Below are 288,358 nucleotides of genomic sequence, written 5' to 3' on the forward strand. Positions count from 1 at the left end.
CCAAGGCCCAGGGCCTGTGATTTGCTGGTACTTCAAGTGTTTTCCCCCTTAATTTGTAGGGTTTGGTGATATTCATAAAATAAATACTCTCACCATGGTCAATTTCAAGCTACCTACAGTTTAATAATCAGCTGTAATTTTGCAGATAATTCACAGATATTTAACAAATCTTTGTGTTAGTGGGTATAAGCCGGTTCCAGTGTACTACTAGCCCAGAGCACAAAATCAGCCACCTTGCAGCCAGGTGTCCTAGCTGGGTCAGAATCAGCATGTAGATACACCTGGCAGAAGTAGTTAATTTTCATTTCATTTCATCCCCAATATCTATCTTCAATTTTCATTTCATCTCCAATATCGATTTTCACATACACACCTGGATATGTGAAAAGTATTTGTAGATTCTAAAGGGCTATCCTCATGAAAGTTGTTTGATGAACTGGTTTTTAGTAGTGACTAGTCCTATACCTCTGAACAAAGGATTAGAGTTACAAGAGAAGTAACTAATCTTGAGAACTAATCTTGTACATGCAATTCCTTTGGTTGATCAGTGACAGAAATCCAACTCAAACTGATAAAAGTAGAAAGGAAAGCTTCCCACATTAATATGGCTAACAAATCTACAACAAAGGAGACAAGAATATACAATGGAGAAAAGATATTCTTTTCAGTAAATGGTGCTGGGAAAACTGGACATCTACATGCAAAATAATGAAACTGGGCCACTTTCTTATACCATATATGAAAATAAACAATATGGATTGAAGACATGAATGTGAGACCTGAAACCATAAAACTCCTAAGAGAAAACACAGGCAGTAATCTCTTGGACATTGACCTTAGGAAGGTATTCATGGAACTGTCTCCTCAGGCAAGGGAAACAAAAGCAAAAATAAACTATTGGTGCTACACCAAAATAAAAAGTTTTGCATAGCAAAGGAAGCCATCAATAAACCAAAAAGGCAACCTACTGAATGGGATAAGATATTTGCAAATGATATATCTGATAAGGGATTAATATCCAAAATATGTAAAGAATTTATAAAATACAACACCAACACCCCTCCCCCAAATAATCCACTTAAATATGGACAGAGGACCTAGATAGAATTTTTTTTCCAAAGAAGACATATAGATGACCAATAGACACATGAAAAGATACTCAACATCACTCATCATCAGGGAGATGCAAATCAAAATCACAATGAGATATCATGTAATACGTGTCAGAATGATTAGTATAAAAAATACAAGAAATAACAAGTTGGTGAGGGTGGAGAAGAGGATCACTTATGTACTGTTGGGGGAATGTAAACTGGTGGGAATATAAACTGATGCAACCACTGTGGAAGTTCCTCAAAAAATAAAAAATAGATTTAAAAAATAATAATTCCACTATGGGATGTTTACCCAAAGAAAATGAAATTGTTAATGCAAAAAGATATATGCACTCCTATGTTTATTACAGCATGGTTTACAAAAGATGAGATATGGAAGCAACTCAAGTGTCCATCGATAGATGAAAATGGATAAAGACAATATGGTGTAGATATGCATGGAATATTACTCAGCCATAAAAAGAATTAAATCTTGCCATTTGCAACAAATGAATGGATGTAGCAGGTATTATGCCAAATGAAATACATCAGACAGAAGAAAACAAATACTCTATGATTTCACTTATATGTGGAATCTAAAAAATAAGCAAACAAATAAAATCAGACTCCTAAGTACAAAGAACAAACTGGTGATTGCCAGGAAGTGTAGAGGGGAAAATGAGCAGAAGAAAAAGAAATAGGGGGAAAAAAAAAGAGAAAGAAATAGGGGCACCTGGGTGGCTCAGAGGTTGAGTGTCTGCCTTTGACTCAGGTTATGATCCTGCAGTCCTGGGGATCGAGTTCTGCATCAGGCTCCCTGCAGGGAGCCTGCTTCTCCCTTTGCCTATGTCTCTGTCTCTCTCTGTGTGTCTCTCATGAATAAATAGATCTTAAAAAAAAAAAGAAAAGAAAAGAAAGAAAGCTTATTGACTCACATAACCAAGATGTTCAAGGCTAATGGTTCTAGGCAAGGCTGAATCCAGGTGCTCCAACAATGTGACCAGGATCTAAGGCAGGCTTTCCCATCATAGTGGCAAGATAGCCACTAGAAGTTCCCTGGTTAGCAACCCTGGTGAAAAGAGAGCACTTCTTTCTTTGATAGTGCCAATAAAACTCCTAGGAGTTGCTGATTTTTCCAGCTGGTATCATGTGCTAATCTCCGAGTCAACTCTAGTTAACCAGAGAATATATAGTACTTTCATTGGCCAGGCTTGAACCACATGCTCGTTCCTAGGAGCTGCAGATGTGGTCTGCCCATCTAAACTACATGGACTGAGGGGGGGTGGGGGGCTCCAAAAGAAAAGTAGAATTCTGTTACATAAAGAAGGGGGAATCAATGATTGGCAGATCCAAATAGCAAATGTCCAGAATAAATGTATGTGCTTCCTGTTGTGCTGGGGAGATCTGTGTGGCATGAAAGACATGTTCCAAATATGGCTCAGATATCCTTGGACTTTATCAGCCTGTGGTTTCCATGGTCATATTAACATTAATACTCTCTCTCTCTCTCTCTCTCTTTACTTTTAAAGGTGGCCCCTCAAATATTTCTCAAAGTCAAAGTCCTTTTGGGGTATGGTCATATGGACTTACAAATCAGTCTGGGCTATTGCTTTAGCAAAACTTCCCAGCCAGGGGGATCCCTGGGTAGTGCAGTGGTTTAGCGCCTGCCTTTGGCCCAGGGTGCGATCCTGGAGACCTGGGATCGAATCCCACGTCAGGCTCCTGGTGCATGGAGTCTGCTTCTCCCTCTCCCTCTCCCTCTGCCTATGTCTCTGCCTCTCTCTCTCTCTGACTATCATTAAAAAACAAACAAACAAAAAAAAACACACACACAAAAAAACCCACAAAAAAACAAACTTCCCAGCCAGTGCTCTGCTGTTCGTTGCTATACTACAGAACCATAAGATGAAAAAGCTGTTGGCTCTGCTGCTTAAGTCCACAGTCCAGATGGGAGATGAGCTGAATGATAAATACTACATCCTGAACATTTACTAGAGATCAGGAATTTAACCTGCCTTTCTCCTTTAATCCTGTCAATAGCCGTCGAGGTATGTATTAGGACTGGCACTTTACACGTGGTAAAACTGGAAGCTAAAAATCTTGTCCAGGCTAACTCAGCCAATAAGAGGTAGAGTATGGATCTAGCGTTCTTTCTCATTTCCCTGTTTACCTTTGGGCCAGAAGCAAATATAACTCTATTTGATATTACCCACAACCCTAAAATAGTATTTCCCTCACAAGAGATGCTCAATTAAAATGGAATGAATATAAGAACCCATACATGTTCCCCCAAGGGCCACTGGTCTGAAAGAGTGAGTTCACTGGCATAGGACAGTGTTATGGGCTGAATTATTTCCTCCAAAATTTATTTATTACAGTCCTAACTCCCAAAACAGCAGAATGTTACTGTATTGGGAGATAGGATCTTTAAGGAGGTAATTAGGTTAAAATCAGTCCATTAAGGTGGGCCATTATCCAATACAACTGGTGTCCTTCTAAGAAGAGGAGATAGGATACAGAGCCATACAGAGGGAAGACCATGTGAGGACTCAGGGAGAAGACAGCCATCTGCAAGCCAAGTGGAGAGGCTTCAAAAGAAACCAACCCTGCAGACACGCCTTGATCTTGGACTTCTGCCCTCCAGAAATGTCAGAAAATAAACATCGAGTTGTTTAAGGCACCCAGTCTGTGGTACTTTGCTATGGCAGCCTAGCAAACTAATACAGCCAAGAATATCTTAAGAAAAAAAGAGTCACAATGAAATGGTATTGAGAGAGAAGAACAATATCTTGTGTTGGTTTTTAAAAAAATTCTCTAGGTAATAATACATGCACATTCAAAAGGCATGAAGCCTCCCTCCTACCTCTGCCCCGCCTCCACCCCCACCTGGTTTCCCTCCTGGGAGGCAAATGGCCACCCTTGTCTCAGGTCTCCTCCAAATTATTCATTTTTTTCTTTCTCCACAAATGTATATTTAAATTACTTTTCTCACCCTACACACACTGTTTTGCACCTTGCTTTTTTTGTTTAATAAAACATCCTGATGATCCTGCAATAATGACTTGAACAAAGCACGTTTGGAAAGTAAGAAAAATACCCTGGTGAATCACCAACATGATTAAAAACTAAAAGCAGTGCATTAAAACAGCACTGCCGCCCTGTCAGATATTTTAAGCCTGCTGCATTCTGTGGAACAGGGGGGAGAAGCATCAGAAGCAGGTGAGGTGGGCACGGGCTGGAGAGGAGCCTGACTCTCTCGGGAGGGCAAACCTGCAGTTATTCATGCCACCCTTAGCCCTCCTCTCTGCCCTTCTCTCCCTCGCACACAAAGTAGGTCAGCTTGAGAGACACTGCCTTGAGCGAGCAGGAGGGAGAATGGTCCATGCTGAGTGGGAGGGCACGATTCTGGGCCCATATTGGGATGCCATCTGTAATTGTAGACTCTCAGAATTGCAAGAGATCTTAAAGATCATCTTGTCTAATTCCTTCACTTTACAGATGGGGAAGCTGAGCTCATGGGGGAAAAAAAAGGAACCTACCTAAGGTCATATAGGTAGGTGGAGACCTAGCAGGAACTAGAATGTGGATGTCCTGCCCCTCCGGCCAGTGCTCATGTCATCATGTTTCATGTCATCACAATGCCTCTGTTGGTTTTGTAATCTTTGTCTAGAGATCCAGATTTTACTTTGTTAAGCCCTGTGTATCTCCCCTCTGCAACTGAAAGTAAAAGAATACTCTGAGGTCAGACTGCCTGGGTTTTAATACTGGTTCCCCCCACCAGCTGGGTGATATGGGGCAAGTTAATTAGCCTTCTTGTGCCTCAATTTCCTCTTCTGTAAAATGGGAATTATCAGAATATCTACCTCTTAGGGTTGTTGACAGGTGGCCATGTTGTATAATTCCAAGCAGCACAATTCACAGCACAGTCTTAATGTAGATGATATATGAGTGGTACTTTCTAGAGTTGTGCAGTGCACAGCCTACAAAGATGTACACGTGGTCCTGGCTGTGATAAATTAATGAAATCATACTGTTAATATTTAGCATACAAAAAGCTCATTAAATGTTGTTTATTACTATCACCATCATCAATTTTATTGTCATCATGAAGGACCATTTGCCTTGTCTTTTTTTTTTAAGATTTTATTTATTTATTTGAGAGAGAGAGAGAGAGAGAGAGAGAGAGAGGGAGGGAACATGAGCAGGTGCAGGAGCAGAGGGAGAAGCAGACTCCCCACTGAGCAGGAAACCCAACACGGGGCTCCATCCCAGGACCCTAAGATCCATGACCTGAGCTGAAAGCAGCCTCTCAACTGACTGAGCCACCCACGTGCCCCTTGCCTTGTCTTTAGAAGTAGCAAGAAATGGGAGAACTGAGGAGAAATGTTATCTTTTCATAATTTCAGTTCTATTGTAAAGGTAATAAGCATTCAGAACAGAAAACCTGGAAAATACATACAAGAAAAAACTAAACAACAAAAATGAAATAATCTTACCAACCAGAAATAATCTTTTTTTGATGAATGGTGTGTTTTTTCCAGATCTTTTTTTCCCCCCTGCCTGCTTTTTTACTTACTAAAACATTGAGAATGCTTTCCTAAGTCAATATATTCTCATCTACAACAATGGCTTCAATGAGATGACTATAGCATAGTGGTTAAGAGCATGGACTCTGGATCTAAATGGCCTGTGTTCAAATGTCAACTCTGCCACTTAATAGCTGTGTGACTTTGGGCAAGATAATCAACTTCTCTGTGCTTCAGTTTCCTCACCTGTAAAATGGGGCTAATAATTCTAACATCTACCTTCTAGCATTGTAGTGAGGATTAAATGAGTTAACATATCTAAAGTCCTTAGAAAAGCACTTGGTACAGAATGTCACATTATTGTTTTTAGATCAGTCCATTTTAAACAATATAGTATAATTTGCTAAGCTGGTCCCATATTGTTGGATCTTCAGATGGTTTCCATTTTTCTCTTATCATAAATAATGTGGCCGCAAATATCTCCAACCATGTATCTTTGAGCACATCTATGGTTATTTTATTAAATTCTTAGAAATGGAATTGCTGATTTATAAGAGGATATACTTGCCAAATTAACCCAAGTTTGTACCAATTTATATCCTGGCAGCATTTGAAAGGACAGGATACAGCATGACTCCTTGAGGTCCTGGGAAACAGAACAGGGGACTGTGAGGACACAAATTGGAACTACCAGATGTGCCTTAGCTGTCAGTAAATCCATGTAGTTTCCTGGTGATGCCATGTCTGCCCTTTGCAGCCTAATACCATGTTTTCCAAACTTCAATCATTTCATCACCACCTTCATGATTTTATCCATATCTAAGAACCATCTATACTATATTTAATATTTAAAAATAGACTTACTTTAAAAAATACATTTGAAGTTTAAAAGAAAACTTTAAATCACTACTATAAATGTAAAACCAGAATCACTCCCATAAAAAGAAAGTAACTATAAAAAATAAGTATAACAAAGTATAACAAGAGCAAAATGTTATTAAATTGTGGCTAGATACTGCTGCCTGGGAAGGCTCTAAGTTCCAGGCTCTGAACCTTGCATTGTTAGAGAGGGGATTTAGAAAATTAGAAAGTGCTAGAGAGGTGTTAGAGACTTACTACCACCAACTTGACATTTTCCCTGTGGTATAGTCAGAAGGATTAAAAGTATATTGAATAGTGATTATTAAAAAAGGTTTTATTTATTTATTCATGAGAGACACACAGAGAGAGGCAGAGACATAGGCAGAGGGAGAAGCAGGCTCCTTGTGGGGAGCCTGATGAGGAACTCGAACCCAGGACCTTGGGATCATGACCCAAGGCAGACACTCAACCACTGAGCCACCCAGGTGCCCTGAAAAGTGATTTTTAAATGAAGGGTGGGGGAACATGTGATTTTAATTTGAAGGAGCTGGGAATTTGCCTCCTAAAATTATCTCTATAACAATCATTTTCCTTACTTGGGAAACATCAGACAAAATTGCCCACTGAGGACTAGCTTCCTAGGTGTGAAAGAACTCCCACTCAATAACTCTGGAAATAGTGCTATAATTATACCTCCATTTTACAGATAAAGAAACCGAGGCATGGAAAGTTTAACTACAATATCCAGGACTGCAACAACTTATCAGTAGGAGAACTGGGATATAGAACTCAACTGTTTTAGCTCCAGAGTCTAAGTTCCTAAATTATATATATTGGTATATTAATATATTTATAGTATGAAATATATATATAATAAATATACATGAATGGTAATAGATGGCCCCATTACTAGCTATGAGTTGCATCCCTGGTCTCTCATAGCTGAAAAGGTATAGACAATGGGACTCATAACCATTGGACCCCCATAACCCTGTCTAATAACTGGCTACTCACCTTGCTAGCTTGATCCTGAATTGACCTTGCTCTAACCTTGATCTTTCCCTATTGACTAGACTGGTAACTTTGAGACTCTGAGCCCCTCTGCTGGCACTCATAACTGAAGACCTTGCACCCAAGATGCTTGGGTTTAGAGTTAAGTATTATATTTTTGTGAGCTATATAGGGGCTATAGTGGAGAGGGGAATGACTTTGCCAAGGATGTAGAGTGAATTACTGGCAAAGCCTGATTTAAAACCCAGATTTGCTGAGTCCCACTTGGATCTACCACATCCTGCAGCTTTCTTAAGTTACATGGACAGTTTCCCTTCATATCAATTATTATTCACTTTTCCCAGCAATCTGGGGAGATAGGTATTATTGTGAGTGCTTTATAAATGAGGTAACTGAGGCTGTGCTTAAGGTCACATGGCTAATTGTATATACCAGAAGAAATTCTGTCAGAAAGGGGCATGCTTAGGACTAGAACCCAGCCCTGTTGGCTTTAAGTCCAGATTCCTTCCTACAAAATGCCACATTATCTGTTTCAGCTTACTCAGTTTCCTAGGTCCTAATGCTATCTCTCGTTTCCTAATTTTCAATCTTACTTCTTTTCCAGTAGGGATGGGGGAATGGTGCCAAGTATAAGTGATTCAAACTGATGTGTAAATGACTAGACCTAGCTTCATAGGTTTCCCCATATGGGTATGTTTGCACCTAGAGAAGTTGTCCTTTAGTGCAATTGAGGAATTCACTACTATATTTGTAATCTATTGCTGCATAACAACCCTAAAACTTAGTGGATTGATATAATAAATAATCATTTGTTGTCTCTCACAATTTCTATGAGTCTGGAGCTCAGGACAGAAAAGAAGTCTTGACTCTGCTGGATGATATGTTGGTCCTCAGCTGCAAGACTCAAAGACCAGGGGCAGAAATCATCTAAAGACTCATTTACTCATATGTCTGGTAGGTGGTGTTGGCTGTTGGCTGGAACATCTGTTGGTGGCCTATCCATGTGGCCCGAACTTCCTCTCAACATGATAATTGGGTTCCCAGGGTAAGTATCCTGAGAGAGACCAGATAGAACTCATATTGACTTTTATGACCTAGTCTTAGAGTTCATGCAGTATTATTTCTTCCTCATCTCACGGATTGAGGCAGTATAACTAGTTTCAAGGGGAGGTAACATGGATTCCACTTCTCAGTGGAGGAATGTTGATATCATATTATAAGAACTTGGGGGGCAGATATGTATTGGTGCAACTGACTTTCAAAAACACAATTTGGCACAACTCTCTAATGGTGGGATTTCATGCATGTGTCTGGTCTACAGGAACAGATTTTGGGGCAATGGGGGGGTCCTTTTAGTGTGGCTCAAATCAGATCTCATTGCTCCTGGGGTCACTTTGCTCCAGCTTCCTACATGCATAATTCTGCTTTTCTGTGCTCTGCATTTATCCTGCAGGAGGTTGTGATCCATTTTTCTCAAAGGGCTCAGACAGCCCTCACCACTGATAGGCAGGGGCATGATCCTGCCTGCCAAGAGGACCTGACATTGACAATGAACAGAAATAAAAAATGCTGATTTGCTTCTGGGCCATTGGATGGAGCCCAACCAGCAGTGACTAGAAAGTTTCCTGCTTTGAAGTAGGACTTCCCTGGCTGGGCCTTAGGAGAAGCTTATGGATTGAAGATAGGCTCTGCATAAGACAGTGTTGTGTATTGAGGGAGGGAGGTATCAACATCTGTCCAGCAAAGTGGTGGCAGTTCCAGCATTTCGATATAGGGGGACTCTATGGGCAACAATCTGGTTGGAAGAAAGGATTGGAAATTCCATTTGCGTAACACTTTACATATATTTGAGAAAGCATTAGTTGTCTATTTCAAAGATGTAGGACAGGGGACTGTCTTTGGATTTGACCGTGAGATAAAGATTGAAGACTGGAGTAGTGAGACAGCAAGGGAAGGCAGACAGTAAAAGGCATGTTATCAAGCCAGCTATCACCATGGGTAAAAGGAGCTTATCTTGCTGGGAAAATAACAGGAGCCAGTGTAAAACTCTTCCCTATGGAGTTCTCTCACCCAAGAGGAGGCAGAGTTGGGGTATTGGTGTTCCAGTTGCCATCAGAACTGTTCCTGTAGAGCAGGATTTAATTCCATTCTGCTGTTCTGTTCAGAGAAAGCTTGCAAGGCTTTGGAGGAAGTCTTTAGCAGAGATGCAGGAGTTGGCAGTAGGAAGGTATCTGGTAAACATTCAGGTGCCAAGGAATATGGGCAGGGCATTGATGATGTTTCCTATAAGAAAGGGGAATAACCATTCCAGTTTTCCCAGACTAAGGGGGTTCTGGGATGTGGGACTTTCAGTTTTAAACCCAGGAAGGTCGCAGACAAACTAACATGAGATCACCCTACCTACAGGGACAAAAAAAATTAGGAATTAAAGCCCAACCATTACTCAAAACTCCTGTCTGGAAAGAAAGGATCAAAAAAGGATTTACAGATGATAAAAATGTTCCAGAATTACAGTTGTACCTCATTTTATTGCACTTCACCTTATTGCACTTACTGTTTTTTTTTTTTTTCTTACAATTTGAATGTTCATAGCAAATCTGTGCATGGAGCAAGACGCTTGGTGCCATTTTTTCAATATCACTTACTTTGTGTGTTTGTGTCATGTTTTGGTAATTTTCACAATAGTTCAAAAATTTTCATTACTACTATATTTGAATTTTGGAATCTCATATAAAACTATACTGGATGAGGAGTTTCTTCTTAGGGATGAGCAAAGAAAGTGTTTTTGTGAAATGGAAGCTACTCCTGGGAGATGCTGTGAAAATTGTTGAAATGACAACAAAGGACTTATAATATTACATTAACTTAGTTGCTAAAGCAGTGGAGGTGTTTGGGAGGATTGATTCTAATTTTGAAAGAAGTTCATTGTGAGTAAAATGCTATCAAACAGCACTGCATTCTACAGATAAATTATTTATGAAAGGAAAGTGATTTGATGCAACAAATTTCATTGTTGTCTTATTGTAAGACATTGCTACAGCCACCTCAACCTTCAACATCAACCACACTGATCAGCCAACAGCCATGAACATTGAAGTAAGACCCTCCACTAGCAAAAAGATTACAACTTGCTGAAATCTCAGATGATGGTTAGCATTTTTTCCTCAATAAAGTATTTTTAATTAAGGCTTGTACAATATTTTTTTAGACATAATGCTTTTGCACATTGAATAGACTATAGTGAAACATAACTTTTACATGTACTGTGAAACCAAAAAAAAAATCCATTTGACTCAATTTATTGTGATATTTGCTTTATTGTGTTAGTGTGGAACCAAACCTGCAAATATCTCCAAGATATGCCCATAGATAGTGGTAATGATTGCACAATTTTATGAGTATACCAAAACCATTGGATTGTACACTTTGAAAAGGTTAATTCTATGGCATATAAGTTGTATCTCAATAAAAAATGATTTATACAGTATAGATGTATAGATCAATAGAATAGAACTGGGAATCTTGAAATAAATCCTTTCTTTAAAGATTTATTTATTTATTTTAAAGAGAGAGAGTGTGTGCATGTGAGTCAGGTAGGGACAGGAAGAGAGGAGGAGAGAGAATCTCAAGTAGACTCCCTGCTGGACACAGAGCCTAACCTAGGGTTTGATCTCACGCTACTGAGATCATGACCTGAACCAGAGTGTGACACTCAACCATCTGAGCCACCCAGGTGTCCCATAAACTCTTATTGTTACAGTCAATTTATTTTTGACACTTGTCATTGGATTTAGGGCCCACCAGGTAATCCAGAATGATCTCCTCCCCACTGGATTTAGGGCCTACCAGGTAATCCAGGATGATCTCCTCCCCACCCTCACAAGATTTTTAGCTTCTATGAAGGCTTCCCCCCCAAATAAGATTATGTTCATAGGTTCCAGGGATCAGAATGTTGACATACATATCTGTTTGGGGGTCACCATCCAACCTACCACAAACCCCATTTTATAGGTGATGAAACTAAGTAACTTACTATAGCAACAAAGCTGGAAATAGCAGAGCAGAGATGTAGACCCAGGCAGTTGGGCTCCAAAGCCCATGTTTTTAATCACAGAGAAACAAATGGACAAAACCAGATAAGACTTTCCCAGTCGCATGTTGAAGGATGGATGGGAGAGAAGAGATAGGTGGCACACAGAAAAACTGGGAGGCATAATAAGAATCTGAGCAGACACTGAGGAAGAAATGGACTACGACAGTGACAAAATGAATGGAGAGAAGGGGGAAAAGGCCCTGGCTTTGGATTGGCCCAATGGCTAGGATTGGTTCTTCCCTAGCCTTTCATGGGGTAGACTGGATGGTCCATGTGGGCTTCAGGCCATAAAACTTGTTTCCTTACAGGCTGGATTACGCCTTTCCTGTCCACTGTGTTGGAGATGGGATTGAGGGATGTCCCTAGAGATGCAGCTATGAAATTTTTTATCTCCTCACCCTTCCCTGTACACTCATTTAAGTAAAACTGGGGAAAAGGAACCTCCAGAGGTGGTCTTAACTTGGGTTTGCGTCATAGTCAGACTTGCGTCATAGTCAGATGTGTGTCTTGGGTACTTATTTGAACTTGGGTGTGTGTCTTAGCTTTAGTAGTTACAAAATACCACAGATTGGGTGGTATTTTTACATAACAGAAATTTATTTCTCATAGTTCTGGAGCCTGGAAATCCAAGATTTGCCATGGGAAAACTGGAGATGCAGGAGAATTGATGGTGTAAATTCCAGTCCATGTCCATGTATGAAGGCAGGAGAAGACCACTGTCACAGTTCAGAGCAATCAGGCAGAAAGAAAGAATTCTTTTTTTACTCAAACTTTTAATCTATTCAGGCTTTCTGTGGATGGATTAGATGAGGTTGACCCATACTGGGGAGGGCAATCTGCTTTATTTATTCTACCCATTCAAATGTTAAATGTGGTCTGTCAAAGAAATAAAATCTTTAAAAACAAAACAAAACAAAGACAACAACAGAAAAAACCCCCAAACAAATGTTAATCTCAGAAATACCTAGATAGACAGACACACAGACACACACACAGAAATACAGACATACCTAGGGACTAGAAATAATGTTTAAACAAATATCTGGTTATCCTATGGCCTAGTAAAGTCACATAAAATTAACTATCATAAATCAAAATATGTCTCAGTCATTTCAGGCTACCATAACAGAGTATCATAGACTAGGTAGCTTGAGCAAGAGAAATCTTTTTTCTCACAGTTCTGGAGGCTGGAAGTTTGAGATCAGGGTGCCAGCATTGTTTGGGTTCTGGTAGAGCTCTCTTCCTGGCTTGCATACGGCAACCTTTTCACTATGTCCTTACATGGTGGAGAGAAAGCAAGTGCTCTGCTATCTCTTTTTATAAGGAAACTAATCCCATCAGGAGGGCCTGACCTTCATGACTTCAACTAAACCTAATTATCTTCCAAAGGTCCCATCTCCAAATATAGAACACTGGAAGCTAGAACTTCAACGTATGAATTTGGAGGGGGTACACAATCTAGTTCATAGAAGTACGAGAGTGAGAAGAGCTATCTTTTGGCATAACTTCCCTCCAAGCACCAATAGCACTCTCAGACCACCGCCAAAAGGCCAACTCCTAAAAATCTAGCCCCTCCCTACTTTTCAGAATTTAGCTCAATCCTCCTACAACTACCCTCTGTTCCATCAGGTGACTTGGGGCTTGTACCAGTTGTTTGAGAAGTCACAAAAGTAATGGATTTTATTTAGCTAGTGAGACTTGTAGGTAAATCATGACACTGTAGAATTAGGCATGGCCCAGTAGAAAGAATAGGGAATTGGAATCCGACAGATGTAGGTTCATATTATGGTTCTGTCACTTACTTGCTCTGAGACCTCGGCCAACCTATTTAACCCTTTTCAGCTCCTGTCTTCTCATTTATGAAAAAGAAATAATGATAATGATAATGATAGTGATACCTATTTCAAGGGGAAATGTTGTGAGGATTCAATGAAATAATGCCTCAAATGCTACCATTATAAGTCTTTCTAAATTCTTCACTCTGCTTGCTGGTGTAGACAAACCCGAGGGAAATCAGGTGAAGGGCTGAGTTGACTGAGAATTTCTCTGAAGGGAGCAACCCCATTTTAGGGGAGAAGAGCCTCCCTTTACTGGAGGGAGAAGTGTAGCTGAATTTCAAATGTTCCCTCACTCTTCTGGCACTGTCAAAGCCTACCTCCTTGGTGGAACCCTGTACCACTGTAATCACCTGTCTGGCTTTCTTTCTTTCTTTTTTTTTTTTAATTTACGATAGTCACACACACACACACAGAGAGAGAGAGAGAGAGAGAGAGAGAGAGAGAGAGGCAGAGACACAGGCAGAGGGAGAAGCAGGCTCCATGCAGCGGGAGCCCAACATGGGATTCGATCCCGGGTCTCCAGGATCATGCCCTGAGCCAAAGGCAGGCGCCAAAACGTTGCGCCACCCAGGGATCCCTTTATTATTATTATTATTATTATTATTATTATTATTATTTTTATTTTTTTTTTACCTGTCTGGCTTTCTACCTCAAATCTCCTCTCACTGATAGCTGAGACCCTCAACACTCCTTACAGCTTCAACATCACCCTGACTTTAGGAAGAATCTAAGGACACCAAGGACAGAGGAAGAGCATCATCATTACAATGAAGTATTATTTTCAGGGCTTATATTTATTCTGTATTTACTACACACTCAGTACTATGCTTAGAACTTTACATGTATGATCTCATTTAGTCCTCCAATACATTTGAGGTAGGTTTTGCCATTGCCCTCATTTTACTGATGAAGAAATTGAGGTCTAAGAGAGTTATATGAAATGCAAAAGCCTCTTGAGCCTCAGCTCATTAGATTAGGATTGGACATCTGATCCAGTTTGAATCACTCAGATTCTCTCGCTCAGAAATCGAGAATTGAATTTGAGATGTTTAATAATCTCCACTGGTCACTCAAAATGAAGATATGCAAACTTGGGAGCTATGGGGTGGTTATTAATGATTAGATACACACAAAGATAGAAATTCTGTATAGAAAAATAATGTGGCAAGCACATAGAAAGAAATAGGTGAATGAAGCTCTGGAGAAGGAGAAGATGAGAGAGACTCCCTGGATTTCCCAGTTAGACTTCTTGCCTGTGTTAGTCATGACTCTGAGATGTAAATGATAGAAATCTGACTCCTCCTGGCTTAAATGAAAAAGAATCAATCCACTGACTCTAAGAATAACACTGGGTTCAGGCTTACCTTGATTCAATATGCTCAATGTTGCCAGGAACTTGTCTCTATTCTTTGGATCTTCTTTCTTTTGTGCTGGTGTCAGTTTCAAGTAGGCACTTTCCATGGTAGAAAGATAGCTGTCAGAAAGAAGCACCAGGCACAGATTATTCAGGTTTCATCTCTGCCGAGAGTATCTCTTTCCCAAAAGTTCTCACCGTTGAGTCATTGGCTGGCTTGGGTCACATGCCCAACTCTGAAGCTATCACTATGTTCAAGGAGATGGAATGCATAATTGGCCAAACATGATTCCGGGGGTTGGAGTCAGTTCTACTCAAATCACATAGACTGAGAGGAGAAAAGTGGCTCCTCAAAGAAACACTCCTTAAAGGAAGTAGGACTGGATATAAGGCAATAGATACAATAGGTGCTCATCATAGATTACTCTATTCTTAAAATAAATTTCTTTCCTTTTTTTTAGCCAGGTTAAGATGGTTTTGAAAAGAAATCTGTAATTTGTGTTTTAAAGAACCCTTGACTGAGATAGTCAGATTTCTACCATATGCTTCCAAATCTCCCGCCCTACTTTCTATTACCCTTCTCTACCCAGCCACCAGCCCCAAAGTCTTGTCCCACCTGCTCTTATATCTAATTGTAATCACAGATAAAGATTGGTACATTTTTTTCTCCACTTCACCAGCCTGATGCAGAGTACCATCTGGAGGCCATGCTGGAGATGTGAGATCTTTAAGATAGAAAGAACTTGGTTTCTTAAAGAACCACCTGTCAATCAGGAACATACATGTTGGAGTACATTACACAAAAAATAATCTGTTGTGTTAAGCCGAGATTTGATGTGTTTCAACAGATACCATTATCTTTACTAATACAAAAATAAAGAAGGCTAAAGGTTAAGGACTTTAGACTTGACTTTCAAGGCTGGTTAGCCTTACCTATCAGGGGGTCTTAGCTGCAAACAACAGAAACTGAGTCTGGATTACACAAGCAAGAAAAGAAGTAATTTTTTTTTTTTTTTTAATGATAGTCACAGAGAGAGAGAGGCAGAGACACAGGCAGAGGGAGAAGCAGGCTCCATGCACCGGGAGCCCGACGTGGGATTCGATCCCGGGTCTCCAGGATCGCGCCCTGGGCCAAAGGCAGGCGCCAAACTGCTGCGCCACCCAGGGATCCCAAGAAAAAAAGTAATTGACAAGACACTGGATACCTTGCTGAATTGCCAGCAAGGCTAGGGATCCAGGATTGAAAAGTGGGCAGGAACATAAGGAAGTGTTATAGCCAGAAACACAGACAAAATCAACTTTGGAACCAGACTGTTGGGGACATTGCCACTCTCATTGCTGAACACTGGACATTTCAGGTTGCACAGCCTATATACCTGCAGCTCTGGATACCTCTGCCACTTTCACCCCTCGAAATTGGGTGTTGGGGCTGCTACTCTGTCTTTGTTTCTTTTCGTATCAACTCCAGGTTCAAAATCCCAAATGGGTACCTCAGCTTGGCCAAACTAGGTCACATGCCCAGTTCTCTAGTTGTTAGAAAGTCTGAGACAGAGAACATATCTGGATTCTCAGCTTCTACATTGGGAGGCCACTTTGCCTTCTACCAAGTGTTAGAAAGAAGATTTCCCAAACTGGAAAGAGAATCAACCAAATTCCCCCTCCAAAATTATGCAAATCCAAATCAGTAGCAACAACTACTATAATTACTACTGCTACTAAAATGAATGTCCATGCTAGGGACCACTGAAGAAGGGTTTTAAACAGAGAAGTGACATTATCAAATATATGTTAGAAAGATTCTTTTGTCGGCTAAATGTGGATAGGATTTGAACTTCTTCCAATTTTCCTAAGCTGGGGGTAGGGAAACAAATGAGGAACTGTTACAAGTGCTTTCTATGGAAAGCACATCAAGCATCAGCCGGGAGCTTGTGAGAAATGCAGAATCTAAGGCCTCACTCCTGAGCTGGTCTAGTGCAGTGCTTTTCAAACTCCAAGGTATGTATGAATTATCCAGGGATCTTATCAAAATGCAGATCTTGATTCTGTAGATCTGGCCGGGGACGAGGGGTGAGCTACAATTCTGCCTTTCTAACAAGTTCTCAAGTGATGCAAATCCTGCTGGCCCAGGATCACATTTGGAGTCTAAAGGACCTAAGTCAGACAGGATGAGGGCTTGATCTTAGATTAATGGCAGTGGGAATGGAGAGATTCCAGATTCTAGAATTATGAAGGAGATGGAATTGACAAGATTAGGCAATGGTTCTGATATGTGGTAAAGTCAAGAATGAATTCTAAGTTTCTGGTTTGGGTAACTAGATGGCAGAGTTTGGGGGATTTTCTTTTTTGTGGCTCTACATTTCTCGTAAAGAAGTTTCATTTAATTGTGCATTAAAGAGGGAATAGAAAAGAAATCAATGCTACTGTAAGGAGCCCACGTAAGTAAGGAAGTATTTTAAAATATGATAAGCATCTTTAACTTTTGATAAATATACACTCTTTAGTTGAATAGTTGCTTGGGTATGATCCAATGCTGAATTATTACAAACTATTCAGTTGCTGGAATCCAACAGCATTTCCACAAAGACTTAATAGAATATGATATTTTTTCCTCCTTGTTAATTTAAGAACTAATCATAGTATAATGCTGACCAGGTGTGACATACTGATTTCTCTTTAAAAATAGTTTCCAGGGAGCTGATTATGAAAACATAAGGGGGATAATGTGCTTCTTTCAATACTGAACCCAATTAATTTTAGTGACTCATAAGTGCTAGGGTGAGAAATTAGAATATTAAAGCTACATTTGTTTAAGAAAGAAATCATTTTCCTTCTTTTCAATAGACTTCTAATTGTTTTGGACATAATTTTCTCTCTGAAGTTAGGTTGGAGAATTCAGTAAAACTAAAGGAAGGTTCATCCCCAAGCTTTATTAAAAGACTATCCAACTATCTGGTGACAGGCAGCTAGCTGAGGAAGAAGGGATAACCCTTTAACAGAAAGCAATGATAATAGATAATATTTATTGAGCTCTTTCATGCACCACACAGCTCGTTGAATTTCTCATAACACTCTGAGATATGTACGTTTATTTTATTTTTATTGAAATATAGTTGAGATTTAACAGTATATTAGGTTCAGGTGTGTAACATAATGATTTGACATGTGTATACACTGACAAGTGATCACCACAATAAGTCTGGTTATCATCTGTCACCATACAAAATTATAAAAAAAATTTCTGTAATGAGAACTTCTAAGATTTCCTTTCTTAGCAACTTTAAAATTTGCAATACAATGTTATTGACTGTAGGTCATCATGCTGTATGTTACATTTATTTATTTATTTATTTATTTATTTATTTATTTATAGATTTATTTATTTATTAATGAGAAACACACACAGAGAGAAAGACAGAGAGACACAGGCAGAGGGAGAAGCAGCCTCCTCCCAGAGAGCCCAATGTGGGACTCGATCCTGGATCCTGGGATCAAGCCCCAAGCCGAAGGCAGACGCTCAACTGCCGAGCCACCCAAGTGTCCCTCCCATGATTTATTTATTTTATATCTGGAAGTTTGTATCTCTTGATCCCCTCAGCTATTTGCCCACTCCTCCATCCTCCCTCCCTTCTGGAAACCACCAGTTATTCTCTGTAACTATTAGTTTCGTTTTGTTTGTTTCGTTTTTTAAAAATTCCACATATAAGTGAAATCGTACAGTATTTCTTTTTTTCCTGTCAGACTTATTTCGCTTAGTGTAATACTGAGGTAAGTAATTTTAATTCTCATTATATAGATGGGGAAAATAAGGCTTAGTGAGGTTCAATGATTCATCAAGTTGTCTCAGATGGTAAGTGACATGACACGCTCATCCAGGTCTGACTCCTCACAAAACTACTGAAAAATCTACCTCTGAATTCTAGAATGTCAAATAAGAGAATATAAGATACGTCTTCTAAAGCCTATGTATGAGGAAAGAAAGGTTCAGGTGATTCCTGGTCCAGTGTGGTTTCTGATGATGCACCACACTGCCTTTTAGTGCAACCAGCCAAATCTATAAAGTTGGTGAAATGGATCTGATTTATAATGCATATTAGTGGTTCCCTATTGGTATGACTTTGAAAGCCCTGGGAAGACTGTTTTCCCCAAGATATGCGTTCCCCCATTAGAGATGGTCTCTGAGGTTCTACCATTAAATATTAATTCCTCTAAGTATTAGGCGATTCTTATAACCTTGTTAAAATGCAGTTGCTCAAGCATTCCAGTGTGGATATGCATACACTCTTTCCTTGAGAGAGTTTTTAACTGGGGAGAGGGAACTAAGCAGGGGAATAGGAGCAGACTAAGATGAGTCTTGGGGCAGGAGAAAAGGAATAAGGAAAAAGATAAGAAAAAATAGGGAGTCTGAGAACCTGAATGACAAATGTCTCAAACTACTTTGTTGAAGAATTACTTTAGACTAAAAGAGGACTCTCAGAGTTGGTGATAAATTTTTGTTTTGAATACGGATAAAGACAACATGAAACAGACCTGATTTCTTTCACTAAGATGGCCTACAAATACAGTGTAGATATGCAGCAGAATTACAATGAGCCTGGAGAAAAAGCCCTTAATCTGACACTTCCTTATTTCCTGACCCTGAGCAAGTCTCTCCACTCCCACTACCCAGCTTTAGCTTTTAACCTGAGTTGCTGCCAGGTGGGGCAAGAGAGGAAGCACCAGAACTGAGAATTGATTTGGCTGCTGGTTAGATGATATTTTTGAAACACTCTGAATCTGTTCTAGCAGTAAATCCTCCTGGAGCTTATCCATGCTGGACATGTGGCAAGCAAGGTTGACATTAAACATTCTTACAGAGACTTCTCAATTCTCAGCATCTTCTCTGGTTCACATACATTCCTCTCTTGTTAGAGATCAGGAGTGGAACAGCCTCAGTTGTCCTTCTTAACATTCTTGTTTGGCTAGAGAAGTCTCCGCCACACACTTTTCCTACAGGGGTCCTTTGTCACCTCTGGGTGAAGCAGAAGGAGAAACAGTTTACGTAATGGCATGGTCACACTGATGCTTCGAACTAATTTTTCTCCAATTACCACATTTTCTGACAGCTTGTTTAGAAGTTGTTACCATTTTTTTTAAGCTGGAGAGCTTTCAGTGATCTAAGTTTATTAGAGCATAGCTTTAAAGAACACATTTAAACAGAGCTTCAGATTTTAAAACAGAGATGAGAGCTATTTCATCAATGACAGATTTGGAAAGAGGGTGATTCCTCCTCTGAGGAACCTAGTGAAAGATATTAATATTTGGGAATTTCCCCAATTAAACTCACAGGTAAAATCCTTTCTAAGGCATCTTACCTTAGATTGTGGCTCAGCTTGGCACAGACCTATCTGTGTGACAAACCTGTCAACACAGCTGATTGGAGAGAAAAGTCTGACAAAATAGGCAAGGCGCTGACCACTAACAGGCATTTATGTAGCTGGTGAAACCAAGGGTTTGACATAATCCCTCAAACCTTGGATATAGTTGTCTCTTGTTGTTACAGGGCCAGGATGGGAAAGAAGGATGAGTTGATTAAGATAAAAACTGGAGATAAACAGTCTTCTGCTATGAAACGAGTATAGGTTTAAGAGTCAGAAGTACCTGGGTTAGAATCCTTGCTTTGCTACTAACTAGCTAAGGGAATTTAGGGAGAGACCCTACACTTCTCTGGGCTTCAGAATCCTCATGCCTATGGTGGAATTACGTACAGGTGGATGGGACAAGAGGATGCAACGGAAGTGCCAAACACAGGGCCTGGCATATGACAAGTTCTCAGTACTTGGGTTAAGAGTAGCTTTAAGATCATTTCCTGGCATCTACCCCCAATCTCATTCCTAATTTTCATTTGGCTTCACCCCATCCAATGTAGTCATGTCACTCTGGCTATACTTCAGCCCACTTCTCAGACTCTGCATACTAGAGAATAGAGAAAGTGGTCATTGATACAGTGTGGCTTAAGGGCATCACACAGATCTCAAGTGGCTCTGGTGACTCCCCATTGCCTCAGAATCAATTAATACTCCTTAGCAAGGGAGGCAATGTTGTGGTGAAGAGCCCTGCCTCTGGAATTAGCTGGGTTTGAATCCCAGCTCTGCCCCATCCTTCCTATTTGACCTGGTGAAGCTATTCACTTTCTGAGCAACAATATTTTCAGTGGTAAAAAAAAGGGGGAGGGGATTATAATAGTGCCAATTTCATAAGGTTAAGATTATGTAAGATAATGCATGTGAAGTTTTCAGCATGGGCCTGGCACACATCAATCATGTAGTGTTGCTATTATTTATTATTATTATTATTTTATATTGTTGATTTTTAAATTTAATTTTTTTTAGAGAGTCAGGGAAGAGATGGGGTAGGGGGGATGGCGAGAGAGAATCTTAAGCAGGCTCCATACCCAGTGCAGAGCCTGACACAGGGCTTGATCTCATGACCCTAAGATCATGACCTGAGCAGAAATCAAGAATCAGATAACCAACTGACTGAGCCACCCAGGTACCCCTTTACATTTAATTTTATTATTATTGGGATCCCTGGGTGGCGCAGCGGTTTGGCGCCTGCCTTTGGCCCGGGGCGTGATCCTGGAGACCCGGGATCGAATCCCGCGTCGGGCTCCCGGTGCATGGAGCCTGCTTCTCCCTCTGCCTGTGTCTCTGCCTCTGTCTCTCTCTCTCTGTGACTATAATAAAAAAAAAAAATTTTAATTTTATTATTATTTATTACCACTTGGTCTGAATTTGCTTGTTTAGCTTTATTTCCTCCAGCTATACTTTTTAAAATAATAATAAATTTATTTTTTATTGGTGTTCAATTTGCCAACATACAGAATAACACCCAGTGCTCATCCTGTCAAGTGCCCCCCTCAGTGCCCCTCATCCATTCACCCCCACCTCCCACCCTCCTCCCCTTCCACCACCCCTAGTTCGTTTCCCAGAGTTAGGAGTCTTTATGTTCTGTCTCCCTTTCTGATATTTCCTACCCATTTCTTCTCCCTTCCCTTCTATTCCCTTTCACTATTATTTATATTCCCCCAAAAAATGAGAACATATAATTCCTCCAGCTATACTTCATACAATACCATGCTTCAGCCACTTTGAAATACTACCAAAAAATTCATTGAACAGTATAGCAGTTATAATTAATAATATTGTATTATATACAGTATATTATATAATACTGTATTATATAATGCAAGTTGCTGAGAGAGTAGATATTAAATGTTCTACAACAGGGATCCCTGGGTGGCTCAGTGGTTTGGCACCTGCCTTTGGCCCAGGGCGCGATCCTGGAGACCCGGGATCGAATCCCACATCGGGCTCCCGGTGCATGGAGCCTGCTTCTCCCTCTGCCTATGTCTCTGCCTCTCTCTCTATCTCTCTGTGTGACATCATAAATAAATAAAAATTTTAAAAAAATGTTCTACAACAGAAAAGAAATGGTAATTATGTGATATGACAAGGGTGTTAGCTAATGATATCATAATCATTTTGCAATATGTAAGTGTATCCAACCAATATGTTGCTTAAACTTATATGTCCATTAAAACTTAATAAGCAAAAAAAAAAAAACTTAATAAGCAGTGGAAAAAATCTAAATAAAAAGTGCATTGAGCTCCTACTATATTCCAGGCCATTGTTAAGTGTTGGATACTCACCCAAGAATACAACTCAGTTTCTTAAGACACAGGGGCTCATGGCCAAGTTAAAGTCTATTTGCTGTTTCTGAAAGTTCCTCATGCTTTTATGTCATCTTTTTGTAGATGCTTTTCCTGCTGCCAAGCAAGAACTTTCTTCCTTCTCTCAGTGGTGATCTTATTTATCCCTTATTTTTTTTTAAAGATTTATTTATTTATTCATGAGAGAAACAGAGAGAGAGAGAGAGAGAGAGAGAGAGAGAGAGAGAGAGAGGCAGAGACATAGGCAGAGGGAGAAGCAGGGTCCTGGCAGGATCCCGATGCAGGACTCGATTCCGGATCCCCGGATCAAGACCTGAGCCAACAGCAGCTGCCCAACCGCTGAGCCACCCAGGCATCCCTTCTTTATTCCATAAAGTCCAGCTTGATTGTAAATATTTCTGGATTCCTTGAGGCAGAACTGAATGTTCTTTGTGCTTGTGGATTCCATAGCACTTTGCATGTAATTCTAATACTTATTGTAATTGTATTGTATTGTAATTGTAATCAGTGTTTATACATCTGTTCCTGCTGCTAGAGTAGGAGCTCCTTGAAAGCAGGGGTCTGTCTCACTTATTCAACAATTATTTATTAAGCCTTATGTGCCTGGTACCATTACACATGCTCAGATATCAGAGATCTAATGCATGTTCCTGCTCTTAAAGAATTCATAGTTTAGTAAAGAAGCAGCCATTTATCCATCAAATACAATTCAAATTGTTATAGGGCATACCCATATCAATCTCATTTATCTGTACGTTCTTTATACCCAGGCTCTGTGAGTTAACTTGATTTGAATTCCATCACCAAAAACATTTCCTCTAATGACTGGTGACAGTACTGAAATTTTGCCAGTTTGTTTCCTTTAGGTCTGTATTTTTTTTTTTTTAAGATTTTATTTATTTATTCATGAGAGAGGCAGAGAAATAGAGAGAGAAGCAGGCTTCTCGCAGGGAACCTGATGCGGTACTTGATCCCCAAACACTCAACCGCTGAGCCACCCAGGTGTCCCTAGGTCTGTATTAATCAGGATTCTTTTGGTTGCAGAAACCCAATTCAAATGAATTTAAGCAGAAAGAGGAACTTATTGGCTTATTAAGGAAAAGAGGAACAGCTAAATGATGTGAAAAGGCAGGGGAATCTGCATTTCAGGAAAAAGTGACATCAGAAGTTCAGTGCCAGGATACTCTTTATGTCTTTTTTCTTAGTTATGTTGTTGTCATTCATTGTTTTAAAGATTTTATTTAGTTATTTGAGAGAGAGAGAGTATGAGCAGGGGAAGGGGCAGAGGGAGAGGAAGAGGGACAAGCAGACTCCCTGCTGAGCAGGGAGCCCAAAGCAGGACTCCATATTAGGACCGAGATAATGACCTGAGCTGAGGTCAGCTGTTCAACCGACTGAGCTATCCAGGCACCCCTTTGAGGTCATTCGTTTTTTTTAAAGGATTTATTTATTTATTCATGAGAGACACATACTGAGAGAGAGAGACAGACACTAGCAGAGGGAGAAGCAGGCTTCTTGCAGGGAGCCCGATGCAGAACTCGATCTTGGATCCTGGGATCACGATCTGAGCTGAAGGCAGGCACCCAACCACTGAGCAAGCCAGGTGTCCCATTGATGTCATTCTTAATGCCAACCAGCTTTCTCTGTGTATGGTGGTGCTGGAGGTTATGTAAATGCACCACCCAGATCTCCTTGAGGTGATCATGAGTTTGAGCCTGAGAAACCCGAAGCTACAGAGAAGTCACTGACCAAAGGTCCCAGCTGCTGAAATTCATTTCTTCTATTTGCCGCAAGGCTATGATCCCCTTGGGTTGCTCCAAGATAGTGACTGAAAATGTCAGGCTCCTTCTAAGAAGACAAGAATGCTTTGATGATTGATTTTTGGCTTGATGATTTCCCTACCGCCTTGTCAAATCTTCCTTGGACTGGCTCCTAGTCTTGGTTGCTACTTTTCCTTTCTTTGTCATCTGAAGTCAGACTTGCACTATAGTCTAATGATTCTTTCAGCCTTTCTGCCTCCCTTTCCATTTTCTCTGACTGGTGATTTGCCCAATAAAATCCTTGCACATTCAATCCTGTTTTAGTGTCTGTTTCTCAGAGTACTGAAATAACAGACTCCTTTAAGAGAGTTTGTTATAGGGAGCAAAGTTGACTGAAGAAACTCATCCACTCCTGTGGACCCACAATAGCATTTTGCTGAGGCCATGCTTCCCCCAATTATTTCCAGCCAATAACTAAGCATGGTGGGGAAAACAGGGAGGCTAATGCTGGTCTATGCCTCTAATGCAGTTTTGGCTTGACAACTCCCAATGGGCCTGGCCAAGCTCTCTTAGAACTGTGCTTTGGTCTAAGGCTCTTCCTAACCAATCCTCCTTCCTTCCCTCTGTCCTTTCATAGGTGTCAGTTCTGCATTGCACTCTGAGGCTCCTGCTGCCCTACTCCTGCTCCCTTCCCTCTATACCCCACAGGTGTTTCTTTAAGAAATATCTTCCATATCTAATCCCATCCTGGTATCTGCTTTTCAGAAGATCTGAACTGACACAGGTGGTAAAAAGGGCTTTGAATAAATCTTGCATTTTTGCCTTATAGTTACCACCCCCATTGAGACTAGTTATTATTCTTTAGTTATTTAAAAAAAAACAACTCCCAGAGAAAGACTTTGATTGGGTTAGCCTGGGTTAGGTGAGCCAATGAATTGCAGTCAAGAAAGTGAGTCATGTGAAACATGGCAGCCTTGTGGATGGAGTTTGGGAAAAAGTACCCAAGATCAGGTGGGGGAATAGGATGTTATACAGATTATGCAATTAAAAATTTCCACAGGGTCTTGGAGACATTGCAGGTTTTCAGAACTCCTTGGAAAATCCATGGTGAAGATGGGTGTTAGACTCATTCTCAAACTTTATCAGCTGGGGTCTTTTGGGTACTGATGATGGCCAACTGAGAATAAAGCATTAAGGATGGTACCCAGGGGAGAAGAGCAGCATGAAGTCTGGGCCAAGAGCTCTGTAATGGAGGGGGGATGCAGTAGAGGCAAACTTGTAGGGGGCCAGCCTTATCTGAGTCCCCTTTAATGAAGAAACAAAAGTACAGTCCTTAACTATCCTAATGGTTATGCAAATCAAAAATTATTCAGAAGCCCTAAGGTCTAAAGTCCAAAGGAGAGACAAAATACAAAAACCCAGAAGGGGCCAGAGACAGGTTTCAAAGTCTGGGAATGGAGCCAGGAGTTCAGACCTAGGAGATAGATTGGGTAGGCAGATTAGATAGCAGGGAGGATTGACTGGCCTTGAGGGATTGTCTAAGGTATCAGCTACCATTTATAGCTTGCTTTTAAGGTCTGGCAAGAATGTGGTATGTGGGTGGGATGGTCTCATTGAAAGGACCAGGGGTGGAACAGCCATAGCATAGTGCAAACTGCACACATTGAATTCTTATCATGAGCCCAATTGAGCCATAATTATAGATTAGAATATTTGGAGCCTTAATGGAATTTTCCAGGAGAATTCAGGGCCAGTGAGCCCTGTGCAAGTCAACAGAAATCTGTAATTCTTAGGTATCAGAAGCTTTAGGAAAGAAAGAGAATAACTGCAGAAAAGGATTTGAGGTATTTGTTTCTTATGGGTCTGAGATAAAAGGAGATGACTGTGGCTGTGTCAGTGAGAAATGTAGACATGGCCTCACAGGTGTCAAGATTAGGAAATCAGAGATGTAGGATCCTGTATTTATCCTGCACAGGCACTAAACTGTGACATACACTCTCTTCGAGGCACATGCAAGGTGCTCTTTATGCATTTACTATATGCCTGATATTGTCCTAGCATTTTTCATGCATCCCTTCTTTGAACCTCAGAAAAACCCAATGAGATAATTACTATAATTGTTCCCATTTCACAGATTAGAAAATTGAGGGCCATAGAATGAAGTCAATTGCTAAAGTCACATAACAAGCATAAAATAGAGCTTGAACGCTAAGCTCCAGATGATTGGTTACCTCACTAAGCTCCCCTACCCTGTTTTTAACTCCCTTAGTTACCAACTTCATTTGTTTTTCTATGTATCCCTTGGATGCCCACAGTTACCCAATCAGCTAGTACCCAGGGTCAACTCGATTATTACTAAAAAATGACTCTCTTCTTTCTAACTTGAATTTTTTTTGAAAGTTAGGTAACATAGGCAGATGGCATAAAATTTAGAGATAAAAAGAACATACAGTTATTTCCCATCACCCAGTTAACTTATAAGCATGTTAGAAAAGAAGACAGCAGGTCCAAAATGGAGTCACTTGTGCTAGACCCCATGTCAGCAAACCGAGACTTAATACCTAAAATAGTTGCAGTTTCAATCCTCCAGGAATGTAAGCTTTTTTTAAAAAAGATTTATTTATTTATTTAAATAATCTTGACACCCAACATGGGGCTCAAATTCATAACCCTCAGATCAAGCACCATATACTTTACCAACTGAGCCAGCCAGGCACCCCAGATATATAATCCTTAAGCAGTCAACAGGGAATCACCTGCTCAGGACTAGTGAGATAATCTGCCCAATAGACCCTTTTCGTTCCCCTTAGGAGGGTGACTTTGCCTGAAACAATGTATTCTTTGCTAAGTTCTCTTACTTGCTCCCTTTCTGCCTTAAAATTTTTTTTCTTTAACAGGGGTGCCTAGGTGGCTCAGTTGGTTTTGCGTCTACCTTTGGCTTGGGTCATGATCTCAAGGTCCTGGGATTGAGCCCCGCATCAGGTTCTTTACTCAGCAGGGAGCCTGCTTCTCCCTCTCCCTCCTTCTCATGCTCTCTCTTGCTCTCTCTCGCTCTCTCTCAAATAAATAAAATCTTTAAAAACTTTTCCTTAAACAGTATGGAGTTTCCTCAAAAAGTTAAAAATAGAACTACCCTATGATTTACCTAAATACAAAATACTAATTTATTTTTAAAAAAGATTTATTTATTCATGAGAGAGAGAGAGAGACAGCGAGAGAAGCAGAGAGAAGCAGAGGTGGAGGGAGAAACAGCCTCCTTGCAAGGAGCCCGATGTGGGACTCAATCCCGGACCCCAGGATCTTGCCCTAAGCCAAAGGCAGACGCTCAACCACTGAGCCACTTAGGCGTCCCCCAAAATACCAATTCAAAGGGATACATGCACCCTAATGTTTGAAGCAGCATTGTCTACAATAGCCAAATTATGGAAAGAGCCCAAGTGTCCATCGATTGATGAATGGATAAAGAAAATGTGGTCACATATATAAATATATATTTTTATATATGGACTATTACTCAGCCATAAAAAAGAGTGAAATCTTGCCATTTGCAACACATGGATGGAGTTAGAGGGTATAATGCTAAATGGAATAAGTCAGAGAAAGACAAATATATAATTTCATTCATATGTGGAATTTAAGAAACAAAACAAAAGGCAAAGGGGAAAAAAAAGGAAGAGAGAGAGGCAAAATGAGAGACAGACTCTTAACCATAGAGAACTGATGGTTATTAGAGAGGAAGTGGGAGGGGAGATGGGTGACAAAGATGACGGGGATTAAGGAGGGCACTTGTGGTGAGTGCCAGGTGTTATATGGAAATGCTGAATCACTATTTTGTACACCTGAAACTAATATTACACTGTATGTTAACTAAGTGGAATTTAAATTAAAACTTAAAAAAAAACTTCCTTTTCTACAGTTCAGCAGAGCTCCTTTATATTGCTTGATGGGCTGATGCCTTGATCCATAAATCATTGAATAGAGCCAATTTGATCTTGAAATTTACTCCGTTGAATTCTTGTTGTTTAAAATGCAGGAGGTTTAGAAGTCATTTATATTTTTTCTTTCATGTCTATTATCTATTTGCTGTAGAATTGTTTTTTTTCCCCTTACTGATAATGTAGAAGCTTTAATTATAAGAGAATTAGTTTTATGTCTGTGGTATGAATTGCCAGTATTTTTCCCAGTTTGTCTTTTTGCCTTTTCAATATGTGAAGGTTTTTTTCCATGGAGAAATGTTTTGGCAGTCTAATTTATCAATTTTTAAAATTTTATAACGGAGATATGTCATTCTTAGACAGTTCTTCCTTACTCCAAGATTATAAAAACAAAACATGCTACGTTTTCTTCTATTACTGTTTTGGTTTTGATCCATATGAAAATTTTTTGATGTAACGTGTGAGATATGGATCCAATCTAACTTGATATCTTCAAGTTATTCCAACAATGTTTATTGAATAATCTTGTTCCCCATTGCTTTGAAATGCCACACTTATTCTATATAGATTTCTGGATATATTTAGCTTGTTTATAAGTTTCCTATTTATTGATCTGTCTCTTGATGTATAAGTACCACATTGTTTAAATTATTGCAGCTCAATACCGTGTTTTAATATCTGGTAGAGCTAGTCACTCTTTCTATTCTTCCTTTTCAGAATTCTCCTATCTATTCCTGCTCTTTTCTTTTCTTTTCTTTAAGATTTTATTTTTAGGTAATCTCTACATCCAATGTGGGGCTGAAACTTATGACCCTGGGATCAAGAGTCACATGTTCTACTGACTGAATGAGCCAGTCACCTCTTTGCTTGCTTTTCTATATCAATTTCAGAGTCAGCTTGTCTAGGTCCCCCCCCCCCCCGCCCTCCGCCCCAAATCTGTCAGTATCTTTTCTACTGGAATTGCATTAAATTAAAGATAAATTTAGGGAGAAATGACATCTTTATGATGTTTAATCTGACTCAAGAAAAAGATATAGCTTTCTTTTTTTTTAAGGGTACTTTGGTGTCCCTTAGTAACATTACTTTTTTATCAAATAGAATTTGAATATATCTTTTAAAGTTTATTGATGGATAATCTATCTTTTTTATTGCTCTTATAAATATTTGTTCCCTTCCTCTGTGTATTCTAGCTGGATGTTCTTTTGGCAACAGTCTAAAATCTCCACTGTGGCAGTATTTCCTCAGGCTATCTTGAGAAACATTATATCTGATTTGATTTGGGTTCCAGTTCTTGCTGCCAGCTTGCAGGCAAGACCTAGACCCCTTGAGACAGAGATGGCCTTTGAGGGTTCTGGCCCAGTGAATACCCTACCCATTCACCTAATCTCTTCTAGAATGGGTACCATGAATACTAAAACAGGTTAATGATGTCATATATGTTATAAGCAACTACAAATCTATATGAATTGAATGTCTTTTCATCCACTGTAAAGTGTCCACACTAGGGTGGAATATGGCAAATTAAAGCTTACGCTGCTTCAAGCTGAGGTAGATTTTTCTCTGGTCCTGACAAATGGTCACCTTGAGGAAATTACTTGCAGTATTACACTTTCTAAAGATGTGATTTTTCTCTTCGAAAGGAAATAGGGATTTGTATCCTCTTAGGAAAATGGAATCTTGGGCTGGCATTGGAGTTTGTCAATGTTCATTAGCATTCTCAATCAACATTAATATTTAATGAGCACTTGCTAACTATGTGCCATCCTGTGCTGGGCTCTGGACACCGAGATGAATAAAGTCACAGTTCTTGTCCTGGAGGAGCTCACAGTCGAGTGGGAACAAAAGGCAGAAATTCACTGTAATGAACTAGCTTAAATAGTCAATAGAGTTAAGATCAATGTGCTCTGGCAATGCAGAGAAGGGGTTGTGAAATTTATTTGGGCTTAGCAGTATTGGCTTTTAAACCGGGCCTCGAAAGCTAAGAACTAGTTTGACAAGGGTAGCAGGTGGTACTAGTATTCTGTAACTCTCTACTTGAGCACTAGCTTTGGTGAACAGATATACCTGGCTCTTGCAGGCTGCTGGGGTAGCTGATGCTCCCAGGGGAAGTACTCAACTAATCTTGAAGGGGATTTGGCAGATAATTGCCCTAGTTTTCTCGCCTGTTGAGTGTAACTCTGAAGATAGGCTTTACAATAGCTACCAGGGTTGCTGAGTTGGATTGGGCCCCAGCCACCCAAAGTGGTAATCTGCTCAGTAATGTATCTTTTCCTAGCTCTCTTCCCTTCCTGGTCTCACTTGTCCATGTCTCTACTGGGGCTTCCTGGGTATCACCTCTGAGCAAAGTATTTGCACTCAGATTCTAGTTTCAGGGTCTGCTTCTGGGAAACTGACCCAACAGGGCAAAGAATAGACAGAGTGCTTTCCCAGAAGAGGGAAGAACATTAGTAAAGGCACAGATGTATGACAGCATGTCATCTGCCCATAAAGCAGATGCAGATGATAGTAGACCAGTTCAAGGAAGGCTAGGAAATGAGCAATTTGAAGGAAGAATGGTGGAATTGGAATGGGATTTTTTTTTCCCAGTGTAGAGCCCAGTATGGGCCTTTAACTCAGGACTCTGAGATCAAGACCTGAGCCGAGATCAAGAGTCAGATGCTTTTTAAATTTTTTTGGATATTTGAATATTTTATTGCATATTACAATAGAACATTTCAGTAGGAATCTTTCTGCTATTTATTCACATCAAGGAAGATGTGGTTGGTTGATTTAACACTGAAAGTGTTTTCCAGAGTAGGGTCCATATTATGAAACAAGAGCTTGTATTACAATTGCAGAAATAATCCCAAACACATCTCATACAACCAAACTATTCTCGCAAGTTTTCTCCATCCTGATCTTGCTCACTTCCTCATTTGAGTTATTGAATTTGAGTGCTGATTCTATCCTTTAAAAGGAATCATTTTTATATGCTCATAGTCAAGTACCAGAAAATGAAAGGATGCCAGTAGAAGCAACTATAAGAAGTGTAAATTTACAAATGTAACACTTAGGCCAAGAGTAGGATGCTTAACCGATTGAGCCACCTAGGTGATCCTAGGATGTGATTTTATAAAAGGCCCTCAGATGATTTGGTGGTGGGTAGGGGCACTGTTTGGGGAGCAGGGAGAAAGAAGACCTTCATCTTCTCCTCCCTGGTATGTTGTCTAAGGCTTTTGTCCAAGCTCCAGCTCTGTAGAGCTATTGGGCCCAGGCCCTCACCTGGGCGAGTGTCACGTCCTCCCGCCCACTCGGTAGCTGCCTTCATCACCGGCCAGGCGGAGCAGTTGCCTGGATGCAGCCGCAGTCGCTGGAGGTGGGCGGAGCTCCGTCAAGAGCCGCGCTGTTGCCAGGTCCGGGCGGCTCTCTATACCCCGCGGCTGCACAGACAGAATTTTCCTTCCTGCAGCTGCGCCTTAGCACTCTCCACTTGCCTGTCTCTGCTCTCCATGCGGGGCTCATCTGAGGCTTCCTATTCAGACAGTCATTGATATTCCCATCCTGTTGTTGGCTCCTGTCAATGGGGGGAATTGAGAGGCTTTTGCAGAACAGGCTGGGGAAGAAACAGGTGCTTTTCCTGTCTGCATGGATACTGAGGGGTCGATTTGTTTGTTTGTTTTTGAGCAGGTTTCATAAGCAGTCTTTGGCCTTATTTTCTTTTCCTTCTGCCTTTTATTCTTTCATCTTTCTTTCTTCCACCCTTCCTTTCTCCTGCCAGGCCCTAGATAAGGCATTCTGGATTCAAAGATGATTTCATTGAAATCTCTGCCTTCAGAAAGATCTCAGTTTAATGAAGGAAAACAGAACATGACCCCATAATTACAATACCATGTGCTGAGTACTACAATTGCATTATTTAAGTATTTGTTGAATGAAGAAAGAAAAAATGAATATTAGAGCATGGAGGAGGGAGGCATAGTCAGGGAGGGCTTCACTGAAGCTGTGGTGCCTGAGCTGCATTTGGAAGGACTGGTTGTAGTCAACAGCCCCTGGTAACTACCATGCTAGACCCTTTTAGCTCAAATCCTCATGACAACATTATGAGGTAGATAGTCCTAAGGAAGAAAAAAATCTCAGGGATATTAGATGAATTATCTGAGAGCATAGATCTGCAAATGGTACAGTGAGGATTCTAAAATAGCTCTGTTTACCACAAAGCCTGTGGTGGTTCCACTGTGCCATGCTGCAAGGCATAGGGAAGGATATCTCAAGTAGAGGGAACAGCGTGGCCAAAGGCTTGGAGGCACACTAGAGATGGATGACCTATGGGATAATTTTTTGGAACCCTTGGCTGTTATGCTCTCTAGTCCCCAGCACTTTCCAAAGTGCTCACTCACTGTGGCTTGTAGGAAAAGCAAGTGGCAAGTGAGTGTTCAACTCTTCCTCCTAAAACTCAATTAGAGTTTGAATCTCAGCTCTTCTGTGACAGGTTGTGTGATCTTGGGGAAGTCTTTTCCTCCTCGGAGTTTCTGTTTCCTCATTTGTTTAAGTGAGAGCATGAGTCTTACCTTGTAGAGATGTAAGAATCCAAGGCAATGTGTGAAATGATCACTATGATCTCTGTTCAAGGTGACTTTAGGATACCCTGGACTGGCTCATGATGGAGGGATTGGCTGAATCATCAGGCAAAAGGACTTTTAGATAATTGGATGGGGGAATGCCTTCCATCCTTCAAGAAATGAGAATGCTGGCAGAAAGCCTACTGCTAGCCTGTTTCAAATGGACCAGATGCTATTTTGGAGATGAGAAAAGACATTCTTTTGACACTGGCAGTGTAGGGAGAAGATAAAAACCAAGGAATAGGAAAACCAACCCACCCCTGATCAGGAAAAGGGGACAGGCAAGCCAGCCAGTTGGTGTCTCAGCAATTCAGAGGGCCTCCAGCCCTGGCAAAGAGTCCTGCAGACTCTGGAGCTCAGGGGAGGGGATGGGGAGAAAATGCTGATGGGCTTACAGGATGAATCACACTCATTAAAACAACAGTCAAGTGTTTGACCTTGGACTATGACAGTTTTTCTCCGATCTCTGGAGCTGGCTGTTTTCAAGAGAAGAAATGGGGCCATCTGCTCAGAGCTGGTCCTGGCACTAAGGAAACTTTCCCTGGGGAGAGCTGTGCAGGAACTCATACAATGTGGTGTCAAGGGTGGGGGTGGAGGAAAGGTTCTTAATGGGTAGATATATTAAGAAGTAATGCCATTGATTCCTTATGGCCTTTCACCAATAAAGAAGTGGATGTCTTTTTCACACGAATCCTCAGATATTATAACCATGTCTTCAAAATAAATCTTCACTTAGAACATAATAAGTTTTGAGCCTCTGAATCTCATTATGACCTCTTCTTTACACCTGAGGAAACTGAGACTCAAAATAAAATTGACTTCAGAATATTACACAGCTATTAAGCTATTAAGTGGTAAACCAAGTATTCAAATATTTGTCTCCAAACCAGAACATCTGTGTCACTATATTTCTTTCTTTAAAGAAATTGCTGTCATGAATATGTGCCAGGCATTGTATTGAGCACTGTTTTGTACATAATCTTGCTTAATTTTCTTCAAAACCTGCAAAGAATGATTGATCCCACTTTACAGATAAATAAACTGAGTCTCATTTTAAAGAACTGTATGAGATTGTTTTGCTAATAAGCAGCTGAGGCAGAGGATAAACCCACATGGATCTGACAGTAAAAATCTAATTGGTTCACAATCTAAGTGTAGCTGAGATTATAAACACAGCAGCTCATTCACTGGCATCTTGTAAATATGTCTTCCTACCACCTGGCAGGAACCTCCTTGAAGAGGAACTGTAACAGAAGTAGAGGCCTTCTACACCCACTCAGTACAAAAAGCTCAGCGCTGTCCCTGGGGTGGGTTGAATGCTAAGTGGAAAGGATGCTCTTTCACTTACCCATGAAGTGGTGTGAGGAAGCAACTAGAAAACAACCTCTGATGAATCCTCTGAGTTTCCCAGGCAGGGGAGACCCACTCTGTGCTGCTCCTCTGTGCATGACAGTAATGTTCTTCTATCACCATGGCAACAACCAATACACCCGCATCCCACAAGAGGCCAGAGCTGCTCTGTGGGGAGCTGTGGTCCAAGCTGGGTAGGAGTAGGAGTAGGGTGTGTGGGGGGAGGGATGTCTCATGAGCTTGATTCTTTTTGCTTGAAGCTAGCTTGTTCCTGGAGGCAGGAATGTTTATATAGGATACCAAGCCTCCTATGTCTGCAGGATTTGGGGCAAAGAGAGTTGACAGAGAAGCTGAGGAGAGCCCCAAGGGCATATTATTTCTTCTTTGGATTCCAATGAAATGTATTTATTAGGCAAGCTACTGATGAATGGCATCTTTCTAAGGGGTCTGCCAGTGTACTCTAATGGAGAATCCCATGGGCTTTGTAAGCAACCAAACCTACCTTCCAGCTCTGCAATTTTTGAGTTCTAAGATCTCGTGTTAGTTAGTATAAAGTCTTCGAAGTCTTATTGCTTCAATTGTAAAAAAGGGGATATTTAACACCTCCCTTGAGGGAGATTAAATGAGATAGCACATGGGCAGTTTCTGGCATGTGGTCAGCATCTAATCAGTTGTAGTCATTATTGTGTCCTTTATATTGCCAGAGAAATGGAGACTTGGCAAGGGGATCATCTCTGACTCCTTTAAGTCAGGGGAAGACTTGGAGTTAGAATCCTTGCCACCTGTTTCTCCTGGGTGCCTCTGCTTCTCTCTTTCTCTCTCTCTTCCTAAAGTCATGCTCAGTGTTTGCTCCCTAGACTCAGCCACCGTATTCCCTGGCTCAGCCTGGTGACATCAGGTGCTTATTTTCCCCTGTGCAACTTCACTCACAGAATTTCACAACACTAGACCTTGGGGATCACCCAGCTCATTTTCCAGGCCAGGAAATGGAAGCCTGGAGAAAGAGAAGTGCATTGTTCAAGGTCACCCAGGAAGGTAGAAGCCATTAGTTGAAGTGACTGTTGCATATATTTTAGCAGGTATGACTAAGCCTGGGAATAACTGCAAAGGATCCACCTCATGCTTTCCATGAATTCTCTTGGGTGTATAACTTTAGGATAAGTATGTGTGTGGGGAGTCCTTTTTTATATTTTAGTTGTGGTGCTGGCGAGTTCTGTGCTTCCCCTGGCGTCAGAAATATTAATAGCTAACATTTGCACAGTGCTTCACTGCTTATAAAATACACTCATATTCTTGATCTTATTTAGTTTTCACAATAGTCTTCAAGGTCATTATGATCATTGTATCATTCTTTTACAGATGAGAAAACTGAGGCTAAAAGTGATTTGTTCAAAGTTACACAGTTACCATGAGGTAGATTTAGGAATTAAACTTTTATTTGTGTGTGATTCCTAATTATAGCAAACCGGCCCAGCTGTCACAGCCACCTTTGGAAAATTCAATGTCAGGGACATAGCTGTCCTCTATCCAGAGGTTGTGGAGAAAGGAACCCACAGGGCTGATTATCAAGGAGGGCTACCTGAACAAAGGTGACAATCTCAGTTCAAGTGTGTTCTCCAAATGACAGGTAACATGAGTCTGGAAAGCGATATTGATGCCTTTTCTGGTAAAGCTTTTCACTTTCAACGTGTTTCCTCCCTGTTTACATAAGAGGCCCAGAAAGCTGAGCAACTTGTTGAAAATCACAAAGCCAAGTAGTGATGGAATTTACAGTTTCTGAATTTCAAATTCGTTGTATATCTCTTTAGGGCAGGTGGGTCTGAATGGGGTCCCTGATTCTGAGAAGTGAGCAAGGGCCAAAGGTGGTGTGCTCTAGTAACTTTTGTTTGAAAGGACACCTGGACAAGTGTTTGGTCAGCTGGCTTGGTGTGCTGGCTTTTCCTTTAAGCTTTGTTTTTGAGCTCTGCCTGCCTTTCTCCCCGTGATCATTCTCTGCTGCATTCAGGGGAAGAGAGAAATCAGAGAGGCGATAAAGCATTTAAATTGGTTCCTGATTTTAGCAGGATTCTTTCATCTGCTGTTCACAGATGTGTGCCTGTGTTTATGATTCAGTGGGAAGATAAAGATTATGCAAGGAAAGGCCTTACAGAGTCCCGGGCTTCTAAAACCGGTAGAGACCTCTGAAATTCTTTTTTTTTTATTTTTTTTTTTTATTATTTATTTACGAGAGTCACAGAGAGAGAGAGAGAGAGAGAGAGAGGCAGAGACACAGGCAGAGGGAGAAGCAGGCTCCATGCACTGGGAGCCCGATGTGGGATTAGATCCCGGGTCTCCAGGATCGCACCCTGAGCCAAAGGCAGGCGCCAAACCGCTGCGCCACCCAGGGATCCCGAGACCTCTGAAATTCTGACATTTGGCTTAGTCGGTCTCTGAGTGATTCAGAAAGGTGAGAGAGACCCTTCTACAGATTACTCTGGGAGAAAGGACTTCTACCTAGACATGGGAATGGCTGCTTGGTCTCAGGGGGAGATAGAGAGAAAGGGCCTGAACTGTGTCAGAAGTTTATATTTTGTAGCATTTTCAAGTCCTGCTTCTCTTTTAATTCTAGAGAAAAGGCAAGACATAAGATAGACTAAAAAAGCTATACTCTTCCTGTATCTGGAACCAGGATTCACAGGTAAGGATAAGGGAAAGATTTTCATTATGGCTCATTAAAAACAGAAGCTCACTTACAAGCGTCTTTGCATACTGCACCAACGCTTCTTGGCAAGGACTCAGAGGAATATGGAAAATATTGGTTTAAGCAGATGTGATTTACAGTTGTGCCAACCAATCAAAATCTTCTGCTCATATAACAAGTGATTAATGACCACACATTCCCAATTATAAAGCAATAGTCTTTCTTCCCATAAGAATGATATTCTCATTAAAACCTACTGGAAAATAACAATAAACTCATGGAATATTTGATAAAATATTAAAAAAATTATTTATTCACTCATGAGTGACACAGAGAGGCAGAGACACAGGCCGAGCGAGAAGCAAGCTCCATGCAGGGAGCCTGATGTGGGACTCGATCTCAGGTCTCCAGGATCATGCCCTGGGCTGAAGGCGGCGCTAAACTGCTGAGCCACCCGGGCTGCCCTTAGTAAATATTTTTCAATGGTCTTATAGGCCTCTATTGTATCAATGAAGGAATCTAAACCTAAGTAGTACTTTGGGACTATTCTGGTCTAGCACTCAAGATTGGGACACTAATTGTGTGTTAAATGTTATATCAGGCTTTATTGCACATTTTGAGAGAGGCGTAAGAAAAATCTTTCACCATGAGGTGCTTGTCATCTAAAAAGAAAGTTGGATAGACACTAACAACATAAACATATGCACAAATATAGCCTGTCAGAGCCTCCTTACAGATATTTAAGGGCATACTTAAGGACAGGAGCTATTCTAAGGATCAAAAAATTTAGTGATAACACAGGTGAGGTCTTTGTCTTCAAGGAATAGAGCAATACATTCTCATTCTCATCACTTATCCAGTTCGGCTTTCCTGTCTTGCTTTTCCTATCTTCTCTGCCTTGAATGCCTTCTCTACTCTGTCCTGGGTATCTGAATTCCAGCCATTTCCTAAAGACTGAGCCCTACTTCCCCTGTGAAATCCTCGCATACCTCAGAGATCTTTTCTTCCTCTAGCTCCTTTAACTCTCACTGCCTGCTCCAATTTCTGGTCATTCACAGACTGCTTTGCTCTGGCTGGCTATGTGTTCACATGTTTACGAGCTGTCTTCTTAAGGGCATAACTTGGGTTTTATATATCCTTGAATCTTTATCCATGAGTGCTTAGCATAATACCCTGCATGTATTAGGTACTCACAACATGTTTTTTTAACTGGTTGATTTTAAAATATTATACCTACAAGACTAATGGTTAAGGGGAATTACTTAGTGAAATATAAAAAGAAGATAATCCAAACACCTGAAAAATCAAAGTGATACAGTATATGAAATGCTATCATTAGAGATTCATGCCTTTGAAAAGATTCATCTGACATTCTAAAACATACTTACCGGAAGGGCAATACATTAAATCAAGTTTATTTAGTTATTAGTGATGATGTATCAATTTTATTCTCTAATAGACTGAGCTGGGTAAGAGTACATTTCAACTCTAAAACAGCTAAGTCCTTACTACCATGCCAAGGACCGTGCTTCATGTTGGGGTCCGAGGTGACTAAAACATAATCCTATCCTTGAAAAGCTTACATTCAACTCACCAGCATATTTTATTATAATTTTTTAAGGGGCTGTGACAAAACCAAACACAGGTAATGAAACACTTAGCCCACCTTGGAGAATTGAGGGAAGGCTTCCTGGAGTAGTCATCAACTAGCATTCCTCTAGCCCTTCTCTGCTTAGATGCTTTCCCCACTTCTCTGCTGCTTCAAGACCCACCTCAAATGTCACCTCCTCTGAGAAGCTGTTCCTTTTTTTTTTTTTTAAAAGATTTTATTTATTTATTCATGAGAGTGTGTACACACACACACACAGAGACACAGGCAGAGGGAGAAGCAAGTTCCTCACAGGGAGCCTGACACGGGACTCAGTCCCGGGTTTCCAGGGTCATGCCCTGGGCCAAAGGCAGCGCTAAACCACTGAGTCATCTGGGCTGCCCATGAGAAGCTCTTTCTAAACCTTATAGGCAGAATGCTTCCCTCACTCCATGGTTCTCCTAAACCACCTTGCCCAATGGTATTATAGCATTCCTCACATCTTATTGTGGTTAATTGTTCCTGTGTCTATCTTCCCCATTCTCTCCTCTAGCCAACATAGATTGTGAACGTCCCCCAGACAGAGGTGACTTCCCATTCATATCAGTCTACGAAGCACTTACCACTGCCTGGCACATGGTAGACAGCAAGACCCCTCTATTATTATAGTTGGGCCAGAGACCTCTTGAACATCACTGGGTCTTTGGCTTAGAGTCAGATTGTGCAAAGGTCCCAAGTTGAGTGCCAGGTGGGATGGAGGGAGTGAGAACTGCCTGCCAATATTAATGATAAGCTGCTCATTGATTCTATTCAGTCCAACAGATACTTACTGAGAACTAGTTCAAATAAGAATAAGAATCTAGGGGATTCCTGGATGATTCAGCAGTTTAGTGCCTGCCTTCAGCCCAGGGCATGGTCCTGGAGTCCCAGGATCGAGTCCTACATTGGGCTCCCTGCATGGAGCCTGCTTCTCCCTCTGCCTGTGTCTCTGCATGTCTCTCATGAATGAATAAATAAAAATCTTAAAAAAAAAAAAAAAAGAATCTAGCCACTACTACTAAATACCTACTGTGTGCCAGGTGCTTTATTTACCAAGTCTCATTTATTCTGTGTAACAACTTTGAAAAGTGTTACCTCTGTATAGCATAATGTATAAACTCCTTGAATCACTATGTTGTACACCTGAAACTAATGTAACATTGTGTGTCAATTATATGAAAATTAAAAAAAATTAAAGTATTATCGTCTTTTATCAGATAGGGATAGCCTTTTATCATAGGCTAATTTGCCTGAGGCCCCATATCACCCAGAGTGGTCTGAATATAAAGTACTATATCTGCTGTGTCTTGTTCCAGTACAACACATGGATTAAGGATCTCTCCTGAGAGGTGAAAACAAAGGTCCAGAGGTCATACCAGATTCAGGGAACACACATGGGAAGGTAATAATCAGAGGTCTTCTTGGAGGTGGAAACAGATCTATCTAATTAGTGAACTGGAAAAAAAAAAAAAACAAATAGAAAGATTTTGAAGAGATGAACCTCTTGGTACTACCTAGGATGCTCCACTGCCTATCAGAGAGGCAAACACAGAAGGGGGGCACCCTTAGGTATCCCCCTTGGGGGGAGGGGGTCTTCAGCCTTATATACGGCCTCTTCTCCCTGGTCCATGAGGAGGGGAAGAGAAGGTGTTCTTAAGTGAGCGATCCTTAAAGTGCAGTCACCAAAAATGCGTCTGCAGACCCGGTGACGGGATCTGTCAAGTCTCTGTCACCGGATGGATGAAGGGGGAATGGGGAATGTCCTTGTCTCCAAACACTGAGGAAGGGGCGTTTTTTTTTTTTTCTCTCTCTCATCCTAGCAGTACGTGTGTGTGTGTGGGGGGCAGATTATTCCTTCCTCCGTCACCTGGAGTTTGAGGAGATGGCACCTTTCTCCCAGCTTTGAGAAAGGAGGTGGTTCCTTTCCTTCCCACTCCGGGGAGTGTGTGCGCGCGTGTGTATGTGCGCGCACGGCAGGGGAATGGCTCCTTTCTCACCTCAGGGTGGGGAGGCTGACACCTCTCCTCCTCCAAAGGGAGTGGGGACAGTTTCCTTCATCCGAATCCCAGGTGGGCCACGGCTCTTTTATCTCCAACCAAAAAGGTGGTAGGCGTCTCGGCTCGCTTTTCCGTATTCTCAGGGAGCAAGACTGTCTGCCACGCTCTCTCCACAGCGCTCCGCTCGGGCCGCAGGAGCGCCGGCGATCCCCGGCCCTCAGGGACCCCCACGGCGACGTGCGGGGCGCCGGGGCAGCGGGGCGGGGGCGGAGCCAGCTCTGCGGCGCGGGGCGGGGCGAGCGGTGGCCCCGCCCCCGGCCCCGCCCTCCCCCTGGCGCGGAGCCTCGCGCAGCCCGGCCCGCCCGGCCCAGTGCACCGCGGCTGTCTGCTGGGCTTGTGCGCCGCGGACCCGGCCGCCTCAGCGCCTCAGCGCCTCAGCGCCTCAGCAGTCTCAGCCGCCGCCGCTGCTGCCTCAGTCTCGCCTTCCGCGCCGCCCGGCCCCGCCGCCCCGCGCGCCCCCAGCCCCTCAAGCCAGATGATGAACTTCCTGAGGCGCCGGCTCTCGGACAGCAGCTTCATCGCCAACCTGCCCAATGGCTACATGACCGACCTGCAGCGGCCCGAGCCCCAGCAGCCGCCGCCGCCGCCGCCCCCCGGTCCCGGCGCGGCCTCGGCCTCCTCGGCGCCCCCGGCCGCGTCGCCGGGCCCCGAGCGGAGGCCGCTGCCGGCCCCGGCCCCGGCGCCCGCGCCGCAACCCGCGCCGCAGGCGGCCGCGGCGCCGTCGGTGGGCAGCAGCTTCTTCAGCTCGCTGTCCCAAGCGGTGAAGCAGACGGCCGCCTCGGCCGGCCTGGTGGACGCGCCCGCGCCCGCGCCCGCCGCCGCCAGGAAGGCCAAGGTGCTGCTGGTCGTCGACGAGCCGCACACCGACTGGTAGGTGCCGGGCCGCCGCCGCCGCCGCCGCCGCCGCTCGGGGCTCCCGGGGCTCCCGGGGCCTGCGGGCAGCTGGAGGCCGCGGGGACGGTGGCCCCGGGGCGCCAGGGAATCGTCTCTGGGCCCTGAGGAGGGGGGTCCGCGGGGTCCCGCAGTGGGGAGACGCGGGCGGGCGGTGCGTGTGCTGAGGCGGGGGGGCGGAGGCGCCGGAGACGCGGATCCCGAGGTGAGACGCGGCCGCGATTTTCTCACAGCCCTCACGACACGAACTACTTTATACAACAGGCGGGGTCGGGTCTTTAAAAAAAAATAGAGTTTTGTTCGGCTTGGTTTTGTTTTTTGTTTTTTGAAGGGGTGGGGGTGGGGAGACGGAGCCGACTTTCAGCCAAGACGCGGAAAAGCTCAGGTGGAACACTTAAAGACCAATAAAAGACCTCCCACATAGTGAGGCGCTGCGTGAATTTTCGGTGGGAATGGGTGTTTTGCGGGAAGAGGGTGACGGGGGTGGGGGTAGTGCTCACCCGGCTGGGGGAGGCCTTGTGTCAGCGTGGTTCTCAACGCTGGTCACAGGACAGATGTGAGAGCCCAGGTGTTCCGGGGTTTGTTCCCAGGGAGCCGGGCTGAAGTCCGTTGAAGAATAATAAAATTCTTATGTTTTGCGCAGCAGGGAGGGGATTTGTGAGTTTTTGAGTTTGTTTTTGTTTTAGTAAAAAACAAACAAAAAAAAACACGTGTGTGGGGGGGGAGGAGGTTGTGAAAGTGATGGTGGGTTTTTCCAGCCGGGAAGATGATGCCCGAGGTCAAATATTCAGTGTGGTTAAAAGAGCGCAAATAGATCTACCTTAATGCAGGAGATAGCAACTTCAAGAATTTTCTTCTTTTCTTCCCCTCTTCCTTTCTCCTTTCCCCTCCACACCCCACTCCCCCTTTCTTTTTTTTTTCTTCTAAGGGACATTCCAACTTAGAATGGTGAAGGCTGGGGGGAAAATGTTACCTTTAGTTTGTGAAAGCATGAATGGGGTTCATTTAAGACAAATCAGCTTAAAGAGACTCTATTTTGTGTAGCAGAAAGTTGGCCCAGGGGATGGCTGGGGTGGGTGGCGATGGAGAAATTGACTACTGAAGGGCTTGAAGAAATGAAGAGGCAAGGGATCTGGGTTGCTTTTTCCTCAGGAGTATGAGAAGGGTTTTATTTTTTTCTTTCTCCCAAGGGTTGGGGTTAGACACTGGACCCAAGCACTTGCTCCCAAGAGTGAGGCACAGAGGAACCACAGAGCTGTTTATCTCCATTTTCTCTTTTGGCTGCTTTACTGCTTTTCTCTATCATTTTTCTCCCTGGGCGACTTGGAGGGAGGGAGTACTGGCGTGGGTGTAATGGAAGTGGGAGGTGGATGTGGAGATGCACTCCTGCTGGCCCCTAATATGACTGGTCTGAATAGTCATTTGGGTGGCTTGTGTAGTTGCCTTTTCTCAGAACAATGGAGTAGAAAAATCTTAAGGGACTCGCATTAGGAAATGACAGACACCATCAAGAGTGTATGAGGAAAATATAAAAGTATATAATGGTACCATTGGTAGCTCCCTAGGAGGATTACTCTTAGTTCAAATCAACAAGTGCTTGTTAAGTGAGAAAGGTAGGTAACCAAGCTTTATTGAGCTTCTGTTATATGTTAAACCCTCTACTAGGTGCTCTAATATATATCTCCTTAAATTCTGAGCACAAAACTGAGGCTTACAACAGGTGAGTAATGTGTTCCCAGTCATACAGCCAGCAAGTAGTAGACCAAGGATTTGAACTTGGGCCCATTTGACTCCAGTATTGCCTGCCATTCCACTATGCTATTTTTGCCTTGCAATTATATTATTGGCAATATTACTTGGCTCCCTCTACAGGGTAGGCAATGTAGGGTCTTACTAAGAACTAGCATTGAAATTTGGGAGACAAAACGGAAACATGAAAAGTTAACAAAAAACAATTCTACAGTTATTATTTTGGACCAATGTTTCAGGCATTCAATAAAAGAGTGATTGTGAGAACCAGAGTTATTGGAGAAAGCTTTACAAGAGTCTTCAAGAAAGGCCAGGAAAAGGAGGGGATAAGTGGGAATGATAGTGGTGCTTCATTTTTTATGCAAGAATCTGACACTCCTGTACCTTGTCTTGATCTATCCTGTTGAACGCATTTGTTTTGGGTTTAATTACCAATTAGGTACCCACAGATAGCAAGATACTCATTTGTATGGGTATAATGTGGCTGCTGATGATAAATGTTTAGCATGAACTGCTTCAGCAACTTAGGATTCAAAACTCTTTTTGGATACTATTTTTTTTCTAGGAAGACTGCCTGCCTGGCATGAACCAGAGAATTTGCCTTGCCCTGGAGACTAGACTTCTGATGGAAGTAATAGAAGCCACTTTCCTTTGGGCTGACTCCCAACTGTTTTCTGATTTTCTCTGAAGTAATAACATTGATTTATTAAAACTCATAAACCCAGTTTGAGCCTAGTGCTTGACAGTATTTCACGCTTTTCTGTTTCTGTGTTTAATAGCAATTCTCAGGATTACAGATTTTGTCTTTTGTCTAAATTTGTTAAAAACATCTCAGTTAAATATCATTGAATGGTTTTGTTGAAAGTTCTCTATAAGTTAAGAAGCAGATGCCTGCTTATGACAAGTAGTGACTTAAAAAGGTTCTTTTTGCTTTAATGGCAAATTTTAGTAAATTTGTCTCAGCTAAAGCTATCTAGATAGCATTCAGTGAGCAGGTATCATATATGCTCAATATTATTTTCCTCATGAATAGGAAGTCAGAGTGTAGCCTCCTAGGAGAATTTAAGAATATTGGTCCCATTTAAATTACAGAATGCTAAAATAAAGAGGGTTTTAATAAGCACTTATATAATTGGAGATTTAAAAGAAGGGCTTAAAGTAGGCAGCCTCTCAGGGCAACCTTAATATACAGCAGATTCCTCCAATTTTTTATCAGTGTAATTTTGGCAATGGAATTTGGGGACTTTTCCATGACTAAGTTGATGGGAAAAATTGGAGGGTGTTTCAGTCTCTTGCTTGAAATGTGTTCTCATTGGTTGGTTGAGATCTTTAGATTAATCGTACACTAAAGAATCATTGGATAAATGTATCTACTCCACTAAAAAAATGAAATCAAGCTCCTTATTAGTAATCATTACTAGTGTAAAAAAAAAAAAATATATATATATAGCCTGAAAAGGCATGTCGTCTTTTATGGTCCATACCTAAATTTAAAGTGCAGTTAAGACTGAACTCTAATTATCTTTGTGCTTAAACAAGGAACAAATGTCCATTTGAATGTTGTTTTTTTTCTGTATATTGCACTCTCACTGGTGAAGAGGTAAGTTTTCTCTCAGATTTTCCCCTGTCTCCATTTTCAGCAATTCCAATTCCAGGGACCAAGTGAGCTTTTTCATCTTAGCAAGTCCCAATGTTTGATTTGAAAATCAGCATAGCACAGGCATTCTAGAGTTTATCTAGATGTTCTAGGGACTGTAGATATGGTAAGTCCACAGGTGTTTATTGAACACCTTCTCTATATAGGGTATATATGCTAAGATAAAGGAGACATAGCATCTGTCTTCTAAGATCTTTCTGTTCAGATGGATAGATATAATACTTTTTTAAGTTGAGTAAAAACTACCCCTTGTATTTTGGCATCAACCAGGAGATTTTTTTTTTTTTAAGATTTATTTATTTATTTTTGATAGCACAAGTGGGAGGGGCAGAGGGGAGAGAGAGAGAGAGAGAATCTCAAGCAGACTGCTTCTGGAGCACAACACAGGGCTTGAACCCTTGACCCTGGGATCACCATCTGAACTGAAATCAAGAGTCGAACATTCAACAGCTCAACTGACTACACCACCCAGATGCCCCAGCCCCGGAATTCTTTGATATATATTATCAGGTCTTCATACCTAATGAATCATAATTTTCATAAATATCCAGGTGATTCACATGCACATTAAATGTAAGATGCACTGATTTAAAGGATATGTGATTAGTAATAAAGGTGTGGCAACAATTGTTATTATCATTTATTGAGCATTTGCCAAATGGGAAATGTTGTACTAAGCTCTTTACAAATATAATTGAATCTGTACCACAACACTGTAGTACTATAGAAGTTTAAAAGAGTGAAAAATACATGTGATCTATAGTGAGAAGGGAATGCTTCATGCAAGTATCGAGTTTTGAACTGAACCTTGAAGAATTTGAATAAAAAGAGATCGGTTTGGCTCAGTCCAGAGTGGATAGTATAAGGAAAGTACAGTGGTAGAACAAAGAGAGACAGTGAAGAGACTAGACTGATGCATTATCTAGGCAGCACCTATTTCCATGCTTTAATGGTCCATCTTGGGACATACCATTAAGAATAGGGGAATTCAAAGTACAGTAGTCTGGACCAGTGCTTGTGAGAGGCTGAGAACTTGGGCCGGGCTGGGATGGGGGTACTCAACTGAGGATTGAAGCTTCTGTCTACTAAATATTTTATCTGTCTTGTTTCTGACTTGTGAACACAAACATACTGATTCCATAAAATTTCATTGTTCATAATAGCAGTAGGCTATAGCTTAGAATTCTAGATTATTAGAGCTGGAAGATCATCTGGCTACTTTTATAAATGGGAGAAATCTTGATCTGAAGAGGGAAAGTGACTTGTTCAAGGATAAGGACCCTCAAATAATTGATGGCAAAACCAGAACTACAATCTAGAACTTCAGGCTCTCTACTAAGCCTTTTCCCCACACTATACCACAGTATCCCTCTATTTTACCATCTTTCTACCTTCCTGTTATCTTCATCCCTGACTCTTTCAAGGACTGATAGGGACTTTTTGCCTTTATAATTATAACATTTGAACTTGAAAGAACCTGAATGATTATCTAGTGTAGAGAAATGGAAAGATTTGGCCAAAGTCCAATAAGAAGTTAGAGAATGGGGACTAGAAGTTATCTGACTCCAACTCAAGTTTCTTTCTTCTCTCTCTCTCTCTCTCTCTCTAACTGATGACTTATTTAAAAAGTTGATTTAAGTATCTGCAATGGTTACTTCAACCTTGACTCCTGGCTCAATAGTGAGGGAAGTAATTTGCTTAACAATCTCAGAAGGACTGTGCAGATCAATAGGTTGTTGTAGATGGTCATCTGAAAACAATCCTGGGTCTTAGAGCTTTAACCACACGGAATTTTTCTTGTGATTCTGAGAGTTTTGGTAGGCATCCAGACTGGTCCTTTCACTTTGAGATTTTTTTCCTTTTCATCTCTAATCAAGTCAGCACATACCGTCTTTGAAGATTTTAGGTTGCAACTAGAGTAATTCTAAATTGCTGAATTGCCACCTCTGGTTCCAGGGTGTCTTCCCAGTGCCTTTAAAAGCCATGATTGCGGAGCAGCTTCCTGACTGATTTGTTCAAACAGCAGTGAGGCAGGAGCAGGAGCAGGGGCATCCAGGACTCCACTGTAGCTAGAACCACGTCTTTCTCAAAGAGGTCTATTGATACTCTTCAATCACTCTTTAGGCAGAGCTCTCAAATTTAATCCTTTTCTCCTTAAAAATTTGTCTTTGTCTACTTTTAAAGATTCATTGTGGGGTTGTCTGGGTGGCTCAGTCAGTTAAGCATCTGTCTTTAGCTTAGGTAATGATCTCAGGGTCCTAGGATCGAGCCCCATATCAGATTCCCTACTCAGTGGGGAAGTCTGCTTCTCCTTCCACCCTTTTGCCCTACTCCTGCTCTCTCTCAGGAGAATACATATTTAAATACATATTTAAAAAAATAAAGATTCATTGTGGAATTCTTAGTAAATACTTTAAAAAGAGCCACATGAGCATCACACTATATTCACACTGGCAGTTTCATTGTCTTAATTGTATTATTGTTGTTTCAGCAAAGGTAATTGTAAAATGGTTGAAGGAAACTCAGTAACCAAAGTCCAACATATAATAAAGTTAGTAGTACTGTGCTATAATGATGACCTTTCAGGGACCCATTTTTACAGTAGTGTTCCTGTCTATCTGGGATTGCTTTTTGTCTTTCTGTACCCAAGTTCAGATCAGTAGTTACATTATTAGCCTTTTCAGTATCTTGCTAAGCGAAAAGTAATGGAGGCCTAAAAGATAAGTTTTCCAGAATTATATATCTTCCTCTCAAATTGGTAAAACAGTTTTAACTGGGGTATATTCAATGTAGTGGAGCACCTAACACAAGCCACATGCTGGGGATATAAGAATAAGTTGGACATAGGCTTTGTTTGCTAGGATCTTCCAGTCCAGTAGGGGAGAAGATGGACATTTAAGTAGGATTTATTATAGTATGGTAATTAGCATCCATAAAGGTGGACTGTCCTAGAAAATGAAGCTGTGGTTAGAAATGTTTGTGCCATTGTATATCCTTAGGTAAATCACTTTGCCTCTTTGGATTTTGATTTTCTAAAATCTGTTCAATGAGAGGATTGAAACAGACATTCTGTAAGATCCTTTATAGTACCACTGTATTTGCATGGTACAGTTTTTGTGTCATTTTCTTTAAAAAAAAAAAACTTTATATTTTATGGCATAGTGCTTGTAAATCCGTGGAAGAAGAGGCATAGGTCAATAAGTGACTAAACATGTCTTTGGATGAAAGGCTCATCTTTGAGTACTTGCCATTCAGTACCTCTTTCTTACCTCCTCTTGATGGGATTTAGGGACTTGTGGTTAAATTCCTCTTCCTGATCTAAGAACTTTTATATACGTACGTTGAAGTATTGGCTGACAGACTTTATATCTTGATCCCTGCCATGTATACTATGCTAAGGAGTTTACACAACATATGGATACACATTATCTCATTTTATCCTCACAGTGATTCTAAACAGTAGAAAGAATATTTCATAGATGAATAAACAAACTCATAAAAGTAGTTACTTGTCCAAAATTAAATAGCTGTTAAGCTGAAATGTCAGGTTCTAAACCCTAATTGTTAGATTCCCACACATACAAGATGAATTTGCCAGCAGAAAAATTTTTTGTTATAAAAAAGGTTTCTTTTGCAAAAGAATTTACTGCATAATTCGCTTAAATAGTAAGCACCCCACTGCTTTTGAAATTATTTTACAAAAATTTTATATGTACACAGCTTTTTCAGGATCATATCCATTACAGAGTGAGGGTGTGGTTAAACATAGTAGCCTCAGGATGGAATGTTGCATCCTGTTTTTGGTGTTTAATGGTATTCACACTAAAATCTTGTGAATAAGACCTGCATAATCATTGAGTGGCATTGTCTGTCATCCTTTAACTTTCCATGTAGATGCAATTGAATGCCAGAGGCTACATTTAGCTTTCTAGAGAGAAGAGAGGATGATATAAAAGGCTTTTCTGTTCTGCAGATACTACTACAGTGCAGCAGGAGGACGTAACTTAGAATAGTGCAGGTGACCTATGGAGGGAATAAAGAGTGAGCAAATACTATAGATCTCTGAACTCTAAAGATGCCAATGCAGCATGACTAAGAATAGTGGGAGGAAGTATACTGGCCTTGGTGTTTGTGCTTAACAGCAGGCATTTCTGAAATTGTAATCAGTTCACGTAAAATTGGAAAGCAGATTATGATTGTATTCAATCATTTTACTCTTTTCTTCTCTTCAGTACCATGAAACAATGTGAGGGTCAGAAGACCTAGGGTTGAGACCTGGCTCCACCCTTAACCATATGACGTTAATCAGAGTTACATAACCTCTCTGAGCCCCTTTTCCTTTTTCACTGTAGACTTACCATATGCCAGACACTGTTCTAGGTTCTGGAATAACACAGACAAAAATTAGTTCCTTTATGTGTGAAATGGAGATAAAAACATGTCTATCTCATAGCTATGTTGTGAGAATTGAATAAAATAAAGTTTTGGAAAAGCACTTTCTAAAGAGTAAAGAGCCATACTACTGATTGTTGCTTTCTTCCCTGTTTCCAACAGCAGGTACCCAACCTATTTTGGTCCCTTTGAGTTCCCCAAATTTTAGTGTGCAGTTTTCTTGACTATTGTGCACACTTTAAGGATGAAGAATCTATATGTTTTTTAAATTGAAGGCTACTGGCTCAAAAGCAAAATTTTTGAAGGCTTTCTTTGGTATTTTTTGAAAGGAAATATAATTTAACTTTTTTAAAAAAAGATATTACCCATTTGGCTCAGCTATTTTTTAAAAAGATTTTTATATTTATTCATGAGAGAGAGAGAGAGAGAGAGAGAGAGAGGTGCAGAGACACAGGCAGAGGGAGAAGCAGGCTCCATGCAGGGAGCCTGATGCAGAACTCGATCCCGGGACTCCAGGATCATACCCTGGGCCAAAGGCAGGCGCTAAACTGCTGAGCCACCCAGGGATCCCCTGGCTCAGCTATTTTAACCATAAGGGACAAGACTTCAAATTCTGATTTAATAAATTCTAAAATAGCTCTGCTTCAGTTTCACTTGTGACTAGGGAAGAGTGGTTACAGAGGGAAATGAAGAGAGAAACAGAATGGCTTTAAAAGGTGTGTCTGTCTTCTTTTCTCCTATTCACATTGCATTCATAGTATTAAAGCAAAAGCATTCACAAATACTACAGAGTTAATTTTCTTTTTAACATTCTTCTCCAACACATTGTTGCTCATGAGGCTCATTTATAACCTACTCCAGTTTATCTTTTCAGCTTCATTGTCACTACTCTCAATCCTAAACTTTTGCTATATCCTGGATTACACTCTTCTGAACACATACATGACTTTCAGGATTCCATGCTATTATTACATAGTTCCTGTAGAATGCTCTTGTTCTGCTTCTCTATCTTACCTCAATGCTCATTTTCTTTATTCCATTCTCAGAGCATGAGGATGCCGTCGCCTTGTTTAAAAAAAGACCCAACCCCTTCTGTGCTCTCCATGTCTTTGCTCTAAATTTCACCCCTTTTTCCTCCTTTTCATTCTCTCATTTTCTACTGGTTGCTCTGTCCTTGTAAATAAATAAGCAAAATGTGCTCTCCACCTTCTTAATCATTCTTCCAGATGGGAAATAGCAATCTCACTCTTGTCTCTACTTTCTTATCATATATTTCCCCTCCTGCACTGACATCTTCCATCTCCATAATACTGAAATTGTTCTTGCTAGGTTATCTCATTGCTAAATCCAAAGGAAGATGTCAATTTATCCTTTCACGGATTGGCTTGACACTGTTTATCTTCCATTTAGAAGTCCCTTGGCATCTGAATATGGCAATCTTTGTTCATACCTGTCTTTTTAAAGTTCCTTCTTACTCTTTGTGTTCTTTTTCTTTGCTTACCTCATTAAGTTTTCCTCAGAGTCCCATCTTCTTCCCACTTCTTTTTTTCACTCTGCATACTTTCCCATCTACTCTCAAGATGTCAGTTAACCTCCTAAATGCAATCAGTTTCCAAATCTCCATCTTTAGACCAGAACTTGTCCGGACCTTTACACACATGGTTAGTTGCCTACTGGATGTCTCCATTAGGGTGGTTGAAAGTAACTCAGGATCATTTGCTCCAGTATTGAAGACCTTCTCTCTCCTCCTATTCCAGCTCTTTTCATATTCTCTGTCTCAACTGAGGACACTGACACACTGATGGTTGCTTATTCAAGTTCTCATTAATTTTACCTAGAACTTGTAAGTCTCATCATGGTTTTTACTTAATAGCTTGAACGAACTATTTAAAATATGAATCTGACTTATTCATTCCTTTTCTTAAAGCTTTTTGTGTCCTATCCCATTTCTGATAGGTGAAGTTCATCACCTTCCTGTGATTTGACCCATGCGTTCTTGTCCAATCTGCTAACCATTTCCATCCCTAAACTTCAATTTACAGCACTATTGAACTATTTGTAGTTCCATACACACATTATGGCATTCCTTTCCCTTGTCCTTGTTTATGCTGTTCACTCCTCCTGCAATTATCTATCTTTCTCTTTGCTTCTTTTTCTTGAGTAAGCTCATATATCTTAGAGACTGAGATGAATATTTCCTTTTTTTTCAGAAAGTCTTCTCTTACCCCCTGGATATATTAGACACCTCTGTCCCCTCCATGCTTTCAATCATGTGGATATCTTTATCACTGGACTCAACACAATGATCTATTTGTGTGATGGAGAATTCTTTGCAGCAGACTTAGTGTTTTATTCATTTTTATATCCTTAGCATTCAGCAGTGTCTGACACATAGTTTGAATTCAGTAAATCTTTGCCAAATTGAGCTAAGGATAGAGAGATCCAGAGAATGAGAAAAGGGATAGAAAGGAACAAGGGTGAGAAAAAAGTATTCTAGGATAAGAGGTATATGTTATTATGTTGGAAATCCTCTTCATTCGCTATATATACAAGCATTAGAATGCTTTTGCTCTTACGCTGTATGAAATACAAATTAACTTAGTTACCAGTTTTCAATCAGTCCAAATCATAAATCTTTAGAGATTTGACTCTGAATGAGAGCCATAGCAGCCCTCAATACTGTAAAGTATTATCTGGTCCATGGCAACTTTGAGCAGAGTAAAGGCAGATGAAATAAAATTAAGGACTGAGGTTCTCTTCCCTAGCCTATGTTGATACTTGGCTCTCATGGAGCTCATTTTTTTGAAGTTAATTCTGCCTCCCCCCCCCCCCCCCGCCACCGTCCAAAAATCTTTTCCTCAGTATAAAACACTCTAGGGATGCCAGGGTGGCTCAGTGGTTGAACGTCTGCCTTTGGCTCAGGTTGTGATCCTGGAGTCCCAGGATCGAGCCCCACGTGGGCCTCCCCTGAGGAGCCTGCTTTACCTTCTGCCCATGTCTCTGTGTCTCTCATGAATGAATAAATAAAGTCTTAAAAAAAAACCCCAAAAAACCAATCCAATCGTGGGACACTCAAGCTGCTTGTTTCTTTCTCTTTAGTGAAAAAAATTCTTTTGGATTATCCGAAGGATAACTCTGAGGAACTAAACAGCATTGTGACTGAAAATTGTTGAATACATAGTAAGCTTTTCATGATCTGACTCTGCTTACCTCTTCAGTTCTACCTTTTTTTGATTCCCCACCCACTTTGATAGCTATGACCAACTACTTAGGTTTAACTGAATCTGCCATGTCCCTAAATTTGTACTACTACTACTACCTGAAAGGCTTCTTCTGTGTTTTTGCCTGGATAATCTTCAAGATTCAATTCAGTTGTTGATTATTGAAGAGTCAACAAGGACTAGACTTACTCATTTCTTAATTCTTTCAATTTGTATTAGAAATCATAATATACTTAGTTATGTCATAGCAATTAATTTATTGTGTTATAATCACATTTTATTTTCTCATCTCCTCACCTTCAACTCTGAGATCCTCTTGAGGACAATGACTACAACTTTAATATTGATATCCCAGCATTTGGTATGACAAAGAAAGTTTTCAATAGTTATTTGTTGGACCAATCAATGACTTATGAAAAAATTATGAACATATGAATGATGATCAAAAGCAACTCTTCAGCTCCCTGTAAATATAAACAAACAGTAGCTGCATTAGCCAAAGTGACTATTCATTAAGAAGGGATATATTAAAAAATGTTTTATAAATTATAAAATGCTATAAAAGCATTAATTATCATTACTAGCCTCCCTTACAAGAGGTTGATGATGTATCTATTCTTCCTCTCTCTGACGCCCCCCCCCTTTTTTTTAGATGGGCATAAACACTCCATGCATGTTTTCTGGAGAATAGCCATTTGCTCTCTATTTCTTCCCCCTTTTCAGCATAGGCACTAAGATGTCTTTGTTTAGTTTAGACTTTCTCAAATTTTAGGGCCTGTTCTTTCTTTTTTCCTTCTGTCTAGGACCATTCTTCCATTCCAGTCCTCCTAAGTACAGATATAATAACTTTCCAGGATATATACCCCATATTTATTTCTCTGCTCAAGGGACCTAGCAACTTTATGCAATAACTTTAGCCTGGGGTTATCCTGCAAAAAGAGGCTTGGGCTTTGTGGGAGGAAATTGAAGTGTCTTTTTTCTGTTGTGGACTCAAATCCTTGAAGGGCCCTAATATTAATAATGAAAACTCAACTGAAGACTGTTTCTTTTATACTTCCAGGTTCCAATAATAATCCAGAGAGGAGCTGTATGTGTAGGGGCAGTCATGCTGGAGCATGCTGTGCCTCAAGTCTCATGGTGCAGGGCTCCAAATTTGTGCACTACAATGCAATTCTGTAATGCAATTCTAGGGATACATATGAATATGTTTCCCTCTTTGGCCCCTATCACTCCCTGATGGTGAGAATTTAAGTTCTGTTGCATTCTATGCTGCAAAGTGTTAAAATATTAACATCTTAACTGTTGGACAAAAGGGCTTCAGTGAAAGATTGATCTGCTAATCAATCAGCAAACAGCTACTAACTTCAGTGTGTTAGTTGCCATGAAGCTCACAAGGCCAGTTAAATACTTAAAATCAGTTAATTATAGAATATATGCTTTTTCAGCTTTAAGAAGTTGTGTAGAATCTCAAAACAAAAGGAGAGTATAGTAGAAGGAGCTTTGTAAGCATTTAAAATATCCAGATTCAATTGTCTACTCTGCCAATTAATTTTTTTGTGTCATCATAGGCAATTTAACTCCTTAAGCTTCAATTTCTATTTCAAAATTTAGGGATTTGGGTTAAATCACCTATCTTCAGAAGCTCTTAGAAATCAAGTGATTTCTACAGTATAGAGGTTTTCAGAGAAGGAAGAAATTTCTATGGGCTGATGAAGTCAGAAAATGTTTCACATGAAGGGTAGATCTGAGCTAGCCTTTGAAGGCTGAGTGATTAGTGAGGAGAAGTTTGGATAAGCAGTGTGGGAGAAATGATGGATGGTAATACCTCATATATTGGATATACTCTGTGACAGGCAGGTGCTGTTCTAAGTAGATGTGTTAACTTATTTACTAGGTTATGATATAGATTATTGTTATGAACTTAATTTTACAAATGAAGAAACTAAAGCTCATAGTGAGTCCAGGGTTTGAACCCAGGTAGTCCGGCTCTGAGTCCAGTCTCTTACCGAATATACTGTGTAAACACTAGATAAATTGTGTTTCAAATTTCTTGACACTAAACACTTTGATGTTTCTTATCCTCAATGACAATGACACACATTTGACTTTGGGTAATTTCTTGTTCTCTCTGAACTTCAGTTTCTTCATCTATAAAGAGGAAATAAGACATATCTCAAAAGATTCTTATGACAATTAGTCAGAGTAAACTGAAAATGTCTAATGCAGTGTCTGGGACATGGAGATTTCAGTAATGTTCTACCATGATGAGCAGATTTTCACAGCAGCTTTAAGACAACAGCTTACCATATGAGTATTTATAGAAGACTTCAAATCAAGTAAAATAATTTGTAGACAGATTTCTATGACACTAAAAATAATTTTGAAAAATAGGACAAACCTAGATGAATATTCCTTCATTTTGGTTGTATTAGTTTTGTTCCATATAGTTTAGAAAACACTGATTACTAGTGTTTTGAAACAGCCTCTGGGGAAGATGTTTTTGAGATGGCTTATTTGTAGAAGTTTTATTCTTTGAGTCTTACCACATCCATTGTCTCATTTAATCCACCACACAATAGTATTTGTGGGGCACAATTTTTTTTTGGAACAATTAATCTTAAATTTTATTTTATTTTATTTTTTTATAATAAATTTATTTTTTATTGGTGTTCAATTTGCCAACATACAGAATAACACCCAGTGCTCATCCCGTCAAGTGCCCCCCTCAGTGCCCATCACCCATTCACCCCCACCCCCTGCCCTCCTCCCCTTCCACCACCCCTAGTTTGTTTCCCAGAGTTAGGAGTCTTTATGTTCTGTCTCCCTTTCTGATATTTCCCACACACTTCTTCTCCCTTCCCTTATGTTCTCTTTCACTATTATTTATATTTCCCAAATGAATAAGAACATATAATGTTTGTCCTTCTCTGATTGACTTACTTCACTCAGCATAATACCTATCAGTTCCATCCACGTTGAAGCAAATGGTGGGTATTTGTCATTTCTAATGGCTGAGTAATATTCCATTGTATACATAAATTGTGGGGCACAATTAATGTTATTCCCATTTTATGTATAAAGGAATTTTTTTTAATTAATTTTTATTGGTGTTCAATTTACCAACATACAGAAAAACACCCAGTGCTCATCCCGTCAAGTGTCCACCTCAGTGCCCGTCACCCATTCCCCTCCAACACCCGCCCTCCTCCCCTTCCACCACCCCTAGTTTGTTTCCCCGAGTTAGGAGTCTTTATGTTCTGTCTCCCTTCCTGATATTTCCCAACATTTCTTCTCCCTTCCTTTATATTCCCTTTCACTATTATTCATATTCCCCAAATGAATGAGAACATACACTGTTTGTCCTTCTCCGATTGACTTATTTCACTCAGCATAATACCCTCCAGTTCCATCCACGTTGAAGCAAATGGTGGGTATTTGTTGTTTCTAATTGCTGAGTAATATTCCATTGTATACATAAACCACATCTTCTTTATCCATTCATCTTTCGATGGACACCGAGGCTCCTTCCACAGTTTGGCTATTGTGGCCATTGCTGATAGAAACATCGGGGTGCAGGTGTCCCGACATTTCATTGCATCTGAATCTTTGGGGTAAATTCCCAACAGTGCAATTGCTGGGTCGTAGGGTAGGTCTATTTTTAACTCTTTGAGGAACCTCCACACAGTTTTCCAGAGTGGCTGCACCAGTTCACATTCCCACCAACAGTGTAAGAGGGTTCCCTTTTCTCCGCATCCTCTCCAACATTTGTTGTTTCCTGCCTTGTTAATTTTCCCCATTCTCACTGGTGTGAAGTGGTATCTCATTGTGGTTTTGATTTGTATTTCCCTGATGGCAAGTGATGCAGAGCATTTTCTCATGTGCATGTTGGCCATGTCCATGTCTTCCTCTGTGAGATTTCTCTTCATGTCTTTTGCCCATTTCATGATTGGATTGTTTGTTTCTTGTATAAAGGAATTAAGATGGGGTCATTACCCAAGCTCACATAGCTAGGAAATGATAGAGTCAGGACTAGAACTCAGATCTTTGGCTTTGGATCTTGTATACTTTACTATGGGCTTCCTGTACTGAGTTGCAAGTGCCATAGAAGTAGGTGGATGGCTAATCTAGTTGGAAGCTTAAATGACATGGGCAAGAATATCAGTTCTTCCAGCCATTTAACAAACTTCTTTGTTTTCCGAGGGTGTTTAGCTTAATGATTTCTCTTTAATGCTACCTGGAGGTTCTCTTGCAGAAACTTCTGGGTTCTAACACAAAAAGCTAGTGAACATTGTCATGGAAGGTGATGACAGGAAGATTGAGACTGGTATTCTTCAGAAAGAATGGAGCCAAAAGACCTTAGGGAAGCACCATGTTGTTCTGTAAAGCATAGATTTGGAGTCATGGTCTGGGTGAATTCAGGCATAACAAGTTTCTGAACCTCAATTTCCTCATCCTTAAAATTGTAATAATAATACCTGTCCTTCTTTCTTCATAAGATTGTTGAGAGGTCAAGTTGCAAACTGTACCATATAGATTTAAATATATATGGATTGAAACTATTGCAACAGGTGGGATTGAGAGTTGATATGAGGAAGAATTTCTCAATTTCCTCTTAAGTATTGTCATGGACAGTTATGAGAAGTAGGAGTTTAGGGAAGCAAATATATTTTTCCTAGAATCAGGGCAGTTGATTATACTCAAAAGTGTGGAGGTGGTGATTTTTAATTTAATCTTTTTTTTTTTTTCTTTTCTGTGCCTTCTCTCCCTGTTGATGCATTTCATTCTGTGTCCATGGACATATGTCCTATAAATGACCTGGGACTCATTCCAGAGGTAAACATATTTTCTGAAACAAAACTGGGACATGAGGTCTTATTTTTCAGTGTAAGAACTAGTATGAGTGAATTTTAGGTGCTGAAATGTGGGAATTGGGGAAATTTTGGTGGTTGGAAATTCCTTGAAGTTAGGAGGTTCTTGGGAATTTTAAGCCAAATTATTGTTGGCATCCCTATTTCCTAGTCTTTAATTTTCAGCAGACGGAGTTAATTTTTGCTTAGCCAGGAGTTGTTAATGGTTATTGGCAATTCCTTTTCACAGGTTTTTGCTTTTTTCATAAAAGGATCTGGAAAATAGAAAAACTCTAATCCTATCTAATGAATAGTGGAATTTCAGCACTCAGATTGGGGAAAAGGAGAATCATTCTTTATTGCCACTTGCTCACATGAAAAGTCTACGCTTTGAAAGAATAAACTGTGAGTTGACTTGGCAAAGTGGGATAAGACTGATTTTCCTGTAGCTTTCAAATAGCTAATGCATTCAGATTTGCTTGGAAAAAAAATGCACACAACTTAACTTTGACCCTGGAAGGAAATTGTAGCATTTAAAGGTAGCATTCTGTAATAAGGTCATACATTTAAATAAAACTTTATTATTTATTATGTACTCTGACTTGCATGTGTCACTTCACTTAGTTGTTACCTTAACCTTGTAAGTTGGTATAACTTCCTGTTATAATTAGGAAACCAAGGCTCAGGTAGATTGTGATTCACTTATAGTTACAACTTGAAATAAGTAGAGCTACATCTAAAATCTAGAGTTTTCTTTGTGTTCTTTTTTCCATACTCAGTGCCCCTTTTCTCTATGCAGCTAAACTCCTTTCTGAGCTCTACATTAGTCAATTTTGACACTTTTGCCTAAAAGGACTGAGGATGGATAAAAAAATTGCTTAAGCTGGAAAGAGCCTGTATGGTCTGTGACAGGTGCTGCGTAGGTTGGTTGAAAAACAACTTAAAGATTAGCTCCTTTCCCCAATGTGTTTTTGTTAATGCTTATAATATTTTTATGACTTAGAATCCTTCTCGTGTCTTTGGTATATTTCAGACTGATTTTAAGTTGTCAAGAAAGGAGATTTTCACTCCAGAGCCCAGTTCCTTTAAAGCTTCTTATTTTTCTTTGTACCTGGAAATTTATTTCTTAGCCAGAGTTCCAGGTGGTCACAGACTTAAGTTCCTACTAAAAAGACTGTTCCCTGCTGATCTATTTTTTTCTGCCTTCTTTTTTTTTTTTTTTTCTCATAGCCTGTCCCTCTTGCTACATCCCACCCCTTAAGTCCAGCTTTAGTTATATGCAAGGTTCTGAGAGTCAAAGGGCAGTGCATTTAGGGGTAGGGAAAGGATATGAAGCTCCTGTCTCTTCTGATTCCATGTGTTCCTCTCAAATCCTGGAAGTACCCTACTGCTGTGTCTACTTCCCAGAACCCTGTGTCTTTCTCCAGACTCTTTAGGAGCATCTCGGCAGGGGCCTTGAGGAAATAAAGACTTCCCAGAGACTTTTTAGTGGTTGGTTTGGCTTTTCCCATATTCAGAGCTTAAAAAAGACACATAGAGATCAGCCTTTTGTTTACTTTTAGTGGTCCACTTCCCCTCCCCTCCTTGGGGGTATTTATTGTGAGGTGTTTCCTATGTATTTCATTCATTCTTTCATGAATTATTCTGTAGGAAGTGGTACTGTAATGCTTGTGCATAAGAGACTTTGACCTGTCTTCACAAAGCTTATACTTTATTTGGGAAGATAGTCAATTAAACAAGCAATGTAGTAAAGTGGGATTTATTGACATATCAACATGATTAAAGAAAGTTTTAAATAGGACATATTTCTCTCATAATTTTACCATAGCAACAGAGCAACTACTTTCACATTTTTCTATATTCTCTTCCAATGTATTTGTCCATATGCAAACATATTTTTTATGTAATTGTGATTGTTGTCTAACTATAATTTCATATTTTTTCTGCTTATACTTTTTACATATTGTTACTTACATATTTTCTCATAGCTGTTGTACCATGATTTATCCAATTATATTTCTATTAGATAACTGTGTTGACTTAGAATTTTTCATGATTATTACATAATAAGGCTATAGGCATTTTCAATTTTCAGGAAAGTAACTACTTGACACAAACTTATGACATATATAGCTTTTGATATTTCTGTACTGCTTCCTATAAAAACCTTTTCTAGTTTATAGTCCATCAACCATTTTTACCTCACTTTCAGCCCATTATTATTTTTTTGTGTTAATAGGTATAAAAGCAGTATTTGAATGTTTTAACATGCATTTCTATGAGTACAGGTAAGGTTGAATGTTTTCCCTAATGTTTGTTTATAAATGTGTGAAACAGTTGCTCTGGACTTTTGGCAGTTTATTTGTAGATTTGCTTACTTGGTGGTTTGATTTTGTTTTTTGTTTTGTTTTTAATTTATTCATAAGAGACACAAAGAGAGAGGCAGGCTCCCTATGGGGAGCCTGAAGCGCAACTTGATCCCAGGACCCTGGGATCACACCTTGAGCAGACACTCAGACAGACACTCAACCACTGAGCCACCCAGGAGCCCCTTGGTGCGTTTGATTTTGAATGGGACATTCATTTTTGATGAAGAGGAATGGATAGCAGTGGCTAGAATGTCTTCTTGGGAATTTGGTCTAAGCAAAAACTTCTGTGATTGTGGAGTCAAGAGTCAGATCTTTTGAGCTAAAGTCGTACTACAAGTAGGGTTGACACCTGTGAAGTCTATACTAGGCTGTGAGTTCTTTAAGGGCAAAGGCCATGTTTCATTCTTTGCCTCAGCTTTTAGCACACTGGCCAATAGTAGGCCTCAAAAAATTGTTGAAGGAATATGAATTTCTTGGGGGTACTGTAAACTCCTCTAAATATTATTCTCACCTCTTCTTAAATTGCCTAAACATTCACATTTTAGATTTCTTCTTTGGATCTTCAAGATTTTCTAATCTTGGAGGCCTAATTCTAATCTTGGAATTTATTAATACTTATAGGAGGATGACTATGGTGCTCTCCGGCAACATCTTGGAAATTATAACCCCACCCACCATGAGAGCAACACTCTGTAGGGATAGAATATAGAATAGACACCTGGTGGTGGAGGGGTAGAGATAGGGATGAGAGAGATGCTCAGAAGAGTAGTAGGAAGTTGTCAGAAAAAAACTCATCTATTGCAGAGAATCCCAGGAGTATGAGAACTAGAAAGTAATCTTAGTGGTCACTAAGCCTTGGTATATTTATGTATAAATGTCAATGAAAATGCCTGCTTTCTAGGGTTATCATGAACTTTTATTGAAATAAAGTAGGTTATGAAAGTAGGTTATGAAAGCTTTGTGAATTCAGAAGTGCTATGTGAAAAAGAATCGTTATCATTATCTCATGTAGGAAACCAAAAATAGGGAAATGAAGTTACTTTTATTTTTTTCCCAGGACCTGGATTTATTCTTTATATTTTGCTGCCAATCTTTATCATTTGAAGATGAAATAGAACTTTCTAAAGTATTATTTTCCCCCAAGGACATAGTGAGGAAGGATGGAGAATGGGGTGGGGGTAACTTTGGGGGAGGGAATAGACTTTGTTAAGCTTTTTATCACTTTTGTAAATGATGAATTTTTCTGCCCAAGTCCTTTTCCTAGAGGCAAATGAAGCATAGCTAGAAGAGGAAGTTGGGATCTGATGAGAAAGAACTTTCAGTGCAAAGCTCAGAGATTTTTTCCTCTATCTCATAGTTGGTGGGGATAGTGAAGATTTTGGACCAAGAGAGTGATTCAATCAGTGCTTTCCTTAGGAAGATATCTGGAGACTGTTGAAAATTGGGAGGAGGAAGAATTTGTGTTGGCCTGGAGACTTTAGGGAGTGTGTTTTGGTTGTCCATCTATGAGATACTAGAGGCTTATAATAATGAGACCATGACAGTGAAGGAGTAGATATAAGGAGATCAGAGAGTGTAGTCCTAGGTTAAAGGAGTTCTGGAACCTTATGACCTTCAGTCTATTATCTCTCCCAGAGGTTTGTTTTCCCTTTTTAAACATTGAAGTATAAAAGTGCACAAAATAATAAGTTTATAGTTCAATGGGTTTTTTCAAGTATAAAGCACAACTCCAGTCAATATATACAACATAACCAATACCTGCTAAACTGATAGAGTACCTCCTCAGTCATTACTTCTCCTCCTCCAACAGATAACCACTATTTTGACTTTCTTCATTATATATTAATTTTGCCTGCTTGAGCTTTATATAAGGAACCATGCAGTATAAACTCTTTTGGATCTAACTTCTTTTGTTTGACATTATGTTCATGAGATTCATCTGTTTTCTTGTGTGGAGCATTACTTCATTCTTTTTCATTACTCAGTTATATTCCATGGCTTGAATATATCACACTTTATTTATCTATTCTGCTGTTGATAAATACTTAACTTGTTCCCAGTTTGGAGATTCTGTGAAAAATGCTGCTGTGAACAAATTTTGTATATGTCTTTTGGTGAATATAGGCTCTTGTTTCCTACCCAGGAGTGGAAATTTGCTGGGTTAGGGCAATATGTATGTTCAACTTTAATAGATACTATCAAACTGTATTATTGAGTTTTATGGAGTTTACCATTTTAAATTCCCACTAGCAATCTATAAGAGTTCCTTACCAATACTTGTGTCTTTGTCAGCTTGGGTGCTATAACAAATAACATAGGCTTGATGGCTTAAACAACAGAAATGTATTTCTTACAGTTCTGGGGGTTTAAAATCCAAGATCAGGGTGCTAGCATAATAAAATTCTGGTGAATGTCCTCTTCTTGGCTTATAGATGCTGCCTTCTTGCTATATCCTCATATGGTAGAAAGAGAATTCTGATCTCTTCAAACTCTTAAAAGGGCACAAATCCCTTTATAAGGGCTTTGTCTTTATAACCTCATCTAAACCTAATGACTTCCCAAAGGCCCTACCTTTAAATGTGATCACATTGGGGGATTAGGGGCTCAACATATGGATTTCAGGGGAGGGGTTTGACACAAACATTCAATTCATTATGAATTATATTACTACTCAGTATTGTAGTATTTTAAGTATCAAAAGCTTTTATGTTATAAGAAACTTAAACAAAAAGGGCTATATCTAACACCGGAGAATAGAACTACTGGTTATTGAATGCCTGCTATGTACCAAGTACTCCCTAAGTGCTTTTACTTACATTGTCTTGTTTAATCAAGATGATACTCATGTGAAATCAGTGTTACTGCATTGATTTTACAAGCCATAAAACATACAGGTTAGTCAGGCAGCTCATAGTTGCCAACCAGAATCTAGCCTAGGTCTTGAATCCAAACCAGTCACATCACATAGAAACTACATTTTGTCAGTGAGGTGCCTTTTGCTTTCTTTTTTTTTTTTTCTTTTTTGGTGGGTGGGTGGGGCTCTTCTTGAAGACCCTGAAAGCCCATAATACAGGTGGCCCTTTTCTGAGACTTAGTACTTAGCTGGCCCTACAAACAGTAGCCTCCTAACCAGGCAGCCCCCTCTTCCCTGCTCATCATCTCCAGTGCCTCAGGCCCTTTCTGCCTCCCGAATGAATCTCTAATCCAGTCATTAAGACTGTCTCAAGGTAGGTATTATACTGGCATATCCTTTGATCTAGCTGGCAGGCTAATGGAAGAAGCTTCTGTAGAATTATTAAGGATAGTTAAGCCTCCAATTTCTCTCTCACACCAGTTTTTTTCATGTGGCTTTTTAACTCCAAGAGTAGGAAGGCAAGAATGACATATAATAGGGCTAGAAGGTAGGAGACCTGGGTCCTGGCCCTAATACTAAATTGTTGATGCTTTTAGATATAATCTTTCCCTTCTCTCGATCAAAGTTTTTATAATTTATACAAAGATAGGGTCAGATTGGAGTTAGAGTTCCATGGACCATCCTCAGGCTGACTGGGAAGACTCAAGTAAGAGATACTTTGGATCCTCTATATATTAGTATGAGCTATTTTTTTTTAAAGATTTGTTGTATATGTATTGAGCTTCGTCCTGAGATTTTAGTCAAAGCAAAGTATTACATAACCAATATATGCCTGAAATCCACTAGACTTACTTAGAATATCTCTTATAAGTTAAAATATTACTTTGTGAAAGATTATGAATGGCACGACTAGGATGAGCAAAATATCATCTTTAACATTTTCTTTTTTAAAAAAAGATTGATTTACTTATTTGAGAGAGAAAGAGCAGAGGGAGGGGCAGAAGGAGAGGGAAAGAGAGAATCTCAAGCAGATTCCCCCCTGAGCCCTGATGTGGGGTTTGATCTCATGACCCTGAGATCATGACTGGAGCTGAAATCAAGTCAGACACTTAAACTGACTGAGCCATCCTGGTGCCCCTCAACGTTAACATTTTCTTGGTATATGCAAGGCCTTCATGTTATCCTCTGACTGCCATGAGGGATAGAGGAGGTATAATTAATTTTGATCTAGGGTAGGAGGTTGGGAAAGATTAGTCAAAGAGGGAACATCTGAGCTAGATTTATTTATTTATTTATTTTTTTTTAAATTTTTATTTATTTATGATAGTCACACACACAGAGAGAGAGGCAGAGACACAGGCAGAGGGAGAAGCAGGCTCCATGCACCGGGAGCCCGACGTGGGATTCGATCCCGGGTCTCCAGGATCGCGCCCTGGGCCAAAGGCAGGCGCCAAACCGCTGCGCCACCCAGGGATCCCTCTGAGCTAGATTTAAAGGAAGAAATTCACTGGGTAGATTAGGAGATTGGAGGGAATAAGGCATTTCAGGTAGAGGAATGAGGCAGGAAGGCATGAAAAGACATTGTTATTTTGGAAATATTGTGGTCTTAGTGTAGATATTGTGTATGATGAAAACGGGAAGAAAGAGGAATGCTATGTGATATAGGTTGAGGGGTCAATGGAATCCTTTGTAAAGGGACTCGAACATTATAGTTACAGTGATGAGGACTAATGAAGAATTGTAAATAATATTTGAATTAGAACTGCTTAATGAATTTTGGGTTCCTCTAGACTGTGCACTCTTGATCCATACAGCAGTATTTGGATGGTAGTATGCAATTGTGAAGCTCACACACTTAGAAGTTATTTTGATAAGAAAGAGCCTTGGTGACCTGGAGTCTACACTAACTTCTTATTCTTAATTGGCTTAGAGTATTAGATATATTTGTAATGCTTGTGTAAAACAAAAGGGTAGGGGAATGGAAGAGGGCCAGCAAATTGATGGCAGCAAGTTTCCACACTGTAATAAACTCAGTAGTGTCCTTACTATTAAAACTTGTCATCAGAGGTGGAAGTGGCAAGGTTGTAATTTTACCTTCTGTGTAAAAAATTGAAGTCAATCTTGTAGGTCAAAAACTTCCTAGCTCCTCTCCATAACAGATCTCCTGAAAACACATGTTTATTTGTAATGCTTTGCATTCGTGGTAATTGGAGCAGTGTGCCTTTTCATTCTTCTGACAAACACTCATCTCCTTGCCTAGCAAGGCTCAGAGCCATGATGTAAAGAGCCTATGAATTGCATTAGGTTGGGAATCAGGTTCCCAATTAAACACATATAAAGATGTTCCACCCATTTGCTTCTTTTAATCATTTGTGCCTTTGAGATGTCCTTAGGTCCCATGAGTTCTATACTGGTTGAGGACATGTTTCACATTGAGGCACAGTATCTGCCTGTTGGGTCCAGTGTCAGCTTCATCCATTTTACAAAGCTGAGAAGGAGTGAACTGACATTGAAAAGTTACTATGACCAGGCACTTTACATTCATTTTCTAGTTGAATCCTTACTCTTTCAAAAAGGTGTTATTGCCATTTTACATATAAGCAGATGGTTAGGTAACTTTCCCAAAGTTGCATACAGCTAGAAAGTGCTAAGTGAGGATTTGAATTTTTGTTTGAGTTGAAAATCCATCCTTTTTTTCCTACTTCTTGACTCTGAAAGCAGAATAATTATTCTATTAGAGATATTGAAATTTCAGCTCTGGGAAAAAGCTTAGGGGAAGGACTTTAGTCATCAAGGTCAAGAAAGAGGTTTTGGAGAATCAACACTTAATCAGACATAGAATGTATACAAAGTAATGAGTTAAGCAATTCTAGCATTTACCCCTCTTGGGAATGAAACAGATTATGCTGTGTTCTTATACCTGTGGATATCTGTTTTTCCCAGCACTATTTGTTGGAAATGCTCTTCTTTCCCCATTGAATTGTCTTGACACACTTGTTGAAAATCAGTTCACCTTAGAATTATGGGTTCATTTTTGGATTCTCAGTTCCATTGATTCATCATCTATCCTCATACCAGTACCACACTGTCTTCATTATTTACTTTTGCAGTAAATTTCCTTAGTAATGTGGAAAGTGTAAGAGGAAAGTATAAGTTCTCTAGCTTTGTCTTTTCCAAGATTTTTGTCTATTCTGGGTCCCTTGAATTTCCTTATGGATTTTAGGATTGGTTTGTCAATTTCTGCAAACAAAGCTGGAATTTTGATACAGATTGCATTAATTTATAGATTAATTTGAAGATATTGACATCTAGTAAGTTTTACAATCCACGGACATAGTGTCTTCCCATTTGTTTTGATTTTAATTTCTTTCAATAGCTTTTTTAAAAAAGATTTTATTTATTCATTCATGGAGACAGAGAGAGAGAGAGAGGTAGAGACACAGGCAGAAGGAGAAGCAGGCTCAATGCAGGGAGCCCGACGTGGAATTCAATCCCGGGTTTCCAGGATCACGTGCACTGGGCTGAAGGCGGTGCTAAACCTCTGAGCCACCCGGGCTGCCCTTTTCAATAGTTTTTTAGTGGTTTTCATTGTATGGGTCTTGTACTTCGTTTTCCATTTTCACTCCCAATAATTTTGTTCTTTGTAAATGGGGTTCTTTTCTTAATTGAATTTTTTTTCATAAAGATTTTATTTATTTATGTGAGAGACACATAAAGAGGCAGAGACATAGGCAGAGGGAGAAGCAGGTGTTCTCTTCGGGGGAGCCTGATGTGGGACTTGATCCCAGCACTCTGGGATCACACCCTGAGCCAAAGGCAGATGCTCAACCACTGAGCCACCCAGGTGTCCCTCTTGATTGAATTTTCTTTATTTAATCTTTGAGTTATTCATTACTATGTATTGATTGTGTCTCTTGCAACCTTGCTGAATTCATTTATTATTAATTTATTTATCTAATTGTGTGTACATATTCCTTAGAATTTTATATATGCGAGATCATGACATCTGTAAGTAGAGATAGTTTTACTTCCTCCTTTCCAATTTGGATGTTTTATTTCTTTTTCTACCTAATTGTCCTGGCCAGAATCTCTAGTATAATGCTAGGTAAAATTAGAGCAGACATTCTTTGTCTTACTCCCGATCTTTAGGGAAAGCCTTAGTCTGTCACCATTAGCATAATATTAGCTGTGTGGTTTTTTTTTTTTTTAATTGATGCACTTCATAAGGTTGAGGAAGTTCCCTTTGATTCCTAGACTTCCAAGTATTTTTATGATTGAAGGATGTTAGATTTTGCCAAATGCTTTTTCTGTGTCTATTGAAGTGATCATGTGGTTTTTGTCCTTTCTTAATATGGTGTATTGCATTGACTGATATTCATATGTTGAACCAACCTTGCATTCCTGGGATAAATCTCACTTAGTCATGGTATATAAACCCTTTTATATATTGCTAGATTGTTTATAGCTGTGATATATTTACTAGATCTGACATTATATAAAGAGAAATGGAAGTTGCCTCATGTTATTCCACCAACTCCTCTGTGCTACCACTTTGCTAAAGGCCTTACATGATGTTACCCTATTAAAAATTTTACCTTTGTGCCAAATGGAGGTCATTTAATCTTTCACTGTATGCTAGGCAATGGTGTCCCTATTTTGCAGGCGACAAGACAAAAGGGCAAAGATTTTTTTTGTTTTTTGTTCTTTTCAGCATGTATCCTCCCTTAAATAAGGATTGATGCTGCAATAAAAAGAATTGAGACACAACCAAATAAAACAATGGATTTTTTGAAGGTGCATCTTGAGTTATAAAATTAGCTTTATGTATGTAGTAATAGAACTGGACCTGGTTATAATCATGGACTAGAGATCTTATATCATGTGAAGTGTTGGGGGTATAGAGAAAGAAATTAAAGTTTTTCTTAATTGTATAGGTACTCTTTTTTGAGGTCAGATAGGATCAGAACTTAACCCCTAAATCAAAGCCATCTTTAAGCCTCAGGTTTAAAGAAGACATGTTTCCTGCCCTTAAGTAATTAATGGTCTAGTTGTGGATGACATGCATGCTGTACAGGAGGCCTCTAGCAATGGTCCACATTAACCAGGTGGGCCCTGGTGTTGGAGGAGCCTGCAATATTCATTGTATACTTTAATAACAACAACAACAACAACAACAACAACAATAATAAAGGATGGAGTGATTAGGTATAAAGTATAATGGTATGGGACACAAGTTAGTGATTTGGGAGATTTGTGCTCATGTTTCAGGAGAAGAGATTCCTTGAGTGTTCAAGAGTTTGATTATCATGAATTAGGATTGTGTGGGCATTCAGCTTCCTAAAGGTGATTGGAATCTGATGAGAGATGGGCTGGTTAAGTGTGTAGTTGCAGACAAAAATGGCAGTGAAAGTAGATTTTGGAGTGGAAAAGTGGGGGTAAGAGGTTTTTGGATGAGCAAATTAATCTCATTTTGATGAATAGGATAGAAGAATGGTGATTGGTTACTTCTAATGGAAGCCAGGGTGAGGCAAGAGGGTGTGGTAGAGAGCTTTAATGGTATTGGCAAGTTCTATTCCTTAAAGTGAATGGTAGGCCCATGAGAGTATTTTTTTTTTTATTAGTAGGCTTTGTAACTTCTGTATATACTACAATTTTAAGTATATCTAGTATTTCATTCAAAAAAAGAGAAAGAAAGAATGAAAGGAATAAAGGAAAATAATTAAGTCCCAGCAGGGAACTAGCGTGCTAACTATGGAAATGCCAGGTAGCCTTTGCTTAATATATGTTTTATTATAGCCATCTTGCCCATTTGGAGTCATTAGTAGAATATGTGCTTCTCTTTTCTCTTCTATAACCTATAACTGAAAAGGTAATTGCTCAGGGCTGGGTTTTGGGAAGAAGAGAAAGATGAAGGTTTGAAACAGATTTTGTTTCTGCTTCTCAGAGGAGAAAGTGGTGAGTGTGGGAGTGGGAGCTCATGTGTTCAGGCATCAAACTTGGCAGACGACTCCCTCAGAGCAGATGGAGTGAGGATTTCATCACCTGACAGACTGACTCAGACCTGTCTCCCTGCAGCCAGCCACTACTGGGTATGGTTTGAATCTGAGTCAAAAGCTGCAGGATTGTATTATTCTTCCTTCTACTCTAGCAGTGGATAACTCTAACCTTAGGTGAAGAGCTGCTCAGGACTCAGGAGGACCAAGTGTTCCTTCAAGGAGCTGACAATGCATTCGACCTCAGTCATTTGCAGAGATAGTGGCTTTGGTGTATTGGGTATTTCTTAGGCTGAAGTGTTTAAGCAGAAGCTGTAACTCCCAATGGATGTTACTCCCATCCATGTTGCTTTAGAGAGGATTTTACACTAGATTGGATAGCCTGTGTGTCCTTCATGCTTCTTTTCTGCCCTGAGATGATGAGATGTGAAATGGAAACTTCTGTATAGTCCAGTGATTGGTTTAGTGAGGTCAGCAGAGGAAAAATCCCTGGGAAGGACTTGGAATTACTGCTTGAGAAGTAAGCAGCTTTCCAGAAATTATGGATCTTGCTGCCAGTCACGATTTTAGTAACCAGTGAGGATGAAACATGTTCTGGATTAGGGCCACAACCTTTGAGTTGGTATCCTTGCCTTTAGTCTCTCTCCTGCCAATCTAGACTGTACATGCTGCCAGACTTTTCCTCCCTAAAACCCTGCTTTCATCATGGCTCTCTTCATTCAGTTACCTGTAGTAGCTGCTGCTCTGTGTCAAGTCTAGGCATATTGTCTAGCTATGAAGTTTGTTACATCTGGCCTTAATGTCCTATCTTCTTCCCTAGCATTCATTCCTTTCTTCTTTAGCTAAAACCTACCTATTTTGTAAGTCTTAGCTCAATTTCTTCCTCTTTCAAAGTAGCATTGGTTGCTGCCTTCTTGGCTTGGTCAAACATATGGTCATTTCCAAATAATTCAGTGTAAATTAGTTCATAATCTTTATTTGTTTATAAGTATTGGGCTATGAGCTCTTTGAAGTCAGGGACCATGGTATTTAAGATGATGCCTGGCAATTACCATTATATTTTGTTAAATAATTAAACATTGAAAGTTTTGTAAATAATAACTAGTATTTGTATATTATTTTAGAATTCACAAAATCCCTTCACATTTATTATCTTAATCTCCCCTCATTTTTTTGATATTCCCATTTAAAGATGAAGAAATTGAATTTTGAGGAGTTGATGTAATTTGCCCAAGATCTTATGGTTGTTACTGGTAGAGAGAGAACTGGAGCCCAGGTTTTTGGCTCTGTTGAAAATACTGACTTGCCTCAGGCTTTCTTAAAATCCCAGGCTTCCTTAAGGTATATGTTGATATTGTTATTCAATTCCATGGAAATATTACAGGAGCAGTGGGAAAAAAAATGCCTTCCTGTGACCTGGACAGTTACAAAAAATGTTGTGAATGTTTCAAACTCAAATAAATCTGAAGAAGGGAGGTTGGATGGGTTGAATAGTGTCTCCCCTCAAATTCATGTCCACCCAGCACCTTAGAATGTGACCATTTTTGGAAATAGAGTCTTTGCAGATGTAATTAGTTAAGGATCTCGAGATGAAATCATCCTAAATTCAGCGTGGGCTCTAAATCCAAAGACGGTGGTACTTAGAAGAGGGGATCTAGAGAGAAATAGAGAGGAGAAGGCCATTTGGAGATGGAGGTAGAGATTGAAGCTATGTAGCTACAAGCTAGGGAGCAAGGATAGCCAATAGAAGCTAGAGGTAAGGAACCCATGGTTCCCTATAATCTTTAGGGGGAACATAGTCTTGCCAACATCTTGATTTCAGACTTCTAGCCTCCAAAACTGTGGGAGAATAAATTTTAGATTTAGTCACTACATATATGGTGATTTGTTAAGGCAGCCTTAGGAATCTAAAACAGAAGGGAAGAAAAATTAGTATTTACTGAAAGATCTGTTATATACCAGACATGTTCTAGGCACTTTAATATGTAATTTAAATATTTTATTTATTTATTCATGAGAGAGACACAAGGGGAGAGAGAGGCAGAGAGACAGGCAGAAGGAGAAGCAGGCTCCATGCAGGGAGCCAGATGTGGGACTGGATCCCAGGTCCAGGATCACACACTGGGCTGAAGGCAGGGCTAAACCGCTGAGCCACCTGGGCTGCCCACCCCCGTTTTTTAAGAGGGAGGTTGGGGAGGGACAGAAGAAGAGGGAGAGAGAGAATCCCAAGCAGACTCCCTGCTGAGCACATAGCCCAAAATGGGCTCAATGTCATACTGAGATCATGACCTGAGCTGGAATTAAGAGCTGGATGCTCAACTTACTGAGCCACCCAGGTGCTCCTTAAGACTATCATGTGTGGTCAGCAATGTGTTTTTTTTTTTTTTCTGTTAATTGCCTGAGGAGCTATTTTGTGGCTCTCAGAGTGACTTGGGCACTGAATTATGATGGTCTATCCCTACTAGATTGGTTAAAGATATGAAAGGGGGACTAATCAAAAGAAGGCCAGAAGTCTCATATGACCTTTCTTCTGGAATTAACTTTTAACATCTGCCTCCCTCAGCATCTTTACCTATTTTTCACCCCTACATGTTCATACCTCCTTTTTTTTTTTTTTTTAAAGATTTTATTTATTTATTCTTGAGAGATAGAAGGAGAGACAGAGCCAAAGACACAGGCAGAGACAGAGCCAGAGACACAGGCAGAGGGAGAAGCAGGCTCCATGCACTGGGAGCCCGACGTGGGATTCGATCCCGGGTCTCCAGGATCGCGCCCTGGGCCAAAGGCAGGCGCCAAACCGCTGCGCCACCCAGGGATCTCCTGTTCATACCTCCTTCATGATAATTTCCTAGATTCTTCTCTAATATTATTTATCTCTTTTTCATCTGAAACTCTATAGCAGTTTACGTTTCAACTCTATTGCACTTTAAATAGTCTATATCTTATTATGTGATTTCTGCCCCTGTATATTATAGACTTCTTGAAGATGAAGATCTTGTCATTTTTCTATCTTCCATATTACCTACTACATACATCCTTACACATAACATCTGCTAATTAATTGTTAGTTGAATTTTAGTTTTCCTCTTCTCCCTCTTTTCCACTTTCCAGGTTATGCCTTTGGAAGGCAAAGTTTATCTTTGGTCTCTTCCTATATTCCTCCTTAGGAAGGAATCATTATCCTTTGTGATGTACTCCACACCATCTCTAGGCCTTCTTGTCTCATGAGTCTCACTTAATTATCCTCTGAAGTGATTCCTGTGCTGTGACTTAAATCATTTTTATCAGAGATTTATCATAGCTCTTTCATAATATGTTGTATTAGATGTTTTCTTCCCAAACTGCAAACTCCTCAAAAGGAAGGGTTTTTCTTGCTCATTCTTATACCCAAATGGCTCTTAGCTTTTTGCTTCACATTCATTTAATGTTGGTTGAGTGGATGAATTAAAAGTGTTTTTCTTCCTAGGATGTCTGTTTTTCTAGAGAAACTAGTAGCTCAATAGACCTTTCAAATCCTATATAATTTAGTGGTAGAATTCAAAAGAATATTAATAAGTAGTGAGGTAGAGATCTGGATTGGGAGCTTTTTGATCCTCCTAAATACTTGACCTTATGGGTTATCTACTATTTCCTGTGGCTGATCCTGCCAGGTATAAATGGGAAGTAGATCATAAAGTCACGATCATCTTGAAAAGTGATGTTGAAACTCTCCATATGGAGCAGAATTATATCCTGGAGAGTTTTGTGATGCTACCTTTTCATGAAAATAGCTTTTAAGAGGCAAAGCAAAAACATTTAAGCTTTAGATAATTCAAGGCTTGGAGCTGGTTGAGATCCCCTTTGTAGTGTCTTCCTCCTGGAAGAATGGTGTAGTATGATAGCATAGTACAATAGAACACTGAATTGGAAGTCATAGTGCAAGTTCTTGTCCCAGATATGACTCTAATTTGTTATATAATTGTGGTGGACTTTTGTTGTTTTTGGCCTCCAGTGTCCATTTCCCCTTGTTTTAGCATTAATACCCAGATTTTACTCTGGGGAGCCATTTCCTCTCCAGAACTCAGAGTTTGAGCTTTGGACAGAGCCCACTTCCCCATGGCTCCAGAGATAGACATGTGATTCATGTTTTGCTGACTAAAGTACTACCTTCTTCTAATCATGGAGATTGACTTAAGAATGGACACCAATCTCAGTTTGGATCTATGACTCCTATTTTAGATCAGTTCTTTAGAGAAGATATGTATTCTTTATATACTGGACACGAACCTGAGAGAATATAAGGCCAGGGTGCTCGGGAGAGGTTCTGCCTGGGAGATAGCCAAAACAGATGAAGAATGACCAGGTCCTTTTAACTCCTAGAATCTGTTGAACTCAAAACCACATATTTTCAAATATGTGAATTAGTAAACTATATTTTTGCCTAGTTTACACTTGCAAATGTAAGAGTCCTAACTGAAAAAGTGAATTTAAATAAGTTTTTCTGAGTTTTTATTTTATTATTTTTTAAATGAGTATCCTGGACTCACTAAGAGGTAGATTTACTTTTAACTTGATACTTGTTTGAAATAAACTGGATTTTTTTCATCAGAATACATTAGATTGGTGGTATAGATGTTCTTGGTGCCATTAAATTGTTTTTGTGTTTCCCTAGAGGTAAATATGATCCCTGATGTTTCAGTGGATTTATAAAATCATAGTGTTGACATTGACCAGCTTTATAAACTTGGCCAAATCTCAGCCTCTGAATTTTAGTTTCTTCTCATAGGATGCTGATGCTGATAGCCCTTTAGTTCAACTCACAAAGTCTAATGGTGGAATGAAATCAGAGGGTTGGAAGAAAAGCATAATTTGGGTGTTGAAGGATGAGTAGAATTCAGATGAGGTGAGGTAAGGCATGAACATGAACAGTATGAGCGAAGACAAAAAAGAATGGGAATTCTTTTGTAAGTCAAACTTGTTTGTACTCCTGGTAGAATATTGTTTTTCATTTTGTCTTTCCCACTACATGAGTAATTAGAATATTGAAAGATTTGAAATAAGATCTTTGTGGAAAAGTAAAGGGTTCTAGAAACATGACTTACTAATTCTCTAAAGTTGTTTTTCTCTGTGGTCAAAATAATTCTAAGGAACTATTTCCCATCCTTTCATAGGAAAGAACTAAGAGGGGATAGGTATGAGAAATTTGGAGTCTTATGATGAATTTATTTAACCATTAGAACCCCTCAAAATAGGAGGAGACCTTTTATCTTGGGTCATGATCATTTAGTTTTATTGAAGCATCTGAGATCTCTAGGAAACCGTTGGCATCCCTTTTAACTATAAGTCTACCTGGTCACGGTTTTTAGTTGTGAACTGCAGCACATTTCTACTAGTGGAGAATAAGAACAATACCTATAATATAGGTTTTCTGTATTTTATTGTGCTCTGTGAGTTTATAGGACTTTTAGAGCTGAAAGAGCAGTAATATAATAACTGTTTATTGAGTACTAGTTGTGTGCTAATCTCTTTACATATTTTAATTCTTAAAATTATTCTATAAAATGGTATAGTTATTTCTATTTTGTGAATGAAGAGATTGAAGATTACAGAGGTTAAGAAATTAACCAGAAATTAACTCCAGGTCATTCAGCTAAATGGCATAACTGGAATCATTAGAACTTAAAATCTGTACACCTTAAAGATTATGTGATCCAGAGGTTCCCACCTAGCCTGGGCTTTCCAAGTGGTTAGTGATCCTGAGTTTTAGTCCCCTAAATTTCAATCCATTAATTCCACTATACCACCACCAGGGGGCTGTACCTGTGGTGTAACCAAATCTATGCTAAAAATGAATTTAACAGTTTAGTGCATTGAATATTTTATTTATTTACCTATTATTTATTTACTTTTAAAGATTTTATTTATTAATGAGAGACACTCAGAGAGAGGCAGAGACATAGGAAGAGGGAAAAGCTGGCTCCTTGTGGGGATCCTGATGCTGGTCTTGATCCGATGACTCCCAATCACAACCTGAGCTGAAGGTAGATAGAGGCTCAACCACTGAGCCACCCAGGGGCCCTTATTTAATTTTTTAAAAATGATTTATTTATTTATTTGAGAGAGAATGAGAGAACAAGCAGCGAGAGGGGCAAAGAGAGAGGGAGAGAGAGAATCTTCAGCAGACTCGCCTCTGAGCACAGAGCCTGTCTGGGAATTAGGCCCCAGAACTCTGAGATCATGACCCTAGGGGGACCCGAATCCAAGGCTTAACCGCTGGAGCCACCCAGTGGCCCCTGCCTTTTGTGTGTGTGTGTGTGTGTGTGTGTGTGTGTGTGTGTGTGTGTGTGTTTTAACTTCAGCGATTGCTTAATGGTTAAGATGTGAGTATAATAAATTAGAAATATCAGAATTTAAGATTTCTCTGATGCAATAAAAGAAAGTAGATAAAAAGTAAAGTTCATAAATTTGTCATTTGCTGCAAATAAGAATTTTGTTTGTAAAATGAGTTAAAATGGGATACTAAGAATGAATGAAGAAAATATATTTCAGGTTTCTTTTCTGGGTTAAATAAGTAAACAGTCATACTGTTTTTCTATTTGACTAGGTGGTTTTTGTTTTCTTTTGGTTTGGTTTTTTTGTCCTTGGAAGATTATATTGCTTCGAGAGACTACCACAACTGCCACCACTAATAACAATCATTCAAATAACATTTTACATTTTACAGAGTACTTTTGCTTATGTTATTGCCCTAGACAAAATTAACCTTTCCATCTTTTGTCTTCCCATAGTCTTCTGCACATAGCCCTGCACTGTATTTAAACTATTTTTATATGTCATTTACCCCCCACAATCCCTACCTACCCCATTCCCAGAATAGTATTCATAGTCAGCTGATTTGTGGGCCTTGTGGATTTGGAGAACTGCCATGTTGGGTGGTGGGGAGCTCAGGACTGCCTCCCAGAAGCACAAGAAACATCTATGCAGAATTTGAATCTGCTGGAGTTATGAAGAAAAAAGTTAAAATCAGTTATGGGTAGAAATAAAATTAAGCTTGAATTTATAGTAGAGTGTAGTGGGAAAAGAAGTTTAGACTTTGGAGTCAGAGGACATGGATTTGAATTCCTTCCTTTCCTCATTTACCAGATATTCATTCATTCTCAAAGCACCCTGTACTTCTCCTTAATGGTGGTATTTATCACAATGGGAATGAAATAATTATTTGTGTAATGATTATATTTTCCACTAGGATATATATTTAATCAGGAAAGAAACATCAGTATTGTTCAGTTATATCCTCTGCACCTACCACAACAACTGGTGTAGTTTATGTGCTCAATAAATATTTGTTGAATGAATAAATGAATGAATGTCTGGTAAGTTGGGGGGAGGGTTAAATTCGCTTGACCAAATCTGAAGGTTTGGAAAAGGTTTCGCTGAAGATATTACATTTCAACTGAGACCTAAAGGATGAATAGGAGTTTGCTAGGCAAATGAGAAACACGTTCCAGGAGAAAGAACATTCATGAAGTTTCTGAAAGGGAAAGAGTATAATGTGAAGAAATACATTTCTATGTGACTGGAATGTAGAGTGGGGAGAGTGGTGTAAAATTATATGAGAGAAAACAAAGTTTAGATCATGCAGAGGCTTATAGGTTTTGATAAGTATTTGTACTTCATTTTCATAGAAATGGGAAACTATAACAGTTTTGATAGATGAGAGCCATGATTATATGTTCCTTTTTGAAATGACTGCTCTGGCTGTAATCTAGTGGAGACAGAATTGGAAAAGGAGAAATGTGAATGCTGGGAAACCATTAAAAGGCTATTGCAGAAGCCCAGGTGAGAGCTGATATTGATTTGGACAAAGATAGTAGCAATGGAGATGGAGAGAGGTAGAATAATATAAGAAATATATCAGAAAATGATGATTGATTAGATAGGAGATGGAGAGAGATGTAGCAAAGTATGTCAACTAGATTTCTGGGTGGGCACTTGGGTGGATGCAAGTGATGTTTACTGAGATGAGGAATGCTAGAGAGCCTAAAGGAACAGATTTTAGAGGGAGAAGAGACTTACTTTAGACATGTTATATTGAAGTGCCTATGAGACATCCAACCAAAGGATGATTATGGGCAGTTGAGGTATATGGATTTGAATTTTGGGAAAGCATATCGTGTTTCATATGAGGACAGAAAGAACTACCTTATTCCTTTTTAAAATGACTGTATGGCATTTCATTGTGTATACTAAGGTACTGACTGACTATGTGTCAGAAGTTACTGAAGGAAAAGGTAAATAACATGGAGAGAGAGAAGAATTGATAATATGATTTTTAAGGGCAAGAGGGAATGAGGTGGTTTTGGTCTTATTTATGAGGAGGGCCACTTGATTTATTATTTTAACAGAAGGGATGGAGGAGAATATGGATGAAGATACAGAAAGTTGTGTAGATTGGATAGTGGGAAGTTGAGTATGTATCCATCTGGTGGATTCTATTTTCTCTGTTAAGTAGGAGGCGAGGTCATCTACTGAGAATGAGGAAGAAGGACGGAAGAGGTGCTATTTGAAGGGAATGAATAGGATTTAAAATTACCATGTCTTTTGACCAAACATATGATTTATTGACAGTTGAAAGCCTTGTTGAAGTGGCAGTCTGCCCTATTTTTTTTTCATTTTTCAGCAACCTGGAGGATACACTTGGAGAAGGTGGATAATTGAGCTTATCAGGGGTTTCTGAGGTTTTATCAAGTGGAGGGGATGAAAAAGAGAGGAAATCTCGGTTCTTGAAATACTAGGTCATGGAATCCAGGTTGAATAGAGAGGCAAAAGAAGATAAGGGGAGAGGGGATTGGGACAATGGTTCTTAAACTTCAGTGTGCATCAGAATCATCTGGAGGATTTATTAAGATGAAGTTTGCTTTCATTTGTAAAATGTAAAGTTCTGATTCCTTTCTCACTTGGTTGTTATAGATATTAAGGAGGCAGCATGTGAATTTTCTCTTTAATTTGAAGAGAGCTATGAACATACTTCTTGCTCTAAGCTGTTCAGATTTAAGGTGGTTCAATAAATTAGCAAATAATTGGTATGAAATAGGTTGGTTTTTTGGTACCAAATTGTGAAACTCTGTGGAGTTACATAATTTGTATATTCCAATCTTTTGCTTCTGATTTATAGGCAAAGTGCCCATTACTTGTCTTTAGTGGATTGAGCATTTTATGTGACCCCAGGTAAAAAATTTAGCCCCTCTGTGCCTTTTTAAAATGACATAATGTTTCATATATTTTACTTTCCCAAGGGAATGGTGTGAGATTTCATTATTTTTTTAACTACAAAAGTTTTTGATTTTCTTAAGACTGTTTTTAACATATAAAGTCTCTATTTTAGTTATAGAATCCAGTGATTTATTATAAAGACGATCGCAATAGGAATATTTATTGAACACTAATTGTGTACCAGGCATTATTGTTCCAGTTACACAGTAAGGCAGCCTAAGGAATGCTTACTTAGTAGGCGCTTTAATGCAGTATTTAATTTAATCCTCTCAGCAGGCTTATGAGGGGTATCTACTGTACTTCCCCATTTTACAGATATGTCAGGTGTGACTTAGGAAAGGTAAGTAATATGCCCAAGTCATGCAGCTAGTAAGTGATAGTTAGGGTTCAAATCCAAGTTTGTCTGATTTCAAACCTCTGTTTATAATCACTGTACTGGAATTGCAGCAATCAACATAGTAGTGTATACTTTTAGTCATTATATCAGCTGGTTTATTAATTTTGTAATCACATGCCGACCTAACCTCTGGAAGGTTTATGTATCAGTCTTTTAAGTTCTGTGTAAGTTGGGATTGTCAGGGTTTAATGAATATGCAGGTGAGACATGGTGAAACTGGAAGCAATTGATGTTTAGAAATGCTTATGGTACCATCTTTAACATTCAACAAATATCTATGAACACTTCGGTTATATCAGGCCACTGTGCTAGGTGTATTAGAAGACAGTCTGAATTCTTACTGGCTTAGTATAACTTTGGAAATTTAACATTGGGACTCGACAGAGAAATAGAGAGGAATTGTGGAAAGAACATTAGATTGAAGGTTAAGACAGTTGGCTTCTAGTCTGGTACTGAAGTGCTATAGATGACTTGGATATTGTATAGAAAATGGTACAGTACTTCCTGTGAAGTGGCTAGTATGTGCTGAATGAAAACTGGTTTGGAACTCATTTTGTTTCGCAGTCCTGTGATGTTCTCTGTTAGGACATTCATCTCTTTTGTTCATTCATATCTCCATTGGGCAATGCATATATTTGTGTCACACCTCTTCCTGGGTGGTTGATAGATTTGGAAACATGCTTAAGTCCAGAGTAGAAGGGCAAATACCAGGCAGAAATGAAATCAGTACCCTGGAGAGCTCCAAGTGGGCGCTGGACCTGCACAGCACAAACGAATCCAAGTCTTCTGATTTGCAGGCCAATGCTTAGTATATGATGACGGACCTACCTGTCTTTGACTATTTAAGTGTTCTCTCAATAAAAACGGTTCAGATTATTATAGTCAGAGTATGGTTAACAAAAAAACTTAGCTTTCTGGATGAATAGGAATTTAAGATGATCTCATAGGGCTGTGGCAGGGGGATGTGTAGGTTCTCTTGGGGGCTTTCAGTAGAGAATATTTTTTATTGGAATATAAAAAGAGGTCACTGTGCTGAGAGATGAATTGCAACATTGTTCTGTATCTCGGAAAGAGGTACAGGGACTGATAATTTCTCCTTCAGAAATACTGCTGATCTTCTAGATTTGGGTAGCAGTGGTCTGTTCCTCAATTCTGCTGCCCCAATAAGTTTTCTTAGTACAGATGAATCATCAAATTTCATAAATGAAATGTCTCAGAGTTCCTGTGGTTTGCCTCCTTTATTACATGGAATACTTTTAGTTCTGAGCTATTCTTCAACATTAAATGGATCCTAGGTCTTTGAAACAGAATACTCAGACTTGTTCTTGCATCACCCCACTTGGGAGATGGCTTATCAAAGATCTTCTCTGGACTGGAGGGAATATTTCTTAAGTGGGCCAGTTGTAAAGAATGTCTTTAGAAGAATACTGTACAACAGCATCTGCTTCAAGGCTTGCCTGTACCTAGGGTATTAGAATCTCACCTCTTCAGGCAAAAAAACAAAAACAAAAACAAACAAACAAACAAAAAAACCAAAACAAAAACCTCAGGTATTCATTCAGCTTCTCCAAGAAAGAAGTGTTTTAGAGGCCAAAACTCCTATTAAATCCACCACATATTTCCCATGGGGCTATTGCTTTTGAATTAGTTCCCTGCTGGTTTCCTCTTCCATTCTGTTTCTGTATGTTGTTCTTTTTAATAATGATAACTCTTTCCCTTTGGTGAGTGGTTTCTTTTTTTTTAAGATTTTATTCATTTATGAGAGATATATACAGAGAGAGAGGCAGAGGGAGAAGCAGGCTCTCTGCAAGGAGCCTGATGTGGGACTCGATTCCAGGATCCTGAGATCCTGAACTGAGCCAAAGGCAGATGCTCAACCACTGAGCCACCCAGGTGCCCTGAGTGTTTTGGTTTTAAAGCATGTTGCCACATCCTTATTTAATCCTCACACCAATCATGAGATGAATATTATCCACATTTTAGTATCTAGATTCAGCAGACATTTATGAATTGCTAGCTACATGCTAGACATTTTTCTAGGCTCTCTCATATTTATGATTTTTAAAAGTCCCATAGTATCTTGGTAAGATATTATCCACATTTTATAGAAGAGAAATTAAAAGCATAAAGAGGTTAAGTAAGTAACTTCTGTTCCATGAATTTCTTTTTCTTCTTTTTTTGGTAATACCTGCTACCTGGTTAGAACTGTGTTTAGCTCTTAGGGAGAAGTAAAAGATATGTTTGATGTTCTCAATTTCATGCAGTGTCAGAGGGGGTCAAGATTTGTAAAGACAAGGTAGAATATATTTTTATTTTTTAATTTTTTAAATAATTTATTTTTTATTGGTGTTCAATTTGCCAACATACAGAATAACACCCAATGCTCATCCCGTCAAGTGCCCACCTCAGTGCCTGCCACCCAGTCACCCCCACCCCCCGCCCTCCTCCCCTTCCACCACCCCTAGTTCGTTTACCAGAGTTAGGAGTCTTTCATGTTCTCCCTTTCTGATATTTCCCACTTATTTTTTCTCCTTTCCGACAAGGTATAATTTAATCAAATATTAAAATTAACTGCTGGGGGCACCTGGGTGGCTCAGTTGGTTGAACATCCAACTCTTGATTCCTGCTCAGGTCATGTTCTCAGGGTCCTGGGGTTGAACCCCACAATGGGCTCCTCAGTTGGTGGGGAGACTCCTTGGGGATTCTCTCTCTCTCCTCTGCCCCTCCCCCTGCTTGTGCACTCTCTTTATCTCAAATAAATAAATCTTGAAAAAAAAGTTAACTGTTGATTATACTTCTAAGAAAAAAAATTAAGATGACTCCTGGAAGAAGGCAATAAAACACAAAATCTGAGTGGGCCAGAGAAATTAAAATTAATACAAGTTGATGGAGAGAACTTAATAGGTCCCTGATCTGTAGATAACAAGATAAAGAGTTAGTTTAGGAATGGTAAGCTAGATAGGGATATGGTGGGAAGAGATATTAGAGGCAGGAAAACCAATTAAGAGGTTGTTATAATCTAAATTACCCATAGGAGCCAGGCATGGTCATATCTTCCTCCTTCCTAGAGAAAAGAGATTGTAACATTCTTGAATTCTTAGCTTTGCCCCACTCAGTTTAGCTTTCAAAGAAATGGTAGGTAGAGGATTTGAACTCATATCTATCTTCTCTTCTTTTGATCCCGAAATGCGGTTTTGAACTTACTGTGGTTCTCATGCCTCTTTCTGTTTTTCAGTATACTTCCACAAACATTTAATTTTACCTTTATAATAGCCCTGCTGAAAAAGGCATGACAGGTATTATTTTCATGTGGCAAGTGAAGAGACTGAGACAAAGATAAATTAGACAACTTGTGCAAGTTCACACATTGAATTACTTTAGAGCGGGGAATAGGATTGTGATTGTGTGATCCTTCTTTCTCATTACCGGGTAGAGATAACTTTAGCTCTCACACTCCTCTACTCTCCATCCACTAAATTTAATTATTCTACAATTTGTACTTATATCAGAGATTAGTGTTTACAGTATTATAATTGTGTAAATATTTTCTGCAGACCTAGATGATATATTGTACTATGATTACAGTGCTTACTTTACAAACCTTACAGACTATTAATACTCTGATGTTTTTCCTTGAATAATTTTTACAAACAAATTAAAATTTTATATAGTTTCATCAGAATCCGTTATACATTTGTAACTTGCTCCATGTTCCTTAGACAGCAGTTTGGGCAAGCATAAATGCTAATTCTTTATTGGGAGGTACAATTTCAGGCAGCAAGAATGAGGATAGGGGGAAGCAAGGCAGGAAGAATGGGAAGCAAATGCAAGATGATGCATTACTTCACTGGCTACTGTTTTACAATAAGCCATGAAGACATAACAGCTGGTCATTTGGCAGCTTCACCTACTCATCCACTCAGGACATTTCCATATGGGCTGTATTAAAAGTTGCACTGCTACCAGAAAAAGGCAAAGGGATTTCTTTTGGTATATTTTTTATTGGAGTTTGATTTGCCAACATATAGCATAACACTTAGTGCTCATCCTGTCAAGTGCCCCCCTCAGTGCCCGTCACCCAGTCACCCCAACCCCCCGCCCACCTCCCTTTCCACCTCCCCTTGTTCATTTCCCAGAGTAAGGTGTCTCTCATGTTCTGTCACCGTCAGTGATATTTCCCACTCATTTTCTCACCTTTCCCCTTTATTCCCTTTCAATATTTTTTTATATTCCCCAAATGAATGAGACCATATAATTTGTCCTTCTCCAATTGACTTACTTCACTTAGCATAATACCCTCCAGTTCCATCCACGGTGAAGCAAATGGTGGGTATTTGTCATTTCTAATGGCTAATATTCCATTGTATACATATACCACAGCTTCTTTATCCATGCATCTTTCAATGGACACTGAAGCTCCTTCCACAGTTTGGCTACTGTGGACATTGCTGCTATAAACATTGGGGTGCAGGTGTCCTGGCTTTCACTGCATCTGTATCATTGGGGTAAATCCCCAGCAGTGCATTTGCTGGGTCGTAGGACAGTTCTATTTTTAACTCTTTGAGGAACATCCACAGTTTTCCAGAGCGGCTATATCAGTTCAATTCCCACCAACAGTGCAAGAGGGTTCCCCTTTCTCCACATCTTCTCCAATGTTGTTGTTCCCTGTCTTGTTAATTTTCACCATTCTCACTGGAGTGAAGTGGTATCTCATTGTGGTTTTGATTTATATTTCCCTGGTGGCAAGTGTTGCGGAGCGTTTTCTCATGTGTTTGTTGGCCATGTGTATGTCATCTTTGGAGAAATTTCTGCTCATATCTTTTGCCCATTTCATGATTGGATTGTTTGTTTCTTGGGTGTTGAGTTCAATAAGTTTTTTATAGATCTTGGATACTAGCCCTTTATCTGATATGTCATTTGCAAACATCTTCTCCCATTCTGTAGGTTGTCTTTTAGTTTTGTTGACTGTTTGTTTCTTTGGCTGTGCAGAAAGAAGCTTTTTATCTTGATTAAGTACCAATAGTTCATTTTTGCTTTTATTTCCACCTTGCCTTCAAGATGTATCTTGCAAGAAGTTGCTGTGGCCAAGTTCAAAAAGGGTGTTGCCTGTGTTCTCCTCTAGGATTTTGATGGATTCTTGCCTCACGTTTAGATCTTTAATCCATTTTGAATTTATCTTTGTGTATGGTATAAGAGAATGGTCTAGTTTCATTCTTCTGCACGTGGTTATCCAATTTTCCTAGCACCATTTATTGAAGAGACTGTCCTTTTTCCAGTGGATAGTCTTTCCTGCTCTGTCGAATATTAGTTCACCATTGAGTTGAGGGCCCATTTCTGGGTTTTCAATTCTGTTCCATTGATCTATGTGTCTGTTTTTGTGCCAATACCACACTGTCTTGATGATCACAGCTTTGTGATCAAGTACACAAGCTTTGTGTTTCAAGCTTTTGTTTCAAGTACAACTTGAAATCCGGGATTGTGATTCCCCCAGCTCTGGTTTTCTTTTTCAGTATTCCCCTGGCTATTCGGAGTCTTTTCTGATTCCACACAGATCTTTTTTTTTTTTTTTTAAAGATTTATTTATTCATGTGTGTGTGTGTGTGAGAGAGAGAGAGAGAGAGAGAGGCAGGCAGAGACACAGGCAGAGGGAGAAGCAGGCTCCAAGCAGGGAGCCCGACGTGGGACTTGATCCCAGATCATGCCCCGGGCTGAAGGCGGTGCTAAACCGCTGAGCCACCGGGGCTGCCAAGAAAGAAGGCTCCACACAAATCTTAAGATGATTTGTTCCAACTTTATGAAGAAAGTCCATGGTATTTTGATAGGGATTGCATTGAATGTGTACATTGCCTTGGATAGCAGACATTTTCACAATATTAATTCTTCCGATCCATGAGCATGGAATACATTTCTTTGTGTCTTCCTCAATTTCTTTCAGAAGTGTTCTGTAGTTTTTAGGGTATAGATCCTTTACCTCTTTGGTTAGATTTGTTCCTAGGTATCTTATGCTTTTGGGTGCAATTTTAAGTGGGATTAACTCCTTAATTTCTCTTTCTTCAGTCTTATTGTTAGTGTGTAGAAATGCCACTGATTTCTGGGCATTGATTTTGTATCCTGCCACTGCCGAATTGCTTAGCAATCTTGGAGTGGGGTCTTTTGGGTTTTCTATGTACAGTATCATGTCATCTGGGAAGAGGGAGAGTTTGACTTCTTCTTTGCCAATTTAAATGCCCTTGATTTCTTTTTGTTATCTGATTGCTGAGGCTAGGACTTCTAGTACTATGTTGAATAACAGTAGTGAGAGTGGACATCCCTGTTGTGTTCCTGATCTTAGGGGAAGGGCTTTCAGTGTTTCTCCATTGAGAATGATATTTGCTGTGGGTTTTTCATAGATGGCTTTTAAGATGCTGAGGAATGTTCCCTCTATCCCTACACTCTGAAGAGTTTAGATCAGGAATGGATGCTGTATTTTGTCAAATGCTTTCTCTGCATCTATTGAGAGGATCATATGGTTCTTGTTTTTTCTCTTGTTGATATGATCTATCACGTTGATTTACGAGTGTTGAACCAACCTTGCATCCTGGGGATAAATCCCACTTGGTCATGGTGAATAATCTTCTTAATGTACTGTTGGATTCTATTGGCTGGTATCTGGTTGAGAATTTTTGCATCTGTGTTCATCAGGGATATTGGTCTGTAATTCTCCTTTTTGGTGGGGTCTTTGTCTGTTTTTGGAATTAAGGTGATGCTGGCTTCATAAAATGAGTTTGGATGTATTCTGTCCCTTTCTATCCTTCAGAACAGCTTTAGTATTCAGAATAGGTATTATTTCTTTAAACATTTGATAGAATTCCCCTGGGAAGCCATGGCCCTGGACTTTTGTGTCCTGGGAGGTTTTTGATGACTGCTTCAATTTCCTCCCTGGGTATTGGCCTGTTCAGGTTTTCTGTTTCTTCCTGTTCCAGTTTTGGTAATTTGTGGCTTTTCAGAAATGCGTCCATTTCTTCTAGATTGCCTAATTTATTGGCATATAGTTGCTCATAATATGTTTTTAAAATTGTTTGTATTTCCTTGGTGTTGGTTGTGATATCTTCTTTTTTCATTAGTGATTTTATTAATTAGAATCTTTTTTGTTTTTAATAAGGCTGGCTAATGGTTTATCTATCTTATTAATTCTTTCAAAGAACCAACTCCTGGTTTTGTTGATCTGTTCTACAGTTCTTCTGGTCTCTATTTCATTGAGTTCTGCTCAAATCTTTATTAACTCTCTTCTGCTTCGTGTAGTTGTTTTTTGCTGTTCTTTCTCCAGTTCCTTTAGGTGCAAGTTTAATTTGCGTATTTGAGTTTTTTCCAATTTTTTGAGAGATGCTTGTATTGTGATGTATTTCCCTCTTAGGACTGCTTTTGCTGTGTCCCAAAGGTTTTGAATGGTTCTATCTTCATTCTCATTAGTTTCCATGAATCTTTTAAACTCTTCTCTAATTTCCTGGTTGACCCTTTCATCTTTTAGCAGGATGCTCTTTAGCCTCCACGTGTTTGAGTTTCTTCCAAACTTGTTCTTGTGATTGAGTTCAAGTTTCAAAGCATTATGGTTGAAAATATGCAGGTGACAACCCCAAAAGGTTGAGACCTGATTTGTAACCCAGTATTTGGTCTTTTCTGGAGAAAGTTCCATGTGCATTTGAGAAGAATGTGTATTCAGTTGCGTTTGGATGTAAAGTTCTGTAAATATATGTGAAATCCGTCTGGTCCAGTGTATTATTTAAAGATTTTGTTTCTTTGGAGATGTTGTGCTTAGAATATCTGTCATTTGCAGATAGTTCCATGTTGAAGTCTCACAGTATTAGTGTATTATTATCTAAGTATGTATTTACTTTGGTTGTTAATTGATATACTTGGCAGCTCCCACCTTAGGGGCATAAATATTCATGATTGTTAGGTCCTCTTGTTGGATAGATCCTTTAAGTATGATATCGTGTCCCTCTTCATCTCTTACTACAGTCTTTGGGATAAACTTTAATGTATCTGATATGAGGATGGCTACCCCTGCTTTCTTTTGAGGACCGTTTGAATGGTAAATGGTTCTCCAACCTTTCATTTTCAGGCTGGAGGTGTCCTTAGGTCTAAAATGAATCTCTTGTAGACAGCAAATAGATGGGTCTTGCTTTTTTATCCAGTCTGAAACTCTGCACCTTTTGTTGGGATCATTAAGCCCATTCATGGTCAGAGTTACTATTGAAAGATATGAATTTAGTGTCATCATAATACTGATTCAGTCCCTGTTTTTGTGGATTATTTCTTTGGGCTTCCTCTTTCTTTTACAGGGTCCCCCTTAGTATTTCTTGCAGAGGTGTTTTGGTGGTCACATAGTCTTTCAGTTTCTGCCTATCTTGGAAGCTTTTATCTCTCCTTCTATTCTGAATGAGAGCCTTGCTGGATAAAGTATTCTTGGCTGCATGTTCTTCTCATTTAGGACCCTGAATATATCCTGCCAGCCCTTTCTGGCATGCCAGATCTCTTGGAGAGGTCTGCTGTTACTATTTCTCCCCATATAAGTTAGGAATTTCTTGTCTTGCTGCTTTAAAGATTTTCTATTTATCTTTGGAATTTGCAAGTTTCACTATTAAATGTCGAGGTGTTGAGTGGTTTTTATTGATTTTAGGGGGGGACCTCTCTATCTCCTGGATTTGAATGCCTGTTTCCCTCCCCAAATTAGGGAAGTTCTCAGCTATGATTTGTTCAAATACCCTTTCTGGTCTGCTGTCCCTCTTGGTGCCCTCTGGAATCCCAATTAAACGTAGATTTTTTCTTCTGAGGCTGTCATTTATTTTCCTTAACCTTTCCTCATGGTCTTTTGTTTTTCTCTTTTTTCCTCAGCTTCCTTCCTTGCCATCAACTTGTTTTTCATGTCGCTCTTTCTTCCACCTCATTAACCCTTGTTGTTAGGCCTCCAGTTTGGACCGCATCTCATTTAATTGATTTTTAGTTTCGGCCTGATTAGATCTAAATTCTGCAGTCATGAAGTCTCTTGAATGCTTTATGTTTTTCTCCAGAGTCATCAGTAGCTTTATAATTGTGCTTCTGAATTGGCTTTCTGACATCGAATTGTAATCCAAATTCTGTAACTCTGTGGCAGAAAGTGCTGTTTCTGATTCTTTCTTTTCTTCTTTCTAGTCATTTTGGTCAGTGCAGAGTGGCTAAAAATGAGTTGTACTGGAAAAAAGAAAAAAAAAAGAGGGGTACCCTCTGGTTCTATATACTGTAAATCCCTTGACTTCCCCTGGAGCTTTCCTGTGGTCAAGAACTTTCTCTTGGCAAAGGGATTTTATCTGTTTATTTCCCCATATTTTCTGTCTTCCACTGGTTAAAATTTGTCCTGTGAAGAATAAACCTCCTCCCCACCCTTCTTGTTTACATCATCAAATGTGTGTTTGGCAATTTTGGGGGGAAGCAAGATTCTTCCTTCCATAGTGTGATACTTCATCCGAATCTGGAAGTTGTGGGAGAAGCCAGAGACACCCTGAGTGGAACTCTTTGAGCCCACACAGAATCACTAGGGTGCCAGCTGAAGAAAAAGTGAGTAAAACCAAGAGAATCTGACAAGGAGCAAGAGATGTGTCTAATACAATCATCTACTAACAATATCTGAAAAATCTACCAATTCTCCCTCCTCCCATCTGCTCCCTGTCTGGGAATCTCTTCGCCCTCATCTCCCCAAAATCTGTTCTGTTGTAATTTGCCCTATTTGCTATCTCGGCCTATTGTATTCTGGGACTTTTTTTTTAAAATGCTGTCCTGGGGAATAGGTACTATTTCATGGATCCCACTTCTTCCTTTTGGCTTTACTTTACTCTCATTCTTCAGAGGTATAATTTCCAGGAGTTTTTCAAGGAAGGGTGCCTAAGAGATTAATCTTCTGAGAAATTGTGTGTTCAAAACTGTTGTTATTCTCCTTATACATTTGGTTAACGGTTTAGTAGAATATAGAATTGTAGGTTGAAAATAATTTTTCTCTAAAATTTAGAAAACTACTGCTTCTTTCTTTTAGCATCTATTACTATTGAGAAGTTTAAGACTGATAAGTCAAGAAGGCAGAATTAAATATTTAAAAGCTTTGGGAAGCCTGGGTGGCTCAATCAGTTAAACATTCAACTCTTGATTTCAACTCAAGTCATGATCTCAGGGTTGTGAGATCAAGCCCTGTGTCGGGCTCCACATTCAGTGCAGAGTCTACTTAAGATTCTCTTTCCCTCTCCCATCTGGCCCTCTCCCCACTCAAACACAGACTCTCAAATAAATAAATAAATAAATAAAATCTAAAAAATGTTTAATGCTTTATGCTTGACATTTTGGATATATAGATTTTTATATCTAACAATTTAAGAATACACCTTTCCTCAAATATACATGGAACATTTATAAAAAATTAATGTGAATGTGATGGATGCCTGGGTGATTCAGTGTTGAGTGTCTGCCTTTGGCTAAGGGCATGATCCTGGGGTCCTGGGATCAAGACCCACATCTTGCTTCTCCCTTTGCCTATGTCTCTGCATCTCTCTCAGTGTCTTTCATGAATAATTAAAATCTTTTATTTTTTTATTTATTTATTTTTTAAATTTATGATAGTCACAGAGAGAGAGAGAGAGAGGCAGAGACACAGGCAGAGGGAGAAGCAGGCTCCATGCACCAGGAGCCCGACGTGGGATTCGATCCCGGTTCTCCAGGATCGCGCCCTGGGCCAAAGGCAGGCGCTAAACTGCTGCGCCACCCAGGGATCCCAATCTTTTAAAAAGTTAATATGAACAAGTAATAGAGAGTATATCAAATTTTAAAAATAGATATAAAAATGATCTTTGACTACAACACAATGAAATTAAAAGTTAATACAGAATGATAAATTTTTAAAACTTTCTATTGTTTTGAAAAGGGGGTGTTTTGAAAAGACTTAAGGGGGTGCCTGGGTGGCTCAATTGCTCAAGCATTAGAGTCTTGATTTTGGCTCAGGTCATGATCTCAGGGTTGTGGGATCCAGCCCCCAGTTGGGCTCCATACTTCAGGTGGAGTTTGCATGAGATTCTCTCCCCTCCCTTTTCCTTCTCCCTCTTGCCCCTTCCATGTCCCTCTCCTTCTTGCCTCCCTGCCCCGTGCTGTCTTTCTCAAATAAATAAATAAAATCTATAAATAAATCTTAACCCACACAGACTAAGTAGTTAATGCAATTTTAAAATACCTAGAGCTGAATGATAATGAAAACATTACATAACACTGTTGAGGTATAAAACAGGAGTAGAGTCTAGAAGAAAATTGATAATTCATGTATTAGATGAGAAAGCCTTAAAACGAATGAGCTAAGTGTCCATTTTATGAAGATAGAAAATGAAGAGAATTAACTGAAAGGAAAATAGAAGTACATAAAAAAATGGATTTCTGTGTACACAAAAAATACTTGCTAGTATTTTGTGATTACATTGTGGATCGATTTTGGGAGAAATCACATCTTTGCAATTGTGCATCTTCTAGTTCACAAACATGTATTCCACCATTTTTGATGCTTCTATAACCTCTCAATTTCATTTTGTGATTTCTCAGTGTGGAAGTCTGACACATTTTGTTTTCTTTATCCCTGAGTGCTTGATGGGTTGTGGATTTTTTTTTGGATATTATTATAAATGGCAATACTCTTAAATTTTTCTTTCTATTTATTGGTTGCTGGGACATAGAAATAAATACTTTTTTTGCATAAAAATGACAAAATTAGAGCATTACCATTTTGCAGCTCCTAGTGAACTAATGTATCTAGGCATTGAACATCAGCAGCTGTTAACATCACAAAAAAGAAACAAGCAGAAATTATGCACTCCTGATAAAAGAACATAAAGGGATCTAATATGAGTCTGATCAAGCCTCTGGGTCCAGCTGCCAATTTGTAGGAAATACAAAGGGCTGAGGAATGTATTGATACTCCTTGTGGAAAATTCTGTGTATGTGTGAATGGCTCCAGGTTCTTCAACAGATGTAGCAAAAGAGAAAGAAATAGATGATGGAAGGAATCCTGTGACTTAAAAGGGATTTAGAAGACCCATACACTTTTTTACTTTTTTATTTTTTTAATTTTTAAAAAAGATTTTATCTATCTATCTATCTAGCTAGCTAGCTAGCTAGCTATCTGTCTGTCTAAGACACACAGAGAGAGGCAGAGACATAGGCAGAGGGGGAAGCAGGCTCCCTGCAGGGAGCCCAATATGGGACTCCATCCCAGACCCCCGGGATCACACCCTTAGCCAAAGGCAGATGCTCAACCACTGAACCACCCAGGCAGCCCCAGTTTTTTTTTTTTTTTGATGGGAATCTCTATAATGTCTAAAACTGTACACTCAGGTGCAAACATAAGAAAGTGATTACTATAAAGTCAAGATAGAGGTTATTTTGTGGGGATGGGAGTAGGTTAAGGTTGTGATAGGGTACTGGGAGAGCTGCTGGGGTAGGCAAAATTCTTTTTCTTAACCTGGATGTTGGATACATGGGTGTTTGCCTCATAACAGCTCATCAAACTCATTAAGCAATACATTTTTTGTATGGCTTTCTGTATGTTTTATTTTACAACATAAAGGTTTTCTTTTTTTAAGAAATGGAGACAACAAACATTTATGGCATCCTTTTAAATGTTTCTTTATTTTGTTTATTTGAGTGAGTGAGAGAGAGCACGCACAAGCCAGAGGGAGAGGGAGAAGCATACTCCCCTCTGAGCAGGAAGCCTGACGTGGGGCTCAATGCGGGGTTTGATCTCAGGACCCTAGGATTATGACCTGAGCTAAAGGCAGACACTCAATTGACTGAGCCGCCCAGGCACCCCTACAACATAAAGGTCAAAAACAATATCTCTTCTGTGGTCTGAAATAATGAACAAGATGATTAGTGGGTAGAGAGGTAGAAAGAAGGGAGCTATGCTTGGCACTGTGTTAGGGTGTTTCACAGATATTATCTTAATATTCAAAGCCATCCTTGTTTCATTGAAAGTCAGCCTTTGACACAAGTGTTTTAAAAAAGAAAACCCCCAAACTATCCTTGTTTACCAAGTCTCATAGAGATTAAATAAGTTGCTCATGGTAATGAGAGAGTGTAAATTCAAGCCCAAACCTGATCTGGTTCCAAAGTAGAGTCCTTTTACTTTCCTCATTAGACTGATGTTGGCAAGTAGAAATGTGGATGGTATACTAATTTCTCTTTAAATTAAGTGGCAATAATATCTATCCTCCAATTAGTCACCCTTCTGAAAAGTTGTGTGCTTTGTGTATGTTAAAAATTCTATGGAAACATGTATATTCTAATAGAAGATAATAGTTTTTAAGAAGATGATATCAGGAAGATACAGTGATACTTTTAAATCTGCTTTTTGGGTATTTTTTTTCCTAATGAAACATGAACAAAGATATTTGAAATAAATTTCAAGTATAATCCATCAGCTGAGCAGTACCAGAACAATTTTAAAAACATAGATTTTGGGGTAGCCCCAGTGGCCCAGCGGTTTAGCGCTGCCTTCAACCCGGAGTGTGATCCTGGAGACCTGGGATCGAGTCCCACATCGGGCTCTCTGCATGGAGCCTGCTTCTGCCTCTGCCTGTGTCTCTGCCCCCCACCCCTTCATTGTGTCTGTTGTGAATAAAGAAATAAAATCTTTAAAAAATTCCAGTGTAGTTTACATATAGTGTTATATTAGTTTCAGGTGTACAATATAGCGATTCACCAATTTTATTTTTTTATTCAACAATTTTATACATCACTTAGTGCTCATCATGATAAATGCACTCTTAATCCCTTTCACCTGTTTCACCCATCCCTCCACCCACCTCTCTCTCAGTAACCATTAGTTTGTTCGCTGTAGTTAAGTCTGTTTCTTGATTTGTCTTTTTTCTTCAATTTTTTTTCTTCAATTTTTAAATTAAATTCCACGAGTGAAATATGTCTTTCATATTTGTCTTTGTCTCATGTATTTAACTTTCTCTGAGTTATTTCACTTAGCCTTATGCCCTCTAGATCTATCCATGTTGTTGTAAACAGCAAGATTTCATTCCTTTCATGGCTGAGTAATATTTAATTATAGACACATACATACCTCTTTAACCATTTGTCTACTGATGGACACTTGGGTTGCTTCCATAACTTAGCTATTGTAAATAATGCTACAGTAAATATAGGGGTGTATATATATTTTTGAATTAGTGTTTTCATATTCTTTGAGTAAATATCCAGTAGTGGAATTACTGGATCTTATGGGAATTCTATTTGTAATTTTTTGATGAATCTCCATATTGTTTGTCACAGCAACTGCACCAGTTTGCATTTGAGTTTAAATTTCTTATCCATAGTATCTGTAAGGACATATAGATATCAGTAGGCTATCTGGTGGTTGAGCTGATAGACCATTTGCATGTTTTTGAAATAATAGGTTTGTGTAAGTTGAAGATCTTGACAACATTAACTACATTTTCTTTCCAGCAAACTAAGGATCCCTTTAATGATAGTAAATGATTTCTAAATGATTCTCAGCTGCATTATCAAAGACATTAAATTAAGGTATGCTCTTGTGTGTGTGTATGTGTATATATATATATATATACACACACACACACTATATATATATATATATATATATATATATATATATATATATACACACACACACACACACACACACACTAAAAAAGGAATCAAGACTTAGAATGTTTTTTCAGAATGAGTGTCAGTTATTACAGTCATTAACCTTTGTATGTTTGTGTGGTGTAAGATAACAGTAATTTACTTCTTTTCCTGACAAGCAATTGTTTCTTCTCTGTTAAATATGCCAGTGGCAGGAAATTCCTTTCTGGAGCAAACTGTTCCTTGCAATGATGGATAGCTTGCCTCTATTATTTTCTCTTATTCTAGTATCATCCCTTCTGATAACAATTAAGCTCTAGCATTTTGAAGTGGGCCCAGTGAGTAAGTCGAGATAAAAGCATCGGGGAAGGTAATACAAAGGCAGTGTTCAAGCAAGGAAGGAGGCACGGGCAGAGAGAAATCCAGAAAGGAGCCTGGGTACTGAAAATCTATTTGATAATTTTGCTTTTCTGACCTAGTCCAAAGATTCTGTTCTAGTGTTGTTAACAGTGAGAATCATTTCTAAAAAGAACACTCACTTTTATCATCCCCTCTCCCCTATCACATGCCATGTTCCAAGATTACCTCCTCATTCCAGTTTTACACTAGTTTCAACTACTTTCTCATCTTATAAAACCATCTTGTAATGGGTCCCACATAACCATCAGCTGGAATGAGGGAGCCTTAGTATTTGGCCAAGAGCTGAATCCTAACACTGAGGCATAGCTAAATCTACCTGCCAGGTTATATGCATACCATATAATATGTTGCTCAAGTGATTCCTCAAGAGAGCAACTGATTAAACCATAAGGATGAAAATGCAAGTAGCAGGTATCAACTCTGATATGTAAAGAGCTTAGAAATTATTTCTTCCTTTCTTACACAAAAAAACAGCTGAACAAAATGAAAATCAGTGATTTTTCTTGGAAGATTTTTCTTATTTCTTACTTAATAAGTAAGTTTTCTTATCAGCAAACGTAGATTGCTACCCTAGAATATGAAAAGACAGGTGAATCTAGAAAGTCACAGTTGAGATCTGCTTACCTGGAACAGAAGCTGCGGGAGTCATGAACTTGGTAGGAACACTTAATTGATAATTGATGACTTGCTAGAGGCTGAGTGTGAACTAGTTTGAGAATGAAAAACTCCTAGGGTCCCAATCTTAGAGAAGATTAAGATTCTTCTTAGAGCAAAAAACCTACACTTTCCTGGGTTTTATTTATTTTTTTAAGATTTATTTATTTATTCATGAGAGGCAGAGACACAGGCAGAGGGCAAAGCAGGCTCCTCGCAGGGAGCCCGATGCGGGACTCCATCCCCAGAACTGGGATCATGCCCTGAGCCAAAGGCAGATGCTCAACCACTGAGCCACCCAGGCATCCCTTTCCTGGGTTTTATATCCAGGAACCCCACCAGGTTCTCACTGTGAAGAACCAAGAAAGATCTCATCTTGATTCTGGCAGGAAGAGAAGAGGAACCATTATAAAATATACCTACAGCCTTCATAATAAAGGTCTCCTCTCTGGGGCAAAAGACTACCAGAGCCTTATCCTACCTGGGGAAGGGACATTTCTTCAACTCTACCCCTCTCTAAATATCTCACTTAAGTGAGGAGAGAAGAAAGAAGCTGAGAAACACTTGTGAATAAAAACAAACAAAAAAAGACTTGTGAAGGTCACAGCCTAGAGAGACAGGCCCACTAAAAGATTGAGATTTAATCATAGATTATAGAATGCTTTCTCTATTTTACTACCAGACCAATAGAGCTCTGATAGAATAACTAGATTATAGCCAAAGGACCTATAAGACATACTCTATTTGAGGTGGAGTTCTCAAGGAAACCACAGCAACAGAAGAGACACAAACAGGGACACTAGAGGAATTTGAAGACTCTGGCATCTCCTGCTACAGCAAATATTATACATCTCTGCTTTTAGCCAGATTAACACAAAACTTCACATTAAGGGCCTATTTACCCTAGTTCTGATTCCTGATAAATTATGTCTGGCTTTCAAGAACAAATTATAAACCATGCTAAAAGAAATAAGAAAGCACAGTCTGAAGAGATAAAGCAAATATCAGAAACAGATTCATATGGCAAAAATTTTGGAATCATACAGGAAATTCGAAGTATTGATTAATATGTTAAAGACTAAAAAAAAATATGTTAAAGACTATTTGGAAAAGTAGACAAAATGAAGGAATAAATAACAGGAAGAGATGAAAACCAGAAGAATGAAAAATGTTAGAAGTGACATCAGCATTATGGTGGTGTGAATAGTTCCTTTTTTTCTCTTTTAGTTACAACTAATTGGATTGTTTATAGCCAAAAACCCCCATATACAGCATTTCAGGACAGCCAGGATATCCACCATTTGTACACTTGAAAGTGTGTGGATTGGACCTTGGAGGAGGCTGTGGAACAAGGGAAGTGGTAGTGGAGCTGGTGGCAGCAGAGCTTGTGGTAGCAGAGAAAGCAGTGGCAGGTCTAGCAGTAGAATAGCAGGATCTTTATGGCACAGGCGGTGGAAAGTGAAGGTGCTTTTAAAATATGATGTGCTCTCAATTTTAGTGGTCAGTCAACTCTGGTAAGAGAAACTAAAAACTTGTGCTATAGCACCACCTTCTGGAAAGCAAAAGAATTACCAACCTGTTGAACTGTTAGACTAGAAATAAAGTCCTTCCTAAATAAGAAAGGTGTTTCCTGGGAAAATTGGATGGCTACATGTAGAAAAATGAAACTGGACCATTTTACTACATTATACACAAAGATAAACTCAAAATGGATGAAAGACCTAAATTTGAGACAGGAATCCATCAAAATCACAGAAGAAAACACAGGCAGTAACCTCTTTGACCTCAGCCACAGCAACTTCTTGCTAGACAACGTCTCCAAAAGCAAGGGAAACAAAAGCAAAAATGAACTATTGGGACTTTATCAAGATAAAAAGCTTCTGCACAGCAAAAGAGACAGTCAACAAAACTAAAAGGCAATCTACAAAATGGGAGAAGATATTTGCAAATGGCATATCAGATAAGGGGCTAGTATCCAAGATCTATAAAGAACTTACAAAGAAAAAAAGAACTTACAAAACTCAACACCTAAAAAACAGAATCCAGGCAAGAAATGGGCAGAAGACATGAACAGACATTTCTCCGAAGAAGACAAATGGCCAACAGACACATGAAAAAAATGCTCCACATCACTCTGCATCAGAGAAATACAAATCAAAACCACAATGAGATACCACCTCACACCAGTCAAATGGTGAACATTTAACAAGACAGGAAACAGCAAATGTTGGCAAGGATGCGGAGAAAGGGGAACCATTTCTCTTACACTGTTGTGGGAATGCAAGCTGGTACAGCCACTCTGGAAAACTTCATGAAGTTTCCTCAAGAAGTTAAAAATAGAGCTATCCTATGACCCATTGCACTACTAGGTATTTACCCCAAAGATACAAATGTATTGATCTGAAGGGGCACCTGCACCCCAGTGTTCATAGCAGCAATGTCCACAATAGCCAAGCTGTGGAAAGAGCCAAGATGTACATCAACAAATGAATGGATAAAGAAGATGTGGTATACAATGGAATATTACTCAGCCATCAGAAAGGATGAATACCACCATTTGCTTTGGCGTGGATGGAATTGGAGGGTATTATGCTGAGTGAAATAAGTCAATCAGAGAAGGACAATTATGTGGTTTCACTTATATGTGGAATATAAGAAACAGCACAGAGGTTCATGGGGGAAGGGAGGGAAAACTGAATGAGAAGTCATCAGAGAGGGAGGAAAAACCATGAGAAGACTCTTAAGAAATAAAACAAGATCATAGCGGAAGGGAGAGAAAAATAAAACAGGACAAAATCAGAGAGGGAGACAAACCATAAGAGACTCTTAACTATGGGAAACAAACTGAGGGTTGCTAGCGGGGAGGTGGGTGGGAGATGGGGTAATTATTGGGTGATAGGCATTAAGGAGGACATGTGATGTGATGAGCACTGGGTGTTATGTGCAACTGATGAATTTGTGAACACTACATCTGAAACTAATGATGTACTATATATTGGGTAATTGAATTTAAATAAAAAAAAAAAGGTGTTTGCCACTTCAAATGTGGTGGCAGACACTTCTCATCAACACCTTGAAAAGTCTTGGTAGTACAGTATCACAGAAAGAAAATGACAGTTTTCTAGCATTGAACTGAAAGATGTAAAATATAGTGATCTAACTGATAAAGAATTAAAGAGACCTATTATGAAGAAATTCAATAAGTTACAAGAAAAATTAGAAAGGCAGTGCTGTGATTTCAGGAATAAAATTGATGAACAGAAGGAGTACTTTACCAAAGAGAAGGAAATTCCAAAAAAAGAACGAAACAAATTCTGGAGCTGAAGAACTAAAACAATAACCTGAAAAATGTATTAGCATGAATTGGAAATAGAACAAATCAGATGAAAGAGAATTAGCAGGCTAAACAACAGGAATCTAGAAATGATTCAGGTAGAAGAAGAGTGAGAAGTAAGATTTTTAAAAAGTGAAGAAAGCCAATGAGAGCTATCAGACTCCATTGAAAAGCCAACATAAGACTAATGAGTATTCTAGAAGGAAAAGAGAGGATGAAGGAGGCAGAGAATTTATTTAAAGAAATAATAGCTGAGAACTTTCCAAACCTGGGGAAGAAACTGGATATTCAAGTCCACAAAGCTAATAGAACACCTTTTTAAATCTCAATACAAAAAATAGTGTCTTTAATACACATTATATTAAAACTGTTGAGTCTATGGTAAAGAATTTTAAAGGCAGGCAGGGGAAAAAAGACAGTAATCTGCAAAGGAATAACCATTAGGCTATTGGCAGATTTCTTGGCAGAAACTCTACAAGCCACCAGAGTGTGGAAGGACATATTTAAATTACCAAAAGATAAAAACTGCCAACCAAAAAGGCAATCTAGGGATTGGGAGAAGATATTTGCAAATGAAATCTGATAAGGGGTTAATATCCAAAATATATAAAGAACTTACATAACTCAATACCAAAAAAACACCACAAAAAACCCAAACAATCCAATTAAAAAGTGGGCAGAGACCTGAATAAACATTTCCAAAGAAGATACACAGTCAATAGACACATGAAAAGATGCTCAGCATCACTACTCATCTGTGAAATGCAAACCAAAACCACAGTGAGATAATACATCACACCAGTCAGAATGGCTAGTATCAAAAAGACAAGAGATAACAAGTGTTGGCGAGGATGTGGAGAAATGAGAACCTTTGTACACTGCTAGTGGGAGTGTAAATTGGTCCACTAAGGAAAACAATATGGAAATTCTTCATAAAATTAGAAATAGATCTACCATATGATGCTGCAATTTCACTTCTGGGTATACATTCAAAGGAAATGAAAACAGGATTTCAATAAGATATATGCACTCCCATGCTTATCACAACATTATTTATAATAGCCAGGATCTGGAAGTAATCTAAATATGCATCATTGGATGAATGGATAAAAAAAAGTATGGTGATATGCACAATAGAATATTATTCAGCCATGAGAAAGGATATTCCTCTGTTTGCAACAACATGGATGGCCCTTGAGCATACTATGCTAAGCAAGATAAGTTCAACAGAGAAAGACAAGTACTATATGATACCCCTATATTGGAATCTAAAGAAGTTGAATCTGTAAACAAAACAAAACAAAACAAAACACACACAGTAAAATGGTGGTTACCTCAGGATGGGGCCTGGGGGTAAGAATGATGATTCTTAAAGGTATAAATTGTAACAAATAGGAAATGAGCCATAGAGATTTAATGCACAATAGAATGAATTGAGACAATAATCTTGTGCTATTATGTACCATAGCTATCACTACATCTCAACTAAATTATAATATATAAATGTATCAAAATAACATGCTGTATACCTTAAATTTCTACAATGTTACATGTCAATATATTCAATTAAAAAAAGGAAATGCCAGGAATAACACTATAACACAAATGCTTTTGTGGGTTACTCATTAGACTGAACACAGCTAAGGGAAGTATCAGCATGCTTGAAGATATAGTAATAGAAATTTCTCAGAAATGCAAAGAGAAGAGTTAAAAAAGCAGAACAGAACATCCAAGAATTATGGGGCAATTTCAACAGATTTAACATATGTATAATTAGAATATCAGAAGAAGAGGGAACAGAATAAATATTTGAATAATAATGATCAGAAATGGATGCTGAAAAAGCCTTTCACAAAATGCAACACCATTCATGATAAATACTCCCAGCAAACTAGGAAATAGAAGTGAATTTCCTCAACCAGATGAAGAACATCTTACCAAAAACCTATAATTAATATCATAGTTAATGATGAAAGACTGTATGCTTCCTCCTGAAAATTTGGAATAAGAGAGACATGTCCTTTCTCACCATTCTTACTCAACACTGTACTGAATGACCTAGCTAGTACAATAAGACAAGAAAAAGAAAAAAAATGTATGTAGATTGAGAAAGAAGAGATAAAACTCTTTGTTCACAGATGACGTGATTGTCTATATCAAAAATTAAGAATCAACCAAAAAACTCTTGGAACTAATAAGTGTGTAGACCAAGGTTTCAGGATGCAAAGTTAATAAATACATAAAAGCCAATTGTTTTCCTATGTCCCAGCAATGAACAATTGGATTTTTTTTGTTGGACAGTGAAACTGTTCGATGTGTTACTGTAGTTGTGAAAACATGGCACTGCATTTGTCAAAGTCTTTGAAACTCAAAAGCTCAGAGCGAACCATAGTTTTTGGAAATTAAAAAAAAAATCATATAGGAAGTTGAGTGATCCCAAGATGAGCACAGACGGTAACAGAGTTACCAGATGTATGAAACAATCTGAAGTGAGTGAGGAGAAAAGGTATTGACCTAATGTAGCTGTGACAATGAGTAGAGTTTTCAAGACTAAAGGCAAATGAAACTGTACATAAGCACTATACTCTAGTTGATAATCTTGTATCTCATGGGGGTATGGGTTAATAATATGATACTACTATATATGTAAACTGAAAATGAATGATTAAGTAAATGGTTGGTAAATAGTAGAAGCCAGGTTTTTCACTATTAGAGTGGAAGTTTATGGATAAGCATGGGAAGGAGGCTAGAAAAATCCATATAGTAATGGATTAGAATTGAAGACATCATTGTGAACTTCATGTTTAGCTTAATGTAGATATAGGTAGTTCTATATGGGAATGTTTATAGGTATTAAAAAAAAAAAACATTGGTAGGGATGTGTTAGAGGAGCACAGGAATCAATTGAAAGAGTTCCCAGTGGCTAAAGGTAGAACAAATTGAGCAAAAATATAAATAGAGTTCTATTGAGTTATAACCCAAACTATGTAATAAATGTGCATGGGTTCATATTGATATAAATAAATGACTGAATAAATAAATGAGAAGAGAAAAAATTTCCTTATAATTACAAATAGTTTGTGTAGATTCTCTGTCATTGAGGATGTAGAGCATAACTGACTATAATGATGATGACTATAATAAAAACAATAACAAGCGGTAGAAAGGATGTGGAGAAATGGGAACCCTCATAAACTGCTGATGTGAATATAAAATGGTGTACTTGGGAAAACATTTTGTCAGTTCCTCAAAAGGTTAAGCATGAGGTTACGATATGAGTCACCAGTACCACTTCTAGGTATACCCAACAGAATTTAAAACATATGTTCCTACAACAATTTGTACATAAATATTCATAGAAGCATTATTCATAATAGCTATAAAAGTGGAAATAATCCAAATGTCTAGCAAATGATGAATGACTAAACAAAATGTGGTTTACCCATACAGGGGAATGTTATTCAGTCATAAAATAGAATGCAGTACTGATACATGCTATCACATGGATGAACCTTGAAAACATGCTGAGTGAAAGAAGCCAGTCACAAAAGACCACATATGGCATGATTCTATTTACATGAAATGTCCAAAATAGGCAAATCTGTAGAGACAGAAAGTAAATTACTGGTTGTCTGATGATGAGAATGGAGCATTGTGGGTGATTGCTAATGGGCACGTGGTTTCTGTTTGGGATATTAAAAATGTTCTACGACTAGATAGTTGATGGTGGTTGCACAAACTTCTGATATATTAAAAGCCCCGGAACTGTACACTTTAAAGGGTGAATTTTATGGTATGTGAATTATATCTCAATAAAATAAAAAAGAACTAGGGAAATCTGAACAAAGTATGTACTTTAGTAAATAATGAATACGTGGTTCATTAATTATAACAAATATACCTTACTAATATAAGATGTTAATAGGGGAAGCTTGGTTTGGGGTTTGTGGGAACTCTCTATATCATTGTCTCAATTTTTCTGTAAATCTAAAGCTGTTCTAAAAAGTAAAGTTAGTTTTAAAAAATGAAAACAGCTGTTTTAACATCAGAATAGAAAAGAAACAAAATCTCACATATGAAAACAGAAGGATAGAGCTATTTGTTTTATAAAAAAAGAGATTCAAAGGGAGAAAATCTCTAATCAAATTGCAGAGCATGAATTGAGTATGTTCACCAAAATTCTTGGAGGCATTCATTGGTAGAAAATATGACTGACTCCTATGCAAACATATCATATTTACATTTTCAATCCAAATGATTCCCTCTCTCTTCCCCAACACTATTTGCATATTGATATCAGAATGTTTGTAGTGTGTAAGATATGGAAATAAGTATGCTGGAGTCCTAACATCGCAGGAGTGGTATGGTAGTTACATTCAGAATATAGAGCATTACATTCTGTTCAAGAACTTCTTCACAGGCTTTATTAAATTCCATTTCACATCTTCCTAGCAGAGAAAGGACAGACGCAGGTTTTTTTTAATGTATTTTTTTTAAGTAGCCTCCACACCCAACATGGGGCTAGAACTCAGTACCTCGAGATCAGGAGTTGCATGCATGCATGACTGAGCTAGCCAGGCACCCCACAGATGCAGATTTTATTAAGGGAAACAGAACAGAACAAGTCTGTGTGAGAGTTTTAACATAAGTCATTCAGTTACAATAAAAGGGGAAAGTTATTCCTCTTATTGTTTCAACTTTGTCTGATTTTCTCCTGTGAAATTCTTTCTATCCTCCAAGGCCATTTCTTCTATGAAATCTGTTTCTCTCTAGTCCATATTATAGCCCTTTATTGAATTGCTGTAACTACAATTGGCATCACTACTTTTTACTTTTTATTTTTTAAGGATTTATTTATTTATTTTAGAGAAAATCTTCATGCAGACTCCACACTGAGGGCGGAAAAAACTTTTTTTTAAAAAATAAGAGTCTGTTAGAAATTACATTTATTGATTATTTAGGATACCAACATATCATATGTATGATATGTTTGCTTTTTTGGGAAGAACCAATGGGAGAAACTCCTTTAAGTTCTTATTATGAAGCATTAGTTAGGCCTCCCAAATAACTGGTTAGTTTTCATTTAATGATGCTACAATTCTGATTGGTTTTTCCTTGTTGCTTTGTTATACAGGAACTGGGTGCCAGATTTATTGTCCATAACTATCAATTGTATATAGGAACTTATGGGATATGCTTGTACTGTTCTTAGTCCTAGCTTCACCATGGTCTACTGCTGCTATATGCCTTGCTTTCACACCATTTATAATTTATTTTTATTCTTTTTTGTCGTGTGTGTTGGGAAGCACTCATATCCTTTGTGAAAGGATTTAAACATTAAGATTACTCATGGGTATGTGGTTATAGCTGTTATGATAAGAACAATAAGTAGAGACTTGGGCTCTCATATGAGCTGGGTCCCTAATTAGTCATTTGCTTTTCCTAGCCTCAATTTCCCCACTTGCAAAATGAAGGAATGATGTAATTTCTAAGGCTATTTTCTGATGTAAGTATGTGTGTCAGTCTCATCCCACTAACTATGTCAATGTTCTGTGACAGCAGAAATGGTTTCTCTCTTACAGAGTATCTTACATGGGGCTGGATACCTATTAGGATCTTAATAAATTTTTTTTTGAATGGAACATTTTTCTAGGCACTTTTTCCTATATGTGGAGTCATTGTTATTGGTATTTTCAAGTTGAAATAAAACATTTTTACTAAGATATGGGAAGGTATTTTTATTTCACACACTCTCAGAGATGCAGACTTTTCTATGCTGCAGGCACTATTAACTATTTGCACATATTCTAGGGCTTTCTGTAGGGCCTTGCAAATGAGTAGCTATACTTATGCCAAAAGCATTGCTATTTTGTTTGGCCCCATTTATCAACTCAGTTACTACAAACCTCTGTAGTGTACATTGATGTAGTAATATAGGATTGTCAGGCATTCAGGGAGGAGATAGCAAATGTGTATCATTGATGCATTATCATTGATGAAAGCAGAGTATGAGGAAATTTAAGAGAATTGAACTTGGAGTTCCAAGTTTTGCTTTTGGCTCTGCCTCTGATTTTTATTTTTACTTTATTTTAAAATTTTAATTCTAGTATAATTAACATACAGTGTCATACTAGTTTCAGGTGTATAATATGATTCAACAATTATTTACATTACTCAGTGCTCATCATGGGAATATGATGTGTACCTCTTATATTTTTACTTTTGAAACAATAGAGTTGTTGGCTTTTAAAAAATCCGATCCCAACATTATTGATCCCAAATCATTTACATATAATTTCTGATCTTTAAATCTTAGGAAAATAACATGTCTCTTAGAGTTTTAGATTCTTCACCTTCACACTGAGGAGCTGAACAAAATCATTGCTGGAATCCCTTCGAGAGCTAACATTTGAGGGTTTGTATGGCTTAAATATTAGATCGAAGATGATAGATTTTGCTTGGAGCTCTTAATGTTTTATAAAAGTATCAAGAATCATAACTAGATTCATAGCTTGAACCCCAAGCACTAAGAGAATCAATATTTTCTCCTAGATAATACCTCCTCAATGATTGCCTCTTAGCCTGTTAAGCAGTATTACCTCCAAAAATGATTTCGCTTCAGGGTCCTTTACAGCTCTATTATAACAGCAAGGTTTAAGTGAAGTCACACAAATCCAACCAAAGAATTTGATTGCATTCGTGCTGATGGTGTTCAGAAATCTGTCAAAGATTTAATGGGTATCTACCCAACACTTTAGGAAGATTTATGCTGCTAAAAATGAAGCCTCATTGAACTGATGGAGGGGGCATTCCAAGTAGCATCAATTTCTCCCTCTGTCCTGAATCTTTCCCATTAACATATCACAAGCTCTGGGCTCATTTAGCTTTAACAAAAAAATGAAAAAAAAAAAAAGAAAAAAAAAAGAAAAAGAAAAGCTTCCTTGACACTCATACTCCCAATTTCCTTCTTCCTTTCCTTAAAAAAACTTCTCAACTCAATCTGTCTCCATGCCTTCACTTCTTAAGCTTTCTTTAAATTTTTAAAATGTGGATGAACTCAATTGTAATAAATTTTTTGGTATGAACTTGATATCTCTTTTTATGGAAACATTTAAAGTTCCACCTTTTATGTCTGAAAATATTTTCATACTACTCTTGCACTTAATTGATAATTTGCTGGCTTTAGAATTTCAGGTTAGAAGATATTTTCCCATAAGAATATTGAAGGCATTGCTCAGTTATCTTCTGGATTCCAGTACTGTTCCTGGGAAGTTCAAAGTCACTTTGATTTCCTGATCTTTTGTCTGTGATCTATTCCCAGCCCTTTTCCCTGAAAGCTTTTAGAATTTTCTCTTTGACTTGCTCTTCTGAAATTTATAATGATGAGCCTTGGTGAGAATCTATTTATGCTAAGATCTATGGAGACATTTGTTTCATTCTGGAAAACAAGTCCAATTCTGGGACACTTTCTTAAATTTTTTCATTGTTGGTTTTCAACCCGTATTTGTCTGGCCTGCCTTTCTAGAACTACTATTATTTGGATGTTGAAACTTCTGAACGAATCAGGTAATTTAAATTTTTTTGTCTTCTGTTTTCCATGTCTGAGTTTTTTCTGTATTTTTAGGAAAACTTCCTCAACTTTTCTCCCAACATTACTATTGAGTTTTCTTTCAGTGATATTTTTTTCGCTTAAGAAATATTCTTATTTAAAGTGTACACTTTAATGATTTCTATTATATCCAAGAGTTGTGTAATCATCACAATTGTTGATTTTAAAACATTTTCTTTACTCTAAAAAGAAACTACCCATTTGCAGTCATACTCCAAGAAAATGTCACGTTGTTTTCCCAAGTTGATGGACATCTGTGTTTTTGGCTATTATGAACAATGCTGCTATGAACATTCATGTATAAATTTTTGTGTGATATATTTTTCATTTCTCTAGGTCATTTCCTAGTAGCAGAATTGCTTGGTCAAATGGCAGCTCTGTGTTTAACTATTTGGGGAATTGCCAAAGTGTTTCCCAAAGCAATTACACTTTTTTATATTAGCTGTGTATGAAGGTTTCAATTTCTCCACTACCTCATCAGCACTTGTTCTTTTCTGTCTTTTTTATTGTAGTCATCTTGGTAAGAATTGTTATCTCATTGTGGTTTTTTTTTTTTCTCATTGTGGTTTTGATTTGCATTTTCTTGATGCTTAATGATATTGAACATCTTTTTGTGTGATATTGACTATATATTTTCTTTGGAGAAATATCTACTCAGGTCCTTTGATCATTTTCTAGCTGGCTTATTTGTCTTTTTATTATTGAGTTGTAAGAATTCTTTATTGTAGATACTAGACCCTTATCAAGTATATAATTTGGAAAAACTTTCTCCTCTGTTGGTTGTCTTTTTCACTTTATTGATAGTTTCTTTTGAAACACAAAGTTTTTAATTTTAATGAGCTTCAATTTATTTTTCCTTTTGTTTGTGGTTTTAAGGTCATATCTAAGAAATCATTGTCTAATCCAAGGTTACAAGATTTATGGTTGTCTTCTTCTTAAGAGTTCTGTAGATTTTGCTTTTAGATTTAGTCCTTTTATGCATTTTGAGCTAATTTCTGCATACGATATGAAATAATACAAATTCATTTTTTTACACATAGATATACAGTGTCCCACCACCATTTGTTAAAAATACTTTTCTTTATTGACTCATCTTTGTACCCTTGTCAAAAATCAGTTGTTCATAAATGTGAGGGTTTATTTCTGGGCTTCTATCATGTCATATGCAAATAGTGAAAGTTTGACTTCTTCCTTGACGATTTGGATGCCTTTTATTTCTTTTTGGTCTCTGATCACTGTGGCTAGGACTTCCAGAACTATGTTAAATAATAGTGGTGAGCGTGGATATCTCTATCTTGTTCCTGACCATAGAGGACTAGTTCTCATTTTTCCCCATTGAGAATGATATTAGCTGTGAGTTTTCATAAATGATCTTTATTATGTTAAAGTGTGTTCCCTCTAGCTCTACTTTGTCGAGGGTTTTTATCATGAATGGATGTTGTACTTTGTCACATGCTTTTTCTGCATCTATAGAAAGGAGTATACAGTTCTTATCCTGAAAACTATAAAATGCTGATAAATGAAATTGAAGATGATACAAAGAAATAGAAAAACATTCTATGCTCATGGATGGGAAGAACAAATATTGTTAAAATGTTACTACCCAAAGAAATCTATACATTTAACGCAATCCCTATCAAAATACCAACAAGCATTTTTCGCAGAGCTGAAACAAATGATCCTAAAATTTGTATTGTACCACAAAGGACCTGAATAAACAAACCAATCTTGAAAAAGAAAAGCAAAGCTGGAGGCCTCACAATTCCAGACATCAAGTTCTATTACAAGACTGTAGTGATCAAGACAGTGGGGAACTGGCACAAAACCAGACACCTAGATCAACGGAAAAGAAAAGAAAACCCAGAAATTGATCCAGAACTATATGGTCAATTAATCTTCAACAAAGCAGTAAAGAGTATCCAATGGAAAAAAGACAGTCTCTCCAACAAATGCTGTTGGGAAAACTGGACAGCAACATGCAAAAGGATGAAATTGGACCGCTTTCTTACACCATATACAAAAATAAATTCAAAATGGATGAAAGACCTAAGTGTGAGTCAGATCCATCAAAATCCTAGAGGAGAACACAGGCAGTAATCTCTTTGACCGGCTATAGTGACTTCTTACTAGATCTGTCTCCTGAGGCAAGGGAAATAAAAGCAAAATGAACTATGGGACTTCATCAAGATTAAAAAACTTCTGTACAGCAAAGGAAACAATAAAAGTACAAGGCAGCCTACAGAATGGGAGAAGATATATGTGAATGGCATATCTGATAAGGGGCTAGTATCCAAAATCTATAAAGAACTTATCAAACTTAACACCCGGAAAACAAATGATCCAGTTAAGAAATGGGCAGAAGACATGAATAGATATTTTTCCAAAGAAGACATACAGATGCTCAATATTACTCCTAATTAGGGAAATACAAATCAAAACTACAATGAGATATCACTTTACACTACTCAGAATAGTTAAAAATAACAATACAAGAAACAACAGCTGTTGGTGAGGATATGGAGAAAGAGGAACCCTCTTACACTGTTGATAGGAATGCAAACTGGAGCAGCCACTCTGGAGAACAGTATAGAGGTTCCTCAAAAAGTTAAAAATGGAACTACTCCTCCACTCCCCCAAAAAGAACTACCCTATGCTCCAGCAATGGCACTACTAGGTTTTTACCTAAAGAATACAAAAATACTAATTGGAAGGGATACATACACCTTGATGTTTATAGCAGCACCATCTACAATAGCTAAATTATGGAAAGATCCCAAATGTCCCTTGACTGATGAATGGATAAAGAATATGGGGTATATGTGTATGTATGTATACATTACACATACACACAATGGAATGTTACTCAGCCATAAAAAAGAACGAAATCTTGCCAAAATAATTTATAAAGAAAAGCATATATGATGCCTGTGGTTTGCAACATTAGGTCACATGTGAGAATTTTTGTTTTGTTAAAGATTTATTTATGAGAGAGAGACAGAGACAGAGACAGAGACACAGGAGGAGGGAGAATCAAGCTCCATGCTGGGAGCCCAACGTGGGACTTGATCCTGGGACTCCAGGATCGTGCCCTGGACCAAAGGCAGGCGCTAAACTGCTGAGCCACCCAGGGATCCCGCATGTGAGAATTTTGAAACAATGAGTTAGTTACTGTGTAAAGAGCACATAGTAATAATAGTCAATGCTCCTTGAGTAGTTGCTGTCAGGCACTGTTCTAAACACTTTATTTATTTGTTTTTAGAGCAGAAATCATCACAAAAATTTTTTTGAAAACCAATAAGTATTTTTCATTAACAGGTAAGTGGAAGAAAAGCAATCATGAAAAGTATAGCAATGCTGATAATAGAGTGTGTGATCTGTTTCCAATTTTATTGTTCTAAACACTTTAGAACATGTATTAATTAATCTTCAAAACAATCTTGTGAAGTAGGTACTATTATTCCCATTTTATAAATGAGGATACTGGGGGACAATCTCAAGTCACAGCTAGTTACTTGTACAGCCAGGACTAGAACGCATATCTGACTCACCCCAGAGTTTGTGCTTTTCTCATTATGCTATGCTTCCTTTAGAGACAGGAAAAAGCAGGCTAGTAAGGAGGCTAATGGAGTAATGCTGGTGTGAGGTGATAAGTGCCTGGACTAAGTGCATTTATGTTATAATAGTTTTTGGGTTTTCTCAGTACTGATTTCATATAGTTTCCTTATCCCCATGAGCCATGAAAACGTTAGGCAAAAGCCAGTGTTATGGCATGTAAAATATATTTCCCAGGTTGCTTTTTAACTTAGAAGTAATTTTTTTATTAGACTATATGAGCCAATTTATTATGGTAACCTGATCACCATGGGAAATGAGAATGAAGAAAAAAATTTCAAGGGTATAATGCTAATAACAGTTACTTTTTAAAGATTATTTGAGAGAGAGAAAGCAGAGCAAGTGAGAACATGAGTTGGGGGAAGGGGCAGAAGGAGAGAGAGAAGCCAGCTCCCCGCTGAGCAGGGATTCCCAATGTGGGACTCTATCCCAGGATCCTGGGATCATGACCTGAGCCAAAGGCAGATGCTTAAGCAACGGAGTCACCTAGGTACCCCATAGTTACTTTTTAAATCAGTTACTGCCAGATGCCAGACACTGTGCCAAGTGTTTTACCTGTCTTAATTAACCTTAATTAATTAATGCCATGGCTAGAAAAGGCTAAGTACTTGTCTAATTTCATATGGCTTCTTAGTAGTAGTTTTGTTTTTTGTTTTTTGTTTTTTGTTTTTTTGTTTTGTTGTTGTTGTTTTTTTTTTTTTTTAAGAAAGAAAGAGATGAGAGTGAGGAGCAGGAGAGGGAGAAAGAGATTCTTAAGCAAGCTTCACACCCAGCATGGAGCCTGATGCAGGGCTTGATCTTATAACCCTGAGATCATGAGCTGTGCCCAAATCAAGAGTTGGATGCTTAACCAACTGAGCCACCTACACACCCCAGTAGAATGGTTTTGAACAAACATTTATATCATTACAAGCTCTTGAACTTCCCATTCCAAGGCTGTGGAAATGAACTGAGTTTACCTTTATAGTTTACTGATGTTGAGATTACAACACGTCAGATGCCTCTGTAGCGACAGATGGTTTGGAGGAACAAAATTGATCAAAATTAACTTTTACCTGGGAAATTGTGTAGTTTTGAACAGATGTTAAGACAGAGGAAGAAAGGGTATTGAGGGAAGCAGCTGCTAACCAATGAATTAGAATTTGACAAAGGGAGAGGTGTTGCAAAGAGGTATGGTTTCCTCTCTGACTTTATTTCTGATTAACTTTACTGCTCACTGCAGGATTGCAAACAAGGGACAATCTTACCAGTGTCGCCTGCATAATTTGTTCTCTACAACTAGTTAGTTTAGTAGGTTAGATTAAGCCATGAGCTTCATGTCAGTGACTCAGCTGAAATGAATTCACTCTAAGGAAAACTCCTGTAAGAGTAATCCTGGCCACAGATTTCAATTAAATTTTGCATAAAATATTTTAGGGTATTTGCTGTCTCAATTGTGGTGAAAGAAAAATCTTCAACTATAAGAATTTGAAGACTGATAGTTTAGAGGAAAGATAATTGTTAAGTAATATGTAGAAAGTAAATATTTTAATGTATTTTCACTGATGAGAGGATTTATTACATCTGGATTTTAGAAGCAGAGCAACAACAAAGTTAGAGAGCAAACAACAAAGTTTAGGCAAAGGTTAATCTGCACTGTTAGCCTAGTAGTGCTTGACATATAAATGCTTGATAAAAGCTCATTGAATAAGCAAGTAAAAAGCTGCCTTTTATTTATGCACACAAGTTGTCTTTTTTAATACAATGTTGTATGTCCATAATATCAAATCCCAAAAAGAGCTACTTGAAAATGGAAATATGTGTTATTACTTTCTGCTAGTTTCTGAGGGAGTGAGCTATTGTTCTAGGTATTTTGTGTTTCTACAATCAAAAGGTAGCTGAAAGATTATTTACTTTTTCTGGCATTCCTTAGTGCATATTATTGTGTTGTTCGTTTCAGATATTTGGGCCTTTAGGTTCTTCCTTTCATTTAATTTTTAGTTGTTGCCATTGTTACCAATGCAAATTGTAAATGTTCTAAAAGAACATTTGAGAAGGCAATTTAGATCATGATCAGCACTTTGTAGTAGATCCAAAGAATATGTTCTGTATGTTTCTGGGGTTGGAAAAAGTTCTGTAATTGGATTGATGATTTCTTTTTTTTTTAATAATAAATTTATTTTTTATTGGTGTTCAATTTGCCAACATACAGAATAACACCCAGTGCTCATCCCATCAAGTGCCCCCCTCAGTGCCCATCACCCATTCACCCCCACCCCCCACCCTCCTCCCCTTCCACCACCCCTAGTTCGTTTCCCAGAGTTAGGAGTCTTCATGTTTTGTCTCCCTTTCTGATATTTCCTACCCATTTCTTTCCCCATTCCCTTCGATTTATATTCCCCAAATGAAAGAGACCATATAATGTTTGTCCTTCTCCGATTGACTTACTTCACTCAGCATAATATCCTCCAGTTCCATCCACGTTGAAGCAAATGGTGGGTATTTGTCATTTCTAATGGCTGAGTAATATTCCATTGTATACATAAACCACATCTTCTTTATCCATTCATCTTTTGATGGACACCGAGGCTCCTTCCACAGTTTGGCTATTGTGGACATTGCTGCTATAAACGTCGGGGTGCAGGTGTCCCGGCATTTCATTGCATCTGCATCTTTGGGGTAAATCCCCAGCAGTGCAATTGCTGGGTCATAGGGCAGTTTATCTTTAACTCTTTGAGGAACCTCCACACGGTTTTCCAGAGTGGCTGCACCATTTCACATTCCCACCAACAGTGTAAGAGGGTTCCCTTTTCTCCACATCCTCTCCAACATTTGTGGTTTCCTGCCTTGTTAAGGATTGATGATTTCTGACAGTGTTTGAAAAATGGAAAAAAAAAATAGAGAATCAGAATCTCAGAAGTATTTTTCTCAATAACCATCTAATCTACTCTTCTGCCATCATATATGTCCCCTCCCAGACCAATCTCTAGCTTTTACTTATGTTCAAATTGCTTGCCTAAGTGAATTGGTTTGTAATCTTTTCCCCCCGCCTTTCTATATGCCACCCTTTCTTCAAGGCCCAAGTATTATTTCCTCTAGTGAGCTTTCCTAAAACTCACATTGTTCTTGTATAATTATCAGTTTGTAATTAATTTTAGCATTTGTTCTAAGGTGTAGAACTGAAGGGCCAAGGGGCAGAAACTAAGAAAGACAGAATAAGACTCAGTATCTGTCAAAACAGTGTGTCAGAGTCCCCAAGATGATCCTAGATTGGATGATTTGCTCACTAGGAGTACTCTCAGAACTCAGCATATAGTCATTCACAGGTATGATTTATTACAGAGAAAGCAAAATCAGCTAAGGCAAAAGATCCTGTGGTGACATCTGGAGGAAACAGGTGCAGCTTCCTTGGTGGAGTCACACAGGATGTATTTAATTCCTGCAGCATTAAGTATTATGACAAGGGTGAAATGTTGTCTACCAGGGAAGCTTTATTAGACACTCAGTGCCTAAAGTTTTTACTAGGGGTTGGTCACATAGGCACCCTCTACTTACCATATGCCATCCAGACCCCTAGAAAGAAAGCAGATAGTCATCATAAACCACATTGTTTATATAAATAGTTTAGGCAAAGTGACCATTCTTATGAACTTTGATAATGGTGGTACCCTCCTGAAATCTAAGTTCCTAGGTACTAGTCAGCCTTGCAAGCAGGACCTTCTAAAGAGAGCATTCTCAAGCCTGGTATGTTGACTTTTTATGGTATTAGGGAGACCTTTCTAAAGTGCAGACAGAAAGTGAAATAGGCTAACATTAGCAAGTAAATATTACCTTGTTAGTAAAAGGCATTGACAAATAAGTTGGATAAAAGTTGTATGAAAGGGACACCTAAGTGGCTTATTCACTTAATCATCTGAGTCTTTTTTTTATACATATATATATTTTTTGTATTTTTTATTAGAATTCAATTTGGCAACATATAATATGCAGTGCTCATCCCATCAAGTACCCCTCTCAGTGCCCATCACCCAGTAACCCCACCCCCCTGCCCACCTCCCTTTCCACTACCCCTTGTTTGTTTCCCAGAGTTAGGAATCTCTCATGTTCTGTCACCCTCTGTTGAGTTTTACCACTCATTTTCTCTCCTTTGCCTTATAATCCTGTTCACTATTTTTTATATTCCACATATGAGTGAAACCATATAATGTTTGTCCTTCTCCGATTGACTTGCTTCACTCAGCATAATACCCTCCAGTTCCATCCACATCGAAAAATGGTGGGTATTCGTCTCTTCTGATAGCTGAGTAATATTCCATTGTGTGTGTGTGTGTGTGTGTGTGTGTGTGTGTGTGTGTATACCACATTTTCATTATCCATTCATCTTTCAATGGACACCGAGGCTCCTTCCACAGTTTGGCTACTGTGGACATTGCTGCTATAAACATTGAGGTGCAGGTGTCCTGGCTTTCACTGTATCTGTATCTGGGGTAAATCCCCAGTAGTGCAATTGCTGGGTCTTAGGGTCACTCTATTTTTAACTCTTTGAGGAACCTCCACACAGTTTTCCAGAGTGGCTGTACCAGTTCACATTCCCACCAGCAGTGCAAGAGGATTCATCTCCTTTCTCTACATCCTCTCCAACATTTGTTGTTTCCCATCTTGTTCATTTTCACCATTCTCACTCTTGTGAAGTGGTATCTCATTGTGGTTTTGATTTGTATTTCCTTGATGGCAAGTGTTGCAGAGCATTTTCTCATGTGCTTGTTAGCCATGTGTAGGTCTTCTTTGGAGAAATTTCTGTTCATGTCTTTTGCCCATTTCATGATTGGATTGTTTGTTTCTTGGGTGTTGAGTTTAATAAGTTTTTTATATATCTTAGATACTAGCCCTTTATCTGATATGTCATTTGCAAACATCTTCTCCCATTTTGTAGGTTGTCTTTTAGTTTTGTTGACTGTTTCTTTGGCTGTGCAGAAGCTTTTTATCTTGTGGTGTTGGCACAAAAACAGACACAGATCAATGGAACAGGAATAGAGAACGCAAAAATGGGCCCTCAACTGTATGGTCAACTAATATTCAACAAAGTAGGAAAGACTATCCACTGGAAAAAGGACAGTCTATTCAATAAATGGTGTTGGGAAAATTGGACAGCCAAGTGCAGAAGAATGAAGCTAGACCATTCTCTTACACTGTATACAAAGATAAAATGGATGAAAGATCTAAATATGAGAAAGAATCCATCAAAATCCTAGAGGAGAACACAGGCAATACCCTTTTTGAATTTGGCCATAACAAATTCTTGCAAGACTCATCTATGAAGGCAAGGGAAACAAAAGCAAAAATGAACTATTGGGACTTAACTAAGCATCTGACGCTTTATTTTGGTTCAGGTCATGATCTTCAGATCATGGAGTTGAGCCCCAAGTTTTCATGCTCAGTGTGGAGTCTGATTGAGATTTTCTCTCTTCCTCTCCCTCTGCCCCTCCCCCTGTGGTTGCTCGCTCTCGCACGTGCTCTCAAATAAATAAATAGATAAAATCTTTTTAAAAACACTTGTATGAAAAGTTAGAAAAAAAAGTTTTAGAGGAGATCTATCCATTGCTACTGTCCAATTCTAGGACTTCTAAAAAAATCACATGAAACATATTATTTTGTAGATTTTGTTTTTATTTATTAATGAGACACACAGAGAGGCAGAGACACAGGCAGAGGGAGAAGCAGGCTCCATGCAGGGAGCCAAATGTGGGACTCAATCCCAGAACTCTGAGATCATGCCCTGAGCCAAAGGCAGACACTCAACCCCTGAGGCGTCCCATGACCTGAGTTCTTACTTATGCTGTCACTCTTCACTTGTCTCCATCATTCTTCTTATCTGTTTATAACAGACCTAAACTGTTTGATCTCAAATGCTCTGCCTACCTCTCATATATCTGCCCCTTGAAAGACTCCATTAGATTACTTTGATTATTAAGAAGCTCTTGATGTATGTATTGAGGTAAAAATCTGTCCAGTCTAACCATTCCTACTGTTCTTAATCATGTCTTGGACAGATCTGCTACATTTCTCACCTAAGATGCCTGTGATTAAGGGTTCCACCACTCCTGGTGTTGGTGCTAATGAATTTTGCAGACTAAAGTTCCCTTAGGTTGATGAAATTGGGGCAATAAGGAATGGGGAAACTCGTGGGATAGATAAGGACAAGGGAAATGTTTGTTCCTTCCTCCCACAGTTTTCCCTAAGACTCGGAAACCTTCCAGGTTTAGGAGAACACTCAGAAAATACTTAACATACTTGAATGTTCCTAAAACTCCTGTGTCCCTATAATTTATATCTCTGTGGACTGTAGTGATTCTCCCTGAACAAAAAGAGCCTATGTGTGGACTGCTGTTGGCCCTTCATCATCTTTTCTACCCAGTGATCTCTCCTGAGGATGGAGAGCCCAGTCATCTACTAATTTTAATCTGTCTGGAAGCAGGAGCCCACTGGGTTTAAAAAAGACCTAACCTTTCCATCTACCTATCAGAATTACTATGACATCTAAATTTTACAACCATAGGGATCCCTGGGTGGCGCAGCGGTTTGGCGCCTGCCTTTGGCTCGGGGCGCGGTCCTGGAGACCCGGGATCGAATCCCACATCAGGCTCCCGGTGCATGGAGCCTGCTTCTCCCTCTGCCTGTGTCTCTGTCTCTCTCTCTCTCTCTGTGACTATCATAAATAAAAAAAATAAAAAATAAAAAATAAATTTTACAACCATAGATGTCAATACTCTACCAAGTAGAAAATGACCAAAGCTAGGGAGCAAGAAATCTTTAGAAGCCATATAATGTTTTTCATGGGTTGAAATGGGAAGAGGAGAATACTAAGACAGTCTGTTGTTCACACATGTTTCTCCCCATTCATGTAATTCAGATATCTATTTTGGCATCCCTATTACATAGTCATCCATGTTTGAATTAAAACCATTCATTGATGAGGAGCTTATTTGTATGCCTTGAGATAATCAATTTGATCACTTTGAACATTTTTTATAATGTTAAGGTGAAAGCTGCTTCCCTATAACATCTAACTATTTTTACTTTTCCTAATTATATGTCTTAGTGTCATTCAGACTGCTCTGTTTTCCTGAGGAAGCCCTTTACAACATTGTTGTAGCCTCCAAATGCCTCTGGAAAATGTAATCATTAAATTCATATGCAAATTAGTTAATCAGATTCTTTCCTTCAGGATGGTGGATCAGATAAGAATCTAGAAGGAATAATTAATTTTAGAGCAATCCTGGCTGAATTTTGATGGGTTCCTTGGTCCCTGTGAATTAAAAAATCAGTAGCTTCTTAAGAGATCTACATCCAGAGCTGATGAATAAAGTCAGTCTCTGACTGTGGCCTTCAGAAAGGCTTAAGCCATTTTCCTGCAAATGTGTTATTTTTATTTTTTCTTCACTTATAATATTATTTATTTTTTTCTTACCAATAGTTTACTTTTAAAAGTATTTATTTAAATTCTAGTTAGTTAAAATACAGTGTAAAATTAGTTTCAGGTGTACAATATAGTGATTCAACACCTCCATAAAATGTGTTGTTATTTTTAAATGAACATGAGGAAAAACAGGAAGGAGGTCCAAGATGGTGGAGTAGGAAGAACTGAACTCATGGATCATTTCCCCCTTAAAAACATGTGAAAACTGCTTTCCACAACAAAAGATAAAAGAGTCATATTGAGATGAGTAGGAGAGGCAGAGATAAGATCTTACACAAAATCCCTCCCCTGGCCTGGGGATCACAATAGGGAGGGTTTCACCACACAAGCACTTTTCCTGGAGGAAGGAAGGGTCAATGCCCCTCAGCCCCTGGGAACTGAACTGAAAAGATGAGCCTTGGAGCCTCTGGCTTGGAAAATCAAGGCAGCTGATGTCTGGGGATCCTAAAGTGCTATTGAAAGTGAGATTCCCCTCTTGAAGGGCTCACATGTGGCCTCACTCACCTGGAGACCCAGTGAAAAACCATAGTTTGGAAAGTCCCTAGACTATGTGTGTGAGAGATTCACTTGCTGATCTAGAAGCATCAACTAGAGAGGCAGGGGATAGCTGGAACACTCCCCAGAGATGGAGGCATTGGCAGATATCATCGTTGCACTCTCCAGATAACTTGCTAGCACAGGCAGGATGAGCTCGGATGTGGCAGTCTCCCACCAACTTGTTACAGCCTGTGAGTGTGACCAATCACAGTACTGGCTGAAGCTGGAGAGCACAGACAGTTGCAGCACTCTCCCACTCCCTAGCTGGAGTGGGTGAGCACAAATGGTTTTAGAGTTCTCCTGCTCCCTAGGTAACATCTGTGAACATAGGCAGTTGTGACACTCTCCTTCCCCCTGGCTGGAGCTGGCAAGTGCAGGCATTGCCTGCTCCCAGTCTAAAGTCTGTGTGTGTAAACAGGGCACTTTCTCGATGGGTTGCTGAAGCCTACAGGCACCTGCAGTCAAGACATTCCTTCCCCACACAATGCCCCTCCTACCCTGCCTTGCTGCTTTTCTGAAGCTTGTGCCCCACCCGCTACAATCCATAGCAGCTTTGCTAAAGCCAGCTGGCCTATGCAATCTACATAGGAGACACCGCTTGACTGCCTGGCCCTGGTGGCCCAGAAGGCTGGTGTTCCAGAATTCCATAGGACTTAAACAATCGGGAAGACAGTTCTTGGCACTATACTACTCCCAGGGCACTCCACAGACAACAGACTGAAACAACCCCAATCTTCCTATGAAAAAGGCCTCTTTACTTGACTTAGAGCTTTAGAATTAGGAATAGGCTTCAGGTTTCCCATACATTGAGAGGCTAAGGAGGCACTCTCAGGGAGATACCATCTTTTTGCATACACTTGGCCTCACTATAGATCTATGAGACTTCACAGGAAAGAGCTAATATGTTTGGAGCCCCAAATTTTGCTGCCATAGCCCAGGGAACACTTCCAGATCTCTTAGCTTCCAATTAGCCTAAAACTAGGTACTAAATGAAATTCTTCTGCTTGGAATACTGCTGATAGGTCTTGGCACACCTTCAACAGTGGGTACATATCAAGGATAAATCAGGCAGTTTAGACAAAAGTTTCGAGAAACAACCAAGAGATAGGGCAAAGTTGAACAAACAGGGATCATCATCTATATACAAGGCCACTCCTTTAAGACTGAGAGGTAGCTGTTTCGTTTAATACATAGAAACAAACGAGTCAAGCAAAATGAGGAAACAGAGAAATATGTTCCAAACAAAGGAACAAGAAAAAACTTCAAACAGACCTTAAAGATATGGAGATAAGTAATTTACTTGATAAAGAGTTCAAAATAATGGTCATAAAGATGCTCGCCAAAGTCAGGAGGAGAATGGATGAACACATTGCAAACTTCAACAAAGAGAAAACACTAGGAAGTACCAAACAGAAGCCACAGCTGAAGAATGCAATAACTGAACTGAAAAATATATTAGAGGGTTTCCACAACATACTGGATGAAGTAGAAGAATGGATCCATGAGCTGGAAGATAAAGTAATGGAACTTAACCAGACAAATCAGCACAAACTAAAGAATTATAAAACAATGAAGATAAGCTAAGGGACCTCTGGGACAACATTAAGTGGGTTAATATTTGCATTATAAGGGTCCTAGCAGGAGAAGAGAGAGAAAAGGGGGCAGAAAACTTATTTGAAGATATAATGGTTGAAAACGTTCCTAATCTAAGGAAGAAAATAGACATCCAGGTCTAGGAAGCCCAAAAAGCTCTGGAAAAGATGAACCCAAGAGAGCTACACCAAAACACATTATAATTAAATGTCAAAGTTAAAAAGAGGAGCGCCTGGCTGGCTCAGTCAGTTAAGCATCTGCCTTCAGCTCAGGTCATGATCCCAGGGTCCTGGAATCAAGTCCTGCATTGGGCTCCCTCCCTGCTCATCAGGGAGCCTGCTTTTCCCTCTCCTCCCTGCTTGTGCTCACTTTTGATATCTCTGTCACTATCTCTGTCTCTCTCAAATAAAACCTTCAAAAAAAAAAGTTAAAAAGAGAATCATAAAAGTAACAAGAGAAAAACAAATGGATACATACAAGGGGAACCTCACAAGGCTATCAGCAGATTTCTCAGTAGAAACTTTGCAAACCAGAAGGGAGAGGCATGACATTCAAAGTCCTGAAAGGAAAACAAAGCAAAACAAAACACCAAACTTCCAACTAAGAATATTCTACCTGGCAAGATTATCATTCAGATTTAATGAAGAGATAAAGAGTCTTCCAGACCAGCAAAAGCTAAAAGAGATCATGACTACTAAACTGGCTTTATGACCCTAAATAGCCAGAGGAGTATTGAAAAAGAAAAACAATGCCAGGGGCATCACGATGCTGGATTTCAAGCTGAATTACAAAGCTATGATCATCAAGACAGTATAGTGCTGGCACAAAAACAGACACATAGATCAATGGAACAGAATAGAGGAGCCAGAACCGGACCCTCAACTCCATGGTCAACTCCTCTTCGACAAAACATGAAAGAATAGCCAATGAAAAAAAGACAGTCTCTTCAATAAATGGTGTTGGGAAAATTGGACAGCCATCTGCAGAAGAATGAAACTGGACCATTCTCTTACACCATACACAAAGATAAACTCAAAATGGTTGAAAGATCTAAATGTGAGGCAAGAATCCATCAAAATCCTAGAGGAGAACACAGGCAACACCCTTTTTGAACTTGGCCACGCAACTTCTTGCAAGATACATCTATGAAGGCAAGGTGGAAACAAAAGCAAAAATGGACTATTGGGACTTAAGATAAAAAGCTTCTTTCTGCACAGCCAAAGAAACAGTCAACAAAACTAAAAGACAACCTACAGAATGGGAGAAGATGTTTGCAAATGACATATCAGATAAAGGGCTAGTATCCAAGATCTATAAAAAACTTATTAAACTCAACACCCAAGAAACAAACAATCCAATCATGAAATGGCAAAAGAACAAATTTCTCCAAAGAAGACCTCCACATGGCCAACAAGCACATGAGAAAATACTCCGCAACACTTGCCATCAGGGAAATACAAATCAAAACCACAATGAGATACCACCTCACACCAGTGAGAATGGTGAAAATTAACAAGAGGGAAACAACAAATGTTGGAGAGGATGTGGAGAAAGGGGAACCCTCTTACACTGTTGGTGTGAATGTGAATTGGTACAGCCACTCTGGAAAACAGTGTGGAGGTTCCTCAAGAATAAAAATGGAGCTACCCTTCAGCCCCACAATTGCACTATTGGGGATTTACTCCAAAGATACAGATGTAGTGAAATGACAGGACAACTGCACCTCAATGTTTATAGCAGCAATGTCCACAGTAGCCAAACTGTGGAAAGAGCCATGATATCCATCGAAAGATGAATGGATAAAGAAGATATGTGTATATATATATGTATGTATATATACACACAAAGGAATATTACTCAGCCATTAGAAAGGACGAATGCACTGAGACACCTGTATCCCAATGTTTATAGCAGCAATGTCCACAATAGCCAAACTGTGGAAGGAGCCTCAGTGTCCATCGAAAGATGAATGGATAAAGAAGAGGTGGTATATATGTATACAATGGAATATTACTCAGCTATCAGAAGAGACGAATACCCACCATTTTTTGATGTGGATGGAACTGGAGGGTGTTATGCTGAGTTAAATAAGTCAATTGGAAAAGGACAAACATTATGTGGTTTCACTCATACGTGGAATATAAGAAATTGTGAAAGGGATTATAAGGGAAAGGAGGAGAACTGAGTGGGAAAAATTAGGATGACAAAGTATGAGAGACTCCTAACTCTGGGAAACAAAGGGTTGCAGAAGGGGAGGTGGGTGGGGGGTGGGGTAACTAGGGGACAGGCAATCAGGAGCACATTTGATGGGATGAGCACTGGGTTTTATATGTTGAAAAACTGAATTTAAAATTTTAAAATGTAAAATAAATACATACACAGATACATACACTGGCCTTATAAGAAATAGTAAAGGAACTTACTTATGCTGAAAAGAGATGGCACTAATTAATAACAAGAAATACCCAAAAGTAAATATCTCACTGGAAAATGTAAATATATTGTAAAGGGAGTGAATTAATCACTCCTAAAGCTACTAAGAAGTTTAAAAAGCAAAAGTAGTAAAATGAACTAAAACTATTATAATTAGCGAAGGAATACATAAAATAAGAAGATACAAAAAGTGACATCAAAAACAAAATGTTGGGGGGAAGTCAAAATTTGGAGTTTTGAAATGTGTTTAGATTTAAGTTGGTATCAACTTAAAATAGACTGTTATATACATATGATGATACATGTGAACCTCAGAGTAACCAAAAAGCAAAAACTTATGGTAAATAAGCAAAAGAAAATGAGAAAGGAATCTAAACATAGCATTGAGGAGTCATCAAATGACAAAGGAAGAGAGAAAGAGAAGAAGAAAGAACAGAGGACTATGAAAATAGCCAGAAAACAATTAACAAAACAGCTGTAAGTAGGGGCACCAGGGTGGCTTAGTTGGGTAAGTGTCTGACTTTTGATTTTGGCTCAGGTCATGATCTCATGGGCCATGAGATTAAGCCCTATATCAGGCTCCACACTTGGTGTTCAGTGGGGAGTCTACTTGCAATTCTCTTTCTGCCTCTGCCCTTTTCCCCACTCACACACTTTCTTTCTCTCTTAAATGAATAAATCTTTTTTTTTAAAAAATGGCAATAAGTACACACCTATCAATAATTATTTTGGGGACTCCTGGGTGGGTCAGTTGGTTAAGCATCTGCCTTCAGCTCAGATCATGATCCCAGGGTCCTGGGATTGAGCCCCTTGTTGGGCTCCCTGCTCAGGAGAGAGTCTCCTTCTCCCTCTGCCCCTACTTTCCCACTCATGCTCTCTCTGGTTCTCTCTCTCAAATAAATAAAGTATTTTAAAAGCTAATTACTTTAGACGTAAATGGTCTAAATTCTCCAATCAAAAACAGCAGCTGAATGGATTAAAAAAAAGACATACCTGTATACTGCTTTTAAGAGACTTTAGAAGTAAGGACACACAGACTGAAAGTGAAGGAATAGAAAAAGATATTTCACACAAATGGAAATGAAAAGAAAGCTGGTGTAGCTATACTTGGGCAAAATAGAATTTTTAAAAAGATTTTATTTATTTGAGAGAGAGAGAGCATGAGCCGGGGGTAAGGGAAGAAGTGAAGGGAGAAGCAGACTCACTGACCCACTGAGCAGGAAACCTGATGCAGGACTCAGTCACAGGATCCTGGGACCATGACCTGAACCCAAGGCAGATGCTTAACTGACTGAGCCACCCAGATGCCCTGGCAAAATAGACTTTAAAACAAAGACTATAATAAAAGACAAAAAGGGGCACTGCATAATGTAAAGGGGTCAATCCAGCAAGATGATATAACATTTATAAATATATGCACATATAACATAGGAGCACTGAAGTCTGTAGCAAATATTAACAGACCTAAAGAGAAATTGACAGCAATGCAATAATAGTAGGGGATTTCTAAACCCCACTTCCATTAATGAATAGGTCATCCATACAGAAAATTAATAAGGAAATATTAGACCAGACGGACATAATAGATAAGTGTCCCATCCAAAAGCAGCAGAATACACATTCTTCTCAAGTGCACATGTAATATTCTCTAGGTAGATCACATGTTCAGCCACAAAAGAAGTTTCAATAAATTTAAGAAGATTGAATTCATATGAAGCATCTTTTCTAACCACAATGATATGAAACCAGAAGTAAATAATAATAAAAAAAAAAACAGAGAAACTACAAATTCATGGAAATTAAATGTTACTGAACTACTAAGTCATAGAAGAAATCAAAAGAGAAATAAAATATTAGAGACATGAAATACACTAAAATTTATGGGAGGAAGTATACAGTTCTAAGGAGTTTATAGCAAAATTGGCCTACCGCAAGAAATAAAAGAAATCTCAAACTATTTAACTTTACACCTAAGGAACTAGAAAAAGAACAAGTGAAAGAACAGAACAGCCCAACATTAGTAGAAGAAAAGAAATAAAGATCAGAGTGGAAATAAATGAAATAGAGACTAATAAGACAATAGAAGAAAATTAATGAAACTAAGAGGTGATTCTTGAAAAACATTATTATAAGTTAACAAACCTTTAGCTAGACTCACCACAAAAAAGAGAAGGCTCAAATAAGTGAAATCAGAAATGAATGAGAAATTAAAACTGATATCACAAAAATATAAAGGATTGGGCAGGCCCAGTGGTTTAGCACTGCCTTCAGCCCAGGGCGTGATCCTGGAGTTTCAGGATCGAGTCCCACATCAGGCTCCCTGCATGGAGTCTGCTTCTCCCTCTGCCTGTGTTTCTGCCTCTCTCTCTCTCTCTCTCTGTGTCTCTCATGAATAAGTAAATAAAATCTTTAAAAACAACAAAAATACAAAGGATCATAAGAAATAGCCATGAACAAATTATACACCAACAAATTGGACAGCCTAAAAAAATTCCTAAAAACATATAATCTTTCAGGACTGAATCATGAAGAAATAGAACATCTGGGTAGACTGATTACTAGCAAAGAAATTAAATCAGTTATCAAAAGCCTCCCAACAAACAAATGTCCAGAATCATTGTTCTGGACATCATGTCCTAAAAAAAATTTATAGGTCAATATCCCTGGTGAACATAGATGCAGAAATCCTCAAGAAAATGTTAGCAAGCTGAATTCACCAATACATTAAATGATCATAAACCATGATCAAGTGGAATGTATTCCAGGGATGCAAGGATGGTTCAATGTTTGCATTTCCATTTATTGAAGGGAAGGCCCTTACCCTATTGTATATTCTTGCCTCTTTTGTCAGAAGTTAATTGACCATATATACATGGGTTTACCTGGGCTCTCAGTTCTGTTCCATTGATTTATGTGTCTGTTTCTATGCCAAAACTATACTGTTTTGATTACTATAACTTTGTAGTACATTCCGAAATTAGGGAGTGTGATGCCTCTGACTTTGTTTTCTTAAAATTATTTTGGCTATTTGGGGTCTTTGTGGTTCTATACAAATTAAAAAATTTTTTTGTTCTAGTTCTGTGAGAAATGCATTAGGATTTTGATACAGGGCAGCCCCCGTGGCGCAGCGGTTTAGCGCCTCCTGCAGCCCGGTTTGTGATCCTGGAGATCCCGGATCAAGTCCCACGTCGGGCTTCCTGCATGGAGCCTGCTTCTCCCTCTGCCTGTGTCTCTGCCTCTCTCTCGCTCTCTCTGAATAAATAAATCTTCAAAAAAATTTTTTTGATACAGATTGCATTGAATCTATAGATTGCTTTGGATGGTATGGACATTTTAACAATATTAATCCTTCCATCCATGAGCACAGAATGTGTTTTTGTCCATTGGTGTCTTCAATAAATGGTGTTTTAAAAAACTGGACCACTAACTGCAAAAGAATGAGACTGGGCCACTATCTTACCCTATATACAAAAATCAACACAAATGGATTAAAGACTTGCTTCTAAGACCTGAAACCATAAAACTCCTAGAAGAAAACAGGTTGTAAACACCTTGACATTGGTCTTAGGGATGTTGTTGTTTGGATCTGACTCCAGAGGTAGGGAAAAAGGGCAAAAATAAATTATTAGGACTACATCAAACTAGAAGCTTCTGCACAGTGAAGGAAACCAACAATGAAATGAAAAGGCAACCTACCAAATGGGAGAAAATATTTGTAAGTTATATATCAATAAGGTATTAATATCCAAAATATATAAAGAACTCCTATAATTCAGTAGCAAAACAAAAAAATAAATAAAAGCAAACAATCAAGTTAGAAAATGGGCAGAGGATCTAAATAGACATATTTCCAAAGAAGATATACAGATGGCCAAAGGGCATGTGAAAAGATACTCAGCATCACTGTTGAGTATCATCATGGAAATACAAATCAAAACTATACTGAGATATAACCTTATACCTGTCAGAATGGCTATTATAAAAAAGATAAGAAATAGGAAGTGTTGGCAAGGATGTGGAGAAAAGAACCCTTGTGCACTATTGGTGGGAATGTAAGTTGGTGCACCTACTATGGAAAGCAATATGGAGGCTTTTAAAAAAAAAAATTAAAAATAGGGCAACCCCGGTGGCTCAGCAGTTTAGTGCTGCCTTCAGCCCGGGGTGGGATCCTGGAGACCCGGGATCCAGTCCCACGTCAGGCTCCCTGCACGGAGCCTGCTTCTCCCTCTGCTCCCCCCTCTCATGAATAAATAAATAAAAATCTTTTTTAAAAAATTAAAAATAAAACTATGATGATCTAACAGTTTCAGTACTGGGTACCTATCTGAAGAAAGTGAAAACATTAAATTGGAAAGATACATGCATCCATATATTCATTGAAACATTATTTACAATAGCCAAGATATGGAAACAACCAAAGTATCTGTCGATGGATGAGGAAGTTGTGATATGTTATATATAATGGAATACTATCTAGCCATTAAAGATGAAATCTTGCCTTTTGCAGCAATGTGGATGGACATTGAGAGTATTATGCGGAGTAAGGCAGCCAAAGAGAGACAAATACCGTATGATTTCACTTATGTATGAAATCTGTAAAGCAAAGTAAACAAAACAAAACCCAGACTCATAGATTCAGAGAGCAAATAATAAGTCATGGGGATATAATGTACAGCATAAAGAGTATAGTCATGACATTGTATTAAATGCTGAATCACTATATTCTACACCTGAAATTACAATGTCCAAAAAGAGAGATGACACGATAGAGTTGAAAGAATACTACATAGAGAGTCTAAAGACTCAAGTTAAAGTCCTGGCTCTGCCACTTCCTTACCATTAAGACCTTGAGCTAGTGAGTTAACTTCTCTGTGCATGAGAATTTAGCTGTAAAATAAGAGAGTTGGACTAACTTTCAAGTAACTGAGACTTGGCAACTCACAAGTAAGGGAATGGAGCTAGAAGCCACTGGATGGAAAGTCATCTGGGATGACAGCAGGGATAGCATGATGTTCCTGGCTGGGAGCCTGATAATGAAGCATTACTTCTTATTGTACCTTGGCCTAATTGAAGTTGTGGTGTTTTATCCTGATTGTGCCACTGAAATACTGATTAGGTAGTGCTTTTCTAACTTCCATAGATATCCCTATTGACAGAGAAAGGCAAACACCAGGTTCTTGTGGAAGAAGGGAATAGTACAGCATTAAACAGTCTGTTTCAAGTTGGGTAATAGATAAATTTAAAATGTTATAGTGAGACAATCTCATGTAAATTTTAAAAATGCCTTTCTGTAACATATTTTTGTTTTACTATCAACATTGAGTTTTAAATTATCTTTAGGAAAAGAATATTCAAAACTATTTCCTTTGTCTCTTCCTCTCATAATCTCAGTAGACAGGAGGCCTAAGTCTGGAATAATGATAAACACTAAACTGTTTATAGTAGTTTATGTTCAGTGGAGAGATAGAAGAGGACTTTGAGTTAAGTTTATTTACATTTTTATGTTGAACTTCTTGCATGTATATATTCAGAAAACGTAGAATTTTTAAAAACACCCCCCTTTTCTCAAAAAAAATCAGTGCATGAAATTGATATTACAGGAAGAGTCTCTATGCATATTCTGTAGAAATATCATTATTCCGATTTAAGGAGCATTGCGCAGTAGCAAAACATGATAACCTTGCCCTAATCTTTTCTCAGAAATATTTTGACATTATAGCTAAAATGATAGTTTTTAATGTTAATGTTACCAAAACTGTTTGCTTTGACCTGTATGGGAAAATTTTATTACCCCAACTATCGAGAAGGAGAGGTGTGATTGTTATAGTCTTTTTGAGAAGCAGCATGATGTAATAGGAAAAGGACTGGGCTTTGGAATAAAAAAAAAAATCTTTCTATTTATGTGTATCTGTGCAAAAAGCCAAAAATGCCAAAGAAGTTGAGTTCTGTTTATGAGTTATGAGACCTTAGCAAGATATCTAACTTCTCTTAAGCTTCCATGACTTTATTCAGAAATAATCCCTGTATTCTTTTAGTGTTGTTATGAAAATAAAGTAAGATAATATATGGATAAATGCCCAACATAACACTTGGCATATACTAAATACTTAATAAACTTTCTTTTCGTTACTTTTTTCTTCTTGTTGAGGAAGCACTTTATTCCTTTCAAAAAGCTTTCAAATTCAAGGTCCATTTGATCTTCACAGCTCAAGTGATAATCATCCTTACTTTAAAATAAGGGAAGGTGAAGGATGTCCACTTGCACCACTCTCATTTAACATAGTACTGGAAGTCCTAGCCTCAGCAATCAGACTATAAAAAGAAAAATAAAAGGCAACGAAATTGGTGAGGAAGAAGCCAAACTTTCATTATTTACAGACAACATGATACTCCATATAGAAAACCCAAAAGACTCCACCCAAAAAATTGTTTGAACTGATACATGAATTCAGTAAACTTACAGGGTACAAAATTAATGTATAGGAATCAGTTGCATTTCTATACACCATTAGTGCAGAAGAAGAAAGAGAAATCAAGGAATCAATCCCATTTATTATTTCACCTAAAACCGTAAGATACCAGGATCCGATACCTGTCAGAATGGCTAAAATTAACAATGCAAGAAACAAGGGATGTTGGAAAAGGTGTGGGAAATGAGGAACCCTCTTACTTTGTTGATGGAAATGCAAACTAGTACAGTCACTCTGGAGAACAGTATGGAGGTTCCTCAAAAAGTTAAAAATAGAACTACCGTATGATCCAGCAATGGCAATTTATACTGATGTAGAAGGACACATGCACCCTGATGTTTATAGCAGTATTATCAACAATAGCGAAATTATGGAAAGAGCTCAAATGTCCATCCACAAGTGAATGGGTAAAGAAGTGGTAGCATATGCAGACAATAGAATATTACTGAACCATCAAAAAGAATGAAGTCTTGCCATTTGCAAATGACATGGATGGAGCTAGAGAGTATTATACTAAATGAAATACATCAGTCAGAGAAAGACAAATACCATATAATTACACGCATGTGGAATTTAAGAAACAAAACGTGAACATGGGGGAAAAAACAAAACAGAGGCAAATCAGAAAACAGACTAATTACAGAGAACAAACTGAAGGTTGCTGGAGGGGAAGTGGGGGGGATGGGTTAAGTGGGTATTAAGGAGGGCATGCGTTTGGATGAGTACTGGGTATTGTATGTTAGGTGATGAGTCACTAAATTATAACCTGAAACTAATATTACACTCTATGTTAACTAACTGGAATTTTAAAAAAGCTTGAAAAAAAAATAACAGGAACAGGGGCAGGAAAGGTGACTTATTTGAGATCACTTTCAATATAAGCAGCAGAGCAAGGACTTGAAGCCAGGTCTTTTGATTTGCCACAGGGCTTTTATTCTGTAATTAATTTGGTGGAATTTTTTTGTATTTAAATTGGATTGCAGGTATTAGTTCTGTCAAAATAATAAAATCTCAAAACTTGGTGGAGACTTAGCAATGGTATAGCCTCTGTATCTTGCCCCTTACTCAACATCTCTGCCAGCTATTTATTGGAATAGATGATTTTACCATCAAATAGATACAAGGCAGTAGCCTATATAGAAGTGTTTAAAGCATTACTTGAAGTTGTGAGGTATAGGGGTATAGCAAAATGAACATCAAGCCTTCTAATAAGAACCTCTGGATTTGCATTTCAGATCTACTTTGGCCAAGTCACAAAATAAATAATTGTACCAAATAGGTATTAGGGCAGCCCGGTGGCTCAGCGGTTTAGCCCTGCCTTCAGCCCAGGGCGTGATCCTGGACACCTGGGATTCAGTCCCACGTTGGGCTCCCTGCATGGAGCCTGCTTCTCCCTCTGCCTGTGTCTCTGCCTCTCTCTCTCTGTCTCTCTCTCTGAGTCTCTCATGAATAAATAAATAAAATTAAAAAACAAAACAAAAAAACCCAAATAGGTATTAGCCATCAATAGAAGGAGATGTCACCATAAAGGTAATTAAGGCAAATTGCTACAGATCAGTCGTTTTTTTTTTTTTTTAAGTAAGTTTTGTCCTCTTAAATATGTTATCTTTAAGTCTGCATATATATCTAAGATCAGTGGCTTCTTGGAATTTGAGGTTTTTAAGATCACCTATGAGGAATTAGTGGGAAAAAATATTGAACTGTTATCACTGTTAAACAGAGCACCAGTATTCAAACTTTCTTCACTATGTTTTAAAATACATTAGATAATAACCCTAAAGATAATTAGGGTTTAGATTCAAGTATGGAAAAAACTATGTGCTCTTAATTTTTCAAGAGATGGTTGAGACATTATCTCTGCTTTCCTTTTTTATTTTAAGATTTTATTTATCATTTATTCATGAGAGACACACAGAGAGAGGCAGAGACATAGGCAGAAGGAAAAGCAGACTCCCCAGGGGGAGCCTGATGTAAGACTTGATCCCAGGATCCCAGGATCACGACCTGAGCCAAAAGCGGATGCTCAACCACTGAGCCACCCAGGTGCCCCCAATCTCTGCTTTCCAAAAACTTAACCTAGTAGGAACTATATATATATGAGAGCAATTAGCCATAATAAATGAGAGAAAGACTTGCTTAGAGAGATCGGAGGAATGCAGAGGGAGAAATAATCTACCAAGAGGGTCACATGAAATAACTTTGAAGGATGAGTAAAATGTTTTGAGATAAACAAGAGACTCTAGTGGGGATGAGACTGGTTATTCTGACCAAGAAAATAGCATACATAAAAATGCAGAAGAATCAAAGTGCATATTTTAAAGTGGTAGATCTTATGGTATGACTTGCTACATGGAATGGAGTTGGCAAAGAACAACTTCAGAAAAGCAGGATGGATCAAGATTGTAAAAATCCTTGTAAACCAGGCAGAGCTTGGCTTGAAGACATCTTTTAAAAATCCAGAGTGAGGGGATCCCTAGGTGGCTAAGCAGTTTGGTGCCTGCCTTCGGCCTAGGGCGTGATCCTGGAGTCCTGGGATCGAGTCCCACATTGGGCTCCTTGCATGGAGCCTGCTTCTCCATCTGCCTGTGTCTCTGCCTCTCTCTGTATGTCTCTCATGAATGAATAAATAAAATCCTTAAAAAAAAATCCAAAGTGACATGATCAAATAGAGCTTTTGGAAGATGAGGTAGTATGGCTGGTTAAGGCTCGATTTCCTGAGTTTTTGAATGATGGGAAGGATAGTACTTCAGGCCTTTAGAACTCACCTCTTGCTTGGAATTAGAGATTCTTAGAGGGGATCTTAAGTGTTATTTAGTCTAACAGTTATATGTCTTCTTCTGCATCAGAAATTCATGCAGAACTTGTTTTTAAAAAATTAAGATTGCCTGTTTCCACCATAGATCTCTTTTAATCAGACCCTCTGGGTTGGGATCTTTGATTTTTCTTTCAATAAATTTTCCAGGTGAATTTCATAACTAGTCAGAGCTGTGGAACAATGAGAATCACAGGTTTAGATCAGTCTTGTTTCTCATCCAATTTCCACTTCATGAGTGGAAAATTTGTTTCCAGCTCTTCTGTTTCTTAATTCACGTCCAGAATTTAATTCAATCAACCTTCACTTCTTCAACATTTTCTTGACCTGACATTTTCCTTTACATACCTACTTGCAACAAAAACCAAGGCAAAATGAACAATAGTAACAAAAATACTCAGCCATTTATTGTGCACCTATTATACCACTGGATGCTTTTCCATGTTTACCTTATAATTCTCAAAATAACTATGTGGAAGGTATTGTTAGTCTGATTTCTACAGGGGTTACATAACACTCAAGGCCACATAACTTGTAGGTGACAGAACTGAATCTTCCAACTGAAGTTAATTCTGTGCTTTTTAAATTTTTTCTGCTGCCTCCAGTGTCACCTTTTACTGTGATTCTGCTGAATAATAGATCATTTAATGAATTATGAGATCTACAAATTTACGTCCTCAGATCCAGTCTGGCCTGTGTGAGTTCCACCATGCTCTCTTGTAGCCAAATCCTTGTCCTCATCATGTCCTCATTCTTTCGTGAAGTATTCTTACTATACTTCTTTCTATTGAGCTCTTTCCAATTCTATCTGATTTCAGAACACTTGTTAGCTATACCAGTTACTTTGAATACCTTCACCACTTTCCAATTCTATCTGAATTCAGAACACTTGTTAGCTATACCAGTTACTTTGAATACCTTCACCACTCATATTATTTCATCTCTCATATATTATTTCTTATGTCCGTAACCAGACAGTAGGCTTCTTGGGATAAGGTACTGTATTTCATGTATCATTGTGTTCCACATTCTAGGTGTTTCAAAATGTTTTACACAGTTGGTACAGAATAAATATTTGTTGATTGACAACCTGAAACATTTGGGAGATGAGAGAAGGGACTTTGGATCAGAGTTTGAGGTTTCTTGACTAGTACCAAAGAGCTTTTGGAGCTCTGAAAGTAGATTATAATATTTCTTTTTCTACATTTTCATCACTTTTCTGAGCAGGAGACCTAACGATTCTCCTTCTCTAAGTTCTGTTGGCTATTCTAAAAACCCTTCTTTCCTGGTCCCCCTTTGAGCTTGCACTTACCACTTCCCTGTTTTGGGCATCTGTGCCTTCATTAGTAAAATAAGATCAAAGTAATCATTAGGTTTCTTTCCAGCTCTAATATTCTGTGGTGCCATTGTCCAGAAGCTCTGTTGAATGATGAGGCAAATTATTTTCACATTTCCTTGTCATCATAGAAGCCAAATTGGTTTGATTAACAAGTTTCTGTAGAATAAAAACTTCTTCATCCAACCCCTAGACTTAATGGGTATATTAGTATCAGTGGTCTCTGTAGGTTTTAATCAAAGGAATCTTCAGATATAGGAATAATGATATTGGTCAGTGTTAGCTGCAACTGAGAGATGTAAGCTAAGAAAATGTGATTGACGTCATTAAACCCATTCTGACAGTGTGATATTATTCTCAAAGCACACCTCAGCATCTGAATTATTTTTATCTCATGTAGGTCAGAGTCCGGGTCTTGTTCCGCTTCCCTGGGAAGGTGGGTAGACAGTTAATGATGGTTTTGCCTACCAGGACATTTGGTTTTAATAATGGTCTCAAATGTTGCTTTGTTCCATTGGGAACTTAAAAGAAAACTTAGTAGTAAAAATACTTCGATGTAGGGGAAAAAAGGCACCTTTTGCTGAAATCAGGTTGCTCACATCACTGGCCCTGAGCATGTTACTCTTCTTTCCACATCAGTATTCTTTTTTTCTGAGTGCCCTGCCCTTCTTTGCTGACATCCTCACTAAATATCCTAACTGTACTAATAGGTTCTTTTCAAAAGCCCACTCCCATCCCCATCTCCCCAACAGTCCTTTATCTTTTCTCTGTAATTCTAAGAAGCCTCTGTATACAATTTAATGCTTAGTTCTCTACTGTCTTTTTATATTATTATTTCATTGTTTTATGTGTGCTCATTTGTCTCCTTAAATTATTTATTTTTTGAAGGCAAGGGGCAATCTTTGTTCATCTCTGTAATCCTAATATAACTGAGATGGTCCCCGAAACAGTATAAAGGAGGGAGTGAAGGAAGAGTAAGGGACTTAATGTTTATTGAACTTACATCATATACTATGGCTATATACCTTACTGTTTATTTTTTAATCTTTGTAACAGCCTAAAGTTAGGAAATCTTAGGTCCATTTTACTCCTAAGGAAACTTCACCTCAGAGAGGTTAGATCGGGGGAGGGGAGGTCAGAGGCAGTGTCAAATCAGACGTATTTAGTATTAGATTCCTCCCTCTTTGCCATTCACTTTTTGTATTTCTGCAGAAAGTTAAGTTAACCTGTCTGACATTCAATTTCAAGATGGAGATAAAACTACCCTGTTGAGAACTTGTGAACCTTAATGAGAAAGATAATATAAATAAGGAGTCTTTGCGTGCTTGGCCCATAAGCAGTTAATGAATGAGACATTTGAAGGTAGAATGGACAGGACTTGCTATTGGATTAGTTGTAGTACACAAGAGGGAAAAAAATAAAGTATGGCTTCTGGTGTCTGTCTTGAACAACTGAGAAAATGATATAATTTACAGAGAATCTGGGACACTAGAAGCAAAACAGTTGTGAAAGGGAAATGTTGACTAATTTTGAGATGTCGAATAGGTAACTGAATATGCAAGTCTACAGCTCAAAGGAGTGATCCGAGCAAAGATACAGTGCTAAATCTGGGAGTTGTTGGCCTATATGTGGTAACCGAAGCCCTCAGAAAGAAGAGAAAGATAAAGAGCAGAGTTACGATAACTATATTCTGTAGAACTTCAATATTTAAAAGTGAGTAAAGAATAACCCAACCAAGGCAACTTTAAAAAGGCAGCCAGAAAGATTGGAAAATCAGGGAAGTGTAATGTCAAGAAGCCAAGAGAAGAAAACATTTCAAGAAAGAATTGTCACATGATATCTTTCTTTCTCACTTTCCATTTACTCTTCAACCCAGTACAGGCTGGCTTCTGTACCATCCTCTCAACTGCACTGAAATGGCTCTTTTCAAAGAACCATTATCCACATTTGGACACATTTAATGGGCATTTCTCTATCCTCATTGAACAGTGAGGATGGAACAGTTGACTGTTCCCTCCTTTTCCTTACTTCTGTGGCTCCTCTTTTTTAGTACTCTTTCATAGTTATTCCTCCTCCTGATCCCTAAATGTTGAGATTCCTCAGGGCTCAAAACCAAGCCCTTATCTCTCCTCTTTCTGAAAATTCTTTTCTTAGGTGATCTCAACCATTCCTGTAGATTTTTTATTATCTTGAACTGATAACTTCCAAATTTTTATTTCTAGTAAGATTTCTCCTATGAGCTTTAATTTTTTACATGACATCTCCACTTACATGTCATGTATATATTATGTATATGCATCCCAAACATAACTGTTGAAACTCTGTCCTCCTCAACTCTTCTTTTCATCGTAATAAATAGTACCACTTGTCTGGGGATCCCTGGGTGGCTCAGTGGTTTAGCACCTGCCTTTGGCCCAGGGCGCGGTCCTGGAGTCCCGGGATCGAGTCCCATGTGGGGCTTCTGGCATGGAGCCTGCTTCTCCCTCTGCCTGTGTCTCCGCCCCCCCCTCTATGTCTATCATGAATAAATAAATAAATAAAATTTAAAAAAATAGTCAGGCTTGAACTTTGGGGTCAACTTCACTCCCTCTCCCTCATTCTTGACATCTAACTCCAAATCAGATTTGTTCTATTTCCAGAATATCTCACATTATCACATTTCTGTGTGGTCTAGGTCCTATCAGATTTCACCTACACTCTTAAAGTGGACACCTATCTACTTTTTCTGCTCTCAGTCTTGTCTTCCTATAATTCTTTCTCCATACTCCAGGGAAAGAGATCTCTTACAGATATAAATTTGATAGGGCATGTATGAATTAAAGATGAAATGAATCACTTTCACATTAAAACATATTCTTGTTGGTTCCTTCAGAATCCTACAGCAGGTTAGGGGGTGGCTTGGAAGAGAACCCAGGTGTCTAGAGAACCATCCAGAGCTCCAGAAGGACACTTAATAATATGATTCCAAGTGACATTTTCTCAAAGTTAAACAAAAAGCCATGTGCTGTCTCTTTATTTATTTTGTTAATTATAAGACTTCTATTAGATTTGTATCATAAAATTCATTTGTGATCATCAGCTTCTGCTTATGCCTGAGGGCTCAGTGCCTTTGATGAGATTGGTTCTTACTATCAGCAGAATGATAACTTCTTTATTGAGAATAAATTCCAAAAACATTTTCAGTTCCTTCTTTATGTTAAATTTTAGGTGTATAAAGATGAGTAAGGTGTATACCTTATATCTGTCCTCAAAAGTCAAGTAAAGCAGACAGGGTAAATTAAATATTAGCTGTAATAGATGCACATAAAGAGGGTTGTGGGAGAAAATGCAGGAGTGATTTGACTCTTTGGTAGATGGAGTGAAGAAGACCTAACAGAGGAGTTGATATTTGAACTAGATCATAGAGCAGCCGGGGTGGCTCAGCGGTTTAGCACCACCTTCAGCCCAGGGCGTGACCCTGGAGACCCAGGATCAAGTCCCATGTCGGGCTCCCTGCGAGGAGCCTACTTCTCCCTCTGCTTGTGGCTCTGCCTCTCTTTCTCTCTGTGTCTCTCATGAATAAATAAATAAAATCTTAAAGAAAAAAAAAAAAAGAAGTGCAGACTCTCAGCCACCTTGTCCTCCTGAATCAGAGTCTACATTAAAAAAAAAAATGAACTAGATCATAAGGGACGAATCAGCATTTGCCATAGCAGGGAGAGGGCATTTTGGAAGAAAACATGATCACAGGTGTAAAATTACATCAGAAAACGATAAGGAAATATTTCATAAAATTGCACAGTGACTCTAAACCCCAGAGGAAAGAAATTGTGCACCAGAAAATAAAGATTCTGAGGAAACAGAAATAAGGAAAAATAAAAAGTTAATCAAGATAAGAATTGCTTAAGTCAAGAAGGAAACAGTTATGTCAGTGAGAATGATTGAGTGCAGACCTCTTTTTTTTTTTTTTTTTTTTTTTGAGTGCAGACCTCTGACAAATCTCTCCATGTAAGTGATGTAATTACCTCTATGAATCAGTAAGAAAAAAAATCAATGAGCTTTTTGGGCAAAACTTGTCAAAATCTACTTTGTCAGAACTATGGAAATTAACTATAGGTCTACAGCAATCCAAACAGCATTTTCAAGAAAAATAGCTGAATCTCAATGAGAATGAGGATGGAGCTCCTTCAAAGCCCCATACCCAAAGAATTGCCATTATTTGACTTGTTTGATGGTTTCCTGGAAGACTCCATTTGCAAGGTTTGTCTTTATTAACCTGACTGGAAATTTGCCCAGTGAGAAAAGCCTTTTCTCGGAGGCGGGGTGGGGGTGGGGGTGGGGGTGGGGGGTGGACGGGCATTTTCTAAAAACAATCGGTGGCAATTGCTTAGCATCATGACTGCTTGAGGTGGTAGAAACTTTAAACGAAAAGTTGAGGAATCTGATGTCCATAGTGGACTTCAAAAAGCTGTGGAATATTACTTACAATTTAGAAGGTCATGCACATGTGCAGGGCTGTGTGCATGTGCTGGATTTGTAGGGTATAGCAGAGTTGTATGTTGCCTGGCTGAATACTGAACTACTATCCCAATACACAGAGATCCCTCAGGAAAGACTAGATTTATTGGTTCCAGGCATTTAAGGAAATCTCTGTTTAATTATTAACAGACTGCTAAGCTAACCGAGCAGAGACTTCACTGGCTACACACAAAGAATACAGACTTTTCCCATCAAAGTCACTAAACAAACAAACAGCAACAGTAGCTCTTTGACTTATTCCCATGTGATCTCATATACGGAATTTAAAAAACAAAAAAGCACAACCAAAGCAAAGCAAACCAGAGTCATAGATATAGAGAACAGATTGGTGGTTGCCAGAGTTGAGGGATGGGGATAGGACAAATGATTGAAGGGTGTCAATAGGTACAAACTTCTCATTGTAAATAACTTACGGGGATATACATCATGTTGAGTATAATTATTAATACTGTATTACATATTTGAAAGTTCCTAAGAGAGTAAGATCTGAAAAATTCTCATCACAAGAGGGGCACCAGAGGCTCAGTTGGTTAAGCATCTGCCTTCAGCTTAGGTCATGATTACTGGGTCCTGGGATCAAACCCCACATCAGGCTCCCTGCTGAGCTTCTCCCTCTGCCTGCCACTCCAACTATCTGTTCTCTCTCTTTCTCTCTCTCTCTCAAATAAGTAAATAAATAAATCTTTAAAAAAAGTTCTCATTACAAGAAAAAATTTGTAACTGTGTAAGGTGATGGATGTTAACTAGACTTACTGTGGTGATCATTTCACAATGTATACAAATATTGAATTATGTTGTGCACCTGAAACCAATATAATGTTATATGTCAATTATATCTCAATTTTTAAAAAGAGTTAAAGGAAAATATGAAAATTACATATCCCCAAATAGAGAATAGCAATGAACAGGGAGTATATAAGAGTATATAAAATATATATAAAAAATATATGTATATATAAAGATATATAGTAATATAAGGGGATATACAGTATACACTCTGCAGTTTAAAAATATAATAACTGGGGCAACCCAGGTGGCTGAGCAGTTTAGCACTGCCTTCGGCCCGGGGTGTGATCCTGGAGACCTGGGATCAAGTCCCACGTCGGGCTTCCTGCATGGAGCCTGCTTCTCCCTTGGCCTGTGTCTGTGCCTCTCTCTCTCTCTCTCTCTCTCTCTCTGTCTCTCTCATGAATAAATAAATAATCTTTAAAAATACACACACACACACACATATATATATAATAACTGAAATGAAAAATTCACCGAGAGGTTCAACAACAGATTTAAGCAGGCAGAAAAAGAATCCGTGAACTTGAAGATTGTTCAATTGAGATTATATAGTCTGAAGAATAGAAATAAAAAAGAAAGAAGAAAAATGAATGGAGCCTCAGAAACCTATGGAGCATCATCAAGCATACCAACATAAATATAATGGGAGTCCTAAAAGGAGAGAGAAAAAGCAGAAAGAGTATTTGACAAAATGATGGTTAAAAAAGAGACTATAAGGGAAAGGAGGGAAACTGAGTGGGGAAAAATTAGAAAGGAAGACAAACCATGAGAGACTCCTAATTACTGAGAAACAAACAAAGGGTTGCAGAAAGGGAAGAGGTAGGGGGATGGAGTCACTAGGTGAAAGGCCCTAAGGAGAGCACTTGATGGGATGAGCACAGGGTGTTATACTATAATACCCAAGAAGCTCAAGAAGCTCCAAGTAGTATAAATTCAAAAGAGATATTCACCTAAATCATCATGATCAAATTTTCAAAACCAGACCCAAAGACAATCTCAACAGCACAAAAGAAGTGACTTATTTTTTTTTAAAGATTTTATTTATCTATTCATGAGAGACATAGAGAGAGAAAGGTAGAAACACAGGCAGAAGGAGAAGCAGGCTCCAGGCAGGGAGCCCAATGCGGGACTCAATCCTGGGTCTCCAGGATCCGGCCCTGGCTGAAGGCGGCCCTAAACCGCCGAGCCACTGGAGCTGCCCGAGAAGTGACTTATTATGTATGGGGATCCTCAAAAAAATTTACAGCTTATTTTTCATCGGAAATGATGAGGCCAGAAGGCAGTGGGATGGCACATTCAAAATGCCAAAAGAAAAAGACTGTCAATGAAGAATTCTGTATCAAACAACATCAACATTCAAAGTGTAGGAGAAATCAAGACATTCCCAGATTAACTAAGATAGAGAAAATGAGCAAGACAGAGAGAGGGCAGGGAGAAAAAATGAATTCATTGCTGGCAATGAACAGATTTTTTTTAGATTTTATTTTTTTGTATTTTTTTATTGGAGTTCGATTTACCAACATATAGTATAACACTCAGCACTTATCCCATCAAGTGTCCACCTCAGTGCCCATCATCCAGTCACCCTATCCCCTGCCCACCTCCCCTTCCACTACCCCTTGTTCGTTTCCCAGAGTTAGGAGTCTCATGTTCTGTCACCCTCTGTTGAGTTTTCCCACTCATTTTCTCTCCTTTCCCTTATAATCCTGTTCACTATTTTTTATATTCCACATATGAGTGAAACCATATAATGTTTGTCCTTCTCTGATTGACTTGCTTCACTCAGCATAATACCCTCCAGTTCCATCCACGTCAAAAAATGGTGGGTATTTGTCTCTTCTGATGGCTGAGTAATATTCCATTGTGTATATATATATATATATATATATACACCACATTTTCATTATCCATTCATCTTTCAATGGACACCGAGGCTCCTTCCACAGTTTGGCTACTGTGGACATTGCTGCTATAAACACTGGGGTGCAGGTGTCCTGGCTTTCACTGCATCTGTATCTTTGGGGTAAATCCCCAGTAGTGCAATTGCTGGGTCTTAGGGTCACTCTATTTTTAACTCTTTGAGGAACCTCCACACAGGTTTCCAGAGTGGCTGTACCAGTTCACATTCCCACCAGCAGTGCAAGAGGATTCATCCCCTTTCTCCACATCCTCTCCAACATTTGTTGTTTCCCATCTTGTTCATTTTCACCATTCTCACTCTTGTGAAGTGGTATCTCATTGTGGTTTTGATTTGTATTTCCCTGATGGCAAGTGTTGTGGAGCATTTTCTCATGTGCTTGTTGGCCATGTGTAGGTCTTTGGAGAAATTTCTGTTCATGTCTTTTGCCCATTTCATGATTGGATTATTTGTTTTTTGGATGTTGAGTGTAATAAGTTCTTTATATATCTTAGATACTAGCCCTTTATCTGATATGTCATTTGGAAACATCTCCCATTCTGTAGGTTGTCTTTTAGTTTTGTTGACTGTTTCTTTGGCTGTGCAGAAAGAAGCTTTTTATCTTAATTAAGTCCCAATAGTTCATTTTTGCTTTTGTTTCCACCTTGCCTTCATAGATGTATCTTGCAAGAAATTGCTGTGGCCAAGTTCAAAAAGGGTGTTGCCTGTGTTCTCCTCTAGGATTTTGATGGATTCTTGTCTCACATTTAGCTCTTTCAACCATTTTGAGCTTATCTTTTTGTGTATGGTGTAAGAAAATGGTCTAGTTTCATTCTTCTGCAGGTGGTTGTCCAATTTTCCCAGCACCATTTATTGAGGAGACTGTCCTTTTTTCCAGTGGATAGTCTTTCCTACTCTATCGAATATTACTTGACCATAAAGTTCAGGGCCCATTTCTGGCTTCTCTATTCTGTTCCATTGATATATTTGTCTGGTTTTGTGCCAGTACCACATTATCTTGATGATCACAGCTTTGTAGAACAACTTGAAATCTGGGATTGTGATTCCCTCAGCTCTGGTTTTCTTTTTCATTATTCCCCTGGCTATTCAGAGTCTTTTCTGATTCCACACAAATCTTAAGATGATTTGTTCCAACTTTATGAAGAAAGTCCATGGTATTTTGATAGGGATTGCATTGAATGTGTACCTTGCCTTGGATAGCATAGACATTTTCACAATATTAATTCTTACGATCCATGAGCATGGAATATTTTTCCATCTCTTTGTGTCTTCCTTAATTTCTTTCAGAAGTGTTCTGTAGTTTTTAGGGTATAGATCCTTTACCTCTTTGGTTAGGTTTGTTCCTAGGTATCTTATGCTTTTGGGTGCAATTGTAAGTGGGATTAACTCCTTAATTTCTCTTTCTTCAGTCTTATTGTTAGTGTGTAGAAATGCCACTGATTTCTGGGCATTGATTTTGTATCCTGCCACACTGCCGAATTGCTGTATGAGTTCTAGCAATCTTGGGATGGAATCTTTTGGGTTTTCTATGTATAGGATCATGTCATCTGGGAAGAGGGAGAGTTTGACTTCCTTGCCAATTTGAATGCCTTTTATTTCTTTTTGTTGCCTGATTGCTGAGGCTAGGACTTCTGGTACTATGTTGAATAGCAGTGGTGAGAGTAGACATCCCTGTTGTGTTCCTGATCTTAGGAGAAAGGCTCTCAGTGTTTCCCCATTGAGAATGATATTTGCTGTGGGTTTTTCATAGATGGCTTTTAAGATACTGAGGAATGGGGTAGACCCGGTGGCACAGCGGTTTAGCGCCACCTTCAGCCCAGGGCATGATCCTGGAGATCCTGGATCAAGTCCCACGTCAGGCTTTCAGCATGGAGCCTGCTTCTCCCTCTGCCTGTGTCTCTGCCTCTCATTCTCTCTCTGTGTTTCTATGAATAAATAAATAAAATCTTAAAAAAGAAAGATACTGAGGAATGTTCCCCCTATCCCTACATTCTGAAGAGTTTTGATCAGGAATAGATGCTGTATTTTGTCAAATGTTTTTTCTCCATCTATTGAGAGGATCAAATGGTTCTTGTATCTTCTCTTGTTGATGTGATCTATCACGTTGATTGTTTTATGAGTGTTGAACCAACCTTGCATCCTGGGGATAAATCCCACTTGGGCATAGTGAATAATCTTCTTAATGTACTGTTGGAATCTATTGGCTAGTGTCTGGTTGAGAATTTTTGCATCTGTGTTCATCAGGGATATTGGTCTATAATTCTCCTTTTTGGTGGGGTCTTTGTCTGGTTTTGGAATTAAGGTGATGCTGGCCTCATAAAAAGAGTTTGGAAGTATTCCGTCCCTTTCTATCCTTCAGAACAGCTTTAGTAGAATAGGTATTATTTCTTTAAACGTTTGATAGAATTCCCCTGGGAAGCCATCTGGCCCTGGACTTTTGTGTGAGGGAGGTTTTTGATGACTGCTTCAATTTCCTCCCTGGGTATTGGCCTGTTCAGGTTTTCTATTTCTTCCTGTTCCAGTTTTGGTAATTTGTGGTTTTCCAGAAATGTGTCTATTTCTTCTAGATTGCCTAATTTATTAGTGTATAGCTGCTCATAATATGTTTTTAAAATTGTTTGTATTTCCTTGGTATTGGTTGTGATCTCTCCTTTTTTCATTCGTGATTTTATTAATTAGAGTCTTTTTTCTTTTTAATAAGGCTCACTAGTGTTTATCTATCTTATTAATTCTTTCAAAGAACCAACTCCTGGTTTTGTTGATCTGTTCTACAGTTCTTTTGGTCTCTATTTCATTGAGTTGTACTCAAATCTTTATTATCTCTCTTCTTTTGCTTGATGTAGGTGTTATTTGCTCTTCTTTCCTTTAGGTGTGATTTTTTCCAATTTTTTGATGCCTGTATTGAGATGTATTTCAATACATCTTAGGACTGCTTTTGCTGTGCCCCAAAGATTTTGAATGGTTGTATCTTCATTTTAATTAGTTTCCATGAATCTTTTTAGCGCTTCTCTAATTTCCTGGTTGACCCATTCATCTTTTAGTAGGATGCTCTCTAACCTCCACGTGTTTGAGTTTCTTCTTATGTTTGAGTTATAGTTTCTTTTTTTTTTCCTTATTAAAGATTTTATTTATTTATTCATGAGACACACACACACACACACACACACACACACACACACACAGAGAGAGAGAGGGAGGCAGAGACACAGGCAGAGGGAGAAGCAAGCTCCATGCAGGGAGTCTGATGTGGGACTCGATCCTGGGTCTGCAGGATCAGGCCCTGGGCTGAAGGTGGCGCTAAACCGCTGAGCTACCAGGGCTGCCCTTGGTTGAATTTTAAATCTATTACAAAATTGAGCCATAGAATCTGACATAGGGCTTTTGTTTGTTGAAAAAACCACGATTTTAAAGCCACTCGCAATCCAGATTCCTTGACATGCCTTCCAAGATCATGCATATGCCTAAATCTCATCCCTGAGAATTGTTAGCTTCAAATGATTTAAACCCACACAACACACATAATCTGAGGTTTTAAAGTAACAGTGGGGGCATCCTTACTTTCTTATTCTTTAAGATTTTCCCTTCCCTTGACTACTTTTCCTACATGTGGTCCTAGCCCCAGGTCCATGGCCACCCCTTCTCTTCTCTTCTAGTGACAATGCCTCCCTCACTTCCTCCCTTCTACTGAAGTTAGGATTAAATGTTGAGTTATAGTTTCAAAGCATTGTGATCTGAAGATATTCAGGGGACAATCCCAATCTTTTGGTATTGGTTGAGACCTGATTTGTGACCCAGTATGTGGTCTATTCTGGAGAAAGTTCCATGTGCATTTCAGAAGAATGTGCATTCAGTTGCAGTTGGATGTAAAGTTCTGTAAATATATGTGAAATCCATCTGGTCCAGTGTATCATTTAAAGCCCTTGTTTCTTTGGAGACGTTGTGCTTAGAAAATCTGTCATTTGCAGAAACTACCATGTTGAAGTCTCACAGTATTAGTGTATTATTATCTAAGTATGTCTTTACTTTGGTCATTAATTGATTGATATACTTGGCAGCTCCCACATTAGGGGTATAAATATTCATGACTGTGAAGTCTTCATGTTGGATAGACCCTTTATGTATGATATAATGTCCCTCTTCATCTCTTAGTACAGTCTTTGGGATAAACTTTAATGTATCTGATATGAGGATGGCTACCCCTGCTTTCTTTTAAGGACAATTTGAATGGTAAATGGTTCTCCAACCTTCATTTTCAGGCTGGAGGTGTCCTTAGGTCTAAAATGAATCTCTTGTAGACAGCAAATAGATGGGTCTTGCATTTTATCCAGTCCAAAACCCTGCATCTTTTGATGGGGTCATTAAGCCCATTCACATTTAGAGTTACTATTGAAAGATATGAATTTAGTGTCATCATAATACCTATTCAGTCCCTGTTTTTGTGGATTATTTCTTTGGGATTCTTCTTTCTTTTACAGAGTCCCCCTTAATATTTCTTGTAGAGCTGGTTTGGTGGTCACCTATTCTTTCAGTTTCTGCCTATCTTGGAAGCTCTTTATCTCTCCTATTCGGAATGAGAGCCTTGCTGGATATAGTGTTCTTGGCTGCAAATGAGTATTCTTCTCATTTAGGACCCTGAATATATCCTGCCAGCCCTTTCTGGCCTGCCAGGTCTCTGTGGAGAGGTCTGCTATTAATCTAATATTTCTCCCCATATACGTTAGGGATCTCTTTTCTCTTGCTGCTTTAAGGATTTTCTCTTTATCTTTGGAATTTGCAAGTTTCACTATTAAATTTTGAGGTATTGAACGGTTTTTATTGATTTTAGAGGGGGGAGACCTCTCTATCTCCTGGATCTGAATGCCTGTTTCTCTCCCCAAATTAGGGAAGTTCTCAGCTATGATTTGTTCAAATACACTTTCTGTCCCTCTGTCCCTCCTGGCGTTCTCTTTGGGAACCCCAATTATACGTAGATTCTTCCTTCTGAGGCTATCATTTATTTCCCTTAACCTCTACTCATGATATTTTAATTGTTTTTCTTTTCTTTTTTTTTTTTTCACCAGCTCCCTTCCTTGGCATCAACTTGTCTTCTATGTCGCCCACTCTTTCTTCCACCTCATTAACCCTCATTGTTAGGACCTCCAGTTTGGACTGCATCTCATTTAAGTGATTTTTAATTTCAGCCTGATTAAATCTAAATCCTGTAGTCAGGAAGTCATTTGAATCCTTTATGCTTTTTTCCAGAGCCACTAGTAGCTTTATAATTGTGCATCTGAATTGGGTTTCTGACATTGAATTGTAATCCAAATTCTGTAACTCTGTGACAGAGAGTACTGCTTCTGATTCTTTTTGTGGTGAGTTCTACCTCCTAGTCATTTTGCTTAGTGCAGAGTAACTGTATGAGCGGGATGAGTCAAGAATATCAACCACAACCTAAATAAATTTCACCCTAGATGATTCTGATGAGGTCAGAGACCAGAAAATGAAAACAAAGATCACAACGTAATAAAACAAAAGGACCACTAAAGTAATAAACAAATTTAAAAACAAAGTAGTAAAAAAATAAAAGGCCAAGAACCCCAAAGAAGAAGAAGAAAAAAGAAAGGGGAAAAATGCAAAAGTAAAGAAGAAAAATAAAAAAGGAAAAAAGAAAAAAACGGGGGGGGGGGCGGGCACTGGGAGCTGGTGGTGGTGATGAAGTTGTAGTGGAGGCAGAATGTACTCTACCTGAAGGTCCTAGAGGGTGATCCTCTTGGTTCTGAGTGTATTAAGTTCTGTATTCTAGAAGATCCTCAGTCCCAAATTTATATAAACCAGACATACTTGTAGAGAGCTCCAACATTGATCACCAAAACATAAATGAGATAAAAGAGGGGGGCAGAATGGGAATGAAGAGAGAAGATAATCTCACAGAATGAACCAGCATGGTATACCACTTGGTTCTGGGTGCACGCTGGTCATGTTAACTTCCACCATGGTAGAACAAAATGAGGCAGAGAAGACAAAAAACAGAAAACAAAACAAACAAAAAAAACCCATATCTCGTATATCTCCCAAAATTAAGTTGAGTATGTTGAAGGGAATCTAAAAGTGGAAAATATAAGGCATGTAATTGTAGAAATATGAAAGTCAAAAAGGAAGAAACTTAAAAATGAAGAGATGGTAAAATATTGTAGTGAAGGTGGGAAAAGAGAAAAAAATTGGAAATTTTTAGTCTGATATAAAAACGAGTTTTACTGGAAAAAGGGGGGGAAAGGAGGGGTACCCTCTAGTTCTATATACTATAAATCCCTCGACTTCCCCTGGAGCTTTCCAGCACTGTTTGATCAAGAACTTGCTCTTCCCTTGTTCTTCCAGCTGGTCTTCTGGAGGAGAGTCTGCTGTGCTGATTCTCAGGTGTCTGTGCTTGGGCGGAGATGCCCCACCCCCTTCAGGGTGCTGGGCTCAGTGAGAGCTGTTTATCCTGGCAATGAATAGATTTAAAGTAGATTTAAAGTCACAGATAGGTGGGGGAATGGGGTAAATGTGTGATGGGCCTTAAAGAGGGTACATGATGTAATCAGCAGTGGGTGTTATATGCAACTGAAGAATTACTGAATTCTATATGTGAAACTAATGATACACAGGTTAAAAGTGAAAGCATGAAAAATATATGCTATACAAATAATAACCAAAGGAGTGGGAATGGCTATACTAGTATTGGGCAAAAACAGACTTGACAAATATTGTTACTAGAAACAAAAAAGGATATTATATTTTGGTAAAAGATCATTCTGTCAGGAAGACAACAATTATAAACATACATCTAAGTATACAAAGGCTCAAAAAAAAACCTGACAGAATTGAAGGAAGAAATTGGTAGTTCAAAAATAATAGTTGAGAACTTAAATCCTTCACTTTGAATCATGGATATATTACTTAAACAGAAGATCAGTAAGGAAATAGAGGACTTGAACAACACTAAAACCCTACGAGACCAAATAGGCATCTGTAGAGCTCTTCACCCAACAATGGAGGAATGCCCATTCTTCTCAAAGCATATGAAACATTCTTCAAAATAGACCATACAGTAATCCATAAAGCAAATTTCAATACATTTTAATGAGTTTAAATCATATAAAGTATGTTCTCCAACTACAAGAAAATGCAATTGTAAAGCAATAACAGAAGGAAATTTAAGAAATTCACAAATATGTGGAAACTAAACATTCTTAAACAACCAATGAGATAAAGCAGAAATCACAAAGGAAGTTAGAAAATACTTTGAGATTAATGAAAACAAAAACAGAGCATACTAAAATTCATGAGATGTGGTTAAAACAGTTCTTAGAGGGAAATTTATAGCTGTACGTGCCTATTTTAAGAAAAAAGTGATTTTTATTTTTATTTTTATTTTTTAAAAAGTGATTTTTAAATGCATAATTAACCCTTGACCTTAAAAAAAATAGAAAAAAAAAGAGGAAGCTAAATCCAAAGCAAGCAGAAAGAAGAAAGTAAAAATTAGAGTGGAAAGAAATGAAATAGAGAATAGTAAAAAAAATAGAGAAAAATCAGTGAAACCAAAAGTTGGTTCTTTGAAAAGACCAGCAAAATTGACAATTCTTTTGCTAGATGGACTAAGACAAAAGGATATAAGATTCAAATTACTAAAATCAAGAATGTAAGAGGGGACATTGCTATTGACCTTGAAGAAATAAAAAGGATTTTATGGAACATTATGATCTCTTATGGCAATAAATTAGAATCTGGTTAAAATGGCAAATTTTTAGAAAGACAGAATGCTGAAACCAACTCAAGAAAAAACAAAATCTAAAAAGACCTATAAAATTAAAGGGATTGAATTAATAATTTTTAAAATAATGCCATAAAGAAAAGCTTAGAACTAGATGGCATCACTGGTGATTTCAAACAGATATTTAAAGAAGAATTAACACAGAAGATTTCACTGATCTTTCACAAACTCTTCCAAAAAACAGAAGAGAAGGGAACATTTTCTAGCTTATTCTGTGAGGCCAGTATTACCCTGGTACCAAAACCAGGTAACACATTATAAGAAAACTACAGAACAATACTCCTTATGAACATATACACAAACATCCTCAACAAAATAACAGGATTGAATTTGGCACTATATAAAATGGATTATATATCTCAGCCAAGTGCGATATATCCTAGGAATGTAAAATTGTTCAACATATTAAAATCAATGTGTAATAAGCATATTAATATAATAAAAGCCCACATGATCATTTCAATAGACACCAAAAAAGCATTTGACAAAATCCAACACCTTTTCATGATAAAAACATTCAGTAATCTAGGAATCAAAGGGAACTTTCTCATAAGTTCTCATAAGAAGTCTGATAAAGGACTTCTATAAAAAAAAATCCACAACTAATATCATACTAATGGTGAATGAAAGCTGTCCCCTAAGATCAGGAATGTGACAAGGATGTCCACTTTGACAATTTCTATTCAGGTTTTTAGTTTTGTTTTGTTTTTACTAACCAGGGTAATTAGGCAAGAACAAGAAATAATCTTCTAGATTGGAAAGGGAAAATTCAGTTGCATTTTTATGTGCTAGCAACTAATCATCTGAAAATGAAATTTAGAAAACAATTCCACTTATAATAGTGTCAAAAGGAATAAAATATTCAGGAATAAATTTAACAAAAGTGCAAGACTTATACACTGAAAAACTATAAAACATTGTTGAAAGAAATTGAAGAAGATCTAAATAAATGGAAATATGTTTATGAGTCAGAAGACATTGTTAAAAGATGACATTACTCTCCAAATTGATCTGCAGATTCAGTGCAGTCCATACCCAAATTCCACTTGGCTTTTTTTTTTTTTTCTATGCAGGAATAAACAAGCTTATTTTAAAATCATATGGAAATTCAAGGGACCCAGAATAACCAAAACAGTCTTTAAAAGGTACAATTGGAGGACTCACAATTCCTGATTTCAAAAGTTACTACAGAACATGATTACAAAGCTATTGTAATCAAAACAGTGTGATACTGATGTCTGGGTCAAGCATATAAACATATAGGTGAACTGAATAGAATTGATTGTCCAGAAATAAACTCAATATCTATGGTCAATGATTTTTTTTTTTTTATGATAGTCACACAGAGAGAGACAGAGACAGAGACACAGGCAGAGGGAGAAGCAGGCTCCACGCATCAGGAGCCCGACGTGGGATTCGATCCCGGGTGCCCAGGATCGCGCCCTGGGCCAAAGGCAGGCGCTAAACCGCTGCGCCACCCAGGGATCCCCTGGCCAATGATTTTTAACAAGGGTGCCAAGACAACTCATTGGGGAAAGAAATCTTTTCAATAAGTGTTGCTGGAGCAACTGATTCTTTTTTTTTTTTTTTTTAAGATTTTTATTTATTTATTCTTGAGAGATAGAAGGAGAGACGGAGCCAGAGACACAGGCAGAGGGAGAAGCAGGCTCCATGCACCGGGAGCCCGACGTGGGATTCGATCCCGGGTCTCCAGGATCGCGCCCTGGGCCAAAGGCAGGCGCCAAACCGCTGCGCCACCCAGGGATCCCCGAGCAACTGATTCTTTACATGCAAAAGAATTAGATTGGGCTCTTACCTCACACTATATCAAAAACTTAGTATAGATTATAGACTGAATTATAAGAGCTGAAACTAGAAGATGCTTAGAAGAGAGTAGACTCCTTTGAGAAACTATCTTAATGTGGTTAGCAGTAAAGTTTCAGGGTCAGGAGCCACCTTCAGAAGACAATGTTTTTAGTCTGTAGATCCCAGTGTTGATATCAGTCAGCCTTTTTCTTCAAGACTAATTCAGCTTTTGGGGCTGTTTTTTTTGCTTACAATTCTCAAGTTTAGTTTGCCCTGAATTTTTTTCCTTTTTTTAAAATTTTTAATTCATAGAGGGATGGGGAGTAGGGGAATTTGGAGATTTTCCTTATGTTTTTGAGGGTCTAATAATGGTTAAAAATGATATTTTTATTGTAAGTTATCGAAGATCTAGTTATAGAAAGAATCTTCAAAATATCTCTGCTATCATGCTGACAGTTTATTATAGTAAAATCCATCCAGTCCCATCCCCAAAGGCAGCAAACATCTTCAACTTCTTTGCTCTTTCCAGAGATATACTATGCTTATGTAAGTAAGATTCAGACTCCCAAGGACTTCTGATAATAGAACTTGCAAGTAAAGAAAGTAAAATCTTTATGAAGGACATGCTTGAAGAAATATAAAATTACTAGGAAGACTTGAAAAAGAACAAAATAGAACTTTTAGAAATAAAGATTATAATTGAAAAAAGAAACTCAATAGGTTGAATTGAATAGCAGGTTTAATATACCTGCAGAGAAAATTAATAAATTTGAATACTGAACTAAAGAAATTGCCTAGAATACAGCACACAAACAGACAAATTGATGGAAAATATGAAAAGTGAAGTTATGTGATACGGAGAATAGAATCAAAAGTTCTGAAATCTATCTACACTGTTACCCCAGAGAGGAGGGAAAAAAGAGAAGCATTATCTAAAAGGATAATGGAAAGAATTCGAGCTGATAAACCTAAATCTCCAAAGAAAGCACAAAACAAGATATTTTTACATGTGGCAAAAAAACAACCACCTTACACTGTACACTATGTAGTGAAACTAGAATACCTAAGAAAAAGAGAACATCTTGAAAATAATCAATAAAAAGATCACCTATAGAAGAACTATAGTTAGATTTACAGTAGTCAGGAATGCTCTTAGAAATTTTTTTTTTTTTTTTTTGCCTATAAGCAATAAAGATTGCTTTCCGTATTCTGTGAAGTTAAGTGTGGCATGTAACTTTCTTTGGGCAATGTAATATGAACAAAATGAATGTCACTTCCTGAAACACCAGTATGGAATTCATCATTTCCCTTTTTCCTGTCTGAACTATTAATGGAAGAAGATTTCAAGAGAGAGCATTGAAAACCTGAGTCCCCTGGTAAAAAAAAGAAAAGAAAAGAAAAGAAAAGACAAAAAAAAGAAAACCTGAGTCCCTGAGTGACTGAGGGACAGAAACTTCTGCAACTTGTGTAGAAAATGTAGTGTGAGCAAGAAATAAACTTTTGCTGGGCTGAGCTGCAGAGACTTGCATGATTAACTACTGAAGCAAAACCTAGCCTATTTGAGTGATATGAATTACAGATCCTCAGTAGCAATAATAGGAGCCGGAGGAACTAAGATATTTCCAAAGTGATGAGAGCAAATAAATGACAGCTTAGAATTATGTAGTTATTAACACTTATTTAGAATTTACAATGTGCCAGATACATTTATAAATCATTATCCTCATTTTATGGATGAGGAAACTGAGGGCCACAGAAATGATGTGAATTTCCTAAAGTCTACAGTTAGTAACAGACAGCACAGGGATTCAAAATTAGGCATCTGCTCAGTCCACTAATTTAATACTGTCTCTCAAGAATGAATGTGAACCATTTAGCAGAGATTTGTTTAAGGAATGTTAGGAATAAGGAAAATAATCCCAGAGGGAATGTCTGAGATGTTAAGAAAGAAAGGTGAGCAAAGAAATTAAGAAATTTTTCTCTGTAAGTCTAAATGAATATTGTCTATATAAAATAATAATGATAATGTATAATTATGGAATTAAAAAAGACAATTAAAACCCCAGACAGGGGATCCCTGGGTGGCTCACCGGTTTAGCGCCTGCCTTTGGCCCAGGGCGTGATCCTGGAGTCCCGGGATCGAGTCCCACATCGGGCTCGATCCCTGGAGCCTGCTTTTTCCTCCTCCTGTGTCTCTACCTCTCTCTCTTTATGTCTATCATAAATAAATAAATAAATCTTTTTAAAAAAATAAATAAAACCCCAGACAACAATTGCATGCCAGTCTAAAGGGGGATGATTGAAGTAAAGTATTCTAAAGCATTGCTTCTGATTACTTGGTAGCTTAGAAATGCAGAATACCAGGCTCACCTCACAATTACTGAATTGGAATTGCTTTTGTAGCACACTTCCAAGTGATTCATATGAAATTAAAGATTGAGAAGCACTCTTCTAAGGTCCTTGAATTGTTTAGGAAGGGGAGTATGATATCAATTAGGTTCAAATATAATGAAAGGAAACAAATGTAATTTCAAGAATAACTAATGAAAGAAAAGAAATAGCATGTATATAATTTCCAAATTAGTATACAACTCAGAAAATTAACAAATTAAAAAAGAAGAGGGCAGGAAAAGAGAAAAATATGTACAGGGCAAATGAAAAGCACAGTTGAGTTGAAGTGTAACAAATCCCAATAAATATAAGTGGCCAAATTTACCAGTTAAGAGAGAGAAAAATAAAAGATACATTATCAAATAGCATTTAAAAATAACCCGACCATATGCTTTTTACAAGAAACACACCAAAACACAGGTCATGAAAGTGAAGATATCAAAAAGGTATACCAGGCAAACACTGAACATAAGAATGCTGAGGTAGCAATAATACCTCTACAAAACTATTTAGAAAGGAAAACAAAAAAGGTTGGGTAACCAGATTAATTTAAGAGAAAATACATTTTAGGGGAAAAGACTCAACCAGAAAATTAATTCTAAAATAATCTTGAAACATATAGAACAAAGCTGATAGAACCACAGGGAGAAATTTACAAATGCAATATATCGCTAGGAAATTTCAATATATCTTAATTATTTTAAGGTCAAGCATCAAAAGGCAATAAAGATATAGAACATTTGAACAATATAATTAATATGCATGATCTAATAGGCATTTTACAGATCCTCCTTTCAACAATTAAGAGAATATACATACAATTCCTATGATAATGTTTTGTTGTATTAGTTTTCTATTGTTTCTTGACAACACCCATTATTAGTTCACAGTTTTGTAGGTCAGTAGTCAGACATAGTGTGGTTGTGTTCTCTGCTGAGGCTATCATATGTGTTAGCTGAGCTACTAGAGATGCAAGGGAATAATCTGCTTCCAGTCTCATTCTTGAACTTGGCAGAATTTAGTTCCGTGTGATTATAGGACTGAGATCCTATTTCCTTATTAGCTGTCAGCCAGAGGCCACTCTCAGCATGTAGAGGCTGCCTGAATTCCTTACCATGTGGCCTTTTTTTATCTTTAATCCAGCAATGGCACCTCAAATGTTTCTTGTGCTTCCAATCTCTGACTTCCCCTTCAGCCACCACCTGGAGAAAAGTCTCAGCTTTTAAAAGACTTCTGTGATTAGGATAGGGCTACCTAAATAATCTCCTGATATTAAAGTCAATTGTGCCATATAATAACCTGTCCATGGGAGTAAAATCCATCCTATTTAACAATCCTGGGATTACCTTGGGAAATCTGGGGTCAATTTAGAGTTCTGTCTACTGCATTTGTGTAATGTTTTATCTAATTTACTAGATGGGAAGAGTCTTTAGGGCAGGTTAATGCCTGGCACATAATAACATTTAGTAAATACTGCTATTTACATTATCACTGACTAATTAATGTATTAGAAGTATGAGATTACAATCTTATTCATGTTTAATCCCTAGTATCTAGTATAGAGTATGATTTATAGTTTTAGTAAGTATTTAGATGAATAAATAAAAGAATGAATAATTCAGGGCAATGGCCACTATTCTGATGGTTATATAGCATGATATATTTTTGTAAAATAACGTATAATTCAGTTTGCAATTTCTTTGTAGTTTTAATAAAATTATAGTCTTCAATTTTTTTCAGTTGATGCTTTAAAAGCAAAATTCTGCAAATTATTCACATAAATATCTTTTATATTTTTCTTGGTGTAGAGAAATGAGCACCAGAATAGGAAATGAAAGATAGATTCAGATCTTGACCCAGCCAATAACTAACTAGAGGTGTGTGTGTGTGTGTGTGTGTGTGTGTAGGGTAAAGACAATTTAGATTAGATAATCTTTTAATTCCAATGTCCAATGCTACTATTTCATATACTACTCAACTGTTCACACATATTATTTCACATAACAATGTGCCTTGTACATTCCAGGTACCCAGCAGAAATATTCCAACTAGAGGAAAAATACTTGAAGTTAGGCACCAGAGAGATTAATGGATGCCAACAATAGCTTCCAAGACAAATTTATCTTTGGAATTGAAAGTTTATTACCCTGGGACTGTCTAATGTTAATATTTCCTTCCTGCTTGAGTAGCTTTTTAACCTGCAGTTTTGAGTGATGGTTATTGTTGCCATTTAATGACATTTGCTCAGCCCTTATTGACTATCTGCTCAAATAATAGATTAGCAGATACTAATCCCATCAGAGGGCTTGTCTGTGTAATGATGTCACTGTAATCAGGCTGGGTAATTTAATTCTCTACTTAGCTCAGTTGTTAATGTTCATCCAGAGAGGTCATTCCCATTTGAGATGACTCAAGTGGAGGCTTCTGGCATATGGTACTGTATTTTAAAGTATACTACATAAGGAGGAGCAATATGACTTATTCATCATCTCTTATCTTTCAGTGTAGGATGGTTTTTAACCTAACATTTCCTAAAATCATTTGATTACAAAAACCCTGCCACAGAACACCCAATAAATCTCATAGAACACAGTTTGGGAAAGGCTGATTTTTTTTCTAATCTAAGAAACTAAGCTCAACTCTTGGAGCATTATAGAATACTTTTATTAGAAATAGCCTTAGAGGGATCCCTGGGTGTCTCAGCGGTTTAGCGCCTGCCTTTGGCCCAGGATGTGATCTTGGGGACCCAGGATCGAGTCCCACATCAGGCTCCCTGCATGGAGCCTGCTTCTCCCTCTGCCTGTGTCTCTGCCTCTCTCTCTCTCTCTCTCTGTCTATCATAAATAAAAATAAAAAATACATTGTTAAAAAAAAGAATGTGTGTTCCACATAAGGACCTGAATCCTTCATAAATTATTATTTTAAAGATTTTATTTATTTACTATGAGAGACACACACACACACACACACAGAGGCAGAGACACAGGGCAGAGGGAGAATCAGGCTCCCTCCCTGTAAGGAGCCCAATGTGGGACTGGATTCGGATCCCGGGATCACACCCTGAGCTGAAGGCAGACACTCAACCACTGAGCCACCCAGGCATCCCTTCATAAATTATTTAGTGGGTTTTTTGGGGTTTGTTTTTAATTCTGTTTTGTTTTGTTTTGGTTTGGTTTGGTTTGGTTTTGGTTTTTAAGATATACTTGGTCTGGGAACCAGTTTTTCCAGAGCTTTTCTTGACCCTCTACTTAAGGGAGAGAGGGAGGAAATAGATGGAAAGTTTCGGGGAGAGGAGTCATATGGAGAAAACTCAAAATACCTATTCTTAATACTGAGCTATTTGAATAAAAAGAAAATGTGTCCATAATGAGGATCAATGAGGCAAGACTCAATGAGGCTTGCAGGTTGCCCCTCCTTAGAGCTTGTAATCCCATCTCTAAATACCTATTTCCTTACATATTGAAGTTTTTTTAAAGTTTTTTTGTTTGTTTATTGATTTATTTAGAAATCTCTACACCTAACGTGGGGTTCAAACTCATGACCCTGAGATCAAGAGTCATATACTCTTCTGACTGAGACAGCCAGGAGCTTCCATGTTGAAGATTTTTCATTCTTGCTTTTTCTTGCCAGAAAGTGCCATTGTCAGAAACCATTTTAAGGGAATATTTTCAAAGAAATTTAATGAAGTTAGACTCAGGATAGGAACACAATTAGGGATCTGGGGACATGGAGAAGTGTAAGGCAAGAAACAGAAAGAAAGAGACACAGGAGACACAGCTACCAAAGGCACTGTACTGGAAAGTACTTGGACTCTGAAGTCACCAGACTTTCTGATTTTGAGCTATGTCATTTGAGATAAGGTATTTAATTTCTCTGGGCTTATTATTTGTTCTCTAAAATGATGATACCACTTATCTACAGGATTGTGAAGATTACATAAATCAAAGTATGAGTATTATCATATTCATCAAACAATTAGAGTTTGTGGCAAGTGAGATTGAGAAACATTTTTAATTTCTCCTTTTTTTTTGAAATGTTTATGATAATTATGGGGTATCAGAAAACCAGTAAAGATATTTTTGCTTTAATATAAAAAATATGTGAAGTACCTGACATTTACTAAGAGCTACAATTCTTTTTTCCTTTCTTCTTTCCTTCTTTACCCAACACACTCCCCACCACCAGAGTTGCTTGATTTATTTCTTACTACCACCTGTTTCTTCTGTAAGGAAGAGAATAAGATGCCACTATACAGACAACTCCTTCCTGGGTTTGGAGTAGATACAGGATGAGAGAAGGAAACTCTGCCTGCAGAGGCTCTTTGACTGAGGCAATAAAGCATACAGATTCAGGAGTTAAGCTCAGGAGAAATTCAATATGAATTTGTATACTGACTCCTATTTACTAGCTGAATAAACAAAACAAAGTTTTTAAAAACTTTTTAAAAAAGATTTTATTTATTCATTTGACAGAGAGTGAGCAAGCAAGTAGGGGCAGAGGTAGGCAGAGAGAGAGAGAAGCAGGCTCCCCCCAGAGCAGGGAGCCCAAGGCGGGACTCGATCCCAGGACCCAGGGATCATGACTTGAGCCAAAGGCAGACACTTAAGCAACTGAGCCACCCAGGCGCCCCTTTTAATTTTTAAAAAATTTTAGAGGGAAAGAAGGGGAGAGGCAGATGGAGAGGAAGAGAGAACCTAAACCGACTCAGCACTGAGCATAAGCATAAAGGGGGTGCTGATCTCACAAGCCTGAGATCATGACCTGAGCTGAAACCTAGAGTACATCACTCAACCGACTGCACCAACCAGGCATCCTCAGAGAGAGAATCTTTTTTATTTATTACTTATTATTTATTTATTTATTTATTATTAATAAATTTATTTTTTATTGGTGTTCAATTTAGCAACATACAGAATAACACCCAGTGCTCATCCCGTCAAGTGCCCCCCTCAGTGCCCGTCACCCATTCACCCCCACCCCCCGCCCTTCTCCCCTTCCACCACCCCTAGTTCGTTTCCCAGAGTTAGGAGTCTTTAGGTTCTGTCTCCCTTTCTGATATTTCCCACACATTTCTTCTCCCTTCCCTTATATTCCCTTTCACTATTATTTATATTCCCCAAATGAATGAGAACATACACTGTCCTTCTCCGATTGACTTACTTCACTCAGCATAATACCCTCCAGTTCCATCCACGTTGAAGCAAAACCATATCTGGGGCATCACAATGCCTGATTTCAGGTTGTACTACAAAGCTGTGGTCATCAAGACAGTGTGGTACTGGCACAAAAACAGACACATAGATCAATGGAACAGAATAGAGAACCCAGAAGTGAACCCACAACTTTATGGTCTTTGTGCTGAGCATGGAGCCTGACTTGGGGCTTCATCTCACAACCCTGAGAGCATGACTGAGCCCAAACCAAGAGTCTGATGCTCAACTGACTGCACTACCCAGACTCCCCTGTTTGTTTTTCTTTTAAAATGTCAATAATTATAATACTTACCTAATAGAGTTATGGTTTGTATATATTTAGCATAATATCTGGCACATTGTGATGCTCAATGAATGTTAATTGCTATCATTGTTATTATCATCAGTATTTGATAATACTGTATTATCAGTATTGTCATCATCTCATCCCACTGAGATCCCCTTCAGGTCCTTAGACAATCCTAAGTAAACTTTTAAAGAATTAGTGATTCATAAGCGGTTTGATAGAGTGGCTCAGAGAAAATGGTCTTATTTTTTAGTAGGTCTTCCTTTAGATCTTTCTCTTCTTTATCTTAAATAGGACTTCTGACTGAAAAGCTTTGAACTGGCTTTTGGTGTCAATGTATAGCCCACTCTACCTGCCTTCAGAATAGTCCTAGTTAGTGGGATGCTATTTAAGGAAGGGAAATCTGAACTCCTTAGCCATCAGTTCACTGTATTAGGCCATTTATCTCTGGGGGATGTTGACTACTGTTCCATGAATCCTTGGTCAGTGTAGTATGATGAATCATTGGCTGGGAAAAGGACTCTCAGTGCCTGATAAAGTGAAATGGAATCTGGGACATAGCATCATTGTTATATCAGCTAGACTTCTGGGAAGGCAAATTTTTAGAAACTACCTAACCTAACACATTGGGAGAAACTCCTAGGTAAGATCCCTAGGCGATTGTTGGTATAGTTTATCTTTTTAGAATGTCTAAGAGGAGGATAATGTTTAATGCTAAAAAACATGAGAGTGGTGTAACTTAAGGAGAGGCTTGACAGTGGTGCTTTGAGTCTAGATGAGAAGTCCAGCATTCTCCTTGGAATTTGAAAGTACCTGTGTGCAAGTAAAATATCATGCTGCAAGTTAACTATCTGCCATCCTCCTACCCATTGTTCTAGTTCTTGGATCAACTCCATTGTCTTTGAGGGATTCCTGGCAGCTTCATAGTCTGAATCAATTAATTCATTTTATTCCTTTATTCATATTTATTTAACTACCACTGACAACTAAATTGTGATATGAGTTTCCTAGGTTTAGTTTTAATTCATTTCATTATTTGGGGGGTCTCTATCCTGTGCTGAGACACAGCTTGCAGCTATGGAGGGCATAGACCTATAGGCTGTACTTTCAGTTTTTTTTCAGTGAAGTTACAGGGCTGTTAACCCATTGAAATATAAGTGCTAAGAATCTCTCACATTTGCATAATATTTGCAGTTTGTGAAATATACATGATTCTCTTTCAGTTATCACAGTGAGCTGTATAGTCCTTGTTAACCACTATGTAGATTTTGTAGATGAAGACTCTTAAGCTACAAAAAGAATAATGTGTCCACCAGGGTCTAAGCCTTCCTCTAATAAATGGTAGAATAAAACATGAACCCATTTTTTTTCTGCCTCCAAGTGAAAATTAATTTGATTATGCCTGAGATGCCTCCATGGATATCTTACTATACTTTAAGAATTAAGTCATTTCAAGTTAGTATATGGTATGTACCTGTGGTACATAAACCTACTGTTTAGTTGGTTCTATGGTAGTCTGGAATGATCATGGATTTTTTTTTTTTGCATTTTTTTATTTATTTATTTATGATAGTCACACAGAGAGAGAGAGAGAGGCAGAGACACAGGCAGAGGGAGAAGCAGCTCCATGCACCGGGAGCCCGACATGGGATTCGATCCCGGGTCTCCGGGATCGCGCCCTGGGCCAAAGGCAGGCGCCAAACCGCTGCGCCACCCAGGGATCCCTGATCATGGATTTTAATGATCAGGGAAGACCTTGTAGAATAGATAAGATTTGAGTTGGGCTTAAATCAATGGAGGGACTGTGAAGGAGTTTTTGGTGTTTGTTCTTCTGAGTGACAGGGCTTTCTTGCACAGAAGTTTTTGTGCAAGTTCTAAACTCAGTGGTGGTGATCTTTATCTGTCTGCCATCCTTAAAAAGCATTTCACCCTCCTCTCTATTCAACTCTCTAGAAATAATTGTGGCCCAGATAGGTATCCTAGTTCTGTATGTTGATATCTTCATGCAGTATTTTTTTTACCAAAGTATTCCTGTGGAGAAGAGAGTACATATTGTAACCCAAAGAGCTGCTGGCATTAATTTGAAATATTTTAATTAAGTCTTATGACTTTATTTTTAAATATATGTGAAATTTGCACTCTTCTCCATAGTATATGTAATTGTTTGGAAAAGGGGAAAAAGTAATTAAGTAAAAACAATGCTTTAGAAGACAGGCTTTATTTACCTTTCCTCTTTTCTATTAATTGTGGTATAATGAGTGAAAGTTCACCATTTTAACTATTCTAAAGTATACAATTCTAGTCTTAGTATGTCTTAGTCTTAAATGGTATTTAGCACATTCACAATGTTTTGCAGCCATCACCACTAATTCCAAAACATTTTCATCACCCCAAAAAGAAACGCTGTACTCATTAAGCATTCACTCCCACCCCACAGCTCTGACAACCACTATTCTGCTTTCTGTTTCTATGGATTTGTTTATTCTGGATATATAATATAAATGAAATCATACAATATGGTCTTTTGTGTCTGACTTCTTTCATGTAGTGTGTTTTTAAATTTATTTCGTGTTATATATTATCAGTACTTTGTTCCTTTTTATGGCTGTATTTTGCTTAGTCATCAGCTGATAGGCATTTAGGCTGTCTCTATCTTTCCCGATTAGAAATAGTGCTGCTGTGAACATTTGTGTAAAAGGTTTGTTTGAACATTTGTTTTCAGTATATTTCCTATATACCAAGGAATGGAATTGCCAAGTCATGTTAACTCTATGTTTAGCTTTTGAGGAACTGCTATATTGTTTTACACAGAGCTGCAGCAATTTATATTACCACGAGCAATGTATGAGAATTTTCATTTCTCCACAAGCTTACTAAGACTTGTCCATCTTTTTTTATTATAGCCATCCTAGTGTGAAGTATGATGTCTGTGAATTGATATTGTGGTTTTGATTTGAAGTGATATCTTAATGTGATTTTGATTTGCATTCCCCTAATGACTAATGATGTTGAGGATATTTTCATGTACTTGATGGTTGTTTTTATGTATTCTTAGAAAAATGTCTATTCAGGTCCCTTGCCCATTTAAAAAGCTGGGTTGTTTGTCTTTTTGTTGTTAAATTGTAAGGATTCCTGGGACACCTAGGTGGCTCAGCGGTTGAGTGCGTCTGCCTTCCGCTCAGGGTGTGATCCTGGAGTCTCAGGATTGAGTCCCACATCAGGTTCCCTGCGTGGAGCCTGTTTCTGCCTCTGCCTGTGTCTCTGCCTCTCTCTCTGTGTGTCTCTCATGAATAAATAAATAAAATCTTAAAAAAATAAATTGTAAGGGTTCTTTGTATATTCTGGAGACTAGACCCTTATCAGACATATGATTTGCAAATATTTTCTTCTGTTCTGTGAGTTGTCTTTTCATTTCCTGATAGTATCCTGTGATGCACAAAAGTTCTTTGTGAAGTCTGATATATATATATTTTTAGTTACTTGTGCTTTTGGTGTATATCTAAAAAAGCATTGCCTAACCCAAAGATTTATTCCTATGCTTTCTTTTAACAGTTTTATCATTTTATATCTTACACTTAAGGCTATGATCCATTTTGAGTTAATATTTGTATGTAATATGAAATAAGGGTCCAAATTTACTCTTTTGCATGTGGATATCCAGTTGTCCCAGCACCATTTATTGAAAAGATTGTTTTTTATCCATTTATTAGTCTTAGAACCATTGTCAAAAATCAGTTAGCCATTGATATATGGGTTTATTTCTGGAGTCTTCATTCTCTTCCATTGATCTATATGTCCTTCCTTATGCCAGTACCCCATTGTCTTAATTTCTATGACTTTGTAATAAGTTGGAGTGTGATTGAGTTCTCCAACTCTGTTCTTTTTAAATATTGTTTTAGTTATTCTTAGTCCCTTGAAGTTCTATATAAATATTTGGATCAGTGTTTTCATTTCTGCAAAAAGACTATTAGGTTTTTGGTACGAATTACACTGAATCTATAGAGCACTCTGGGAATATGGCCATCTTAACAATATTATGTCTTTCCTTTTGTTTAGGTCATCTTTAATTTCTATAACATCTATAATGTTTTATAGTTTTTATTGTATAGACCTTTCACTCCCTTGGTTAAATTTGTTCCTAAGTATTTTATTATCTTTGTTGCTATTATAAATAGAATTGTTTTCTTAATTTTCTTTTCAGATTGTTAGTTGCTAGTGTATAGAATAAAGCTGATTGTTATATGTTGATCTTATATCCTTTAATTTTGTGAATTCATTTATTAGCTCTAGTTTTTGGGTGTGTGTGGATTCTTTAATTTCATGTATAATGTGTGAATTACATCCTTCCCCACTTTTAAAGAAATACTATCATTGCATCATACTATTTCACTTCAATGAGAGTACATATTTCTTTTGTTTTCACTTTATAATTTACAAAATGCTTTTACATCTAATTTTATTCTTTTGATAATAAGATGGCCAATAATATCCCCTTTTATAGATAAGGACACTGAGGCTTTCAGAATTTAATGATTTACTATAGGCTCACACAGTCTCAGAGCTGAGATCTTCTCACTAGAGGCCCAACATTCTTTTGATTGAACTCTAATTTCTTTATGTATTTGTTGAAGTGAGTAGAACTTGGGTCATAGCAGTTTTCCTATGAATTTGAGAAGCCAATTCTGTGAGTAGGATCAGTATGCAGTAAAATAAAAAATGAAACCAACATATATTCTCAAAAAGACTCATGCAAGAATGTTCATAGCTCTTTATTCATAATAGCTCCAAATTAGAAACATCCCAGGAGTCCATCATGGAGACTAAACCAACAAATTCTTATATACTGGAATACTACTCAGCAATAAAAGGAACAAATTACTAAGCATAGAGCACATTAATAATTCTTAAAAGATTAGGCTGAGTGAAAAAAGCCTCACTGTATGATTTCATTTATATGAACTTCTAGAAGAGGCAAAACTAATCATATCAGCAATGCCTGCTGGAAATGTTAGGTTGAGGATTGATGGGAAAGGGGTATGAGGAAGTTTTCTGGGGTAATAGTTATATTCTATATATACTTATAGGGGCTTGGGTTACATAAGGGTGTGTTCTTGTCAAAACATAGCAAATACATTTAATATTTGGGCATTTCATTGTATATAAATGAAGAAAAGAATCAAAGTTTTCTTATTTCAAAAGAAGAAAAGAATCAAGTATTAAACTTTGTTAATGATATGCATGTGTAAGTATATAAGGGAAAGTGTATTGACATTTGCAGTTTACTTTGGCATTGATAAAAATTAAAGATGGATTAATGATAGAGGTATAGATAGCTGGACAGATATGTCATAAAGCAAGTATGGTACAGTAGTCTTCCCTTATTCAGTTTCAGTTACCTGTGGTCAACCATGGTCTGGAAGCAGATGGTCCTCCTGACTTGTTCAAAAGGTCTATAGTAGCTTAGCACTACATCACTATGCCTACATCATTCACCTCACTTCATCTCATCACATAGGCATTTTATTACCTCACACCATCACAAGAAGAAGAAGGGTGAATATAGCACAATGAGATATTTTGAGAGAGAGTTACATTCCCATAACTTTTATAACAGTATATCATTATAATTATTTTATTTTATTATTAGCTGCTATTAATCCCTTATTGTGCCTAGCTTATAAATTAAACTCTCATAGGTATGTATGTAAAGGAAAAAATAGTACATATCAAGATAGTTCAGTACTATCAAGTTAAGGTATCCACTGGGGGTGTTAGAATTTGTCCCCCTCAAATAAGTGGGGAGCTCCTGTATAATGTTAATGGTAGAATCTAGGTGATGGATTCTCTATAAAATTCTTTCAACTCTCAACTTTGCTTTTTGTTTGAAATTATCTGTAATAAAATATTGAGGAAGGAAAGGAAACCAAATTTGGAAACATAGTTCCTCTTCAAGCACCCTCTCCTACCCACCTTCTCTTCAGTTTCATAAGATGGGCATAATGTTACATTAATGCTGGGCAAGATGAAGGTAGCAAGAGTTCACTCACCAGGCTATGAAATGACATGACAACTTTCTATTATCTCTAACTACTCTTTTACCCTGAGACTCTATGTTGTTACCCAGGGTCTGTCCACCACCACATGTGTTTCCAAGAAACTTGCCTGTCAGTCTTTCATTTTTATCCCTAATTAAATATTTTGTTAGAGAAATTAAATATTTTTGTTAGAGAAATATCTTACTGCCTTGAAAAGAGCTCCCTGTTGTCATTCCAAAGAATCATCTAATTTTTATTGTGGAAAGGCATTTTTATGTGTGGAAAGAATAGTCAATTGGGAGGCAAGAAACTTGTATTCTAGAGTAGACTCAAGTAAATGATGTGTGCAAGGTCAAACAATTGATAAGCAGTAGAGCCAGATTTTGGATGCAGGAGTGCTACTTCCAATATATCATACTGTTGCTCTTTAGGACCTAAAGGAATGTGTGGTGGAGTTTCAGTAGGCAAGGACATTTTTCACTTTTTAAATCTGCTCTATGGACATCTACTACTTTAGAACCTAGCCCTGGAAGTTCCCCCTCAACTTTTGGGGGAAGAGAGCTTACAGCCAGCTCTTAGTAGCAGCATAAAAACAGTTTCAATCTTCATATCCTTAAATTATTCTTCTACTTTAGTTACAAAAAGCTCTCCTAGAAAATTGACTGTGAAAAATAGGAGTTTTTGTGCCATGTGTCAGATGAAACCTTTCATGGTTTCAGGAATTCCTAGTGTTTAGAATCTCTTTAATTTTTTATTCATTCTGTATTTGTAATAACCTGTTCAAGGCCCTTGTTAAACAACCAAACCCTGGGAAAAGCTGTACAAGGGCCTCAGAGTTCCAATTTACATAGAAACTTAAATCCCAAGAGCTTCTGATAAAGAATCTTTGATGTTTGCCTCCCTAATTTTACATTATGGCAAGAGATTATGTTTGGGGAATATTATTTTGCTCCCTAGGATACCACTCATTTTCCATAGTACCACATACAGTAAATAGGACATAAGTAGGCATTCTGTGAACTTGTGATGAATTAGGGTAACTATTGGTTTCCTCAGAGCAACGTCTGGACTTGTACATCTCCTAGTACAATTCTTCCTAGAATAAAATAGATATTCAAGATTATTTAAAGAATTAATTGAATCGAGATTTTTTTTACTTCACTTTAATGGAAGTGTCTGTTATTTTAACTGGACATTTCTCAGCCAAGAATATTGGGCCCCTGAATGAGTCATCAATCAGAATCAGAGGGTTAACAATAGCCTAGAAAATATGAACTGAGCTTATGAGCTGATTCATGGAGCTGTATGTCAGTTCCTTTTGGAGATCTAGCTTTTTGGAGTGGCCTAGATTAATCAAAGACTAATAATACTGAGCCCATAGTGCCCACATAGAAATAACTATAGATCTTCCTGAGTTTCTGGGAAAAGGAAATGATAAACTCCTCCTTAACCATGTTTCCAGGCTTAAAACTAGGGATTTTGGGGAGGATGCTGTATTTCCCATTGCTGGTATGGAAAGGGGGAGCAGAGAGAAAGGTTGGGAGAAGAGGGGAAGAGAATGGGGACACAATTGGGAGAGGAAAAAGGTAGCTAGTAATGCAGAGAAAACAGAAAGATGACCTGAGAGAATAGTGGCTGTGACCTCACTCTGGTTTTGTGATTGGTCAGTAATTGGTTGCAAATGAATTTTTGCTGGAGAATGGTTTCCTCACAGTGGCCAGAAATGCATTGGGTTCGACTCTAGTAGTCACCACCCTCACAATGCTTTTCGAGACTTGTGGGGCCTTGGGATCCAGAGTGAGCTTTACATGTTTTGTGGAGAAAGAGGGGAGGAATAACTTTAAATAACTGCTCTCTTCCTCCACAGTCAAGTCTCAGACATCCTAGAGAGGTTCCTCTTGTGATTACAGATGTTGGTGTAAGCTTTAGAGTCTAGGGCGTTCTTGATTAGAGTTTAACCTCAGGGGGAAGCAAAGGTCACTGCAATTTCAAGGTCACCCAAGAATTTTCTGTAGGTTAAGTATATTTGATGAGAGTTACATAAAACCAGTGCAATTAGTTAGAATCACGTGTCCCTTTCCCCATCTTTGTAGATATGTGAAAAAACTCACTTAAGATGTACTATCACTGTGATTTCTCTGTGCTCACAAAAGCTTCAAAATACAAGATCAATGGGTCTTGTATTCCTAGAGAAAACTTAAAAGCAATTTCTTCCAGTCATTTAACATACATTTTTTGAGTGACAACTTTGCTAGGTGCTTTAGATTCAATATTGAGATAGAGGATTTAGTCCCTAAATTGTGCTTTACCAAGGTATGATCTTTAGAAAAAGGAATATCCTAGTTTGTTTGTATCTGGTCTCAAAATCTATGAAGAAAAGCTGGAAATTACTTAGACATACTGCCCTGGATTTTGTACCAATCAGTGCTGGCTCATATAGTGTCTCATCATTCATTGTTTATAAAGGCCCTGGAAGCAGAGAACTAACTATATCCTGGCCCACCTTCCCAAATAGTATTGGGAACTGGAACTAATAGCACTTTGGATGATATGAGTGGGTAGCACCAGAAACTGTTATATAATGTGCTAAAAATTCTGCCTTGTGGTTGCAGTTAGAGTTGTCAAGTTTTAAATCCTCTCCCCTCTGTTTTCTACCTTTTGCCCTTCTGGGAAGGGATAGAACTTCCTATCCAGAAGTACGTGACATCTTCCCTAGAAGCAAGACTCAGCCTTTCTAGGGGGAGTTGGAAAATGGGGATTCCTGGGTCTTCCTATCCTGGCCCTCTGTGCCACATTCTACTTAGTCTTAATTCTGAGTTCTACTACATGGAGGATGTTAGAAGATACGGTGGTTATGGAGATGAATATGGCATGGATATTGCATTAAAAAATGTAGTCTGATGAGGCAGATAGGATATACACAGGAAAAGGTAAATGAAAAGAGGGCAGATTCAGACAAATGATGTTTGTACAGTAAGAGGTAGCATGGAGAAATGGAAATGGAGCAGTAACCTTACAGTTAGAAGACCCAGGTTGAAAGTCTCAGTCTTTTTTTTTTTGTTTTTAAGATTTTATTTCTTTACTCATGAGAGACACACAGAAACAGGCAGAGACATAGGCAGAGGGAGAGACAGGCTCTCTGCAGAGAGCATGATGCATGGGACTCGATCCCAGGACCCCAGGATCATGTGCTGAGCCAAAGGCAGATGCTCAACCACTGAACCACCCAGGTGTCCCTGAAAGGCTCAGTCTTATGTTCATAAGCAAATAAACCTTTTTTGCCTTAGCTTATTCATCTTTAAAATGGGGATAATAATCTTCACTGTGCCTAACTCTCAAGGTTGTAGTAAGGGTCAAGTGAGATAGTATGAGAAACTTTGGAAAACACAATTTAAAATACAAACACAGGCAGACAAGTGGAGAGTGATCTTAGCCTATTTTACAGATGAGGAAACAGGCATAGAGAGATGAAAAACTTACTGGAAGTCCTACATGCTTGTTAAATAGTCACCTGTAGTTTAGACACAAAGCAGAATGACGTTTTCCACTTTCCCCCCTCTTTTATAGACCTTGTTAAGTAGCCAGTATGCTGTTGCCCTCACATAAAGTGTATTTAGGTTTAGGGTGAGGAAACTTAAGGATCCATATTTTATCCAAAAGGGTATGGATTGTAGGTATATGGTGTCATCTTATTCATTTGGCTTGGCAAAGGTTTAACATTGCAAGCATAAGCCTGGTGTGAAATTTTAAATTTTCTAGTAGCCACAGTAAAAAAAAAAAAAAAAAAAAGTGAAAATAATAATGTTTTGTTTAACACAACAAAACATGTGATCAATATAAAACAAATAATTAAAGAGATATTTACATCCTTTTTTCATACTATATCTTTGAGGTTGGAATGTGTATTTTTCCTCCCAGCACATCTCAACTTGTATTAGCTGCATTTCAAGTGTTCAGTAGTCACATGTGGCTGGGGCTATTCTACTGGACAATGTATCCTTTCATAATCTCCTTTTTCCCATCTCTCAATTCTGGCTTTTTTTTTTAAGATTTTATTTATTTATTCATGAGAGAATAAACACAGAGAGAGAGGGAGGCAGAGACACAGGCAGAGGGAGAAGCAGTCTCCATGCAGGGAGCCCGACGTGGGACTCAATCTCGGGTCTCCAGGATCATGCCCTGGGCCAAAGTTAGTGCTAAACCACTGAGCCACCCTGGCTGCCCACAGTTCTGGCTTTCTAACGTTCATTCCTATCTTCACTATTTTCTCTTAATGGATCTGTTTATTTTCTGTTTCTTTGGTGTTAAAGAGCCAGGCTTCTTTTCTAAGTGCCAGGTATCCTTCTTTGGTCAGGTAAAAAATTCTCTTCTAGCTACTATTTGAAATCAGTTAGTGTTCCTTATACCATGCCTTTCTTTCTCTGTGAATATTCAGCTCTCTTGAACTGAGTTTTCCATCTCATGTTACTTATGTGTCTGTCTCTTCTACTTAATTTTGTTCAACTTATGGACAAAGATAATGTTTTATTCATTTTTCTGATCCCAGCCACCTAGCACAGTTTCTGGCCCCCAGTAGAAATTTGACAAATTTTTAGTAATTGAACAAGTAAATCAGTTTTTTCCTGGATATCCCCCCATCTCCTCCTCTTCTTCAACAGTGATTTTTCTCTATAATGATAGTTTTTGTTAAGGAGCTATACTGTGGCACATAAAGACCTCCCTTGTTATTTGTGGTTTTAATTATTTACAGGAAAATAAATAGCCAGAATTTTAATCCATATTCCATAGTTCTTTCCAGAAGCCCTTTCTTTAGTCACTTTTTAGGGTTATCTGATTTCACCTATGTTGGGAAAGCCTTCGGAGTCTATTAGGCTTTGCTCTTTACCTGCCTACTCGATTCCTGATGTTTCTCCCAGGTTCATTTCCATATCCTTCTTGCCTTCATACCTGCCTGGACTCTGGACATACTCTGTCCAGACTTTCCCTTCACTCTGAGGTTCTTATGCAATCTCAGCCCCAGTTGACCTTAAGGTGGGAATTCCCTAAGAGCAACTTAATGCAAAACCACAAAGTCATAGAACCCTGAAGTTAGAAATGATCTAAGAGATTCACTTCCAGGGGTCTTCATACTTTTTAAAATGGCTGAATTTTTTTTTAAACAAAGCTTTAGGCACAACTCTATATATATATAAAACTTGTGAAAATGGAATTGCTTTAATGAAATATAGCTAATGGTTCCAAGAGTTAGTTTGGGGTTCCACAGGACATGGTTTGAGAACCAGTAATCTGGTTCAACTCCTTCACAGTACAAAAGAGTAAACAAAGACCTAGAGAAGTGAAACAACTTGCCAAATCCACACAGCAAGCTAGTGACAGGATCTGGACTAGAACCCAGGTTTTCTTTCCAGGTCAGTGTGCTTTGAACCACAATTTACGGTTTGGAGCTTCATTTCCCAAGGGGAGAAAACAGTAACAATGAGCCTTTTATTTTACTCTCCTTGATGAGATCTGACAGAGTCCACCTCTTCTTCTCCTCTAGTAAGTCAGGCTGGCCCCCTCTTGTTATTGTTTTTCTCTAGAACCCAGGCTGGGGCTTGCCTTAGCCTTTGTTCTGTTCCCAGTTTTTGTAGTGCCAAGAAGGATAGAGAGAGAGCGGATTCAGGCAGGTCATGGTGGCACAGATGTTTCCTGTCCCTTGGCTAGTCTGGCTGTGTGTTTCAGAGGCAGCTGAATGCCACGGCCAGGTGTGTCTTTCAGGGCCTTCCAAGCCCTTGGAGGTGGTAGGTGTTTATAACCGCAATTTCCTCACTAGCTTCTGTTTTTCACAGGCCTCTAGCCACTACCTGAGGGAATACATCTAAACTTCTGCTTTGGGAGTCATCAATCATTCAAAGCTCTCTGGGTCTGGCCATAATTTACCTCTGTATTCTTATTTTCTAGTGTCCCCTACATGCATCCTACATTTTCTCCCAGAGTTCTGTGTTTTCTTCCCTTCCTCCTCATCTTCACCTTGATCTTGTAAGATCAGGCTTAAATGCCACCTTCTTTAAGAAGCAATTTCCAACCTTATACAACTTCCCTCTGTTGTAGTTTTATAACTTTGTAGCTACATCTCCCATCATTCCCTGCCTCAGGGACTTTGTACAGCAACTTTGTACATACCATGTTGTTTCTCACTTCTGTGGCTTTGCTTATACTGTCCATTTGCCCACAATTCCCTGCCCTAAGTTTTTACTTCACTTTTGCTTGGCTAACTCCTATTTAGGATGAGAACAGGCATCACTTTTTTCAGGATGGCTTCCTTGACACCTCCAGGCTGAGTTAGGCTACTCCCATAATAGAATATACCTATCTCTACCTTTGTACTTAAGCAGTATATTTTATCTCTTTGTATCTGACTCTCACACTAGACAGTGTTCCAAAGAGATATCTATGTCTTTTATTTTCTATTTCTAGCATCTAGCAACATCTCACTAATAGTAGATGCTTAATAAACACTGTGGAATCAATGAAAAAATAATTTATATACTGTTTTAATACGCTTATACTATTATAGTATCTACATTTTTAAAAACACTTTTTGTCTACCACTAGACAAGTTATGTGACAGCAGGGACAGGGTTTGAGTCTTTGAGTCTTACTCACCTTTTTGTCTCTCACAGGGCCTTATTCATTATAGGTATATCAGCTAGGGTTTTTCAGAGAAACAGAACCAATAGGAGATATATAGATATTTAGATTTATTTTAAGGAACTGTATCAAATGTAACTTAAGGAATTTTAAGGAACTCAGGCAAGAATTGATACTGTAGACTTGAGTCTGAAATCTGTAAGGCAGGCCATCAGGCTGGCAACTCAGGCAGGATTTCTGTTAATCTTGAGCAGAATTCCTTCTCTGAGAAACCTCAGTGTTTGCTTTTAAGAACTTTTACTGATTGGATGAGGCCCACACACAGTTATCAAGGATAATCTCTGTCACCTAAAATCAACTGGTTGTGAATATTAATCACATCTACAAATTACCTTCACAGCAACATCTATGCTAGCATTCAACAAAATAATAGGGGACCATAATCTAGCCACAAAATTTAATCGTCACAGTAAGTGAGCAATGTTTGCTGAATTGATGTATGCTTTTGAGCTTCTATCTGAAGCTCAGAAAAAAGAGTAATCTTCTGTTTCCAGCAGTAATTTGAGCTCACTAATCTGAAAATTCTCCATCCACTAAACTCCTAACAGCTCTAAATAAAAAGCAGTAACATTCTTTAAAATATACAATTAAATTTGCAAGAAAGCAAGAGGCTCTCTGGAGGCTAAAAAAGGAGATAGACTGAGTAGTAAGTCTATAAGATGATGTCATATCGGGCATCTTGGGATATCTGTCTTGGTAACCTTAGGACTTGGATTTTAATACCCACACAAGAACAGGAGATGTGAATCTTCATGAGACACATTAACACTGAGACCTACAAGTGAGCCTTGGACCTTTAGTAAAATGATGGATTAGGAAAAAATCTCCTTAACATATGGACACAATAAAGTTGTCTATCTCAGCCTATGCTCTGATATAAAAGAAAAAAAAAAGGAGTCTCTCTCTGAAAACTCAAAATTATAGTCTATCTTAAATTGGGTTTGGAGTTTGGATCTATACTACCTGTGTAGTCTGAGGTCCTACAAGTTGATGAATTAACAAAAAAATATTTCCAAACAACAATTCTGGGTGTCTAGCAGAAGAAAACATGAACTTTCTTAAGATGATATAAGATCTAACATTATAAGATGAAAAAGGTCTATAACGTTAATATATTTAAAATTAGTAAGAACAAAAAATAATTTAAAACTGAATATTAGGCGGGATGCCTGGGGGCTCAGCAGTTGAGTGTCTGCCTTAGGCTCAGGATGTGATCCCGGGTAGGGGGATTGAGTCCCACATCAGGCTCCCTTTGAGGAGCCTGCTTCTCCATCTTTCTTTCTTTTTTTTTTTTATTCTCCATCTTTCTATGTCTCTTTCTTTCTCTCTGTGTGTGTCTCTCATGAATAAATAAATAAATGAATCTTTAAAAAAAACATGGCATAAGGCATATATGACAAACAGAAATAGAAAAAACATAAACATAATCATCAAAATTAAAAACATAATGTACTGTTTAAACAGGAGATTCAATATTGCTAAAGAAAATATTGGTGAATTGGAAGTTCAGTCAGGAATTATCCATGATGCCTCTCACAGAAACAAAGAGAAGAAAAAATATGAAGCAAAGTTAGGAGACAAGGAGAATAGAATGAGAATATATGTTTAATAATAGTTCTAGAAGGAGAGAATAGAGAGAATGGAAAGAGGCAGTATTCAGAAGTAATGCTTGATATTTTTTCAAAAATAATGAAAAATCTCAATTAGGTCTTTGAATTCCAAAGGATAAACAAAGCTACTTCTAGACATATTTTAGTGAAACTGCATAACTGCAAAGACAAAAGTAGATCTAAAGAGCATCCAAAGATAGAAGAGATAACCTACTAGAAATCACAAACTGAAAACAGTGACAAAATAAACAAGGAGATGATTTCCTCAAAAGCTGAGAGGAGGAAAAAAGTTCACTTAATCTAGAATTTTCCAGCTAGTTAAGCCTTAATGTGAGAATAAGAGTAAAATGGAGATAATTTTAGACAGATAAAGACATCAAGTTTACATCTCAGAGACCATTTCTAAAAGGAGTACTAAAAATGGATAATCTCCAGGAAGCAGAAAATTGAATCTAAAAGGAAGCAGTAACATGAAAAAAGTAATAGGACAGAGATGGTAAACATATGAGTAAATAGAAAACAAAACAACAGAAAAACTCGACTGTATGGAATAACAACAAAAATAATGACCAATTTAAGGAGTATGAAAACAAAGTGAAATTGAAATATTGGGCAATAGTAATAAGTGACATGGTAGGGGAGAAAAGAGAAAAGAGGAGTGATCAGTCTTAAAGCACACTAAAATTTAAGAGGATAGTAGAGCTACTGATTAAATTTATACTTGAAAAGTAAAGTATACAGGTTAAAAGAAGAGTTAAGTGTAACTACACAAAGATTAGAAATAAGATGTGTAATTGCCAGACTATTAAAGTGAAAAGACTTGTACCAGGAGCCCCATACAAGAAAGAGTAACTCTGTATACTTTCTAATAGTAAACATCCAGAGTAACCTAAGTGTCCATCATTGGGAGAAAAGTTAAAATAAGTTTGATATAGGGATCCCTGGGTGGTGCAGTGGTTTGGCGCCTGCCTTTGGCCCAGGGCGCGATCCTGGAGACCCGGGATTGAATCCCACGTCGGGCTCCCAGTGCATGGAGCCTGCTTCTCCCTCTGCCTGTGTCTCTGCCTCTCTCTCTATCTCTCTGTGACTATCATAAATAAATAAAAAATAAAAAAAAATAAAAAAAATAAGTTTGATATATTCAAACAATGAAAATTAATGAACCAGAGTTTTATATATTACCATGAATACACATAAAAATTACAACCTTGAGTGGGAAATGGCAGCTTACAGGCAGGTAGATAGAGAATAATACCACTTATATATAGCCCCCAAACAAGTAAAAGAGTACTACATATCGTTTATCAATACACACATGTAGGGGCTCCTGGGTGGCTCAGGTAGTTAAGCATCTGCCTTTGGCTCAAGTCATGATCCCCAGGGTCCTGGGACAGAGCCCTGCAGCAGGCTCCCTGCTCAGTGAGGAGCTGCTTCTCCCTCTTCCCCTTCTTGTGCTCTCTCTCTTTCTCTCCGTCAAATAAAGTCTTAAAAAAAAATACACACATATAGTAAAACTATATAAATCTGTATATGAAAATAATAAACACGAATTCAGAATAGTTATCCCCGGGGGAGGAGAAGTAGGGGAATGAAACTGAGTAGGAATGTGCAAGAAATTTTAATAGCGAATCTTACATTTCTTTTTTAAAAAAATTCTGAGGAAAATGTAGAAAAATGTTAAGATTTGACAAAGCTCGGTAGTGGGATAAACACGTATTTGTTAGAGCATTCTTTAAATATTTTTGTGTGCTTGAACTCTTCATTTAGCAGATTACTTAAATTTGGAGAAATGTGCATAGCTTTTAGAAAAGTGTATAGTTATGTGTATAACTAATTCTAATTAAGTTCATTTTTTTCATAGTAAGGCATGATATAAAGTGATGGCAGAAATTTAGACAGATACCACTGCACCTGATTAAAATGTATATAACTTTAAAGAAATAAACAGACTTGCATTTTTCCAAAATCATGTTTTCTCCAAATGGTAATTTGCCAAGAGAAAATAATGTTGAATGTACGATCTCAGATTTGTCCAACTTCCAATATTTGCTGCTTAATTCAGGTTTGATCTGACCAATCCAGAAGATTTCATCATGTTCTAGTCATCATGCCCTTATAACATAAACTGGAATATATTCAAAGAAGAGGCTTCAGGCTGAGGTTGTTTGAGAGAATAGCGGCCATGTAGCTTGGAGAGGTGAAGTCTCAAGGAGGTCTGTTCACTGTCCCCGATGAGGCAGACATTACAAGAAAGGAACAGACTGGTTTTATGTGGGCAGAGCCAAAACTAAACAGCAAACTCCAAGATATGGCTCAGTTTAAAAATCAACTGACAGAAAATGAAAACAACAAAACAGAAAAATAGTAATTTTTCTCAGGATCCCTTATTATGAACATTGTAGAGTAGATTCGTACATTGATGTGGGAAGTGGGATTTGATGACCTAGTTTTAAGCTTCCTACACATGATGATAGACAGACTATTAAGTCTTAAGCCATTCAAGTGAACATAGTCACATACCAGAATTGTTGACACAAAGGGGAAAACTACTCTTGGCTTCAGGATGTCAGCTTTATTTTAGGAAAGTCTCCAAAGTACGGAATCTGGAATCTGGGAAATAAACAACATTCAAGTAGAAATCTCCCTTCAAGGCAGTACTATTAAGGTGTCTGTTTCATCATTCCCCAAATTCCAAATTATTGGACTCACAGGTCTTTAGAGGCCTCTCCCCTGGTCACGGGCAAACCAGGAAGCAAGGAACTGGCTCCATTTTACCTTTCAAGCCTATCCTAATGGTCCTGTTACTTCCTCTCTGACATATGCATATCCTGTATTATACCATAACCTGCTAACCATCACTTAGCAGGTTTTGTGAATTACACTTTCATGCTGTAATACTTCTGTTTAAGCTCTTTCTCTACTTGAAATGCCTTTTCTGCATCACACATTGAAATCCTACTAACTGTTTAACTCCTGTGCTGTTAGAACCTGAAAATTCCTTTAGAAGCCATGTGATTAAATTTCCACATTTTACATACAAAGAAAATGTAATTCATATAAATTTCTAAACTACACAAAATTTCTCCCACATCATACTATCAGAATTTATCACTCCCTTTTCTGTACTATAACACAAAAAGAAAATCATGTTGAATGTTTGGGACTTTATTTGTTCTAAATTAATACCTTTGAAAGTTAAGTATCTTGACTCTAAAAGAGCACAAGGAATTTTTTTGTTATAAAATACACATAACATAAAATTTACCATCTTAATCATTTTTAAGTGTATAGTTCAGGAGTGTTAAATATATTCACATTGTTGATCAACCAATCTCCAGAACTCTTATCTTGTAAAATTGAATATCTATATCCATCAAACAACAAATCCCCAATGAGCACAAGGAATTTTTTAAAAAGATTTTATACTTACTTATTTGAGAGAGAAGGAGAGAGAGTGCATGAGTGCAGAAGCTGGGGCAGAGGCAGATGAAGAGGGAGAAGCAGACGCCCCACTGAGCAGGGAGCCTGATGTGGAGCTCGATCTCAGGACCCTGGGATCATGACCTGAGCTGAAGGCAGATGTTTAACTGACTGAGCCACCCAGGCACCCCAAGTACAAGGAATTTTAAGTTGATGTTTTATCCTGTAAGGTGTGATAAAAGAAATAAAGTATATATGTCATAACTAAAAGGAAACTGAAAACTTTAATTTTAAGAATTGGAGAATTATGTAGAAGCCTAATGAAGAAAATATTTTTTTCTTAAAATCTGCTATGGAATAAAAGAAGAGAATTAATATTTATAATGGTTGATTATTAGTGAGAAAGTTACCAAATTGTATCTAAAGGTGTTGGTTATCTTTACTATTTTGGGGGGTTTATTTCGTTGTTGTTGTTTTTAAGATTTTATTTATTCACTTGAGAGAGAGACCATAAGCTGGGAGGAGAGGGAGAAGCAGATTCCCCACTGAGCAGGAAGCCTGACAAAGGGCTTGATCCTAGGGCCCTGAGATCATGAACTGAACCCAAGACAGACACTTAACCGACTGAGCCGCCTAGGCAATACTCTCTTTACTATTTTGTATAAGTATCTATTTTTAAAGCTATATTTTTATTACAAAAGTCACACTTGCTAGGAAGCCATTTTAAAATAATAGACATTTGTATGCTCAGTTGTTTTTATTACAAAATTGTATTTATTCAAAAGTAAAAGTTTTAAAAGCATGCATAAAAGTGAGTATCTTAGGGGCACCTGGGTGGCTCAGTCAGTTAAGTGTCTATCTTCAGCTCAGGTCATGAACCCAGGGTCCTGGGGTTGAGCCCCACATGGAGCCCCAAATTAAACCTCATATTAAACCTCTGCATCAAGTTCCCGCTCATGGGGGGAGTCTGTTTTTCCCTCTTCCTCTGCCCCTTTCCCCAGCTCATGCTTTCTCTCTCTCTTGTAAATAAATAAATTCTGTTTTTTTTAAAAAGTATCTTAGAAAACTATTAGTAAATTGTTAGATTTTCAAAAGTGAATACTCTTAAAATTTTTTTTGAATAATTTCATATTTTAGAAGTCAAGTGGAGTTATTAATAAGATCTGCTCTGGAATCATGGTCATAAGCCCTGAATCTACCACTCAGCAGTTGTATGACTTGAACAAATCATTATTTCTTTGCCTTAGTTATCTGTTAGATTGGGAGACAATATTATCTACCTTATATGATTGATGTGAGAATTGATTCAATAAGATGTGTAAAATCAGCATAGTAACTAGTGCTAAGTACTTAATACATATTAGCTATTATTAATTTTGCAGTAGTTAAATAATTCTGGTGCTTGGACTCTGCAATAAATAATCTTCTCTACTGCTGTAATTTCTATTCTTTGTGCCAGAGCTTGGTGAGGTCTATAGTCTTTCCTTTCTCTACCCCCACCCAGTGCTTTCCATGTTGTTGGACAAATAGTGGGTACTTAATCTAATAAATCTTTATTGAATAATTGTTGATAATATTTTTAAAGGTTTATAGAATATATTTCATTATAATAGCACTCCATAGTAAACTCCTTTTCAAATAAATATATTCAATGCTAAGTAAAAATGAACTGAGTTTTCAATCAGTTTGGGTTGATTTTTAAAACTACTCTTTTGAGCTTATTAAATGTGAGGAGCATTTCAATGGATCATGAGAGGGGGCTGAAAGAATGGACAAATTCATTGAGGAGAAGAGAGCCAGAACAGCACCATATATCTTTGCATTTTTATACCAAGGCATGAGCTTCTTTCTGGACAAAATTTGGTGTAACAAGAGGAGCACTGGATTAAGAAGAGATGAGCATTCCCATAAGGTCCTTGTATACATTGGTGATATAGTAGTGAGTATAGCTGTCTTCCATGGGGTTCTCACTGCATGACCTTGGGCCATTTTCCTCTTTAAGCCTGTTTCTTTGCCTATAAAAATGAGAGAATACCATCTAAGATCCATTTCTTCAGTCAGAATATGCGTGGTTCCATGTTGCTAAACTTGGGTGCATCTGGGAACATGTGACATATCTCTTCCAGGACAGTGCCAGTTATTCTCCTATCCTGCCAAAATTCAATTGTTAATACCTATTCTGGTGAGTAATATCTCCTCCAGAATTTGTGCCAGTTGGAAAATTGTAGAATGGAATGTGCCACCTGGGTTTGGATTTGGAAATCCAAAGTATTGTTGCCTTAAGGTATAAGGATGTTTCTACTGAGCCATGGTGGTGAGGAGGCTGCTAATACTAGCCATGGCAGTTTTCACTTGGACTAGGAAATGAAGGTTAAATCTCCTGTGCTAATAATAACAGAATGAAGAGAGCTCTTTTCTAACTGCCTTCCAGCAATTTGCTGTATGAACTGTAATGCAGTATCACAAACAGAATCAATGTATCAGTAAAGTGTTAAAAATAAATAAAACTTATGCTTCTGTAATGCATAGCTTTTATTCTTTATCATATTTGATTTCAAAAGCACTCTGAATGGATTTCAAGTCCTCAGTTTCTACCCTGTAATGTCACTTAGGGATCTCTGTTCAATTCCAATGTTCCTTGATTTTGCGAGTTGCCTTTCTTTCTCTAAAGGGCCAGCATGGTGGAATGGAAAGGCAACAAATTTTACCTCTAAGTAGGTATTTGACCTTGAGTTAGTCAAGTATTTCCCCTCCCTGGGCCTCTGCTTCCTTGTAAATAAAAGGCCTCTAAGCCAAATTTTCCCTCTCAGAAGGCTGAGGAATTATGTCATTAAAGTCTCTTATAAGAGTAAAGTTATATAAACACTTTAATAACTAGTATGTTGATTTGTATCTAAAATAGATCATTAAGACAGAGGATAGTCTCATAAAAAATGGAGTAAATGACCATATTTCTGTCTATAATTATAAATGCCTGATCAACATTCAAATAAAGAATCCATTTTGTTGAAATGCTCTCCATTTCAAAGGACCCACACAAGCACATTATTTAACCCAATGATTTTTACATAGAAAGGGGGAAGAAAAGTACTTACAATGTGTGAATGCGTGCTGTGCTAGATACTTTACATATTTATATTCATTCAACAAATATTATCTGGCACATAACATGCACCAGGTATTATAATAGAGTGGGGAATGGGATTGATACAGTAGTTACCATGACAGCAAGGTCACTGTTGTCATTATAACTTACATTTTGATCAGAGAGATGGATAATAAACAAACAGTCAAGGAATTTTAAAAAAATATTTATTCATTTATTAGAAAGACAGTAGGGGGAGGGGCAGAAGGAGAGAATCCTCAAGCAAGCTCTCCGCTGAGCAGAGCTCAAGTCACGGAGCTTGATCCCACAACCCATAAGATCTTGACCTGAGCCAAAACCAAATGTTGGACACACAACTGACTGAGCCACATAGGTGCCCCTCAAGGAAATTTTTAAGTAAAGATAATGTCTTTGAAGATTATAGAAAGAATGACTGGGAGGGGAGAGGACTACCTGAGCTCAGGTAGCCTGGAAAAACATAACACAGGTGATGTATAAGCTGTGTAAGACATATAAGATGGTAAGATGCAACAGAACTTGCAAATGTCTAGAGGAAGGATATACCCTGCAACAAGTGCAAAAGCCCAAAAGAGATGGTAAATTTATCATGTTTGAGGAATACATTAAAGACAGGGTCGTTTAAATCTAACAAATTTTAGAAATGCATATTATCTTTATCCTATAGATAAAGTTACAGAGAAATAAAGAGCCCAAGTTCAAGTAGTAAATTGAGGGTCTGAGACTTAAGTGCAGGTTAATCTGGCTCTTAAAATCCACGCTCTTTCCACTGAGCCCTACCATTGGGCAACTCATTGAAATGCAGCCCACCTGAAGTCTAGGTCAAGGTGGCAGGCACCTTCAGTAAGAGGTTCTTACTGAACCTCTTCCCAGCCTCTAGAACAGTGAGAAATAAATGTCTATTGTTTAAGCCCCTAGTCTATGGAATTTTGCTTTAGCAGCCTGAGGAGATAGATATCTGTATCTATATATCTATATCTACATATAGATAACATAAATAGGTAATAAATGCATAGATAATAGGTAATATATATTTCTGTTTTATATCTATACTTCTATCTGTAGATCGTTAGAGAGTATAGAAAGAGATAAGTAAATAGGTAGATAAAGAGAGAAAGATTTGGGACGCCTGGGTGGTTCAGTGGTTGGGCACCTGCCTTCAGCACAGGTCGTGATCCCAGGACCCGGGATCCAGTCCCGCATCAGGCTCCCTGTGTGCAGCCTGCTTCTCTCTCTGCCTATATCTCTACCTCTCTCTCTCAATCTGTGTCTCTCATGAATAAATAAATAAATCTTTTTTAAAAAAAGAGAGAAAGATTTATTATAAAGAGTTCACTCACATAGTTATAGAGACTGAGAAGTCCCAAGATCTGTCAGCAAACTGGAAACCCTGGAGAGGTGATGGTATCATTCCAGTCCCAGTCTGAAGGCCTAAGCACTAGAACGCTGATGATATAAAGCTAGCTGATGGACTCAGTCTGAGTCCAAAGGCAGAAGACTGATGCCCTAGTCAAAGACAGGCGGAGAGAGTGAATTCTTCTTTACACCATCCTTTTTTTCCTATTCAGGCCTTCAATGGATCAGATTAGGTACGCTTACACTGGGGAGGGCAATCTGCTTTACTCAGTTCTGACTCAAATGTTAATGTCATCCAGAAACGCCTTCATAGACACACCCAGAATAATGTTTAGCCAAATATCTGGACACCTGTGGCCCTGTCAAGTTGACACATAAAATTAACTATCCCAAGTATGCTTTGGTTAAGGCAGAGGTGTGTGTGAGAGTGAGTAGTTGGGAAGTAGGGAGGAAATATAAGATAGTATGCACCTTCAGAAGGCTTTGATACAGTAGAAAAAGGCATACATAGATGAAAAATCAGTGGATTTTACTAAGCTGTGTCTCTCTAAAGTGACAAGTAAATAGGTTTCAGACTAAGCTTTCAGAGGAAAAAGAAACTACCGTAGGAGAGGAAGACAGATTTCATAAGGGAGGCAGAACTTATTTTGACCTTTGAAGAATGAGGAGAGGTGATTTCTTTTTTTAAACAATAATTTTCAAGTGATCTTTAATAAGTTTTAGGATACATGCAAAGATAATTCATAATATTTATACCATAAAAGAAAATAGGAAACTGTCTATCCAATTTTATTGAGGCCAGAATAATTTTAGCAATAATTTGGCTAAGAGCAAAGGGAAAATTTACAAATTTAGATTTACTTACTAAATTTACTTACAAATTTAGATGCAATTATTCTCTGTAACATATTGATTAATGGAATCAATTAGGTATCAAAAAGACATTATATAATAAAGTAAGACTTACTTCTGGATCCACTTGATCTTAGCCAAAAGGCTGAGAAACGATTACTTTCTCGGATACAAAGGTTGGAAAAAAAAGAAATAATACAAGTTCCACAAACACTCTTTCTCCCCAAATAATTCTGTGAAGCCAGCATTATTACTTTGATACCAAACCAAAGCCACAAACAAAAGTCCCCAATAAATATAGATGCAACAATACTTAATAGCATTTTAGCAAATTAGATTCCATAATATATAAAGAGGATCATGTATGATAACTCAGTGGGGTTCATCTGAGGAACACAAAGTTCATATAACATTTGAGTATCTATCAATGTAATTCACCACAGCAGCAAATGTAATAAGAAAAAATATGATCTCAATAGATGCATAAAAATCCTTTGAGATTACCGTGTGTGTGTGTGTGTGTGTGTGTGTGTGTGTGTGTGTATGTTAAGAACTCTCAGTAGATTTCAGGGTGGTTGGTTGGCTCAGTTGGCTAAGTGTCTGCCTTCAGCTCAGGTCATGATTCCAGGGTCCTGGGATTGAGTCCTGCATGGGGCTCTCTGCTCAGTGGGGAGTCTGCTTCTCCCTCTACTTCTGCCCCTCCTCCCTGCTTGTGCTCATCTTGTGAACATCTGCCATTGGCTCTCTCACTTTCTGTCTCTCAAATAAATAAAATCTTTTTTTTAAGATTTATTTATTTATTTGACAGAGAGAGAAAGAGAGATCACAAGCAGAGGGAGTGGAAGGCAGAGAGAAAGAAGTAGGTTCCCTGCTGAGCAGGGAGCCCAATGTGAGCCTCGATCATGAGATCATGACCCAAGCCAAGGCAAATGCTTAACCAACTGAGCCACCCAGGCACCCCTCAGATAAATAAAATCTTAAAAAAAAAGATCTTAGCAGATTTCAAGTATACAATACAGTATTGTTACATGATATACATTAAATCTCTAAAACTCATTCATCTTGCCTAACTGAAACTTTGGAATCTTTAACCAACATCTCATTTCTCCCTCCTAAGCCCCTGGCAGCCACCATTCTACTCTCTGCTTCTGAGTTTGACTATTTTATATTCTGCATGTAAGTGAGATCATGCAGTATTTATCTGTGTCTGGCTTATTTTACTCAGCATAATGTCCTCCAGGTTCATCCATGTTGCAAATGGCAGGATTACCTTTTTAATGGCTGAATAATATTCCATTATATGTATACATCACATTTCTTTTGTCCATTTGTCCACCAGTGGACATTTAGGTTGTTTCCATATCATGGATCTTGTAAGAAAGAGGTAATTTTTTTCCTTTTTTTTTTTTTTTAAAGATTTTATTTATTTATCTGAGAGAGACAGTGTGGCAAGCGAGGGGAGGAACAGTGGGAGAGGGAGAGAATCCCAAGCAGACTCTGCACTGAGTACAGAGCCCAACACAGCTCAATCTTATGACCCTGAGACCATGACCTAACATGAAACCAAGAGTCAGACACTCAGCCAACTGAGCTACCTAGGCGCCCCAAAAGAGGTCATTTCTAAGTGGACCTAAGCACAGAGGCAATAGTTTGATGAGAGTTTGATGAGAGGTAGTTGAGAAACAGTGTCTTAATGATAGATTGATGTAATAGTACCATTCAGTGTTTGGATGGTGGTAGGACAGGGCTCCTACATATGCTTGTGCAGGTTTTTCACTATACAGGGGCATTTGAATAAGGAAACTAGTGGGGGATGAAACTCAGCTCCACATTCTTTTTGTCAAGTTAAGTACCCTAGTACAGGAGTGTATCCACCTGGAAGAAGGAGTATCTTTTTTTTTTTAATATTTTATTTATTTATTCATGAGAGACACAGAAGAGGCAGAGACACCGGCAGAGGGAGAAGCAGTCTCCATGCAGGGAGCCCGACATGGGACTCGATCCAGGGTCTCCAGGATCACACCCTGGCTGAAGGCGGCGCTAAACCGCTGAGCCACCGGGCCGCCCAGGAGTATCTTTTTATAATTCACACAAAAAGTCTGGAGCTGTCTTGAAGGATGGAAATAGATGAATTTGAAATAGAAGGGTGGGGCCAGATTATAGAGAACATTCCTTTGTATCCAGTTTGCTAAAAATGGATGGAAATATGCAGCTTTGATGGTAGTGGTAATTGTGATTATGATTTGTGACCCTATGCTGGAGTTAAACCTAGAGATTTGTCAATGCTAGGAACCATGTTTATCTAGCATGAAATAAATCAATATCTTTTAAAAAATTATATTTGCTTAATGTTTATCTAAAGTAAACTTCATACTGACCCATTTTGCTCCAAAATCAAATCAGCCTGATTTAATTTTATAAGCCAGTCATGGAAAGAGAATCTGTCCCATGACTCCAAAGCATTCTGTTCTGTAGCTCCACTATAATTACAGACAAATGCATCTAATCTTCCCATCATGTGTTCTGAGTTACAGGATTCTCTTTTTTCTTCTGCATTTGATAATGTTGTTATCTTGTTATACTGCATCATTTAATTATTCCCCAAAATAGAGATCTTCAGAAAATCTGCTCAGAAAAAGTGATTTGGTGTTCCCAAATCAAGTCACAACCAGGGTGTTTACACAGAAATTAGTCGTTTTCAGAGCTTTGAGATTGCTGTTTTCCTTAGGGGTCTCATCCACCACCTAAGACTGCTGCAGTCTTCCCACAGATAACTTGAGGGACTCACATATATAACTCCAGAGAAATGCACTATGTAGGTATCCTCAGAGACCTACAAGCCCAGAATTCTTTCACAACGAGCATGGCTAAACTCTCTGATATTAACCTCCAAGTGTCTAGCTATATTCAATCTAATAACTCCATAAACACTTCCTGAGCATCCAGTATGTGTCAAATACTAGGACAGTATTGCAAATGCAAAAAGGAATAGAGCACAGTCCCCACCTGAGGAAGTAAATAATCTCTAAATCTGATCATCAGAAGGCCTGAAATTTAATTTTACTAGCCCTGCTACCTTTAATCAAGTCACTTAGTTTCTGAGCCTCATTTTCCTATAAAACCAATAACATTGAGACAGCTTCCCTATAAGCCATGAAATAACATGAAATAAATAGATTATCTGGGATGAACGACAGTGAAGTCATTCAGTGTTGTCTTTCCCTCCCTCATAACCGTCTGTCCCCTTTGGATCCTTACCTTTACAGACCAAAGAAATTATTTCAGTCTTTCCTTAAATCAGGGCCTTTACATTTTGTTCCATTTTTCCCTAGGCCATTTTTGCTTTCATTATGTCATTTGTTTTTAGATAAGTGATCCTAATATACTGGGTCAGAAATATGAAAGTACTATGACTTGTACAAGATGAGGTCAGAGTGGGGACGCCTGGGTGGCTCAGTGGTTGAACGCCTCCCTTTGGCCCAGGGCATGATCTTGGAGTCCCGGGATCGAGTCCCATATTGGGCGAGCTCCCTGCATGGAGCCTGCTGCTTCCTCTGCCTGTGTCTCTACCTCACTCTCTCTGTGTCTCTCGTGAATAAATAAATTTAAAAAAAAATTAAAAAAACAAAAAACAAACAAACAAAAAGATGAGGTCAGAGTGTAAGAAAGCCTTACTGTTGGGTTTCCAGTAAACTTTCTTTCTTTCTCTCTTTTTTTAGATCATTTATTTATTTATTCATGAGAGACACAGAGAGGTGGAGACATAGGCAGAGTGATAAGCAGGGTCCCTGCAGCGGGGAGCCTGATGCAGGACTCCATCCCAGGACCCCAAGATCACACCCTGAGCCAAAGGCAGACGCTCAACCACTGAGCCACCCAGGTGTCCCTCCAGTAAACTTTCTGATGATACCCAACATCTTTTAACCTTTCACTCTCACTCTTTCAGTGGTTTGCCTGCGACATCGTACAGAACCGATGTCTTTTTTTTCCCTGTCATTTCGGTTTCCTTCACTGGATTGTAGTCGAACACTCATGATCCTGTGATAAAATCATTTTCCCTGAATGTGTTTTCTTACACTTAGTCACATTAAAACTCCTCTGCCACTTTTCTGCCCACGTCCACATCTTCTTTCAGTTTATCCCTAATCAGCTTGGCATTTTAATCCCTGGAAGAGCTCAATGCCATCTGCATACTTGGCAGTTTCCCCTTGTACTCCCTTCCAGATCATTTATATGAATGTTAACTAAGACACCATGCAGCTTGCTTTCTATCTAAGAAGGACCTTAGTTGCAGAGCATTTGATTGAACAGCTTAATCACTGAATTCAGGGCACCTGGGTGGCTCAGTGGTTGAACATCTGCCTTTGGCTCAAGGCATGATCCTGGGGTCCCAGGATGGAGTCCTGCATCAGGCTCCCTGCAAGGAGCCTGCTTCTCTCTCTGCCTATGTTTCTGCCTCTTTCTCTGTGTCTCTTGTGAATAAATAAATAAAATCTTTTAAAAAAAATCACTGAATTCATATCAAGGAGTAGCCACAGAACTTTTTATCCAGAAAAGTGTTCACTTATTCCTGTTGTTTGCTTCTTATTCCTAAACCAATTATCCATAACAGACATATCTCTCCACATATGGAAAGAAAGTTATATGGTTCGTGAATTAGAAAACAAGTCCGAATTTGAGTGAAGAATTCCTTTACCAATGTTAAGTCCCTACCTGACTATCTTAGGTCTCATTTATATCTCCAGAACATCTTTAGTAGGAGTCCTATACCACTTTCTATGACTTCATTATATCCTCTTAGTTAATATATTTTTATTTTTTATTTTTATTTTTTTTTAAATTTTTATTTATTTATGATAGTCACACACACACAGAGAAGGAGAGAGAGAGGCGGAGACACAGGCAGAGGGAGAAGCAGGCTCCATGCACCGGGAGCCTGACGTGGGATTCGATCCCGGATCTCCAGGATCGCGCCCTGGGCCAAAGGCAGGCGCCAAACCGCTGCGCCACTCAGGGATCCCCCTCTTAGTTAATATATTTTTAAACATCTTTTTAAATAACTGTCATTTTCCAGCCAGCTTCAAAGTTCCTAGGCCTAATCAATCAAATGATTGAGTTGTCAGATGAGTGTTATGCAGTTGTTCTGTACTGGTAAAACCAAATTCTGATATCTAGTTACTGCATCAGCTTCCCAAATGATCCCAAGGCCTTGTGTGGTCCCTCCAGTCTTTCCCACATTCCACATAAGGTAGTCTCTCAGATTTTAGACACAACTGATTAAGTCACCTCCTGGCTTAATATTTTTGACAGCATTTTTGGAGACAATTGAGAAAATTTGAATATAGACTCAGTAAAGTTGTTAAAAGTATTTGCCAATTATTTTTTTTTGTTTTTGTTTTTGTTTTTTAAGTATTTGCCAATTATTAAATAACAAATTAACTATTAAAAGTCATTACCCTAAGATAGGCCAATTTGTAGATGAAAAGTAGATTAGAAGTTACCATGGACTGGGGGTAGGGGTAGGTAGGTATGGGCAGTTCTTGCATAATGGCTACAGAGTTTCTATTTGGGAGGATGAAAAAATTTTGGAAATAGTGATGATGATTGCACAGCACTGTGAATGTATTTAATGGCACTGAATTTTAGACTTAAAAATGGTTAAAGTGGCAAATTTTCTATATATTTTGTTACGTTAAAAAAATAAATCACCACCCAGTTAGAGATAGTACTTAAAATTTTATAGAAGGAATGACATGATATTTGGGATTTGTTTTAAAATGCTCAGACAATTGGGGCAGCCTGGGTGGCTCAGCGGTTTAGCGCTGCCTTCAGCCCAGGGCATGATCCTGGAGACCTGGGCTCAAGTCCCACGTCACACTCCCTGCATGGAGCCTGCTTCTCCCTCTGCCTGTGCCTCTGCCTCTCTCTCTCTCTCTCTCATAAATAAAATCTTAAAAATAAAAAATATATTTAAAAAATAAAAATAAAATGCCCAGACAATAGTCTCAACAACAGTGACGGCAATAGATGGAAAATATTGGCAAAATGTTGATAACTATTGAGGGTAGTTTTTTCATAATAAAAACATTTTAAAAAAATTTTGGAAGCTAGCCATTAAGTCCTAACTATTCAGCCTGACATCTGAACCCTTTGCCAGTTCAATGCTTCCATTTCTTGGAACCTGCAGCTCCCACTGCTCTGCCAACAGTGTCCTTCCCTGAAGTCAGGAGGTCTGCTGCTGTGCTCTGTGTTCAAGTAGCCTCTCTGCCTTTACACTCAGCCATTCAATTCAAGTCTGTTCCTCCTTCTCATGTGGCAAATTCCTACTCAACTCTTTAAGACTTAGCTCCCTCTCTGGAGCCTTCCCAGACTTTTGCAGGCAAAGAAAACTCCTTTGAGTTCTAAAAGTGCCTTGTTGGTACTCCTGTTACAGCTTATACCCTATATTTACACATATACTTCCTGTCTATATTTCTGTTCTCCACAAACCTGTGAGCTTCTTGAAAGTAGAGGGAACTTATTTTTCATTGTACATGTTTCTGTGCTGAATGAAACTTCTGTTGTTTTAGTTATGTGCTTTAAATAATTTTTAAAGAAAGATTGAAAGTTGGGCATGTGAATACTAGTTTTAAAGCTTAAGAGTTGAAAGGGACCTTAGCAATGACCCATTTTGGTAATGGATATCATTCTCCTGTTCTAGATGGTGCTTTCGCTACTTGGCAACTGCTAATGCATTTATTACAGTTCCAGCACCTCCCACTGGATACTCAGTAAATTGTTGCTGAACTTACTGACAAATCACAGCCTGTCTTTCTAAAGATTGCAAAAAGCTAAATATCTAGCTTGAGGGACACAGACTTTCTAAAAGAAACAGTGAATTTTCGCGCATAGTCAAAGCGGCAAATAAGCACCTGGAGATACGTTCCTGGGTCAGTGGGGTTGGTGGCTATTCAACAAGCTAAGTGAATGCGTGAGCTGGGACAGCATATCTGAAGTACACATCTTGCCAGTGGGTGGCGACAGGACCTCACAAACTTCAAGACCAGCCGGCCCAATTTTACCATAGGGTGGGAAATAGGAATCCTCTAGTATTTCTAGTGTGCTTTCTAACTTCTTGATGCCTAGAGATGCTTGACTGGAAGAACAAGCCAGTTAGATGGTGAGTGCCAGAAGCTAAGCACTGTATTAAAGATAAGTATCCAGACAAGTGCCAGGCATTTACTAGGTGCTAGACTAGTGCCAGAGCTCTAAGAATGCTTGTTAATGCTTTCATATTCTAGCTTGAGGTTTTTGATCCTTATACAAACCTCAGGCACCTAGGGAGGATTTACACTATAGACTTTTTAGGCCCTTTAGTTCCAGTGTGGATGGAGATTAAGAAAAGATTTTTGTGTAGGGAAGGACAAGGAAGAAAGAACATGACACCCTCAGGTGTTTACATATGAGAAGAGAGGAAGAGGCTGGGCCTTTAGAGACAGGCTCAATTCACTGAGTCCTGAAGGTGGCCCCTTCTGGTTTTCTACATTTGTCAAGCCAAAACTATCACTCCTGCCTCGGTGTCCATCGAAAGATGAATGGATAAAGAAGATGTGGTATATGTATACAATGGAATATTACTCAGTCATTAGAAATGACAAATACCCACCATTTGCTTTGACGTGGATGAAACTGGAGGGTATTATGGTGAGTGAAATAAGTCAATCAGAAAAGACAAACATATGGTCTCATTCATTTGGGAAATATAAAAATTAGTGAAAGGGAATAAAGGGGAAAGGAGAGAAAAATGAGTGAAAATATCAATGAGGGTGACAAAACATGAGAGACACCTAACTCTGGGAAACGAACAAGGGGTAGTGGAAAGGGAGGTGGGCGGGGGTTTTGGGGTGACTGGGTGATGGGCACTGAGGGGGGCACTTAGCGGGATGAGCACTGGGTATGCTATATGTTGGCAAATTGAACTCCAATAAAAAAAAAAATCACTCCTAACATCTCGAGTCAATAAGCAAGCCTTGATTGTGATCTAGGTAAGTACATAGCTCAGTGAAGGAGTTGGAAATTTATAGATATGATCATTATGTTTGTATAGGCCTTAGCTCAAATCATATAAGCTGTCAATAGGACATAATCATTATTTAAAATCATAAATGTTCTGGAAAATCCAGGGCTCACATATGGATGGATGGTCCTTACTCTGAGCATTATTACATAATCCAGTTGTCTGAGCTGAGAGTGGGAGAGGGATGTCCCAGGTTATTGAACAACTGAGTTTGAAAGTTGGTATCAGATGATAATGCTATGAGCCAAATATCGTGAGCAGACAATACATGGGATGAAAGTTCAGAAGAGGAAGAGGCCGTGTTGGCTGTGGTAATAGTAAAACAATAATAATACCTGGTACATAAATGTTTGTTGCATTTTGCCAATAGTACTTCATATTTGCATAGCATTTCAGAGTTTCCAAAACAATTTCATGTCAGTTATTCTCATGTGACTTTATTAAGTCTTCACAACAACATGTGAGTATGGTATTAATAAATGAGGTAAAAATACATAAAATACTTGGAATATTGGCTAGTGCATAGTGAATGTTTGCTTCAGTATTACAATTATTATTAACCCTATTTTATACATGAAGAAACTGAGGCTCAGAGAGGCAATACTTGCCCAAAGTCACACAGCTGAAAAGTGGTAGAACTATGCCTGAACCCAACCCCACTAGCTTATTTCTAGACCTTTCTCCATTATCCTATGCATAAAACAGGGAAAATTTAAGTTAGGCTTGCCTAAGTTGGGCCAAGTTTTGAGGCAGCCTTAGCAGAGAAGTGCCTGAAATCCTTAGCCTCACAAGCCCTAGTTGGATAGGAATTGTGAGCATATTCATTGCCTTGAATAAGAAGAGTTAAATCTAGAAGCCTCTACTCATTTTAGCAGTAAGGTGATATGGTTCCTTGACTGGCCCATCAAGGAAGCTGCAAGCCATTAAACCCACATAGATCCTCAGCTGCTAGGCTTGTTAAGAAAATGTTACAATAGAGGGAAATTGACAACACAGGCACCATAGATATTTTTAGTCTGTGCTTCAAGGATGTACATCTAAGGTTCTTTTTAAGATGGAGCAAAGAGGGTGAATTTAGGCTGATTTTACAACACTGCCAGTCAGAAAGTCCTACTCTGAGCCCAGTTTATGTAAGGAACTGTGGGGGTTGGGAGAAGGAGAAGGGAACTAAAGGAGGTGAAGTAACTTTCCCAAACTTTCAAATACTGAGAAGAATGGTATATTTTTCTTGGGGGTGGCATGGGGTAGGGGGCAGTGTTGCAATATCAGTAAAAACTGTAACTGTGTCTGTTCCTTGCACCAGCAATTCTGCAATAAATTGTTTATCCTTCTAATGTACAATATGGTAACTATAGTTAATAACACTGTATTGTATACTTGAAATTCTCTAAGAGAGTAGATCTTAAGCATTCTCACCACACACACACAAATGGTAACTATGTGAGGTGACAGATGTGCTAATTAACCTGAGTGTGGTAATCCCATTTCACAAAGTATAGGTAAATTAAGTCATCACAATGTACACTTTATTTTTTAAAAGATTTTATTTATTTATTTATTCATGAGAGACACAGAGAGAGAGAGAGGCAGAGACACAGGCAGAGGGAGAAGCAGGCTCCATGCAGGGAGCTCCATGTGGGATTCAATCCTGACACTCCAGGATCATGCCCCAGGCCAAGGCAGGCACTAAACCGCTGAGCCACCCAGGGATCCTCACAATGTACACTTTAAATACATACAATTTTTTCAATTATATCTCAGTACAGCTGGAAAAAAATATTTATCCTGTGAACACATTCTTTTTTTTTCTAGGGATATATATATAAAGATTTTATTTCTTTTTCATGAGAGACAGAGAGAGAGAGAGGCAGAGACATAGGCAGAGGGAGAAGCAGCCTCCATGCAGGGAGCCCGATGTGGGACTCCATCCAGGCATTCCAGGATCATGCCCTGAGCCAAAGGCAGATGCCTAAACCCTGAGCCACCCAGACGTCCCCCCCCCCCAAAAAAATATATTTTTAAGATTTTATTTATTTATTTGAGACAGAGTGCACAAGCAGGGGGAGCAGCAGAGGGAAAGGGAGAAGCAGACTTCTTTCCTTCTTTCCTGCTGAGCAGGAAGCCTGATGTGGGTCTCAATCCCAGAGTCCTGGGGATCTCTCACATCATCTCTCACATCTCTCACATCTCACATCTTCAGCCTGAACCGAAGGCAGATGCTTAGGCAGATACTTAACTGACTGAGCCACCCAGCGCCCCTGGATACATATATTTTTAAGATTTATTTATTTGTTTTAAAGAAGAGGGGGAGGGGCAGAGAGAGAGAGAGAAAGCACACTCCATCAGCATGAAGCACGGCTTCATGCCAATGCACGGCTTGATCTTAGGACCCTAAGATTATGACCCGTGCTGAAACCAAGAGTCAGAGGCTTAACTGATTGTGCTGCCCAGGAGACACTCCTATGGATATATTCTTAAATGTTATCCATTATAGCATCATTTATAATGGTAAAAACAACCCAAAAACTGAAAATCTAAACACTCACCAATATATATTGCTGAAATTACTGTATGACTCTCGAATGGAATTTCATGCAATTATTAAAAAGAAAGAAATCCATCAGTATGTGCTGAAAGCATATCACTAAGATGGATTTCTGAGTGCAATAAAAATCAAGGTTCAAAAAGGAAGAGTTTATGTAGCATGGCGCTATATGTATGTTAGAAGGATATAGGTGCAGACATTTTCCCCACACTGGAAGGATATGCTTGCAACTGATAATTGGGATTATGTGTGATGAAAAAGAAATGGGAATTGAGATACTTATTTTTTATCGTATTCTTTTATGTACTTTTGAAGGTATATTGATTAATTTCACCATATGACCTTTGTGTTTTTGTTGTTGTTTGTTTGTTTGTTTTCATTTAAGCCACTGCCTAAGGTCATAGAGCCAGGAAAGGGTACAGCTAGGATTCCCACCTAGACTGTGATTTCAGAGCCCTGTGATTCACAATTCCCCTGGATTCTAACACACTATATCCTAACACTGCTCTCTTAGTATCAGGATTTTTCATGAAAAAATTTCCAAACACTACAGCTTGGAAACTACAGTTTGGAAATTTCATGAAAATTTCCAAACACTACAGCTAGGATAATGTGCCCTATTCGCCTGCCATCTTTGACTCCTTTTCCATAAGATTGTGCTCAGCCAACAGAGGTCAGTGACCTGTAGTCAGGAAACACCGACTAAAATTTTCAACAGGACAGATTACCTTAAGGAAAAGGCATTAAGATCATTGGAGAGGTGGGGGCGGGGAAAAGGCATGAAAACAGTATCGTTAGCCAACTTGGTCAATGGGCAGATGCAGGAAGTGGCAGATAAACCAAGCCAGAATCTATAAATATACTTCAACATCAGTGTTTTAAACTCACAAAATAAGTTAGCGAATTAAAATACTTGGCAACATGTAAGCCAAGATAGATATAAACTCTTAGTTGTAAGCTTAGCTCCTATGAACTTTTCTGTGGTTTGGCCATATTATTTTACTTCTTCGGGTTTTAATTTCCCCATCCGTCAAACAGAGAGTACTATCTGCCCTGGCTGTTTCACTAAGTTGTGAGGAACAAATAAGGCAAGGAATGTGCTTTGAAAGTGCAAGGTATCATACAGAATGAGAGGTTGTTGTTAATGTCTCTGAGACTTACCTCACGGAACAAGAGCTATTTTGAGACAGGAAGCATCAGAAAGCATTGCTGGTAAAAAGGTGGACATATCTCATCAATACAAGAAAGGAACCTCCAGGGTCATTTACTCCATTTCTCCTTTTTAAAGTCCTGGATAAAAGCATACAGAGTCCAAGATCTATAGAGGAGTGATACTCCAGGGTCATTTACTCCATTTCTCCTTTTTAAAGTCCTGGATAAAAGCATACAGAGCCCAAGATCTATAGAGGAGTGATAGTGCCATATATGGACTATCATTTAAATCCATAAATAAAGAAATAAGAACAGTAGCCAAAAGGGGTACAGGCCCCTTGCTGGAGGGGATTGCTGAGCTATAAATGTTGAACAGGGTTCTGGAAGCAAGCTGATGAAGCTTAGTGAAGTATTGGGGCAAAGGTTGAGGGATAGTCTTCAGTGATGATGGCTGAGTGCCTCTGAGGAACAATTTGAGGATGGCCAGAGACTTGAATAGGACAAATGACAACTTCCTAGAACGGACTGTTCCAGAACCCAGAGAGGAAAGGAAATAGCCTGGCCTCATCCTGGGTAGTTCACAGGAACCAGGGTGGGAAGTATTTGTAGTGGAACTAGTGCTCGCAACATTAAGTCCCTTTGAGCGGAAGAAAGAAAATGGAGAAAAAAACATGCAGTGCAACACACAGTTTTTGTAATGGTGGGAGTGAAGATGGAGAGAATGAATCAGCAGAGGGAGACAGTACTATATAGTCCCAGGAACACAGGACTCAAACTTGGTTGTGAATATTGGCTCTGTCACTAACTTGCCATGTGACCTTAAATAGGCTATTTTTTCCCGAGTCTTGGTTTCCTCATCTCAGAAATGAAGACCTTTATCCCTATATAATAAGTTGTTATGAGGATTAAATGAGATGTTCTTGAAAGAAATTTTCACACAATTCCTAGAACATGATGCCCTTTATTTTGGAGAGAGGCTTTTAGAAACCTCCAGTGAAACATAACTAATTTGAAATTTCAAGGCACTGGGAAAGACCAACCTCACTAGCAGGTATAGTGTGGAAAGGCCCTTTTACACATGGAGAACTAGAGTAAGTGGATAGATAAGAAAATCTTGTGGGAAATGGGGAGATTAAAGGTAAAGTAGGAATGGGTATCAATATAAACATAAACATGGTCCACTGACAAGGGGCTCTGAAGCTCCTGAGGCATTAATGTGAGGTTCCTTTAGATGTGTGACAATATAGGAAAATAATAAGTACTGTATAACTCAGACTGAGTAGTTTTCTTAACTGAAATTCAGAAATACAGTATAGGTTTTCTCTTCAATTATAGTAACTTTCCTCAGCCTCCTAATTTTTAAAATTTCTTTTCCGGTATAATTAACACTTTGTCATTCATTGTCCTTTAATCCTTACTTTGTTGGTTATATTTGCCTCTTAAATTATTAATTGCCTCAAATCCTTTTTGAAAGTATACATATGAAGCAGTAAAATGTTAACAGTTTCTTTAAAAACTAAAATTCCAAGATGCCTGGGTAGCTTGGTGGTTGAGCATCTGCCTTTGGCTCAGGTCGTGATCCTGGGGTCCTGGGATTGAGTCCCGCATCAGGCTCCTGCAGGGAGCCTGCTTCTCCCTCTGCCGATGTCTCTGCCTTTGTGTGTGTGTGTCTCATAAATAAATAAATAAATAAATAAATAAATAAATAAATAAATAAAATCTAAAAAAAAAAAAAAACACTAAAATTCCAAGGGTGGAACCCAACTAAAAAATCAGAGTGAGTTGTAGGATGGGGGAAGATAAGAAAAGTATAGAGATGTGTGAGACTGACCTGATCTTTACCAGGAATCATATTAGGGAAACTCCTATTTCTAGACTTCCTTTATTTTTTTTTTTAAGATTTTATTTATTTATTCATGATGACACACAGAGAGAGAGGGAGGGAGGCAGAGACACAGGCAGGGGAGAAGCAGGCTCCATGCAGGGAGCCCGACTTGGGACTCCAGGATCACGCCCTGGGCGCTTAAACCGCTGAGCCACCCAGGCTGCTCTCTAGACTTCTTTTGTAGCCCAAAGATAAAGGGTATTATCATAAAATCCCAAAAGCTGGGAGTGAAATAGTGCATTGGATTATTTTATGGATGGGTAAACTGAGCGTAAAGAAGTGCTTTGCTTGAGGCTGTCTCATCATGATCTAGTAGTTGAGTTACGGTCCAACCCTATCCCAGGTCTCTTGACTCTCATTCTGGGGTTCTGTCTGCTGTGATCCTTTTCTTTATGATAGTAAATTTCTGATCTCAAATACTTGTACAAACTAACTTGTGTGGGTTGTTTTCTTTTTCAGGGCCAAGTGCTTCCGGGGTAAAAAAGTCCTTGGAGATTATGACATCAAAGTGGAACAGGTAATTACCCTGAGGCCCAGTGTTACATCTGCGTCATCATTGTTCTCTCAACATCTCAGAGTGAACCATCTAGTTCTTCAGAGTCGTCACTGGATTCCAGGCTCTCCATCTCCTTTTCCCCACCCCTTTCCCTGGGGCTTTTCTCTCTATGAGATACGGCCATGAAGGCTGCCTTTCAACTTCCCTGATTTCTTTTCATGGTCCTGTTGTCTGTAGAAAAGCGAGGAATGTGGTTCTTAGGGCCTCTTGTAGTGCAGGATTCTCAGGCTAAGGAAGACCTTAGGAGAATGTCTTCCTGGGACACTTGGCCACATCTCCATATTGTTGGTGACATAATATTCTTGGGTTGGCATATAACTGTCATTCAGTTATTCACCTGCAGTAGTGCCTACTTGTCATGAAGCTACAGCTTCAGAGAAGCTACACCATCTTCATTTAATGTAGTAAAGCCCTGAAAGCCACCCCCCCCCCTTTTTTTAAAATCTTCCTCTACCCTTTGCTTCATGATAAATAGAGAAGTCCATTTGGGTGGAGAAGGGGATGTCCAGTTTCAACAATGCATGTATTTTCTATGTAATAATAGAAGTTATTCATCATTCCTTACACAGTGTGCTATAATTTACAGAGTACTTTCCCACCCATTATTGCATTTAGCTCTTAAAACAACTTGTTAGATAGTCAGGGTTGATTAAAAATTATTCCCACTTTATAGATGAAACAATCTCCCCTCCCACCCCTGCAGGAGGACAAGTGACTTGCCTAAAGTCCATGTTGCTAACTGGGGGCAGAGCAGAAGTAAAACCCAGTTGCCATACTAAAATCTGGTGTTTTTATGTTGAAACTGACAGAGGACATGCTGCCCCAGTTTGCACTCCTACTTTGTAGAAAGGCAGCACAGAGGAGTCAGAAGACCTGAGCTTTGTTCCTATCTCTACCAACAATAAGTTTTGTTTGTCCAGAAAGTCATTTAACTGCTTCTTTATAAATGGGGAGAATTATCTTTGTCCTTCTTGCCTCAAAGACTTGCTATGAGAGTGAGATGAAATCAGTTTGTGAAAATGCTTTGAAAACTGAGTAAATGTTTGGTGGGAGGGCTGCTGTTGTTCTGTGGAGAACTTGGTAAAGCCAAGACTATGGCCTTAGTTCCCTACTATTTTTATTTATTTATTTTTACAATTTTAATTGTAGTAAAAAAATGTATATATAACATGAAATCTACCCTTTTATCCCCTACTGTTATTTTCCAGGCAGAATTTTCAGAGCTCAACCTGGTGGCCCATGCAGATGGGACGTATGCTGTGGATATGCAGGTACTCCGGAACGGCACAAAGGTTGTCCGGTAAGGTTCCTTCTGTCCTCAGTGTCCTGGCCTTCAGAGTTATTGTCTCTGGTTTGCAAAGGTGGTTTCAAAGTCAAGTGTTGGAGCGGGATGGGATATATTGTACAGAAGTTAATGATGTGTGCTATGTAGAAGTGGTAGAGGAAGGCAGAGAAAACTAGCTACTGCTCTCAGAGAGCTCTTAATCCAATGGTAGAGAAAGAACTCAGGACTCATTCAGAGGTAATCAGATTCCTATCAGAGGGTTCTAGGATTCCAGCGCCACTTCCACCAGTGTGATTTTTGTGCCTTTATCTCTGTGTATATTTACCCTGGAAAATAGGATTCCATTGCTTTAAAAAAAGGTTTGAAAATTCTAGTTCAACCTATTTTACATTGATTTGCTTAGATTTACTCAGTGAGTCAGTAGAAGAGCCTTGTGTTTCTATGTGAATTCTCTTAACTCCCAGCCCTGTATTCTTTCTATATTCTTCAGTCCTGGGAATTCTGATAGGAAAGTCTAGGTTGGAAGGGACATTGTATATGGAAGAAAAATTTGTAGTTACAAGCACTTACATGCCGGGTGGTATGCTGGGTAACTTATAGATGTGACCAAGTTTAATACAACAATTTTGTGAGGGAGATCATGAGAATTCCAGATGGGAAAAAATGGTTTCCACAGTGTCATTTTTCCCAGGGGCTCAGCATGGTATCAGGTTTTCAGATATCAGAATCTTGCTCCAAGAAGAATCTTCACTTCATCCTCTTCCCTACCTCAGTCTGCAGCATCCTGACACTGAGGTCTCCGATGTCCAACAGGGACTGGCTCAGTGACAGGGAAGGCAAAGTTCAGGTGTCTGGAACCTAGCAACAGGAAATGTAAACTCATCCATCCTAGAGATGAGGACAGAAAAAGAAATGTCCATCCAGGTGGGGAGTGAGCTCAAGAGAGAATGATGGGCCCCTACAACTGTAGGTAGAATGTAGAACTGTAGGCACCCCATAGCAGGGTGCCAGGAGGGATCTGGCAAAAATAAGGCAGGCCCTTCCAGTTATGAATATAGGAACTTAAGACCTGGCCAGTGTAGGAAATCTAGGGCTCAGTTCCTAAAACTGCCATGTAAGATTTGACTTTGGCTAGTTTCCCAGAACTGGTGCACAAGGAGATCAGAACAGCTCCAGTATATACCATCCTGACTTGATGCTAAGTTCCTTGAAGAGGGCATGGGCATGAAGTTTAAGGAGAGCTTCTTCCACCCCCACTTTAAAAGACCAATCTCTGAGCCCAGGTGGTACTGCAGCTGTACGTGGGGGGATGGATGGGTGCCTGGGCAAAGAACCAGGTAGGTATTTGCATATTGTGTGAAGCTGGCAAGCTCCAGAGCCTTGAGGGAGAATGCTGCCACAGAATGGACTCTCTGGGAAGGTGGCATTCCCCTGGAGTAAGGGCATGAGCATGGAGCGGCTGAAGAGTTTTGCCGGCTAGAGGGGAAATGCAGGGTGCCTTCCCATGCATGGGAACATTCTGTACTCCCAGTGCTTCCTGTAGCCATTGCTCAACCTCAGTTCTTCGAAAAATATTTGCACCCCTCCCTAGCGTACACTTTGGAAGAATAACATTGGAAAGTTTGGCATCTGTTCTCAGCCAGCCTGGACCCTTGCTCTCGTGGGGACCTGATGAGGGCATTGCCTATTTTAAGGAGCAGCTTTAAAGAGTCAGAATAGGACACTGAGATCAGGAATCTCCATAGCAGGGTGGTGAAGTCAGGCAATATGTCTTCAAAGTCTACTGGGACCCTCTTGGAACATGAACTCTGAAGCCACAAGAAACTTCTGCTCTTTTATTGCCCCATAGGGACCACATAAATTCTTGTTCACTTAAGGTGTGAGGGTCTGAAAATGTTTCTTCCCTCCTGAGGGAATTTGTACCTTAGAAAAAGACAATGCTTAATCCAGAGGAATGAGAACTTCAGACATCTGTTCCTTGAATCTCCTTTAAGAAGTGCCATAATACCTAACTGTCTAGGGCTTTGGAAATAGGAGGTAAGTTGGCATATGACCTGAGGTGCTGGTTGATGGGAAACTTGCCTCTACATTTTTACCAGGTCCTTCCGGCCAGACTTTGTGCTTATCCGGCAGCATGCATTTGGCATGGCAGAGAATGAGGACTTCCGCCACCTTATCATTGGTATGCAGTACGCAGGCCTCCCCAGCATCAACTCACTGGAATCAATTTACAACTTCTGTGACAAGCCATGGGTGGTGAGTGAGGTCCCCTTCCCCCCAGGTTAAAGGGTAGGATCCAGGTCCTGTATCTCCCAGTCCCCCAGGAGGCACCGCTGGTAATCAAGATGCACTAGGCACAGCTGAGAGGATGTGAGAGGAGCTTCAGATGGGACATGGGGTAGGGTGGGTGATAAAACATTATCATGGGCTGAGGTATCTTTGCTGCAGAGTGGACCTTTGGCCTCACAACAAAGTCACGCAAAGATTCTGTAAAGAAGTCCTTATAGGTCTGCAAGTGATGCCCTCAGTCATAAGATGCAAGAATAAAAATACCGTTTCTTGCCTCTGAATGGTCTATTAGAAAGGCCTGAGGCCAGTGGGGATCCAGCTCCTACAACTGCTGCTCCAGGCTGCCCTCTTAGAAGGAAACACCTGCTCCTAATCACATCCTCTTCCTCTTGTTTTTCAAAAATCACTTCAGCTATCACACTGGCTTGCCAAGGGTCACTGTAAAGTGTTCAGACCCCAAGCCTCTCCATCACCCAGGGAATTGGAGGGGGTGTTTTTTGTTTTTTTGTTTTTGTTTTTGTTTTTTGTTTTTTTTAATTAGACGGACCCATTACCTCTGCTCTTGATCGCTTCCTCACACTTGAACTCACTGTTCCCTTAGAAGCCAGGGAGACCTGACAGTGTAAGACAAAGAGCAAAGAATGAGGAGTCAGTGGGAGCTGCTATGGTTGAGGAAGGAGGGTTGGGTTCCTGATCACCACTTATTCAACCTTTCTCTGTGGCCTGAGGCATCTAAGAATCCTAGAGTTTTGCAGAAACAGGCTAAAAGTGTTGTATGATTTGAATGTGTTACTAATCATGGAAGAGCATATTTGAGGCCTTTATCAAGTTTGTTTTCTAGGGATCTCCCTTTTCTCCCTAGTCATATAACCTTCCCTACTGCATATAAACCCTAGTCCTTTCCTTCCCCACCCTTTCAATACCTGCTAGAATTTGGCTCCCTCATAGCCAAATGAGCTGATTCTGCTATTGCTAGTTCTTTTCTTGTTAAGTAATCCTCTCTGTGCCTGGTTTCTTTGTCTGTAAACTAGGAATAATAGTAGTATCTGTCACCAGTTTGATAGCCTGGTTGTTATATTCTTCTAGTATTTAGGATCTCTTAAAGAAAATAGTCCCCTGCTTTATGTTCCAAAACTATGCCAGAGGCCAAGGTGGGAGGATTAAAGAGCCTATGCCTAAGGCTTTGCCCCTCCTGGGATCTGGGATCTGGTGAGGGTTCACATTCTCACCCATTCACAATCGCAGCACATTGCCTTTGGCATCACATGAGAACAGCAAGGCTCCCTGGCCAGACACCAAGTTTTCCCTTCATTTTCATTAAGCAGCTGCCCCATTAATGGCATTTTATATATTGTTCTCTGTTTGTTAATGGGAGTGAACAAATTTGGTGACTATAAAAGGAGGGTCCCTCTGAGAGGATGACTTTTGACCATATTTTCTTTATTTCTTTATTGTGGCTGTTTTTGGTGTGAGAGGAGGCCTCAGTTGGGTTGTCAAGGCTCTGCCTTGCATCATTGTGTCTCTGAGCACATCTACTGTTATAAATTGGTCAGGGCAGGCTATGCCCTGGGATTTTGGAAGCAGAAATATAGCCCAATCAATGAAGGTAGCATTCCAAAGAAAGCAAGAATGCCACCATCCCATATGTCTGCAAATTTATCTAAAAATCCTATCACTCCATCTGGGTTTTTTAGAGGCAGAGACACAAGAGTTGAATTAAAGCATTTATTTTCAGGAGGGCTAAGGATAACATATTAAGCTCAGACTGATTCTGAAATCTCATTTCTTCAAGAAGTCTTTCCTGATTCACTGAAGAAGTGGTGGTAATGAACAATTATCTTCCTATTCATTGCCAACACCACCCCCAGCTCCAAAATCCATTCTTTTGTCTATGCATAAAGGAAATAACCCTTATCAGATATTACATTTGTTTAATTGGTAACTGTGTGCTTGTGACTTAATCTAAGTTTCCAAGGAGGCAGGGGTTAGATGCCAAGTCCAATACCTTGAGCTGACAGGGACTGCTGGAGATTAAAGTGGAGTTGAGTAGAGTAGGGTGAGCTCCCACGGACCTAACTAGCTCCCACGGACCTAACTGGCTGCCATTTTAGTTTTGCTGTCCCAGGACTCTGGGATTTTGCCGTGGGCCTTCTTGGCATTGCTGTGGTGTCTGTGTAACTCTCCCACATGCTGGAAAGATGAGGCCCCACATGCCTCAGTGCCATGCCAGGGCGTGGGCTGCAGCAGGACAGAGGTTGTCAGGCAGAGCTGGCATCCGCTTGCTGGCGATGCTGGAGAGCTATGGGAGCTCAGGCAGGTATCCAGAGGCAGGAATCTGGGCAGGCAGGACTTAAAGGTCAGATGGGGTGATGGGAAGAATCAGAGAAGGCAAGAAAAGTCTGAGGGGTTGGTCTTGACAATCAAAGCAAGTTGAAAAACCAAAGATTGGCAAGGACAGCAGGGTATAATGGAGAATGCAAGGAGCAGGAAGAGACCTACCTGGGTGCTGTCCTGCAGTCCCAATTCCAGGGGTGATCTAGGAACCTGTGCTCTCCTTTGCTTCTTTAGCTTAGCCTCATCTCCTCATGTGTAAAATGAGATGTTTGGTCTACAAGATCTAAAGTCTCTCTTTTTTTCTTTAATATTTTATTTATTTATTCATGAGAGACACAGAGAGAGGCAGAGACACAGGCAGAGGGAGAATCAGGCTCCCCACAAGGAGCCCGATGTGGAACTTGATCCTGGACCTTGAGATCACTCCCTGAGCCAAAGGCATGATGCTCAAAGGCTCAACTGCTGAGCCATCCAGGCATCCCTAAAGTCTCTTTCAATAACAAAATCTTGAGGGTTTGAGAGTCCCTGAATCATATTTTCAGTTCTGGAGGAGGCCTTCAAGATCTATAGTTAATAGCTGTTCCACAAAGGGGAGTGACCCAGAAATTCCAAGATTTTCCAGTATTTCAAAAATAAATTCTATCCTTGCCAACAAAGGACCACAATATATGATCACTTAAACTGCAGTTTGATAATGGAGTTTGGGGAGAAATATAATAAAATGGTGTTCCCTTATGGCAAAAAGTTTGAGGAACTGATTAAATTCACTCCTTTCATTTTATATATAAAAAAAATGAGAGGAGAAATCATTTGCCCAAAGGGCACCTAGCAAGTTCCAGGCAGAACAAGAACCAGAAGACTTCATTTTTCTAAAAATCCATTCTAAGTTTCTACTCCTCCCCCCATACCTTCTGTCCCCACTGGCTCATGTACCAACATCCCTTATAGAGAATAAGACCTGAGCTTTTGAAAAATATTCTAGCTTTCCTTTCTCTGGTAAGTAGAAGGCAAGTCTGATCTGGCAACTCTTCCTTCTAGCAGTTCCAGATATCAGTGGTTAGAGTGTAAACTAACCTAAGTAGCACTAGAGGGAAGGTGCTCGATTACCTCTGCTGCCAAGGCACTGGAGATAGGTGTTTGAGTGGGTGTGTGTTTGAATGGATTGAGCAGAAAAGGCCTGTGTGTTTACTATGGGAAAAGCATGGTCTCTGCAGAGTCTGAAAGGCAGCCATGTGAAGAGTTACAGATCAAAAATAAAAGGGCCTGGCTATGAATACGGCTTAACTATTATGTGGCCTTGGACAAGTGATCTCTCTGGGCTTTGGTTTCTTCACTTATAAAATGTGGGGGCAAGGGACTCCAGGAGGTGCTAGATGTTTGCCAAAGGGTTTTCAACCCTCACACTGTAAGTATGTGTACCTCACCTCTTCTTTGTAGAGTTGTTCTGGTTTCTCATAGGTGAAGGATCCAGTGAGTTCAGTTCTTAAATGAGTAGTAAGTCCTAGAGAGACTAGGTCTATCTATCCTGAATACCATGAGCATGAAAATCTTCCTAAAGAATAGCTTTATTCATGACCCCTGCTCCAATTCTTAGGACTTCAGACTGCCTGCAGAAAAAAAGCTATCATTCCTTTCCTGGCATTTGAACTTTCATGACTTGTCCCCATGTTACCTATTTAGCTTTATCAGTTGCCATCTCTAGAATGCAAGTGTTTAAGTTAGAGACCCAAATTTCAATCCCAGCTTCATCTCTTTGCAGCTCTGTGACTTTAGGCAACTTTTGTACTGTCTCTGAGCCTCATATGTAAAATAAAGATTATAAAATACCTAGTTCATCAATTTGATATGAGGAATGAATGAAATATCCTTAAAATCATATAGGTACTGAATGAATGTTAGTGCATTCTTTCTCCCTTCCCCAACTAATGCATATGTTCTTTAAAAATAAGAATAGTATACCTCTTTTATATCCTCAGTGTACAAAGCCTCCAACATAGCAAACCCAATAAATATTTGTTTGATAGATTGATGTTTGTCTGTTGCATTTGTCTAGATAAGCTGAAATATTTGCTTCTCTTTTACAGTTTGCCCAGCTGGTGGCCATCTACAAGACATTGGGAGGAGAGAAGTTCCCACTCATTGAGCAGACATACTACCCCAACCATAAAGAGATGGTAGGAGATTGAGTGGGGACTTTAGTCCTTTGGTGTTTACATTCTGAGCTTGGTGATTATGGGGCTCTAAATGCCTCAGCATTTCAACCCCCCCGAGACTCTGTTGGGGATTAACTGTGCACCTGCTTTGTGGGGCTAGAGCAGCTGAATTTTAAATGCCAACCTCTTGCTTCCCAAATCCGGAGACCAATAGGGAAGAGCAGAAACAAAGGAAGCTGAAAAAGTAAGAAATCTTTGGATCAACAATCAGAAGATCCTGCTATTTTGGGTTCTAGCCCTTGCCCTGCCACATGTCACTGGACTAGGTTAGAGTCCCTGTGTGTGAGTTTCCCAATAGGAAAGTTAAATGGGCATAATTATTTCTGACCAGGATATCTAATATGGTACTTATAAAATGTAAGTGAGATTAAGTAATAGTCTTCTGGAAAAGTGTGAAGCGCTCCTCAGATGTAAGGTGTTGTTCCTGTTATTATTCACCAGGCCCTTCTATTCCTTTGGCTTCCTCAAGATTGAGATAAGACTGGGCTAACTAACACTGTGCCTTCTCTGAGGCCATGCTAGGATGTCAGAAGGGGCAGAGAGATGGCATGGTTGGTTGGTACAGGACTAAAGCTAATGTGTTTCCTTTAAGACAACTTCTAGCTCAACTGTCTTCTTCCTCTCTGTCCCTACATCCTCTGCCCCAGGCCTGCAAGGTCAGTTGGTGACCACTAGTTAAGTCAGTTGCTTAACCCACTAATGGAGACTTTCTGCCATAACATTCTAGTATTGTACTGTGGGACAGTGATCATGTTTGTTCCCTTTCCCACTCCCTACTCCAAAAGGGATCTCCATTTGAACAATTTCTGTGAATCAAGAACCTTCATTTGGCATATGGAGATGGCGCTGCTTATTAGCAAACTACACATAAAAAATGAATAGCAACCTTGGGCCTTGAAAAGAACTACCTCCTTCATCTTTGCCAGGAAGAGGTTCTGGAACTTTAAGACCTCATCCTTAATAAATCCTTGAGGCGAACATAAGGGCTTTTCCCTTTCAGGGCAAGCTAGAAGCCTTGCAGAATCTAAGGAACCTTAAGGGATCTGTACTTGGAGTTCTCAGAGACTCTAACCCACAGTGATATGGTGACTGAACTGAAGGGTAGACAGGGAATAAAACTGGCTTTTTTTCCTGCATAACGTCTAGCAGGGCTGACCACTGAAAACAGTTGCAACAGTTGCAAAACACATTCCCCATCTACCATCTTTTCCCCCAAGTGTCCTTGTGTTACTTTTCTCCTGTCCTCTATCCTGAAATTTGCCCTCAAGAGAGGACCTGCTAAGATCTCTCTGAGGTGTCAAAAGCTAAAGGGGAATTTCATCTTAAAATAGAAAAGCTTTTTTTGGCTTAAAAAATTCTGAATTAGGAATAAAACCATTAGTAATCTAGTAGAGAAGGGCTTTCTAAAAGAAACAGAAGAGAAGCTTTATGGATATCAGTGGAGGGCTTTAAGGATAGTTAACCTGCAGAGACGATACCTAAGTCTATTCTTGCTTAAAGAGGCATGCTAACTGGACTAGATCCTCTGCCAGGAATGGTATCAAGAGGATTATAGCGTGTGGAGGGAGGTTAGGCCATTGCAGGTCTCATGTTGGGTGACTGTATCCCCTAAGAGTCTCCCTCAAACAGATAATAGTATATGAGAGGATTAGATTGAGTGGGGACATGAGTAGAGGACATACAGCCATAGTGGGTTGTTCTTTTCATTCCCCCAAATCAGTTTGTTCTGATTCTGATTCTGTCAGCCCACTTTCTGGTATTGTACATCACAAGGCTACATAATCTCGTATGTATAATAATCCTCATTTCTCCCCTATCAGATCAGTTAAGGTAAGAGAAAACACACTCTCCTAGGGAGAAAAGGGAATAGTTCTGGCCTAGAAAACAAACTAAGCCAGAATCAAAATTTTCAGTAACAGCTTTCAGCTCGACTAAAAGGGTTTGGGAGGCAGGAGAGATGGGCTGAAGGCTGGCTAGATAAGTCATATTACTTTCCCTGGCCCTTGACAGGTGCTGGGCTGGCATTTGGATACAAGCTATAACATACCCCATCCCTATCCTAATTCTAGCCAAACTATCCATTGGTACTTTCCATTGGCTGGCAGTGATGAGGCAGGTGGTGACAGCCAGAGCTCCACAGGGAAGGAAAACTGGCTTGGGCTTCAGGATGGTTGAAGGGATGTGATGGTCACTGGCCCCTACTAGGGCTGGATGATGTCAACAAACTCCTTCCTGAGGAGCAGGTGGCCCTGGTACCAGCTGCAGGTGCCATCAACATGCTTCATGCAGACATAATGCTGGGCTTGGTACCCATAGAGCTTCCGTTCCAGCAGCCAGTCTGTCCAGAGGCACTCGTTGGGGGCTGAGATGGTACAGGGCACTGTATAGCAGGTGGTAATCTAGAGTCATAGCCACACAACATCAATATGAGTAGGGTGTTTTTTTTCCATTATTGCCTTTCAGACTCCTACATATGCTTATAACCCAGCTCAAATGCCCCTGACTTCTGAAGACTTTCCTAGTCCCCAAATTTCCTCCTGAGTTCCCCTTCCCCAATTTCCTAACACACAGTATTGCCTCTCTAATGGTATCTTTGGAGTCAGACAGGCCTCAGGGTTCTTAGTCTACCACTGACCTTGAGCAAATCGCTTCACTTCCTATAGCATTAATTTCTTTGCCTTAAAATGGAAATCTGAACTCTTCATAAATTTGTTATAAAGACTAAATTAAATATTTTAAATAGATAGACATTATAGGGCCTGGCAAAAAGTAGACTCTCTTTAAATGGTAGCTATATTATCTCATTCTTTATATGATGGCCACCTTCCCAGCCAAAATGTAAGTACTTTGGGATCATGGACTATGGACCATCTTGCTTCCCCATCCCCAACTTCATACAGAGCTTGGTCCATGTATTTGGTTCAAATACAGTACAATACATGAGTAAACACATGCACAAAGGAAGGAATACATGAAAAGTGAGGCTGCAAGGCTCAAGACCCTTCCCTCACCCTCCAAAGACCTTGTCAATGGACATTCCCTTACTTGGCAGCCACAATTCAGATGGTAGTGATGATTCAGACTTTCTCTCTGCAAAAAGGACAGGTTCTCCCAAGGTTCGATGTAGTTGCACAGGTGGATGAAGACTTTTCCATCACTGAGGACCTGACCTTCAAGAGGAATGGAGGAGAACCTAGCATGAGGAATCTGCTCGTGGACCTCCAGGAACCCAGGTCCTCAAAGAGCCCAGAATTGCTACTTTTTCAATGGCTTCTTGGTGGCATGAAGCTCAATTAAAGAACCAGAAAAAACTCTGTAATTTACATATTAAAGATGTTAACAGATTATGTTCATATGAGAGAGAGAGTTGTAGGATGAAGGCCTTAAGTGTGGTGCAGAGAGCTTTAAAGTCAGACTGTTGGTACAACCCCCTTCTTTTCTCTCATTTACAGCTGTATGACCTTCAGAAAGTCACATGACTTCTCAGCTCAAAGATGAAAGTAGTAAGTTGTTGTCAGGATGAAATGAGAGAATATAAAGTTCCCAGCACAGCTCGGGCCCACAGAAGCTTCCATAAATAATAGGTCCCTTCCTCTTTCCAACCCTTCCCAACATCTTCACAGCCTAGTCTCCTGCCTTGTCGATACCTATCCTGGTGAGTCTCTCCCCTTCCCAAAGAAAAGCACGCCTTCTTTACTTATCAAACCCTTTCCTAGCTTCCAAAGACCCTTTTGAGTACCACAGTGTCCTCAAAGCCATCTCTGACCACCCTAGCCCATATCCCTCTTAGAACTTCCGTCACTCATTTATTCACTGAGCAACTGCTATGACTTGGTCCCAGAAATACATATGACGGAATATCTTTCCAAAGGAGCTTAATAAACAGTAGGGCAGATAGATAAGTAGATAAAAATTATCCTGTTCTATAAGAATGAACAAAGCACAATTATCTCTATCTGTGGAAGGGGTGAGGGGCAAGGAAGATGTCTCAGAGGAGATGATGCTTGCATTTGGCCTTGAATGGGTGGGTAGGAGTTCACCTGCCAGACAAATGAGGGAAAGGAATTCTGGACATTGGGACTGCCCTGTGCAGGGTGGAGGGGCACAACCCAGCAGAACATCTTCTGCAACTACAAGTAGTTTATTTCAGCTCTGGGGGAAATGAGGGGCTGGGAACTGTCAATCACACATGGCTGGAGACAAAGCTGGAGAGGTCAGCAGTGTTCTGGTCACAAGGACTTTCAACATTAGACAAAAGAGCTTGTGCCTTCTTCTGAAGAGCATGGGCCACTGATGACTTTTCAGAGGACTTGTATTTTGTCATTTATCCCCACCCATCAGTGAGACTTGACACTGAGGACAAAGAACATGTCTTCTCCTCCCCTGAATGCACCATAGTGCCTGGCAGAGAGCTAGCACACAGAGGGAATGAAGTAAGTTTGTCTATTAATCCTGGGACCTGGAGGCCTCAGTGGCATGCCCTTGCCTCTGTCTCTCTCATCCAGAGGCTCCCAGATCAACACAATTCCACATCCTTAGATCTGGGGAGCCTCTACCAGTATAGCTTCTAATGGCTATGACTTCTCAAGAGCCAAGCCTGGACTGTGAGCTCCTTGAGGACTGTGGCTTGTCATTAAGTCTCTACACTCCTTCCCAAGGCCTGGCAGTGAGTGGGTGGTCGTTATTGCTGAATGGATGGACAGATAGTGGAAATTCCTCCTGTTCTCCTCACCTGCTGTGTTTTTCTTTTTGTTGCCTTCTTTCCAAATATTTTTCTTCTTTTAGGGGCAATTTAGGTCCCATTTACACAGTGAAGTTTTCCTTATTGTTTACAACCACACAGATACCTCTTTTCCCTAAACTATAAAATAATTTAGTATTGTGTTCATTCACTCACAGAGTCATATTCTTGTGTGGTTTCTTAACTACTCTGTCCCAACCAGTTGAGTATGGAGACCTGCCTGGGCCCAGGTTCATAGAGATTTGTTAGAATTGTTAGATTCAAGGCTTCTGTTAAAGACCGTGCTTTACTGTACCCAGAATATGGCCTTTAATGTGAGTTAGCCAACGAGGCTATGAGCCAAGATCATGACCCAACATAGCAACCTAAAATTAATGCCATTATAGACTACAGTAACTATAGCATATGTGTTGTGGGGCAAGGTTGCACATGCACAATCCTTGTTTGTTCTGTGAAACCAAGGCATCACCTATAGTATACAGTGTCCAGTTTGGGGTCCTGTGTGAGGGGAGGGGCAGGGACAGTCTTTATCCCATTTTGAGAAAGTGGCCAGGATAGGAGGGGGTCTGGGAACCATGACCAGCAGGCCTAGAGCTAGAATGCATGTATTTATGGTCCTCAGGCCTGTGAGGGATTATCATAGGCAGAGGGCAGAACTGAATTCACAAGGGGCAGTTTCAGAGTGGCAGATTTTTGGCTCAAGATATCAAACTTAACATCAATTAAAATTGTTTAAAAATGGAACCAGCTGCCCTAGGCTGGGAGAGCAGCTTGTCCTTAAAACAGTGAAGCAGTGGCCAAGATCACTGTAATAAAGACTCTTCATTGAAAGAAAGGTTACCACAGCTTCTCCCAACTCAGAGGCTGCCTCTTAGTAATACAACTCTGTTTTATGCCCAAGAAAATGCCACCTAGCTCAGCTTGCTGCCCAAGGAGCCCTGGCTCCTTCTTGACTGCCTTGCTTAGGACAGAGACTATTAGGGCCACTTGTTGGTCTTTAACTTACCAGTCAAGAGATATTGCTTCTGGCTGTTAGCTTCTAGTTTCACACCACAGAGGGAGGAATCAAAAGGTGTATAAATATACTGAACATCCTTGACTTTCTCAAACCCTTTAAACATCTGAAAGGCAATTACAGAAAACAATATTTAGTCAGTGAGTATACTTTTTATCTTAACAGGAAAAACTCCCTTCTCAATCTAAAAAAAAAAAAAAAATTTAAACAAAAGTCTAGTTCAGGATTTGGCACACACAGATGACCCATCTGGATCATTTCTCTCATGAAAAATCTAAACTTTGGTTTATTCCAGTGAGAATACCTCTAGTAGCCTCACGCATAGGTAGCTGTAGGACTAGATGGACCCCTAAGGGCCTGTGGGGCCTCCTCCGTGCCACTTCAGCATCAATACCCCAGGATCAATGAGCCAGATTGCCTGACCTACCAGCCCCACTCCCAGTACACATACCCCACTCCTCCCAATAGCCCGAGGGGGTTAATGCCCTGTCCTGTCCCCATGTACCTTTATCTGTTTGATTTCATACCGGATCATTTTTTGAGTGTCAGTAGGATCTGGACTGGCAGGAACTACCTTCTCACTGGATATTTTGGCCCTTATGGCTGCATAAGAAGAGAAAAGAGGGGAACTTCAGCAACCTGTTGGAGCAGTTCCATCTGGCATCTGGATGACCTGAGCCCCCTGAAGAATTTTATGAGGGAATTCTGGGTTTAGGTCTTGTTGGATTGTACGAAGGACCATGTATATAAGAGTGGGGACCTGTAAACTCCTCCTCTGCAGCTGCTAGAAGTTCTAAACCCCTCAGGCCTATTAGGTCTCTTTAGAATATACTTTATATTAAAGTATAATCTCTATACTTTACCTGCATAGCCTAGATTGCAGTGGGTTGGAGGTGGGCATCAGGATAGAAGAAGGAAGAGGAGCCCCTTGAGAATAGTCAGTTTGCAGTCATCTACTTACGTAGTCTGAGGCCTCAACAGAGCCCACCCAGACCTGATGTTGGTAAATGTTTATTGAATTAATAAATATGTTCTAACCCTGCACAGAGGTAGTTTATCTCTCGCCATTTGGGCATTCATCAAAAACTGGTTATAAAATTCTTCTTTGTGCCTGGTCTAACACTAGGTAATAGTACTAGTCCATACATATGGTTAGGACAGGGTCTCCCATCCTGCAGAACTCTTGGTCTAGTAGAGAATACATTTACAAAGAATAACAGCACAGTATACTGGCAGTACAAAAATGTTAGGGATACTGTGGTTAACACCAAGGAGTCAGGAAGTCTTCAGAGAAGAGATACCTAAATAAGACCTTGATGGATGAATAGAAGTCTGCCAGGAATTTAAAGATATGGGGGAAGGGCATTCCAGGCAAAGGAAAGGGAAAGGGCAAAGGTGTGTGTATGTTGGGGTGGGGGTGCATGGAGTAAACAATTATAGGCTTGGTCACAGTGGGATGTTTATAATGAATGCCCAGTCCCCTGGCCCCTATTTCCCCCTCCCCACATCCAGTAGTTCAGAATAATCACTGGATAGCTCCTGTGACTTGTTCAGTGACACTCCATAATTGCAGTAGGCAGGGGGCAGGGGTTCATTAAGGGGGTCCCTTACACTTTCATTTCCTTGCAAGTCAGCCAGGCTCTGAGCTTGCAAGGTTGCTATGGCGCCGGCCCTGCCCACCCATCAGCCCCAGTAGGAGGCAACTGGTGCAGTATTTGATCTCCTCCCTTTTCCTTCAGACTCCAGGTCTACAGCTCAGCCCCAGACCAACCCCACACAACCACCCCCTGCTGTGGACCTCTTGGGCCTCCGGACTCACCAAGCGCGGAGTGGCAGACGTGCTGCTGGGGGTGCGCAGGGGCGCAGCTGCACGCCTCACCCATCCCCGGCGGCCGCAGCAGTGCCAGCAGCCGCAGCAACAGCGCCCAGCTCGGCGCGGTCCGGGGGCCCCGGGGCATGACACCGCAAAGCCCCGACTGAGCCTGCGAGGACTGTCAGACCAAACAGACCCTCCAGGGCGCATCCAGAAGCGTCGCGCCCCCCACCCCAGGCTTTTTGAGGTGGACCTAGGAGCAGTCCCGCCCGGATGGGCTCCTCCCTCCTTTGGCAGTAGGCCACCCACGGCTGCAGGACCCACAGCTCTCCTGACTGGCAGGCTCAGTAAAATGAAGAGGGAAGCCAGGAGAGAGGCCTCTGGCCTCTATTTCCCTGCCTGAGCAATTAAGCCTTATAGAAGTAGAGGGAAAGCACTGAGAAAGGATGGTGTCAAGGCAGAAAGACAGAAAGTGAAACAAAGACAAATGCACGAGGGCAGAGAGACCCAGGGCTTGTGATTCACTCTGAAGGAACAAGAGTGAGGAGAGGCACAAACAGAAAGTGAGACAGGCAGAGTCAGAGAGAGGCAGACAGAATTATAACAGGCAAAAGAGACAGTGACAGAGAGGACGGACCTCTTGCTGAGCTGCACACTGGGAATGAGACAAGCTACTCAGGGCTTCTTTCAGCTGCAGGAAGTGTTTTCAATGCCCTATTTATGAGGCTCCAAAGCAACAGCAAACAGTAATGGAATAGGACAGAGAAAGTTGGGGTGTGTGTGTGTGTCTTGGCGCTGTTGGCTGGGGGGTGGGGAGAGATGTCAGAGAAAGCAGCCTGTGCTTTAGAAACCCTTTCCCATATCCAGAGCCTCAGACTCTGCAGATGGCTGAGGACCGTGCTCCTTGCGGGGGTTATCCCATCACCTAAAGCAAACCTGGGACTTCAAAGCCCTCTCCAGACCCTAGGCTACACTGATTCTTGTCTCGTGTCATTATTCACTGGAGAAGACTAAGTCTTGTCAAAGAACCAAGGCTCATGGGGTCACTGCAACCAGAGCCTTGTCTGCTCTGTTTGACAGAGCATAGGGCTCCAAGTCTCCAAAGGAAAAGAGACCCAGGAGATTATTGTAGGATATTCCCACACAGTGCTGAACTAGAAGGTGGAAGGCTAGGTTCTGATTCTGTCACAAGGTAGCTTTGCAACCTTTGCCTCTCTGGCAACCTCTACCTCACTTTCTTCCCCATTATATAGGCTTGAACTACATGTTTCCAAAGCCTTTGAAGCTCTTTGCCCCAGCTTCAACTAGTCTCAGCCAGAAATACTGAAATCCTCAGGTTGGGTGTTCCCAGTATCTGTCCACACCTAGAATTCCCATAGGAATCTGACTTTTTATCAGAGTTAACTTTAAGTTTTTCAAAAGATATCTTCCCATTTTGATGTGGTAGTGATGTTTGAAAAGAAAAGAATTGAAAGAGAGCTGAGTCTGATTGAGAAGGATGAGATTTGGGGACCAGGTTGATTCCTCATATAACACTCAAACCAACATAGAGCCTGATGTATTGGATGCATGGGAAAAGGCATCCAGTCCAACCTCTTTGTTTGGCAAATGTGAAGACAAAGTGACTTGTGAGGGAAAGTGACTTGCAGAAAGTTAATGGCAGAGAGGACTAGAGTGCAAATATCCTGACATATGGTGTAGTGCTTCTTCCACTCCACCCTAGTACTTCCTCCATCACCACTTTGTAACCACTTGAAATCCTGCCTTTGGAGGATAGTTCTCCTTTTAGGTTTCTATTGTCCTTCTGTTAAAGTATGACTATCCCAAAATAGAGTTTACACTTTTAAGGATGTCTTTCAAATTATAAGCATGATGAATTCTTAAGTCATTTCTCTTCCAAACCCCAAACTGGGCAGAAAGAGGCCTTAGCATCCTAACGCTGTGTTTGGTGGTGAGTTTGGAGTGTTGGTGAACAGTGAAGACACTGAAAGGAAGGGAAAAGGCCAGGTTCAGAATAGGAAGCTGGACATTTGAAGGGGAAGGGGAGGGTACTAAAAGGTATATGACAAAGGGACATTAAGATTCCAAGATATATTTCTTTTTAAATTCAGGTTTACTAAGATACAATTTATATACAACAGGATTCACCCTTTCAAAGATGCTTTTTTTTTCTTTTTTTTTCTAAATTTGCTTTGGTTAAGGACTGATCCTGCCCAGAGTTTGTCTAAAGCAGAGATTGAAGCAATGAATTTTGAAGATGTAGAGTACCGAGTGGCAGAACAGGGTTCTTACAGTTCTGCTACTAGTATGCTATGACTTTAGGCAGGTCACTGTCACTCTACAGACCTCAGTTATTTAATTTGTAAACAAGTAAGTTGGTCTAGTTGTTTAAAGGACCCTTCCAAAGGTGTTACCAAGAAAAATACTTGTAAGATTCCACAGAGATGAGGCACAGTCTGACCAGTTCATTCCTTCCTCCTCTGCTTTCAGCTGACACTGCCCACATTCCCTGTGGTGGTGAAGATTGGCCATGCTCACTCAGGCATGGGCAAGGTAAGGCCATGGTAAGGGTTTGCTATGCTTTGGGGTTGAGGCCAAGAAGGACACTTTTCAGAGAGCCTTATTATGGATTATTCTGCCTCCTTTCCCCATTAATTCTTTCTAAGGAGATGATTTGGCCTCTCTGAAGCCATGAGTGTTACCCAAACAGACCTCTTCCAACAAGCAGAGTACAGGCCACTCACTTGGGCTCTTGGGCCCTTTACAGCAAGTGTGGCTCCTGAGTTCTAGGAGGGGAAACTAGAGAGGAAGGGTGTCCTAGGGAGATGTGACATCCAGGTTTACATACAAATCGACAACATCGTGATGGGTTTAGAGGCTCAGAGCTCTTGTGACTCTCAGTGTATGTATTGGTATGTCTCCTTTTCTTCCTCTCTGCCTTGCTCCAACATTAGGTCAAAGTGGAAAACCACTACGACTTCCAGGACATTGCTAGTGTGGTGGCTCTCACCCAGACGTATGCCACAGCAGAGCCTTTTATTGACGCCAAGTATGACATCCGGGTCCAGAAGATAGGCAACAACTACAAGGCTTATATGTGAGTGGGGCTGGGGACCCAGCAGATACTCTTCACTTTCTCCTCAGCCCAGTGGAATATCTGAGCCTCCAGGTAGCAGCCAACTCTCAGTTTTGCCTCACCTGGACCAAAAGGCAGAGACCAGAGAGAGGGTGCCATTCAAGTCAGGGAATCCTAGCCTGAGTTCCTTTCTAGTCAGAGGAGGTCCCATTAACTAAGATGAGAAATAAAATGAATATTTATTTTATTCATTTATTTCATTATTCATTTATTCACTAGCCTCTAAATGAAATTTGACATCTCTTCGGTTATAAACCACAAAAGGCTATTGTAGTAGCAACAGCACAAGTGCCTTTGTTACTAAAGGTAATCACAGAGATTTTTGATTCACACTACAGTTACGCCAGGTATCTTTAAATACCAGTTATTTTTATCACTACTCAGGAATCATGGTAGTTACTAGAACTGTCACTGCATTTGTACCTGAAAATAATTTTGTTATTTACAAAGAAATATATTGTTCTACTAATTGCAGATTTGTTTAATATTTTGATAATTATTTTAAATAATTGGGTTTCTTTGTTATCTTATGTACTTTATTTTATACACTTACATATCTTATATATTTTTATTTTTATTTTTATTTTAAAAAATTTTTTTTTTATTTATTTATGATAGTCATACAGAGAGAGAGAGAGAGGCAGAGACACAGGCAGAGGGAGAAGCAGGCTCCATGCACCGGGAGCCCGACGTGGGATTCGATCCCGGGTCTCCAGGATCGCGCCCTGGGCCAAAGGCAGGCGCCAAACCGCTGCGCCACCCAGGGATCCCCTCTTATATATTTTTATATATTGAAAGGAATCCATAAGCTTCACCAGGCTGCCAGAATTCAGAAAAGGTTAAGGAACTCCTAAATGAAAATATATAGCCCTGGAAACACTCCACAGCACTAAAAGCCTAGTAGTTATGAGAATAGATGACTTCTCCACCTAACTATGTCCATTTGCCAGAATGGAAAGTTAAGTTTCCTCCATTCGAATTTAGAGAAAGAAAAGATTTAAAGATGACCCAATCTTCTATAATATACATAAGAATGCAAATAGCTTACAATTCCAATTTTGGAAATGTGAGCCTCTCACTTTGTAAAACCTATAGGGTAGTATTTCCTTTACAAATGAAGAACATTCTAACATACAAATTTGTTTTTGGCCGCTCAGCACTTAAGCAGACTTTAAGACTAAACAGCTTCCCTTTCTCTTGTCCATCTATTTCCATTGTTCTTGTCTCCCCTGGTTAGTGTCTGTACTAAATCCCACCCCTGGAATTAGTTAAGAGCCATGCCCCTCCCTCCCTTGTCATAACTCTGCACACACCTCTCTTTTCGCCCTTTGCACACATGGGAATTTCTATTATCCTTTAAAGAGCTCCCTGGGCAGGAACAGTGAAATAATCTCTGCAGCCCCATGAACTTGTGCAGCAGCAGGCACAGAGGAGGCACCCAATAAGTATTCAGGGAAGAGCCCTTGTACAGAACTGAAGCATAGAATCTTTTTTTACTTTTTTTTTTTTACTAGATTGCTACTTTTTAAAAGTTTATAATTTTTTATTTAAAGTCTTGCTACTTCAAAAAGGAATTTAGGATTGATTTAAAAGTGTACACGATATAAGATAATTTAAAACGCCATTGTAAAAAGTAGCTAAAAGAAGCAGAAAAATCAGTATGTGTAGGCACCTAGGAAAGCAGATTTCCTACCCTTTACTTTTACAATCCCCTAAATTAAAAAATACAACAAAATAACAAAGTAAAATCCCCTAAATAAACACAAAATGCTTATGACAGTGGAGCAAAAGTGTCTTGATCCTTAAAAGGAGACACCTCATTTTTAAAGGCTAGGATTTCCAAAAGCAATTTCAAAGAAGCATAAGAAAGAGAATCCTCTATTAATGATGAAAGGTGGGCAGCCAAAGAAGCTTTAGAAAACATTTACTTACTTTTTAATTTGCAAAGGACAGTTATTTAGGGGAATATTCAGCTCCTCTTGGCTCCTCTTTCCCAATCGTTTATCTGTTCCCTTGCTTTCAGAAAGAATTGACCTGACAATAACCAAGATAAGATTTGAGAGTCTTCCTTACTCCCTTAGCTCTCACCATGGAGATCCAGACACAGCCATGTTTGGTGGGAAGAGGGTACTGTTACCACTCTGCTCTCAGTAGGCCATAATGTGCCTCTCTCTGCGGATGTCAGACGACCTACAAGTCCTGAGAGGTAGTTGAGCTGTTACTGAGTGGCTTTTGGGTGTCCCTGATGCTCTCCCATGCAACCTAGGTAACCTAGGATGGATCTGTGCCCTGCATCTCATTGTTAGAGAAAGGTGTGAAGTCTGAAGGACATTATTATTATTCGCTCAAATTTCCAAGCCCTTATTATGTACCAGGGTCCTGTTCTGGGGACCAGGAAATGAGTGGCTCTCTGCCCCTACCGTTGAAGAGCCCAGCCTGGTCACAGGGACACACTCATAAACCACCAATATTGGGAAGACAGTGTTAGTTTTATTATGATCTATCTTTGTGTCACTACTCAGATTTTGGAAGTCATTCATCTGTTAGTTGTTTATGTTTTCTGAACTAGGTAGTAGGGTATAGGGGAAGCACAGCACAATGAGGGAACCAAGAGTCTTGGACGTTTTTCTATCTTACGTCTAATATGACTGTATACACAACATTGGGCAAGTCATTTAACCTTTCTGAGTCTTAATCTCCTTGTCTATAAAGTTGGGGCAAGGATGTCAGCCTGCTCACAATAGGGGTTTGTACTGAGGCTCTGGTGAAGGGTTTGTGGAGGAAGAACCTTGGAAAGCAATCAGTACTGTATAAGTGTGAGGGGTTGTTATTACCACATCAGTTGACTCATTAGGCCGCCTCAGGGCTCTGAAAATTAGCCATATGTCTAGGTTTCTCAGTGTCTGAGATCAGCCTCTGGGGAAGGTACTCCTGGGAACTGCTGGGTGGAGACTACCACATGCATCCTCTCTCCAGACAGTAGCAAGTAACAAGGACAGCACATGTCAGTAGTGTGACAGGGCTTTTCTGTCCTCTAGGCCACCCCTTCCTCTTGACTGTGTCTGAGTGAAGACAAATAATTAAGAAGGCCTATTTTTGGTGTTTTACAATTTATTTAAAACTGTATCAATTGATCCTTGTGACCACCTCATGATAAGAGGCTCAGAGAGGTGAAGTGATTCACCCATGGTCACCCAGGCAGTCAAGGGCGAATCCAGACCAGAAACCAGGTCATCCACCTCCAATTTAGTCCAAGACTAGTTGACTTTAACACCTGCTTGTGGATGAAGAGGGTGCAGAGGGTGCAGAGGATGCAGAGGGCATTTCAGAGAAGATGGTGACTTGATTCCATCAGCTGCATTTGAATGGATGAGGCAACTTAAGCCTGAGGAAGTTAACTGACTTGTCCAGAGTCATATTGTTAAAATACTGTAGACTCTCAGAAATCAACTGTTGAATAAACAAATAAATGAGCCAGTAAGGAAGCCATGGGGAGATATTCACAAGAATCCTGAGAGCATTCCCAGGATCAATAGAATTCAGTTTGTATATGCCAAGTCAGCCCAGATACTAAGTGGATAGGCTGCAAGTGGTTTACAGACTGGTGGACTTAAGACTTAGCTCAAATAACTAATGTGAAAAGTAGACAGGACTTTAAGTGAGGTTCAGGCAAAGTCCTTTAGGGGTTCAGGAGAGCAAGTGCTCATCTGATTGAAAAGATCAGGAAAGCCTCCATGGAGCCGCAGCAGTCTGGGCTGGACTACAGAAAGGAGGAGTACATTGAGGTTAGGGGTTGGCAGGGCATCCAGGTTCTAGGCTCAGCAGACAGGTGCCTGGGCTACTTATGCGAGAAGCAGGTAAGTAATTTTAACAGTGAACTAAAATTCTGGAAAGTCTCATGCCCTCCCCTTGCTGATGTGGCTCACTGCCTGTCCTATTCTGGTGGCACCTTATTGCAGGAGGACGTCAATCTCAGGGAATTGGAAGACAAACACCGGCTCTGCAATGCTGGAGCAGATTGCAATGTCAGACAGGTGAGTGAGCAAAGGACTCCACTCCCTAGCCCAGCTCCATAGTTGAAGGGGTGAAAGAAATGAGTTCTGCCTAAAAGGAGCCTCTAATCAAGATAGAACAGAAAGGCCTAAGCAACCAGGTAACAAGATTAGGTAGGACTTGGTTATATGCTAAATTATAAAGATAGAATGGACATGATGTAGAAGCTCCAAGAAAGGAGTAGTTACTCTGCACTGGAATAGCGAAGGCCACCTAGAGTATGTGGGACCTGCTTTGAGCCTGGAAACATGGGTGGAATCTGGAGAACAAAGTGAGAGAGCACTGTAGAGAGGGCAACATGCTTGATGGGGGTAGAGGGAGGGGAGGAGGAGAGGTGAAGGGATGGGTGAGGTGGAGGCACCAAGGAATCATGAGTAGCAAGCAGGCTTGAAATGAGCTAACACCCTAGCCTCAGAACACCATCCCATCCCTTCCAGGTACAAGCTGTGGGTGGACACCTGCTCTGAGATGTTTGGTGGCCTGGACATCTGTGCTGTCAAAGCTGTACATGGCAAAGATGGAAAAGACTACATTTTTGAGGTAAGTCTGGCACAAAGAGTATCTCAGTAAGAGACAACCTCCAAGGCTAGAGGCCAGGCCCTTGGCTTCAGAACTATGTGAGTGGCCCAAACTACATTTAGATTACAGTTTCTCTGTCCAGGGGATGGTTCCCAGACAACACTAACAATGGATGTGCATAGTGAAATACCAGGGGTGGAGTGAAATACCTCCACCAATGGGGAGCTATTGTTTCCAACCAGCTAGGCTGATCCACCCAATGGGGAAGAGATGCCAGATGTGGGTTCCTGGGGTCCAAACCTAATGCTATTTCTCTGGGAAGACTATAATGATTTACTATTTTTGGTCTCCAAAAGCTGGACTTGGGAATCATTTGGTTCAATCTGCTCATTTTCCAGATGAGAAAACTAAGGCCTAATGCCATGACATGTGCTCAAGGCCATGGAGTAAATCAGTGTCTCAACCTGGGCTAGAGCTCAGGTCTGCTAGATACAGGATATCCTTAGCATCTCTCTGAGCCTCAGAGATACTTTACTCAGCCTGGTCCTCTAACAAAACTTGACGGACTCCCTTTTTCCATACTAAAGGAAAGTCAGTAGCAGTGTGAATCCTTCACACATGTTTCTGCCCAATCTTCTGGGAGCAGGAAAGGCTCCTTGCCAGGAGTTGGTGATATTTGCAAAGGATTAGTGTCAGGAGCCCAAAGTGGGCTTCAAAATCTACTTCATGATCTGTTTGGCATGTAGTCTTTGGCATGTAGTATTCTAGATAGTCATATCCCCCTCTCTCAGTGGGACTCAGTTTTCTCACCCATAAATGAGAGTTGGACTATAGAGTCTATGATCCTGATTAGGTGGAAAATTCCTAAAGGAGGAAAACATTTACCTGGACCTTGAGGTACAGGAAGAATTAGGATGGCAGTGAAAAGGGAAGGCATCCCAGGTCATGAGCAAAAGCAGAAATCTAGTTGTTTAATGGGTAGAATATGTGTGGAGATAGAAACTGCATGGGTGAAAAATCTCGGAGATGAAAACTGCCTATTCCTAACTAGAGAGTTAAAGTAATGACCTTCATGTATTCCTGCTCTCCCTGCCAACAAACCTCTGAGCCCTGGAGTTATGCTATCTCCATGCTCTCTCCTTTTCACCGCTACCTTCAGCTACCAATTTTTCAGTCTCACTGAGCCCTGGCCTAGGTGAAGTCTGGGGGAAAGGACCCAAGGCAAAAGTTTGCTGGAGTTGGGGACAGAGGTGCTATTTCTGCAAAGGAACATGCTTCCAGCTCAAGAAAAGAACACTGGTTTCATCCCCAACCTATCTCTGATGCCTACTCATTCTGAAAGATATTTCCAGACCCTTTCCTAACCTGGGCTACATCTTCCACTAGGTCATGGACTGCAGTATGCCACTTATTGGTGAACACCAGGTGGAAGACAGACAACTCATTACTGAACTAGTCATTAGCAAGATGAACCAGCTGCTATCCAGGACCCCTGTTCTGTCCCCTCAGAGACCCTTAACCACCCAGCAGCCACAGGTAAGCAAGAGGAAGAGACACAGGAGAGCCAAGAACCATTCCCAGGTCCACTGTGGCTCCAGGATGGAGGAGCCTTCTCATTAGCAGTCTGCGGTATCAGCTATTGAACTGTCCAGAAATAGATTACTGGATTTCCTCTCTAAACTTGAAGTCTCTGGAGAACCAGATCCCATTTCCCTTAGGATACTCCCACTTGGGAGATCTTCAAAAAAGGTTGGGTCCTTTCACCAGCTATTCACTGTCTGTGAGGAGTCTGCCACATTTATAGACAAAGAAGGGTCTTTATCAGAAGTCTGCTGGTCTAGAGAGAAGAGAGGGTCAGGTCCCTCATTCTCGAAGAGAGTGACAAGGTAAAACTCAAATTAGAAATCTGCTTTCCTTGCTAAGGGAGAGGCAGCTTTTTTCAGTTGACTATGGTGTGTGACTCATGGCCAATCACATTCACAGTGACAGTCTCCCAGCTGCAGACCTGGTAGGAAATCCACATTGAAGTTTTTGTGGCTGAGGCCCTATGGCTCTAGAATGGGACAGAGAAAAGCAGGGGGTGGGCATCTGAAATCTCATCTAGGAGATAACTCATTTTGCAAAAATACCCCCAACTATCTTCACACTGAACTTTTTCATAATGAAGTGATAAGAGCTTAGGACAAAAAATCCAAGAACTGAGTCCTAGTCTAGCTGTTCCCCTAAACATCTGTGTGACTCTAGGGAGAAGTTACCACCTTTTCTAGGGCTCAAGTTTTATCACTTGTACATGAAAAGCTCTCAGAAATCTTTCTTTCAAAATCCTACTTCAAACAATTAAGAAGGTAAAATAGAATAGTGATTTCAGAGTGCAGGTTTTGAAAGGAGACCTAAATTTGAATCCTGGACCTTCCATGTATTGGCTTTGTGATCTTGGATAAAGTACTTATAGGTGACTCAGCAGAGATGACAATGGCACCCTTCTCCTAGGGTTATTATGAGAACTAAATGAAGCACCTAAAATACAGCATATATATAGTATATCATAAGTGCTCAATAAAGGTTACCTGTTGTTATTAAGTAAGTAAGCAGCCTCAGGGCTTGGGTTCCCTGCAACTTCAGGCTTCAAGATCATTACTTCATTTTCTAAAGATCAGTGCCTCAATGGGATTATACTGCAACCGGAAGCCAAGTAATTGGATTCTGGAAATTCTTTAGTAAGAAAGAAGAAAAGGAGTGGGGAGGGGAAAAAACAGTAAAAACCAGCCTGGATTATTTGATATAGAAGCAAATTCCCCCCACATTTGTCTTATCACTTGAATGTCAAAGAATCATAGTATAGGAGGATAGTTGATACTCATAATAATGGACCTGAATCATAAGGAAACAGTTATATTTAAGTCAGTATTCCAAATGTTGTTTAAGAAAGCTAGAGACATAAAATATAAGCACTATTTCTGTAGAAATGGCTAAAATAGGAGAGCCTGAATGACTTAGTTGGTTTAGTGTCTAACTCTTGATTTCACCTCAGTTCATGATCCTGGGGTCCTGGGGAATCTGCTCTCTCTCCCTGTCCTTCTTCCTCCCCCCTCTCTCTGAAATAAATAAATAAATAAATCTTTTTAAAAAGAAATTATTAAAATAAAACTGTGATAATTTGTAAGTCACTTCTTTCTCTGGATCTCAGTTTCTCCACCTATAATATGAGATCTAAATACCTTTTGAACTGTGAAAATTTCTTTGAGTAGAATACTGCTAACCTTACTCATGCTGCATAATGGAGCTTCTGGGCTAGTAGACTTACTCTGGGTATCCAACTTGAGAGTAGTCCCCTGCTGTGGGATGCTATCATACATTAGCTCTTATGGGTGTTTTATACCCTGTATAGCTGGTGTCACATGTGTCAAACCTCTGGGCAAGTTTAAGAAACTGTTTCTGTATGTCAGGAATGTTAGTCACCAGAGAATTACAGTGGGGGCAATTAAGAGAACAAAGATTAATTGTTTGTTAGAGATACAAGCCCATTATTTAAATGTTATACTTAACTAGAGGTGATTTAAAAAAATATTCCTGGTTAAAAAAATATCAGATCTGTGGTTAGATTTTATGATTTTGTAAAGTTTAGGGATTTACAGATTGTTGCTTGTCACTGCCCTAGAGGAAGAGTGGCAGGTATCCCCCTTCTTCCCTTTAGCCCTGAGAAATACAGAGAATATCTGGTTGCAGCTTAAAGAACTTATGACAGAGTAAGTCCAATGCTCTACCCAGGTGAGATTAAAAAAAGGGGTGGGGGCTGTTCTGGGATTTTGTGACGATCCCTTAAGTACTTTTATAAATAGACCTGTGCAAAACTCTCTAGACCTTCTATAGTGAAATCATTTTGAACTAGAATGGAGAGGAGACCTGAGTTCAGCCTTGTCCTTGCCACTGACTTACCAAGTGACTTGGGTAGATATCTTCCTATTTCTGTGCCTCAGCATCTTCATGTGTAAAATGAAGGACTGAACAACAACAAAACCCTGCTAAGATGTCTTCTAGCAATGAAATTTAAATTATACAGAAATGACATCTGAAGCATAAAAGTTCAGTAACAAAGAGAAATCACCAAAAAACCCTTTGTACCCCAGGAAAGCATTAGCTCTTCTTTGATACAAGCCCCTTACTTTGCAGGCATTACATATTGCAACCTAAATATTCTCAAGAAAAAATCTAGAAAATATCAGAATCAAGTCATAAACATATTAAGTAATGAGCTTTCCTAAATATAGGGGCTCCTGCAAAAATCCCTCATAGTAAAAGCCAGACTGACTCAAGGATAAGCTTTTTCTCTGCTCAAGCTCACATTCAAAGCTACAACAGGATATTGTGGAAAGCACCCTGTGCTGGGAGTCAGAACATGTGGGAGTTAGTTGTACTTTATCATAAAAGTATGTGACCTTGGTAAGTCATTCCCCATCTCTAGACCTCTGGTTCCTTGCCTTATAGAATTAGGTTGAATCAGATGATATCTAGATCCCTTTCAATTCTAAGGTCACGTGAAACCTGGAGTCTGCCCAACTGCAAAGTCTGACAGTACAGTTCTCCACAAGACTCACTCCTCACTCCTGACACCAATAGAGTTTAGAGAGTTCCCAAGAATTCTTGGGAAGGACTCACATAACTTACCGCAAACTGTTGTACTCCCAGGTGCATAATAGGAAAGGGTATGGATCAAAATTAACCAAATGAAAATGCATAGGACAGAGTCTGGAAGTGTTCCAAACATGAAGATTCCACTGTCCTAACATTCCTGTGTCCATATGTGACAGTACACATGCTGCCAATCAGGGAAGCGCATCCGAGATTCAGTATTCACAGCTTTCGTTGGTTTTCAGGTCGTAGGCTTGCTTGATTGATTGATCACCTGCTTGAAATTGGTCTCCAGTATCCCCATCCCTGGAAGTCAGGTTAATACCATGTGGCCTCAGGGACCACTGTGAGTCACCTCATCAGCATTTATTATCATGTGTGGTCTGAGGGGCTCTCACCACAAATAACAAAGACACTCCTATCACTCAGGAAATTCCAAGAATTTAGACTTCTCTCCCAGGAGTGGGGGTACAAAGGCCAGATATATCTTTGGGCAAAGTCTTTACTAAAGACATGATTAAATTAAATTAACAAATGTCTCTTAAATATTTTGAGAGGGCCATGCTTTATTCAACTATATTTCCACTGACCAGCACAGGCCTAGCCCAATGTGTGTGCTTAAAATTAGAAAGCAGACTTAGGGGTACGATGATGAATGAGATACAGTTCCTGTCCTAAAGCTGTTTAGATTCTAGATTAAAATCATGACTAAATTCACATTCGTCAGATGGTACCTTCTTGTATTCTCTGTTAGTGTCCTCTTGAACCTTGTGCCTTGACCCCAGGCCACCCTAAATACAGAAAGTATACCACAGTCTGTCACATTTGGCCAAACACTGCAACTTGGGCTTGAGGTTATGACTGTACTGGTCTCCATTTCTTCCTAATGATAACACATTTCCACTGGTTATGATTGAGGAGACATTTCAGTCATCCTGGCTCCAAGCCCATGGAGCTGTCAAACCAGATTGTTTTCATATTGCCACTATTACATCTGCCAGTTTATTTGCATCTTTAGCCACATGAATCTCTTCTAAGGCCCATGGTCCATGAGTGTCCTTTTTGCTTTCAAGTTATTTCTCTCTTCTCCATCATCAGTTTCTTCTTTTCTAGACAATTATCATATCCACCTACAAACATTTCCCATTTAGAAAAATAAAGTAAAAGCCAATCCCACCGTCCTACTGAAATTGCTCATGTCAAAGTGACTCCTTGTCACCTAGTTCTCATCTTTCCATCTCCTTATCTTACAAGACTTCTCAGTAGCCTTGATACAATTTCCCACACTCCCTCCTTCTTGAAACACTTTCCTTTCTAGGCCTCAGTGATCCTGTTCTTGCCTAGTTTTCATTCTACCTCATTGGTTTCTCCTTCTCACCTCCTTTGCTGGCCCCTCCACTTCTGCTAAACCTCCAAATGTCAGTGCCCTAGAACTTGGTCTGTGTATATTCCTTGGTGATCTCAACCAGACCATATCTATTTCCTGCCCTGACCACTCCTTGAACTCCAGATTCACATTTCTAACTCTTGCTTGACATCTTTATTTACATGTCTAAAGGCATCCTAAATATAACATGGCTAAAGCAGAACTTTTTCCCCCTAAATTTGTCCTTCGTTCTAATTTCTCCAAACAATTCATATAGGCACTCTTACCTACCTCTTTGCCTTCATACCATCCTAGCTCTTCCTCACTGGTAAGGTCTTTATATGAGCTGTGTCCTCTCTCTGAAATGCCCTTCCTTTTGTTTTTGCATGGCTGGCTCCTTCATGAGAATATAACTGAAATTTCCTCAGCTATCCAATCCAAAGTTTGGATCCAAATCACTGGCTACCACCCCTGCTTCTTTAATTTCCTGCATAGCACTTGCTATCAGCTAAAATCATTCCCATCAGTCCATTTCTTTGGCTCTTCCAGTAGAATGTAAGCATCTGGAGAGTAGGGGTCTCTTCACTACCTCTAGGGTCTGCAGAGTAGCTAGCACCTGGTAGCCATTGAATATATCATGGGTATACTAAGGAAGGGTGGGTGAGAGTGATTTAGACAAGTGCAGTCAGTAGGAGAGTTAAACAACAATAACAAAACTAAGTCTGGCTACTTTTTTATTATGATCATATGATAGCACTCCTATGCAAATGACAGTGATTAAAATATTCCTCCTATCCAGACAAACCATTCCTCTTCTCCTCCCCTAGATAAGGCATTGTAGCACATATTTGTTGAATGAATTTCCAGATGGAATAACTGTCTTTAACAGCCCTTACAGCATTTTGGAATTGGTGTCAGGATCTTATGAGCGATTTTGGTGGTGTGCATATGGAAGGGATATGAACCAAGGAATATTACCTGGGTCCCAGCCAGAATTCTGCATGATATGCACTGAGCCCTTAGCTGCTGTCACTAAATCACATAGCATTCCTCATTGTCAAGTCCCTCTTTTTGGCCTCTTTCTTCTGTGGCTCTGGCAGCTCAGGCTGAAAGAGCTTCTGGCCTGAGTCACAAGCCCTAAGAGCTACTTCTTGCCCAGTATTCTAGGTCAAGACCAAGACAGGCAATGACTAGCCATTTATCTACCTTTCTCTTTCTCTCTTTGTCTGCAGTCCCATCCTTACAGCTTTCATTAATTTGACTCTAGAAGAACTAGCCCGTAAAGGAGGCTGAGGGGGAGATTAGTAGAGGGCCCAACTTGTCTCCTTGTCAGTCAGGCACCTAGCCCAAGATGGATTAATTATAGAAAACAAAGAGCAAAGTCATTGGAGTGGGCCCAGGCTAGCTGCTGTGCCCAGTTCAAAGGGATAGGGTGGGTTTCTAAGAGGCACTGGCTGTGTTGCTGAAAGTAGGGAGGTGAGTGGCAAAGCCTTATCTGGCTAATGACAACATACATGGTCTCAGCCTGACTGGACTGTCAGCTTCGGAGCTGCCCTAAGAATTGGCCAGGGCAATTGTTGGCTCTGAAGTGCTTCAAGGAGACTGTTTTCAAGGTGGCAGTGACACCTGGTGGCCAGTGATGGCCAAAGCCTCCAGGCTATATAACCTCCCTGCAGGCCCTGTTCTCCCATCCCCCACACACATTCACTGACCCCTGGGGTCTGCCTTCTGGGTCTGAGCTGGGCCTTATAATCCAGGGCTCTAGAGAAATATATGCTGTTCCTGAGGCTTGGGAATCAGGAAGAGAACTTCAGGTAGACAAAGTTTTCAGGTCATGCCAGTAGAGGTGTCATCCTGGGGCTCTCCATGTGTTCGTCTTTTTAAATTTCCAATCATACTGCTTCCATTTTTATTATTTTCCTATAAATTCTTTCAGAGTCAAAGGGCTGAATTGCTAATGCAAGGATTTCAGGCACCAACGGGCTTTCTATTTGGCTTGTGGGTTATTCCCATGAGGAATGATCCTAAGACTCGGTCTTTGGAGGCATTTGTACACATGTGGTATCCAGGAGGAAGCCGAGCCTCTTCCCCTACTGTGAGCTGATCAGATCACACTTGCAATGTTGTTTGCAGTCTGAGGGCCACAGTATAACATGGACAACCTCTGACTCTAACTGGAATGTGCTCAGAGGAAATAACCAGGAGGTTGAGACATTTGGCAAACCTTTGAGTAAAAGTTAAAGGAGCTCCAGTTGAATAGCAATAGCCTCAAGAAGCCCATGATTTAGTACCATCAGTGCCCTTATGGCTGTAATGGGAGAGGACTGGTGCCAAAAAGCTAACCTGACAAAAGACAGGAGTAAATTCTCTAACACTAGGAGAGAAAAAGGCTGCTCTGGGAAGTGGTGTGTGCCTGCCACATCATTGCTGGTGTTTATTCAGAGGCAAGATGAGCCATTTGTCAGGGATATGGTAAAAGGGTGGGCTGCGGGCTAGGGCTGTTGGAGCAGGTAGCATAAAATCTTCCAGATCTAGTATGCTGTGTGGTAGCCACAGACCTGGAAATGGCAGTGATGAGACTTCAAAATTGAGGGGCTGAGGTCCATAAATCTGCAGCCTCTGGCCTCTGGTGGGACATTCCCCCAGTCCCTTTTATTAGTTCTTTGGACTAAAGAGATACTCAAAACATTTTCAGCTAGGTCTTTCCAGTGACAGAGGCTTGAAAAGATGAAGTCTCTGAGTACAAGGACACCAACACCAAGGAGGGGTTTCATTGTGGTCTAAAGTGCCATGCAGTTAGGGAAGGGCCACGACTCAGATCCCAATCATGGGACTAAGAGGGACTTACATAGCTAAGAAGAAGTAAATTTAGACAAATGAAAGGCCTTCCTGCTTCCCACAGCAGGACTGGCTTTAGGGAATTTGTTCCCCAGTGAGCATAAGCTGAAAATGTGAGGAGATTTGAGGCAGGTTCAGATAAAGTCACTAGTGACCAGATCCCTTAGCAGACTATTCAGGGAAACTGACTATTTTGGGGACGTCTTAACTTTTAAGGGACATCTTTAATCACTTGAAGCTGACACTCTGACCTCGAGTGACCTGGCCCTTAGTGCCCCCGTAGGTCTTGTGGACTGCCCCCGTGGGACACTTCTTGTGTCCTTAGGAAGTCACTGATTGTGGGAGGGCCCCAATCCAGGAGATGAGCTCTGCCCTTGGAGTAGCAATTTCCTTCATGAAAGGAGGAGGAGGAGCTCATCCTTGGGAACCTTTTATAACCTTTCAGTGGAAGGAAGGTAGGCACTGGTAACTGCTAGAGTGATCTCAGAAAGATCCCAAGGTGCCTGAAAACATGCTGTCCCTTTTGCTCCAACTGAACCTACAACCTCCCAACCACATTCCTTCCTGCAGCCTCATTCCCCCTGGGGTCCCAGACCGGGGGAGCAGAGCCTGGGGGAGCTGATCAAAATAGCTCTGTGCCATGTCAGGCAAGGAGCTTGGCCTGGCCTCTTTCCTGGGGCCAGACCTTGAGACCCTTTCTCAATTTCCTGTCTCAGATATGCTGAGCAAGCACAGGCCTTCCTCCTTGGTGGGGGCAGCTGGACACAGGCCAACAACTCTCAAAAGTTGAGTCACTCAGTGTCTTTCCTTCCTCAACTTTCCATCCTGCTGGGACCTGAGATAGGGGCTCCTGTCTCCCAGCTTGTCTGCTGAAAGCCAGAGGATAGCAAATTAAAGGTGCCTTTGACAAGACCCCACAAACCCTCATCCATGGGCTTGGTTTCTCTCCTAGACCAGTGATTTCCTGTCCATTCACCTTAAGAGCTAATATTTACTGTTCTAAAATGACTCTTCTGCATCTTCACAAGCCTTGTTGGAACAAGTCAATGATATACAGAGGGCATGGTATAACCTAGCCCAGAATCCCCTACACACTGAGCTACTATGTAACAGGTGACAAGAAGCCACCCAACGATACTTTCTACATCAATGCATTAAATTCTAGAGTTTCATTACAGTTGCATTCCTTTGGATTGATATTTATTATCATTTATATAATAGTAATGATGCTTGCTTATATCATTGCTTTGACTAGCACCGTACAGTTTACAAAGCACAGACATTATTTTGAGTCTCACCACCCTTACATGAGATAGTAGGGCTCATGTAGGATAGTAGGATAGATACCAGATAGGGCTGGTATGTCTGTCTCTGTTTTGTACATCGGCAAAGAGAATGCAAACGACTTGTCCAAAGTCATGCGGTTTATAAGCAGGAGAGCTGGGTCTTCTGGTCCCCAGTTTAGGGGGACCCAGTTTAGGGAGTAGTATACAGTACTATGCACTATGCCTTTTTCATGTCCCCACCAGAGCACTGGGGAAGGTAAGAATGGAGACAGCTGGGCCTTTGTGACCTTGTGTAAGGGAAACCCTTGTTTTCCTTCTCCTGACAACCAAGTGATAAACCTGCCAACCTAGAGGAGTCTCTGAGCTACACCTGCCTTTCCTGCCTCCCTGATTTCTCAGACCCACCCAGTGGGTTCAGCAAAGTGAGATACCAACCCAAGTGGCTTTGATGGAAAGCGGTAACACACTCTACTTGTCAAAAGCTTCAAAGCCTGTGCCTGTAGACACCCCTGCTCAGACCCAATAGCTCCCGGGTCTTGCTGGGCTTAGACTCTGCAGCTAAGGAGGGCTTGTCTTCTATCTCAGACACCTAAAGAACTGAAAAATACAGGAAAGTATTAATGGAAACCCAGAACCAGACAGCCTATGGAAGTCATCTGCCTATAACTTCATAACATCCTCCATAGCATCTCTGACCAGGGTTTTCCTGGCCCTGCTTAAACACCTCTAAGGCCAGGAAGCTCACTATGCCCGTTATTCCTTGACCTTTGATCGGATTTACATTTGATCTTCTACTCAGTCTTAGGTGCTTCCATGGTTAGGTCACTTAATCCTTGCAATTGGTCTGTTTGAGGAACTGAGACTCAGAAATTAAGTAACTTTCCCAAAGTCACATGAGGAAAGATGTCATTTCCATACTTCTCACCATGGGTACAGCTCCAGGTACCCATTTTTCCCCCATGTATCTATTTTAATTCTACTGATGTCCCCCTTATTTCTTTTTAACATTTTATTTATTTATTCATGAGAGACAGAATGAGAGAGAGAGCCAGAGACACAGGCAGAGGGAGAAGCAGGCTCCATGCAGGGAGCCCAACATGGGACTCCATCCCTGGTCTCCCGGATCAGGCCCTGGGCCCAAGGTGGCGCTAAACCGCTGAGCCACCTGGGCTGCCTGATGTCCCCCTTAAAGGAACAGCCAGAACTGGTTGCATTGCTCTCTTGTGAGGCTTATCAGCTAAAAGGGCAATGGACCTGTGCCTTCCCCTCCTTGAAACACTGAAGCCCCTCTAACTGCATCAAATTTTTGGCAGCAGCATTATAGATGGAGACCCCCTGAGCTTGTTATCATTCTATAAAGCCATAATTGTTTGTTTTGTTTTTTTTTTCTCCCTTATGCTGCTGCCAAGGCTTTCCCTTTGACCATAAGGGAAAAAGGCCCTTCTTATTTTCAGTACAGCTAAGCACAAACATTGGACTACACATTCTTACCTGTTTGAGTCAACTAAACTTCCTGAGGGAAACTGCAGCTCAATCTGGCCATGAGCTCCTGCTGTGGGTTGGCTACAGTCCAGACTTTGGCAGTGACGCCAGAGTGGCCAGACTTCTGTGGAATTCAGCATCCCAGGCAGTTCTTGGTGACTGGAGACAGATCCCATGGTAGCCAAACCCCACGGGAATAGCCCTCAGCCCCAACAGATGGATGGCTTATGGGTGGAGCCAGAGAGTCTCAGCCTAGCAACGGACAGTCCTAGGGGACTCTTCTTCTACCCTTCATAGTCCCTGGGAAGTCTTCAGTCCACAACTTCTGTGGAGCCAGAAAAGGGTGAAGCTTCCTAGGCGCCAGAGAAGGGTGGCCAAGGCATATTCCCAGGCTCCAGTTCAAAGGACTGCCTCTGGGAGCTCTTCCTCTGAAGCTTTTGGAAGGGAACTTTTGGGCTCAGTTCATCCATGTCTTATTTATATATTTCTGAAGCTGAGGAGAGCCAGGGCCAGCCTTCATTGGTATGATTACTCAGTCAACTCATCCAATGAGTGTCTGGAGTTCTACCATTAGAGATTAATCTATGGGATTTTAAAGGGTTTCTCCTCTCCCCACTCTCCCCTCCCCCCAAATCATAAATTGTCAGGGTAGAAGGAACCTTAGTGTTCACCTAATATATCTCATGTTTAGTGAAGGCATATTCTCTACAATATTTGGTCAGCTGATTCTCTAGCCTCTACAGGAACACACCCACCTTCCAAGATAGCCTCTTCCACTGATTTTACTATAGAAAGTTCTTCCTATAATTGAAATTCTACCTTTCTGAAGCTTTTGCCCAATGGTCCTGGTTCTGATCTCTTATTAAATGGTTTTCCATAACTCTATCTAAAAATAAAAATTCTCTTGGAGGAGAACATCTTAAGCTGTTCTTGACCAATGCCTGAGGTGATTGGCAGCCATGCGTGGTATGGGGTGAGGCCCCAGGGAAGGAGACTGGCAAGAGCCTATATAGTGGCTCCACAAACAATATGGATTTTGCTGTCTTTCATATGAGTATTCTTCTCAGGCAATGAGAAACCATAACACTGATAGATTGTCAGGGAGATCAAAGGAGGCTTTACTATCACAACTAAATAAGGTTCTCTGAAGCCTACGAATAGAGCACTGCAAGGGGTATTCCATCATGGGCATAAGACTTGGGTAACAGAATTTCAGAGGAAATTCCTCATCAATATCATTGTCATCTGTTGTATTTTACTTAGAAACTACAGAGGCCAGTGCTTATAGATATCTTGATAGATGGATGGACAGATAGATAGAAAGATAGATAATCTCACTTCACATCACAGAAACCTTTTGAAAATAAGTGGGTACAGAGGGATGAAATAACTTGCCCAAGGTCACAAAGCAATTAAGTGGCACACCTGGATTGAACCCAAGGTCTTCACAGCCCCAAAGCCCAACTTCCTCAGTCACTCTGCTATCCAGTCTTAAAGACCTACTGCTGGAGACCTAGGCAGCAATGTGTGTGTGTGGTGGTGGTGGGGGGGGCCTGGGAGGGGGATTGAACCCCATCCCCATCTTAGCATGCCAGAAGCCCAGGTAGAAAGGCCACCCTGTTATCTATGCACCCTTTATCAAACACTGTACACTGTATCCTGGCCCCAGACTTAACTAGCTGGCAACCAGGTCATGAGAAAGAAGAGATCACAGTGGGAATGAACTCTTAGGCTTAAAATGTCCTTGGGTTAGGAAGTCTTGATGGAAGCAATATCTGCTTCTTTGACACTTGTTTTAACTTTACCTTCTGTACCTGATATACAGGTACACATAGCAGACATCAAGTTTAGTTCCCTAACCTGAGCATTTTCAGAGCTGCTCACTAGAGTTGATACCAAATACTTACATGGTTTAACTTCTATGATTTAACAATATGCCTCTCCTAAAGAATTATACTCTAGTCCTTTTTGGATTTTCACCATTATTTTACTTGCATCATTTATTTAACAAGCATTTATTAAGGATCTCCTATATACTCAGCCCTATGCTTGATGGTGTTAGTAAAATGATGATAGTCTTGAATTTTTCAAAATATTCCTAATTCTAACTATTTTAACTTTTTAAATAAATAGTTCCTGTTCCAGGCCATATGTCCCTATTTTTCTTTAAAAACAAGGGCATTGCATTTGTTAAGAATTCATGAGAAGATGAAGATACATAGTCTGTGCCTGAAGGATGTGTCAGTCTTCTTGGGCATATCATCTAGGCTTTAGGATCACAACACAGCATTACAAAGACCCTCTTTGGTAGTATGAGTTTCCTATATGCTGTTTCAGGATTTCAGAGAAGAGATCACAGTAGAAAGGGGCAGTTGGAAGGGAAGATTTCATAGATGAGGAAGAAAATTACTTAGACATCTAAGATGTTTTGGATGGGATTGGTAGAACAGGTGAAAAAGTATTCCTGTAGGGTACTCAGCACAAAAAATTATGTGTTCTAGCCTTGAGAATAAACAGTGAGGGATCAGGCCTGGAGGAGCCAGTATGCTTAAGACATGAGGGAGAGAGAAGGCTAGATTGGCCAATTCCAACCATGCTGAAGCAAGTTTTAGATGTCAGCCTGAGGGATGTGGTTGTCATCCTGCTGGCAGGTTGTCATCCTGCTGGCAATGGAAGAAAATTGACTATCAGATTGCCTGGCCTCACAGCCCAGCTGCATTAGCCTCTACTGTGTGACCCTGGATAAATTACCTGACTTAGTTTGGCCTCAATTTCCTTGTCTAAAAATTAGGGATGTTGATAATAATAGCGTCTACCTCAGAGAGGTCTTATGAGGTATACAATATATCAAACTGCCCATCGTGTACCTGGCACATAAGTAGTATTAGCTATAAATTATTAAAGCAGTAAAGTGACACAATTAGGGAAGGAACATAAGAGGACACTAGGTAGGCACAGAATAGATTAGAGAGAGAGGAGACTATATCTGGTAGTGTAGTAGTAGTAGTAGTCATTGCCTAGTAGTCTAAGCAAGAAATGGTGCAGGCTTGACCAGCAATAGTCAGGAAAAGGTGGTGAATCATAGATATTGAGAGGGAAGAATGGATGGGTCTTGCTCCTGACTGGATGGTGTGGTCTCTAGGTGCTGTATTGGTGGTGGGTATTTCAGTGCCAGAGCTCAGACCAAGCATCTTGGATCCCATGACAGTATTTGGAAGAATGGAAGGGAAGTGTTGTGCTTGCTGTGATCTGTGAGAGGGTGGAGATTGTAGATAGAACAGGTACCCTCTGATGTGGTGGCACTAAGGACATTTCAAAGGTCCTCTGCCTCCTACTGCCCCAAATCCTCTTAGTAAAATAGTTTTAGACAATGGTGTTAAAGACCATGACAGTGGAGAGGGTAACACTTCAGCTCTTCTTGAGTGAAGCTGAAAAAGGCTGGAGAGGAGACTGATGGTGAGAATGGGAGGCCCATAGGAAATGGGGAACAGGAGAAGAAACAGTTTTCATGTGGGAGTAGGGCTGAGGGGCACGTCACAAGGGAGAGGAGCACTGAAAGAGGAAGCGGGAGCATGCTGGGGACATGCTCAGCCCATTTCACAGCCCTGCCCCTGCAGCTCCCTCTGTGACATCACCATGAGCACACTTGGCAACTCTTAGGCTTTATAGAGCATTTCCCTTGGACTGAATTTAAGCTACAAATGCTCACTGCCTTTAATTCAAATGGTAGACAAACTGAAGTCACGTGCATCTTCAATCCTTTCAGGGCATAATCAGAATCACAGCTGGGAGGAGAGGAAACATGGGAGTGGAGCCATGTTGTTGGGTAAAATGTAATTATGCTATCTGAGAAGGAAAAACAGCTTGGCCTTGAGCACTTCTACAAGCATTAACATCTTACCCCTTCCCTCTGGGTAAAGGAGGCTTGGGGGGAACAGAAGACTGGCCCCAAGTCCTTCCCTAGGGAGTTCCAGCATAGCCCAAAGAGTGGATCTGACCCCAGAGCCACCTCCAGAGCTGATTCCACATCAGAGTTAATTCCACAGAAGTGAGGTAAATCTGGGCTCATCATCTGGTCCAGCTCCTAATCTCAGGGGCCCTGAAGTGCCTAAAGCCCAACCCAATCTCTAAACTTTGGTGTTGATCCTCCCTTTCCTTCAGGAAGCTGGGCCTGTAAGTATTGAAGGAACTGGACAGCAGGCAGCCACCAGAGAAGAAACCAGGTGCTGTTAGAAGACCCAGAGCATCTAGACAGAATAAGTCTAAAAAGGAGGGAAATGAGAAGGCGGTTTAGGAGGTCTCAAGCCCACACTGCCTAGGAACCCTGCCCCAGCAACACCAGAGAGGCTGAGAACTCCTTTGAGGTATATTTCTGGAACAGCAGAAGCCTCTAGGCCAGATCCCATGGATCCCATCACATCCCACTGCACTCATGCCATGGAGCCACAGGGTTTCTCTTCAGAATCTGCTTGCAGTCTTGTTTTTATCTTTTTTGCATTTTGTCTTCCAGAGTGGAACACTTAAGGATCCGGACTCCAGCAAGACCCCACCTCAGCGGCCAGCCCCCCAAGGTTGTTTACAGTATATTCTCGACTGTAATGGCATTGCAGTAGGGCCAAAACAAGTCCAAGCTTCTTAAAGTGATTGGTAGTTCATTTTTCAAAGCAGAAATTTTAAGCCAAAAACAAACAAGGAAAGAAAGGAAAGCAGGGAGGGAGCAACAGACCCTCCCTTTGGTGCCGTTTCTGCATTCTTTCAATACTGACTGGACTGTGTTTTCCTATGCAGTGTCAGCTCCTCTGTCTGGTTGTTTACCTGTTCCTGTTCGTGCTTGTAATGCTCACTTATGTTTCTCTGTATAACTTGTGATTCCAGGGCTGTTTGTCAACAGTGTACAAAAGAATTGTGCCTCTCCCAAGTCCAGTGTGACTATCTTCTGGGTGGTTTGATAGTATTTTTTAAAGTATTACATAATGTGGGGTGAAAAAGAACTGGGGGGATGGACAGGGGAGAAACAAAGACCACAAAAATAAAACCCAACTCCTCTCCTCCACCTTCCCAGGCTCAGATTAAAGCGCCCCCCACCCCCTGCTTACCTCCATGAGTGTGCTTGGGATCTTCAACGAATTGTGCTTTTTGCTTCCTTTCTGCATGGCTAGGGTAAATAGAAGTTTAAGAGATTTTCAAGGTCTAATTTCCATAGCTTCATCCGTTGAATCTGAAGGCATCCACCTTTTTCTCCATTTGCTAAAACTTGGTGCAGTTTGAGTTTATGTGAATAGGCTGGCTGTGCCTGTAGAGCTCTTGTGTTTTTAGTGATGACATGAAATATAAAGAACAAGCTATTTCCGGGAATGTGTTCTGTACTTTATATCCCAGTGTACCTTCTTTTTTATTATTAACTAATTAGCTATGAGATTAGACAAAAAAGAATGGGGCCGCTGATGTGCAATATCAAAGTGAACTTGTGAGTATTTTCTGTGTGTTGATCTCAGTCCCCTGAGTTGTTTTTTCATTGTTGCTGTTTCTGAATTGGCCGTATTATGTGCTTCTGTGGAATTGAGGCTGATTTGTATTCCCCAAAGCCTGACCTATGTACAGAGATGATTCTTCAGCAATTTTGGACATAGGATGCAGGAAGCTACTGAAAGTCTGAGAAGGATTCGACCATCTTGCTCTTGGCCTCTCCCTAGGCAATCATGAGACCAAATGAGAAATTTCCCATTTCACAGAGTGGGTACACTGCCTACAGAACTATGAGGTGGATTTCTACCTTCATTTTCAGCTGTTACAAGAGCCCCCCCCAGAGGCCAGAGAATGGGGTGTTTTATCTTTCCTGGAAAGACCTATCTCTGATTTTAGCTTGTGTGTGTTTGGGGCAGAGGCTCCACAGCCATGGCTCTTGAAGAAGCCTCACCAGTTTGTCCTCTTTCCTCTGACACAGAGTTCCTGGGCTATGCTGAGGCAGTTAATGAAAGCAGTGCCTCATCTTGCCATCTCCTAGCCAGGTTGGGACAGGCACTGAGTGGTCTCCTCTAGGATGGAGGTCCGTGGGAGTTCATGCCAGCAGTTTCCATTTTAAATAAGTGCTTCTAGCTCTACTGTTACATTCCTCTCACTTCTATGCTGACATGTTACCGTTCTGGATTCCAGGTCTGAGGAATAAATAGTGTTGATAGTATGATGTATGGGTCAAGGGCACATGCCCTAGTTTCTCCTTTGGTTGCTGGCAGATTCTGAGGCTACAGAGAAATGCACTGAGTGTGAGTGTTCTCATCTGTGATCCCTCCCTTAGATGGTGATGGTGATCGATCTGTTGTAAATATATACATATATGCATTTATGCACTTCCAGGTGAGTTGCATAAGAATCAGGTCCTTAAATACCTCCCAATCTGATGAAATGGTAGAAAGGAATAAAGCAACATTTCCCAGAATGGAGGAATACATTTTTATTTTTGTATTTTTCATTTTTTGTCCAAGTGGTGAGCTGATGGTGGTGTTGCTTCTCTGCATGTTATCAGTGTGAACATTCAGGTGCTTTTCATGTGACATTTGTGAGCCACAAATACAAAGTTGCCATTTGAATTCAGTCAGGCTCCAGAGTGGTGTTAGCCAAAGTTTCTCAGGTCGGGGAGAAACTGATTAGGGCTCCTACTGCCAAATGGAAGCAGGCAGCATAACCTGACTATCATGTGCCCTCAGGCAGCATGCTAAGGGAGAACTCTGTGGCCTGGGGGACATCCATGTCACAGTATAGGATTGCTGTTCAGGTGTTTTGTATCCATTTCTTTTCTGATGTTGTCCCCTTTTTTTGTACCAATCCAGCTGGGAAAACCTCAGCCAATGCTGGAAGTGTGATTTAAGTACCTCTCTTTTGTGACTCTCTTGTACAGCTTAATGTGCAATAAAGGAAAAGTTATATCTGTCTTCAGTGTTAAGTTGTAAAGTTTCTGGCTATTCAAGTATCTCTGTGCAAGTGGGAAAGAACTCAGGTTCCTGGTATAAGAGGTTGAGCTATCCACCTGCTGTACTTTGCAAGAAAAGGCTAATACAAATGATGCCAAACTTTGGAAGAGGCAAAAACTGGTTAACATGAAATATGCTGGTCTGTCGGCTTCATCTTCACTGGTTATCCAATTTGAACTTGGAACTTCAAGTTTTCAATCCCAAATTACATTTATGTATTTATTTATGTAAAACTAACTCTGGTATTCATTGGTAATTGATACAGTGGAGCCCACGCCATGTATAAAGGAGAGGCGCTGATAATCAGGGGTGCACAGTGATGTTGATGTATAATTCTGCCTCTCCAGAGGGTATGGGTATTCTGGCATTTCTAAGATACTAAGTTACAACACAACTCTCTTAGTTCTTGAGTTTCCATAAGCCTGCTCCTTCTAATGGGCTCATGAACGTGGATGCTGAGAGTGAGACTTGAGAAGTTGGATCTCTCAGGCCAATTATGCATCATTTCCACTAGTCAGTATGTACTGATGGGGGCATCTTTTGACTTTGGACTGCAAGAACCACCACCACCACCACCCTGCCCCCGCCTTAAGTCTGAGCAAGCAGGTATCATACTTACTGGCTTACTGCCCCAGAGGGAGGATGGCCTTTTTTTCCCTCCAGGCCACCAGGTGGTTTTCTGTCTTACGCTGAGAGAATGGTATCCTGGTCCTTTTGGGGGTGGGGAGAAGGGTAGGGGGCTGCTTCTTTGTGGGATGGTGACCACAATAATCCCAGGGGAGAATAGGACTTGGATTTCTGGAGAATTTCACCACATACACTGGGGAGGGGGTAGAGGCTCCTGAGGATGGTACTATGAGGCAAAAGAGTACATGGAAACAGAAGATTCCCCTAGTCATGTGCTTGAGTTAATGTTAAAATGAAGCCCTGGTTGGGCGGAGCATGGCAATCAGACATGTGCAGGTCAGGAGCTGGACAAGGCCCTGCTCCGTAAAAACAATGCAAGTCTATGATCATTAATGATCATAAAGCACACAATACTTTTTTTTTTTTAAGCACACAATACTTTTTGAAGAACTTTCTTGTCCATTAACATCTTTGAAACACTACCAATCTTGAAAGACAACTAAGACTAGTTTCATAGTCTTGATGGTTATAGTTTGATGGTTATAAACCATCATAGTTTGATGGTTATAAACCATCATAGTTTGATGGTTATAAACACCAAGGCCCAGAGAAGTTTGCTGACTTGCTCAGGGAGTCCCTAAATAGACTGTGTCTTGGATTTTCTGATTCAAAGACCTGTGCTTTTTCCATTGCCTTTGTACTGCGTCTACTGTGTGGAACTTGAGACCTCCCAGTAAACCGTGGGGCAGGTTGCCCTATACCTGAGGAACCTCTGGGGAAGAACGGTGGGGTCCCTCTGTTCTGGGGGACCTTCTGTAAAAGAGCTTGCTTCTGGTCAGGGCCACTCATCCCATGGTTTCTTCCTTGTCCTCCTGACTTCTGCTGTGCCTGAGGTGCTGTGTGCCTCAGGAGGAGCAAGTAGTGGCAGATGTATGAGGGAAACCAGGGACTGGCTCTGGAGCCCTACAGAGCCTCGGGTAGCTTCTTATAATAGAGCTTATCCTTTTGATAATTAACTAACCTCACCCTTTAAGGCATAGATTCTAATAAGGAAACCCTTTGATACGGCTAAATTATGAAGTTTTTCTTGTACTGAACCTAGGGGGCCCTGGGCAACCCCAAGGAATGCAACCCCCAGGCAAGGTGCTGCCTCCACGCCGGCCTCCCCCTGGACCATCACTGCCACCTTCCTCCTCTTCTTCCTCCTCCTCTTCTTCTTCCACCACCCACGGAGATGCACCCTCCAGCAGCAGCTCCCTGGCAGAGGCCCAGCCACCCCCGGCTGCTCCACCACAGAAGCCCCAGCCTCACCCACAGCTCAAGTAAGAGACAACTCAGCAGCTCCTTCCCCTCCCCTCTTCCTGCCCCTCCTCACCGGCCTTAGGCTCCAGAGCTGCTAGAAAGCACCCTTGTTCAGGCTTTCTTCTACAGATATTTTTGTGGGGCTTTTTTTGGTTTTGGTTTTGGGTTATTTTTTTGGTTGGGGGTATGGTTGGGGTTGATTGGGGAGGGTAGAAAAGAAGGAAGTGAAAGTCTAAGGTCTAGCTAAAAGCTCAAACCCTCCCCTTTCTTCCTGGGGAATGCCAATAAGGCAGAGTTACTGCCCTTTTCCTATTCTTATATTAGCTTAGAGTGGTTCTTTCTTTCTTTCTTTTTAAATCCTGTCTCCCACTCTTTTTTCCATTCCTTTTCTGTGCGTGTGTGCATGTGTGTGTGTGTGTCAAAATTTTTTAAAAAAAATCCTCTTTCCTGCCTCTGACTCAGAATTTAGGGTGTGCAATCAGCAAGGCTGCCCAGAAGGAAAAGGGGAAGTAGTTAAATCCATTTCAACTTTTTACCTTCAGCTTTGTCAGAAGGAGGTCAGTTTCTGGCATGGCCATCAAAGGAAGGCCCAGCTAGAGACACCCTGAGGAACTCCATCTTTTTGGTCTTCCTCACTCCTTAAAAGCTCCCCCTACACAGTCCTGCTTCAGAGGAAGAACTGAGGGTTCATGGGAAGCAGTATAGCTGTACTTAGGATGGAAAGCACCTGAGTTGGATGGTGCCCTCTCCCCCAGAACCAGAGATACTTCTCTCCACTGTCCCCAAACAGACCTCTGTCATCACTGTCAGCAGAGACAGGTATGGCCTGCAGGGATGGGAGTGATCCATCTGTGCTTCTCAGAGTGAGGTGTTGGGAATCTTCAGGGAGGGAGAAAAGAAAGCCACTTAGACATGGTCCAGTCATGTATAGTTGAATAAACTGTTCAGAGATTTGGTTAGGATTCAGGCTCAGGTAGTCCAGATGACCACTTTCTCTGGGTCTTCCAACCCTCATGACTGGAGGGGCATCATCCACTACTGCTCCCCAACTCTGGCCAGTGGCACATTTCACCTCTCACCTGCCCCATAACCTCCCCTCAATCCAATTGTTTAATGCATGCTGACTTTTAAAATCTCCCTTACCTTCTCATTAGTCAATTCTAGCCCCAGTCTGAGGGCCGATCTTTGGGCTGAATTTGTTGAATAGAACCAACAAGCAGGAGGCTTATATGCCATGCCCCTGGCTGTGCATGCAGAGGAGGCCCTCCTTCCCAGAGGCCAGCATGTTTGGGGCTCATCCTCAACCCTAATGGAAGGCCATCTGTTCACAGTCACTGTAGGAGAGAAACTGCTCACACTCCCATAGAAGGGAATGTTGGGGACTGACACCAAATGTAGAGAAGGGGTGGGGGCCCTAAGACATCAGGAGAAGAGTTCTACAGCTAGAAATCATCAGGAAAGAGACAGTGAAAGTCAGGGAGACATGAGAGACCACTGGAGATACCATACCTTGTATTTTCTTCTCAAGTACTGGGTTTGGCCTCCCTTTGACGTTCTTGTCTTTTTCCTCTCTGAATCCCTAGGTCTCAGGGGAAAAATAGATTCCTAAAATGTGTGTGATTTGAGTTTTTAATGAGAAAACTGCCTAAAGTCCTTGTGTACACCTGATACGTATCTCTTTTGCCCCTGGATATCCTGAACTGCACCGACTTCATATTAGGGCTCCTCTGAGGAAGGCTACAAAGGATGGTCATGTCCATTTTAAAAGCAGATAACCTGAGGCCTTAGTTTATTCCAAGTTTATTTGGAATCAGAGAAAAAAAAAAGCAGAGTATAAAGACCTGAGAAGTCTTAGAGAGCATTTTACAAAACATCTGCACATGACAGATGAGAAACCAAGTCCAGAGAAGCACAAGACTGAGTGAAGGGCAGATCCAACACTTTGACCCAGGTCTTCTGATGCTGGCTTCACCACTAGACAGTTGATGGAAAAGAGAGTGCAGAGAGTCTAAGGTCCCCTAGTTGCTATATTTAATCAGAAGGAAAAGGTATAAGATTCCTAGATTAGTACTTACCAATTGGGACCTCTGAAATGTAGCTTGTAAGCCATTTAGTTTAGCATTAAGTATAAGAAACAGCTTTTAAGTCGCTCCTTCTCCCTCTTTCCTTTCTTTTTCCCCCCTCTCCCTTTCTCCCACACTGCCCCCATCCTTTTCTGTTTTAGCAGCACTGAAGGTGAGGATGATAGCACAGGGGCCTCCCCGGGTCCTGGCAGCACTCCACTGGCTTTCTCCTCCGTCACCCTGGTCTCCCTGGGGTGGGAGTGGGGTTCGGTTGTATATTCTCATGTCACCGTCTTTCCCTCCCTCACTGGGAACACCCTCTCTCACATTCTCTCTGGTTTTTATCTTCAAGCAAGTCGCAGTCCCTGACAAATGCCTTCAGCTTCTCTGAATCCTCCTTCTTCCGGTCTTCAGCCAATGAGGATGAAGCCAAAGCGGAGACCATCCGGAGCTTGAGGAAGTCCTTTGCCAGCCTCTTTTCAGATTAGCTCTCCAGATAACACGGGGGCACCTAGCCCAACCGGGAAAGGCATCTATCTGAGACATTTGCCAATAGTCAGCCACGCTTGGTGGTGTCCCATGACCTTGATGTGTGTGGCCCTTTCCTCTGCTCCGTTGTGCTAAGTGATATTGTGCAGCTCAGAAAAGACCATGCGAAAGTCTCAGGGCGAGTGCCTAACCAGCAAGGGGCACCTGACATCAGAGAGAATAGAGCTGCTTTCCTGTAGTCCTAAGCGCTTCCTCTGAGGTCATAGTTTGCTGTGAGTTTAGTGGCCTTATTGTGACAGCGCCGTCATGTCTTATTCTTCTTCATGAAACCAGGATTCCCTTCACTGAGGACTCTTGGTAGCTTAACCTCAGATGCAGTGCTAAGCATGCCCCCGGTTTAGTCAGTGCTGCCTATTTGGGGATATACTTACCCCCAAATGCTCTTGGCTCTAAGTGTTAGGAACTTACACACACTTGGATTCCGTGTCGTACATGTTTAGCTGTTTAAAACACACCTGCCCAACACAAGAGATTCCTCGACCACTCTCATGGCAAAGCACCTTTAGTCTGTCCATACTGGAGAGAACAAGATCCCCCCTACCTTTTCTCTCCTCCGGAGAGCAGTTCTTATGTGCGTGCTGCAGTGATCTTGAGCTCTGAAGCTGCATTGTAGAGAATGCATGCCACTGTAACAGCAGTATGCCAAGTTTTGTGTTCATCTCCAAATAAATGTTAAGACATTTGGTGTAATAAAAGCAGCAGCATTAACCAGCATTTGATTCAGCTGTGAGGGATCCCCTAGGCCACCCTTTTGGCTGAGAGAGTATATGTGAGACATACGTGTGTGCTTGCAAGTATAGGGAAGGGAAAAGTCTAAGAGAGTGAAGCTGTTTTTGCCAGTATGTTTGTGAATGTGTTTATGTGTGACTGACTGTATGCAAGTGGTTGAGAGCATGGCTATCCTTTAGATGTCACATATACTGGGCCTCCTTGACATCTCCCAGTGAATGTTTCCTGCAGGACAACTGAACTTCCTTTGGTAACTCAACATCTCTACAACTTTTACTAAATTTGTGGCCTTTCTAGTAAGCATAGCACCCTTGTTCCTATGGCATCCAAGTTAGACCTACTTGTCTGGTCCATCAAGCTCCTCACCCAAAGCCACATGGTGGTGCCAATGAGGCTGGACCAACCAGCTCTGAGGAGTGGGATCCCACAAGCCTGGCCTCAGGCATCCTAAAGAGGTCTGTGATTGAGGGTGGGCTCCACAAGGGATTTCATTCTGGCTTCTTCACAGCTCACATAAGGGTAGGTTCCCAAAGATCACAAATCCTGTGAAGACAAGCACCACATCTGCACTAATAAATGGAAACCAGTATATTAACATTATATCTATATAATTTCCAACACATACCCATCCTGACTCAACAAAATAATACTCAACTGAATGCCGCTATCTTGTTAACCCTCCTCATAAGCAGTAGATGCTGAAAGGCCAGAGAGTGAAGTTCTCTGGCACCAGGGTCTCCTTTCTAACTCAGCCCATGGTTTCAAGGTTCAAGGATCCAGAATTCTACCTCCTTCTTACAAAAAATCGGAAGTAGAACTTCCCATTGAGTGGCTCACTGGGTGGGGTGGGAGGTGTGTGGAAGCCCTCCTCCTTCAACAACATACATAACTAGAGAATGAACTATTAAACTAAAGAAAAAGGTGGGGAGCAGAGAACTCCCTACACTCCAGGGAATTGATCTTCAAGGTTCCTTCTATTTCCAAACAAGAGTCTGCCATTTGTGGTCATTTCTGTCCCTTCAATTCTAAAAATGTTTAGTAGAATGCATTAATTTCATCAAAAAGCATTTCTTGAGCATTTACTATGAGCATAAACACTGTGATGGAGTCAAAGAAATGTTTACTAACATTTTCATAGTGCTTACTAAGTTTCAGGCACAATTCTAAGGTACTTAACATATATCAATTCATTTACTCCCTCCAAGAATCCTATATTATAGGTATTATTACTGTTTTATAAATGAAGAAATGGAGGCACATCAAGATTCAATAACTTGATCAAATTCACCGAGCTGGCATGCAGTGGAGCTTAGATTTGGATCCAAGCAGTATAGCAGTATAACTCATGGCCTTGACAATTTTGCTGTATTATTTTTATTTAATCTAGCAAAGGAAATAAGATATAATTTTATTAAATTGTATGTCATGTGAAAGCAAAATAAGAAATACACACAAAAATTCTTCACATCTATACCTTCTTCCTTCTTTTACCTTCTTTCTATCCATTGGCCCCAGGAAAGGAGCAGTGGGAGAAGGTCAGAGAACTTATTAGTGTTGACCCCTTGTCCTAGAACCATGAGTAACATACACAATGTATCTTATTCTGATTGAATATAGTTCTGGTTCTTAAAAAATTACTCATTCTTCCACATGTGATGTCAGACCAAAAACCACAAATGGCTTATTTAGAAAATGAGTCAGCCAGGAACTGCTAGGGTGACAAAAAGGGGAGGCATTTACCATAGGTCATGTAGCACCCTAGTCCAAAGGACACATGGATTCTACTCAACCCTTAGTAATGGGGTGGGGTCAGAGGTGGGGGAGTTCCATTTAGAAACACTCCTCTTGGCACATAATAAAGCTGGCCTCAGAGATTGGGACATTTGCCACTCACCACAATCAATAAATATTTAATATCGTGATAAAAATAAACGATCTAAACCTGGGATCTTCCAAGGTTGGTGATAGTTCACATAGATCTTGAAGCCTTCAGTCTGTAGGCCAGTGATGACCACTCTGCAGCCCTTTAGGCAGCTCATGGGGATTCCCTACCCATATCTTTACCCCAGATTAATAAGGATACAACACTTCATCCCAGGTCCATGGAACTTCCCATCTCCTTGGGTCAAGATTAACTAATTCTGCATATTTATTTGCTCACAACTCTTGTTTGTATATTTACTAAGCTCAGCACATTTTGTGGGAAGAAATAAAAATGGATTAAGCAAAAATTCTGCCCTTATAAAATTTACCATCCAGTAGAGAAGGTAGCATATATACAAATATAAAGAAGGAAGTGATCAGTGCTATAAGACATACACAGTCAAAATGTTAGTTTGGGAAAAAAATTAAGCTTGATAGGTATTGGTAAAGAAATAGGAGTCAGAATGCTTACACATTGCACATGGGAACATATGTTGGTACTACCACTTAGGGGAACAATTTGGCAATATTTAATGCATAAACCCTATTACTCAATAATTCCATTTCTAAAAAAAAATAATAATTCCATTTCTAGACATCCACTTGCACATGTACTCAAGAAGGCAAGTAAAAGGATATTAGTCACAGCACCATTTATGAAAAAATGGAAACAACCAATTGTCTCTCATGGAGGAATTAGAACATAAATTGTGATTTACTCATAAATTGGAATACTATATAGAAGTTAAAGAAATAAAAACATTTGTGGAATTCAGTTAAATTCAGATAAGATATGGAAGGAGAATGAAAAAGAGCCAAATAAGTGTAAAATGCAACAAGCAGTACAACAAGCAATAGGTGTTATGGGATTGGAGCATACTTCTAGCTTGAGTGTCAGAGAAGGGGAGCACCCTACTAGTGAGTTGTGAGCAGCCCACAGGATGAGGAGACATGCCCACTAGAGAAATGGGGTGAGCACACAGAATACAGTCACTGAATTTTACAGCTGGAGGTTTCATCTAGTCCTATCCTCTCATTTTACAACTGAGAAAACTGAGGCCCAGGGAACTTAAGGAGCTGGCCAAGGTCATGAAGAAAGTTAGTAATAATGGTAAATGAGTCTCAGTTCTAGGTGTCTGATGGGCCATTTGAGACACTGTCCTTCGTAAGATAAATGAATAGGTTTCACTTCCAAGAGCCCTCCAGGGAGGCCTAGGCTTACAGAACATTTTAGAAGCCAGGAAAGAAATGGGAAGAGACAGTGTTGGGCCACAGGAAGGGGCTAAAATAAAATCTGAATTTAAATTCTGGCTTTGCTAATTATTAGCTAAATGACTTTGATTATAGCTTTTATGTGTCTCAATTTTCTCATCTATGAAATGAGAACAATGGTACCTTTCTGAGGAGATTGTTTTAAAGAGTAACTGAGCTAAGCTTCATCAGTAAATTGTGTTGGGAATACTGGACAGCTACCTGCAAAAGAATAAAACTATATCACTTTCTTTCACCATACATAAAAATAAACTCAAAATGGATTAAAGGCTTAAATGTGAGAGCCGTTCTTCTAGACAAAATTCCTGGAAGAAAACAGGCAGTAATTTCTTTGACATTAGCTATTAAAACATTTTTCTAAATATGTCTCCTCTGGCAAGGGAAATAAAACAAAAGCAAAATTAAGCAAATGGGACTACACCAAAATAAAAGGCTTCTGCACAGCAAAGGAAGCTGTCAACAAAACAAAAAGGCAGCCTACTGAATGGGAGAAGATATTTGCAAATGATATATCCCATAAGAGGTTAATATCCAAAATATATGAAGAACCTATATAACACACACACACACGAACCCTGAATAATCCAATTAAAAAATGAGCAGAGGATCTGAATAGACATTTTTCCAAGAAGACCTACAAATGGCCAAAACACATTAGAAGATGCTCAACATCACTAATAATCAGGGGACTGCAAATTAAGACACAATGAATTATCACTTTATACCTATCAGAATTGCTAAAATCAAAAATGCAAGAAATAACAAGCATTGGCAAGGATCTGGAGAAAAGGGAACCCTTGTGCAGTTCCTGGGAATGCAAACTTGTGTAGACAGATGGTGTTTCCTCAAAAATTAAGAATAGAATTACTATATGACCCAGTAATTCCACTACTGGGTATTTACCCAAAGAAGGAAAACACTAATTTGAAAAGATATATGTACCCCTCTATTTATTGCAGTGATGTTTACAATAGCCAAGATAGGGAAACAACTGAAGCATCCAACAATAGATGAATGGATAAGGAAAATGTAAAGAACACAGGAGACTCAATTGGAAGGCACTTGGCTTATTGCTAAGTCCTAGTGGTCTACACCACCAAGCATCACCTGGGCCCTGGGCAGGTCTCTGTCCTCTGCCTCAGGCCATGGTGAGAACACATGAATAGAAGAAGAAAATTTCTTCTTGCCTCAGTTCTTACTCTCCAGAATTCCAGTTTTATATATCATTTATATCAGATGTGCTTCTCTTGGATAATCCTGGTCTCAAAAAGCTAAATCAAGTCAACATTCAAATATTTTTGAACAACTAGAAAGATTACCTGAGGATTAAGGAAACAATCTGTACAGTTGGAGGGAGAGAATGTGGCAGATGCGAGGCTTAGCATGACAAAAAAAAAAAAAAAAAATCAAAGTTCCCTACGTAAAGGCACAAACACTGCACTATAGCAAGGAGGAACTCTGTAGAGGAAGGTACAATAGAAAAGAGCAGCTAAAACACAACAACAGAGTGTATGCATAATGTAGCAGAAGCACTTCTTGAAGTTGTTGTGTTTTTGTTTTTGTTTTTGTTATTGCTGTTTTTGCTGGATTTTTTTCTTTTTTCTTTTCCTTTCCTCCTTTCTTTTCTGGACACAATGACAGATGGAGAAATTCACCCCAAAAGAATGAACAGGAGGTAATACTCACCACCATGGATTTAATCAATACAGATATAAGTAAAATATCTGACCTAGAATTTAAAACAATGATTATAAAAATACTAGGTGGGCTTGAAAGAAGCATAGAAGACACTAGAGAATCCCCTTACTGTATGAATGAAAGAACTAAACTCTAATCAGGCTGAAATAAAAAATGCTATTACTGAGATGCAGTCACAAATGGAGGCTTTAACGATGAAGCTAAATGAAGCTGAAGAGACAGTGATATAAAAGACAAAATAATGAAAGAATAAGGAAGCTGAAAAGAAGAGAGAAAGACAACTAATGGATCTCAAAGGGAGACTTCAAGAATTCAGCAATTCATGGGGATCCCTGGGTGACGCAGCGGTTTGGCGCCTGCCTTTGGCCCAGGGCGCGATCCTGGAGACCCGGGATCGAATCCCACGTCAGGCTCCCGGTGCATGGAGCCTGCTTCTCCCTCTGCCTGTATCTCTGCCTCTCTCTCTCTCTCTGTGACTATCATAAATAAAAAAATTAAAAAAAAAATTAAAAAAAAGTTAAAAAAAAAAAAAAGAATTCAGCAATTCATAAAGTGAAATAACATCCAGATAATAGGGGTCTCAGAAGATGAAGAGCAGGAGAAAGGGACAGAAAATTTATGTGGACAAATTATAGCTAAGAACTTCCCTAATCTGGGGAAAGGAACAGGCATTCAAGTCCAGGAGGCACAAAGGAACAGCCTCCCCCCAACAAAAATCAATAAAAATATGTCAACACTTCAACATATTATAGTGAAACTTGCAAAATTCAAAGATAAAAAGAAAATCCTGAAAGCAGTGCAGGACAAGAGGTCTTTAACCTACAGGGGCAGACACATAAGACTGTCAGTAGACCTGTCCAGAGACCTTGCAGGCCAGAAAGGTCTGGCATGATATAGTCAACGTGTTGAATGGGAAAAATATGCAGCCAAGAATCTTTATCCAGGAAGACTGACATTCAGGATAAAAGGAGAGATCAAGAGTTTCCAGGAAAAACAGAAACTAAGAGAATTTGTGATCACTAAATCAGCCCTGCAAGAGATATTAAAGAGGATCCTTTGAGTGAACAGAGAGCCCAAAAGTAACAAAGACCAGAAAGGAACAGAGACAATCTATAGGAACAGCAACTTTACAAAGGTAATACAATGGCACTAACTTCATATCTTTCAATAAATACCCTAAATGTAAATGGACTAAATGCTCCAATCAAAAGACACAGGGTATCAGACTGGCAAAAAAAAAAAAAAAAAAAAAAAAAAGACCCTCTTGCTGCTTATAAGAGACTCATTTTAGACCCAAAGACTCCTCCAGATTGAAAGTGACGACAGGGTGAAAAACCATTTATCATGCTAATGGACATCAAAAGAAAGCTAGAGTAGCAATCCTTATATCAGACAAATTAGACTTTAAACCAAAGAATGTAAAGGACATTATATAATAATAAAAGTGTCTATCCAACAAGAAGATGTAGCAATTATAAATATTTATGCCCCTAACTTGAAAGTAGCCAATTATATAAACCAATTAATAACAAAATTAAAGAAACACATTGATAATAATACAATAATAGGGGACTTTAACACCTCACTTGCTGTAATGGACAGATCATCTAAGCAGAAGATCAACAGTGAAACAGGGCTTTGAATGACACAATGGGACCAGATGGATTTCACAGATATATTCAGAGCATTTGATCTGAAAGCAACAGAATACACATTCTTCTCAAGTGCACATGGAACATTCTTCGGCATAGTTCACATACTGGGTCACAAATCAGGTCTCAGTCAGTACCAAAAGACTGAGATTATTCCATGCATATTTTCAGGCCACAATGCTTTAAAACTTGAAGTTAACTACAAGAAAAAATTTGGAAGGACCACAAATACATGGAGACTAAAGAGCATCCCCCTAAAGGATGAATGCTTCAACCAGTAAATTAAAGAATTTGAAAAATACATGGAAGCAAGTGAAAATGAAAACACAATAGTTCAGAACCTTTAGGATGTAGCAAAAGTGGTCCTAAGAGGGAAATCTATAGCAATACAGGCCTTTCTCAAGAAACAAGAAAAGCCTCAAATACACAACCTAACCTTACACCTAATGGAGCTGGAAAAAGAACAGCAAAGAAAGCTTAAATCCAGCAGGAGAAGAGAAATAACAAAGATTAGAGCAGAAGTCAATGATATAGAAATTTTTTAAAAGGTAGAACAGATCAACAAAACTGGGAGATGTTTCCTTGAAAGAATTAATAAGATCAATAAATTCCTAATCAGACTTATCAAAAAGAAAAGAGAAAGGAATAATAAATAAGATCATAAATGAAAGAGGAGAGATCACAACCAACACCAAAGAAATACAATTATAAGAGAATATTATAAGTAATTATATGCCAACAAATTAGGCAATCTGGAAGAAATGGATGCATTCCTAGAAACATATAAAGTACCAAAACTGAAACAGGAAGAAATAGAAAACCTGAACAGATCCAAAACCAGCAAAGAAATTGAATCAGTAATCAAATATCTCCCAACAGGGGTGCCTGGGTGGCTCAGTCAGTTAAGCATCTGCCTTCAGCTCAGGTCATGATCTCAGGGTCCTGGGATGAAGCCCCACATAGGGCTCCCTGCTCTGCAGGGAATCTGCCTCTTCCTCTCTCTCTGTGTTCTCTCTCACTCTCAGTATCTCTTAAGTAAATAAATTAAATCTTTACAAAAAAATGTTTTTAAATCTCCCAACAAACAAGAGTCTAGGGCTGGATGGTTTCCCAGCAGAATTCTACCAAATATTTAAAGAAGAATTAATGCCTATTCTTCTGAAGCTGTTTCAAAAACCAGAAATGGAAGGAAAATTTCCAAACTCATTCTATGAAGCCAACCTTACCTTGATCTCAAAACCAAAGGTCCCATCAGAAAGGAGAATTACAGACCAATATCCCTAATGAACATGAATGCAAAAATTCTCAGCAACAGACTAGCCAATAGGATTTAACCTATTGGCTATTTAGATTATTTGCCACAACCAAGTGAAATTTATTCTTGGAATGTAAGCATGGTTCAACATGGGCAAATCAATCAATGTGACTCACCACATTAACAAAAGGACAAGAACCCTATGATCTTCTCAGTAGATGCAGAAAAAGCATTTGACAAAGTACAACATCTTTTCTTTCTTTTTTTTTTAATTTTTATTTATTTATGATAGTCACAGAGAGAAAGAGAGAGACAGAGACACAGGCAGAGGGAGAAGCAGGCTCCATGCACCGGGAGCCCGACGTGGGATTCGATCCTGGGTCTCCAGGATCGCGCCCTGGGCCAAAGGCAGGCGCCAAACCGCTGCGCCACCCAGGGATCCCACAACATCTTTTCTTGATTAAAACTCTTCACAGTGTAAGAATAGAGGGAACATGTCTCAATATCATAAAAGCCTTATATGAAAAACCCACAGTGAATATTATCTTAAATGGGGAAAAACTGAGATCCTTTCCCCTAAGTTCAAGAACACAACAGGATGCCCACTATCACCACATTGTTCAACATAGTACTAGAAGTCCTAGCCTCAGCATTCAGACAACAAAAAGAAATGAAAGACATCCAAATTGGCAAAGAAGTCAAACTTTCACTCTTCACAGATCACAAAAACCCCAACAGAAAATTGCTAGAACTGATATAGGAATTCAGCAAAGGGGGAGGATATAAAATCAATGCACAGAAATCCATTGCAATTCTATATATACTAACAATGAGGCAGAAGCAAGAGAAATCAAGGAATTGATCCCATTTACAATTGCAACAAAAACCATAAGATACCTAGGAATAAACCTAACCAAAGAGGTAAAGGATCTGTACTCAGAAAACTAGAAAACACTCATGGAAGAAATTGAGGAAGACACAGAGAAATGGAAAAACATTCTATGCTCATGGATTGGAAGAACAAAATGTCCATACTACCCTAAGCAGTCTACACATTCAAAGCAATCCCTATCAAAAGACTATCAACATTTTTCACAGAACTGGAACAAACAATCCTAAAGTTTTTATGGAACCAGAAAAGACCTCGAATAGCCAAAGGAATGTTGAAAAAGAAAATCAAAGCTGGAGGCATTACAGTTCTAGACTTCAAGCATAATACAAAGCTGTAATCATCAAGACATTATGGTACTGGCACAAAAACAGACACATAGATCAACAGAACAGAATAAAGAACCCTCAACTCTATGGTCAACTAATCTTTGACAAAGCAGGAAAAAATACCCAATGGTAAAAAGTCTCTCTCAATGGTGTTGGGAAAATTGGACAGCCACATGCAGAAGAATGAAACTGGACTGCTTTCTTGCCACCCTACATGAAAATAGACTCAAATGGATGAAAGACCTAAATGTGAGACAAGAATCTACCAAAATCCTAGAGGAAAACACTGACAGCAAACTCTGTGACCTCAGCCACAGCAACGTCTTGCTAGACATGTCTCCAAAGAAAGAGAAACAAAAGCAAAATGAACTATTGGGACTTCACTGAGATTAAAAACAACAACAAAACTTTTGCACAGTAAAGGAAACAGTCAACAAAACTAAAAGGCAACCTATGAATGGGAGAAGATATTTGCAAATGTCTTATCATATAAAAGACTGGTATCCAAAATCGATAAAGAACTTATCACACTCAACACCCCAAAAAACAAAAACCCTGGTCAAGAAATGGCAGAAGACATAAATAGACATTTCTCCAGAGTAGACATACAAATGGCCAACAGACACATGAATAAATGCTGAACATCATTCGGCATCAGGGAAATACAAATCAAACCACAATAAGATACCACTTCACACCAGTCAAGAGTGCTAAAATTAACAACTCAGGAAACAACAGATGTTGGTGAGGATGTGGAGAAAGAGGAACCTCTTATATTTTTGGTGGGAATACAAACTGGTGAGGCCACTCTGGAAAATGGTATGGAGGTTCCTCAAAAAGTTAAAAATAGAGCTACCCTATGACTCAGCAATTACACTACTAGGTATTTATCTAGAGGATACAAACATAGTTATCCAAAAGGACACCTGCACCCCAATGTTTATAGCATTAGTGTCCACAATTGCCAAACTGTGGAAAGAGCCCAGATATCTAGCAACAGAATAATGGATAAAGAAGATGTGGTATATACATACAATGGAATATTACTTAGCCATCAAGAAAGAATGAAATCTTGCCATTCACAATGATGTGAATGGAACTAGAGGTATTATGCTAAGTGAAGTAAGTCTGTCAGAAAAAGATAAATACCATATGATTTCACTCATTGATGGAATTTAAGAAACAAAACAGATGAACATAGGGGAAGTGAAGGAAAAATAAGAGGAAAACAGTGAAGAAGACAAATCATAAGAGACTCTTAACTACAGGGAACAAACTGAGGGTTGCTTGAGGGGAGATGGGTGGGGGATTGAGTAACTGGGTGATGGACACTTGAAGTAATGAGCATTGGGTGTTATATAGAACAGATGAATCACTGAATTCTACCTCTGAAATTAATAATATAGTGTATGTTAATTAAATTAAATTTAAATTTAAATTTTTTTAATTAAAAAAGATGTGGTGTGTATATACTACAGAATATTATTCAACCATAAAAAAGATTGAAATCTTGCTATTTGTAACATGAGTGGACCTACAGGATATAATACTAAATGGAAAAAGAGTCAGAGAAAGGCAAATACCATATGATTTCACTCATGTGGAATTTAAGAAACAAATGAAGATAGTAATACACATTTGGAAAAAAGGAATAAACAAGAAAACAGACTCTTAAATACAGAGAACAAACTGATGGTTGCCAGAGGTAGCTGGAAAGATAGATGAAATAGATAAGGGGAATTAAAAGAATGCTTATCTTATGGGCAGTGAAAAATGTATAGAATTGTTGGATCATTATATTGTACATCTGAAACTAATTTAATACTGTATGTTAATTATACTTGAATAAAAAATAAATGAATTAATTAATCTAAAGTCTATTCTTAACAGTGGTTGGTGTGTAAGAGGATCACAATAAATCCTCTCTGTTTCATGAAGAGAACACCAGTGGAAGCCAGCCCCAAATCTCCCCTTGGCCAGGACTTCTCCAGGAGCAGCTAAACAAATGCCAGTCGTGCCTTTCTTCTTCTCTGGTAACCAGGTGGGCCTCTAGGGCAACTTCAGCCCATTAGATGCTTTTCCTAGGGCTATGTCTCTTTCAGATTAGGTTGGCAAATTGAGTTGAGGGTAGACACCTAGCGAGGCAAATGCTGCTGCCCTAGGCATCCCACTAGAAAAGAGCATGCATGTACAAACACACACACACACACACATACACACACACATATGCACACACACAACAAAACCACTGCAGCTATGGAAATGACAACACAAGTCCTGTATGACTCTAATGGCCTAATTTTTAGATACGCATACCATGTGATCATTCCAACAGTGGTGTGGTTTCCTTCAAACAATTCCTTTGGGAGACTAAACATTTATTCCAGCAAGATGTATGCTTATGCTCAGAAAATGATCATCCTCAGCTCTGTAACCCTCAAATTTAAATTTCTGTGACTTGGGGAAGATCAAGAGTTCTTTACCTGGGAAAATACAGATTCCCATGCAGACTATTCTCTGTGTTGTACATTTTGTCAGGTCCTCAACACACAAAAAATGGTTAAGAATTATTGTTTTAGGGAGTGAATTTTGATTTTTAAAAAAACATGTAAAATTATTTTTGAGTCAATCATGATTAAGCTAGATAATATGTAAAGCTCGAAACAAAATGCAACTACAAATTAATGAGATAATTTTGGGTGGTTTATAAACTGGTTCTAAAGGAAATTAATCCCATTAAAGGACTCTCATATGTTTTGAATTATTTCTCTTTGAAATAAATGTCAAGCCCCATCAAGATTATTAATTTTGAAAGAAAAAAGATGCATTTCAACAGGCAAGTTCTGTTGTTTGTTAAAAATAACCTTATTACCGCCTATTCTCAAGCCACAGACCAGATTCAGAATAATATTTTCCTCCTCAAGTAATCATAATCAGCATCCCTTACATTTGTATAGTATTTTACAGTTTATATAGCATCTTGCAATTTAAAGGCATTCTACAGCTTATAAAGAACTGATTCATCTATATTTTTGTTAGATTCTCACAATAGCCCCATGAGGCTATCCTTTACAGGTGATTTCTGAGTGTCTGAGCTTTGGGCTTCAACTTGAATGGGACTCTTCCTTCTACAAATCTCCTTGGACTTCAAAGTCTTTGAGTGTAAATATGTGGGGAAAACAATGCAATTATTGATTCTGTCTGATGTACACTCCCTCTTCAATACCCTATCATTCTTTGAGAACTTGCTTTCTACCTTTTTTGGATATTGATATAGTCACACACATGTACATATGCGCACACACACATATGTGTTGGTCCACTGGTCTGTATTTTTAGGAATCTTTTCTTCTCTTGTTTCACAGTTCATACCCCGCCCCCCGCACCCCCCGCCCGCCTTTCACCTTTATCAAGAAATAACCTGCAACAGAGAGAGGGGAAGAAGAAACACCATAGAGCTCTTTCAGGAAGCCCACACCATCTGTAAATAAATGTTCCCCAAGGAACACAACCTCTCTCATTTTCATCCACCTCCATATCCATATATATATCTCTTTTGATAAGAATGTCCACCTTTCAACTAACTCCTTCAGGCAGCTCACAATAGAAAGTAAAAGCCATCCCAGTGAATCAGGTCAAATTCAGTGACTGCCTAACAAACCCTGGTTGTTCTAGATCCAATTCTTTGGGAAAGGAGATTGCCTCTGCTGGATAACTCTTGGGATGACACAGGTTTGGATTCTTGGATCCATTGAAGAGCTCATGGATGGTAATAGAGAGTTGGAAGGCTTGGTCCAAAGGAGCCCTGTAAATGGCTCAACCAAACCTGACCTATCAATACTCTAAAGACTCTCTCTGGGTGCCTCGGTGGCTCAGTCAGTTAAGCATCTGACTTTGGCTGAGGTCATGATCTCAGAGTCCTGGAATGGAGCCCCACATCAGCCTCCCTGCTCAGCGGGGAGTCTGCTTCTCCCTCTCCCTCTCCCTCTGCCCCCCCCCCGCCCCCTCCAGTCATGCTCCCTCTGTCTCTCTCTCAAATAAATAAATAAATAAATAAATAAATAAATAATAAATAATTAATAAAATAATACTCTAAATATTCTGAAATAATACTCTAAAGATTTGAAAATAATACTCTAAAGATTCTCAAACCATCCCTGAAACCTGAGTGGCTTGGTGAGGGTGAGTAGACTGGAATGACATTTGGGCTGCTCATTTGCCTTTGGAGTTCCACTGAGCTAACACAATATAACTCCTAAAGACACTTTTGAGCTGAATATTTAATACTAAAGCAGTGAATTTCTCAATATTATATTAGTAGGAAGAGGTCAATAGATTATTTCTTCTTAAAGACTATTCCTTTATTCTGGCTCCAAAGGTATTATTCTGGAGTAAAACATTTTTTCACGTCTCTTATTGTTACAGTCTCCTAATTGGGCTTCCTGGCTTCAATCTCTTGCTCATTTCTTTAAGGTACACTTCTTTTAAGATCTCTGATCATCAAAATCTTTCAGTGGATCTCCAGTTAGAGAGCGGAGACCAAACTCCCTATCTTGGTGGGTAAGCCCCCCTAGAGTCTGGCCTCAATTTATCAGAGAGGCATTTCTAATGGTTAAGTATTTGGGCTTTCAGGTTAGACAAACATGGTTTCAGTGCCACTTTACCACTTGTTAGCTGTGTAACCTTGGGCAAATTACCAAACTTCTCTAAACTTCAGTTCCCTTATTGTAATGACTATAGTTGTAATATCTCATATGGTTGTTTTGTGGATTAAATGAGATAATGCATGGAAAGTGCTATGTATGGGTATCTCATACATAAAAGAAAGATTCTAACACATTTTATTTATCATTATTATTGTTTTCCGATCCTATCTCCTCCTTTTCAGTTGCAGCTAAGCTGATATAAAATTCACTGTCCTTGTTTTCGCATTCTTGCTCTACACATATATTCCCTTTATCATTTTTAGCTATCTTCAGCTTCTAAAAAATTACTTTTCTTATCTTCATTACCCATCCAAATTATGTACATCGTTCAATACCCAGCTGAAATATCACTGACTACATGAAGTACTTTCTTTCCACCTGAGTAGTCTCCCATGATTGTTGTCTGTCATCTAAACTCTTACAATATACTTATTGGTTCTACTACTTACATAGATTTTTTTGCAAGTTCACACAGTTTTATTAATATGTATACATTTATTTCATATCTTTGTTCTATTCATAATATTAAACTCTTGTTGATTATTTTTATATTGAATTGTTTCTTCAGCTCTTTTTCTATCAAAATCTATGTTTTAGGCTATTCTGAACCACATATTTTCCCCAACATTTTATCTTGAAAAATTTAAGATACATGGAAAGTTGAAGTAACTATAAAACAAATATCCTTATGCCCACTACCTATATTCTCCAAATTAACATGATATTACACTTGCTTTGTGCCTGTCTATTCATCCCTCTATGCATCCAATAGTCCATCTTACATTTTTAATGCATTTCATACTAGTTGCAGCCATCAGAACTCTTCACAAATCATGACACAAATTAGCTCCATCTGCTAAGGATTGTGAGGATGATCTACTTTATCTCCTGGCTTACAGATGAAAAAACTAGAGCCCTAAGATATTGGACAATTAATTTAACATTGGTTAGTTAATCTCCAAATATATATTGATTACCTACTATGTGGGTCCTGGAGATATAATAATGAACAAAACAGATAAAGTCTTTGCCATCATGAGGCTTACAGGATCCTGAGATCTCCAGACCCTTACTACTGGTGATACCTGAACACTTTCATGTATAATAATAATCGCTTTTTTTCTACATGAATAAATGACTGTAGTTTAGAATTATTTTTCTTGAACATATAAGAGAAATCTCACAAATTCCTCCAGGGGAGACAAAATATATTATGAGAGTTGAAATTGTAGCCTCTGTGGAAGAAAAGATTCTCAGAAACATGGAGATGTGAGCCTGAGCCCAAGAGTTAAAGCTGTGAACCAGAAACAGCAGTCTCCCGAGAGCTAGAGCAGGGACACCCAGATCAGACTACAAGAAGCATATGAATTCAGGCAAAAGGAACCCTAGACTTGCAGAAAGCTCAATATAAGGTGGGACCAAGAATTACAGATACAAGGATTTCATTAAGAGTGGCCTCCCTAAGCTGGACTTTGTGCCTATTTTTATTTTTATTTTCTTAAGATTATTTATTTATTTATTCATGAAAGATACAGAGAGAGGCAGAGACACAGGCAGAAGGAGAAGCAGGCTCCATGCAGGGAGCCTGATGTGGGACTCGATCCAGGGACTCCAGGATCATGCCCTGGGCGAAGGCAGATGCGCAACCGCTGAGCCAGGCAGGCTTCCCCTGTGCCTATATTTAGAGTTGTAATTTCCTAGTAGACTGAGTATGTGTGAGTGAAACATGACTTTTCCTTAGGAAATTTCTAGAATTTCTCTCCTATTGAACAATTTAAGGATTTCACAAGATCTCCTCCAAGTTTGTACTGTTGGGATCTGTTTTTCTGTTTTAAGGTTAAGAAATGGGTCCATGGCTCAATTCAAGGGAATAGGTTAGAGATTTATCAAGGCTTTCGATCTGATCTTTAAAATTCCGAAGCCAGATTTTGGCCCCTAGGCTAAGTTCATCAATTGACGGCACATTTCCCTAAGACTGCCCTTTCAAAAAACATTGTTATAAATAGAGAGAGAGAGACTAGCTTTCTTGTTTCTTTCTTTTTTAAAACATTCTTTTTAATATTTTTTTTGTTGAGGTATAATCGACATAAAACATTATATTAGTTTCAGATGGACAACATAATGATTTGGTATATATATATATATATATATATATATATATATATATATTGCAAAATGATCACCATCTTAAGTCTAGTTAACATGCATCACCACACAGATACAAGGTTTTTTTTAACTGGTGATGAGAACTTTTAGGATCTACTTTCTTAGCAACTTTCAAATATGCAATATGGTATTATTAACTCTAGGTACCAAGCTGTACATTACGTCTCAATGACTTATTTATTTTATAACTGAAGTTTTTCTTTTTACACATCATCTATCTTCCCTAACCCCTGACTCCACCTCCACCTCTGGCAACCACAAATCTGTTCTCTGTATCTATGAGCTTAGTTTTTTGTTTTTGTTTTTTAGATTCTACATATAAGTGAATACAGTATTTGTTTTTCTGTCTTGTTTCGCTCAGCATAATGCCTCAAACTCCATCCATGTTGTCACAAATGGCAAGATTTCATTCTTTTTATGGCTGAATAATATTCCATCATGTATATATACCACATTTTTAAATCCATTTATCCAACTATGGATACTTAGGTTATTTCCATATCTTGGCTATTCTAAATAATGCTGCAGTGAACATAGGGATGCATATATCTGTCAAGTTAAGGTTTTCATTTTCTTCAAATAAATATTCAGAAGTGGAACTGCAGGATATTATGGTAGTTCTATTGTTAAGTTTTTGAAGCACCTCCATGCTGTTTGCCCTGTACACAAGGGTTCCCTTTTCTCCACATCCTTACCAACAATTATTATTTCTTGCCTTTCTGATAATAGCCATTCTAACCTGTCTGAGGTAATATCTTATTGTGCTTTTGATTTGCAGTTCCCTGATGATTGCTGGTGTATCTGTTGCCTATCTGTATGCCTGTTTTGAAAAAAAAAAAAGTTTATTCAGATCTTCTGCCCATTTTTTAATCAGACTGTTACACTATTGAGTTGTATGAATATTTTGGCTGTTAATCCCTTATCAGTTATTTGAGTTGGAAATATTTTCTTCCATTCAGTAGGTTGCCTTTCATTTTGTTGATGGTTTTCTTTGCCGTGAAGAAGCTTTTTAGTTTGATATGATCCCAATTGTTTAATTTTTGCCTTTTTTAAAAAAGATTTATTTATTTATCTATTCATGAGAAACACAGAGAGAGAGGCAGATATATAGGCAGAGGAAGAAGCAGACTCTCCGCAGGAAGCCTGATAGGGGACTCAACCTGGGACCCCGGGATCATGCCCTGAGCTGAAGGCAGATGCTCAACCACTGAGCCACCCAGGTGTCCTTGTTGCTTTTGCTTTTGTTTTTGGTGTCAAACCCAAAAAATTATCACCAAAGTCAATGTTAAGGAGTTTACTGTCTATGTTTTCTTCCAGGAGTTTTATAGTTTCAAGTCTTATTATATTCAAGTCTTTAATCCAACTTGAGTTAATTTTTGCATATGGTGTAAGATAGTGATCCAGTTCCTTTTCTTTCTTCTTTCTTTCTTTCTTTCTTTCTTTGTTTCTTTCTTTCTCTCTTCCTTTTTTTTTTTTTTTTGATGTGGCTGTCCAATTTTTTCAACACTGTTTATTGAAGAGACTGTTCTTTCCTCATTATATATTCTTGGCTCCTTTGTAAATTAATTGACTGTATATGTGTCCATTTATTTCTGGGCTTTGTATTCTGTTTCACTGATCTGTATGTGTTTTATGACAATACCATATTGTTTTGCTTACTATAACTTCATAATATAGTTTAAAATCAGAGAGTGTGATACTTCCAGCTTTGTTCTTCTTTCTCAAGATTGCCTTGGCTATTTAGGGTCTTTTGTGGTTCCACACAAAATTTTAGAATTTTTCTTTTTTATTTATCTTACATTTGGTAAGTAGACTATTTGTAGGTGACCCTAAAAAATTACAGATGTCATCAACAGGAAGGATTATGAGTAGTTTGGATTATTGTTCCCAATTATTCACTCTTCTCCTTTCTTGTAAGCTGATGACATGTCCCCATGCATTGCTGAGGTGATTTGTCTCCCTATCCCACTGACATGGGATTTGGTTATGAGACCTGTTTTGGCCAATAGCATTGGAAACCAACAGAATTTACTCCATGAATGCCAAATGATTTGGTTTTCCCACTTCCACAAAAATTGGTCAGACTGAGTCTCAGAATGGAAAGACCAGTGGAACAGAACTACCACTAGTTTGCAACTGCCAGCATATACTGTAAGTGATAAAAGCATGTTTATGTTATTAACAATAGTTGTTATGGAGTTGTTTGTTTCTACAGCAAAGCTGACTGATATATATTTACAAAAGCCTATTGAGACTAGCCCTTCCCCAAAGTTTTGCCTAGAGTAGATGAGATACTTCAAAAAGTTAGGTTTCTTTCTTTCTTTTTTTTTTTTTTAACTCTTGCAATATTGCAGGAAGGTGATTTGGAAATTAAAGGATACTAATTCAAGTGAATGAGAATAGTATAGAAAGAGACAGCAGGTCTGTACTGGGAATAGGTAAAAATGTTTCCTTGACTTTAAAATCTTTAGTTTAGTTTGTTACATTATCCTTAGGCTCCCTAGAAAATCCTTTTTAAACTTTGGAGTTTGATTTCTCCCAGAATAGCCATGGCCTGTGAAATGACTAATAGTTTTATTGAAAAATTAAGTTGCTTTAAATAAAATACTTTATAAAATACTTATAAAATACTTTCAAGCACTATACTTGAAAATAAACCTTTTTTTCCCAAGCAACTGTCTAGTGACATAGAAATCAGCAGACTTTGTTGATTTTTATCTGAAAATATGGTTAGATTCTTTTCCTATGGGGTGGTAATGTAGGCCAGCAATGCCTTTTCCAAGATCTACTGAACCCTGTGAGGACCATCTGGAATCTAATAGGAATTTTTAAATCTTGAGCATTCTAAAAACTCCTGAAATTCTAACTTCTTATTAACTGGGCACCGTTTTGGACCATTTGACGCTGTTTTCAAAAGCAAATGTCACCCTTATTTAAGTCCCTGTCTTTGTATCCTTGTACTGTTCTGGTTGCTCTTAGACCCACTTTTTCATCCATTTTGAAAAACAAGACAGATAAAGCCCAAAGTGTCACTTTCATCAAAGCACATATCTGACTCCTATGCCATTATCTAGAGCATGAAGGCCAAACCATAACTTATCAAGGCCCTCTGCAAATAAAACCCAATATTAGGTCTTAGCTTCCTACATCACAAACTCTCTACTCAAGATTAATGATCTACTCACTATTCCACAAATATAACTTGTGCTTTCCTGCTTCTTCACCCCTACTCATGAAGCTAAAGATATGTGCTCTCCCTTTCTCTCTCTCTTTTTCTCTCTCTCTTTCAACTGCTTGTCCAAATATTCCTCATTCTTTAAACCCCTGGTAACATTTCACTCATGAAGCTATCCATGACAACACAATCACCAGGAACTTGGTTTTCATTACTATCACAAGGAACATGAGATGATACAGGTTTTTCACAACCTAATATTGCCTGACTTTGTGAAGTCAAAGGACAAGAATTTATTACCATAACTTCTTAGGAGATAAATAGCTTGATCATAAGGCAAAAAGATAAACACCACATTCAAGCGTATTCTATAAGGCCAGATTCTGCTGTGGGCATTTTTGTTGGAATTTAGGGACAAATACAAACACCAAAATCACCTTTTTATAGTAACGGCTACTGCTCAAGCAATCTTTTCAGAACCTGGAGATCTTTTAGAGATTGTGGGTTCTTAGGATAATAGAGAGTAATTCCTTTTTTGTTTTGTTTTGTTTTGTTTCAAGTTTTTATTTAAATTCTAGTTAGTTGGGATGCCTGGGTGGCTCAGTGGTTAATAAGCATCTGCCTTCAGCTCAGGGCGTGATCCTGGAGTCCCAGGATTGAGTCCCACATCTGGCTCCCTGCATGGAGCCTGCTTCTCCCTCTGCCTATGTCTCTGACTCTCTCTCTCTCTCTGTGTCTCACTTGAATAAATAAATAAAATCTAAATAAATAAATAAATAAATAAATTCTAGTTAGTTAATATAGTGTATTATTGCTTTCAGGAGTAAAGTTTAGTAATTCAACACTTATATATAACACCCAGTGCTCATCACAACATGGTGTCCTTAATACTCATCACCAATTTAGCCCATCCCCCCACCTGCCCTCTAGCAACCCTCTGTTTGTTCTCTATAGTTAAGTCTCTTTCAGGGTACCTAAGTGTTTCAGCTGGTTAAACATCCAGATTTTGGTTTTGGCTCAGGTTGTGATCTCAGGATTGAGAGATTGAGCCCTGTGTTAGGCTCACACTCTGTGAGGAGTCTGCTGGAAATTCTCCCTCCCCCTCTCCCTCTCCCTCCCCCTTTCCATCTCCCTTCCTCCTGTGCCCCCACCCTGCTCACCTGTGCTCTCTCTCTCTCTTTCTCAAATAAAATAAATAAATATTTTTTAAAAAGTCTTTTTCATGGTTTGCCCCCTCTTTTTTTCCCTTCCACTCTGTTCACCCCTTTTTTTCTTAAATTCCACATGAGTGAAATCATATGGTATTTGTCTTTCACTTGTTTCACTTAGCATAATGCACTCTAGCTCCATCCACGTCATTGCAAATGGCAAGATTGTATTCTTTTTGATGACTGAGTAATATTCCATTATATATAATATATGTTATCTATATATAATATAGGATATATATATCCCACATCATCTTTATCCATTCATCAGTGAATGGACATTTGGGCTCTTTCCATAATTTGGCTATTGTCGATAATGCTGTTATAAACATCAGGGTTCATGTGTCCCTTTGAATCAGTATTTTTGTATCCTTTGAGCAAATACCTAGTAGTGCAATTGCTGGATTGTAGAGTATTTCTATTTTTAACTTCTTGAGGAACCTCTATGTTTTCCAGAGTGGCTGCACCACTTTGAATTCCCACCAACAGTGTAAGAGGGTTCCCCTTTCTTTACATTCTTGCCAACATCTATTGTTTTCTGTATTGTTAATTTTAGCCAGGTATGTGGTGGTATCATTGTAGTTTTGATTTTTAGTTCCCTCATGATGAGTAATGTTGAACATCTTTTCATATGTCTGTTAGCTATCTATATGTCTTCTTTGGAAAAATGTCTATTCATGTCTTTTGCCCATTTCTTTTTTTTCTTCTGCTCATTTCTTTTGTTTTGTTTTGTTTTGTTTTTCTTCTGCCCATTTCTTAATAGGATTATTTGTTTCTTGGGTGTTGAGTTTGATAACTTCTTTATATACTTTGGATACTAACCTTTTATCAGATTGTCATTTGCAAATATCTTCTCCTATTCCATAGGTTGCCTTTTAGTCTTGCTAATTGTTTCTTTCATGGTGCAGAAGCTTTTATCTTGATGAAGTCCCAATAGTTCATTTTTGCTTTTGTTTCCCTTACCTCCAGGGATGTGCCTAGTAAGAAGTTGCTACAGCCAATATTAAAGGGATTACTGCCTGTGTTCTCCTCTAGGATTTTGCTGATTTCATATCTCACATTTAGGTCTCTCATCCATTTTGAATTTATTTTTGTGTAAAGTGTAAGAAAGTGGTCGAGTTTCATTCTTCTGTGTGGTTATCCAGTTTTCCCAACACCATTTGTTGCAGAGACTGTCTTTTTTTCTTTCCATTGAATATTCTTTCCTGCATTGTCAAAGATTAGTTGACCATATAGTTATAAGTCCATTTCTAGGTTCTCTATTCTGTCCCATTGATCTATGTGTCCATTTCTGTGCCAGTACCATTCTGTCTTGATGACTACAACTTTGTAATATACCTTGAAGTCCAGAATTGTGATGCCTCCCACTTTGCTTTTCATTTTCAAGATTGCTTTGGCTATTTGGGTCTTTTGTGGTTCCATATAATTATTAGGCTTGTTTGTTCTAGCTCTGTGAAAATTGCTGGTGGTATTTTGATAGGGATTGCATTAAATGTGTAGATTGCTTTGGGTAGTATGGACATATTAATAATATTCTTCCAATCATGGAGAGCAAGTCTTAAAAGTCTGGGAGATTTGTGCATTCTCTAAAAAATTTAAGTATTATTTTTAGTCCATTAGTTTTAAACCTTATTTATTTTGTAATAGAACACCTTTTATTTTCAAAAAAGTTTTTTGGGTGGCCCCGGTGGCCCAGCGGTTTAGTGCCGCCTGCAGCCCAGGACGTGATCCTGGGGACCCTGGATCGAGTCCCACGTCAGGCTGTCTGCATGATGCCTGCTTCTCCCTCTGCCTGTGTCTCTGCCTCTCTCTCTATGTGTCTCTATGAATGAATAAATAAATTCTTTAAAAAAAAGTTTTTCACACAGAACCTTAATGTATAAAACAGATCAAATGTATTTTAATTAAAGGAGGACAGCAGGTTAGGCATACCACTCAGTTGACCTATACCCCAAGGTGATTTCTGCTTCCCTTCCGTGCAACACCAATTATGCTGGTCTAGCTCAACTCTGCTATCCAGTCTACAACATCTCTGATGATGTTCACCCAGCCTGTCTTTATTTTTCTTTTAAGATTTTATTTATTTTTTAAGACAGTATGCACAAGAGAAAGCACAAATGTGGAGAGGGGCAGAGGGAGAGGGGGAAGCAAGCTCCCCACTGCGTAGGGAGCCCGATACAGGGCTTGATCCCAGAACCCTGGGATCATGACCTGAACCAAAGGCAGACACTTAGCTGACTGAACCACCCAGGTGTCCCCACTCAACTTGTCTTTAAGTCTAAGATCTTAGACTTCCTGCTTTGCTGAATCTGAGCTATAAACTAATATAACCATTATCAAAATGGGGAAGTAGCAGCTGCTCAAATCAAAATCCACCTGGGATGAACAGGTTAGGAACCTTCAACAGATAGCAACATGTGCTGTGCATGCCAAAGTACTCAGACAACAATGAGGGAAGGGACTCAATGTCAACCTCTGGATCAGAGCCAACTGCCTCCAGGTCAGTGAAGATAGCAGGAGGAGCTCTACAGAGTGTACCTTGGAAAATGGGATTGGGCTTTTTGGCACTATCTTTACTCCTTACAATTGCTTCAAGCCTCAGGGCTGCCGGCTGTTTGAAATATCATTTTAATTAAAACATTTACTCTAAGTGACAGAATCAATCTAATGAAAGGTTACAAAGACTAAGGCTGGAGAACATTTAAAAATGTGTATCATATTGCTATTTCACTCACACCCATACCAGGTCTCTTTCTTTCATAATGAAGTCCAAGACCAATAGATGGGATCTTCCAGAATCACAAAATACATGTATTTTTCATCTCATGGAAAAAGGAGTCTTTCATAAACCAATAAACATTTAAATGGCGTTGTGGGAAGAAAGATTCCTCATGCCAGGTTCCACATCCAAATGAGCTGAGGCAAAGTCCTATGTGACAGGTAATCATGGATAAACATAAGTAGGAAGCTTAACTTCCTACTGGTGGCTGTCCAGAGCCTCTTGAGGCTAAGCCAGTGTTTCCACTCCCACTCCTGAGTTAGGTGTTATTGCCTTCCAACAAACCTGCAAAGGTGCCACAGATGTAAGATAGAAGGAAGAGAGGAAGACAAAACTCTGTATGAAAGGAAGTGATTCACTTAAAAATATACTATATTTAAATACAATATTAATGTGAGCATAGGATTCTATACTCTAGTGAGAGTAAGGGTATGTCTGCTGGAAGCCAAATTGGGAATAAACAAAACAACCAAAGTTGGATTTTGGGAGATGTGCACTAACCCATGGGTAAAATGCCAGCCAGGTGCCTACTGGGAGAATGTATACTGGAGAGCACAAAAGCAAAAGGTGTTGCTGAGAAAACACCTGGCAAACCCTCAGAACGCAGAATGCAGGCAATCAAACAGAACCATGAAATAAACACAACATAAAACTCACCAGTCAACCACTTTGCTTCTTCTGAATTATGCTGAGAGTGGTGGCATACTTCCAGATATAGATGGTATGTTATTTAATGGGTAGTAACAAACTGCTGGCATAGGGGTTTCATGTTGTCGGTGTATAAATAGGAGTCATTTGGGCTCCTTGCTGTACAATTGCCCTTACTGAAGATAAATAGTGTGTGCAATTTCTGCTGTCAACAGAATACAGTATAATAGGCCTTCAGTGGGATGAAATGACACTGGGCAGTAGTGGCTTGAGACCAGGGGCCCTGGTTGGTAATGGCCAGCATTGCATTCAGTGTCATGCACTTTTGCCACCTCCACTTTCGTCTAAACTCATCTCCTATAAGAAATTTTCTACCTGGCTGCAGTCAGTCTAGGTGTGAGGCACAGAATGAAGACATTTGCTTTTTCTCTGAGAGCCATAAAATCTGAGAAGAGGAACAACTCTTTTTTAAAAAAAGAATTTTAAAGGGCCACCTGGGTGTTTCAGTTGGTTAAGCATTTGCCTTCAGATCAGGTTGTGATACCAGGGTCCTGGAATAAACCTGAGTCCCTCTCCCTGCTCAGCGGGGAGTCTCCTTTCCCTCTCCATGTGCCCCTCCCCCTCACTTGTGCACACACTCTCTCAAATAAATAAATAAAATCTTTTTAAAAAAGAATTTTAAAATCTTATCTGTATATGTACATTTAGAATAACCAAATCTTAGAACTGGAAGGAATTTCAAAAGGGATCTAACCCAAACTCATCTATCACAAACCTGGCATGAAGCAGTGCCTGAGGTTTACAAAGTACAAACAGATAAAGAGTAAAACTTCATGCTTTTAAGTTCTTTTATTTCAAATTTTGCAATATTTCATAAGAGACATAGAAAAACAAAAAGGAAAATTAAAAAAAACCTATGTTGTTTATGGTATTTGAAATATATATAATCAAAAAGCCCCAGAGTCAAGGGGAAATACAACATGATACTGCAGAATTTCTAGAAAATGCTGATATTGAAAACAGACAAGTCAGAATCTCATGAATATAGCTAAACAGTACTCAAAGGAAATTAATAGTATTAAATATCTATGCTAATAAATATTAAAATAAATGAATTAAACATGTAACCAAAAAGTAGGAAAATAACATAAATGGAAAGAGAGCCGAAGAAAAAAATTGATAAGGATAAAAGAAATTAATGAGATTTTAAAAACTGACACTATTACATCAAAAAGCTGGTCCACTGAAAAAATTTTAAAAATAAATAATCCAATAGCCCATGTAGTTTTGAAAAGAAGAGGTAGCCTAAAGGCACAAAATAAGAAACGGCAAGGGAAAAGTAACCATCAAAAGAGAAGCAATTTTGGGGGCTCCTAGAAATTACTGAAGACCCAAAGGAAAGTTCATTTATGTGGGTTGTATGTATTACTATTTACTATATTTGATATTAACTTGACAATTTAAACAATGTTTATTAATTAAAATTTTAAATAATTAAAAATCCATTTCATGTTAACATAAATAACAATTTTAGGAAAAATAAAAACTCTATTCTTCTTTAAAAATTACTAAAAAAAAAATTACTGAGAAGAGTGGCTTGTTTACATTTTTGCAGATCTCTTTAATATCTGGCTTAATAGAAGACAGCTGGATTCTCATCCACTTCTGCATTGTATATTGTTATGTCACATGCTATAGCCTCTGAACACCTCTACCATGTGTTAGTGAGACAGTGAAGGAAAGATCTGGAGGCTTGGTGTTCTAGGAAAATATAATTTACAAAAAATATATGTAATTTAACAACAAAGAACTAAAGACCAATCTTGTTTGTGACTACTGATGCAGAAATCTTAAATAGAATATTTGAAAATAGAACCCAACAGTGTAGCATATTAACCAAACATCAGGATCAAGCAGGACTCGTTCCAGAATGCAAGAATACTTTGATACTAGGAAATCATTAGTCATCATAAGTCAACCAAATACATAAGTCATCATATTAGTAGATTGAAGCATTTGACAAAATTAAAAACCCATTCCTGATAGAAACAATCAATAAAATAGGAACCAATAAATACTTTTTAAAAATCATAAAGTACAAAACTATCATGTATTTCATTAACATAAATTTATGTACACACTTCTTTTATTTATTTTTAAAATATTTTATTTATTTATTCATGAAAGAGAGAGAGAGAAGCAGAGACACAGACAGAAGGAGAAGCAGGCTCCATGCGGGGAGCACGATGTGGGACTCCATCCCAGGACTCCAAGATCACACACCCTAAGCCCAAAGGCAGACACTCAACCGCTGAGCCACCCAGGCGTCCCAGACACTCCTTTTATACAACTTTATATATGATATAGATGTAGATACGAAGATGGAGAAAGAAATAGAGACTGAGATAAAAACAGAGATATCTTAGCTCCTAGACCAGCATCTTATTTAATGGAAAATCCTAAAGGCATTCCCACTAAAGTGGAATTTAAGACAAGGGTGATCTCAGTCACCATTATTAACCTGATATTGGAGATGTTAGTCAATGCTGTCCAGTAAGTGAAAGCCGGGCAGCCCAGGTGGCTCCTCGGTTTAGCGCCTCCTTCCGCAGGATCAAGTCCCACATCGGGCTCTCTCAGGGAGCCTGCTTCTCCCTCTGCCTGTGTCTCTGCCTCTCTCTGTCTCTCATGAATAAATAAATAAAATATTTTTTTTTTAAAAGTGAAAGCAATTAGAAGCATAAGAATTGGAAAAGAAGGATAAAATTATCTTTCAGGGTAAATCCAAGAGAAGTGGTGGAAAACTACAAATAATTAGAGACTTTAGTTAAGAAGCAGGAAATTGGGTCTCCCCAACACCACCACTTATTTCATATGCCACATTCCTGCTTATTCTCTGTTCCATTACTTTGTTTTTTCTATTTGTATATCAGGATCATGCAATTTTAATTACTATAACTTCATGATGTGTTTCTATTGTTAGGAAAATTCTAGCCTTTTTTCCCTTTCCAAAGTTGGTTTGATTATTTTTCTCTTGCACTTTTTCTCTTCCATGTGAAACTTAGGACTAGATCGTCAAGTTCCATTTAAAAGCCTTTTGATACACGCACCCTACATTTATTGCAGTATTATTTGCAATAGCCAAATAATGGAAGTCGCTCAAGTGTCCACTGACTGATGAATGGATAAAGAAAATGTGGTATAGGGGTGCCTGGATGGCTCAATCTGTTAAGCATCTGCCTTTGGCTCCAGTCATGAGCTCAGGGTCCTTGATCAAGCCCTGCATTAGGCTCCCTGCTCCACAAAGAACCTGCTGTTTGCCCTCCCTCCACCTGCTGTTCCCCCTGTTTGTGCTTTCCCTCTCTCCTCTTGCTCTCCCTCTCTGTGTCTTTTTAAATAAATAAATAAAATCTTTTAAAAAATGATGTGGTATATATACAAAATGGAATATTATTCAGCCATTAAGGAGAATGAAATCTTACGATTTGTAACAACATGGATGGAACTAGAGAATATAATGCTAAGTAAAATAAGTCAGAGAAAGACAAATACCATATGAATTCACTCATATGTGGAGTTTAAGAAACAAAACAAATGACCAAAGAAAAAAAGACAGATTAAGAAACAGACTCTTAACTACAGAGAACAAACTGATGGTTACCAGAGGGTAGGTGGGTAGGGCAATGGGTGAAATAGGTGAGGAGATTAAAGAGTACACTTATCTGATGAGCACTGAGTAATGTATAGAATCATTGAATCGCTATATTGTACACCTGAAACTAATATAACACTGTATGCTAGTTCTACAGGATTTTTTTTTTTTAAGAGAGAGGGAGAATGCAAGCGAGGGAAGAGGGCAGTGGGGGAGAGGAGAGAGAGCATCTTAAGCAGGCTCCATGCGGGCGAGCAAGAGTGGGACTCCATCCCAGGACTCCAAGATCACACACCTAAGCCAAGGCAGCACTCAAACGCTGAGCCACCCTGGGTCCAGGACACTCCTTTTATTACAACTTTATATATGATATAGTTGTAGATACGAAGATGGAGAAAGAAATAGAGACTGAGATAAAAAAAAGAGATATCTTAGCTCCTAGACCAGCATCTTATTTAATGGAAAATCCTAAAGGCATTCCCACTAAAGTGGAATTTAAGACAAGGGTGATCTCAGTCACCATTATTAACCTGATATTGGAGGATGTTAGGTCATGCGGTCCAGTAAGTGAAAGCGGGCAGACAGGTGGCTCCTCGGTTTAGCGCCTCCTTCCGCAGGATCAAGTCCCACATCGGGCTCTCTCAGGGAGCCTGCTTCTCCCTCTGCCTGTGTCTCTGCCTCTCTCTGTCTCTCATGAATAAATAAATAAAAATATTTTTTTTTTTAAAAGTGAAAGCAATTAGAAGCATAAGAATTGGAAAAGAAGGATAAAATTATCTTTCAGGGTAAATCCAGAGAAGTGGTGGAAAAACTACAATAATTAGAGACTTTAGTTAAGAAGCAGGAAATTGGGTCTCCCCAACACCACCACTTATTTCATATGCCACATTCCTGCTTATTCTCTGTTCCATTACTTTGTTTTTTCTATTTGTATATCAGGATCATGCAATTTTAATTACTATAACTTCATGATGTGTTTCTATTGTTAGGAAAATTCTAGCCTTTTTTCCCTTTCCAAAGTTGGTTTGATTATTTTTCTCTTGCACTTTTTCTCTTCCATGTGAAACTTAGGACTAGATCGTCAAGTTCCATTTAAAAGCCTTTTGATACACGCACCCTACATTTATTGCAGTATTATTTGCAATAGCCAAATAATGGAAGTCGCTCAAGTGTCCACTGACTGATGAATGGATAAAGAAAATGTGGTATAGGGGTGCCTGGATGGCTCAATCTGTTAAGCATCTGCCTTTGGCTCCAGTCATGAGCTCAGGGTCCTTGATCAAGCCCTGCATTAGGCTCCCTGCTCCACAAAGAACCTGCTGTTTGCCCTCCCTCCACCTGCTGTTCCCCCTGTTTGTGCTTTCCCTCTCTCCTCTTGCTCTCCCTCTCTGTGTCTTTTTAAATAAATAAATAAAATCTTTTAAAAAATGATGTGGTATATATACAAAATGGAATATTATTCAGCCATTAAGGAGAATGAAATCTTACGATTTGTAACAACATGGATGGAACTAGAGAATATAATGCTTAGAACAAACAAATGACCAAAGAAAAAAAGACAGATTAAGAAACAGACTCTTAACTACAGAGAACAAACTGATGGTTACCAGAGGGTAGGTGGGTAGGGCAATGGGTGAAATAGGTGAGGAGATTAAAGAGTACACTTATCATGATGAGCACTGAGTAATGTATAGAATCATTGAATCGCTATATTGTACACCTGAAACTAATATAACACTGTATGCTAGTTCTACAGGATTTTTTTTTTTAAGAGAGAGGGAGAATGCAAGCGAGGAAGAGGGCAGTGGGGGAGAGGAGAGAGAGCATCTTAAGCAGGCTCCATGCCCAGTACAGTTCCCATTGTGGGGTTTGATCTCAAGACCTTGAGATCAGGACCTGAGCTGAAATTAAAAGTCGGACACTTAATGACTGAGTCACCCGGCGCCCCTTGTAATTTTTGAAAGCCTTTTGACATTGCCATTGGGAAAGCATTGCATTTGCATATTTATTTACCAGGAGAATTGACATCACTATAAGACTTCCCATCTTGTAGCATATGCTTTCCCTCTAAGCAAGGCCCTCCCTGACCCCACCCTATTTTAAACTGCATTCCCCCAACACTCCCTATTCTCCTACCCTGCCTTATTTTTCTCCATAGCACTTGTCTCCATATAACCTACTTTATATTTTATTATTTATTTTATTGATCATCTGTCTCCCCTTACTAGAATGGAAGCTCCATGAGGACAAGTACCTTTGTTTTCTCTACTGTTGTAAATAGTCCCAATACCTAGGATGATGCCTGACACTCAGCAGGTGCTCAACAGATATTTGCTGATAAATTAACACATTGAGTCTCCTTTTATTCCTTAAATCACACTTTACAGTTTTCTTCATATATGATTTGCTAATTTCTTGAAAATTTGTTTCGGCTATGTTTGTGGTTGCTGCTATTGTGAAAAGAATTTGATTCTACTTAACTTTCTAATTTGTTGGAAGTTAGAAAGTTCTAACAGTTTTTTTCTTGACTGTCTTGGACTTTCTAGATCAATAATGATATAATTTGCAAATATTATCTTTTCTTTCTAATATTTATACCTGAAATCTTCCCTGTCTTGTATTTTCATTGGCTGGGAGCTCCAATAAAATATTGAAAATTATGAGTAAGAAGAATCCTAGTTTTGTTTCTTAATTTTAGGAAATGCTCATCATGGTAAATTATTAAATATGATAGAGGGACTTTATCAGGTCAAGGAAGTTTCCTTTTATTCCTAGGAAATAGGAGGCACAAAAGTTTTAAATTTTAATATACTTCAAATTATTAATATTTTCCCCTATGGTTTGTATTTTCTCTGCATCTTTTTTTTTGTAACATTTTTTTTAAATTCCGGGAGCCTGATGTGGATTTCGCATGTGGGATTCGATCCCGGGTCTCCAGGATCGCGCCCTGGGCCAAAGGCAGGCGCCAACCGTGGCCACCCAGGGATCCCTTTTCTCTGCATTTATTTGAGAAATCCTTCTTTACCTCAAGGTTATAAAGATACTTTCCTACATCTCCTTCTATAAATCTGCCCACTACCATTTAGGTCTTTGGTGTACCTGAAGTTATTATCTATGGTATTGTGGGCAGCCTGGGTGGATCAGCAGTGTAGCGCACCTTCCACACCGGGCGTGATCCTGGAGACCCGGGATTGAGTCCCACGTTGGGGTCCCTGCATGGAGCCTGCTTCTCCCTCTGCCTGTGTCTCTAAATAAATAAAATCTTTTAAAAAATGATGTGGTATATATACAAAATGGAATATTATTCAGCCATTAAGGAGAATGAAATCTTACGATTTGTAACAACATGGATGGAACTAGAGAATATAATGCTAAGTAAAATAAGTCAGAGAAAGACAAATACCATATGAATTCACTCATATGTGGAGTTTAAGAAACAAAACAAATGACCAAAGAAAAAAAGACAGATTAAGAAACAGACTCTTAACTACAGAGAACAAACTGATGGTTACCAGAGGGTAGGTGGGTAGGGCAATGGGTGAAATAGGTGAGGAGATTAAAGAGTACACTTATCATGATGAGCACTGAGTAATGTATAGAATCATTGAATCGCTATATTGTACACCTGAAACTAATATAACACTGTATGCTAGTTCTACAGGATTTTTTTTTTTAAGAGAGAGGGAGAATGCAAGCGAGGGAAGAGGGCAGTGGGGGAGAGGAGAGAGAGCATCTTAAGCAGGCTCCATGCCCAGTACAGTTCCCATTGTGGGGTTTGATCTCAAGACCTTGAGATCAGGACCTGAGCTGAAATTAAAAGTCGGACACTTAATGGACTGAGTCACCCGGGCGCCCCTTGTAATTTTTGAAAGCCTTTTGACATTGCCATTGGGAAAGCATTGCATTTGCATATTTATTTACCAGGAGAATTGACATCACTATAAGACTTCCCATCTTGTAGCATATGCTTTCCCTCTAAGCAAGGCCCTCCCTGACCCCACCCTATTTTAAACTGCATTCCCCCAACACTCCCTATTCTCCTACCCTGCCTTATTTTTCTCCATAGCACTTGTCTCCATATAACCTACTTTATATTTTATTATTTATTTTATTGATCATCTGTCTCCCCTTACTAGAATGGAAGCTCCATGAGGACAAGTACCTTTGTTTTCTCTACTGTTGTAAATAGTCCCAATACCTAGGATGATGCCTGACACTCAGCAGGTGCTCAACAGATATTTGCTGATAAATTAACACATTGAGTCTCCTTTTATTCCTTAAATCACACTTTACAGTTTTCTTCATATATGATTTGCTAATTTCTTGAAAATTTGTTTCGGCTATGTTTGTGGTTGCTGCTATTGTGAAAAGAATTTGATTCTACTTAACTTTCTAATTTGTTGGAAGTTAGAAAGTTCTAACAGTTTTTTTCTTGACTGTCTTGGACTTTCTAGATCAATAATGATATAATTTGCAAATATTATCTTTTTCTTTCTAATATTTATACCTGAAATCTTTCCCTGTCTTGTATTTTCATTGGCTGGGAGCTCCAATAAAATATTGAAAATTATGAGTAAGAAGAATCCTAGTTTTGTTTCTTAATTTTAGGAAATGCTCATCATGGTAAATTATTAAATATGATAGAGGGACTTTATCAGGTCAAGGAAGTTTCCTTTTATTCCTAGGAAATAGGAGGCACAAAAGTTTTAAATTTTAATATACTTCAAATTATTAATATTTTCCCCTATGGTTTGTATTTTCTCTGCATCTTTTTTTTTTTAACATTTTTTTTAAATCTTTATTTATTTATGATAGTCACAGAGAGAGAGAGAGAGGCAGAGACACAGGCAGAGGGAGAAGCAGGCTCCATGCACCGGGAGCCCGATGTGGGATTCGATGTGGGATTCGATCCCGGGTCTCCAGGATCGCGCCCTGGGCCAAAGGCAGGCGCCAAACCGCTGCGCCACCCAGGGATCCCTTTTCTCTGCATCTTATTTGAGAAATCCTTCTTTACCTCAAGGTTATAAAGATACTTTCCTACATCTCCTTCTATAAATCTGCCACTACCATTTAGGTCTTTGGTGTACCTGAAGTTATTATCTATGGTATTGTGGGCAGCCTGGGTGGATCAGCAGTGTAGCGCCACCTTCCGCCCCGGGCGTGATCCTGGAGACCCGGGATTGAGTCCCACGTTGGGGTCCCTGCATGGAGCCTGCTTCTCCCTCTGCCTGTGTCTCTAAATAAAATAAAATCTTAATATTGATAGTATTGTGATATAGGAATACAGTTTCATTTTTCTCCTATATGGATAACAATGATCCCAGAATTACCTCTTGAACAGTCCTCATCTACTTGCAGTGATATTTCTATCATATACCAATGCTTGGGTCTATTTGTGGGCTCCTTAGATTTGTTCCATTAATTTATTCATCTTACACAAATACCTTACACAAATACCACACTATCTTCCTGTAATTAATGAATCTTAAAATCTGATAGGAAAAATTCCCTACCATATTATCCTTCAAAATTGTCTTTGTGATACTTGATTCTCTGCCCTTCCATAAAAATTTAGGATTAGTTTGTTTGGTGGACAAATTGACCTTGTTGAGATTTTTGAATTTTAATTGTATTAAATATATAGATGAATTCCAGGGAGAAATGCCATTTTTACAAACTGAGTCTTTTAGTGCATAAATGTGATATATCTCTCCATTTATTTAGGATTTCTTTTTATGTTTTTCAGTAGTATTTTTAAATTATCCTCACATAACTATCTTGCATAAGCTTTTTTAGATTTATTCCTGGATAGCTTATAGTTTTTGTTATTATGATAGACATCCTTTATTTTGCTATATTTTCTAATTGAATTATTGTTACTGGTGTATAAAATGCTATTGGTTTTTCTAAATGTTGATTTCTTCAGGAATATTGTTGTATTAGCTGTATGTTTAGAAATTTTTGGATTTTCTGTGTTGACATTCATATTGTCTACCAAGAAGGACTATTTTCAATCTTCCTTTACAATCTTTTAGGCTCTAATTTACTTTCCCTACCTCTTGATGAACAGAAATTCTTAATAGTAATTGTCCTAAATGTCAAGATTTCCTTTCATTTTATTGTTTTCTGCTCCTATTTAAGAAATTGTTCTGCATTCTCCTATATTCTAAAGTATTTGTTGTTTTCCTTTTATATTTAAATCTACAAGTCATTTGGGATTGATTGGAGGAAATGGTAGGAGATAGAAGTCAGGATTTATTTATTTTTCCATATCAGATCAATTCACCATTCAATGAAAAAAACAACCTATGACCTACTGAATTACAGTGACTACTTTGTTGTAAATCTCTGGAGGTCTGTTCTAGAACCCCTTATTATGTTTTAATGGTCTACATTTTTGTAAATAGCAGATTGTCTGAATTACTGTATTTTTATGGTAAACCTTGTTATCAAGTAGCTTTAACACTAGTGTTGATCAAAATTATCTTAATATTTTTCAGCTTGTCATTTTCCACAAAAAGCCACCTGAGTTTTTTGGTTTGTTTTTTTTTTTGGTAGTATCCATTTGGAAGACTTGACATTTTTACAATATTGAACCCACCAATTCATAAATAGAGTATATCCTTCTAGTTATTTAGGTATTCTTTAATTCCTCTAAGTAATGTTTTGTAGTTTTCTGTATAGTCTTCCACACCTTTTGCTAGATTTTTTTCCTAGATAGTTGATTTTTTTCTATTATAAATACACACACATACACACATATATGTGTGTTATAACATTTTATAAATATATATAAATAATTATTTAACAAGTTATATCTAATTGTTTATTTCTGGCATATGGGAATATCTCTGATATTTTGTATATAGATCTTATATCTAGCAATTTTGCTTAAATTACTTATTTGTAATGGTTTGTAGACTTTTTTGGATTCTACTTAGGCAATCACGTCATCTGTGGATGATGGTTGTTTTTTTCCCAATCTTTATGACTTTTTTCTTTCTGGCCTTACTATACTGGCTAGGACTTCCAATATAATATTGACTGAAGTGGTGATAGCATATATTCTTGTCTTATCTCTATTTCAGAAGGAAAGTTTTCAATATTTCTCTATTAAATATACTTACTAGTTTTTTTCCTGCTATTTATTTGGTGGGTTAATATTTAACATACTTTATCAGATTAAGGAAGTTCCCTTATATTCTTAGCTTATTAAAACTATTTTAAAAAATCAGTAGTGAATGTTGAATTTTATCAAATGCTTTTTCTCCATCTAGTAAGATGATCATATGTGATTTCTTCTTGATTCTGTTAATGCGTAAATTATATTACCCTGCTTATATATCAATGGATTTGATTTCCTAATACTTTGTTTAGGGTTTTTTCTGTATTTATGGGAAAGATTAGTCTGTAATTTTATTTATTCGTGATGTCCTTGCTAAGTTTTGGTGTCAATTATATTGGCCTCATAAAATGAGTTGGAAAATGATTCCTCTTTTTCTTTGGGAAAGTTTTTCCTTAGACTAATGTTATTTCTTCCTTAAGTGTTTGAAAATTTACCAATGAAGCCATCTGAATCTGGGATTTTCTTCATGAGAAAGTTGTAAGCTAAAATTCAGTCTCCCCAGTAGATATAGGACAATTCCCATTTTCTGTCTTCTTTTGTCTGTTTTGGTAGGATGTGTTTTTCCAGGAATTTGCCCATTAATTTAAAATTTCAATTCATTGGCATAAAGCTGTCCAAAATACTCATCTTTTAAATATTTGTAGTATCTTATTCCTATGGTTTCTTTCTCATTACAAGTATTGGTAATTCTGCTTTGTCTAATATTATTACAGCTACAACTGTTTTGATCATTGTTCAGATATTCATTTGATAAGGCTACCATTTAGATTTGTACCAATATTTTTTTCTAAGAATTTTTACATAGATTTGTACCATTTTTTTCTAATTTTTACACTTTTGTTCTTTCAATTAGGGCTTTGATCTATTTTGAATTAGTTTTGTGTATAGTATGAGGTAAAGGTCCAACTTCATTCTTTCACATGTGTGTATCCATTTGTCCCAACACCATTTGCTGAAAAAACTACTCTTTCTCCCATTAATTGTTTTGGCACCCCTTTGAAAATGAATTAACTATAATGTAAGGACCTTTTTGGCTTTTTACATTTCACAGTCATTGCTACATGTTTGAAGCATATAAGATATGTGAAAATATGAACTTATTGCAGTATATCAGTGAAAAGTTACTATATTTATTTCACATTCTTCTTCTGTTAGCTTGGGAATTAATGTCTATGTTGAGTTTAATGTTTCCGTTATCATGCTGTTCATTTTCTTCAAATATTGGGATTCCTTTTTGTATGTTATCTTGTATGTGAGATCCCTATGTGAATGCATTTTCTGTTTGTCACTCTCTAATTCAGATGCTAAATTAAGGAGGACAGATATTTTCCAAATGTGATATTACAGTGGTTTGTTTTTTGGCTGTGGAGATTCCCTATATCTCATAGTTGGCTTTTATGGGTACACTCGCCTACTTTGATTATTCCAGTGCCCAAATTCAATGCATTCAATGGATTAAAGTCCTAAATGTGAGATATGAAACCATAAAAATCTTAGAGGAGAACCTCTTTTGACCTTGGCTGCAGCAACCTCTTACTATGTCTCCTTAGGCAAGGGAAACAAAAGCAAAAATTAACTATTGAGACTTCAACAAAATAAAAAGCTTCTGTGCAGTGAAGGAAACAATCAACAAAACTAAAAGGCAATCTATGGAATGGGAGAAGACATTTGCAAATCACATATCTAATAAAGGGTTAGTATCCAAAATATATAAAGAATTTATCAAACTCAATACCCCAAAAAATGAATAACTTTTTAGGAAACTTCATACTATTTTCCAGAGTGGATGTACCAGTTTCATTCCCACTGATAGTGCAAGGGGGATCCCCTTTCTCCATATCCTCACCAACACCTGTTATTTCTTGTGTTGCTTATTTTAGCCATTCTAACAGGTGTGAGGTGATAACTCGTTGTGGTTTTGATTTTCCTGATGATGAGTGATTTTGAGCATCTTTTCATATGTCTGTTAGCCATCTGTATGTCTTCTTTGAAATATGTCTATTCATGTCTTCTGGCCATTTTCTGATTAGATTATTCAGTTCTTTGGGTGTTTAGTTTGATAAATTCTTTATAGATTTTGGATACTAGCCCTTTATCTGATAAGACATTCCTTTTGTTTCCTTTGCCTTTGGAGACGTGTCTAGCAAGAAGTTGCTATGGCTGAGGTCACAGAGGTTGCTGCCTGTGTTTTCCTCTAGGATTTTGATGGATTGCTGTCTCACATTTAGGTCTTTTTGAGTCTGTTTTTGTGTATGGTGTAAGGAAATTATTCAGTTTCATTCTTCTCCATGTGGCTGTCCAATTTTCCCAACACCATTTGTTGAAGAGACTATCTTTTTTCCATTGAATATTCTTTCTTCCATTGTTGAAGCGTAGTTGACCATAGAGTTGAGGGTCCATTTCTGCGTTCTCTCTTCTGTTCCATTGACCTATGTGTTGGTTTTTGTGCCAGTACTATACTGTCTTGATGATTACAGCTTTGTAGTAGACCTTGCAGTCCGGAATTGTGATGCCTCCAGCTTTGATTTTCTTTTTCACCATTCCTTTGGGTATTTAGGGTCTTTTCTGGTTCCATACAAATTTTAGGATTGTTTGTTCCAGCTCTGTGAAAAAAGTTGACAGTATTTTGATAGGGATTGCATTGAATGTATAGATTGCTCTAGATGGCATAGAAATTTTAACAATACTTATTCTTTCAATCTGTGAGCATAGGACGTTTTTCCATTTCTTTGTATCTTCCCCAATAGATTTCATACGTGTTCTATAGTTTCCTGAGTACAGATCCTTTACCTCTTTGGTTAGGTTTATTCCTAGATATCTTATGGTTTTTGGTGCAATTGTCAATGGGATCAACTCCTTAATTTCCCTTACTTCCTTTTCATTATTAGTGCATAGAAATGCAATGGATTTCTGCCATTATATCTTGCTAATTTTCTGATTTCCTGTATGAGTTCTAGCAATTTTGAGGTGCAGTCTTTTGGATTTTCCACATAGAGTATCATGTCATCTGCGAAGAGTGAGTTTTACTTCTTTGTTGATTCAGATGCCTTTCATCTCTTTTTGTTGTCTGAATACTGAGGCTAGGACTTCTAGTACTATCTTGAACAATGGTGGTAAGAGTAAGCATCTCTGCGGTGTTCCTGAGCTTAGGGGAAAGGATTTTAGTTTTTCCCCATTGAGAATGATATTCACTGTGGGTTTTTCGTGTATGGCTTTTATGATATTGAGACATGTTCCCTCTATCCCTACACTGTGAAAAGTTTTAATCAAGAGAAGATGCTGTACTTTGTCAAATGCTTCTATTGAGAGGATCATAGGGTTCTTGTCCTTTTATTAATGTGGTGTGTCACATTGATTTGCAGATTTTGAACCAGCCTTGTATCCCAGGAATAAATCCCACCTAGTTGTGGTGAATAATCCTTTCACCTTAATGTACTGTTGGATCCTCTTGGCGAGTATGTGAGAATTTTTGCATCCATGTTCATCAGGGATATTGGTCTGTAATTCTCCCTTTTGGTGGAGTCTTTGTCTGGTTTTTAGACCAAGGTAATGCTGATCTCATAGAAAGAGTTTGGAAGTTTTCCTTCCATTTCCATTAAAAAAAAATCTTCAGAAGAATAGGTATTAATTCTTCTTAAATGTTTGGTAGAATTCCCCTGGGAAGCCATCCAACCCTGGACTCTTGTTTGTTGGGAGATTTTTTAAATTACTGCCTCAATATCTTTGCTGGTAATGGGTCTGTTCAGGTTTTCTATTTCTTCCTGTTTCAGTTTTGGTAGTTTATTCATCTCTAGGAATGCATCCATTTATTCCAGATTGCCTAATGTATTGGCTTATAGTTGGTCATAATATGTTCTTATAATTGCTTGCATTTCTTTGGTGTTGGTTATGGTCTCTCCTTTTTCATTCATGATTTTATTTATTTGGGTCCTTTCTCTTTTCTTTTTGATAAGTTCCACCAGGAGTTTATCAATCTTATTAATTCTTACAAAGAACCAACTCCTGGTTTTGTTGATCTGTTCTACTGTTCTTTTGGTTTTTATTTCATTGATTTCTGCTCTAATCTTTTTATTTCTCTTCTCCTGCTAGATTTAGGCTTTATTTGCTGTTCTTTCTCCAGCGCCTTTACGTATAAGGTCAGGTTGTATATTTGAGACTTTCCTTGTCTCTTGAGAAAGGCTTGTATTTGCTATATACTTCCCTCTTAGGACTGCCTTTGCTGCATCCCGAAGGTTTTGAACGGTTGTTGCAAATGAATATTTAAAATTTTTCTTTAATTTCCTAGTTGACCCATTCATTCTTTAGGAGGATGCCCTTTAACCTCCATGTATTTGAGATCTTTCCAAATTTCCTCTTGTGATTGAGTTCAAGTTTCAAAGCATTGTGGTCTGAAAATATGCAGGGAATGATCTCAATCTTTTGTGACCCAGTATGTGATCTATTCTGGAGAATATTCCATGTGCACTTGAGAAGAATATGTATTCTGTTGCTTTAGGATAGAATGCTCTGAATATATCTGTGAAGTCTATCTAGTTCAGTGTGTCATTCAAAGCCCTTGTTTTCTTGTTGATCTTCTGCCTAGATGATCTATTCATAGCAGTGATGTTAAAGTCCCTACTATTATTGTATTATTATTGATATGTTTCTTTAATTTTGTTATTGTTTAGTTTATATAATTGGCTGCCCCCATGTTAAGGGCATAAATATTTACAATTGTTAGATCTTCTTGTTGGATAGACACTTTTATTATCATATAATGTCCTTCTTCATCTCTTATTACATTCTTTGATTTAAAGTCTAATTTGTCTGATATAAAACTGCTATTCTAGCTTTCTTTTGATGTCCATTAGCATGATAAATGGTTTTCACCCCCTCACTTTCAATCTGGAGGTGTCTTTGGGTCTAAAATGAGTCTCTGTGGAAGAAGCCTCGGTGTCCATTGAAAGATGAATGGATAAAGAAGATGTGGTCTATATATACAATGGAATATTACTCAGCCATTAGAAACAACAAATACCCACCATTTGTTTCAACATGAATGGAACTGGAGGGTATTATGCTGAGTAAAGTAAGTCAATCAGAGAAGGACAAACATTATATGGTCTCATTCATTTGGGCAATATAAAAAATAATGAAAGGGAATAAAGGGGAAAGGAAAGAAAATGAGTGGGAAATATCAGTGAGGGTGACAGAACACAAGAGGAGAGACACCTAACACTGGGAAACAAACAAGGTAGAAAGGGAGGTGGGCAGGGGATTGGGGTGACTGGGTGACAGGCACTGAGGGGGGCACTTGACAGGATGAGCACTGGGTGTTATGCTATATGTTGGCATATCGAGCTCCAATAAAAAAAATATATATATATACAAAATAAAAAAATAAATAAAAATAGGGCAGCCCAGGTGGCTCAGTGGTTTAGTGCTGTCTTTAGCCCAGGGCCTGATCCTGGAGACCCGGGATCGAGTCCCACGTCAGGCTCCCTGCATGGGGCCTGCTTCTCCCTCTGCCTGTGTCTCTGCCCTCGCTCTCTCTCTCTCTGTATCTCTCACTGATGAATGAATAAAAATCTTTAAAGTTAATTAATTAATTAATTAAAAGGATTAAAAAAATAAAATTAGTCTCTTGCAGACAGCATATTGATGGGTCTTCCTTTTTATCCAATCTGATACCCTATGTCTTTGGTTAGGGCATTTAGCCCATTTACATCCAGAGTACTATTGAAAGATATGAATTTGGTGCCATTGTATTACCTGTAAAGTCACTGTTTCTGTAGATTGTCTCTGTTACTTTCTGGTCTATGTTTCTTTTGGGCTCTCTGGTCACTCAAAGGATCCCCTTTAATACTTCTTGCAGGGCTGGTTTAGTGATCACAGATTCTTTTAGTTTCTGTTTGTCCCGGAAGATTTTTATCTCTCCTTCTATTCTGATTGACAACCTTGCTGGATAAGGTATTCTTGACCGCATATTTTTCTAATTTAGGACCTTGAATATATCAAGCCAGTTCTTTCCCGGTTGTTAGGTCTCTGGATAAGTCTGCTACCAGTCTAATTTTTCTACCCTTGTAGGTTACAAACATCCTCTCCCAAGCTGCTTTCAGAATTTTCTCTTTATCTCTGAGATTTGCAAGTTTCACTATTATAAGAGGAGGTGTTGACCTATTTTTATTGATTTTTGAGGAGGGGTTCTCTGTGCCTCCTGCACTTGAATGCGTATCTCCTTCCCCAGATTAGGGAAGTTCTTCACTATAATTTGCTCCAATATACCTTCTGCCCCCCTACCTCTTCTTCCAGGATCCCAATTATTCTAATATTGTTTTGCTTTATAGTATCACTTATCTCTAGAATTCACCCCTCATAATCCAGTAGTTGTTTATCTCTCTTTTCCCAGGTTCTTTATTCTCTAACATTTTGTCTTCTATATCACTAATTCTCACTTCTGCCTCATTCATCTTAGCAGTTAGAGACTCCATTTTTTATTGCATCTCATTAATGACCTTTTTGATTTTCACTTGATTAGATTTGACTTTTTTTTTTTCTCTCCAGAAAGAGATTCTCTAGTGTCTTCTATGCTTTTTTCAACCCCAGGTAGTATCTTTATAATCATTATCCTGAACTCTAGTTCTGACATCTTACTTATAGCAATACTGATCAGGTCCCTAGCAGTCAGTACTGCCTCTTGTTCTCTTTTTTGAGGGGAGTTTTTCTGTCTTGTCATTCTTGCAGAAAGTGGTCACTGTTCTATTTGTAGAGTTGTAGCTATTCTTTTCTTAGGTCTCTGGTTGAATTCATAAGTGATCAGAATGATTTGATAGCTCTCTAGCTGAATTCCTGGGACCAGACAAAACTAAGATCTCCTACTCCTCCACCATCTTAGATTCCTCTCTTACTATTTATTTTTTATACACATTTAAAATTTTTTTTATTTAAATTCAATTTGCCAATATATAGTATAACACCCAGTGCTCATCCTATCAAGTTATACACATTTTTGGTCATTGTGTAGATTTTTGCATAGGAGGAATGTATAGATTTATTTCATGTTTATTTGACTATCTTAATTCAATCTCTGTATTTTCATTAAAAAAGGATTTTTCTCAAGAAATGCTTTTCTAGATAAATGAAAAATATAAAGCAGATCTTAGAACATTTAAGACACTAAAAGAATGCTATCATGCACTTTAGAGATATCCAATTATGAATAATTGATATTACTAATTACAAATCATTAATCATAGGACCTACACAGTGCTTTGACACAGTTGAAATACATTATGTATTTACTGAATGAATGATAAAATGAAGTGTTTTTTGGGGGGGCAGCCATCCTCAGACAGGTGCATTAGAATCCTCTGGATTCTAGGGACATAGAGATCTTAAATTTAGTAGGTCTTGTGTAGATAGAATGTGATCAAGGAATATGTTTTTTGCAACACTCTCCTAGTACCTCTTCTAGCCAACCAGTTTTGGAAACTACTCTTAGGGCAGTCTTGGGAGTTAAAATTTTACGTGCTGAGCTAAAACACACACACACACACACACACACACAGTGAAGTTTCTACTTATGTCTCTGGAGATATATAATAATAGTCAGAATTTATATAGTGTTCTGTTGTTTGCAAAGGACTTTTAAATAATTCTCTCATTTGATACTCACAAAGTTCTATTCTATACATATTATAAATTAAGTCTAAAGTAAGCAGTAAAGAAAAGCTATGTTAATTGTATCCTTTCAAAACACTATGCTAAGTAATTTAACTTAAATCATCTCATTTAATCAAAAGCCCTCCGTAAATTATTCTTGCCCAGTAGACAAGAAAGTTGAGCCTCAAAGACCTATGTTACTTGCCAAAGAACACAGAGCTAATAAGTACCAAACTGGAATTTGAGGCAGTAAAGTAGTTGGGAAGTTGAGCTCCAGGAGCAATAGACTTTGGTTCAGTTCCTGGCTTTGTCTGTTTTGAGTTTGTAAACTTGGCAAAGTTATTTAATCTTTCCAATTTTCCAATCTTTCCAAGTTTCTTCATCTGTAAATATGTAATAATAATAATAATAATAATAATAATACCCACTTCACAGGTGGATTCATTGTGAAGATTCAATAAGGTAAAGCATGCAAAGAACTTTGCACACTGCCAGGCACCTGCTAAACTTTCATAAATGTTAGCTATTATTATAGCTAATCTAGCTATTACTAGATTTCTCTCCAAAGCTTACACTTCTTTTGTCATGCCAGTTTATCTTCATAAAAGAATGTGATTAAAAAAAGTATACAATGCCATCAGTTCTTTATTATTTATTAATGATACCTTACCTCTAAAATCCTAAATTACATAACTTCCTATTCAACAAGAATTTCTTAAATGTGTTTTGCATATTGTTACAAATGTAACAATGGGGTTTAAGTTAAAATATTTAATGCTTTATTATACATGGTTATATGTAGGTTTTATGGTGAAAGCCCTGCCCGCACTAGCTGAATCTACATTATTCTTATAGGTTTTATTTTTTATTTTTTTTTTAATTTTTATTTATTTATGATAGTCACAGAGAGAGAGAGAGAGAGGCAGAGACACAGGCGGAGGGAGAAGCAGGCTCCATGCACCGGGAGCCCGATGTGGGATTCGACCCCGGGTCTCCAGGATCGCGCCCTGGGCCAAAGGCAGGCGCCAAACCGCTGCGCCACCCAGGGATCCCTATTCTTATAGGTTTTAGAAGGCTAGACTAAATCTTGTTCTTTCATCGTAGTATGAAATTATAAAAGGATATAATTACAATTTGTTTTGTATAATAATTATCTATATCGCTATCTGTCTGAAGAAAGGTATAGAAAAGCAAGGCCGTGTCTAATTCAACTTTGTCCCTCCTTGGAATTTAGTGCAAAGTTGTATTGCATTAAACAACCTGACTGTTAACTTAATGTTACAATAATCAGCATTTTTAAAACTTTAAAAAATCAACTTCCCCGATGTATAGTTTATACACAATAACATGTACTCATTTTTAAAAGGTATGCAGTTTGATGAGCTTTAAAAAAATGAGTATACCCATGTAACCACCCACCCATCAGGATATAGAGTGTTGCTACCACTCTCAAAGGTTCCCTTGGGCCCTTCGCAGTCAATTCCTATACTTCTCCACCAGTCAAATAGTCCTGAGCTAAAGGCAACCACTGATTTGATAATCCTACCTGTTCTAGCACTTCATAAATGAAATAAAAAAGAGAGTACTGTTTTGTGTCTGACTTATTTTGCTCAGCATATTGTTTTTGAGAATCATGCTTCTTCATTTGTAAATCCTCTTTTGTGAAGTGTCTATTCAAACCTTTTCCCGCTTAAAAATAATTGGCTTGTCTTCTTAATACATAAGAGTTCTTTACATTTTCTGAATACAAGTCTCTTGTCACATATATATATTATGAATATTCTAGTTCATGGCTTGTCCTCTATTTTCTTAGTAGATGTCTTCTAAGAGTAGATTGTAATCTTGATGAAGTCAAATTTATCATTATTTTTCTCTTATGGTTAGTTCTTTATGCATCTTATATAAATAATTTTTGCTTATCCTAAACTCATGAAGATTTTTCTCCTAACTTTTTTTTTCTAGACCTTACAATCTTTTATTTATATGTAGGTCTATAATTCATTTTGACCTAGTTTAGTGATATGAAGATTGAGGCTTTTTTTTTTCCACATAGGTATCTAGTTATTCTAGCACTGTTCATTGAAAAGATTTTTCTATCCCCATTGCATTTCCTTGGATTACTTTGTTGCAAATAAATTCTATATAATATATAGATGCATCTATCTATATCTATATCTAATCTATGATATCTATATGATAAAATGTAGATAATATTTTATATATACCATATAATGTATAATACATTATTATATATTTTATATACCTATGTCTATCTATATTCTATAAATATATATTCTATATATAGTATATTTCATATGTGTATATATATGTAATCTCATTGTTTTATTGATATATAGGTCATCTGTATGCCTATACCATATTGTCTTAATTATTATAGCTTTTTACTAAGTTAGGTAATATAATTTCAATTTTTTTTTTGGCTAGTCCAGGTATTTTATGTTTCCATATAATTTTTAGATTCAGCTTATACATTTCTTTTCTTCAGCAAGTCTGTTGGGACTTTGATTTGGATTATGTTGGGTCTATAGGTCAGTATGAGAAGAACTGAGTCTTTTAATACAGAAACATGATTTCTTCCTTCATTTATTTTAGCCATATTTGTAGTTTTCAGTGTATAAGTCTTACGCATATTTAGTCAAATATTTTCCTAAGTAATTTAGGTTTAGGGATGTTATTATGAATGTATTTTTAATTTTACTTTCTACTTGTTCTTTTCTACTATGTAGAAATACAAATGAATTTGTATATTGATCTTCTAATCTGTGACCTTGCGGGGGTACCCAGTAGCTCAGTTGGCTAAGCATCTGTCTTTGGCTTGGGTCATGATCCCAGGGTTCTGGAATCAAGACCCATGTTGGGCTCTCTGCTCAGTGGGGAGCCTGCTTCTCCCTCTCCCTCTGCCTGCTGCTCTGCCTGATTGTGCTCCTCACTTTCAAACAAATAAATAAAATCTTTAAAAAAAATCTGTGACCCTGTTAATATCACTTAGCATTGTACTGGGGTTTACTTTTCCCATATTCTTTTTAAAATTTTTTATTAAGTTTTTAATTTTAATTCCAGTTTAGTTAACATACAGTGCTATATTAGTTTCAGGTGTACAATATAGTGATTCAACAATTCTATACATTATTGAGTGCTCATCATGATAATTGTACTCTTTAATCCACATCACCTCTTTCACCCATCTCCCACCGACCTACTTTTCTCATATTTTTGTCAGCACTTGTTATTATCTGTCTTTTGGCCACCCTAGTGAATGTGAAGTGGTATCTCATTGTGGTTTTTATTTCCATTTCCATGATGGCTAATGATTCTAAGCATCTTTTCATGTCCTTATTGGCCATTTGCATATCTTTTTTGGAAAAACGTCTATGCAAATGCTTTGCCTATTTTTAAATTCGGTATTTGTCTTTTATTGCTGAGTTGCAAAAATCCTTTATATACTTTGGATGATATTCTTTTAGCTAATCTGTATCTTTAAATGTAAACTTTACTTTTTGCAAATAGTATACAATTAGGACTTTGTTTACTTTGTTTACAATTCCGCCTGGAGGGGCACCTGGATGACTCAGTGGTTGAGCATCTGCCATCAGCTCAGGTCATGATCCCAGGGTCCTGGGATCAAGTCCCACATCAGGCTCCCCAGAGGGAGCTTCTCCCTCTGCCTATGTCTCTCCCTCTGTGTCTCTCATGAATAAATAAATAAAATCTTTTTTAAAAAATAGAATAAAATTCAGGCTGGAAATCTTCACACTTTAATGTTTAGATCATTTACATATAATATATTATAGATACATTTGAATTCAGGTCTATTGTCTTACTATTTATTTGTCCCTTTTAGTCTTTGCTCCTTTTTTGCTCTTTTCCCACCTCCTTTGGATTAATTTAATATTTTTTAGAGTACCATTTTATATCTTTGATTGGTATATTAAGTAAACTCTCTGTGTTGCCTTTTTTTCATTTGCTCTAGATATGCATCTTTGCATAACTTTTTAACTTTATATACAGCTAAGTAATATTATACTTTTCACATATAATGTAAGAATCTTAAAAAAAGATACTTCCTAGTCATGGAAAACAGTGAAGGAGAAAGCTTTGGGATGAGTCCCAAAAACAGTGAAGGAGAAAGCTTTGGGATGAGTTCCTTCACTGAAACAAATATTAACCTGGAAAAAATCAGAATCAACTATTTCAGAACTCTAGAACCTGGCCAGACATTTATAGCAACCAGTGGAACACTTGGTGAAAGGAGAGACTACTGAACAAGAGAGCAGCATGCATGAACCAGCTACCATGCCCTATTCCTTAGTCTCTCTTCTTCTGTGGGGATAGTGTCAGTATGGGCAATGCCCCCTGGAGTGCCTGAGTGGCTCAGTTAGTTAAGAGTCTGCCTTTGGCTCAGGTCTTAATCCCAGGGTCCTGGGATTGAGCCCCACATCAGGCTCCCTGCTCCACAGGGAACCTGCTTCTTCCTCTCCTGTCCCCCCTGCTTGTGCTATCTCTCTGTCAATAAATAAATACAGTATTTTAAAAAAGGATCTTGTCCCCCATAATTTGGGTTGTACATTTTGGTCAATTTGATGGTTCCCTGGGAGACCAGCACAGATACTTACCTCTGTTTCAGCCCTCTCAGGTTGTGATGGCTTCTCTAACAGTATCTATCAGAAGATTTAAAGAGATAGAACACGTTGTTGAGAAGGTCAGACTTTTCCTGTCATAGGCTAACTTCAAAAATAACAACAGAAATTTCAGTGACCACATACAACCAAGAATACAAGCTCTGCAAAAAAAGTTTGGAAAAGTCATTATTAAAATAGGCTGCAGTTGCAGCCCTCAATGGCAAACCCTGAGAAGAGGCAAGACTGATTTCCAGAGTTACCACATTATAATATTCAAAATGTCCAGGTCTTAACAACAACAACAACAAAAAACAAATATAATGCATACAAAAAACAGGAAAATGTGGCTCATTCACAAGGAAAAAAAGCGTTTGACATATGAAAATCAGTGCATGTTAATAGAACAAAAGAAAGACCACATGATCATCTCAACTGACACAGAAAATCATTTGACAAAATACAACACCCTTTGATAATAAAAAACACTCCTTAAGCTAGTAATATAAAAGATCTTCTTCAACATAAAGCCATACACAAAAAATTCTAGTGAATATTCTGCTTAATAGTTATATACTGAAAAATTTTCTCCTAGGATCAGAAACAAACCAAGGATACCTGCTTCTGATACTTCTATTCAACATAGTACTGGGAGTTCTAACCAGAACAATTAAACAATAAAAAGAAATTGAAAGCATCGAAATTGGAAAGGATGAAGTAAACTGAACTCTTTTGCAGATGACATGATCTTATATGTAGAAAATCCTAATAAATCCTCCCAACCCCAATCCTCCAAAACACCATGTTATAGCTAACAAACAGATTCAGCCCAATTGTTACAACAAATTTCATTTGTTATTAAAATGAAAAGTATGATAAAATACTTACACATATTCAACAAAGCAAGTGCAAAACTTGTACATTTAACTCCAAAATATTGCTTAAAGAAATTAAAGACATAAATAAACAGAAGAACATTCCATGTTCATAGATCAGAAGATTTAATTTTGTTAAGATGACAATACTTTCCAAAGTAGTTTACAGGTTCAATGCAATTTCTATTGAAATCCCAACTGTTTTCATACAAAATTTCAAAGTATCCCAAATAGCCAAAATAATCTTGAAAAAGAACTAAGTTGGAAAGTTCAAACTTCACAGTTTCAAAACTTACTCCAAAGCTACAGGAATGTGCTATTGAGTGTACAGGTAGACAGTTGACCAACAAAATACAATTCAGAGCCCATAAAGTGACATCTATGGTCAATTGCTTTTTTTGGCTAGAGTGTCAAGACTATTGAATGGGAAAAAGATAGGCTCCAGGAAATGATGCTGGGAATATTGGATACCCACATGTAGAAATGAA

The 288,358-nt window shown here is 39.0% G+C and overlaps 2 protein-coding genes and 1 pseudogene across 3 annotated transcripts; 1 reads left to right on the top strand and 2 right to left on the bottom strand.

The window, feature by feature from the left end:
• The first annotated feature begins 40,807 nt into the window (after positions 1 to 40,807).
• On the top strand, positions 40,808 to 240,221 carry SYN2 (synapsin II). Its single transcript, XM_041762197.1, has 13 exons — positions 40,808 to 41,362; positions 192,909 to 192,966; positions 194,214 to 194,305; positions 196,390 to 196,546; positions 200,998 to 201,087; positions 211,186 to 211,248; positions 211,650 to 211,792; positions 215,791 to 215,865; positions 216,322 to 216,424; positions 217,790 to 217,939; positions 232,515 to 232,575; positions 236,702 to 236,921; positions 239,317 to 240,221. The coding sequence occupies exons 1-13, from the start codon at positions 40,968 to 40,970 to the stop codon at positions 239,450 to 239,452; spliced, it is 1,743 nt and encodes a 580-aa protein (XP_041618131.1). The 5' UTR covers positions 40,808 to 40,967; the 3' UTR covers positions 239,453 to 240,221.
• Positions 46,424 to 46,774, bottom strand: LOC121494539 (annotated as a pseudogene).
• TIMP4 (TIMP metallopeptidase inhibitor 4) lies at positions 198,291 to 209,341 on the bottom strand. Of its 2 annotated transcripts, XM_041762199.1 has the most exons (5): positions 208,702 to 209,337; positions 207,388 to 207,485; positions 206,874 to 206,988; positions 204,172 to 204,296; positions 198,291 to 203,525 (listed from the first exon to the last, which is right to left on the bottom strand). In XM_041762199.1, exons 1-5 carry the CDS (start codon positions 208,838 to 208,840, stop codon positions 203,328 to 203,330), a joined length of 675 nt encoding a protein of 224 aa, XP_041618133.1. In that variant the 5' UTR covers positions 208,841 to 209,337; the 3' UTR covers positions 198,291 to 203,327. The 2 variants fall into 2 exon arrangements, with proteins under 2 accessions (XP_041618133.1, XP_041618134.1); XM_041762200.1 differs by lacking the exon at positions 207,388 to 207,485 and having other exon boundaries at positions 208,702 to 209,341.
• Positions 240,222 to 288,358: the final 48,137 nt, after the last annotated feature.

Source organism: Vulpes lagopus, chromosome 7, assembly GCF_018345385.1.
Source record: "Vulpes lagopus strain Blue_001 chromosome 7, ASM1834538v1, whole genome shotgun sequence".
NCBI classification, from domain to species: Eukaryota; Metazoa; Chordata; class Mammalia; order Carnivora; family Canidae; genus Vulpes; species Vulpes lagopus.

What these genes read in the sequence shown, in the direction of transcription:
- SYN2 (XM_041762197.1), top strand. Translation starts at nt 40,968, where the DNA reads ATGATGAACTTCCTGAGGCGCCGGCTCTCGGACAGCAGCTTCATCGCC. An exon ending in GACGAGCCGCACACCGACTG is followed by an intron (nt 41,363 to 192,908) that starts GTAGGTGCCGGG and finishes TTTCTTTTTCAG; the next exon opens with GGCCAAGTGCTTCCGGGGTA. An exon ending in AACGGCACAAAGGTTGTCCG is followed by an intron (nt 194,306 to 196,389) that starts GTAAGGTTCCTT and finishes CATTTTTACCAG; the next exon opens with GTCCTTCCGGCCAGACTTTG.
- TIMP4 (XM_041762199.1), bottom strand. Translation starts at nt 208,840, where the DNA reads ATGCCCCGGGGCCCCCGGACCGCGCCGAGCTGGGCGCTGTTGCTGCGG. An exon ending in GAAGCAATATCTCTTGACTG is followed by an intron (nt 204,297 to 206,873) that starts GTAAGTTAAAGA and finishes TTCCTCTTGAAG; the next exon opens with GTCAGGTCCTCAGTGATGGA. An exon ending in ATCTGAATTGTGGCTGCCAA is followed by an intron (nt 203,526 to 204,171) that starts GTAAGGGAATGT and finishes CTATGACTCTAG; the next exon opens with ATTACCACCTGCTATACAGT.